At 44.2% G+C, this 223,863-nt stretch overlaps 2 protein-coding genes across 7 annotated transcripts; both read right to left on the bottom strand.

Annotated features, from left to right (window-relative positions):
• Positions 1–24,849: 24,849 nt before the first annotated feature.
• On the bottom strand, positions 24,850–147,225 carry Pde8a (phosphodiesterase 8A). Of its 2 annotated transcripts, none has more exons than XM_003475479.5 (22): positions 146,882–147,225; positions 82,797–82,853; positions 80,898–81,088; positions 72,007–72,063; positions 70,898–70,952; positions 65,132–65,220; positions 60,616–60,694; positions 58,928–59,065; positions 54,738–54,826; positions 52,871–52,922; positions 52,743–52,785; positions 47,855–47,932; positions 41,415–41,485; positions 41,056–41,220; positions 38,287–38,335; positions 37,956–38,091; positions 37,395–37,593; positions 34,335–34,552; positions 32,714–32,846; positions 31,361–31,528; positions 26,703–26,832; positions 24,850–26,156 (listed from the first exon to the last, which is right to left on the bottom strand). In XM_003475479.5, the coding sequence occupies exons 1-22, from the start codon at positions 147,056–147,058 to the stop codon at positions 26,050–26,052; spliced, it is 2,481 nt and encodes an 826-aa protein (XP_003475527.3). In that variant the 5' UTR covers positions 147,059–147,225; the 3' UTR covers positions 24,850–26,049. The 2 variants fall into 2 exon arrangements, 1 of the variants encoding a protein (XP_003475527.3); XR_010047975.1 differs by lacking the exon at positions 24,850–26,156 and adding an exon at positions 30,813–30,908.
• Positions 147,226–168,507: 21,282 nt separating this feature from the next.
• On the bottom strand, positions 168,508–213,407 carry Slc28a1 (solute carrier family 28 member 1). 5 transcript variants are annotated; one of them, XM_013158952.2, is made up of 18 exons: positions 212,830–213,407; positions 212,118–212,227; positions 211,278–211,357; positions 210,237–210,301; positions 207,626–207,809; positions 205,544–205,685; positions 204,556–204,669; positions 202,673–202,750; positions 193,529–193,609; positions 191,877–191,957; positions 190,108–190,233; positions 173,338–173,468; positions 172,124–172,292; positions 171,819–172,016; positions 169,691–169,772; positions 169,368–169,466; positions 169,183–169,294; positions 168,508–168,986 (listed from the first exon to the last, which is right to left on the bottom strand). In XM_013158952.2, the coding sequence occupies exons 2-18, from the start codon at positions 212,211–212,213 to the stop codon at positions 168,914–168,916; spliced, it is 1,911 nt and encodes a 636-aa protein (XP_013014406.1). In that variant the 5' UTR covers positions 212,214–212,227; positions 212,830–213,407; the 3' UTR covers positions 168,508–168,913. The 5 variants fall into 5 exon arrangements, with proteins under 5 accessions (XP_013014406.1, XP_013014409.1, XP_063106151.1 ...); XM_013158955.2 differs by having other exon boundaries at positions 190,108–190,209; XM_063250081.1 differs by having other exon boundaries at positions 207,626–207,725.
• Positions 213,408–223,863: the final 10,456 nt, after the last annotated feature.

The raw sequence follows: 223,863 nt of genomic DNA, 5'->3' as shown, positions 1-223,863 counted from the left end.
GTTGGTTTTTGTGGGGGGTTTTTTTGGCATCAGGGAATAAAAACTCAAAACACTCTGCTACTTGGCAACATCCCAGCCCCATTTTGGGAGATGAGTGTCTCCTAAATTGCCTAAGCCAGTGATCATCATGCCTTGCTCTCCCCCAGGGGGTTGGGAGTACCAGTGTCCACCATGTGGACCCTCTCCTGGCCTCAAATTTGAGACCCTACCATCACCTTAGTACTGTGCCACCATAGCCAGCTCCAGGAGATCACCTCAGTGGGTTGCTGGCACTGGGCTTGGGACCTCACAAATTTTACAAGTACGTGGCATAATTTTGATAGAATTACAAACAGCAAAATTGTAATGATGAGATTATTCACTTTATGTTTACTGGCTGCTCTGTTTGCCCCAGTTAACTACCATATTCCTGTTCATGCCCCCCGGCGTATAATTTGATTCATTCAGAGCCTAAGTTAAAGATGTGCTGTTGAACCCAGAGAATGTTCTGTTTTGCACAATACAGTCTGAAATTAAATTTAACATGGATGCAATACTACCATTGCATAATTACCCAGAGAATGTCCTCTATAGCTAGTTGTGCCCACATCTGGTTCTCATGTCCCTTACTATGACTGATGTCAAATTTTGAAAATTAATGGGCTGATTGTTTTGTAGAACGTCCTCCAATCCATGCATGTTCAGTGTTTTCTCATAAAAGCTGCACATGATGCTATACACATGTAATCTTGGCTCAGTAGGCCAAGCAAATAGGTCACAGTTTTTTGTTGTTGAGAGTCTCGCTATGCAGTACAGGCTGCCCTTGAACTTGGTTTGATCCACACCTGCCTCAGCCTCCAGAGTGCTGGGGTTATAGGTCTACCACCAAGTCAGGCCTCCAGTTTCCAGCTAGTGTGTGAGCATTTACCCTGAAGGGGCATCCTGTTGGTACAAGGTACATGTTGAAACATGTTCATCATGTTCAGTTCATCTTGTGTTTGGGGTTTACTTTGAACACTGACCAAAGTGCCTTCTCCACTGTAAATTTACTCTTTCATGATTAATAAACCAGGAGGTTTAGTTGGTACCACTGAGGATTGAGCCCAGCACTAAGCTACATCCCCAGCCCTTTCTGAGGCTCGCTCACCAAGTTGCCCAGGCTGGCATCAAACATTAGGTCTTCCTGCATAGATGGGATTATAACCCAGTGGAGATGTTCGGGGGCTAAATATCCTAGCCAGCAGCTTTTTTTCCCCCAAGGGGTTGGCATCCATGGCTACTCCAAGGCTAGGTCTTTGTGTTAGTGTTCTACAGTCCCATTGGTTCACAGCTGGCTTTTGTTTTGATCATGAGAAGGGGGCAGTCTCAGCAATGCTCAGGCAATTGAAATATCTAATTTAGCGAAATTCTGTCACACACAAAAAACACCATTTGGTGCAGATTTTTACACAGGGCAGTGCCTGGATCAGAGGGACGCACTGGAGGACCTTGTATCCTGAAGGCTATAATGTGCCTACAAACTCATCTATGAAAACGACAAAATTTACAGGATTCTTGGAACCCTGCGCTACGGGCACACACTCGTGAACAAAGGGGAAAGTGGGCCAAACACAGACTGAACATTGTGCCTTTGAATCTGGCTCATGGGTTGCCCAGGCAGGAACTGTTTGCTCCTGGCGACCTCATTTTCTCATCAGTGCACCATGCACAGAAGGGAGTGACGAACCGTGTGCCCTCAAAGGACACTGAGCTGAGTTTGGGAGGAGCACATCACATAGCCAGTTCGGGAGCGGGACAGGCGATTCGGGGAGGTTTCACTTGGTAGGTACTCAAGTCACCAGAGCCTGGTGTGGCACAGCCCTATGAACTTAGGAGGCTGAGGCAGGAGGATCAAGGCAAATTCAAGGCCAAGCTTGAGTACATCATGAGATCCTGTCTCAACAGCAAAAACAAACCCAAAGAACTCTTAATGCCAATTGTGAAGAGACTGATAATCAGCTCCGTGAACAGTGCAGAACAGCTTTGGGGAAGAACATTGTTAGGAGAACAAATTACTAACCCATTTACCTGGGATGGGGGTCAAGTGAGTGGAGTTTACAACTGACTGTGAAAATACATGTGAACTAAAAAGGCTCACCTGGAGGAGTTGCAGGGTGCTTCACACCTACAGCTATGTATTATATTGTTCACCATCAGGTATTTCAGAGAAAATGTATCTACCAGGGCTGGGGATTTAGCTCAGCGGCATAAGCGTCTGCCTTGCAAGCAGGCAGTCGTGAGTTCGATCTCCGGTACCAATAAAAAAAAAAGAAAGAAAGAAAATGTATCTACTATGTGTTATGTGTGTGGCACTGGGACTTGAAACCAGGGCTTTGGCACTGTGCTGCATCCATTTCCCTTTCTGGTTTTTTATTTTGAGATGGATTCTCACTAAGTTGCCCAGGATGGGCTCAAACTTGCCATCCTCCTGCCTCAGCTTCCCGGAGTGCTGGGCTAACAGACATATGCTGCTGCGCTGGCTTCTTTATTCTGAAGAAAAGTCTCAGTAGATTGCCCAAGCTGAGCTCGAGCTTGCAGTCCCTCTGCCTGTGGCTTCCAAGTAGCTGGGTTGTGTGTATTACTGGACACTGAACTTCATTCATTCTTATAAACCTGACCATCATTAAATCTAGAATTGTGGTGAGGCTTTTAAAGATTGTAATATACATACTGTATCATTTTAACCATTGTAAGTGACAGTAAATACATCCATTGTATTGTGTAACTATCACCGTACTCATTTACAGTCATGTTCCAGAAGAACCGCAACCCCTTATATGACAGCCCCAGAAATCCTCTTCCCTCAGCCACAGGGAGTTGCATTCGGCTTTCTCTCTGTGAATCTGCTCAATGCTGCTACCTCCTAAGTGGGAGTGTACAGTATTTGTCCTGTGCATGGCTTCTTTCACTAAGCAGTTTTTTAAGGCCCATCCATTTCGTAGCGTATGTCAGAAATGCACATTTCAGGGCATGGTGGCACGCGCCTGTGACCCCAGCATTTGGGAAGCCGAGGCAGGAGGACAGCTGAAAGATGAAGGCTGGCTTGATACACAGTGAGACCCAGTCTCAGAACAATAAAAACAAAAAATAAATTTCTTCTGTAAGACCCCATTAAACATATATTTTGTTTCTCCATTCACCTGATCATGGACCTTTGTGTTGCTTGTACAAATCCCCGTTTGAGTCACTGCTTTCAGGCTTGAGGACGTACAGCGAACATGGAACTGCTGGGCCATGCGCCATCTCTCTCCTTGAGGAAAGGCCGTGCTGTCTTCAAGCAGCTTCGTGTTTGATCTTTCAAGCAGTGTAAGTCCTCTATTACTCAACCTCAATGTTCGTTAATTTGTTCTTCAAAGAACCAACTTTTGGTTCATTAGGTTTTCTCTTTAAAATTGTTTGCTTTTTGTGGTACTGGGGATTGAACCGATGGCCTTTGTACTGAACTACGCCTCCAACCTTTTTTAGTTCTTATTTTGAGATAGGGTCTGGTGCAGGACAGACTCACACTTGCAGCCCTCTTGCTTCAGCCTCCCAGGGTGCTGGTCTCACCCCACCATCCCAGGTTCACTTCTTTTCAGATATGTAATTTCCAGCTATACATTCTAAATATTTTCATAGATTCCAATCTGCTATATTTTGACTTTCATTCACCTGAAAATTTTTATAATTTCCTGTGAGACTTACTCTTTGATTTACTGGTGATTTAGGGTTGCCCTGGTTAATTTCCATGTATTTGTGTATTTCCAAGTTTTCTTTTTCTTTTTTCTTTTTTACTACCCAGGTTTGCAGTACATAACAATTACATTGGTCATGGGGAGTTGGTACCTATAGATAACACATTTTAATTCTCTTCCCCTAAGTTTTCTTTTGTTACTTTTGTTTTGTTTTGTTACTTTTAATTTCATTCTGGTTTGGCATGTTCATTCTTTAAAACAGTTAAGAACTGGTGGTCCAATGGATGGTCTGTACTGGGGAATTTTCCACATATACAACAAGACTATGTCAACTTCTGGTGTTGGATTCAGTGTTCACTGAATGTCCTTTAAGTGTAGTTGGCTTATACTGTTTTGTCAAATTCCATATAATTATGATTATTTTGCACTGCCGGGGGTCAAGCTTTCTTCACTCATGCTAGGCAAGCATTTAACCACTATTTCCTTCTCGATCGTCAATCTATTCTGTTCATAATCAGAGGTATCAGAGCTAGAGATGTAAAAACAGTGGTATGACACTTTCCTAGAGTACTCAGGCCCTGGGTTTGGCCCCCTGAACACCACACACCACACAAGATTCCAATAGTTACTGTAAAATTGTCTAATTCTCCCTTTAATTCTGTGAGTTTTTCCCATGGTACTGTTTTTAGGGACACATTACAGAAGTATAATTGTTACATCTTTCTGATTGATTGACACTTTTATCAGTACCAAATGTGCTTTGTCCCTGATAACACTGTTTTTTGTTTGTCTTGGTTTGGTTTGGTTTTTTTGAAGTGAGGTCTTGCCATGTTGCCCAGCCTGGCCTCAAACTCCTGGGCTCAAACGATCCTCCTGCGTCTGCCTCCTGAGTAGCTTGGGCTTACAGTCACATACACTGTGCCTGGCATCACAACTTTTGTATTGAGCTCATGCTTTAATACCAGTTTATCTACTTCTTTCAGTTACTACTTCAATGGTATCTGAACTTCTTGCCATCTTTTTAGTTTGAACTTTTTTTGTTTTGGAAACTGAAGTATATCTCTTGTAGAATGTATATGGTTTGATTTTATAAAAACTCATTCTGATAATCCCTACCTTTATTTGGAATATTTAATCCATTTATATTTAATATAATTCCAGATAAAGCCAAATTTGTGTATTTTTTTTCCTTTTGGCCTCTTCCCAACCATACATTTTATGTGCTTTTCATATTCTAGTTCTCCATTACTGCCTTCTTTTGCATTATACATATTTCTCTGCTGTACATTTTAATTAACTTGCCATTTCTTTCACTGTGTATTTCTTGAGTTACTGTCTCTGTGCTTATCATTGGTATCACAAATAACATTTTCCCATAATCCAGTTCATACTGATATGTAACTTATTTCAGCAGTACACAAAACCTTGCTCTTAGGCAACAATGTTGCTTTAGGTCTGTGTACGTTCTGTTCTGTACCTGTACTCACAAATATACCAGTTTTGTCTTTGCAGTTTCTTTTACTAGGACAGGCAAGGGCTGAGGATGCAGGAGCACTGTTAGCTCCTGCAAAAATCCCCAGCACTGCACAAAGATGAAAATAGTCAGGTGAAATGAGGGCTGAGTCTGGCCTGCTTGGGTCATTGGCAGGAGCAGAATTTTTCTCCTGGGTGGCTCCCGCCCAAGGTGAGGCTGGTTGCAGTTGCCCCCATCTGTGGTGCCTATTCAAGCTTGGCTTGTCCTATTGCCATTGGAGAAGAGGCAGCATCTCAGATCTTTGTGCAAGCTGCAGGACCGTCCACCTCGTGGGCCGTGATCACCGTAGCTCAAAGCCACTTGGTCCACACCGTGGCTTCCTGTGACTCACTCACACTCAGCTGGCTCTGGGGATCCAAAAAGCCTTGGCTCTATTCATTGCTGCTCTCCAGCTGTCCGCTGGGTCCTTTCCCTGGGGAAACTCAGGGACCCCACCATCCCAGCCCACCTGAACCCCCATTCCCGGTGTGTCCTGGTTCTGACCCAGCATCTCCTTGGTTATTCTCATCTTAACCTCTGGACTTTGAACTGCATAAGTGATCGAATATCCAGGCATGAGCCACCATAACTGCCAGCACGTTGGGAGACTGAGGCAGGAGGATCGCAAGCTCAAGTCCCACCTTTGCAGTTTAGCAAGCCCAGCAGGAAGTGAGGTCAAAGGTTCGGTACCCAGGACTGAAGAGGGGAAAGACTGAAGGTGAAGGGGACGCATTACAGTTTGGAAGTCAGAAGAGTCCCAGGGGGAAAGACTGAAGGTGAAGGGGACGCATTACAGTTCGGAAGTCGGAAGAGTCCCAGCAGGAGGGTGAGGGGCTGAAGCCCCCACCCCCGGAGGCCTGGAACCTTCAGGTCCCCGGGTCCCCTCCAGTCTTGTGTTTCCTCCACAGACGGCCCACACTTGGCCTCTCAGAGCCTCACTGGGAAACTAAGCCAGATGGGACCGAGCAAGCACTTCTGCTGAGGCCCAGCCCGCAGGGTCTAAAACCTGCGCAGCCTGAAGTCTGGTCCTACAGGAAATTCAGGTTTGGTGTCCTGCCTTTTTCACTGTGAGCTGATGGACGTTCTCTTCATGGTTTCTTCGCTCCCTTTCATGGTTCTCAGTTTTAACACATGAACATATTAAGCGTTTCTTACCTGCTGTGTGGAGGCTGAGAGAGGAGGACTGCAAGTTCCAGGTCAGTCTGGACAGCTGAGGGAGAGCCTGTCTCAGAATTTAAAAAACAGGCCACTGGAGTGCTCAGCGCACCCTGGGTTCAGCCTTCCTACTTCAAGGAAAAGAAAGCCAGCCTGGGGTGCACGCCTGTGATCCCAGCACTCTGGGAGGCCGAGGCCGTGCAGATCACAAGGGCACTGTAGAGTCTTAGCCAGACTCGGCCTCCCACGGTGCTGGGTGCGGGTCACAGGCGTTCCGAGTATCGTTTTGCGCTGTGCTTGTTTCCCACTGACCAAGGCAGCTCAGCAATTTCTTCCTGTCTGCACATGAAAGATTTCATTTTAGCTCACATAACTTTTTTTTTAATGACTTCATATTTTCAGAGCAGTTTTAGGTCGTAATAGGTGTCAGGAGAAGGACTCAGAATTCTCTGGCCCGCCTCGCCCGAGCCCTGCTCACGAGGCCCCCAGCCGCAGGTTCGCTCAGGCGCGTGGACCTGGCGCACCGCACGGAAGTTAAGACACTCGGCTCGCTTTTCTCTGAGCGTCTGCTCATGCGCATGCGTGAGCGGCCTGCCCTCTTCCCACCGTGCTCCCACCGGCCAGTGCCCGGTGTTCCCCTTGCCATGGCCTGGGCAGCATCGGGCATCGCTACTTTTAGATACCAGGGCTGCTGTGCGTGTGTAGTGGGGGTCAGTCAGTCGGTCTCTCTGTCTGCTGTGCCTGTTTTTGCGTCATGGAAGTTGAACCCAGGGAACTACACTGAACTACACTTAGTCCTACACGTTTTAAATTTTTGAAACGGTCTCACCAAGCCTCAAGTTTACCAGGCTGCCCTGGAATTTGCGATCCTCCGGCCTCAGCCTTTGAAGTGCTAGGGTCATAGATGTGCACCTCCACACCTGACCTCTGGGGGTTTTCATGGAGCATTTCATGAGTTTTCTTTCTTTCTTTCTTTCTTTCTTTTTTTTTTTCTTGTCTTTTTCTTTTTTATCGGTACCAGGGATCGAACTCACGACTGCCTGCTTGCCAGGCAGGCGCTTATGCCACTGAGCTAAATCCCTGGCCCCAAACATCATTTTTCATAAAAATTAACATTTTGATTCTTACAATTCTGTAGAAATACCAAAGACTCCCTGTCTAAATAACATAGACAAAGGAACAAACTAAGAGCTCTACTCCTCTCCAATCCCACACCGATCATGACAAAACGGTGTTGATACCAAGACAGACAAACCACCAAGGTACCCATAGGAAGTCCTAGATTAGATACCCACATAGCAGTTCTGGCAAAGATGCAAAAGTAGTTAAGTGGAGAAAGGATTGTACCTTTAATAAACATACGGGAACAATTGGATATCCACATGCAAAAATCCAAACCTTACAGCACATCAAAAATGTCTTAAGACATCTAAAAGTCAACTCAAAATGGCTCATAGTGGGTTTAAGTGAAGAAAGTTGTGGCCTGAGTCATTGCTTTGGCTAAGGTCATTCTCTCTGGGCAAAAAGACTGGGGCAAGGTATAAATGGAAAGGCAGAACCTACAGAGGTGTTCAGTAAAGCGAGGCACAGAATTTGCTTCTATATAGGCCATGTAGATGACAAAGAGGGCCATTATGCTGCTTCTTTTCTTTTTAAACTATCTTAACTATTTTTATATACATAAACATATACATGATTTTTCCTTCAGCTTGTCACACTAATGAAACAATACAATGTTGACACGTGTCTTATTTCACTGATGCGTATATTCTCAAGGTGCATCCATTTATCTATAGTGTCCAGTTTATCATTCTTTATGGCTGAGTAGTACTCTGTTGTATAGAAATACCACATCTTTTTTATCCATGTCTCAGTCGATGGCCATTTAGATTGCTGCCAAGATGTGGTGTTATAAACTGTGCTGCTGTAAACATGGGTGCACATATAGTGCTATGATGTAATATTTTTAATTCTTTTGAGCAGACACCTCGAAGGGGAATAGCTGGGTCAAATGGAGTATCCAACCTTAAGTTTTTTGAGGAATCTCCACACTGATTTCCACAGTGGTTGCACCAGTCTGCATTCCCACCAACAGAGGAGAAGGGTTCCTTTTTCCCCATGGGCTCTCCAACATTTGTTTTGGTTGATTTCATAATACTAGCCGTTGCTCCTGGGAGGAAATGAAATCTCAGTGTTTAATTTGCATCTCTCAGATGATCAGTGCTGTGGAATGTTTTTCACATATTTATTTGCTGTTTGTATTTCTTCATCTGAGAAGTGTGTATTCATCTCAGATGCCCATTTTTGGACTGGGTCTTTAAATCTAGGAGGACTGATTTTTTTTAGTTCTTTATATGTTCTCGATAGTAATCCTTTGTCTGAGGTACAGCTGGCAAACATTTTCTCCCACGTTGTGGGTTGTCTCTTCACTCGGTTGGTGGTTTCTCTTGTGCAAAAGCTTTTCAGTAGAATGAGATCCCATTTGTTGATTCTTTGTGATAGTTCCTGTGCAATCTGGGTTTTATTCATAAAGTCTTTGCCTACACCAGTGTCTTCAAGAGTTTTACCTATTCTATCTTCCAGCAGATTTAATGTTTCTGTTTTAATATTAAATCTTTAATCCCTTCTGGTTTTAGCTTAGTGCATGGTGAAAGATATGGGTCCAGTTTTAATCTTTGGTGTGTGTAGAGCCAGTTTTTCCAGGACCATTTATTAAACAGGCTATCTTTCTTCCAGTGAATGTGTTTTCCACCTTTGTCAAAGATAAGGTGGTTTTGTGTGTCTGTTGTTGTTTCTGCATCTTCTAACCTATTCCATTGAACTTGTCTGGTTTTTTGTTTTTGTTATTTGCCAGTACCCCATTGTTTTTATTACAGTAGCTTTATAGTATAATTTCAAATCAGGCATTGTGATGTCCCCTGTCTCGTCTTTGTTGCCTTTGCGATTCTAGGTCTCTTTGGATTCCAGATGAATTTTAGGATTGTTCTCTCATTCTGTGAGCTATGCTATTGGAATTTTGATTGGGATCGTACTGAATCGGTGTAATAGTTTTGGAAGAATGGCCATTTTCACTATATTGGTTCTTCCTACCCAAGAGCACAAGATACCTCCTTTTTCAGAGTACTGTAGTTTTCAATGTAGAGGTCTTTTACATCCTTCGTTAGATTGATTCCTAAGTATTTCATTTTTGGGGGTGTATTGTAAAAGGTATTGTTTCCCTGATTTCTCTCTCAATGAGTTTGGTATTCATGTACAAGAAGGCTACTGAGTTTTGAGTGTTGACTTTGTATCCAGCTATATTACTGAATTTGGTTATTAAATCTAGAAGTCTTTTGTTGGAGTTTTTGGGGTCTTCTAAGTAGAGTATCATGTCGTCTGCAAATAATGATAGTTTAACTTCTTCCTTTCCTATCTTTATTCTATTTCTGTTGTCTAATTGCTCCAGCTAAAGTTTCCAATACTGTGTTGAATAACAGTGGAGACAGTGGGTATTCTTGTCTTGTTCCTGATTTTAGAGTGATAGCTTTCAGTTTTTGTCCATTTAGTATGATGTTGACTGTTGGTTTGTCATAGGTGGCTTTTATTGTATTGAGATAAAGACCATCTATTCCCATTTTCTATAGGGTTTAATCATGAATGGGTGCTGGACTTTGTCAAAAGCTTTTTCTACAGCTATTGAGATGATCAGATGATTTTTGTCCTTGGCCCCTGTTAATATGATGTGTTACATTTATGGATTTATGTATGTTGAACCATCTCTGCATCCCTGGGATGAATCTCACTTGATCATAGTGTACAATCTTCTTGATGATTTGCTGCAGTCTCTTCGCCAGTATCTTATTGAGAATTTTTGCATCAATGTTCATTAGGGAGATTGGCCTGTAATTCTCTTTCTTAGTTGGGTCCTTGTTTGGTTTTGGATCAGTAATGCTTGCTTCCAGGAATGAATTTGGGAATATTGCTTCTCTTTCAATTTCATTAAAGAGTTTGAAATATAGTGGTGTTAGGTCTTCACTAAATTTCTTGTAGAATTCAGCAGTGAATCCGTCAGGGCCTGGGCTTTTCTTTGTTGGTAGGTTTTTAATTACATCTTCAATTTCATTTATTGATACTTGGTTATTTAGGATTTTTATATCTTCTTGATTCAGCTTTGGCAATTCATATATATCTAGGAACCTGTCCATTTGTTCTATTTTTTTCTTTTTCTTTTATTTTCAAAAGGATAAAACCAAGGAAAATAAAATAGAATAAAACTAATCAAAGTAAGCCAGTATAAATGACAGAGGACTTAAAAACCTTACAAAACCAACAATAGTTACCATTAATGCCTTTTGTCTTCAAAATAGCTGCAGATACCTTTGGACATAGTAAAAATCAAACAACAGAATAGAATAGAAACAATAAAAACAAAACAATGAATGCAGTAAAGGACTTCAAAACAGGCCAGTAGTAAATCCAAGTGGCGACCATAATATATCTTGCTATCTTTTAAATAGCTGATCATGCCATCAGATTTAACATAATCAAACAAATCAAAAGACAATAAAACCCAACCCAAGAAAACAGTGAAAATGATAGTTTTCCAGGTGGGGATCACCTCCTGGTGAGGCCTGATTCTTTCCCTTGCAGTCTGCAAATTGTTCTATATTTTCCATCATATTGGATACAAGTTTTCAAAGTAGGTACAGATGATTTTCTGGATTTCTGCAGGGTCTGTTGTGATTTTGCCCTTTTTATTCCTAACTGCATAGATTTGAGTCTTTTCTTTCCTTTTTTTGATAAGGTTGGCTAAGGGTTTGTCAATTTTATTTAGTCTTTCAAAGAACCAACTCTTCAATTCATTGATTCTTTGTATTGTGTTTTTAGTCTCCAGTGTGTTCACTCAGATCTTTATAATTTCCTTCTTTATATGATCTTTTGGTTTAGCTTGCTCTCCTTTTTCTAGATGTTTGAGGTTCAACGTTAAGTTGCTTATATGTGCTTTCCCTGTCTTCCTGATAAGGGTATTTACTGCTATAAATTTCCCTCTTAAGATCACTTTTATTGCATCCCACAAGTTCTGGTATGTTATACTGTCATTATCATTCAACTGTAAAAACAGTCTGATTTCTTCTTTAATTTTATCTGTGACCCATTGGTTCAGGAGAGTGCTATTTAATTTCCATGTGTTGATGCAGTTCTTGTGATTTCCTTCGGCCTGGATTTCCAATTTTATTGCACTGTGGTCTGATAGTAGAATGGGATAATTTCGATTCCTTTGCGTTTACGTAAGCATGTTCTGTGAGCCAGTAGAGGGTCTATTTTGGAGAATGTCCCATGTGCAGCTGAGAAGAATGTGTATTCTGATGTTGTGGGGTAGAACATTCTATAGACATCTAAGTCCATTTGCTCAAAAGTTTGACTTAGTTCTAATATTTCATTATTGACTTTTTGTCTAGATGATCTGTCTTTTTGTCACAGTGAAGTATTGAAGTCTCCCAATACAATTGTATTAAGGCTTATTTGATTTTTCTTGTCCATTAATAATTGCTTTATATAAATGGATGCACTGATATTTGTTGCATATATATTTATGCTTGTTATCTCTTCCTCTTACACTGTTCCCTTTATGAGGATATAGTGACCTTTTTTTTTTTTTTTTTTTATCTCTGTTAGTCCATCATGGCTTGAAATAGACTTTATCTGCAAATAGAATAGCTACCTCTGCTTTTTTCTGGGTTCCTGTCACATGGAGTATTATTTTCCATCCTTTGATTTTCAGTCTGTTTCTTTCTGAATTAAATGTGTTTCTTTTTTTTTTTTTTAATTTTATTTAAGGAGAAAAGAAAAAAAAAGCAGAGAAAGGGTACAAGTTATACAGATTTGCAGAAAAAAAATGAGCAGTAGGAAATCACTAGTTAATGGATTACATACTGTCATCTTAGAAATAATTGTTCAAGTCACAAAATTAAAGCTTGTAAAGTGGACATTACATCAATGATACTGCAAACAGTTCTGTTCAATGATCCAATAAAACTCTGTGATATCATATTCTATCGTATACACTTAAATATACATGCAGTTATATAGTTTAGAGCACTTTCATTTCCTCTCTTTTGTACAATGACTATTACACATTTTGGGTTTCATTGCTCTCACGGTTCTTATTACTTTTTTGGAAGAAAGTAAAACCAAATGTGACATAACAACAGAATTGGTCAAGTCAAAAGGGTGGACATAATAGATAATGTGAAAACATAATACAAGGTGATCAACAATGGTTACCATAATGCCTCCCGCTATCTCTAATAGAATTGCCTATACCATTAGTTATAATACAATTGAACAAAACAGTAAAGAACAAAACCGACAAAGCCAAACCATTGGAGACATTGTAGGTCTTCAAAAGTAGATAAAAGTCAACGAGAATGGGCGTTATAATGAATCTCATTATCTTCACAGCTGATGCCTAAATTTTCGAACCTGATACTATCCAGCAAAACAGAATAGGGGAACATCAGTTAAAAACCAGATGGTGAGAGTAATACAGGGCTTCAAATCGAGGCAATGGAAAGTCAAACTGCTATTTTTTTCCTTTAATTAAAAGGATAAAAATTTTTTTAAAAAGTATTAAAAAAGTAAATAATGGAGTGGAGATTGAGATAAAAGAGGGCATAACAACGAAACAGCACAGATCAAAACATAACCATTTAAGCAGAATAGTGTTTCACCACCAGATAATCCTGACCTAAAAGTAGTTACCATATTGTCTCTTTCCTTGAAATCCTTGAGTACAACTTCGTATACTGTAGCATTAAGTATATCAAAACAATGTAAAACCATTTAAGAGAATGACAGCATTACAGAGTATTTAGAATCGACTAACAGAAAATGAATAATGGTTTCTGTATAATCTCCTTGTCTTTAAAAGGTTTTTGCTTATACTATTGTACATAATAAAATCCAGTAAGATACAACCTATTTAGACCATTGGAGACAGAAGGACAAAAGCTAGATGAGACTTCAAGACAAGATGATACTAAATCAGTATTACCTATTAAGATGTCATTTTCTCCAAAATAGCTGTTCCTATCATCCAATCTTCTCTGCCTCATTTCTGTTGAGCTCTTATTCTGTCAGTAGCTGTCAGTTTGTCTTCTTCACTTTGTTCTCTGCTCCATTAGTCGTGGCCTCCACTATTTCTGGATTCTTTGTATTTTTCTTTTTTTAGAATATCCTGCAATACTCTCTGTAGAGTTGAATTGGTGGTTGCAAATTCCCCCAGTTCCTCTTTATCCTGGAAGCACCTTGTTTTCCCATCAATTTCCAGGGACAGTTGTGCAGGATATCTCAATCTTGGCTGAAGATTATTATCTTTCAAAGCTTGAATTATTTCCCCCCACGCTCTTCGTGATTTGATGGTTTGTGCAGAGAAATCTGCTGTAATTCTGATGGGTGCTCCCTTGTAAGTGGTCTGTTTCTTGTCTCTGACAGCTTTTAATATTCTGTTCTTGTATTGAATTTCTGGAATTTTTATTATTATATGCCTGGGTGTTGCTCTGTTTGGGTTGTAGGTAGCTGGGGTCCTGTATGCCTCATACATCTGAGTATCTTTACCTTTTGCTAAATTAGGAAAATTCTCTTGGATTATTTCTGTGAGTAGCTTTTGTAGTTCATTTGTTTGTGTCCCTACTTCTTCTTTTATGTTCTTAATCCTTAAGTTATGGATCCTCTTATCATCTTCTTGTCTTTGTATTATTGCTGTTTGTTTCTTTGTTATTTTTAAGAAGTTTTTCATTTCATTCTCCCATATTACAATTCTGCCCTCCAGTTCAGATAGTCTGTCCTTAGTTTCTTTCAAGCTGTTATGCCAGTCTTCGATAGACTTCTTAGTTTCTTGGTAGTCCCTTTGAACCTGCTTCACGTATTCTATGCTTTCCCTGTTTTCTCCATCAAACAATTCTCCCCTCTTTTTCTGTTCTTCCATTCCACCATCTGTTTTTTCTTGGGTGGGGCTTAGCATTTCTCTAACTATTTTGCATACTTCTAGCTTCAGGTCGTTGATAACTTCATTCCTGAATTGGTCTATGAGGCTCTCTATATGGTGCTTTATGTGTATTGGTGCGGTGTCTGCTATTGCCTGTTTCTCAGAATTGGGGGCCGAGGAGCCTTTCTTGTTGCTGCCTCTTCCCATATTCTCTGTTCCTTATATATGCAAGCTTATATGAGAGGCCCAGCTTCTCTCCCTGTCAGCCACAGCCTGATCGAATTGCGCCGGTTAGGTGTTCCCACTCACCGCTGCGCACCAGGCAGTCTACGCGGGGGCCCGCCCCTCCCGGCCACCGTCAGGCTCTGGGATCTGGGTTGGGCCAGCCTACGGGGTCCGCCGGCAGCGTCACGCAGGCCAGGCACTTTTCACCAATCCTGCCCGAGAGGGGAATGTGTGGCTGGAGTTGCCTGCGCGCCCTGCTCCCGCAGGACTGCTCAGGCCCAGAAAGTCCGCTGGAGTCAAACTGTGGTGGAGTGTCAGTTTCTCTCACTCACCTCGCCACAAGTCAGAACATGCCTCCCTGCCCGTCCTGTTTTCGACTCCGTTCGCAGACTCCCGTTCTCAGAGTTTCCGCGCGTCTCTCTCTTTGCCGAGCCGATGTAGAGGCAGCCAGCCACTGCGCGGCGGGAAACCCAAATCGCGGCTTCCAATGGCGCAGAGTCCAGCCTCAGCAGCGAGACTTTTCTGTTCCTGTTTTAGCACCAGGACTGCATTCCAAGTTGGTTTCTCTCAGCCGAGTTCGTTCCTAAGTCAGCAGAGCATAACTCCAACTGCTTATGTCTCTTTAGTCCGCACCATACCTGGCTTCTGAGCCTAGTTTTTCAGAGAGCCTCCAGTAGTTGCTGTTATCTGTCCGCCATGTTCTCCCGGAAGTCCATTAAATGTGTTTCTTGAATGCAGCATATTGTTGGATCTTGCTTCTTAATCCATTCTGCCAGTCTGTATCCTTTGACTGAAGAACTGAGATCATTAACATTAATGGTTAAAACTGATATGTATTGATTTATACTCGTCATGGTATTTTCCTATTATTGGCTCTCCCCCCATATTTTTTTCTTTTTCCCTTCCCTGCCATCTAATTGTTTGCTTTCCCTGGTGAATTCCTTCTGTTTGGGTTCACGGAACAGTAGTCCTTATTATCTCTTTCTAGAATGTCTTTCGGAACACTTTGGAGTGACTGGTTTGTTGGTCATAAATTTCCTCAGATGTTCTTTGTCATGGAAGTATCTTATTTCTCCATCAATTTTGAAAGATAGTTTTGCAGAGTACATCAATCTGGTTGTAAATTGTTTTCCTTAGAATTTGGAGTACTTCACTCCAAACTCTCCTTAAGGGTTTGTGCTGAGAAGTCAGCTGTACTTCTGACGGGCAGTCCTTTATAAATGATTTGTTACTTTTCCCTAACAGTTTTTAATATTCTGTTCTTGTGCTGAATTTCTGGAATCTTGACTATGATATGCCTGGCTGCAGTTTTTTTGATCATCGCTAACTGGAGTTCTGTATTCCTCACTTATTTGTATGTCAAATGCTTTTTCTCTACCAGGATACTTTTCTGTCACAATGTCTGTGAAAATGTCTTCAATGTCATTTGTGATATCTCCTGCTTATCCATTGACTCCAATCAATCTTAAGTTATTTTTCCTTGTCTCATCTAGCAGCTGCTGGATTGATTTCTCATGGTCCCTGCTAGTTTTGAGAAATCTTTTCCTGGTCACTAACTGCAAGCCTCCCTTCAGCATCTGAGATCCTGTCCTCACATTGGCCTACTGTGCTTTGAATATTTTCAGTGGAGCTTTTGTTTTCCTGGATATCTGCTTGACTCTGCTTATGGATTCCATTTGTTTCCTATGCTGTACTTCCATAATTTGCTTAAGCTTGTCTTCACTGTTGTCATCACTAAACTAAACATGGTGTGCATTTTGGTAATCTCTGTAGTTAATTGAGAGACTGTTTCTGATTTCATTTTTTCCAGAGCCTCATTCAGTTGCTTTATTACGCTTCAGAGAGATCTTTCATATTCTCCAGCCTCACTGCCCCCTGGGTTTGCCTTTGGTGTCCTGGGTGTCTGAGGTTGTGTTTTGTTTAAGTGTCTTCTCCTTTCTTTTCTTTTACAGTTCAGTTCCTGCAGTGGTACTTGTTAGTTGCCTGTGGTGGGTTGCTCTGTTGGTGGTATTTAGGACACCAAGGTGATGGTCACTTCTCTGAGCTGTCTTCCAGGTGTAGCTGGTTTTTGGGCTCTGAGTCTGTTGGAAGATCTTACATCCTCAGTTTGTTGGACAGAAGAAACTATTGCTCACCTGTTCTAGTTCCTGCTTCTTTGGCACCATGCAACAGTATTCTCTGTGACCCCAAGTCAATCTCAGTCATGATCAGGGCCAACAGCTGTTTAGAAAAATTATGTCAATTTTGGCTATAGTGATACCAACAGCATCAAATACAGCCTATAAAACAATAAGCTGAGTCAACCCTGATTTGCAACTTTTAACTATATGAACTGAATTTGTGACCACATAACAGAATGCAACCCCGCCTTCTTCCCCATGAAGTTTCTCTTTTTACTCTCTCTGTGGGCTTTGACTCAGACTTTAGACTCTTCCTCCCTTTCTTGTCTTCCTCACGATGCTGTGTTCCGGTGTCTGGATGGTGACTCTCAGTAGGCTGATTTCTCTGCTGCTTACTCCTCCGCCTTCTTCCCGGAAGTCCGCCTGTTACCTTTTTCATATGACGTATAAACGTGTGTGTCAGATTTACTTCACTTAACATTACGGGCTCAAGGTACATCAATTTTTCTACAAATGCCTCAAGTGTATTTTTCCCAATAGAAGAGTAACCCACCATTGTGTATACATGTCACATTTTCTTTATCTGTTTATTTCTTGATGGGCATATAGGCTGTTTCCAAGACTGAGTGATTATAAATTGTGCTGTTATAAACATGGGTACACATACATCACTGTGGTATGTTTTTAACTCTGGGGAATATACGCAAAGGAGAAATACCTGGGTCAAGTAGGATTTCTATTTTTAGTTTTTGTGGTTCTTCATACTAACTTTCAAAGTGGTAGTGTCAGTTTACCCAACAATGGAGAAAGATTCCTTTTCCCCCACAATCTCACCAGCATCTATTATTGGTTGACTCCTTTTTTTTTCTTTCTTTTTTATTAGTACCAGGAATTGAGCTCACAACCTCTCACACTTGTCAGGCAGGCGCTTATGCCACTGAGCTAAATCCCCGACCCTTACTGGTTGATTTCTTGATGGTCGTTCTGGGGTAAGATGGAATCTTAATGTTCAAATTTCCATTTCTTGAATGGCCAGTAATGTTGAACATTTTTTATGTATTTATAAGCCATTTGTATTTTTTCATCTGAGAAATGTCTATTCGTTTCAGATGCTCATTTTTAAATTGGATTTTTTTAATTGGAGGGTCTAATTTTTTTGAGTTCTTATATTCTAGATATTAGTCCCTTGTCAAGGGAAGTAGCTGGCAAAAATCTTGTAGGTCATCCCTTCACTCTGTTGGTAGTTTCCTTTGTTGTGGCAAACTTTTTAATTTAATGAGATAGCATTTACTTAAATATTTTAATGGTCCTAACACACGGTTAGAGTTTAGGAACATTGTTTTGTGTATCTGAAACATTTATGCAAATGATGGCATAGTGTATCTTTGTCTTTCTTTTTTCCTTGTAAATCCAACAGTTGAGGCTTACTTTAGGAAATCTTTTTGTTCATCCAGTTTAAGAATTTTAACTGGCAAATAAAATCATATATAAGGTACACAGAATGATGTTTTGAGATACATATATGTTATGCGGTGGCCACTACAATCAAGCTATTGAACGTGTCCATCTCAGGTGCTTACAGCGGTTCTTACTCTCCTCCACGGAGGGACATTTTATAATAGCACAAGTCAAAAAATACTCTTAAAAATATATATACACACAGACACACAGCCTCATGCTTCCAGAGATGGTTAGAACAGTTAGGATTATTCTAGATGATTTCTTGCTCTATGTGCATTTTAAAAAAAATTAACTGGCAGTGCCATATATACTGTTTCGTACTCTGCTATTTCACCTAGTGGCATGAGGTGGTACTTTTCCACCTCAGTAAATTTGTATCAACATCATGATTTCTTAATGATGACATTAATCACTCTGGAAGTCTCCCGTTACCTTCCCGCAGTCCCTTCCCCTCCCCTTATTCCCTTCTTGTGGTCCAGTGATGGGCTCCCTCTACTTTCATGTCATCTTTTTCAGACTCCGCATATTATGGAAAATATGTGACAGCTGTTTTTCTGAGTCTGCCTGGCTTGCTTCACTTAACACGAGGATCTCAGTTCAATCCATTTTTTTCTGTAAATGATTTAATTTTGTTCTTTATGGCTAAAATTCCGTTATGTATCATACCACATTTTCTTTACCCGTTCATCTGTTGATGGGCACCCAGGCTGGCTCCAGACTTGACTATTGTTAATTGTGCCACAATAAATGCAGGTTTTCAGGCATCCTGATAGTACTCAACTTTAATTCCTTCAGGGACATGCCAAGGAGCGGTATTGTTGTGTCATATGGTAATTCTAATCTTAGTTTTTGAGGAACCTCCATATCAATTTCCATAGTCATTGTACTAATTTACATTCCCACTAGCAGTATAGGACTTTTTCTTCCAGCATTTACTGTTTTCTGTGTTGTTTCTGGTAGCCATTCTAACTGGGGTAAGATGAAATTGCAGCACAGGTTTTTTTTTTAGGAAGAAAGAGAAAAAACGATACAGAATTTCAAAACAGAATTATTAGGGAATTAACAATGGTTAATGTGTTATGTATTGTTGTTTTCAAAGTAGGTGTTTGGACTAAAGACATATGTAGGAAAAAGTGATCGAACACTGAAAGCACAAACCATTCTTTTTGTCGCGCTAACAGAGATTAGCAGAATAGTTATCTGTCATGTTCACATATATAATCCTTTCTTTTGTTCTTTTCCCATCCCAGTTGTTCCTTCTCTTTAACCATGTCTTACCCTCTCACTTTCACAATATCTATTGTACATTTTGGATCCCACTAACTCCTTCAGTTTTTTGTACTCGGGATGTTCACCCTTGTGAGTCGGAACCATTTCACCCAGGAGCATGGTCTCAAGTTGCATCCATGTGCCCACAAGAGCCTCATGGTTATCCTTCTGTATAGCTGAATAGCTTTCCATTGTATAAAAACGCTGTATCTTTCTCATCCACTCCACAGTTGATGGGTAAGCCTCCCATCTTTTTCTGGTTCTGTGTCGCATGCAGCGTTGTTTTCTGCCCTTAGACTTTGTCTATAAATAGTTTCCTTTCGAGTTAAATGTGTTTCTTATATACAGCATACTAATGGATTTTTTTTTTTTTTTTTTTTACCAGTACCAGGGATCGAACTCACGACCATGCAAGGCAGGCACTTATGCCGCTGAGCTAAATCCCCAGCCCCCATACTAATGGATCTTGTTTATTCCTCCACTCTGCCTGTTTTTCTTTTTATTGGTGCACTGAGGCCATCTGCAGTGTAGTTTTGATTTGCATTTCCCTAATGGTTAAAGACGCTTAACATTTTTCACATGCTTATTGGTCATTTGCACTTACTTTGAGAATGTGTTCAATTGGGCTGATGTGTGTGTGTTTTCAAAATTCCTTTACATTCTAGGTATTAATGCTTTGTTAGAAGAGTAGCTTCCAATGACTTTTTGCTATTCAGCAGGCTCTTTACTGTTTCTGTTGCTGTGCAGAAACTTTTGATTTGATGTTGGCCCATTTGTTGATTCTTGTCATTATTTCCTACACTACTGGAGTCCTATTGAGGAAGTCTTGGTGCTGATGGGCTCCAGTCTTTCTTCATGTTTTCTTTTATCAGTTTCAAAGTTTCAGATGTCGCACCTCAGTCTTTATTGGATTTGGTTTTTATCTGAGGTAGGGATCTAGTTTAATTCTTCTAGAGCTTCCCTAGCAGTTTTTAGAAAAGAGATTGCCTTTTCTCTAGTGTATGTTTTGGCTCCTTTGTCTAGAATCAGATGGCTGGATTTGGATGGTTGTGTTTCTGTGGCCTGTATTTTGTTGATTGTGTATCTTTTTTGATACTATGGCTTTATAGTATAATTTGATATCAATGTTGTGATATCTCCAGTTTCTTTTTGCTCAGGATTGCTTCAGCAACTTTGATTCATTTCCATATTAATTTTAGGATTTTTTAAAAAATTAGTTCTGTGAAGAATGTCATTGGAATTTGATGGGGATTGCATTGAATGGGTAGATCACTTTTGTAATTGGCCATTTTAATTATACAAATTCTGTCAATCCATGAACATAGAAGGCCTTTTCTTCTAGTTTTCTTCAATGTTCTGTAATTTTCATGGTAGAGCTCTTACGTCTCATAGTCAGGTCAGTTTCTAGTGATGTGTGTGTGCACATGTGTTATTATGATGAAATTGTTTTTCTACTTTCTCACATGGCTCATTATTGGAGTATAGAAAGCTATTTATTTTTATATCGATTTTCTATCCTGACATCTTTGCCTTTTCATTTTATATTATTTATAAGCTTTTCTCCTGTTGACATGTGTAATTCTACTTCATTCTTTTAAATGGCTATATAGTCCCTGTAGTTATTTGCTGCTGTGTAAGAAATTATCTAAAAATTTACTGGCCCGAGTGCCATGAATTGAAAACTGATGGTCAAGTTAAACACCAGCTGAACTGAATCAGCGTGGTGCTGAGTGTGGATGGCCCACCTGAGGACTGCTGCCAGAATAAAAAGGAGACCAGGAGGACGAATAGCCTTGTGGGTAGTCCTAAGTGTTGCTGCTGTTTGGAGCCACTGATTCCTGGAGGAGCTTGTCATGCTGACTTCCCTGATGAGGACTCAGCTGTTCTCATTGTAGGTGGAGCTCAGGACCTCGCTGTCGATAGGATGGCTGTGGTACTTTTCAGGGGAGCCAGCCCTGGTCCTTATTTTGAGTACTGCTTTTTGGCTCCAGTGCAGATCCCTCAACTTACTGGCACAGCTCCTTCGCCCCACTGGCAAGGATTCTTGCCTCCACCACTGACCTCTGGGCCTTTCCAGTGCAGATTCATGAAACAGACTTGTGAGAGTCATTGTCGTGGGCTCTGGGCCTCCAGCTGAACTTGGGACATTGTCATGGGCTCTAGGTCTTCAGCTGGACTCATGCAGATTATTGCCATGGGATCTAGACCCTTGGTTAGATTTTGTAGGTCTTCAGTGTGTGGACAGGTTTCCTGCACTTTGTATGACTCCTTGGGCGACCATGATAAGTGCTACTATAAATTACGTGTCCTGTATGTAATTGTGAGCATTAACTGCCTTCTAGTTTAGGTGGGTCAGGAATCCAGGTGTGATTTACTCAGGCCTCTGGGCTCAGATTCTCTCACAGGGCTGAGATCACGGCATTTTACTGTAGTGGTTCCCTGGGGATGTGACTGGGTGGACCTGCTTCCCCTCCTTGCTGGCTATAAATTGCAGGCCACCTATAGTTCTTGTCACACTGAAAGGGAATTAAACCTGCCAAGATCAAATGGGTATGTCCTGACCAATCTGGTAATAAAACATTCCTTCTTTTGTGTAAGCTTGTCTAACAGATGGCCTTAAAATGTAACTTAAATCGTGATAGGACATTTCTTCCTGTGTATGACCCATGTTTTGTATAGCTGATGGCTGTACAATGTAATGTAAAATGTTTAAACTCCTTTAGCCCCTTAGCAACCCCCTTAGCAACCCAAGATGTCACCCAACCTTCCAGTCACAATGCACTGAATCTACTTCTGTACCTCCCCCTTGCTTTCCCAATAAAAGCCCTGAAATCCCGCTGGGCAGGGCTGACTCTTTGGAGAGATCCCAGTCAAGCCCACTAGTGTAATAAACTGCCTCCTAAACCTCCTCGGGGCTATTTCTTCCCATGTTTACTCTGTTTTTTGCAATGTGAGCCTCCCCAAGGCGGTTCCCAATGTGACAGCCCTGCTGCACCTGACCAAGGCAGCAAGAAAACAGGGCGTTACCATCTGTAGTGGGTTGACGAACCCACTATACTGACCATCTGTAGTGTTTCCCCAAACTCTAAAAGTGTGACTTCATTTGCAAGTGCTCTCTGCAGATAAAATTAGTTGAGGGCTGTGACTGGCATCCTTCCAAGATGAGGGGACACTGCATTCAGGGAGGAAGGTGGTGTGAAGAATGATGTACCTCCCATCAAGGGACATCACCAGGGGTGGCGGAGGCGGCCCCGATGGCTTCTCCTCCGTTCACAGCCTGTTGGCACCTTGTCTTCCGGTTTGGGGCCCCAGCAATATGATAACACACTTACATCCTGTGAAGTCACCCAGTCAAATCAGGCACGGCAGCCTTTGGAAACAAACACACCTGCCTCCGTAGCCAACTCTTAGAAGCAGCGCCCCATCAGTTTTGCCATGTTTTGTTGGCCACAAAGTCCATGGTCCAGCTCAAAACTGCGCGCCTCAGTGGGGAGGGCTCAACGGGAGCCTCTCTAGAAACCGGACACCTCTGCGCGGGCATCTGAGCGTCAAACCGGAATTTCCTCATCCGGTCTCCGCCTCCGCACGCCACAGACCGCCCTCCGGTTTCCCCACGGAACTCCGGTCCATGTTCTCCAACGTGTTGTGTACATCTGCAAGGCTCCCCAGAGCTAAAATTACAGTTGCTGAAGGAGATTTTTTCCAACTTGCCCTCCAAAGTGGTTGCACCAATCATGTTCCTACTGCTGATGTCTGAGTATTTTCTCATATTCTCATCAACACTTGGTACAACCACATTTAAAAACTTGTATTAATCTAAAGGGTATGAAATATCTTTTGTTGCCCTTATTGTAGGTATTTAAAAATATATTTTTGGGTACAAACACTTTAGTATTCTAAACTAATACTTCAGTTTTTCTAGGTCATCTTAATCTGTGGCATGTTTTTAAGGTTGGTTTACATCTTTTGTCACATAGTCTGTAACTTTTTTGTTTTGTTTCATCTGAGACAGGGTTTTGCTATGCATTTCAGGCTAACTTTGAACTCACCAAGACTGGCCCAGAACTAGCCCAGACTGGTCTTGACTTAGCAGTGATCCTCCTGCCTCAGCCTCTCAAGTGCTAGGATAACAGGTGTGCGCATACACCTAGCAAGTCCATAACTTTACAGATTCTTAAACACTTTTTAAAGCTGTTGGGGTCATTTTAGGAATATTTCCGTATTTCAAAGGTTTTTTTAGATATAGATAATTTAGAATTGATTCTGTGCATATTGTATTTATATTTGTACTTAATTCGGCCATTGTCTTTTGTAATTCATCCCATATTCATATTTGTTGTATTAATCAATATTCTCTTTCCTTTTGGTGTTCTGAAGTTCCATACTTTTATTCCTTTGACAATTCCCAAATTGTCTTGTTAAATGTCTAAAAGAAAGGTCTCTTGCCCACTTAGCTCACCTGTTGTGTATCTGCTTCCCACCAACCCCGTGATGTGGGTTATTTTCCCACTGTCGCTTTCTGTAACCTGCCTCTCCTTACTGGGTTTATTTATTTGTTTGCTTTTGAGACAGTCTTGCTGCGTAGATCAGGCCGGCCTCTGCCAGCAACAGTCCAGCCTCAGCCTCCTGAGCATCGCACCGCCGCGCCTGGTGGGTTTCATTCTGGAGAAGGGTCTGTTAGCTGTTCTTTACATGGGGGTTTGTTCATAGTTAACTGTCCATATGTCTGAAATAATTATTGAATGGCAGTGAAGTAAGTATCCTAGGTGGACAATTCCTGAGGTATCCAGTGTCTTTGATTGTTGCAAACGAGTCACCCCCCACGGACGCAGCCCACGTCAGAGCTGTGTTTGCATTCGTGACTACATTTTTCATCTCTGAAATGATGTGGTGTTTTGTTTTGTTTTTTCCTGCTTAAAACTCTGTGAATGTGTGAGGCTGCAGCCTGAAGTCTCTGGTATGACTGCCACCGGCACTGGTGGGAGAATCCCAGGCCCCATGCACCCCGCTGCGGCCACCTCGGAGGGATGAGTGGCCATGGAAACAGCTGGTGAAGATCACTTCCTTTTCCTTCTGGGCACCTGGAGGACAGCGGGCTGTGCACAGTTCTCATCATGATCAGCTGTTTTCACACAGGAACAAGGAACCTTTGTGTCCCCTGAGGGACTTGCCCTGCTTGTCCCCTGCAGCATCCTGACATCTCTGACCAGTACCCAATCCCAAGCATCCCTGGGTCAGCTCTCTGTGTGCTGGAGCCCTTGGAATGGTACCAAGTGGTGAAATATTGTGGGTCTAAGAGATTTTCAATGACGTCATCTCAGGCTCCATGCAACCTTTGAAAAGTCATTCAACTACCAAGACTATGTCAAAGTCATATTCTTTATACATAGAAAGGAAAAGATTAAATATTATGAGTATCAAAGCAAATACAACTCCAAAGAAAAATGATTTCTTAAAAACAAATAGTTTAATTTCATTTTTATCTGGAAATAAAAAAAATAGAAGTTTAAAATGAAACAGCTAACACTTGGACATGTCATCAAGTGTCATTTTTATGGTATTACCCTTATTCAGAATGTGAGGACACAGAACCCTTACAAATTTCTGGAATCAAAGGTTTCCACTGCAGTGAAAACAGGCTGGTTATAAAATGTCAATCTATTAAATACTCCATGTTTGGTCTTTATTTTCAAAGGGAATATTTTATAGAAATAGTATAAAATAAGGCAGTTCAATTATAGAATTTCTAGAAGTTCAATTATAAAATTTTTGGAAAAAGTGTTAGGGTCCAATTTTTCTTTGCTAAAACAAGGAAAGAAGAGTTTTGTATCAGGAGTCCCTGGTGAGTGTGTCAGGTGCTCAGCTCGGCTTCAGAGCCAGGTTTGGATGCGGCGGGAACAGGGGAGCCCCGCAGTCTCCTTCAGCTCTCCAGGAAAGTGCCGCTGAGACCACTTTTTCCAATTAGCATCAATCAGAAAAGAGTTTAACATACACAAACAGTTCTATAGTGCAATAAAATGTCATTTTGTATTTTAAATTTCCATTATGAAAATAAATCTATACACCAAGTAATACAGGTTAATGAATATGAATCATGTAAATTTGGTCATGGCATTTGAAGTTGGCTTTGGTTTTGAAGTTTTAAATTCATAGAAAATATTGAATTTCTAATAAATAAAACATTTTAATAATTGATAAATCGACTTCAAAATTTTTATGTTTCATTTGCTACTCAATTTGAAGACAGAAGTCACTCTCAGTAGTGTTCCAAAGCGCGTGCTCGCACCCTGCACAGTGAGAAACGGCTGCTCACGATCCCATTGCCACTAGCTGTGAGTGCTGACATAGCTGCGAAGCTGCTGGCCATGAGAGTCCCTGTCTCGGCGGGACGGTCCCTCTCAGGGGCTCTCGGGTCTGCTGTGGGCAGAAGGCTGACACAAAGCCCACTCTTTCCAGAGGAGCCCTCACGGCAGGCAGGCCACGCTTGTGGTCCAGGCTCACTCAGTGGTGGCAGATGGTGGCCACAGAAGGCGACTCATGTCCCCATGTGTCTCAGAGTTCTGGAATTTAGGAAGTGGCACCAAACTGTGGCTGCCCTCGCGAACTCCAGGTGGACAGGCCAAGTGGCAGGGCTCTAGGTGGCCCACACTATTCAGGAGGGGGCCGGAGGCTCCGCAGCTTCCTTTCGTCCAGGCCTTTCCAGTATTTAAAGTTGTTGTCAAGGTGCTGCATTAAATCTGGCAGGCCCACGAAGGCTGGAGGAGAGAAAGGGGTGTGACAGCACGCCCAGCCACGGCCGACTGGCCTCGGCCTCTGGCTTCCCTCTGTGGTGCCGAGGCCGGGACCCCGGGCCTTGCCACAGTGGGCAAGTGCGTGCTCGCTGAGCTGCACCCCAGCCCCATGTCTGGGCAAAACACAGGAGGGCAGAGCAGCAGGCAGCTGTGTCCTGTCCACAGCCCTGACCTCAGGGAGGAGGAGCTGGCTCCTGGCTCCCGTTCTGCCCACGGGCCCCCGCCCTGGGACGTTAAGGCCAGCACACTATCTGCACACGGGGTGCTGGCGTTAACACTGCTGGCTGAGGCCTAGCCCTGCTTCTAACCTGTGACTCCCAGGTCACTTCCCTGCTGATAGGCGGAAAGGTGTGGGCCGGGTACCAGGGTGGAGGGATGCAGGGGACACCCAGCCCTCGCTGCTCCTTTCTTCTTGTCCTTGCCAGTGTAAACCCCCAAAAGCAGTGTGCTGCTCGCTGTGGAACACTCGGCTCCCGTCACCACCAGGGAGCGGTGCAGGGAGGTCCTTACCATCCCAGGCATCGAACATGTCTGTGATGAAGTAGTCAATAAAAGAGATCTGGGACTTGGGGATACTGCAGGTGTTCCTGTCAAAGACCGCCATCACCACCGGCAGCTCCTTCTGCTTCTCCTCCTCCGTCTGCAAAGCAGGAAACACCTTGCTCCAGACCTTGGCCCCTGCCATGCTGTGCAGTGGTCCCGTCCCCAGAGGGCACCTTCAGCAGCCGTGGGGCTGGTGACTAGAAGCCAGCCAGGCTGCATGGGCCGCTGAGGCTCCTCAGGACTCACAGAGCAATGCAGTCAGCCCTGGGCTCTCCCCAGCCTGGGCTCTCAGACCAGGGAGGCACAGAGGGAAAGGCTAGGCTGCTTCCCCTGCTGCTGGACAAACCTTGGCTACTGGGCAGAGTCTGGGTCAGTCACCAAAACCTCCCAAAAAGGCAGGCCCAAGGCCAGACAGCCTCATGGGTGGTTCCTACCCATCACTCAGAAAATTAACCTCAATCCTCAAACCACTTCAAAAACTGGACAAGAATGAACACTTCTTAGCTCCTTCTGGAGGTCAGCATTAAAGGAGACAAAGATACTACAAGAAAACTACGGGCCCAAATATCTTGTGAATATTGATGCAAAACCCCTCATCAAGAGATTAGCACAGATTCAGCACATTAAAAGGATTCTACACCATGACCAGGTGGATTTATTCCTGGAATGCAAGGTCAGTTTAGCATATAAAAATCAATGTAATGCACTTTACTTAGAGAACAAAACATGATCTCAAATAGTAAATTTCACCACACACAGAAGTCTGCTAATCTGCTTCCTACAGTGGTCGCAGCAGGTTACATGCGCCTGCTGACATGTGACATCAGTGGCTTTGTAACTTCACCATGTGGTGGTGCCTGGGTTTGTGTGTTCGGTCTCGCTGGGCACGTGGTGGCATTTCATCATGCTTTTAATTTGAATTTTCCTGACAGCTCAAGATGTAAGGAACTTCTTTGCAAGTGTTTACTGGCCACAGTATCTTTTGTGAAATGATTACTAAAATATTTTCTTGTTCTTTTAGCTGTCTCTGGGCATAACTTAAATCTGATGAGGCATATCTTATTAAATTTTCTTTAAGACCTAATGTTTCCTGGACCTAAGAGATCTCTGTCCATTTTTAAGTCACTGACAATACTCTGCTGCAGTTTTCTCTAAAAGCACTAATTTTAGCTTTTGCATTCTGCGGAACAGAATTTCCGCACAAGGTCAACATTGAACCTAGCCATGAACTTGATTTGGTTCTCATCTGATCCGGTCTGCAACCAGAACTGTGGAAAGCATTAGGTCTGTGAACCAAGACACCACTGTATGTGTATGACCTAAAATGTGGTCTGTTCTCTTCTGCTCCACAGATGTTGTTGGTAGCATACGCTACCCCGATGACTAAGTTCTGAGGACAGCTACTGCAAGGTCTTCCAGTGTTTTGTTTTTCAACTTTGCTTCTGCTTATACAAAGTCCTTGGTGCAGCCACTGCAATTCAGACCAAGTTTGTCAGTTTCTCCGAAAAAACTCAAACCAAATCCCTGCCAGGTCTGACAGTATGGAGAGGTCCTGAGTCTGGGGAGCAGTGGCAGATGGCCCCCTTCCCAAGTGTTTTTTAAAAATCTTTAGCAATATTTTGTGATTTTTGCTCTAACAGTCTGGTCACTCATTAAATTTATTCCTAAGTCATTTTTGCTTCCTATCACTATTATAAACAGGACTGTGTTTCTAGTTCTGTCTTTGATCACACGCTGCTCGTGCGGGCAATGCTGACACCGTGTTGGTGAGTGCTAGGAATGGGGGACCACGCTCCTTATTCCAGCCTGGGGACAATGTATTTAGTACTACCAGGAAATATACATAATGGCAACCGTGCAGTGTGCTCCTTCTAAAGTAATTTCCTTCCATCCGAGTTTGCTAAGAGTTTGTATGGTGAACGGACATGGAATTTTGTTATAGGCTTTTACTGTACTGTGAGAAATAATCTTGTAATTTTTCATGTATATTCAATTAATTTGCAAATTAGAGCAATAGATTTGTATTAAATCAAGTTTGCCTTCCTGGAAGAGCCCCCTGCCTGGTGACAGATTCCCCCTTTGCATACTGTGCGTTTACGTTCCTGGGGGTAACAGGCCATGGCTCTTACCTGGTGAAAAGGTAAGAATGGTCTCATAAAGTGTGTTGGAAAATGTTCTCACTCTAATTTCTGATAAAATTTGTAACACTGGCATTTATTTCCTTGCTTAGTTTTCTTTGTAGGAAAAACTTTCCTACTTTCTTAGTCCTTCTTCAAAATGGGTTTACTCAGGTTATTTTTTCTCTTGTCAGTTTGGTGAATACAGTTTTCAAGGAATTTGTCCATCTCATTTAAGCTGTCGGATTTGTGGTATTAAATTTTACTCCTAGGGACGCCATTTTTGCAGTCCTGGCGATGGAACCCAGCCTTGGGGTGTATGAGGCAGTGCTGTACGCTGCGCCATACCCTCAGCCCGTTCGCCTTGTAGTATCTGTAAGTCTGCAGCAAACCTCCTTTCCTTTCTCATTACGCTTTCTCAAGTAGTCTAGGTATATTACCAATTTCTGTCAAAGAATCAGTTTTGGACTCTGTTTTTTACTGTTTTCTAGTTCTTTTTTTTTTTCTTCTGAAACAAGGTCTCGCTGTGTAGCCCACGTTGGCCTCAAACTTGTGGTGATCCTCCATGCCTCAGCCCTGAGTGCCAGGACTACAGGAGTACATCACCATGCCTGGCTATTTTCTCATTTTTTGCTCTTTTTTCTGCTTGCTTTGGATTTTTCTTTTTCCAGTGTCTTGTGGTGAAGTCTTAAGTCACTAACATTGAGGCATTCCTGTTTTCTAATGAAATAAAATTATAAACCTTCCTTTAAATGCTGTTTTAAATGCACTGAACTGACATTTTATTAATTTTCCTTATATTTGACTCCTGGATTATTTAGAAGCATAGTGTTCAATTTCTAATATTTGGTACAGTATTTTTTTTTTTTTGTTTTTTTCCTTTTCATCGGTACCAGGGATCGAACTCACGACTGCCTGCTTGCAAGGCAGGCGCTTATGCTGCTGAGCTAAATCCCTAGCCCCTAGATACACTATTTTTCTAGATATCTTGTTAATGCTTTCTGATTTAATTGCGCTGTGGTTAAAGAACATATCCATTTGATTTCAGTCCTTTTCAATTTCCCTGAAGTCTTTTGGGGGCCAGCACAGGTTCTAACTTGATGAGTGTATATCCATATTTAAAGACTATTCTGTAAATGTTAACTGAGGTAGTTGATGGTGAAGTACAAATCATCTGTGTCTTTACTGATACCTTAATCTGGTGGTTCCATCAGCTCTTGGAGGGAGGTGTTAAAATCTCAGATTATAGAATGGTCTATTTCTCTCTGTGAAACTTGCTTCATTCATTTTCAGGCCTCATATTAGGCTCATGTACGTTTATCATTATGAAGGGTCTGTTGGGAATTTCTTTTTGGGTTTTGATGTCTACTCTGTGTGACACTGACAGCTATTTCAATCTTATAGTCGGGATTTTTAAAAAAATCCATTCTTAATGGGCGTTTTTGGTCAACTGACATGGTTAGAGCTCCCATTTTATTATTTTACTTTCCTGCCTTCTTCGTATTATTTTACTATATTGTACTACATATAGTAGCTTTTAAACTACAGTGATTGCTCTAGGGATTACAATATGCATCCTTCCCATTTGACTCTGCCGAGATAACTGACATTTCACATCACATGTAAGTCTGTTCTCCTTCTTTTTCCTTTATGTCATGGCTGTCATTTATAGGTACATGCATTATACAACCTACAACGCCATGCTACAACTTCTGCTTAAAATACCACTATGTATTCAGAGAAATTTAGAGAACAAAGAAGTTTTTATAGTTATGCAGAAATTTACCATTTTTGGTGTATTTCATTCATTCTTGGAGATTCAAGCTCACACCTGTGATCAGTTCCTTTAAGCCCTAAGAACTCAGGCTGGCATTTCTAGTATTGTAAGTTTATCTATTACCAAATAGATTCTGCTAGCTCTTCTTTGTCTGAGAATGTGTTTATTTGCCTTGATCCTTACAGGGTATTTTCAGTGGATACAGCATTCTGGGTTGACAGATTTCTTCTAATAGCAGTTGAAAGATGATGTTTTAGTGACTTCTGGCCTTCAGAGTTTCTAATGAGAAATCAGAAAACCAGAGTCATTTTTTTTACAAGTTATTTTTCTGTGGCTGATTTTGAGACTGCCTCTCTATCCTCAACTTGGAGCTCCTTATGACTTGACTCATACGTGTTAGCCCTCACTGGGCTTCTCATTTTGTATGTGTTTTACTAAATTCAGGAAAATCTTTCTAACACTGTTTTCTGTCCCAGCAGATGAAGGACAGATGACTCCCTTAAAGTTCTTTTAGGAGAAATCTGTGAATCCAGGATTCTATACCCAGCAAACAATATCCTGTAAGAGCGAAGACAAATAAACATAACAAACAGAATTCACCATTAGGAAATGTGCAATACAAGAAATGATTTTCACGGACCATTTTCTTTCAGAATCCTATTTCTTTAGTTTTAAGAGCTTTATCTCTTCAAGTTTCTGTGTATGAAAGGGCTTAAGAGGCAGCACCTGACCTGAGAAAAATACTCCTCAGAGATGCGCGCAGCCCACTCGATGCACTGCGGCAGCGGCCGGCAGGGGTTGCAGATGTCTGCACACTTGATGAGCATGCGCTTGATGAGTGTCCGGGTCTCCGGGGCCCTGAGCAGGGCGTGGATGGCTTCCTCATCCTTATTAGTTTCCTGAAAAAGGAGCAGAATGGAAAGCAATCCTAGGGGGTCCTCCTGGGACTGGGAAGGACGAGGCTCAGCTCTGCCTGAGGGGAGGGGTACAGGGGTGGCTGAGCGCCTCCCCTTTCTATTCTGTGCCGCTACCTCTTCCTCCACTTGCTGAGAACTCAGACTGGTTTTCTCTCTTTACTGTATTTCCTAGAAAAGAGCAGGGGCTGCACACAAAGGTTCTTCTGTCCTTACAACAGAAGGGCCCTTGCGTGGTTCACAGTTTCCTGTTTCTCATAGTCCTGCCCAGTGACAGGTGTGGTTTGGGGAGCTCACTCCCCACATGCAAATAAAGCGATGTTTCCTCACACTATTCCAGAAGGCCGAGTCAGGCAGGAATATAACAGCCTCTCAGACAGAGACAGAGAGAGTCTGTGCAGAAGATGAAAGCTCATCACAGCTGTGGCCAGAGGCACACCTGCTGGAGTCCAGATCTATGACCAGGCCCAAGATAGGAAGTATCACTTGGTCTAATGACATCAGTCACATCAGTTGGTGACCTAGACCCTGGACTTACCCCTTCCTGGAAAAGTTCTTTGTTCTTTCCATGTACACTTGATACATGGCCTGCTTGCCCACTGCATCAATATTGCCTAAGTGGCTATACCTGTATCCTTGGTTGATCATAGCTATAACCACATTGTACCCATGTAGCTGTGCTCTATAAAACTTCCCTAAAAGTGGGGTCCTTGGCAACCCACCTGAGCCCCCTCTTGTCTCTCACGAGAGGTATCTCTTCCCCTCAATATTTCACACTATCAACTTTCTCTGGTCCTTAGAATTCATTCTTTGGTTTGGGGAACACAAACTCAGCCTATCAGACATCTAGCAGGCTGGGAGTTGTGATACTTCCCTTATTTTATTTGGAAATCCTAGTTCATCCCTGTATCAACACTGCTCGAATGTTTTTCACATACAAAGGACTTTGGTCACTGTTTCTTCACTGGCACACATAAAATTCTCATGTCACACATGGGAAGAACCATCATTCGCATTACGATGTCAGTTCACGGATGAGGACCCTGGCCCTCACGTGACCCATCCCAAGCTGTGCAGCTGAGCCGAGCGAGGGGCTGTGTGGATGCCTGCATTCTGCACACTCGAGGGTGAGAACGCCCCAGTCGTGGTTGCCCGATACAAGGCCCTTACCTCGTTTTCCTCCAGTGCCGCCAAAGGCTTGTTGACACTGTTGATGAACTTGTTGACGTGCTCAAAGTGCTTTGTCATTTCTGTGGCCAGGACCATGTCGATGATACTCTGACGCAGTATCCGGTAGTCGTTCCTGTTGCAGATGACAAAAGAGAGGCTGCTACAGGTTATGAGCTAGACCAGCCAGCCCGGGAAACCGTCTGCTCTCAAGGCTGCCGGCCACTGCAGCTACAGGTCTAAGTCTTAGAAGCTGCACTTTAAAAGAACGTGGAAGTGATGGGTCCGTGCCTGGACGGGCAGCAAGAGGACACTACAGTCAGAAGCCTCTGGGCCAAGCTTTAGAGCTACAGTGTCCACCCTGTCACTTGGTGTTTGTCCTATGAAATCTGTGGTTGGCCAAAATTATTTTTTTTCAATTAGATTTTATTGGTACATTTTAGATACACATAATCACATTCATCAAAAATTTTGTTTTTTAAACAAAATCCACATGACTCAAAAGGTGCAAAACAGTATGAAGCAAAGTCTCCACTCGTTCCCTAAGTCATTCAGTTCCTTTCCTGAGACAACCTAAGTTAGTAGGGAGTCTTCTTTGCTTCCGGGGAAAAATTATGCATCTCTAAGAAGTATGAATAAAATTTAAGTCCATCTCTGAAATCCTTAGATACAACAGAAGGGAGTTTTGTGAAATCAGAATACCCCTTAAAAATCTCATCTAGAACCTTCCTTAAAATCTGAATTAAGTATCATGACCACACCTTTTCTCTCTTCTGCTGACACGCACTAAGCACCTGCTCTATGCCAGGCACTGGGCTACACACAGGGTACAGGAGTGGTGGTGCACACCTCTAATCCCAGCACTGTGGAAGTCTGAGGCAAGAGGATCACAAGTTTGAGTCCAGCGTGGGATCAGAAAATTAAAAAGGCTGGCATATAGCCCAGTGTGAAGGCCCTGGGTTGGGTCCCTAGTCCCAGATACACAAGCCCTGAGAGCTGCAGAGCTTCAGAATCTAGTCAGACATTAAACATTGTTTTTCTTTGTTGTCTGTGGTGCTGGGGATGGAACCCAGGGTCTTGTGCATGCTGGACAGTTGCCCCATTGTTGAGCTCCACTGTCTCCCCCCAGCCTCAAACAAAGTTTATAAACTGTGTTTTAAGAGTGGTTAGGTGAGGATGGATAGGGAGTGCTTGGGCAGGTGTTGGAGACAGCTGTGTCTCAAGTCTCTCTGAGCTCAAGATGCAGCTTGTGCTTCATACCCTGGGATGTCAAATACAAAGGCCTGCACCTGAGGACTCTGCTGGGAGGACAGAGTCACAAAGGACCACCAAGCTACATACGCATCCCTTCACACTGAGTCTCCAGAGCTGGCAGATCTAAGTGGGCCTGAATGAAAGTGGAGCGGTGGCAGCCCAGGACAGGAAGAATGGGGAGAATGGAGAAGGGCTGTGCCTCGGGGTTTTTTGGTGGAAGGGTAACTAAAATTGGTGTGGTGATGGCTGTACAGCTGTGACTAAGCCACTGTCCACTCTACACAGTAGAAGTGTTGGGTGTGTAACTTATGTCCCAATAAAGCTGTTCAAAAGAGCAACGGGACCCACACCCTGGCAGGCTTGCTCTTACCTGTCCATGTTTTTAAAGATGTTGCATCTGTCATCACCCAAGGTCAGCTGGAAGGCCAGGGCCGCGTGGTGGCTCTCTAGCACAGCCAGGTCATTGTAGAGCAGGGCCAGCTCGCTGCCTGCGTTGCACAGGAAGGAGTTGGTCCTCCCAGGGTGATCCACGTCATGAATGGTGGCTGCGATGAGCGCGGCGGCCTCATCAATGGGATCCAAAGTTTCCTGAAAGCAAGAGACCTTTTAACACAGGGGTGGAACCGAGGCAGGGAAGCCTCCTGTGCAGTTTTCCTGCCTGTACTGGGAGGCACTGGTTCACAAACAGAAGCATTTGGGAAAACTCCACTTTCGTTTGTGAACTGCACTGGGTGATAAACCTAACTGTGTCCATCTTCCCACACAGACACAAATGTGGCAGTCTTTCCCCAAATTGCAGAACAAATGGAAGTTTGTCAACTGAAGCACCACTGTACTTGAAACTCAGAGCAGCTCAGATTTCTAAGAAAAGCATACTCATGAGAAAACTTTTCCTGTCCATACTCTGAAGCAGTGATGTCTCTGCGTGCTTTATTAGGGAACAATAAGGAAAGCAGGTACCAAAACACAGGGAGATTACTGCGTCAGCCAGTCTTTCCACAGTCCCGTCACCAAAATAAACCTCCTGACTGAGAACGTGGACCATTACTAACTGAGAGAGACAGAACCTTTAAAACATATGCATTAACAGGCAACCAGCCTAGTTTCCCCTGCTCTGGAGGTGCTGCCTTTTGTTAGGCAAAGGTCAGGGTTTGAGAGTGAAATAAAAGATCTGCAAGTTTTTCATCTCCTTTCACAGTCCTAAAAAGGTCTGCATAACGTGGAAAATGGCCCTCGATGGCCAAAGATTACCTGTCCACCTGGGCCAGGAGTCAGGTTTTGAAGAAACTGGTAATTTAAACATTGTCTTGATGAAAAATATTTTCCCCCTAAAGAAACCACCTGTTTTAAGGTTTTTGAATGTAGATAATACAGTACTTACTTTTATCATTTTCTATATTAAATATATGTATTTTCTCTTTTATTTTTCAATTTGAGTAGAACAGCGCTGTCTTATTTCATTAATGTATTTTTTTGGTACCAAGAATCAAACACAAGACCATGTTTGCTAGGTGGGTGCTATGCTGCTGAGCTATATGCAGGACTCTATCTTGGTTCTTTTTTTTTTTTGGCCTTGGTTATGTCAAAGAACCATTTTTTGATTATTATTATTTGTGTTTCCTATGTTCTTTTTCTTCTCTTTAAGAAGTGAAAGCATTTAAATATATCATTGTACATTAAATAGGTCACTGGCTTTATTTTACAGGTTTGATTAATGGGTTTCGCATTTTCTTTTCTATGTGACTTTTTATTTATCCAAAACTTATTCAAAATATTTTGCATTTGTAGTGGCAATCAATCAGTTATGCCTATTTATCTGCCTTCAGTATGAGGACTGAACCCAGGACCTTCATACTGAGCAGTAAATACTGCCCAAGCCTTTTTTTTTTTTTTTTTTTTTTTTTTTTGTCTTTTTTGGTACCAGGGATCGAACTCACGACTGCCTGCTTGCAAGGAAGGCGCTTATGCTGCTGAGCTAAATCCCCAGCCCTGCAAGCCTTATTTTTTGAGAGAAGGTCTTACTAAGTTTCCCAGTTTCTCCTGCCTCAGTCTCCTGTGTAGTTGGGACTGGAGTCAAGTGACACTGCACCCAGACGGTGCTTTTTATTTTACCATCAGTTATTCTAGTTTTCTTGTGATCAGAAGATATAGCCTATGTAGTTTTGAAGTTTATCAAAAGTACATCCTCGTATAAGACTGTATGTGAAAACAGAATACAGGCACTTTGAAAAGAAGGCATATGTCCAATATATCAGTTTTATAGGTTAATTTGACTTATAAGTCAGTAGTTTTAACCTTACATAGGGTAAACTGTATGCGAACTATACTTTAATGCTTATTTTAAGCTAGCACTGAATATAAGTATATACAAGTGTCTAGTTCAAAAGCAATAAACATGTACCAACTCCCTATGATGAACATAATCATTATATACTAAAAACATGAATAAAAAAGCAATAAAAGCAAAAATTGGGAGCTCTCTACATGCTGATTCATGTGGACACAGATGTCCCTCCCTGCCCCTGGTCTGTATCACTTATGCAGCAGTCCTCCCTGGGCTGCGCTGTGCATGGTGCTGAGTGTTTGCCTAGCGTACACGAAGCCTGATTCCATCCAAGACTCCAGCAACCAACTCCCAATGGACAGGAGGGAACAAGGAGTGGGCAGGTGAAGACCCTACTCTGAGAAGGTCTGGCCCTCAGGTGATGGTGGACCCTGGCTCAGTCCCCTGTGGGCTGCATGACACCTTTCACTGTGTTCTAAGCCCTGTCACATGGACACTTGCCCTGCCCTGTGGTCCTGCAGCCATGCCTACCTCAGGAGAAGTCTGGAGAGGCATTCCCCAGTATAGAGAGGCAGCACCCCCACCTAGGGGAGTTCTTTAGTGTGAGCCCCGTGGAAGACAGAGTTGCCCCAAAAAGTTTACTGGCAGCAGTGAGCAAGCATAGAGACTTACAGGGACATGAGTCAGACAGGAAGTGAGCCAGACAGTAGCCAGACACCGGGGTCTATGGAGCAGATAACCGCAAAGGTCTCTAGGTCTCAAGCTGGAGCTTTGGGCTCCAGAGATAACCCTGTGTGGGCACAGGGCAGCTCTGACCCAAGCTTAGGGGAGCTGCTGATGACATGCAGGCGCGTGCCTGTGCTTGCCCACAAGTTCAGAGAGACCCCAGGGAAGCAGCCCTCCTGGTTTTCTCCCCTGAGGACCCAATTGTGCTTCCTAAGTCCCAGGGAAGGGCTAGGAGTAGGTCCAGAAGTCAATGCAATGATCTTGAGCTCCAGTATGGCCTCCTGCCTGCTTTCTGGGGTGACTGTACCACATGTGCTGGCCATACAAAGTGGCCACCCCAAGTGGTCTCAACCACAGCAGATCCATACTTCAGGGGAGGCAGGAAGCCCAGCCTGGACATGGAATGTGGCACGGGCTCACCTTTACCCTCTGCTTGGACAGAAAGTAGGCGGTGGCGTGGAGCACGTCGGCAGAATGTGTGGAATTGTGGTAGGGGTTAGAAGAATGGTAATTGGCTTCAATAATTTGGAACCAGGATTTCAGTGTTGACTCGGAGCAGTTTAGAAATTCACATATTCCGAAGCGAGCAAACGTTTTGAGACCAAGATAAATCAGTGGCCTACACAGAGAAACAGTCACAGTATAAAAATGATGCAAAAAGAGAGGTGAAGCATCCCAACCAGACTATTCCCATCTACGTGTGTTTCTAACGCATTTTGGTTCCAGGCCCTGAGGGGCTCTTCACCACTGTCTCAATATATCTCCACCCTGGGAGGAATCAGCATCCACCTCACAGGATAAACCCCTGCTCATTTTTGCATGCCCCATCAGTCTGCTGCACCCGTGGTGGCCAGGCAAACTCTGCCCAATCACCTGCACCTCCTTCCTCAGCCTTCCCCCTGACCAGGGACCAGCTCTGTAATGGCAGCCTCCCGTGGAGCCTGGAGGCCAGCTCGCCATCTGCAGAGCTCCCAGACTCACCTACTGTGGGTGGCAGCCTCCAGTTCAAAAATATCAAAGTCCCAGTGTTCTACATTCTCCATGGCCTGAGCAACCCGAGGCGGGATGTCGTGAAGGGAGATGGGGGTGGTTCCACTGACTGCAACCTGATGGAGAGCTGTAAAGTGACATGGTTTGTAAAGTGACATAGCTATACCTGCTCCTCAGAAACAGCAGTACTGTTTGGGCCACTTTGTTTCTGAGACTTTATGGCACACAGAGAAGCTTCTTACTGACAAGAGAAATTATTTTCATCACTTAACCTTGACTACAGTATTACAATGATCCAAAAAACTCAAAACAAAAAACTTACTTTTTGTTGAAAGAACATATTCATTCCCTGATAATCTCCGCAAACCATCCTAATAAAAACCAAAGAGAACAAGAGAAAGCAAAGTCACTGCTATTCTTTCCTCCATGGAACTCCAAGTGGCTGGCCCAGTGTACCCCACCTCCCCAGCCTCTGCAAGGCAGCCCAGCTCAGCAGGTCCCCACATTCACCCTGTGGCTGGCCTGGGCCTGGTCACTTCCTGCATAGCTCAGCACCCTGATGTGTTCACACTAGGGAGCCTCTTGCCTAATGCTCAGCACTCCTGTCTTGCTGCAGGACCACAGTGGAGTCTTGAGGACAATGCCCTCCGCCCTTGGTCATTTCCCATGATGTTCTTGCCAACTCCCCTCACCAAAATGGCCATAGCCAAGCAGTTAAGGAAAGATCAGACTAAGAAAGATAAATAAGAGAATATGGGGAAAGCTTAATGTAATTTTTGATGTGAGAACATTGAGGGGGGTACCAGGGATCGAACTCATGACCTCACATTTGCCTAGCAGATGCTTATGCTGCTGAGCTAAACCCCTGGCCCATGATTTTTGTATGATTAAATGTTTGCCCTGTCAGAAAGAAAGGAGCACTAGTGGCAAAACTGGAAGGTTCAAGTACGTCAAGAAAAGTTTGTGGAGGACACAGTTTATAGAAAGAAATAGGAATGTTTGGTTATTTTGAGCTTGTGTTTGTTGCTTTGGCTGAACCCAAGCTGTCTCTCCTAAGACCGCCTTGCTGCTCAAGGCTGTGGCTCCCACCCTCAGATCACCACGCACTCCTTCCCAGTGCCACATCTTCTCCCGAGTCTAACTGGTGCTTTCAAAGGCTGCAACTCTCATTTCTGAGGCTGACACCAGACATGAGTCTTGCTACGTGACAAGCAGGGATAGCTGACTAGTGCAGAAAGCAGGGCAGAGCTGCTTCCTTGGGCAGTTCCAACCTGGTTTGGGCAGGCTGCACATGTGGCCTAACCTCATTTTCTTTATCTCTTTCAAAAGTATGACTATACATAACTTGCTGTCTATTCTGCTCCCACTGCAATACTGTTGTAACTGATCTTCTCTTCTAGGTGTTCAATACCTGGAAGTTTGGAAACTAGAGAGCAGCCAATATTTAGGCCCTGAACCTCCAAGAGATGAGGCAATCTTTTATACAACTTTGATGAGTCACTCAACTTCCTGACAGGGAGACTTCTGACCCCAGAGAGCAGGAGTCAGCCAATACACAATGTGCCAAAAAGAAGGGTAACCACAGAGAGAGAAATATCTTTTATACTTCCATAGGAAGCTACAGAAACAAGACCATGACCCATGCTAGCAGGTGACACTGACACAGGAGCTGAGAGGCTCTGTACATGGTTCCACTAATGCCTGAGGAGACTTAATGAACTTAATAGATAGCAAAAGGTTAATTTTGAGTAACTCAGGTCTCACTTTAATTTGGTCTTAAACACTCAGCAGAGGGTCAGGAATATAGCTCAGTGGCATAAGTGCCTGCCTGGTGGAAGGAAAGGAAAGAAAAAAGGAAAGGAAAAAGTAAAGGGGGAAAAAGAGGAGAGGAGAGGAGAGAGGAGGGGAGGGGAGAGGAGGGGAGAGGGAGGGGAGGGGAAAGAAAGGGGGAAGGGAAGGAAAGGAAATCATGAAGAACATGGTTCAATTTTAGGGGACATGAACTGGATACATCGGGCATCGAGCAGGTTTGGAGTTATATTTCGCCTGTATCATTTAGCTTCCTTGGGAACCCTGGATTCTTTCTCATCTTCTAAGTGACCTCAGTTTCCCCACAGCCCTTCTACCCGGCCTTCTAGCCCCGCCCATGGCTGCTCTTATCTACTGACCTCCAGGACACTGCCTGGCCCACCATTATAGGCAGTCCCAGACAGCAAGGTCACAGTGGGAGGTCACTGCTGGGAGTCACTACCTTTCAGACTGCTACCTAACACCTTCGCTTTTGCAATCAAGTGACTTCATGCAGGATCCAGGAGGAAGAATTTTGTTCCTAGAAGGAAACAAGCTGACAGACAGCAATGGGGTAATCTGTTTCTTTGTGAGCTCTGCTCCAGATGGGCTAGGGAGGCATCCAGGTCCTCTCAGGGGACCACATATGAGGCCCTTTGCTGGTCACCACTGCCTACAGCCTTCTTTTCTGTGATTTGTATGTGACCCACATCTCTCTCCTTAGTGTCTTTTTAAATACATGTAGCAGAAGGTGTCTGTTTTGCAATTTGGTATGTGTCATTCAGTACGGCTTTCCTCTTGCCTTAGTTTTCAAAATATTTAATACAGGCCGGGGATCTAGCTCAGTCATACACCATCTGCCTGGCAAGCACAAGGTCCTGAGTTTGATTCCCAATACTGGGAGAGGGGGCCAAATATTTAATACAACTAAGAAAGGGGCTTTTTTGGTTTGTTTGTAAGGGACTCACTATATAGTTCAGACTGGCTTTGAACTTACTATGTAGCCTGGGTGGGCCCTGAACTGTGATTCTCCCCAGTGTTAGAATTATAAGCACGTGACTCCACACCTAGCTGAGAAAGTTTTATATCAACAAATTACTTCTAAAGCCCTAAGTGCCAGTGAATCACTGGAGCAGACGACTTTCTACACACAGTCCTCCCTTGCTGCCCAGGCTGAGGTTCCCAGGTGGTGGGGAACAGGTAGATTACAGCTCAGCCAGAGATCTCTGTTCAGCAAAGAACCCCAGAGAAAACAAGTAAGAACAGATGGACTCTCACCAGAGGTCTGCTCAGATAAACTTACAGACACTAAGCCCCCAACAAGGTCATTGGCATGAGGGTCATCGTCCTTGGCACCGAACTGTGGTGAGTACAGCTCAGTGGACCTGAGAATCTGCAGCACGCGGTCCAAGGCCTCTGTCACTGGCACAGGGCTGCTCTCCTGGGCAGTGTTGATGATGTTCATCACCTGCAGCACAGAACAAATCCTCAGAAGCCACGGGAGGGCAGCAGGAGTGCTTAAGAGTGCCACTGTGCTAAGTGGAGCTTAAGCTTGCTTGTCACACATTCCCTCTCCAGGATAGGCAGCACCATCCACCTGTGACAGCAGCTTCCCAACCCCCAGGGTTATGTGCGATGGAGAACAACTACCCACGGCTTCACCTTGGTGATGGGTGCCTCGATGGTCATGGAATGGATCCGAGCCATGGAGGAGTGTCGTCTCTGGCTGGAAACTATGGAGAGAGGAGCCAGAAATCAGGGTATACACAACTCTGGGCATGGGTCCTGACCACCAAAGGCATGTGATTTCTCTTCCTCCCAGGCCTATGTGCTCAGCTGCCCAGAGCTGGGACCAGGACTGCCCGGCCACAGCACTTCCTTCCCATGGAAATGCAGGGGCTCCTGGCTAATGACTTTGTTTCCTGCTGTCCTAGGCACTAGGATGCACTTGTCCCCTTGGACTGAACTTCTGATGTCACAGGCCAGAAAGAAAATAGGAGACAATCTAGCGAGTCAAGGCCAAACAGTCTCTGTTTGTGCTGTAACAATAAGGCCTTATAATTATTCACTTGCTGCTCTCCAGGACTAAAACCATTCTGGAAAAACAATGTCCCATGGGTTCTTTGTTCATATACGGCAGGGACAATAAATTCATCTCAACATGAACTGAAATACATGAATGTTGGCTACATTTTTCAAAGTCCCCGTGGGTGCTTCTCACCATTCAGCTTAATCCAAGCTGATTAAACATCTGAAACGAGCCAAGCAGAAGCTGAGGCTCTAAGTGAGTTAATTTTTGGTGTCTCACGCTTACTCCGAGAGGGAAGCCTGGGTGTTGAGGGAATCCCACCATCAAACAGCACGGCTCAACAAGGGCCTGAAGAGTCAGAAACCTGCTCTGTAGATTGATGGGTAAGCCTAATGTCACCAGAGAAACCAAGGCAGGATACTGTCCCCATGGAACCAAGCCAGGGGTCTCAAGTGGTCTATAATCTGGGAGCCAAGAAAACTTTTTTTTTAATCGGTACTGGGGATCGAACTCACGATTGCCTGCTTCCAAGGCAGGCGCTTATGCCGCTGAGCTAAACCTCCAGCCCCAAGAAAACTTCTTAAATCATGGCAACTGGCGTGTAGTTATCAGCTTTCCATTATACATAACAAGCTCAATGAATCAAAAAGAATCACTATTTATTATCATAAAAACTTGTTTAAAAAATAATGAAGATCACAATTGCTTCTAAAAGTCAAACAACACAGATCTGCACAACATCTAATGCTACTGACACTCTAATGCTACTGAAAACTGCTAAGAGCAAATTTTAATTTTCTCACCATAAAAACAAAGGTAAAAATGGGACGCAATACATGTTCATCAGCTTAATTTAGTCATTTCACAACTGTACATATTTTAAAACATGTTATATAGGATAAATATATACAAGTTGTATTTTTCAACTAAAATACATACATGGAAAATTTTATTTTTAAAATAATTGCAAAAAAATCATACTGTAGGGCTGGGGATTTAGCTCAGTGGCATAAGCGCCTGCCTTGCAAGCGCGTGGTCGTGACTTAGATCCCTGGTACCAGTGGAAAAAAAAAACAAAATCATACTGTAAGCTCAACAAGGCAAAAAAAAGAAACAATAGGTATAAAGCTTGTCATGGTTATGCATACAGATAGTCCCAAAGAATCTACCAATGCTTTCCTAATAGCTGAATTTACCAAGGGTGGGTACAAGCTCAAAAGTCACTATTTCTATATAACACAACAAACAATTGGAAGTTAAAATAAATATCATTGTAATAGCATAAAAATATATCACTATATAAGAATAAGTCCCAGATATGGTGGCACATGCCTATAATCTCAGGATCTCTATGAGTTCAAAGACAGTTTGCGCTACATATGCATTCAAGGCCAGCCTGCACTACATAGCAAAATTCTGTCTCAATCAATTGATCAATCTAATATAAGATTTGTAAGATTTCTACAATGAAAATGTAGAACACTGCTGAGAGAAAACAGAAAGACCTAAATAAATGGAGATATAGCATCTTCAAAGCTCAACAAGCTCAGTATTAAGATTTTTATAATCTGAAAACTGATCTATAGATAGAAGGAATGACTCCCTTCCAAAAAAGAAAAATCCCAGGAGGATGTGTGACTAAGCTGGTTCTAAATGCTATATGGAAATCCAAAAAGACCTGAAATAGTCAAGAACTGAAGAACAAGCATACACTGCCAGATAGCAAGACATACTACAAGGTCACCGTGAGCCTAGACAAGCAGAAGGGTGGAGCAGAACAGTCCAGGAACAGACTGCAGGCTCCCAGGCACCTAGCTAAAACTACACTGCTCTGCAAAAACACTTTCTCTATATGGCAATGCCTCCTTTGGATTTACAAGGGAATAGGAGAGGGAATTCGCCTTTGATCTCTACTGACCCTCAATGATATAAAAGTTAATTTGAAATGGGAGCATGAATATTTTATAGATTGTTTATCAGTACAAGCTTGCATTACACAATGATTTCACTCCTTGCGTGGACACAACACATCTCCACTCTTTCCTCTTCCTCCCCTCCCCTTCTAGCTCTTGAACTTTCTTTTTCCCCCTTTGTAAGACAGGCTTTCACTATTCAATTCAGGCTGGCCTTGAACTCACTTTGTAGCCCAGACTAGTCTTGAGCTCTCAATGATCCTGCTGCTTCAGCCTCCGGAGTGCTGGGATTACAGGGCTGCACAGAAATTACACGTGAGCTTCTCATTTGAAGCATGCTCTACTTTTTGTATCTTTATTTTGCTCTCTATTTACATTTTGTGTTTCTCATACAGGAGGGACCATGCAGTATTTAAGCTTGTGTGTCTGATTTATTTCACTTAATGTTATGGTGTCAGGACCATTTGTCTTCCTAAAATGATTCCAGCTTATCCTTCCTTATGACAAAGCAGCGCTCCATTATGTACAGCACCATGTTTTCTTTATCCATTTGCTGCTTCCAAGATTTAGCTACTATGAACTGTGCTGCTATAAACATTAGGTGTGCAAGGATTCCTGTAATATGATCCTTTGGGGAAAATACCTACAGAATACCTGGGTCAATGGAATCTCTAGTTCTACTTTTTTTTTGTACTGTGAATCTGACTCAGGACCTTGTGCTTGTCAGGCAGGCGGCTTGTACCGCTGAGTCATATCCCTGGCCCTAGTTTTAGTTTTTTGAGGAATCTCTACACTGATTTCCATAGTGGTTGTCCTAGTTTACATTCCCACCAACAATGTAGAAGAGTTCCTTTTTCTCCATATCCTCACCAGCCAGTATTTGTTATTAATAGATTTCATATGGTAGCCATTCTTTCTGGGGTAAGACAGTAATTCAGTACATTTTGATTTGCATTTCCCTGATAGGCATTTTTTCATTTATTGGCCATTTGTACTTCTCAGAAGGTCTAGTTTGGTTGCCCATTTTTCATTGGGTCTTTTATTTGGAGGTCTAATTTTATTTTGGAGTTCTTTATATATTCTTGATGTTAGTCTAGACGCAGAATGCCTGTCAAAAATATTTGCCCACTCTATAGTTTTTCTTCCTGTTAGCTGTTTCCTTTGTTTTGCAGAAGTTTTTTAATATGATATGATTCCATTTGTTGATTCTTGATATTATTTCTTGTGCCACGGAGTTCTGTTCAGAAAGTCCTTGTCTATGCCAATGTCTTAAAGGCTTTTAACTATTTCATCTTCCAGCAGACTAAGTATTTCTGTTTTAATATTTAGATCTCTTGTACATTTTGGTAACAGTTTGCTGCATGGTGAAATATATGGTGGAGCATCCATTTTAAATGCAAAATAAAACTTTAGAAGAAAATGTATAAAGAATGATTACATTGAGATATTAATAAATAAATGGATGCAACTTGAAACCATACTTATAAGTGAAATAAATCAAACTCACATGTATAAATACCTTATAGTCTCCCTAGTGTAAGAGATGGTAAGAGTACATAAAAGTTTATGGTAATCATGATTCCCCATTACATTGCTTTGAAGCCTTATAATGCTTCCATTCATTAGTCAGAATGGTTTTATCCTGGGTTGTTTGGTTTTAGTATCTGTGATAGTATGAACAACTATTTTGAAGAAAACAAGACATTATAATAGCCAGTGTTGATTTAATATCATCTTGTTTTGAAGTCCTACCATACTTTTGTTCTTCTGTTTCTACTGGTTTCTATCATGTTGTATCTTGTTGGATCTTATTATGTGTGGTAGTATAAACAAATTTTTATGGACAATGAGATAATACAGTAACCACTGTTCGTTTTCTGTTATTTGGTTCTGAATGCCCTGTAATACTTTCATTCTCTTTAATGGTTTTATATTATTTTATTACGTATGACACTATTGTGTATGAAGTTATGCTCAACTATTTCAAGGAAAGAGACATTATGGTACCTACTGTTTTATCGGGTTGTCTTGTGGTGAAATACTATGTTGCTTAAATTGTTTTGTTCTGATCTGCTTTGTTATATCCTTTATCTTAATCTCTTTAAAATAAAAAAAAATTATTAAAAAAAAAAAGAAAATATAGACGAATACCTTCATGACCTTGGGATGGAGAGAGTTTGAGGCCAGCCTGAACTACAGAATGAAACCCAGTCTCAAAAAAAAAAAAAAAAAACCATATATATATAGCTATCCAATAGATAGCCAATATCTAGATATCTAGAATATGTTAAAAAAAAAACCCTTAAAAACAGGAAAAAGCACCAAATTCTAAAAGTAGTCAAAAGTCTTAACAGAACCTCACAAATGAAGACATGTCAAAAGGCAGCGAGCATATGTAAAGGTGCTCAATCTCATTAGTTATAAAGAAAATTAAAACTGAAATCACTATAATGGCTAAAATTTTAAATGCCAGTATTTCCATAGTTTAGTGACAGTCACACAGCATGACCCTCACTAAACTGTCTGCCTTGTACTCCTGGGTGGGAGATGTACACCCATGTTCACCAAAACTCATCTGTGTAAACACATGGAGCCTTACTCTGAACAGTCTCAAGTGGAAGCCACACAAATGCCCATCAATAAGTGGACAAGCAGACAAACTATACACTCAGTCGGGACTATCACTGAGCAATATTAACAAAGGGATGCACTACAGATATGCCTAGCAATATCAGTGAATCTAAAACACCAACACGAGTGAAAGAAGCCAGGCGTGGTAGTGCATGCCTGTAACTCCAGCCCTAGGGAGACTGAGGCAGGAGAAATGCTGTGACTTGGAGGCCACCCTGGACTACACAGTGAGACCGTTGTCTCATAAACCAAGGGGAAAAAGTAGTAAAAGATGTCTAATACATGAGTGCATATAGAATGACTCCAATTGCACAACGCACAGTAAGTAAATCATGGTTTGTCTTGTGTGGTAAAAGGATGTGTGTGTGTACATGTGTGCACTCTGTGTCTGCTGTGGGAGGGAGCAGTTACAGGAGTATAGAATTATCAAAATGTATTGAATCGAATATTTGATAGCTAAATTTTACTGTGTATAACTCAATTTTTGTAAGTTATTTTTTAAAACACAACAGAAAAAAGTTTAAAATACCGAAAGGTATATAGGAATCCAAGGAGTTAGTGGAAGCTGCAGTGGGGTAACTTCAGGGTAAAAGCAGCTTCACTCCATTCCACACTGCCCTGAGCCATGGATTGTGGAAACATAAGGATGACCACCCCAAGCGAGAGGACCTGGCAGCAGACACTAAGGCACGCCTACCCTGTCCCAGCACCGTGGGCCCATGTCACCCTCATGTGGTCTTCTGGGCAGCACAGTTAGCCCTATTAAGTAGACATGACAACAGGAGACACATGCCCACAAAGAGGAGACGACACCTGGACGAGCCAAGGCTGTTCTGCTGAACCGCGGCCCTGCTGACACCCCCACTCTCCAGCAGCAGCCCAGTTCTTGCCATGCAGCGCACCATCTGAGCCTTCCCCATACATGCCAGGGACATCAGGCAGATGTGACCTGGCTAAGACTGCCTTAAAAAGTTTAGCTTCCCACTGAGCCATGACACCAGCTCTGCATCCTTCCTATGCATCCATCTTTGGACCAGAGAGTGCTCAAAGCAGGCAGCATTATCTGCCTCTGCACCCTCTAGAGACAGTTTTGATTACATTAAAAACTAGGTTCCTTATACCATAAACCTACATTATCTTTTACAATTATGTTTCCAGTAAACAAATATTTGCTTAATGAGTGTCTCACAGTTCCCAAATTGAGCTCACCCCTTCTCAAAAGCTGCAGCTTCCACAGCAAACTGCAAGCCACAATGCAGTGTATCTTTCAAAATTTCAAGTGCGCTTCTGGGATACTGTGTGTAGACTGATGACCCCTGCTGCTCATTTTAGAAAGTCAATACGGATGACAGGGGTCATAAATATCTCTTCTTTTTCCTTATTTCTGGCTTCAGGAGAGGGCCCACGGGGCTCTTGGGTCTCTCCCCTCCCCAGAACGGGAAATGTGACCAGAGAGAAACTGGAGGGCAAGACAGTCCTGTGTTCAGCCCGGCCACTAGCCCTTCTCTTCTCTGGTCCTGGTCACTCACCTTCATTTGCTTTTGAGGAAACAGATCTGACATCCAATGAGCCTTTCCTTCTGTCTTTATGCTTGCCTGTCTGAATATCTGTGTAAACAAACAGAGATATTAAAGACATACTGATAAAGGAAACCAAACAAAGTGGTTTTAAACTCCAAATTTAAGAACTAGAACAAGCAAATTCAGCAGAGCACACAGAAGTGCAGACTGAATGACTCGGTCTGGAGGGGTGACTGTCTCATGGAACAAAATGGTGGAGATTTTAATCCCTCATCCATCTTTGCCCCAAGGGCAAAAAAAAATTTTTTTTTTCTCTATAAAATCCCAGGGAGAACAACTTCCTCTTCTTAGGGTGGTGCGGGAATGCTTTTGGGGTGTGTTTCAGAGACAGCTGAGCCTGCCTCCCCTCTCTCTGCGCAGGTGCTGCTCTCCTAGGCTTCCTGCCCCTCTCTGGGCACAGCTGGGTGTCCCCTGTGGTGTGCCTCACGTCCCCATCTCACAGCAGAGGAAATGACACCAACCTGCGGGTAGGTGTGGGGCAGGGTGAACACGCCACTGGCTCTCTCTAGGGTCCCCTGGCAGCCTCACCAGGTGGCCTCCTCTGCCCGAGGACCTGTGTCAAGGTCACATGACCTCCCGAGACCCAGCCAGGCCGGCCTCCCGGACACCCTGGCCTGCAGAACCCACCCTCGCGACCTCCCTCTCCTTGCTATCCCTTCCTCACTTCCTTTGCAGCTTCCTCTTCGTCAGCCCCCACGCCCTCAGTGTTTCCAGGGCCTAGATTCCCTCGTTTTGTCCTTCATCCCCTTTTTCTCAGTCAGCACAACATCCTTCCAAGGCCTCCTTCCTCCCACACCTCTAACTAGTTCGTGTGGCCACCTCACCTCAGTCCTCTTCCATGTCCACACCCCTGTCTATGCAGTGTTGGTCACCTCCAGGGGATAATTTGTGGACCCTGCAAATGGACTCATTTTCCTAAATGAACCTGGTTTTTCCCAAAGCTGCTTTTTAGTCCAGGTCACTGAACAGCACCTATCTTTTTTGCTTCTCTCCCTCAGCTGGCCAGCCAAGTCCATGGATTTGCTCTCCTAGACCCAATGCTAGTCCTTCTCAATGACCTGCATTCTCCTCTCCAGAGAGGAACAGCAGCCCCAGCCATGACCCCTCCACCAATCAGGTCCATCTACAGCCCATCAGCTCCTTTGTCTTTAGGATCTGCTTCCAGCTCTTCAGTGTGCCACTGGCCATCACAAGGACTTTACAAAGAGCCAGTCTCTTATCCTGGCCTCTGCACCTTGTGTGACACCCACTCTCCCCTGCCAGCTTCCTCATCTAGCCACTGATGTCCTATGATCATGCAGGGACCACAGGCCTGAAAACACTGTCCCTTTACAGCCTCCATACCACCCCAGCCATGTGGGGTGACAGCGGACAGTGCACTGTCAGAGATGGTCTTCCCCAGGTGACCAGTACTGTATGTTGCAGGCAGTCAGTGCTCAAGGAACCTAAGTCTGCTTCAGCAAACATCTGCGCCTGCCCAACATCCTCTGGGGTCTCAGACAGAAGAGTAACTTCCTGGCATTTGAGGACAGGTACATCATAGCTGCATAGCAGCCCTCCTCTCTCCTCAGTCTTTTCCCAGTGTGTGCTGTGGCTGCTTTGCCCATTCCTGGAGCAGCCTTGCCATCCACTCCTCCTGCCCCCAATGACTGCCAAACTCAAGATGCTCCCCATGCAGGGCACTGCCTCCCATTCCCATGGAGACGCAGTGTCTCTCCCTTCTCTGAGCTCTGGGCCAGTACTATCCACTCAGCTGCCTGGTGAGATCACTGTGAACTGTACATTGCTCCTGCTGCTCTATTTAGCATTCACTGGGCACCTACCCCATGCCAGCCAAGACTGGTACAAGAGTTTGGATCCTGAGCATTCCCCAAAGGCCCATGTAGTAAAGTAAAGGCTTGGACCCTGGGGTGGTGGAGTCTTAAGGAGGCAGGGCTTGGTGGAAGGAGCAGTGCTGCCCTATCACAACCCTGCCATGTTTCCTGTCCATGGCCAGAAAGAAACAGGGCCAGTCTTCCACGGACTGATGCCTCTAAAATTGTGAGCCATACAAAACTCCTTTTCTGTAGGAGTTAATTATCTCAGGTATTTTGTTAGTGACAGGAAGCTGATGAGCACACTGACATTAGGGATGTGAAGATGAATAATGTGCCGTCCACATGCCCAGGATGGGGAGCAGATTTATGAGGAACAAGGGCAGGGAAGACTCCCTAGTGGTTCTGAGGTGCAGCAGGAGCCCAGAGGAGTGGCAAAGTCCCCTGGGGCTGGTAGCTAAGGTAGAGCTTGTAGTGTGACCACAAGGAAGGAGGAAGAAGCTTATTTAGATGGAGCAGGGTGTGGCAAGAGAGAAGCAAAAAGCAATGCTTACCAAGAATGGGCTGGGCAACAGTGGAAGGAGAGGAAGCAAACTGAGTTTCTACTGAACGTTTTTTTAATGGTACTGTCCCTGCACTGAGCTACATGTCCAGTCTCTTTTCCTTTTTATCTTTTAAAAATTTTCATATTGTTGTTACTATTATTATTATTATTATTTGGTGCTACCCAGGATTACATCACTGAATAACCATATCCTCAGCCCTCTTTAAATTTCAAGATGGGCCTCACTAAGTTGCTGTATTGCCCAGGAAAGGCTTGAACTTGCCATTCTTCTGCTTCAACCACCCAGAGTACCGAGACTATACACATGTGCCACCATGCCCAGCCCCTATGGAAACATCTGAGTGTGAACCCAAGCCAGGCATGAGGGTGCACATCTGTAATCCCAGAACTCGGAGGCTGAGGCAGGATTGTCGTAAGTTTAAGGCCAACCTAAACTACCTAGAGACCCTGTCTCATGAAAGCCAAAATAAATAAATAAATAAATAAAAGTAATTGTGCAGCCCAAGTCTCTCCAGCTCTAGTCTGCACTCCCCCTGGGGTGGCCTCCAGGAATCTGGTCCTCCCTCTGTTCCTGGGCCTGCCATGCTCCTCTCATGTAACTTTGGAGGTTCTGCTTCCCTTTCTACCTGGGCACCAGCTCATCAGTTCCACATCTGGGAAGTTTGCAAAATCATCTGTATTGTTAGTTCTTATCTCTTTGCAGAGCACAGGAACTACTGCCCAGTCAGTGCTCAGCAGAAACCTGTGCTGTGGTGGAGCAAACGGGCAGACAGACATATGGTCCACTCCACTCCACACCCTGTCTCCAGCTCCAAACACCTGCCGACTCCTCCCCAGCTTCACACCATCAGCACATCTCGCTGTCCTCTCAGTTCCTGCTGCTGTCTCCAGCTTATTAACCTTTGCCAGGGTTTTCTCTCCTCCCAACCGCAAGGCTGACCCACTTTCTACGGTACCTGTGATGGGACACATTCTAAGAGCATCTTGGCCGCAGACCTTTCCACTCAGATAGTCTGAGTGTGCTTCCCCGCCTCAGAATCCAAGGACTCCACTGCCTGGAGGCGAACAGCCTCACTTCCTACCCAGCATCTAAGGAGCGCGACTCACCCAACTCCTCTTCCCCACTCCCCTTTCTACCGTGCTACATTTAATACTTGCTCTTTCTAGAACACAGCCTGCACTTTTCCCTCCATTGTGCCTGTTTGGACTGCTGGAATGCTCCTGCTTCCACACTCTTCTTCCCATCCAAATCCACCTCTCTTGTGCGGAGCATCCCCCTTCCTATGAGTCCCACAGCCCCACCAGGCCTTTCTCATCATCCCTGTGTCGCCCCTGAGGCTTCTTGAGAACCGTCCCTGCCTGTGCTTCGGTGCGCTAAAGTGAACCACTGTGGATGCTGGTTCAACACGTCTGCACAGCAGGCAAGCCCCGTACTCCACAGTTCTCTCCTCCGGCTGCAGCCCCTGCAGGGCACCTGCTGGAACACCCCAAGCACAACCTTGGGCAAGTTCCTTGGTCAGGCAGTTTCTTACTTCATCTATTAAATCCCTACCTCCTTGGCTTCCTCCAGGGCCTCAGTTAAATAAACTATATGTAACTTACTATAGTACTTTGTAATAGAAATACACCCAGAATGGCTGGGTGTGGTGGCATACACCTATAACCCCAGTATTCTGAGGCAGGAGGATCTCAAATTTGAATCCAGTCTTGGCAACTTAGTGGCTTAGCAAGGTCTTGTTTCAAAATTTAAAAAGGGGTGGGAATGTAGTTCAGTGTGAAGGCCCTAGGTTCGATCCTCAGTACCTCCCACCCCACACACAACATTCCCAGAATGAACAAGCTGTCCTGGTACAGGGACAGAAGACAACCCTTCCCAGAGGCTCTCACAGATGGTACAGTGCCTGGGAATGTAGGGTGGCACAGGGTGTCTACCGGGCACCTGATGAGAAGCCCTCTGCCATCACCCCATCCCCCTCAGCAGTGAGGGCCAGAGCAGGAAGTGGCTTGCTGGGGCCACAGTTTAGAGGAAATGGGCCAGGGAAATGAATCTTGCAGCAACACAGATGTGGAGTAAGGCACTGTGGAGACAGGAGATGAAGGAGACCTGATGAGCCCAGCTCCTCACATGCTACCTGTGGTGACAGTCCCTGTGAGAGCACTTGGGTGCTTGCCCCTTACAGCACAGATCAGGCTGTAGAGCCACCTGCACTCAACACGTCTGCACAGGAGGCAAGCCCCGTACTCCACAGTTCTCTCCTCGGGGCTGCAGCTCCTGCAGGGCACCTGCTGGAACACCCCAAGCACTTGTTCCTTGACTGCTTGAGTAACTTGGGGTTGCCATAGCACTAGGGGAGTGGGGTCCCACCATGGCACCAGGAGGCTTATTACAGGAAGGATTTGCTTTCAATTTGTTTTCCAAAAGCTTAACAAATGCTAAGAAGGAATAGGGACACCATACCTGTGTGACTGTCAGACTGAACACATTCGGGTATTTTCTCAACCTAAAAATGGACGTTAAAAGCCGTTAGTTCTGATGGCCAGCTAACCTCCCTGGGGTAGCCCCAGCCCGGATACCCTTTTACCTACCTTACTGTTTCCATTGCACACGCGGATAATGGACACATAGTGCCTAATTTTTCTGCAAGTAGAAAACAATGGATTATTTCTTTCTTGATTCTCATTTGATGAACATGGACTTAATTTTTTATTATGAAAAGAGAATCCCTGTTTCACAATACACAAGATGCCTTGAAAAAATTTCTATTTTGGGGGGCCAAGGTCACTAATAAATGCATGAGACTTCATAAACATCCTCTGTTGTCTATGGAGAAAAGAAACTACTTCAGTAAAATACGAAAATCCTTCCCCAGATCACCACAGATAGTAAGTCGTATGTTTTTAAAATTGTACTGCACATGAACCACCCAAGAGCCTTCCGCTCCCTCCTGCTCCTGTCCGTAGCCTTCACGGGATAACTGTTCCCCGTGGCTGTTGAGCAGTCTGCTCAGTCACTCAGGGACACAGCCACAGGCTCTGTGGGGCTGCAGCTCCACTGACGGGGGCTGGCAGGATGTCCAGACAAAATGACAGGGCTGAGCTCACGCGCCGCTGACTCTTCCCATTTATTTATTGTCCCTTCAGCTTTTTTCACTCCCCTCCCTTGATAATCAAAGCCCTCTACACTTATCACAAAGAATTTGGAAAGGACATAAAAGGGCAAAGAAGCAGAACAGAGAGCCCACACAGGCCCGTGGGCCTGAGGCAATCACCAACTGGCAGCGGCGCCTGGTGACGAAGCACGTGAGCAATGCTCTCAGGGTGAAGGCTGCGCCCGGTGCCGCCACACACGGCAGGCAGGCAGCCGCGGGGCCTCCGCCTGAAGCTCTGCAAGCCTCAGCTTCCCCATCCATCAACCGGAGGTGACAACGGTATCACCCTTGCAGCTCCGCAGCTCGGGTGAGAGGAAGCACAGCCAGGGATGGATGGGCAGGGGACTGCACTAATTCCCATTCCGAACCAGCAGCGCCTCACTTCCGCCTGCTCCTTTCCTTTACATGGCTGCAGCAATACATTAGGTCTGACTTTTCACATTCAACGTTATAATCATAACCTTTCTATGTTTTTACCTTATGTGAAAATAAAATTTCACAAAAAATAAGAAAATAGTAGCTAATAGACTGTACCAAAGTAATTACTCAGAGTATAAGTAAGCTTTCTTTTTATAGTCCAGTTTTCTATGCTTGTCACCTTTAATGGTTGTATATTTTACTCTTGAGCGTTTATAATCCATAATTTTCCATTTTCCATGTTAATTCAGTTAGGTTCTGAGACAAATTATCTGAAATTTTTAGGCTGCTGATATATAGTAATTTCCAATCTGTATGCACATGTTTTACATAAGGACTTTTCTGTATTATTTTTATCTAGTTTGATAAGCCTGATGGAAACAGTGCACGGATTATATTAAAAAATTTCAAATATAGAGAGGCTACCAGTCAGTATTCTTACCATGCAGCTTAAAAAACTGACATTCTGGTTTGAAAAGAATACCTCCATCACTTGTGCATTCACATAGTTATTTTATTTTATTTTATTTTTTAAGACAAGGTCTTGCTACACAGTAAAGGCTGGCCTTGAGCTCACTTTGTAGCCCAGGCTGGCCTTGAACTTACAACAATCCTCTTGCCTCAGCCCCAAGTGCTGGGATTACAGGTGTGAGCCACACCATGCCTGGCTTTCCAAGCAGCTTAAAAAAGACTGTTAGAGTCAGACTACAGCGGAGAGAAACTCATCAAGGAAATGCCACCGCAGAAGCCACCCTGCGATGGCACCTGTCTTGTCACAAACCTTTTAAATTCCTGCAAACACTTCTGAAGTTACCTAAGTATTCAAAGCAAAATCTGTAATAACCCAAAACATAATTATTAATTGAAGCATCTGTTCCCCCACTTACCCTCCCTGTCCAATGACAGGTATTATCTTCACATTCTGTTGTATATTATCTCCATTTTTCTTTTTGGCATGGTAAATGCCTTGCCACTCCTAGAAATGGGATTAAACATCATTAATCATACGTTGTGTCTAAAACATAAATTTAAGAACATTTTCAGTTCTGATTCACTTACTACTGCTAAAGCAATTAGGATTCAAAATGATCCCAATCCCAAATCCAACTTCAGGTAACCTGACAATTCTTTCTGAGCCAGGTCTCTCAGTCTAAGTAGTGACATGTTTTGGGGGGTCAAAAATGTATGTGGAAATGTATCCTTCCTGCATACACTTAGGAGGCTGACAGATCCCAGGCCAAGGGACCACAAGCCATGCTGCCAAAGTTCCAGCACCCACCTAAAAGAGTGAGAAGATTTAGCCAATGTCTTGGCTTGGGTAACAGATATTCCTCTAAGTTTCCTGGTAGCCAATGAAAACAAAAAAAATCTTTTCTTAGCAGAAACCATATTTACTTATCATACAGCTATTCACTTACTGTAAATTTTAGTTTCCAAGAATAATGACAGTACTACACCTGCTGATTTAAGATCTGAGCAGAGCCCCAAACCCTGTCACAGGTTCTCCCAGGTGGGTTCTCCACAGCACAGCCACAGGTCGGAGCCTCCCTCTCGTCCCTCCCTCTGCACAGCTGTGCACCATGCTCCATGCTGATGCAGTCCCCCTTGGCGCCTGGTGTCTTCAGAATTAAATCATCCTCATCCAGCTGTCATCCTGTCCCCTGGGCCAGGATGGTGCTTGCACACAGTAAACAAGCAGGGAACACTTGAAGCTTTTGTTCACTGAGTATCCAAGGTCAACTACAGGACCCTGGTCACTGGGCTGAGGCTTCAGAGCTCTGGGCTGAGACAGGGACATGACAAGGTGATTGAATAGGATTGATCATGCAAGACTGTGGAGTGAACTGAGCGGGGTCGGGGGTTCTGGGAGAAGGAGACCAAAGTGGATTCAGCCCCATAATTCCAGGCTGTGTGAAGAAAGCCTGCACAAGGTCACAAAAGGCAGCAAACACACAAAGCCTAGCGGGTAGAGAGCCATCGTGGCTGGTGACAAATGTGAGGGAAGAGATCAAAAGGCAGGCCAAAAAAAAAAAAATCAGTTACTCCAGGAATCTAGGACAAGGCAACTGTGAGGGTGGTCCATGAGCACGCAGAACCTGGGCCTGAAGAGGCACTGGGATTCTGACTGTGGCGAATAAAAAGAAATCACTGCTAGACAACTGAATTTCAGGGGGACAGCAGGATGTTGAATTGGATCTTGGAAGAGGCTGAGACAAAAACCAGGGACCTGTGAGACATCTACATGGTACAGAACAACACCTCCACAACCGAGGAGCTTTCTGAGGGATCACAGTAGGGGACAGGGGCCAGCATCCAGGAAAACCCATGAAGAAACCGAAGGAAGCAGAGTAGGAAAAAAGGACTCCAGGAAGCAAAGAAGGCTAAAGGCCCTGCAGCTGCGCGTCATTACCGTACAGTGGGTATCTGAGCAGCCAACACTTACCTGTACTGAGTACATGTCAGGGGAAGAGAAAGACAAGGGAAAACTTCAAGATCTCCAAAAAGAAGGTAAGGCTTGAGGATGTGAAAAGAGGAGAGATTATGGGTCCTAGAGCCCTGACAGGAGAATCTTGAGGAAAAAGAAAAAGAGTCAGGAGGGGTGTAAACCAGTGTATAAAAGGAAGCACGCAGGGCTGAAAGTCAACGTGTCATTCATTTCTACCCAACAGCCAGCTGAAAATGATGGGTGAGGAGCTAGATATCCAACAGCTAGCACCTGACACTCCAGGGCCTGCAGCCCTGACTGCCAACCACTCTAAGCCTCTATTCTGCCTGCCTGTACCCAGCTCTCCTTGCCTGTTACAGCACCTGTGCCACCAGACCCTGGTCCTCTAGCAGGTCCTCCCTAGAAAAGCTGGATTAGGGAGGCTTCTCCTCTTTCACCCCAAGAACCTAAAGGACTGGCCTGTTGCAGGGCTGCCAGCAAAGCAGCAAGGTACCAACTAAAGGCAGTCACCTTCTTACTCCCCAAAAGAACTCAGAAATACACAAAGGGTCAGAATTATTTAGGACTGAAGCCTCACGGGGGCTAATGATCTGCTCATCTTTTCTCCTCATCCTAAGTTCAGAATTTACAGAACAGGTCTCCTGCTCTTCAAATTGGAGGCCCTCCAAACCTGGTGCCCAACAGCATAACTCCAGCAGAGGTTAAGGTAGGGGAGAAGAACATAGACACAAAGAAGACAAGAAAATCTTAACTAAAAATTGTACTTTAAGACTGTAATTCTGGGCCTCAGGTGAAGTCAACCAAGGCGTGTACATCAGCAGCCAAAGATCCTCAGGGACACTGAGTCCATTAATTGGCTTAATTGAAAAAATAAAGAGCAGGAATCTGACCCAAAAATAAAGGAACAGGTTGAGAAAATGCAAAAAATATTTAAATTATTCATCTTAATTTTTAAAAATTGAGCTTATACCTATAGTATGGGCCAGTGCTCTTCTGGGGACTGGGCTACCTTTCCCATGGGTTGAGGGTTTTTACCCTCTCAAAAAAAATATCCATAAATGTTACCTGTTCCAAAAAAATCAATGTGCTCTTCTCTCTCTCTTAGTCTCCCCTCTATTTCTCAGAGTATGTACTAAAATTCCTAACAAACTCTTCCTAAGCCTCTTATTGATGTGTCCTGTAAGTTCTTTTTCTGTGACTGGAGGCAGCAAACCTGCGAGCCCCTTCAATATGTACAGTGGGTTAGGTTCCTTAGCTCAGCTTTGGAACCTCCTCAGACCCAGGCCAGTGCACAGACCTGATGCACACCGGGGTACAGAGCTAATCTTCTGTGCACCTCTCCTCTATCTTTACCCTCCACCTCGACCCCGGGACAGGGACATGGAATACTGTAGGGTATTCACAGATTGTCCTGATTCATACTAAGCACAAAACCACTGACCACCCCAGTAGCAGCAAAGGACCGAAATGCCAGGGCCAGGGGGTCACAGGAAAGCCCTCTATGGCTGCTAGGGTCTCAGTGCCCCTGAGAATCCACTTAGGCTTTTGCTTCTCTCTCTACAGAAGACAGACCTTCACCTCCCTGTAGGAAGAGAAACACCTGATAGGACAGCTGAAAGCCAACAATGCTAGTGGTGCCCGCTTCTGCCACTCCCCAGCAGCAGTGCAGCCCCGTACTTTGCACAGTCCAGGGCTGTCTCCACTCTCCTCTCCAGCTCCTGTGTGCTCAGAGCAGGAGAAGCAAAGGGAGCAGCCCTTGGGCACTTGTGCTCCAGGATAGGACTGGGCAAGCAGCCCTGGGGAGGGACATTGCTAAAACCTGGGCCCTGCAGAGTAGACAGCAACATACACTACCAAGTGTGCAAACAGTCCCAGGAGACAGATTGGCAGTCTCTGTCCAGCTGTGCGAGTGAGGAAAAGCCCAGCAGACAGGACAGAAAGTGACTAGGAAAGCAGCAAAGTCCCCCTTCCCATCATGCCTTAAAGCCTCCTAAAGGAGGTGCTGTCAGAGGCCATGCTCGGAGGAAATGACATCCTGAAGACCAGGCCCGCAGCCTGTGCCTCTGAGGTGTGATCCTGGGGCATCCACATTCCTAATGGCTCCTTCTGTCTCCTACTTTGGTCCAGTGCTCTCCTAAATCAGAATTCTCATTTGCTCTTCTCTGTTTACCAGAATTTAGCACACATGTTAAAATGCACCACAAATGATGGAGGTTCAGAGCACTGCTAGGCTCAGACATGCAGCCGCATAGCCAAGCCTCGCCTAGAGCCACCAGCCAGCAACTCCCATTTCGCAGATCAGCAAGTAGGCCTCCGTTACTCTGTTTACTGACTAATCATATCATATACTTTCTTGGCCTCAGTTTACTCATCTGAAAATCATGGATAAAAAAGAACAACATGTGGCCAGGCCTTGTAGTGCACACCTATACCCTGCACTCAGAGACTGGAGGATTGCTGTGAGTTCCAGGCCAGCCTGGGTTACATAGTGAGACCCGTCTCAAAAAAAAACACTTCCCAGAACTGTGGCAAGAGTAAGGCTGAAGGCTGAGGTGACCTGGCACCTTAGTGTTCACTGAACACCAAGTCTTCCTTGTTACACGAAAGTGACAGAGGGACTGGCCTACTTACCTTGCCTATCCTGACGCATGAATTTATAGTATCCAGCAAGTCAGCCTTCTTTTCATGTATAGGCATTTCGGCTAGCTCCTTCCCTATTAATTCACCTGACTGATAGCCCATTGTGGTTTCAAATGCAGGATTTGCATACTGGGGAGAGATGAAAGAAAAAAAAATCCAATGAACTCAAAAACATTTCGAAAAGATGACAATCAAGGATGTCACACCTAAGCACTCTTGTTTCCTGTTTCCCCAACCCCATCCCAAGAGCCTGCACCCAATCATCACTCCAGCACCACAAGAACATGAGCTCAGGAGAATCAGCAATGGGACAAGTGGTTGGGCTTCCTGCCGTGGCAGCAGCCACCCTGACCAAGTGGGCAGAAGACACTAGCACCACGCAGGACACATCCGGGCTGCTGAGCTGGAGCTGCAGCGTGTGAAACAGCAGACTGCGACCTGCAACACCTGCACTCTCCTCCTTGGCACACTGCGGGGTTCTGCGAGGCACTGCACTCCTGCTCATCTGCGTGATGAGAATGAAACTCTCGCCTCTCTCACGGGATTCAAATAAATAAGGTTTGTGAAAAGCAGGCTGTGAACTAGCAAGTGTTAACAAATGTCACTTCTAGTGGTTAAGTATCGAACAGGACTATAAGATGGGAGAGGATGTGGGGGAAAGCTGTGTATGTGCTGAAGGTGGTGAGAGAACCAGTAGCTAATGCTGGTTACTAATATCTGTTTTCCTTGTGAGACATTATAATAAGCACTTCACACACATTAACTCATTTCACCCTCAAAACAACCTTACAGAAGGCAGGTGGCTGATACTCTTAATACCCTTCTCAACTACACAGATGACACAGCAGATTTAGCTGGATTGGGGTTAAGTAATTTGCTCAAAATGGCTCAGCCAGGCACATACCGAAGCCTGTGCCACTTTGCAGGGCACTGATGACACCAGGCCCCAACACCACAACTCCTCACCATGGGAGCCATCAGTCAAATGACAGCACTGGGGCCCCAGGAGAATCAAGTGGAGCAATTCCCAGAGAGAACCATTCCTGTGGCACAGCTCTCGTTTTTGTTATCTGAAGTGTGAGCCGTGGTCTCTTAAGTCACTTATATAAACCCACTTTACTAACAGTGGGTATTCTGTAATTACTAGGTATACCATTTTTGACATTTTCATTTTTTCTAGAAACCTGTACAAGTATAAACTGTCTTCCAAAACAGTAAGAAAGGTGTAAGAGCAGTGAGAAAGGCTTCTAGACCTTGCAAAGTTCTCTCTACTGTAGTGTTCCCATATCCTTAGCAGTGGAAATCATTTTAAAATTTTATAAAAGTAAAATATATTTACTGGCAAAAATTAGAAAATACAGGTCAAAATAGCAAAGACAACATATCATTCCACTAGAATATTTGTATGCTCCTCTCAAGCAACCCTTTTGAGTTAGTTTCCTTGCTAAACATACACAACCCAGTGAGAAACAATAAATGCAAATTTTCTAACATCATATTAGCATCTTTTTTAATATAGAGCTTGCCAGGCAGGTACTTATACTGTGGAGCTAAATCCCCAGCCACCAGTCCCTTGAATTTTGAAAAGAAGAAAAAAATAAATCACATCAGAGGGGGTCAATCCTAAAAATGAGAGCAAATAGACAAGAAAACAAGGACAATTTCCCAAAATAACAAACCTGAATGATGTGGTCTTCACTTGTAATTTCAATAGCTTCTTGGCTTTTCTCTAATGCAGTGAATACTGAGTTACAAGCCCTTTATGGGTAGAAACAGAAGGATTAACATAGATACTACTACCAACTCTAATGCAATCTCTTGTTACTGCATTAGCTTATTTAAATGTGATTTGGGCTGATTTGTAAATAACGTTGTACACTCATGTAAGAAAAGGAAGAGGATCTCTAAAAGTATGGAGACACCTCCTGCTGCGCCTATAGTCAGCCACCCCTACATACACTGCCGCTCTGAAGAGGCGGAGGCCGGGAGTCACACACCAGGTTCCACTCACAGCTCTTCAGCAGTGTGGGACCCCAAGTATTCCAGCAGCTGCACCTTCAAGCTGTCCCTTCTCAGTGTCAGAAGAGCCTCAGCAGGGCTACATGAAAAGAACATAGTCAAGCAGGCCACGGCCTGCCATGGAGGACTTCAGCTGTTTGGAGATACTATTTTAAACAATGATTTTCACCAAACTGAAATCACCTAGAATGACCAGCTTTGTTTTCTGCTTTCCTTACTTCCACTTATACTGTGAGTACTTCTCACATCCTTAGGACTGGAAATCATTTTTAAATTTTATAGAAGTAAAATTTATTAACAAAAATTAGAAAATGCAGATAAAAATAAATGAGATAGCATATCATCCCAGTAGTGGTTTTTAACTGGAAAAACAAGTCACCCTAAGTGCTGGTGAGGATCCTCCTACACACTGACAGGATATAAAACAGTGCAGCCCCTTTTTATAAAACAGCCTGGAAGTTCTTCAGACAGTTAAACAGAATCACCATATGATCCAACTATTTCGGATTGTAAAACTATACAGTACGATCCTGTTTCTACAAATATACTCACATATGTATTTATATAAGTGTTTATACAAGCAAATGCCTAGAATACTAGTTGATACACCTCCTTGTTGGGATTTCCGATGTTTTGAGCTCATTTATTTTTAAAGAAATTTATCAACATAGTTCACAAACCATACAGTTCAGCCATTTAAAGCACATAATTCAGCCAGGTGTGGTGGTGCACCCCTGAATTCCTAGCACTCGGGAGGCTGAGGCAGGTGGACCACTGTGAGTTAGAGGCCAGTTTGGGCTACAGAGTAAGTTCAAGGCCAGCCTGAATTGCATAGCGAGACACTGCCAAGAAAAATGCTTAACTTAATAGCTTTTATTATCTTCAGAGTTGTGCACAAATCAAAAGTTTAGGCTATTTGTGTTAACCACAGTTTAGGCTATTAATCTTCTATCTCTGTGAATTTTCCTGTTCTGTTTTTCTCACTGTAAAATGTGCATTAATCAATAATTACAGGTCTTTAGTACCAAGTAATTTATTCAACAACCTACCTGTGATTAGACTCATAGATCACTTATGGGTTTTTCTCCTTGTATGTTTAAAGAATCTCTTAAAGAATGAATATGGGTGTGTGTGTGTGTGTGTGTGTGTGTGTGTGTGTGCGCGTGTGCGCGCGCGCGCGCATGTAGGGAGGGTTTGAGACAGGGTCTGATTGACTATGCAGTTTAGGTGGCCTTGAACTCACTGTAGCCCAGGCTGGCCCTGAAATTGTAGCCTTCCTCCTGTCTCAGCATCCTGTTTGCTAGGATTACAGGCATGCACCACCATAGCTGCTTAGAAGGCTCACTTGTGCTAGAAAATTAAAGAAAAAAAAATAAAAGGAACTGCTTGTTTATAAAGTACAGCAGTAATAAGTAAATTTTAGAATAATGATGCTTTTATATTATTCTTGGTATTACTAAACTCTCTCACCAAACAAGATAAAACTGCTTAGCCAATAAAAATTAGCTTCTTTTTTAACATATCAATAGATGGTATGTGACTATCTCAATAAGCTATTATTAAAAAAAAACTAGTGAGAAGTTCCTATCTTTGACATAACAAGCCTAGAGGAGATGATCACTAAGAAATCTCCTGGGAAGATTTTTTTTTAACTTTTGCAGATTTTGGTATTATGACACTTAAATTTACATTTATTTCTTTAAGTGTGGCAGAATATTTCTTTATATATATTAATTATGAATGTCTTTTGTAAATTGCTAGTACATGTCCCTTAGGTTTTTTCTGAAGTGTTGTTTTTATTGATTCTCCCAAGCCCTCTTTCTTGAATATTACTCTAATGCCTGCCCTATATGCTACAAATATATGGTACATTTCTCTGCCATTTGTCTAAAATTTTAACATTATTTCTGGGTATAGTGGGGCACACCTGTACTACCAGTACTTGAGAGACTCAGGCAGAAGGATGGCAGCAAGTTCAGGGCCAGCCTGGGCTACATAGTGAGTTCAAGGCCAGCCTTGAACTGCATAATGAACTGCATAATGAAACCCTGTCTCAAGAATTAAAAACAAACAAATAAAATTTTAACATTACTTCAGGTTTTGGTCTTTTTTAAAAACTATTAACTAGTTTGAAATTTTTGTTGTCTAATATGACTTCTATGGAATCTAGCTTTTAGGACATGCTGCATTTAAAAAGACTTTATTTGATTACACAAGTCCACTTATATTTTTCATCCCTAATGTGGAACTATTTTTTTTCCATTTAAGTGTTTGATTCATCAGGGTTTATTTCAAGGGGGTAAGGTCAGACTGTAACTTAATTTTCTTACCAATGAGTTAACCAGTTATCACAATCTTACTAACTAAAAAGTCTACTCTTTCCTGTGTTGATTTAAAAGCCATGTTGCTTGTACACTAAATCCTCAAATATATCCAATATACCCTATTTTTAGACTTCATATTCTCCTCCACTGATCCAGAAGTAACACAAAGTTACTTGTTACTGATTTCTAGTATCTGGCAGAGCAAGTCTCTATTTCTCCCAATCTCAAGTCCCACATTCCCTGTCCTTCATATCTTCTGTCTGTAATAAACATCTTTATCTGGCTGTGAGCTGGAGCAGGGCATAATGGGAGAGGAGGCCAGAAATGGAGGCAGCAGATTGGCCTGGAGGGCCCCGGCACCACATTCTGGAGTCTGGGCTTCATTCTCAAGGCCATAGAGAATTACAGAATGGAAAGATAAATAGTTATTATCTGCTACTTTAGTGTGGAAAACGGACAGGAGGAAGTTAGGGTAGATGTAGGGAAACGGACAGATTCAATCAATAATCCAGATAAAAGATTATACACAAAGAGTAGCAGTGAAGATTTAAATGAAGAAAAGTAGACAGATCCCAGAGGTACTCAGGAGGAAAGGACAACAGGATGGGGAGGTCTGGGGTTCACGAAGTGTGAAGGAGACAGAGACTGATTTTTATGTTCACTAAGCTGAGGTATTCAGGAAGAAAGCCTGGTGGCCAGTGAGAAATGGAGAAAGAAAACAACAGTGACTGCAGCAGTTCAGAAACACAGGTTCCACCTAAAGGACCAGATTGCCATTTGCTGCTTTTGAGTTCCCGGATGTGAGTTAGTTAACCTCTGTGAACCTCATTTCCTGTATCTTGATTGGATTAAATAAATTCTAGCATCACTTTCTGCTCCAAATTCATTCTACTCTCCTCTGAGAGTGCATGGCAGCCTAACTCCCTCGGGGTGCTGTGACCAGGCTGGCCACGGACCATAGTCTGCTTCAAGTTTCCTCACAGAGCTGGCAACAAGCGCTCTTCTGTAGGCCAGGCCTGCTTTTCAGCATCCTGCTCCACAGCTCTTCCTTGCTCACTCACACCCTGCCTGCTACTCACTCATCTTCACTCTGTCTGTGAGGCACTTTTCTTCCCCATGTATGACCCTGCAAGTCCCCATTTCTGTGCTTGGGCATATACAAACAGAATGACCCCATTCATTCTTTGATCACTGGTAAAAGAAAGGTCAAACAGTAGGACACCCAAGAAAGGAAGCTAGAATGCCAAGGAAGTTCTGACCTTATTTTCCTTCTGTCAACCTGACATAATTTTACTGCTTTATTTTTGCTGTTCCTGCTCTACAAAGACCTCACATCACTGCAGAGGAGGGGGAAGTATGGGGGAATCCTGTTTATCATGAACAAATTATAAAATGTTTATTATAAAGAAAAAACATCACCAACCAGAGACAACAATACACTGAGTATATGCATACACTTAAAATATTTGGCCAGGGATATAGTTCAGTGTCACAGAGCCTAATAAGCTCTGATTTTAATTTCCACTACAAATACACACACACACACACACACACACACAAATACATATGCACACATATATGTATTTTTTCTCTTAGAACACTAAACAGAAAATGCAGTATGTACAATTCTGCAGCTTACCTTTATTTACTATCACTTTAGTAAGGGCCCATGCTTATATGTGACTTTCCAATGACTAATGTAACCGTTATTAGACATCCAGACAGATCTAGACTCTGTCTGAGTAGTGGCCAGAGTCCCTACCTATCTGGGAGTCAGTTATGGCCCAGAAAGTCCTTGGGACAGCATAGCAGCCCTGTGTGGCCAGAGGGTGTTCTGGGAGGGGTGAGTTACCTGAGTTTTAGTTGTGATCGCACCTCCCCGAACTCCAGCTGGAGCAGTTCATTGTAACAGGCCATGATGCTGGGGTTTTCCACATACCTCTATAAACAGAAAGGAGAACTATGTGGATGAACAAGGGATTATCTTTCAATAATTACGTATGCCCATTAAAAACAATTCTTCTAAATAAATTTCATTTGGCAACTGAAATCTAAAAAATAATTTATTATCATTAATAACAAACAGGAGATTAGAGGTGGGACTTACACCAAACTGCTTTTTAAAAAATAAGGTTTTCTTTCAGTGCCTTATGAGCACTTTGGAAGCCTGCACGTCACTGGTACAGCAGAGGTTAGAATATGTAGAGAAGGAAATTAACTAGAGGTAGAGTTACATCAGGTTTTCAGAGTAAAATCAGGATCCATATGTTGTCCTTTTTACAATCAGGCAAACTCATGGTATGCAGAAGTATCCTTCCTTTCTACCTGACCTGAAGGTCAGAAGGAACTTCCACCTGGAACATTTCCTATACATCCTCCAAAGTGGCCAGCTGATGACCTTGACAGCAAAGTGCCAGCAGAAGCACACGTTCACCCAGTGTCTCTCACTGTGGTAAACATTGTGCACTTTGGATAACAACCATTACACAACAGAAACATCCTGCAACAGAGCAAAGCCCAGTTCTGAGAAGATGGACCCTTGCTACCATCAAATGAAGTATTACATGACGCTATCTGAAGTCACTGTTGGGCTGGGGAGTTAGCTCAATGATGTAAGTGCCTGCCTGGCAAGCACAAGGTCCTGAGTTTGATCCCTGGTACCACAAAAAAAAAAAAAAATAAAAAAGCTCTAGAAGTCACTGTTGCTGTCACATGAGCTGCCCTTCAGGCTCAACAGAATACTGGTTCTAGGACCCGACAACCCCAAAATATAAAATTTCAGATGCTCAAACCTCTTATAAAAACAGTAGTTTACAAACAACCTGCACTGTCCTCCTATGTCCTTTAAATCGTATCAGCTCCATAATACTTATAGCACCTAGTACAGTGTAAATGTTATATTTAAATTTTAATTGTAAATAAATTTTAATTTATATTTAAACTGTTAATATTGTACTGTTTAGAGAACAATGACAAGAAAATGTCTGCACACATTCAGTACTGACTCAGGTTTCCCCCAAGCACACTTGATGTGCAGATGGCAAAATCCCGACGCACAGCCTGTAGATAAGGAGGTCAACAGCAGCTTCATTCAGAAGTGAAAGCGCTCATTTTCTCACCTGTTTCTGTGATGAGCTCTTCTATCACCTGTATAAGGAGTGAACAATACTCTATCTGGTTAAGAAGGAAGCTAAGGCTGAAGAGGTAGGTCCTGTGCAGGCTATTCCCCGACTGCCCCAGCCAGACAACTGGGGACTGGGGACTGGGGACCATGAGCAGTTCCCTCCACTGCCATGGTGAAGGTGGTGCTCCTATGTTGGCAGTGATCAGGGTCTTGCCTGGGCGTTAGCAACCTAAAAATCCAGCCCCATCTTCATGCCTGAAAGGCTGCATGTCCTGAAATGAGGTACTTCAACCCTCCCTTCAGCCTGCTTCCTCCTCTATACAACAAGGGAAGTAATACTGTTCCTCCCGAGGCAGCTCACCATGAGGACAGAGATGCTGGGAACAGCCTGCTGCCTAAACACAGCAGCACAAAGGTGAGGAACAGCTAGTGCTGCCTCATGAGAGGAAGCCAAGTGAGCTGGCTGTGGGCTGGGTAGTCCTGGGGCCTGGGCTAAATTTCAACCCTTCTTTCCAGTAGGCTGACACAGGCGATAGGCTTCCCAGCCCCTGCAGCCAATATTATGGAAGCTGCTGGACCCACTGCCCTCGGGGGCTGGAGGATCCAGGAGGATTCCAAGAATGCTGCCGTCTACAAGACTACTGACTACTGACCACGCGGGTACCTCCACAGGAGTTGGACACACACTGCTTGTGCCACTCCAGCAAATGAGGGCTGGGGCCTTGAGATGGGCAGAAGTCTCCAGGAACATCTTGGGAGAGGGTGGGCGACACATATATTTATTCACTTCAACAGATGCCTCTCATGTGAAAACTTTTCATTGGCTTTTTGTGTTACAGATCCACCAAAGTGTATCCCCAAGGTAGAAATCATGGTAAAAGGTAGCTTAGCACATGTCCATATGAAGGGCATCTTGCTTCCACTGTCCATCCCTCCCCTCATCTCTGCTTTGCTGTGGGTCTAAACAGCTCATTTCTGCTACCTCTCTCCACGTTTCTTTTCTGTGGCAAGGACTCTACAGAGCAGAGTACAGAAGCAGCTTGCTATTCCCTCTGCTTAAGCAGCAGTAGTCTCTCTCCAATCTCCACCCCATTAACCCTGCAGATCTTCCCAGCTAACTCAATTCACTTTCCACAAGGCAGGTCACACCACAGCAGGGACCTGCCTTCCCCCTCCAGAGCCTTACTCAGTGGCTCTCTACTCCTGACCTCCTACACAATCATCCCCAGTGTGAATAAAACCATGCCCACTGGCAGGCTCCTCTACAGGCTGAGGAAGCAGGCTCTCCAGGGATGCTCTCAGGGAGTACTAACACAACTCAGCACTGAGACACAAACCCCAATGCCTGCCTGACTGCCCAGTCCAGCTGAAGCAGAAAGCAGGCTCCCCTTCCACTCTGTGACCCTGAATGGCTTGGCCACAAAATAGCCACCAGACTCCTGAACACCAGAGATCTCAAAATAGTGTCAGTTTTTGGTTCAGGCTGGCAGGCTGGAGACTCCCTTTATGCTAGGTCTAGCTGTGCCCAGCGATGTGAGCATCCTTCTGTCACGTGCAGGTTAGGAACACTGGATGAGATTAGTACTTGGCATCTCTGAGGTCCAGCCACCATGTTGGGTTGCTCACCTACAAAATCCCCTCAGCCAGTATCTTGAAAGTGATACTGTGACACTTTTTTGCTTCTTTATGGTGTGTTCTCAGCAGTGCTGGCTCTAATAGTGGTGTCAGAAGACACCTCAGTCGTAGAGTGGGCAAGAGCGCAGGAAGGGTGTGTCAGTTACTTATGAGGAGTGTGGTTTACTAGACCATCTACCAGGATGCTCTTTCTGGGTAGTCTCTGTAACTATGCTGACAGACTGCCTAGCGCAGAATTTCACCACAGTACTTTCCAAACATACGAACTGCCAACACTGAATCTGTAGGCTTTCCACGAGTCCTCAAATAAATACAAAGTTTAATGATATTGGGTAGTTGCAGGTAAGTACATAACTGAAAGGCAGGGTGAATAATCGATTCCCTACATTTCACTAGCTTATTCTGAGATGCTTGTTTAAGTCAATAGCCAGTTTCGCTACCTTAGGATAATAATATAACATAAAGATCTCCAGTCATCTGGGAAAGCTTCTTTCTTTGTGTGAACGCTTTCCCAAGCAGCTTCCCTGGGAGGATCTCAAGACCCACAGGGAACAGGCAGCCACCACTTTCCAAGCCAGGATTCTGAGCTTTATTAAAGGAGCCCTTCCTTTCCTGCTGGCTCACTAGACTGTTTCATACAATTTTACAGAGACTGCAGAGCCCAGGGTTGAAGACAGGCACTATCATGTGTCTATGTTATACAGGCTGTCAAACAAGGGCAAGAAAACAGTCAGGGAACTGTGTGGTAATAAGCTAATGTGCCCATTTTATACAAAACTGTGTGTGTATAAAATTTTAAGTTCCTTATTATTAGATATTGATACTATCATTTCTGTGTTGTCTGCTTTCATTCGATCTTTCATCGTTGATCTTTAGTATTAAGCACCTTCTATTGCTTTACATGTTAGGAGACAGATATATAGATATGTCTCACAGGATTGTGTCCTGTAACGCAATCTAAAGCCTCATGTGCATTTGCTACATGTTATGTTGATGACTGATGGAAGGGACACTGTTGTTTTGTCTTGTGTTTGCCCATCTGACCAAGTTTTATTATTTTTTTCTGTCCTATTAACAATCAACTTTTTTTTCAATAATCTCATAAAGCAGTGATGTTTCTGTTATTTGCAAATAAGATACTAACTACCCACAGAACAAAGTATGTCCCACCGAGTGAAACTCTGTCCTACATCTTTCCCACAGGGATGAAACCTCACAACACTTCACTGCCTTCCCTCTGGCACATTTCCTAGACAGGCCTCTGCACCTGTCTAGGTGTGAGAATGTGTGCACTCCCTGCTACCCACACACTGCAACTGCACAACTGCCACACTAAGCTACTATTAACCTCTCCCTCTGGGCACACTCCTACTAAGGGAGTATTGGACGTCTCAGTCCATGTTTGTCCTCCCAGGGATAGTGTTACACATAAGTAGATGTACGGAATTAAACACATGGACATGTCTGTGTGGGTGGGCAGGGGAGCCGGGGCAGAGGGCAGTGTGAGGGGCAGGCATGTGGCAGGCAGACCTGCCGCCCTCCTCTGGAAGAACTGCATCCTTCAGAACTTCCTTACAAGGATCTGCTATGAACTTGGTTTCCATTTTTCTGTAAGTCTTTATCTCATCCTCATTTTAGAACATTCATGCTACATATAACTTTCTAGACTGGAAATTATTTTACCACACTGCCAATACTATTCCCCTTATCATGTTTCTCACCTTGCTGAGAAGCTGGTACCACTGTCACTTTCCTAAGGTAACCTTTGTTCTCTAATTGATTTTAGTATTTCTCTCTGGCTGTTTTTGCTTTTTGTCTTTTTTTTTTCAGACAGGTATTTGTTTCACCATGATGTAAACTCTTCTTTAATTTAGTCTACTTTGGATTTGCTGGAATTTTTGAATCTGTGATTATTCTTTCATCAGTGCTGGAAAATTCTCAGTCATATACTCTTTGGATTCTTCCTCTGTCTCATGCTTCCTCCTCTTCTGGAACTCTAGGCATCATACACTAAGCACCACACTCCACTCCCGTATTTCTTAGCCTCTCTAACTCATTTCCTGTGGTTGTGTATCTGTGACACATGCAGGTTGTTTCTTCTCACTTCTTGTTTCAGTTGTTAGCTTTTCATTTATCAAAATTCAATTTGCAACTTCTGGGGCTGAACACTAAGGGGTCCTCCTCTGGGAGGATTAAAGTTGTCGCTGTGGGTGCTGGGGCACCATCCACATAGCCCACATAGCCCCTTGGTCCAGGGCGTGGCTTTCTGGACCACCCCACTGCTGAAACTGTGGACCTCCTGAGCTCTCCAACATGACTCCCAGGCCTCATTTGCCATCAGCTGACCAAAGCCCTCAACAATCACTTGGCTTAGGAGAAATCAAGAGACTGGAGCTGGGGGTGCACAAAGCCATGTTCAAGTTGCCTTGTTTTTAGATTCTATGACCTGGCTTTGAAAAACTGCATTTAAAGGTAAGCATTAAAATAGCATACCTGTCATCCTAGCACTCAGGAGGGTCACTGTGAGTTCAAGGCCAGCCTGAATTACATAGCGAGACCCTGTTTCAACCTCCCCCGCTCTTTCCCAGAAAAACTCCCCAGTACATTCTGTGATAGAATTTTTAATGAGTATACCATTATGAGTTTATTTTGCTTAGATGACTTTGACTATCATAGTTTTGAAAGATTAACAAATTCAAGTGTTAAAAATTAGATTATCAGGTTATAAAGTTACCACACGTAACACAGCAGAAGGAAATGACTTTTTCCCCCCAAATTCAAAATCGCTAGACAAAGACCTGAGATAAAATAATCTCTCACATTTAGGTATAGTTGTACAGCTAAGACGCAAGTACTCACTCTTGTAAAGCCAGCAGCAATGAAAGGCATCACAGACAACTCTTCTTTGTCCACCCTTCAAAAGAATACAGCAAGAGTCAGACACAGGTTTTGTCAATGACATCTCACCTCTTGCATGAACACTAGTTTACATAATACTTTTAACTGTCATATCATGAGTACTTTTAGATGAATTAGGCTAATATGTGAATACAAAGTTGAAAATCACTCTCTGCTTTAATATTTAATCTTCCTGAAATATATTATTATAACGCTTTTATTTGAGATGGAGTTTCACTAAGTTGCTCTAGCTGTCTCAAACTTCCAGCTGTAAGTTATTCTGCTGACTCAGCCTCCTGAATACTGGGTCTACAGATACATGCCCCTGGAGCTGGCTATTATAATGCCTGAGATACAGAGACTGCACTAACAGTGGGAATAGAGGTGTGTCCATTTATCTTATTCAATATGGAAAAATGTTTAAATTAAATTCTCTCATATTGTTCTACTCCCAGTTCATTATTTTTTTAAAAAATCCAACAGGGGTGGTGGCATATCTCATTTCAGCATGAGGCAAAGGGTAGGGTGGAAGGTTAGGGGAGGATCCCAAGTTTGAGCCCAGTCTGGGCAACACAGGAAGACCCCATTTCAAAAATAATCCTTTCTTTCACACAGCTCTGGGGAAAAAAAATTTAAAAACACAGAAACATTTCTTCTATCTATAAAAATCTGTATGCTAAGTAACATTTATTTGAATATTTGTTGTCCTCCTTTGTATTTCCTGTCTGTTCTTACTTACGGAAAAAAATCCTCTCTGCTCATTTATAATTTCAACCCTTAGAGGCATCTAGAGTTAGCACTAGGATGATTTCCCTGGGAAGTCCTGCTCTCAGGAAGGCCATTCTCTCATGGCTTGCCTGGCCCTACTGGAAAAAGCTTAAAATCAGGAAGCACAACTTACTCTGTGAAGCTAACTGGAGAAGCAAAATAAAAATACAAGCACAAAGAAAAAGCCAAACTTGAAAGGGACGCCGGCCACAGAGGCAATCCCCAGTCTGGCCCTGTCAGCTGAGCCTCACTGCAACTCAACATCGAAAACCAAGAAACAAAACCCCGCCATGGCAGTTTACCTGCGTACAACACCAACAATAACTGTATTTTCTGAGAGTTTTGATGATCTTATGGACCTTAGAAAAACAAAGAAATGTCAACAAAAGTAATTTTTTAACCATTTGCCAGTCCAATACAGGATACCCCAAAATTGCATTTTTTCATTGATTTTTTAATAAATATAAAAATGGAAATTCTATCAAATTTATTCAATAACTTCTCTGTGTATAGTATATCTTAAAACATTCAATATACAACATCAGGGCACAATCAGGACAGTAGTATCTGGTTCTCTTACTGGACTGCATTACTGTCTTTGAGCATGACACTTTACACTGTAGTGTTGGTCTTTCCATTTTTTTCTATAGCTGGTATAATTTTAATAAAACATCCACCCACTAAATGTAATGATGAAGACATCAATGATGGACTCCCTGGTTGGAATTTCACCGTTCTGTATTTTTCAACTTGGTCGCGTAGACCTAACCTAAATTTTAAATTAATTTTAATCCCTGTTTTGATTAAACGAACAAGTTCCGTATTGGATGGGCCAGAAGATATATACTTTATGACAATATTTTTCCTTGCTTTTTGATTAGCTTGTTGTGTCAGCTCTATCGATATTACCTATAGAATTATTATCACCACTGACCGCTGCTGGAGGTTTTTAGTTTCATTTCTTCTTTCAAGTTCTGTCATTTCTGAATTATGAACAGTAAACAGTTAACTGTAAGGAGAGGCCGTTTTTGTTTTTCCTTTTCATAACAGACTTTTCCTCTCTGCTATGTTAACCTCTGTCCCTTTTTAGCCTTTTCTTTTGCAGATGTTTTGGCACTTCCTTCCTGTTTAGTCTCAGGGTCCCACACATGGCTGTTTTGTATTGTAAAACAGTATCACTGAGTCTTGGAAAATCATGAAAATTATCTCTAATGTACTTATGAAAAGTTTTTATAGATCATGGTGAAAAATTATAGTTTATTTCCACAAGTAAAATAAACACAAATTAAGCCAGGCTTGGTGGTGCTCAACTATAACCCCAGCATTTGGGAGGCTGAGGCAGGAGGATCCCTGTGAGTTCAAGGCCAGCCTGAAATGCATAGTAAAACCTTGTCTCAAAAACACTAAATAAATAAATGAACCAGAATTTAATACTAGATTTCACTGGAAACAAACATCAAAGGCAAATGCAACATACTAAATAAAAAAGTATGCAAAAACTAGTCTCTATAAAAACAGACAGACATGTGAACAAGCATTGATGGGCTGAAATGACACCTGCCTGAGCAACACCCAAGACAGTCAGTATGTGAACAAACAAGTCCATGAACCGCCAGAGTGACACTGGAGTGCACCGGGAAATGGTTAAACACAAATATGTCAAATATTTTTGGTAGAACAATTAATGTTGGGGGACACGGAGTGAAGAGAAGATCCCTTTATATTCTAGATTCATCTTTGTGACTACTTAATCTTTCTCTTTGGGAATAAATCCCTGGCTGGAGAACTGTGGCAACCACTAAGCATGGAGGCTGAATGCACACCTAACTGAGGTGACTGGTGTGCTCCCTCTCTGCTCTGGTATCCTCAATCTAGGTGGCTTCCAGAGGAGAACTCTCCCTATTTTATGCTTATGTGAAAAGGATCACAGCTCTGTCTCTTCCCGCTGGACGGAGACACAAGGCTGTATGACCATGCAGGAGTTCTCTATAGTCTCAGCAGCCCAAAGAATGAAAAATTCCTAGGAAAAATGGAGGCAAAATACCCTCCACAAATCCCAAAGCAGGCACTGCAAAGTTAGTACTTAGGAGAGAACCAATCCTGCCAGAAGATGTGAAGATCAGAGGCCTGGTAAAGAGCAGAAGGCTCTGCTCCACCCAAGAAGGTTCACAACTCTTTGGGAGAAGCCGCTTCCGAGACTATGGGGCACAAAGACACAGCCGGAAGGTCAAGGAGAGCAGACATAAATGCCATGCAGAGGCAAAGGAAGAAAACTCCCGAACTCTTCCTCTGATGGGGGAAGATACCAGGACTGTCTGGACACCAGGGCTTCACCAGACACCAAGGCTGTCTGGAGAAGATCCAGGCTACTAGAGAGGAAAGAACTCAGCCCCAGACAGAGGAAGACAACGCAGACTGGAGAGGCACTCAGCAGGAGGGGAACAGAAGGACCATTTCCAGACAGCCTCTGTCAAAGGAGAAGTGTGCTGGCCTCCGGAAAACATGTCCAGAACAGAACAAAGACTAGATGGGCTGATCACGTAACTTCAGCTGTGCTAGCAGCATGAACACAATTAGTTCAGGAAATAGAACCACTTTTGAATCACAGACCACAGAAAATAACTATTTCCCAATTCTCCCCAAAACAGTACAAAACGTAACTACATCAGATGCTTAAGAAAGATGTATTGTATTACAGGCTTTACATACAAAGGGCCAGAGAATAAATATATGAGGCTTTGAAGACCATATATGATCTCTGAACTACCAAAATGGACCAGTGCAGGATGAATGGAGTCAGGGACTAGATGAAAATGAGTGGGCAGAGGGTGCTCTTTGCTGTCCCCTGCCTTGGGGCATTCAGGCTGAGAAAAGGCTGAGTCTAGCAACAGAGGCAGGTTAGCCCTGGGGTCTGGAGTGGAAGAGTTAATTGCTTAGGAATAGAAAGGCAGCTGCAGGACCAGCAGCTCCTGTCATGACACACAGCTCATCTCTCCATTCTGCTTTTCCTGGTCCCGCTCCATGCAGGGACTGCATGGCACTGCGGAAGGGTCCTTTCTAACGGCTGTCCAATCCTGGTCTCCCTGCCTGGAGAAGAGCTTCCTGTACAAGGACCCAGGGAGGCCAGCTCAGGCCTTGGTCACCAGTGTGGCCAACACTCACACAGACATGGCCAGTGCACTCCTGGTAACTATGTTCTCCCTGGAGCTAACCTCAAACAGGAAATAAGGAACACAGACTCACATATGGTATTTTTGTGACCTCTAGAGAGAGAGTCTCCTCTGGTGTTTATGTTTCTCTATCGTATCAGAGATTTGAAATGAGGAAAGGCAGATTTAAATGTGCAGCCAAGTCAGCTCATGCCAGCACTTAGCTTTTTACAAGAAAAACATATGTGAGTGATGTCATGACACACAAGCCGCAAGGTAGGACTTCTCAGCAGGTGCTCTGGTTGCTCCTGTAGCTGGCGATATGGGAATGAGGTGCACAGTGGAAAGGCAGCAGAAGAGAAGACTGTGCTTGGGGGTATAAAGCCCTTAAGGGAGCTCTGAAGCAGAATAATAAGGCAGAAGTGTATTCTTGGCTTTTTCTAATGCCTAAGAGTAAAAAGTGGCTATAAAAATGGACATGTTAGGAACCTGGCTTGAAAAAAAAATTCTCTTGCTTTAGAATCATGAGCACTAGGAGACAAGTGACTTGGCACAGTCAAAACGTACTTGAAGGCGGACTTCAAGGTCAGGAGAGACGGGAATGGCCCTGTGGCAATTTGAACACGCTAAAAACCCGTGCTGCTTCATATGAAGAAAACCCAAAGCAGAGTGGCTTCCACATATACCACTGTCTTTCACAGGAGCCATGTGCACAGGGTGACAGCCAGGGCTGCCATGGGACTCTGCAGTCAGGAGCCCAGCCCCATTCATTTGGTATTCCTCTGCTGCCTGTACATGTGTTCTTCCTTCTGGACCAACGTACAGGAGATGCTAGGAGATGCTAAACTTCCACATGCCAGACGGTAAGAAACAGGACATATACCCTCCCTGTGAGGGTACCCAATGTGAAAGTATAGTTCCACTGGCCAGCAGCAAGAAAAGCCACAAAATATTTATGAGGTGGACATATGCCCAACAATGATCAGAAATTCTGTTACTACAAAAAAGAACAGAAACAAAAACTGGGGGCAACCACTAGTCTCAGCTTACACAGACAACTACAAATACTTCTGATGATGGCCTGGGAGAACATCAGAAAAAAAGGAGGCTTGAGTAAGAGCACAGCAAAGCTGTTTTGTTTCGTTTTGTTTTATTTTGTCAGAAAGCTTCTTGCTATGTAGCTCAGGCTAACCTTAAACTCATGATCCTCCTGTGTCAGCCTCTCACAGTGAAGCTCTTTAAAGAGTTCAATTTTACAAAAGCACAACTCCATTACTGGTACTTGGCTGCTGATCTCTACCATGCGGCATGAGACTCAGATGGAAAAGAATGGAATTTGCAAAGGTAAAAGGATCCACAGACCAGGGTGAACTGAGAAATTGTATGAAAGCAGAACTGAGCTCAAGCTTGCTTCTGCACCCAAAGTAGGTTTCTATTCTGTTCCTGCACCTGAGTTTCCATACAGTTTCCTCTATCTCCTTTATGAGGTGTGTCCTTTCACTGCAGAACCCTGCCTCAGCAGCACGCAGGACCACACCTTCACCTCTTCAGAGTGGCATGTCTACTAAAGACATATGTCTTTTTAAATTTTAATTTTTCTTTTCTTTTTGTACCAGGCATTGAACCGCACGCTTGCAAGGCAGGTGCTTATGCCACTGAGCTAAATCCCTGGCAAATTTTATTTTTTAAATCAGATTTACTGGTACATTTTAGATATATCTAATGATTACATTCATCATAGATGATGAATGTACTTGATATAACTTTTCCCCCATTCCCTACCCTCCCCCTTGAATCCCTCCTCCTGTATCTTTTAAAAGATGATTTTCTTCATGCACATACTACTCTTTCCCCTTCATCCTGCAGCTCTTTACAGATTCCCTCCCTCACCTGCTCACTTCCCCATGAGGGAATGGCCAGCAGAGGACCAGCTAGCTGTTCCTGCAAACCCCAGTCCAGACCCAAGGCATCAGCAGCCTTCCTCCTCCAAGGGCCTGGCACAGGCACGGGTGAGGCAAGGGCAGCAAGGCTGCAGGCGCCAGGCAGCTGCTGCACCGAGTGTGTTCCTGCCTGCTTGTTCGGGTTCTCAAATGCAGACTACTTCTCAAAGAGCTGGTGTGGTCTGCAACTCTGAAACCGCAGTACCCACAGGATGGCTCTCAGGCTCCTTTCACCTCCGCCCGTTCCCATCACAGGGAAGGAAAAGGGATGGCTCTAGCACGGCTCTGTCTAACTCGTCTTGGATTTCTAAATGGACGTGAAAATAAAGGACAAAGGGGTAGAGTGACAGTAGGGGCTGGTGCACAGGACTGGGGCCAACTCAAAGGCCTTCCTGCTCAGCTGGCCCTTTGCCATCTGCTTCTCTGTTCAATGCAGCTCAGCATTGTGGGCTCAGCAGAACACAAAAGGGAGAGACCCAAAGCCTCTTCCACTGCTTCCCTGTAGGGCCACTGGAACTTCAGCTTCCAAGGATTAGGCATATGGGGTACAGCTCAGGAAAAGGCTCTTCACTGGTTCCCCAGTCCCATAGGCACAGTAAGAGTCCCTCTCTCCCTTCCTGTTCTCCAAGTTTTGGGCATATCTCTGATTTCTGCTTTAGTTATTGCTATGGTCAAATGTTACCTCTTACTAGCTCCCCAGTCCTTCTATAAAAAAGTGGGAGGCAGCCCTGGTTCTCGGAATTGCACAAGGCAACCTCTCCCAGCCACAGCTGCTGCCTTGCCTCAGCTCCATCCCCTACCACAGCCTTCTATCTCCCATTCTGCTTCAGAAGTTGTCTACACAGGATGCATCAGCGTTTCAACAGCCTAAAGGACAGAGTTCAACACCTGCAGCTCAGCACATTAGGCCTTGGTGATCCAGTTCCAGTCTGTACCACACTCAACATCTGCCTGTCCAGCAGCCATACACACCAAGTAGAGGAGCTAAAGCCCCATTTATTCCTGCCATGCTGCTGCTTCTACTTTAAAGCTTCTACTCACTGCACACGTCCTCTGTGAAGCCCTCTCTGACCAAGGCGGGAATGAGAGCTCTCTATATAAACCTCTTCTGTGGGCACTCATGAGCCTGTACTAAAGTCTCTGCTTGTCCTCCTGATCATTCATCCTGACTGTCATCTGCAGATTGGTAAAGTAAGCTTCTGGGAGTGTCTGGGTGGGTCTCAGGGTGTGTGCTCAGGGGAATACCTGGTCCTGGCCCCTTCCTCTCCATGCTGCTCCCCAGATCTGCTTCTTGGTTGCAGTGGGGTGAGCACCTGACCTCTGCCAGTCCCTTCTGCCATGCCATTTCTGCCTTGTAGACAGCCAATTACAAACAGAACCTGCTGAAAGCCAAGCCAAAATAATCCTTTCCTCTTAAACTGAAGGATTTTGTACTAGTAACCAATATATCCTTTAAAGTTAAAATTAAATTTTGAGATACAATTCAGTGTAAAGGTTCTGGGTGCTAGCCACCGTACCACAAAGATAAAAGAAAAAACCCTTCACAGGTCACTGGTGTCCATTAGGTATCTCCATAGGTTGCCCTCCTGAAGAGGAGATGAAAAGGACAGGGCTTGGTCAGGGCTGAGGTCACAGGGGCTCTGGAGGTCGGAGGGTAGACAGCAAGCCCATGGAAGAGCAGTAATCTGCGGGGTTACATCAAGAAACACGCATCTTCTGGGGATGATCTTCAGGAAGATAAAACAGGTAGGGACCAAAATCTGACTCAGGAAAATAAACCAGACCTATTTTTGCTTCTGGAAGACTCACAATGAATGGCACAAAGACACCAAACCCCACACGCAAGCCACCAAGAAGATGAAGATGATTCAGGAGAAGACAGTAGCAAAAGAACTGAGATTCTTGGCTAGGACTATACTGTGGTCATCCAGAAAGCAACGTGACCAGGAACCACATGTGTATGGGTCTGCTTTCCAGCCAGCAACAGGGACAGCAGGAACTGCTCTGTCTGCTCTTCACTTCTCCACCCAAACCTATGTAAGCTTTTTCACTCTGCAGCCATCCTGCTAAGAGCTACAAACTGGAAGAGGGTCTTTGGAAGTACAGGCACCTCGATGGAACTCAAATATGAAACCCCCTGTATGAGCAGTTTCTGTTGGCAGTGAGGATGTGCTCAGCTCACCAAAGAGCAGATACCTTGGCAGAGCACAATTCTTACCCTTGAGTGTTAGCAGTTCATTCCAGGGAGGGAGCAGACCTGCTCCAGCAAATCAAATCTAGACCGAGTTGGGCTTGACATGACAGAGAACTTGTGAAACCCAGGCTCTCCCTCAAGCGAGGCCCTGGGCCCAGTGCAGAGCAAATGCATCCTGAACACTGTGCTGCTCTAGAGCCAATGTCAAATGGACCAAGTTCCCGTTCTTTATGCTATAATTCTTTGAAACAGTTATACCCGTGAGAGGACAGATTCATACTTATGGAACTGATCTGAATCTTTTTGACTGAGTTTTATGTAACAGTACCTTTCATTTAAATGCTTCAGATCCACTAATTTATAAGCTTCTAAAAGACAAGAGTTTTGTTTATTTACTTTTAGACTATAAAATTGTCTTATACAGGTCTCAGTAAAAACTTATTGAGTGCATTAGCCCCTACATGTTTAGAATATTCCTAAAATGTATAATAATAGTACATTTTCTTCCCTGAAAAAGTAGAGCCTAATTTTATATATATTTTAGCACAATGTGGAATATAACAAATACAATTTCATGATTCTTTTATAACAGAATGATTTGGCAGAGTTATCTTTATGAATATAAATCGCCATTGTTCAGCACCCAGCTGTGGCTAGGTTTGGGATCTGGACAAGACTGGGAAAGAGGCCAAGCTCTCCTCAGCATCTCCTCCCTGTCCCATGTCCACCTTGGTGACCACGTGGCCCTCTTTAGATATTTCTCCTGCCTTGAGCATTCCACCAAGACTGCTACATCAATTCTTAAACACTTCCCAACTTAGATATTGTCTTCCCTTCCTTTGAGTCATATCCACTTAAGTCACAGAGACAGGATCTTGGAAAGCATGTGTTCCAAGTTTATAGTTAAGATAAAACAGCCCCTGAGAGGGCAGAGTTACACACAGCCAAGTGGCTTGTCAAAGGAAAAGCTGGGTTTCCTTCCATCCCAGCCGGAGTTCTTTCCATTTCTCTCAACAGGGTATCCCTTGTGCCTGTACTAGGTGACTGGCGAGATGACATATCAAACAAATACTGGCTACGGTGATAACAGCCTACTGATGAACACAGGCAGCACTTCAGGGACCACATCAAGGCCAGAGGGGAAATTCTAGTGGTGGCCAATCATGCTCAGGTAAAAGCAACCGGGTCTGACCACCAGAAATGTGGGGCTCTCACTACCAAGGACATAGGTATATACTGAAATCACCAAGTACCCTGCAAAAAATTCTTTGATATGATGTTATCTGTTTGCCACATTAATTTTGAACTCTTGTTATATTTGGTTTAAATCTTTTCTACCTATTAAAAGTCATAATTTTGAATACCCCTAAGTTACTATTATAATATTTTACTTTCCACTGAGGTTATGTTTTGTCTTTCCCTATTAAATGGATATTTTATTTTGCCTTGGATACATCAGCAGCAAATAATGTTTTTTAATTTAAAAAAGCACTTTCTTAGATTTATGTCTGCAACCCAGAACTCTTTAATATTGTGCACATATTTATAAATGAAGTGTATTTATCTAACATTAGAGGGTGATTTTGAATTTTTAAAGTTAGTCATAACTTTAAAAATAATTTGGAAAATTATAATTCTTATTGCTGTGGTATGAGGATTATAGGTGCAATTAAATACTGGCTTTCATCTTAATTTATAATGTTTCTCACTCATATTTTCAACTTTTTAAAGCAAAATAAAGCAAAGAAAGAAAAAGAAATAAAGATTAATCCCTGAAATGAAGTACTAGTGTCTTGATTAATTTACATACCGTATAAGGAAAGAGATTGATTGATTCAACTTAATGAGTTTGCAGGCTGCGTTTATCATGAATACCAACGAGACTACTCAGGCTTGAGTCTTGTGCTCACCTGCACAGTGCCTCTGCATCCAGCTGTCCAGGATTCCTATGGTCTATGATGATGATGTCATGGTGCTTGTCAAGGAAGCAGGCAAGGACAGCCTGCGCCTCCTTGGTGACTGTGCACTTGAAGCCTGCTTTTTCACATGCCCTGCAGAATCCATTACACTGGTTATCTTCTTTGGTAAACACTAAAAGTACCTGAATCAAAAGAGAATGGACACTGTTATTAAAAAAAAAACACTTTGTTAGAACTATTACTCCTTAATCATTCAAAGAAAATCCCTAAATATTTCAAAGCAGGGACACAGATGTGAATACAGCAATCTGTTCAAATCCTTCTGCCTCACTTTACTCGGCGCCATTTTCACTTAGCTCCCCAAATGAGTGTTTTTCATTGTTTTGTTTTGGCGGGGGATGAGAGAGGACTCTGTCTATGTAGTGCAGGCTGACCTTGAACTCACAGTGATCTTTCTGCCAGTCTTACAAGGCCTGAAATTAGAGATATGCACCACAATACCTGGCAGTAAGTTTCATTTTCTATCTGCTTTAAACTCAGTGTCCAAGTGCTTGAATCATGTACTTCTTTTGCTTGTTTACCCATCGGTAAAACTCAAGAATGACTTAAAGCTTTTTATCTTAAAACCAAGTCCATTAAAACACACAAATAAGTATTTTAGAAAAAAGAAAGTTAACTGAACATACCTAGATGACAAACACTAGTATTTCAGGGAAACTATTAGAAAATGTAATCTTTTATATATTTAAATGTTTTCATTCAAACATTTATTAAATTTCTCCAAGTTAAAAAAATCACCTTGACTATAAAAAGTGATGTAGATTAAAACATTGCAATTCAAACCTTTTCAGTTAAGTGACCCAGGCACACTAGCAGATGGAGGGAGGTGTGTCCATGCTGATGCCCAGGATGATGCTGTCTGTCCCAGGACCTGGTCTGGAATCAAGCTCCTTTTCCCAATCCAGGCAAAGGGACTAAGGAGCACCTCTGTTCTACCTCCCCAGAGCCAGGTTCCCCAGTGGGGCAACAGGGCTCAAGTAGAGATGGAGTGGCCTATGAGACCAAATACAAAGGCAACAGAAAGCCTCTTCCCCAAGGCCTACTTTTAAGTTTACTCACAGCACACACACCACAGATCCAAGGAAATAAAGAGCACACACTTGAGTCTCTCCTTTACATAGTTAAAAAAAATGTAACAGTAAATGTGTGTGTGGGTGAGTACGTGTGTATACAGGAAGCCCCAAATAACATGGCTAAATTTCAATTGGGTAATGTTTTTTGTTTGTTTGTTTGTTGAGACAGGGTCTCACTAGTTTAGGCTGGCCTTGAACTCACTACATAGCCCAGGCTGATCTCAAACTCACAGTGATCCTCCTGTCTCAGGCTCCTGAGTACAACGGGGTATTTTCTCTCTCATATTTTGGACTTGAAAAATAACACGTATTTTCTAATAGAGTTGACTCAGCAACATAGAGAGGTATATGTTTTAACTTCTAATTATGGAAAATTTTAAACCTATAGAAAAATTGTGAATGACAGTGAACATCTGGATACCTTTCCTCTAGACTCATCAGTTAACATTTTGCCACCTTTGCTTTGCTTTCTCTCTGAACACATAATGTGTATACACAGCCAATTAAGTTTTTCTTTTTGGCAGAACCAACTTAAAACAGGTTCCAGACAAATTCTTACCTTCAAATACCTCAATGTACATTTCTAAGAAAAGAACATCCTCTTACACAACTCCAGCCCTTACTATCAAGTTTCAGGAAATTCTACATTGATGTAATACTATCATCTTAGAAGACTTACATATAATTTTAGGCCTCCCTCCCACAAACACATTTTTAAAAATCAACAGGTGATGTAACCTGGTTGGTTCCTTAGTACCTGAAGTTGGTCTTGGTGAAATCTCATGGGGCCAAACTGCACATCAGCTACTGCTACCTGTAAGAAAGAGATTTGCTTTAAAATGGACAGATAGTCTTGATGAATTTCTCTCTCTACTCAGTGCCATAGATGAAAATAAAATACTCTAGAAAAAAATTACATAAAGTAAATAGAGAAATACATAAGAGAAATCCAGGGATCTCCTTATAAATCCCAAGAGAAATGGAAGCAGGAAAGGAGAAATAAAATGAATCTGATCTCAGAACTGCCTTTCACTAGATGGGTGTGACCTTAAGGGAATTATTCAATCTTTCTTGGTCTCAATGTTTTTACTTGTTACAAAGATCAAATTAGATTACAATATAAAGAGCCCCAAACAGTAGATACCAAATAAAGTTTGGTTCCCTCTGTGTTTATTTCCATTTTTTTCCCCAGTGGAGGATTAAATCTTACAAAATGATCCACCAATAATACAATCCAGCAGTCAGCACCATGGGATATCAGAGGCAAAGAAACCTCACTGAAAACTAGTAAACACTTCATTTTTCAGAGGAATGTAGCAGTTCTTACCAAAAGGTGCTATAAGTATCCATAAGTATCTATACATACTAAAACACTATGTCATAACCAAACACCAAAGAGTCATAGTAATCATAACATAGTGATCAACTCAGGGATTAGCACATTCTGATCACTGTGCTAAGAGCTGGACATGAGTTTACGACATCCTTACAGCAGTGTGGCGAGGATTTACAGTTGGGAACTTAAGACCACACAGATAGCAAAAACTACCTGTTTAGCTCCACACCCTGTGCTACACACGAAGGTTGCTGGGAAGGTTTGGTTAGTCTCTGTGACGAGGAGCCTGTGGAGGAAAAAAGTAGTAGCTGAATTTCAGCCCCAGGTAATGAATCCTGGCATCACTCTTCCACTCAGAGAAACAGACACACTTTGCAATCTGCTCTGAGAGTCTGTATGCACTGCAGGGGTTCCCTGCCCTGCCCTACTGGGTGATGGTGTGGCCTGCACCTAAAGACCTAGATCTACAAAACCCTGAGAACATATTTCCCTCCTGGCTTCCCAACTCCCTTCTCTCCTCTCAAAACACACCTAACAAAATCTACTTAGGGGTGAGGGAAACATAATTCAAACTGTGAGAAGCTGAAGTTCACTAATCTCAGGCCACTGGATAGCTTTCTGATTTGTAATAATTCTTCTCTCAGAAGACATAAGAAGAATGAGGGTCATCACTATTTTAGACCCAAGACTGAGGGGGAGGATCTGTTGAGAAGGTGGAAGGGTCAGGAGACAGCTGCCAGCAACGCCTGTCGTCTTGGGCTGTGGACCTGTGGGCATCCTCATATTGAGAGGCACTGTGGATACCAAAGCCAGAATTTCTGGACAGAGGATGGTCCTAGAGCCCCAGGAAAGTCTAAATTGACAGATCTAGGGGGACAGGCACAATGAGAAGCACTGGGAACTCCTCATCTGCTCTGGCAGACTGTCTAATGTAATCATTTGGGGAACTCTGGGGTCTGAAGAGGCTGCGACTTGCAGAAGGAAGACCAGGCAGTAAACTGCAGACCATTTTGGCTCTTGGGCAAGTGATTACCCCGTGGCAGCCTACACATGTGCCCCTGCAACAACCTGAACACAACCTGTGGGAGCCAGGATGTGCAAAAAGATCTCATCTTACAAATATCAGGGATCTTTGATCTGATCATACACAATGACCTAAAGTAGGCAGTAGCAAAAGCTTGTTGGGAGTGTTTATAGCTATATAAACATTTACTCTAAAGAACAAAAAGATCTCAAGCTACCAAACTAATCTTACAACTTAAAGATCTAGAAAAAGAGCAAACTAAACCCAAAACTAGTAGAAGAAAGAAAACAATAAAAGCAGAGATCAGTGAAAGAGAACAGATGAACAACAGAAAAAGCAATGAAACCAAAAGACTGGTTCTTAGGGGGAAAAAATCAAAATGCAAAGCTTTAGCTAGATGACTAAGAAAATAAATGGCAGAGACTTAAATTATTAAAATCCCAACTAAGCCAGGCGTGGTGACCCACACCTGGAATCCCAGCACTTGAATCCCTAACATAGGAGGGAGGAGAGCTGTTTGAGGCCAGCTCTGTTTACACAGTGAGTTCAAGGTTAGCATGAACTGATAGTGAAACCCTGTCTTGAAAAGACCCTGCCCCCAAGAAAATCACAACTGAAAGTGGAGACATTACTGCCAACTCTACACAAAGAAAGAGGATTACAAGAGAGTACCACAAACAATGAACTGGATAACCTGAATGAAATGGGCAAATTCCTAGAAACATAAAACCCATCAAAATTAAGTCACAAAGAACATAGGATTTGAGTAGATGTAAAACTAGTGAAGAGACTGAATTAGTAATCAACAATCCTCCAAACAAAGAAAGGCAAATAGATACAATGGCTTCATGGTGAAGTCTCTTAAACATTTAAAGAATTAATGCCAATCCTCAAAACTTTGCAAACAATGAAGAGAAGGCACTGCTTCCTAATGTATTTTATGAGGCCATAATTACCTGTTATCAAGGCTAGGCAAAGACATTGCCAGAAAACTACAGGTCAACATAACCTTAAGAACACTGATGCAAAAATTCTCAACAAATACTGTAAACTGAATTCAGCAACATATTAAAAAGTTATACACACCACAACCAAATGGGAGTTACTATTGGAAATCAATGAATATAACACACTCCTTAACATAGCGGAGGAGAAAACCCACATGACCATCTCAGTTGATGCAGAAAAGGCAGCTGGAGACAAAATTCAAGGTCTCATGATGAAAAATACTCAATAGACCAAGTATAGAAGAGAATTGCCTCAAAACAATAAACTCTATCTATGAAAACATACTTGGGGCTGGGGATTTAGCTCAGCAGCATAAGCGCCTGCCTTGCAAGTGTGCGGTTGTGAGTTCAATCCCTGGTACCGATAAAAATGAAAACGCCAAAAAGAAAACATACTTGAAGGACTAAAAGCTTTTCCTCTAAGATCACAAAGAAAAAGCCTCCTTTTAATACTTTTATTCACACAGCACTGGAAGTCTAACTAGAAACCTAATGACGCACCCAAAATGGAAAAAGAGGAGTAAAATTACCTGTGTTCCTAAGTGATATAATCATATATGTAGAAAACCCCAAAGATTCTGCAAAAATCTTGTTAGAAATAATAAGTGAATTCAGCACAGGAGCATGATACAAAGGCAACACATGAAAATTAAATCCATTACTACACACCAACAATGAACAATGCAAAAAGGAAATTGCCAAAAGAATCCACTTGTAGTATCAAAAAGAATACTTGACATAAATAAATGAAACATATTCCACAGTTATGGACTGGATGATTTATTACTGCTAAGGTATCAATAGTACCCCCCAAAGCAATCTATGTGTTAAAGGGAGTCTCTATTTTCAGTGATTTTTTTTACAGAAATATAAAAATGCGCCTAAAATTCATATGGAATCTCAAGAAAACCTGAGTAACTGAAACAACCTTGAAAAATAAACCCGTAAGACCTACTTTCTGATTTTAAAACTTGCTACAAAGCTAAATAATCAAAGCACCGTGTCAGTGGTATAAAGACAAACATACTGTATGACTAACAGTTTAACAAGAGGCCAGAAGTAACTTCTTGCATATAGGGTCAACTGACTTTTAACAAGGGTGCCTGGCTAGTCAGTGAGAGGAGAAGACAGCCTGCAGAAAATGGTGCTGGGAAAACTATATCCACATTTAGAGTGAAATTGGATGCTTACCTAAAGCTATATTTAAAAATGAACTCGTCCAGGTGTGGTGGCGCACACCTGTATTTAATCCCAGCACTCAGAAGGCTGAAGCATGAGGATTACTTCAAGTTCGAGACCAGCCTGGGCCACAAAGTGAGTTCAAGGCCAGCCTAAACTGCTTAGTGAGATTCTGTCTCAAATATACAAAAAATAAAACAAACAAACAAAAAACTTCAAAATGGATCGAAGATCTACATCTAAGACCAAAATATAAACCTCTTAGGAGAAAACAGGGCAAAAGCTTCACAGTAAGGAATCTGACAATAATTTCTAAGACTTGATACCAATGGCACTGGCAGTGAAAGAAAATACTGACACACTTCATCAAAATTTTAAAACTTTGTGCATCAAAAGATAGTATCAATGGAGTTTAAAAGGCAATCCACAGAATGAGAGAAACTTTCTAAATCTCATATCTGATAAGAGATTCATATCTAGCATAAACAATCTATCCCAAAATAGGCAAAAATTCAAGTAGTCATTTGTTACAAGATGTACAAATGGCCAATAAGCAAAGATGTCCAATATCACTAATCATGAGGGAAATGTGAATCAAAACTATAGTGAGACACCACCTCACCCCTATTAAGACAGCCACTGTCAACAAAGCAAGCAAAAAACAGCAAACAATCAGTGTTGGCAAGAACGTAAAGAAAATGGAAGCTGTGAATCCTGTTGGTAGAAATATAAAATGATACAGCTTCCGTGCAAAACAGTGGTTGAGTCTGCAGAGCACTGCCTAAGCCACCAGATGATCCAGCAATTCCCCTCTGGGTAAATGCCCGGAAGAAATGAAAGCACCAGCTTCTCAGGAGGCTGATGCAGGAGAATCACAAGCTCAAGGCCAGCCTGGGCAACTCAGCAAGACTCTGTTTCAAAACAAAATATCAAAAGATCTGGAAATTTATCTCAGTATAAAGATCCTGGGTCCAATCCCCAGTACTGCTAAATAAGAAATGAAAGAAGTAATTCAAACAGATATTTGTACACCCAAGTTCATAGGAGAATTATTCACAACAGCTGAAATAAAGAAGTAACTGTGTCTATCAACAGATGAATGAATATGGTACATCAAAAGGTACAAAATGAGTTGGCCATGATAGCACATGCCTGTAATGCCAGAATTCTGGGTGGATGAGGCAGGAAGATCACAGGTTTGAGCCCAGTCTGGGCAACTTAGTGACTTAATGAGACCCTGTCTCAAAAATTTACAAAGGGGTTGGGGATATAACTCAGTGTGGAGGCCCTTGGTTCAACCCCACCTCGCCCACAACGCATACAAAAAAGTACATCCAATGGAATATTATCTGGCCACAAAAAGGAAGGAAATTCTGATCAATGCTGTAATATAGATGAACCTTAAAGACTGGCTAAGTGAAAAAAGCCAATCACAAAAAGATAAATTCTACATGATCACACATGTATGAGGCATAATGCTTAAGAGTTGTCAAAATCATCAAGAAAGAAAATAAAAGGCTGGTTGCCTAGGGCAAGGTACAGGGAATGCAGGATTTCACTGATTCGCAGGGTTTGGTTTTACAGGATGAAAGGAGTTTTGCAGATGAGATGGAGGTGACAGCAGCACACAGTTGTGAATTTCTTTAGTACTACTTAACACTACACAGTACACTTAGAATGGTTAAAAATGGCCAAGGTGGTAAGCTTTGTTATGTGTTCTTTACCACATTTTTTAAAAGTCAGAAACAGATTACTCAGTGGGCACACGAGCAAGGGAGGGAGGACATTATAGACACAAGCACAGCTCCGGTCTACATGATTGCAGTGCAGTGAGGAAGTGCACTGAGACAGAACAACAGTGAGGCAGGTTTGTTTGCTTCTTGCTTGCTTGCTTTTTTAATGAGCAAAGTTTAAAGCAACATGTGAATGAAAAAACAAGGAAGGAGCAAGGCCCAAGGCGTGGCGAATACAGTGGAATGCTCAGGAAGAAGAAAGAGAAGGAAAAATCTGTCCTCTGCTCTTCTACGGTGCGAGGCACAGTCTCATAAGAGAAAGCAGAGAGGGCATCCACAGCAGAGCTCCTGCTACCCCCCAGCCAAAGCAGTGGTCAGGGCGCACTCGGGACCTCTATGTGAACTGAGGTCTCCTGCCTCTGACAGAAGACTTTTGGGAAATCTGCTTTGAAGGACTGAGTAAAATTTTTTTTTTAAAAAAAGAGCCTGAATAAAAAGAGGGTGACAATATTTATGAGCCATTCTAGTACACACCTGGAATCATGACACTTTTGGAGGCTGTGGCAGGAGGATCATAAGTTTGCATCTTCCCTGAGGAACTTTGCAACTTAGTAAAACCTTGCCTCAAAAATTAAAAATAAAAAAGTTTTTTTTCAAAAAATAAAAAACAAAGAGGATATAGTTTAGCTTGGTACAAAGGCTCTCAGTTCAGTCTCCAACTCTGAAAAAATACTTACAAATATTGCAAAAAACATACCTTACAATGTATTCTTAAAAGTAAAAACTGTATTTTTACTCATCAACTGTATGCAAACAGAAATTAAGAATATGAGTTTAAGTAAAAATAACAAATCTCTCAACCCTAGAAAATACAAAAATATTAATTTTCACAACTGCTGAATCAGAGAGAAATATAAATTTTATCAACACATGTCTTAGAAATAATATATGAGAATATCATATAATAAAATTTACAGGACACTACTAAATTACATTCAGAGGCAAAATTCACTGTCTAAAATCTTTTTTATCATGAAATAAATAAATAAATAAATAAATATATTAAGCTTTTAAATCAGTAAATTTGAGAAAGTAAAAACTTAATGAAGCTATTGGTAGAAAAAAAGGCATTAATTAATTAAGTGTTAGTGACTAGAGTGAGAAAAATATATAAAATGTGTACTGTCGGTCACAAACTGAGGAATAAAACTGTGGATACCTCAGAACAAAAGGGTCATCCCTCGAGGAAACAACCCTGAGTACATGTCTACCTCCAAAGCTGGTGAGGTAACTTTTACAAAGGATACTTCATGACCTCAACTTAGAAAAATAACTCACCATTTAAGAAATAAAAGCTATACATTCATTTATAAAACAGCAAATACAATGAGTTTTGGTATAGTACAATTTTAGCAACATCATTTAAAAATGTTTCTATTTCAGCAAGTCCATTTAATCTCCAAATGCTCACTTTATTTACTTAACTAGATTTCATCTAGTTCATATCCTGTCTATGGGGAACATCCGGCTCCCAGGACCTCTTTGGAGTGGTCTCGGCATGGCCTGACCATCACTTGCCACTCCCACTGCCACCCCAGGAAGTCTAGTGACACTGCCCAGTGAGCCTGGGCAGCAGAAGCCCCCACAGTAAACAACTTTGCAGTTGCAAGAGAGGGGATCAGAACTGCTAGAACTCTTGCTTCCCTTCTTTCCAAGCAGTACAAAGGCTTAGATTATCAGTTATAGACATGCAAAAAACAGTACAAACACTAACTGTTCTCTTCCATGAATAGAATTAATAGTACAATTATCTTAGCTATCTTGTGTATATGTATGCAAAATTTTTTTCCTTTTCCCTTCCTTCTCTTGTCCACCCTCCCCACAGCTGTTCTTTCCCTTTGAGCAATTTTTTAACCTTCCGCAGCATTTACTGTGGATTTTGGATCTTATTTACTCTTTCATACACTAGGGAAACAATAAGGTATTTACACATGCAAGTCTGATTTATATGAGTATAGCTTCAAGTTGCCTCCACTTACCTATAAAAGCCTTGAGTTTTCTTTATGGCTGAGTAATACTCCATTGTAAAAAAATTACCACCTCTTTTTAATCCATTCCTCAGTTAATGGGCATTTGGGTTGTTTCCAAGATTTGGCTATTATAAATTGTGCTAGATAACACAGAAAAATAGTATGTTCAAGGGCTGGTCTTAGTGATTATACAAGTTATTGAGTTTATTCTTTTGGATTTTAAAATATTTGTGAATTTAAGATTTACTGTTTTTAAAAGATTATAAAATTAGAGTAAGCTATTATGGATGCCTGTTTGCATTGTAATGTTTCAAATAATTTTCTGTGTGGTAATGCTGTTTAGATGTGATTCTAGAAGGCAGAGTAACTCTTGAGATAAGCAGTGGCAGACGAAAGACTTAACTCTGTAACTCCCTGATTTAAAACTCCTGTGCCCTCAGCCACCCTATGCTTTGCCCACTTTGCTCTTTCTTCACTCTCTAAGTGCTTGCCACCATTTACTATGGTACACATTTTTTTTTTAAAATCGGTACCAGGGATCGAACTCACAGCTGCCTGCTTGCAAGGCACGCACGTATGCCGCTGAGCTAAATCCCCAGCCCCTACTACGGTACACATTTTATTACTTCTCTTCTTTACTGTCTGTTTCTTCCACTAGAATGTAAAGTTCTATGACAACAGGGATTTACTTGCTTTATTTACTGCTATCTTCCCAATGCCCAAGATAGTCCTTGGTACATGGTAGACTTGGAAAACTATTCACTTGACAGCTAATCTTTTTGAACCAATCATATTATCTAGAAATTGTACCAGCTAACTTTATATATGAGTGTACTATAATACAACACTTCTAGTTTTCAGATTGATTTCATATATACTTTATTTCATTAAGGAAACAAAGCTTAAGAAAAGGCTGAGTAAAAACTACACAAATAAATCGTGATCTTTTTCCTACATCCTCTTTATTAGAAAATTTTGCTGGGATCAATTTACATTAATTTTACACATAAATCCAATTTTGGCCTGAGCCATTATTGTCTTGCTTTAGCCATCTTGTCTGTGTTTGTGTCTTCATCTCTACCCCTCTCTCTGCAAAAAGGAATAACAATCAGAAAGGTCAAGCCTGGAGAAGAGTCAATAGCCACCAGTAGTTACAGGTGGAGGAATCTAAACCTGTGGACCACCCATTACTGATATAAACCAAATGTGCTGTTAGGTTCTGGGAATGGAGAAGACAGTTTTCCAATCCTGTCCTTGGGTAGTAGGAAGAAAAAAACTAACTATCAACAAGGTACATCCAATTTTAGTAGACAAATGTGCTTACTATGTGCTAAGTACTTTGTTTTTGCTTCTAAATTCAGTTTAGTACTTCCTCTGGAGCTTAATAAGCTCACTAACTTTTGCTGAAGAAACTGAACCTCAGAACAGAAAGGTCAAAGAGAGCTAACAGCAAGTGGGACTCTGTTCTGGTTCAATTCTTGTGGTCTTTTCACATCCTATGTTAACATCACCTGCCTCTGATCTTTATCAAAATGAAATAGGATAAGAAATCAGCAATCACATTCATCCATTTGACAAATCTGTATTGAGCAGCCACACTGCACCAAATAGTTTCAGAGGCACTGGAGATTCAACAGAAAACAGGTAGAAATGTGACGGGCTGCTGCTCTGAGGGGGCTGAGGAAGGCATCCCTGTGGCAGCAACACAGAAGGTGACAGGTGAGTGAGGAGGAGCACAAGGAATGGAGGGAGGCGCACCAGGCAAAGAACAGCTCACCATGGGAACAGGGACACTTGAGGAAACTGAGAATAGGGTCACAACATGAGGGCTCAGTGAGGCGGGGAACGTACGTGAATGCCACACAAAGCCACAGGATGTTAACAAGGAAACGGCACAACCTGATTTCTTGTGTGGTAGTGGGAACTGAATCTATCTAATCGCAGGCTAGGGAAGCATGCTGTCTCTAAGCTACATCCTGAGCCCTTTCTAAAATCTTTAATAGAGACTGTCTCACTAAAATGCCCAAGCTGGCCTCCAATCTGCAATGCTCTTGTCTCAGCCCTCGCAGTAGCTGCTTTTTATTTTTAAAAATACAAACTACTGTCTGTGGAGGATGGACTTTGAGAACAGAGAAAGAGACCAGAAAGGAAGCTTCTACAGTTAGCTGAGTTAGAGGGCAGCGGCAAGTCTGGCAGTTGCACAGACATAAGCGAACAGGTCTGGGATGTATTTTGGAGGCAGAGTAATCCAGACTTTAATAAGGAAGACACAATCAGATCCACTGATGCTGAGACTAGAGTTCTGCTATCTGACTGCAGACTGCTATCAGACTTGGGTGGGAATTTGGAGTTGGCTCTGCAAGGCATCCACAGAACAGTCTATTTGCTCCTACTTGGTCCTTTCCAGGCCCACCCACAAGATGGCACCAAGATCTGTCCTAAGGCAAAGCTCCAGACCAATTCCCAGGTCCTCTTCACTTGTGCCACATCCACATCCATGGCTCTCATTGCTTTTTTTCTCCACTCACTTGTATCTCATCTCCCTTTCAGTCTGGGAGCCTTCTACACTACCCTGATTGAATGCCAAAACCAAACTGCATGCTAGGGCAAAAACTCTTCAGGTAATTTTTTTCCCAAACCCATGGTGTTGGGCAAAAAAGTGTTTGGATTAAATGAGCTATTTCAATTGTTCAACACAGTGCCTGACACTGAGAAAATGCCTAATAAATTCTACAGCAAAGATTTTCTAAGAAATTCTGGCTATGAGACTATAATTTTATATGAATACATATTATAAGACATTTTGAAGACTAGTTCCCAGAGAGCTGTTTCTTTAAGAGCACTAACGTATTAATCTTTACTAAGATCCTTTAACTTTGAAATACTATATAAAGTACTTTAACCTAAAATATTGTACAAAGGGTAATTCTTAAACATCATAAGATATTTGATACAATACACTCTTCCTGAAAAACTAAAATATAATTACCTTTGAGACTTATTAACAAAACCCCATAAAAACAAGAATTGCCACCTGTAGGAAAATCTCATCCATGAGATCCTCTTTAAACATGTCTGAGACCTGAGAGTTCTCGAATTCAATTGTAGAACTCCGTAATACAACATCATGGGGGCCAGATTAGAATTTACACTCCACCAAGGGAAGTGATCACTTGTTCCTGGGTCTATAGACCAAGGAGAAGGGTCTCCAGGCTGCACCAGACAGGGTGAAAAAGACTGACAATCCCCTGCTATTTATTCAGCTCTCTCCTCTAGGGAAATGGAGGCCACCAAGCACGGATGATCTGGACATCTAAACGGGATGCTCCAACTTGTCAACTAATAAGTTAGCATCATGACTCTCCAAGATAAGCTTATTTCACATATATTCACATTTATTAACCATTCAGACAACAAGGAACTTGTACAGACGGTTCTACAGTACTTGCATCCTACCTGACCACTCCTATCATCCTTACACCACAGGCTAGCTCAAGTTTTCATGTGTAAACTAATGAACCTTAACGAGCTCCAAAGGACAGCACCCTAAGAATGACAATCTACCTATCAGAATTATCTACAACTGTTACACAGTTCCAGCATTTCAGAGGTTGGGAAGATAAAGGTTTCAACTCTGGCCCCTCCCCCCATACACTGTGATGTTAGGTACATTTCTTCTTTGGCCCAACCTCATAGGAAGACAGAGAATGAGGATCCTGAGCAGGTGAAGCCAGCCAATGCCAGAAGGGGCACAACCAAGGGCCAGCACAGCCTGCCCCTCACTACCAAAAGCCACCACAGCCTGGGTCAGAGCTTTCCTGAAGGAAATGCGCTTTTCCATGGTTGTTTATTCCTCGGGTTTTTGGGTAAAATCTTTTTTTTTTGGGGGGGAGGGTTATTACTCCCACAGTTCTTATTACTTTTTTTTTGAAAAAAGTAAAACCAAATGTGACATACCAGGACAGAGTCAGTCAAATCAAAAGGATGGACATAATACATAATGTAAAAACAAAATACAAGGTGATCAACAATGGTTACAATAATGCCTCTTGTTATCTTAAAAAGAATTGCCTATATCATCAGTTATAATAAAATTGAACAAAACAGTAAAGAATAAGACCAATAAAACCAAAACATTGGAGACATTAGAGGACTTCAAAAGAAGATAATAGTCGACCAGAATGGGCGTCACAATGAATCTTACTGTCTTCATAGTTGTTGCCTATACTTTCAAACTTGGTACTATCAAGCATAACAGAATAGAGGAAAATCAGTCAAAACAAGATGGTGAGAGCAATACAGAGTTTCAAATCAAGTTAATAGGAAATCAAAGTGGGTTACTATAATATATCCTGCTATTTTTTATTTATTTTTCCCTTAATTAAAAGGATAAAAATGAAAAAGTAGATAATAAAAAGCAGATTGAGATAAACAAGAGGGCATAACAACAAAACAGTGCAGGTCAAAACGTAGCCACTTAAGCAAAATAGTGTTTCACCACAAGATAATCTCGACGTAATAGTAGTTACCATAGTGTCTCTTCCCTTAAAATCTTTGGGTATAACTTCGTATACTGTAGCATCAAACATATCAAGACAATGTAAAACCGTTCAAGAGAATGACAGTATTACAGGATATTTAGAATCAACTAACAGAAAATGAACAATGGTTTCTGTATAATCTCCTTGTCTATAAAAGTTTTTGTTTACATTATCACATATATTAAAATCCAATAACATACAACACATTAAAACCGATGGAGACAGAAGAACAAAAGCTTGATGGGACTTCAAAACAAGAGGATATTAAATCAGCACTACCTATTATGATGTCTTGTTTTCTCCAAAATGGCTGTTCCTACATTCAACCTTCTCTGCCTCATTTCTGTTGAGCTCTTTTTCTGTCATTAGTTGTCAGCTTGTCCTCTTCATTTCGCTTTCTGCTCCATTCATTGTGGCCACTCTGCCACTGTTTCTGGAATCTTGGTATCTTTCATTTTTAGAATATCCTGCAGTAATCTCTGTAGAGTTGAATTGGTGGTTGCAAATTCCCCTAGTTTCTCTTTATCCTGGAAGCACCTTGTTTTTCCATCAATTTCTAGGGACAGTTGTACAGGATATATCAATCTTGGCTGGAGGTTATTATCTTTCAAAGCTTGAATTATTTCCCCCCACGCTCTTTGTGATTTGATGGTTTATGCCGAGAAGTCTGCTGTAATTCTGATGGGTGTTCCCTTCTAAGTGATCTGTTTGTCTTTGACGGCTTTTAATATTCTGTTCTTATATTGGATTTCTGGAATTTTGATTATTATATGCCTGGGTGTAGCTCTGTTTGGGTTGTAGGTGGCTTGGGTCCTGTATGCCTCATACATCTGAGTATCTTTACCTTTTGCTAAATTAGGGAAGTTCTCCTGGATTATTTCTGTGAATAGCTTTTGTAGTTCATTTGTTTGAGTCCCTACTTCTTCTTTTATGTTCTTAATTCTTAAGTTATAGATCCTCTTATCATCTTCTAGTCTTTGTATTACTGCTGTTTGTTTTCTTGTTATTTTTAAGAAGTTTTTCATTTCATGCTCCCACCTTACAAATCTGTCCTCCAGTTCTGATAATGTATTCTTAGTTTCTTTCAGGCTGTTATGCCAGCTTTCAATAGAGTTTTTAGTTTCCTGGTAATCTCTTTGAACCTGCTTCACGTATTCTATGTTTTCTCTATTTTCTCCATCAAACAATTCTCCCCTTTTTTTCTGTTCTTCCATTCCACCATCTGTTTTTTCTTGGGCGGTGCTTAGCATTTCTCTAACTATTCTACTTATTTCTTGCTTTATTTCATTAAATACTTCATTTTTGAACTCATCTATGAGGCTCCAGAGATACCACTTTATGTCTATAGATGCCGTGTCTGATATTGCATGTTTTCTGTCTTCATTCTCTTTTGCATTTACGTTTCCTGGATCAGTGTTCTCAGGATTGGGGACTGAAGACCCTTTCTTGTTGCTCCCTTTTCCCATACTTTTTGTTCCTTTCATACAAGCATATGTAGGAGGCCCAGTTTTTTTTTTTTTTCTCTTTGTCTGTTACAGTTTGTTTGAATCTGCCGGCTAGGTGTTCCCGCCCACTGCAGTGTACTAGGGAGACACAGACCTGGGCAGCCTCTGCTGGGCCCGCCCCTCCAGGTCAACCTACTGAATGCTTCACTGCTAGGGTGCACCGCCAGGCACAGGGACCTGATTTGGGCTAGCCTACTGAATCTTAGTCCACAGCGTCACCAGGCCAAGCGCTCCCCACCACTCACGCTTGAGAGGGGAATATGCGACTAAAGTCACTGCAGGGCCCTGTTCCAGCTAGTCTGCTCGTTCCCAGAATGTCCTCTGTTGGAGCCTCCTAGTCTATGAAAGGGTCCCCATTTCTCTCACTCACTGCAGGTCAATGCAGAGCTCCTTTCCAGTCCTGCTCTCAACACTGTTTGGTTCGCCCGATTCCAGCTCTCAGAGCTTTCGCACGTCTCTCTCCCTGCCATGCGGATTGGGATGCAGTATCGGCAGCAGGAAATTCAAATTGTGGCTTCCAATAGCACGGGATCCAGCTTCCGCACTGAGATTTTATCTGTTCCTGTTATAGCATCAGGATTGCATTTCCAGTTGGTTTCTCCCAGCTTAGTTCGTTCCTGGGTCGGCAGGGTACATCTCCTCTTGCATAGGACTCCTCACACGGCACTGCTCCTGGATTCTAAACTGGTAATCTCAGAGAGCCTCTGTGGCTGCTGTTACTTGTCCGCCATGTTCTCCCGGAACTCTTCTTGTTATCCCAGGGTAACGAAGGGTAAAAAATGAAACCTGTAATTCCAGCTACTTGAGAGGCTGAGGCAGGAGGATCAGTTGAACTCATAAGCTTGACAACATAGGGAAGCCCTCCTTAAGTTCTGGGTAACAACCTAACTATCAGCGCAGGTATCCTCAAGCCTGGCGCGCGTCACTCCTTTCCCTTCCAACCCCGCAGAAGCTGGGTAAAATCTTAACCAGAAGTTGTCTAATGTTTGTACTAGAAAAATGTATACTTACATCCTCAAAAAACTGAGCAGGTTTTAAAAATCAATGGTCAAGGGGCTGGGGATTTAGCTCAGCGGCATAAGCACCTGCCTTGCAAGCAGGTGGTCGTGAGTTCGATCCCCGGTACCGATAAAAATGAAAAAGACAAAAAAAAAAAATCAATGGGCAAGAAGTGTTGAATTACAAGCCAAATATATCTGTTAGAAGGCCACGGTGGCCCTAAGTATGGGGGCATTTTGGTCAGTGCCATGTCCAGTGCTGCAGCAAAGAGGGTACCATGTTCTGTGGGGTCACCCTGCCTTCTTTCAGTGGGGAGGAAGAGGCCAGCCCAACATGACTCCTAGCTAATGGCACTGGTTTGGTGACAGGAAAATTATGTTTTATGCACTTGTTTGAAAAACAGTCCTGGGGATCAACTCAGGGCCTGTCCACTAAGCTATACCCCCCAGTCCTTTTCTTTTTCTTCTGGTTTTTTTTTTTTTTTTTTTCTTTTGAGACAAAGAGTTTCACCAGTTTCCCAGGCTGAGCCTGAACTTATGCTACTCGCTACTACCTCAGTCTCCCTGAGAATGGGGATTACTACCTTGGCCAGCTTTTTTTAAGCTTTTTTACAACCTAACATACTAGACTGTTATATACGTATTGTTTTATAAGTTTCAGTTATGCTTTAGGAAATATATTCAGGGTTTTGAGCTGAATTATAATTTTTTCCATTAAAAATAGAAATGGTTCCTGGTTGAAATTTTCACTTACAGAAACTGATGATCTGGGACCATTTATGGGGTTTAAGTGAAAAAAGTCCCTGTACTTGCATAACTCTACAGCCCAGTAGTAATCCCAGGCCTGTTCACGAGCTCTGAAAGGGACATGTGCAAAAGTATCTGTCCAGGGCTACAGGGGCAGTGAGCAGTTGAACATACCATATCTGAAGTAACTGGAGTACAGTAAGATGATGACTCTTAAAAACGTAAGTGAAAAAAAATGAAATTTACGAAACAGTACAATTTACATAAACTAAAAATACAAACACATATAACAATATACATTTATAAGTACACATCAAAACAAAATAACAAATTAAACACATTAGAATGGGAAGCAGGGAGGGGAAGGGAGTGGATGATCAGAGAAACAAATGAAACAACAAAAAAAGAGGAACATTAAGTTTTTTCGTTTTTGTTTTTTGAGACCGGGTCTCCCTACATAGTTCAGGTTGGTCCTGAACTCACTATGTAGCCCAGGATGGCCTCGATCCAGGCAATCCTCCTGCCTCATCCTCCTGAATCCTGGAATTGCAGGCATGCCTGAATCAAAGGTTTTGTTTTTAGCGTATCACCTCAAATAATTATTTTGTCGTGGTAAAACATTCAAAAGCACACATTTCTTTTGAAATGTAACTGTAGTCATGCTGAGCAATAGATCACCAGAACTCATCCTCCTAAATTAAGCTTTGACCAAAAATTCCCCTTTCCCCATCTACCCCACACTAAGTCTCTGGTAACCTCTATTCCATCTTCTTCTTCTATGAGTTGAATTTTTTTAGACTCCACATATAAGTGAGACCATATGGCATTTGTCTCTTCTCTGTTCTTTATCAATATCACAAGTGAACGAGTTTCCACTTGGAGGGTGGCAGGGTATACTGAATATTGACCCCAAAACCTTGTGAATGCTAGACAAGCACTCTAGCACTGAGCTGTATCCTTTTCATTTTGAGACAGGGTCTCTCAACTGTCCTGGGCTTTGCTGGGGACTGGGCTAAGTAGGGGTTAAGCTGCTGACCACAGAGCTCTAAAGACAAAATATCATCACAGTTGAGGCAGCCAAGGACACAGGCTGACACTCCCTATTCCAGAGCTATAAATTGCCAAACTTAGAGATCAGTTCTCTTAATTGACAAAATTTACTGCTAGAAAAGCCTTTGTTCTAACTTCTCAAGGTCCTACTCAGTTTCCTGCCTTTACCTCAACTTTTCCTTTCATTTTCCTTTACCATCCCTTCCCTGCCCCACCAAATTTGTCTGAAACTGAATAAATACTGGCTGTCCAGCAAAGTCTTTATCTTAGTTCCAAGAGAGTCCTGACATTCCTGGACCCTCACAATAATATCACATTGTCTCCTTTACTGAAGTATTTACCATATACTCATCCTAAGTGACTGGGAACCGGGCCAAGCCCCTGATAGGGCTTAAACTTGTGATCATCCTTTCTCAGACTCCCAAGTATGTGTGATTACACCCAGCAGAATTTCATGCTTTGTAAATGCTGACTGACATTCCATTATGTGTTTGTGGAAATCTACTTAATCCACTCATCTGCTGATGGGTTTCTCAGTTGTTTTCCTTAGGTTTTGTGAGTAAAGCTACAATAAACATGGAGTGCAGCCATCCCTTTCACATACTAACTTAACTCTTTTGGCTGTCTAGCCAGCAGTAGGATGGCTGAGTCAGACAGCAATTCTATTTTCAGCGTTTGGAGGAGCCTACATACTGTTTTCCACATGGTTACACTAAGGTACAGCATCACCAGCAGCAGGTGCTTTCATCCACATCCTCACTAGCACCTGCAGTCTTTCATCTCTGTGTCACAGCCTACCAAACAGGCACACAGGGACAGCTCACTGTGGCTTTCATTTGCAATTCCCTGGTAGTTTAAGACACTGAGGTTCTTTGGTTGTTTGTTCTCATGTATCTGTTGACCTGTGATCTTGTCATTCCATTACAGTATTTATTTCCTGTGCTGTGCAGAACCATGTTGGTTTGATGCAATCACATTTGTCTATTTTTAGTTTCACTGAAACAAAAAAATGTCTTAATAGCACATACAAAAGCACTAACAAAAAAAGAAGCTAAGGTTAGATTTTTAAATTAAAAATTTCTATTCATATGAAGACCTGAGTAAAGGAATAATGTAAGCCCCCAAATTGGAAGACAATATCTGAAAAATACATAAAATGATGGAGGACTCAGATGCACAACATATAAAGAATGTCTGAAAAAGAATAATAAAAAGAATAAGCAGGTCGCATCACTAGAGAGCCTTGTACAGACAAGATAATACCAAGACCCTAAGGAGTGAAGAGGGTAAATTAATCCTTTTCATCTTATTCTGGGAAAAGAAAGTGAGCCCAAGAACAATTTTGTTAAGTTTTACCACTTTTGTAAGAATGTATGTAAGAAAAGTTGAACAGATACTTCAAATTTTGTAAAACATGTAACAACATTGCTGGCTAAAGTCTCTAAGAGAGTTCTTAAGAGAAAACAGAAAAAGAAGGATCTGCATCTACAATTTGTGTATCTACAAAGAGAAACGAGTTACTTATGCAGCTACTACATAGTAGAAAGCTTTGTTTCTATAGAGATTATGACACAACCGAGTTAAGCCTTAAATTAGAATATTCCAGTCTGAATTGAGCAATGAACTATTTGTCTACATGAATAGTGTATTCAGTGAGAATAAAAGCTCTGCACAACTGCTGATATCACTTCCTCTCTACTTCAGTAATAACTAATAATTAGAATACATCTACCCAACTCCTAAAGAGGAATTCATATCCTCCCAAATCTTACAAGTGCCCAAAAATAGAAGGAATGACATACTTCTATAGGATGTATGAAAATAATGACCATAAGGAGAGAACACAAAATAGTGAAATCTCACTCTGCTTATTTCACATAAGCATCCTCTTAGCCTGAAGAGAATCCTGTCTTCATCCTTACTACTGACCTCGAAAGGGAAGGTGGACACTGGGGGAGGAAGGGTAACACATGTCATTGATCCAAAGCACAAAAACACCAGAATGCTTTAAAAGGAATGAAATAGATGATTCATAAGCATAGCGCATGTAAAATTCTTCAAGAACTCCCCATTGCCCTGGCTAAAGCTCAGACAAACTGGGGTCCTTGATACCTGAGTTTCAATTTCCTCAAACCATTTACAACTCCTTGAAAGGCTTATATCTCTTACTGTGCTGCCACGTGCATGTGGCTCACTGAGCCTGGCAAACTCCTACTGTCTCTTTTTCCCTGCATCCTTTTCAACCTTCCAGACTCAAAAGGAGGGGTGTTGCTCTGCTGACCAGCCTCCGGCCCCAACCTCCGCTGGGTTGAGGGTCTCCCAAGGCACCTGAGCTGTTCTGTGTCACACTGGAATTTGGAGCACCTGTTTTTCCTATCAGACTAAACCTCTGAGTTCTGCTCACTTTCATAGAACTAGAATTTAAAGTGCAGTGCTCAGTAACTAATTACTGACTCAACCAATTACTAAATAACGAGCTCCCCAAGATTTCCTCATGCTTTGATAATAATGTTTCTAAAGGAAATTTCTAAGGAAGAAAAGATAAGCAATCCCAGTTGCTAGAGAAAAATAAAGACTGGCAAATTTCCTAATAGGCTTATATTATAAACTATTCTGTTCTTCTCCTAATTTTATTATGATCACTTTGCAGCTGAATGGATATCCGATCTCATTCTCAAGTCTCCAAGGAATGATGCAATCTTTGATTATGTTACAGTTGAATGTATCCTTGAATTAACCAAATATTCAAAGTTCTGTTTGATTAGATTTTTATCGTGTTGCTGTTCTGGGTATGTTACCTCCCCGTATCAACTACTTTACTCAGCCATGTCTTATTTAGATATAGAAAGTGCATGACCTTCCCTTGAAAAACTGCTTTCCACTTAAATTACAGCATGTAATAAGTGAATAGCCCTGGTTTCCAGCACACATAGCTGACTAAAAAGAAAGAAAGATAAATAACTCACTCTGAAAAAGCACAATACACAATACAGGAAGCCCTCTAGTTCACTGAAAAGCATAATTTTCATATAAAATTGTTAGGGTATAACCAATGGAAAATTTATAAGACCAAATACAAGTAAAGCAAAAATATTTAAGGGATTAATACATTCTGAATGTATACTTTTAATTTTTTTACGGGTCAAGAAAGTGAAATTTGGATTTTATCATGCTGACTTAGTAATGTAAGAAAATATCCCCAGTGAAATAGGTATTAAAAGTGGAAAGGACCATATATACATGGTAAAGATGAGAATAAAACATGAAGTTATAATTCACTTCAGAAAATGAAATGCAGCCAGACAACCACAGTAGTGGCTATTCTCAGTTCCTATGTGTAAATGTTTCCTCAATGGTTTTCTCTGCACAGGTGGCTAAAGGAAAGTCCAGACTCCTGCCCAGTAGGATTTCAGAGAAAGACACTAGAGGCCAAGTCTCCAAGGCTAACTTAATCTACCTGATCAAAAGTGGTTTGAAAAAAAAGACATCAGGTCAGAACAAGAAATCTGGATATTTGGTCTTATAGAACCTTTTAGCTGTGATGTACTCAAATACACCAAGGCAAAACAATCGCTTAGAACCATTGGAGCTATGGTGGGTGTAAGGGCAGGGTCTCCCTAGTTACTACTGAAGGGAGAGTTGCCCTACTTGAGACAAATGTACTTAGGGACATGAGATTCACTTAGAAAATGGGCTTGCATAAACAACATACATGAAACAAACCTGGGAAGGGTTTTGCATCCGTTTTTCCTCTGCAGAGAGAACATTCTGGATCAAATATTCTGGCCTGACAACAGTTTGCTCTTGTAACTGGTAGACTGAATAAGCAAAGTTCTTTCAGTGTAACAAAACAAAGAACAATAAAAACATTTAAAGTCATTTTCCCACTTTAAACCTGTTCAGAGGTTCTTCCACTCTTGAAATATGGCCAAGTCACAACTTTTATGCCTACTTTTCCTTAATACAAACTTCCAGAGTTGCACTGTATTAGTTTCCTGTAACAAATCACCTCAAAATGTGTAGCTTAAAAAACAAGAAAAGCCAAGCACAGTGGTACATGCTTGAATCCCAGCTACTATGGAGGAAGAGGTAGGAGGACTATAAGTTTAAGGCCAGCCTGGGTAAGTTAGTAAGACCATCTCTCAAAATAAAATAAAAAGGGCTGGCTATGTCACTCAGTGACAGAGAGCTTGCCTACCACTTGTGAGGCCGTAACTTTGATCCCCAGGGCCATAAAGTAAACCAAGAGAAAGTTATTCTCTGATAGCTCAGGAGACCTAAAATCCAAAACCAAGATGTACGAAGGGATGGTCACTCTTGAGGGTCCAAGAAAGAACAGTTTCCTGTATCTTTCCCAGTATCTGATGTCTGCTACATACCTTCAACTTTCCCCTAGTGCTCCAAGGTCTGTCTCTGTCACTAAATGGGCCTTTTAATATATCATCAGGTTTTGGACCTACCCAATATGGCCTCACCTTCACTAATTACAAGGCCCACTTTCCAAATAAGATCACACGCTGAGGTTTTGATGGAAATGAATTTGAAGGGAAAAACTGTTCAACCCCATATATATATTGTCATAAATATAACCCAATTCAGTAATTAAAAGTGATCAATTCATTTAAATAAGGTTCTAACTAGACAAAATGAATCTAGGGATATTCTGTGGAAACTGGGTGATTGAGAGAGAATGTAAGGGCACCTTATGAGGTTCTGGAATATTCTATTTCTTCATCTGGTGATGGATACATTTTTGAAAATTCATTAGATTTTACCCTTACAATTTATGCAGCAATAGTTATATGTTATACTTTAAAAATGGATTCACTTAAAAAATAAAGTGACCAATCCAGTATCTTAACAGCTTCCCCACTGGCAGTGCAGTTGCAGGGTGGCAGCCCCTGGGATGAAGGGATGAGGCTACGTTCAGCTCCTTACTTCTTCCCCCCACCTGTGGCTCCTGTTTCAGCAGGAGGGGCAAGAAGGAGCCAGAGTTCTTCTTGAGTTGTATGAAATTGTTTACTCTTGGAGCCTAGATAGATACTTCAAACTCTCACTGTGGTTTCTCTAGAGATCTGCCTATTGGATCCCTCTCACCACAACTCCACTCACATGAGTAATGCTTCTTTTCCAACTAGCTTTCCCCAATCCTCCCTAATTTTCTATAAAAGTGTGGATGTATAGCCCGTAGTACTGGGGCCCCTTCTGTGAGAATGAGCCCAGTCTGTAGTGTGTCTAGATCCAGCCTGTGCTCACAGCACAAGTGCCACAAACCTTCTCTGAACAGTTTATGGTGAGGTGGAAAGAAAGCCAATACATCCAGGCTCCAGCCCACCAGGCTTGGTAAAGTGGCTCTGCCTGCCTGATTTGAGTACTCTGTCCTTCAGCATCTCCAGTACTGGGTACCTCTTGTTTATTCTTGTTTTACTTACAGGCACTGCTAAGAAAGCATCCCGATTCGCTGCTCCAGATGTATGCTGGGAGCTGGAGTCCTTGGACAGAAAATGAAAAACCAACAGAAAGCAAGAGGAAGAAAGGAGTGTAACACTTGGAGGCCATTAAAGCTGGTACCCACATGAGCAAGGGAATTTGTATGGCTACTAGGTTTAACCATAAGAAAGGTAGACCCCAAGGAAAGCAGTAAGTCTTTCTGTTTTCTTTCAAGTTGGTAGGAGTGACAATCCCTACAGTAAAAATGTGTTTTTCAGTATAATTCCATCAGCTCTAAATAGGTGCCCTATTGGGTCTGTTTTTGGTGTTGCGAGCCTTTAAATTCAGACGATCATGTTGGTAACTTTCAAAGGTGGCACTGGTCACTGCTAGATAAAATTTAAACTAGAATCCCCCTGCATACTATCTTGTCCAGTGTGTGTGTGTGTGTGTATGTGTGTGTGTGTGTGTTTTAATATATACTATTTCCATGAAAACCAGGACTGAATAAGTTCTTGGTTCTAAATGTAAAACAAAGAATGTCATTAGATGCACATATTACAGAACCAAATAAAGATAGACCCCCTCCAAAACCAAAATATTCTGTTTCCTGGTCTCCAGAGACAGACCTTGAGACCACTATCCTATTCAAATATATTCAAAATAAATAAGTTTAGTCCTTTACTTCATTTCCTTTATTCAATAGTTTTAGATTTTTCATTTCTACAAAAGACCGCAGCTCTTTAGTTTAAACCAAACACCAGGTATGTTTGCTGCAGCTGGCTGGGTGAAAACAAATGACGATGAACAGCTAGAGGTAAGATGGGCTCCTGCTGACCACAAGTCTTCTGCAGCATTAGGTTTTGAGCTGGCTTGTCTGCCAGAGAAGCAGAAGAATGGAGTCTGGTCTTATTTCCTGATAAACAAATTGATGGATGCCACTTGTGTCCTTATAAATATTAAATAAATTAATATTTATGGCTATGACAGATATTGCCTGACTTCTATTAACTACTTTTGTTAGCTTTCACAGAAACTGCTCGTTTTCCTTTGTATATTTTGACATTTACATAATATCTATTTTTGCCTAGTGATTTTTTATTAATAACTTCTTTAGAGATTATCAATTTAATCTTCTATTAAAAATGATGGAATTAAAACATTTTCTGCACCATCCTCTGCTGTCCTAATTTTAAGCCAGTTACATTACCTCTCACCATTTAGCTTTTCACTTTTAAACATACCTACATCTCCGCAAGCTCACCTGTCAGCTTTAACTGGTACCTTGTGAACCCCGGCTGTTAGAAAGGACACCTGCAACAGCTCATGTGAGCTTTGCATGCTGGTCTACTGTACTAATCTCCACATCCATTTGAACTCACAGTTAAACAGAGCAGAGGGTTATCACTCTTCTCCCATTACAATTTCTCCAGTTATCATTTGGGAGGCACAAGTTTGTCTTTGATTAGGTTCCCCAAGAAGAGTTTCATGAGAATATTCCTTCTCAATTTCTTACCTTTAAAAACTCACCTATTATTTTTTATACTTTAAAAACGACTTCATTGAACATAAGGTCATGGGTCACAGTTACTTACGGTTATAGGACTTTGTCACTGTTACTTCAGTATCCTCCCATGTTAATTAATAATAAGGAGCAGTTGAAATTTCCCCTTTGTTAAGTGATTTCCTATTTCACTTGGCTGCCCAAGTGATTCACCTTTGAAGTACAGTAATTACTGCAAAGCTGATCCTTCTATGCTAAGCTTTTCCTAGGACGGTGTGTCCTTTCACAGTGAGGATTCCTTCTTTCTCATGCTTCTAGCAACTTTTCTTGGTTTACAACTTCAATTGTTTTGCCTATTGTTTTCCTTCTTCAGAGATTTTTTTTCTGTGTGCTTTTCAATCATGTTCACCACTCTCTTGATTCTTTTAAAATATGTCTATCTCATTTAGTGCACTTATTTTCTATCTTCCACATGTGATGTTAATTTTTTCCTTTATTTATTTAGCAATTTTCTGTTTTTCCTTCACTTTCTTTCCTGAAATCATGTTCTTTTCCCTGTTAGTTTGCCATACTGTTCCTGAGCTTTTGAATTTCTGATTTATGCTTTAGGTTTTTTGTTTGTTTTTGGTACTAGGGATCAAACTCACAATCTCATGCTTGCCAGGCAGGCGCTTATGCCACTGAGCTAAATCTCCTATCTATGCTCTAGTTTTTTAATAGATAAGAACATATTTTTCTAACTTGTAAATTATTTTGTAATGATTATCACTTGCTCTGTGTCAACATTTTCTAGTGATTGTCAGACATCATCTTGTTCTTTTTTCGTATTCTTTTTTTCATTTTTTTTCTTATGTTTGACTAGATTGTGAGCTGGCATATTTTTAAATTACTTGTTTTTGAGGAGTTTCTCCTGAACCAGCAATTTGAAGCAGTCACTTGGAGAAGAGCCAGAGCCGCTTTTTCAGGCAGGACTATGTGGCATATAGGGTGGAGAGAGGCATTCTTGATCCATTTTCTCTTCCCAACCAAAAGGCAGCTGTAGGGGAGTCCCTCCCCTCCTTGCTACCACATGGTCAGATCACTTCCCTCAAGCACTGCTTATGTTCTTATCCAATCCAGCCTGCTCTGCGTTTCAGAATCAAACTGGATCCCAAGAAGCATGTTACTCGTGCCTATTATTCTGAACAAAGGATTCAGGTTTTGAATCCCAGGTTGTATCTCTCACCTTGGAAAATGTTGTTCACCAGGTTTTATGTCTTTGTTTTATTTCTCTTCCTGAGTATTCCCAGTATCTGCTTGCTTACTTCCTCTTTTATTCCTGCTTCAGTTTTTAAAAAACTCATTCTACTGACTTGAATCAGAAAATAAGCTCCAAATTTCTTCAAAGAGGAGTTTGCATTTCTGTTTCTTTTTCTCCTTGCTGCTTGGGGGCAATTTCCCAGGGGAGGATGGAGAAAGGCTGAGTTTACCACACTCGAATAATTTTTTCCTCCAAAAACAAAATGTTTTTAAAATTATTTAGAATATAAGGTAATATGCAATCATACAAAAATTCAAATAAGAAATAGTATAGGTAAAAAATAAAAGCTTACTACTTGAAATCTCATCATTCTACTATAATCTCTGTTCATAGCCTTTGTTTTTTCCCAATGCATAGAAATCAGCCTTTGTGTGATGCTTTTCCTCTACCCAAAACCAACCTTTTTCTTGGAAATACAGATCTAAATTGTAATTTTTAATAGTTATATAATATTCAAGAGAATTTCCTTTTAACCAAGAGTATCATACGACACTGAAACATCTAAACTTTAAAAATCCTATAAGCCAGAAATTTTGCCATTTAAAGATCAAATTTTCCACATTTTAGTTTCTTTGTAAATCAGAGAAAAGGACAGGTTTTGTTCCATAAGCTTTTAAAAATAAGTAAATCTTTTAAAGCTATGTAAAGTTTCTCATAGAAACAATGTTCCACAACCTTTGTTCCCTTTTTAAAAGCCAGGTAACTGAAGTCTCTTTTAAAAATCTAATGTTTCCACAACCTTTGCTCCCTATATAATAAATACACTGCATTTCCCTGGTTTCTTATTTACAAAATGTATAAAATTCAAACAACAAAATATCCAAATTTTATATCAAAGTGGGACAGTCCCTACAGGTATTAATCAGGAAGACAGTCAACAGAACTACAAGTCACTCCTTTTACAACCAGCAGCAGGTGAGGCTGTACCAAGGCGGCAATCAAAGGAGAAAGTGCAAACCACCCATGGTGTGTGTTTTCATTAAACTGTCTTTCCTAATCCATTTCCTTAATTAGCAGGGAGTTAGAGCTATACAAACACTGACCCTCGAAGCTGATTGTAGCTGTAAAGTAAGGAGAGAAAACATTCTGTTCTCTTAGCAGACCTCAGATGCAGCTTTTTCAAAGAACCTCCCCCTACACAAATGAACAAATCTCCAGGCAGCAGGGCACTGACATGTGCCAAGGAACAAAAATTGTAAGTCAATGTTATTTGAAAAAATATCCCACAAGTGTTTGAGGGTGGCCTGTGGGTTAGGATATACCTCTTAAAATACTGGGTAACCCGATTCAGCAAACCAACAATCAGACAGACACAAAAAGAACTGGAGCTAGAGGAGACCAGCAATCAGCCTCCAATGATTTAGCAAGCAAGGCCACCAACAGCCTACAACAATGGGGTTTTTATAAAGCACCAGAGAGCATCTTAATCTTCACATTAATACTATAATGCAAGAACTATTGTGTTATTATGCCCCAGCATAGATTTGGATACAGACTCTGAAAGGTTGGCCCACTTATCATCACATTGCTAGTGAGTGTGGTGTGGCACTTGGACTCAGGCTTTATGGCCCCCCAAGGTCCTGCTCAGTCCCTGACTGTATTGCCTCACCTGCTGAACAGCAGCAGAAACTCAGACGAGGATGGATGGAGGTGATTCTGACTGCCAAGGTCAGAAAGGCAAGAATCAGATAGGGTCTAGAACAGCAGGTAAAACTCAGGCAAGAAGAAAGAGAAAGGAGAGACCTCTGGAGGAGCAAGAGTACATGGAAGAGGAGAGTAAGCGCAGGTCGACAAACATCTGCAAGTTTGTCCCAGCTCTGCCCCTTGCTACTGTACGGATCAGGTTGGCCACTAATTCAGGCTGGCCTCAGCCTAGTCTACCAAGTAAGAAACATAATGTGCAGCAAGGTTCCATCTTACATAACATGTACAGATTTTATAGTTTATAATAGTTTAATATCTCTAAGAAATACTGATTTCTCATTCTAAGGTAGATAAGGAGGTATCAATCGGGATTGATGTGAAACTGTCATTGATTCATTCAATAAATATTTACAGAACATATATGAATGCACTAAATCTAATGTACAAAATTATACAAATAAAAATATGGACCCTACCCTTCCAGAAGCTAAGTATAGAAACACAAAAACATAAACAAACAATTACAACACTTTGTAAATGTTTGATAGCACGAATTGGTACAGAGTGTGACTGAGAAGTGACTGATTAACTCTGCCCAAGGGAGGGAGAAGAGGGAAATCACAACAACTTTCAAAAGAGTGATGCTTACCAAGGTAAATTTTGAAGAATAGGGCTCTGCTAGGTTAAAAAAGCATTCTAGAAAGCAAATCTATTTGTGCAAAGGCACAGAGGGGCTAAGCTGCCAGGCATGCACAGGAACACAGCTAGCATGGGAGAGTCTGTATCACATACGGTAGGAGGAGACAGGGACAGGGAAGAGAGAGGATGAGTTTCAGCAAGGAACAATACCGAATTAGCACTCAGACACTCAGGCGCAAGTATTGGACACAACGATAAAACTGATTTCTGACACCAACAATTTACAGGCCGCTCTGTGTGTCCCACTCTGATCACAAGCAGCACAGGAAGCAAGTGGGTTAATCTCACCTCTCACAGGAGAGGGACTCAGGCCTGTGGCTGGGGCTTAGAGAGGCAAGGGGGCAGATCAGGAGAGGATACGAGGCAAAGCAACGGCACACACAGGTTCAGGGAACTGAAGAATGGTCCGCAAGCAAGAGGCAGGGTTAAGAACTGTTTCCCTAACTCCTTTAAGGCTTCCCAAAAGAAAAGAGAGCTCAAATGGCTTTGGACCTCCACTGCATAGAAGCAGAAGTGCCTTGCACAGTAACAGAAGAGAGACTGCAGCTCCATGAAAGGGAGAATTATCCCCTGCCTCCCTTCCCAGCCCTCCCCTGACAGCAGAGGCCACCAGTCACTCCCACTCAGCCATGTCTCAGACAGAGTGCAGGAACAGATCCTTGGTCTATGGGACCCGTGGGGAAGTCTGCTTACAGGGAAGGGCTTTGTGAGACTTCATCCTCAGAATATTAAGAGCGCCCCCCCCCATGCCCTGCTGAGACCATATAGATAGGTAGGTAGATTTAAAAGCAGGAAAAAAATTAAAAATAAACACTGTATGGAAAAAAAGAATTATGTGGATGTTTGCTACCGCATTATGATCATTAAATGTTACCAGCAATATTAAGTGCTTAAGTACTATTTCTATATGATATAAAGCTATGAAGTGTCTATAATAAAAACATATGAACTGATATGGAATGTGCTCATGTAATTTAAAAAGCAAATTTCAGTAGTGTGTTACAGAAGTTCATTATTTGTTTTTCCACAGAAAAACATAGGAAAAATACATAGCAACAACAAAATTAGTGGTTCCAAGTGATAATATAACAATGTTTTTTATTTGTATTTATCTGTATTTTAGTTTTAGAGAATGAACTTAACATTTTGATAAGCATGAAGTTATGCGAATTTTCTAAAATATCTGAATAAATATTTAGCCATTTCAAAACACCATTCCACAAAAACAGTTCTGAAATGTAATGTTTTGTAAGATGCAGTGAACATCACTGCTCAATATCTTTACACATTTCCTTGAAAGAACATGAATGACCACATGCTGTCACAGGGAAGAGAGGAAGGCAGCTGCTTCGGCAATGAGTGGTGTGCTCTAGCAGACCTCAATCTCAGCCTTTCCTTTTGGTTCCCAAAGACTTCCACCTTGAACACCACCTTCCTCAGGCACAATAGCTGTCACTCTATCACAGATTATTCTTCAGCTTTCAGATGCTTTTTTTTTTTTTTTTTTTTTTTTTTTTTTTTTTTTTTTTACTGGAGATCAAACTCACGACCTTGCGCTTGCCAGGCAGGTGCTTACGCCACTGAGCTAAATCCCCGGCCCAATGCTCACATATTTTTGGAGTGTATGCAAAAAGAATGACCTCTTCATTTCACATTTGTTAAAAAAGGTAGCAATTCTTTTAGGAAACAACTTGGCAAACAATAAGATAAATTTTGGAGAAGTTAGGACAGCTGGTCAGGCCCACGGTCCACTGCACAGGGTAGGAACTCTCCCAGTGAGGCCCACCATCCAATAGGGCCTTGCGGGCTGTCTAGCAGAGAGGAGAATAGGCCCACATTTTGTTCTTTAAAGGAATGACAGTAAGTTCCTCGGTTTTTCATCTTCACTACTAGCATCCACGTAGTAACATATTAAATTGAGATAAAATTTGTTGTTCATAAACTAAATTAATGATAGTTAAGCAATGTCTTCTTTTTACTGTAGTTTAAAGAAAATAATGTATCATAAATCAGAATACACAGACAGGCATTGTAACGAAACATAATACTTATTCTTACTATATATGATATAGTCTGTTATTTTAAATTTGATTTTGCGTTGATACAAAATTGTGGCAGTTTTTAAAACAGCTGCAAATGTTTTGACATTCTGCCTACTGACACTGGCCCCTAGGTACCCTGGTCTGGCATCCAAGGAGGCTCCTGACTGCTGCTAGAGATCATGAAAAGCAGAAGTGATGCCATGTGACTTCTAAAGCAATGTTACTAGATGTCATGCAAACACGTAGCACTCTGGCTCCCTGGGTGTTTCTTCTCAGGATACTCAATTTGGGAACCCAGTCACTATGCTATATGAAGCCCAGCCTCACAGGGAGGCCACAATCCAGACACTTGGGTCATCAGTCCTAGCTGACCAACTGCTCTCCAGCACAGCCACAAGAAATGAGCATCTAGGAGCCTCCAAATAATGCCAACCTCAGCTATGATGCAGCAGACAAGCGACCCCCAATTGCATCCTGTCCAAATGTCTGACCCACAAAATCTTTAAGCATAATAATATGGGCATTATTTAATGTGCCTACATTTGGAATGGTTTGAGTCACAGCAATGGCAACCAGTACAATAGTGCTAGGTGTGGTCTGCTAATCGATGTCCTGGACTCATTAGAGGGCAGTTGGACAAACACCTGTCCCAAGAATACTAATTCAGTATTTGGAGCCTGGGGCTCTAAGGTGCAAAGTTCCTACAATCTGTATACACTCAGGGATGTTGAAATTTTTGCTACTGGGAATGGACAGGATGATGGAAAAGTAAATGGTGGGGTGCTTTTACCCCTACATATAGGCCAAAACCAAAAAGCCTCAAGACCTACTGGGGCTAAAACGTGAAGCTCAAATATGGGCCAGGTTGCTCTGGCTCAAGCTTCAAGGTGTTCCTGGCCTCTTAAGGATAATTAAAAGTCCCTACATGATTAACTGTCAGAATAGAGATCTAAGGTCCTTGCTTGGCAAACACCTTTTGGTCTACAGGCTGCTTTATACCTGTATTCACGGTGAGGCTTGTCTGCAGTTTCCTTCTTTGTTAATGAGTAACTTTTATCTAAATATGAACTCACAATATTCTGTTTGGGCTTACCAGTCATACGGGATAGTAAGACACATGCATGGTGGCTGGAGAATTCTCAGCGCGCCTGGGACCAGAGAACCCAGGTGGAACTAGCTGACTGGGGCCACTCTTTTCAGTATCACTAGCCACACTCATATTACAAAACTGGCCCTGGGAACAAAAGAGAGAATTCAGGAGGAGGACTGGACTTGTAGGAAGAACAGCCTGGGAATGGTGGTACCGACCCCACACACACATATATCAAAGGAGAGTAAATTCTACATAAGCTCTCAGGAAAGAAAGCCACCCACCAGATGCCTCCAGAGAGCAGCCCTAAAGGAAGACCCAACTCAGAAGATACTGGGAGCAAGTCAGGCAACCTTCAGGAGGAAAGAGTTCATCCAGGCCTTGAGGAAACCTGCCATATAAAGCACACACTCATATTATATGCTCAGCACCACAGAAGCAAAAACAAATAAATCCAAATTTGAGATGGTGAAAGAAAAGCACAACTAGGAAGGCAACCAGGGATCCACTGAACCAGGCTACACTAACTTACCTGGTGCCTACATCTATGCCCAATCTATAATGGAGATATTTTATTTTACATCAGGAAAACCTCATGTGTTTGTTTTTAATCTGGATATGCTGTTGTTCAATGCCCTCTTTAATGTACAATAGGTGTAGTCCATTAAGTTTCTGCAAAACTTAATGGAAACTGTATCTGAAACAGTCAGTGAGTTTAAATCACTGTTGAAAAGAGTGACTGATGGCCACAGCAGCAATGGTGGCCTCACCCATACATCTGAACAGCATGAGATGCACTAGGCAGAGAGAAACTAGAATGAGTCCTGATTTCTACAAGGCAACCCACCCATTCATTTCCTCTGCTTCTATACTTGGACTGCAGAGCACTGCTCGGGAAAAAAAAAAAATCACACAGCCTTGGACCTGAGACCATCAAGAAGTCATAGCCTCTCTCACCAGCTGCCTGAACTTCCTTTGATGAGCCCCAAATACCCCCATTCTCCACAACTCTTTTCCTATTTAATGATGTCCTTAAGACCTGCACTTCCTTAGGACATGATCTCACTTCCATTTCAGAAAGAAAACTAAGGCAATCATGTAGTAACTTCTTCAAATTTGTGCCTACACATTACTTATAAATATGCTGGTATTCACTTTCTTCCTTCCAACGTCTTCCTGAAAGTGTCCTTCCTCTTGCTAAGATCTAATCCTACCACTTAGGCTGACTTTTCAGGGATTCCTCACAGCAATCACCTCTGTTCAGATCATCAATTTCTCTTCTGTCCCTTCAGCATGCTCATGTATCTTGCATTCAACACATCTCTTGATGCTACCAGATATAAATCCATGCCGTGCTTCCCTGCCACAGCCCCTTCTGAAAAAGGCAGCAGGCTGGTTCATTCTAGTTAGCACAATCTGTGCCACAGATGTCACGAAAACCCACTTCTAACAAACAGACCTTGCTGCATGGACCACGGACCAGCATATTTGTTCAAGGACAGTGTGGACTACATAATGAGACCCTGTCTCCAAAATCAAAAACAACAACAAAAAAACCAAAACTTATATATGGAGAGAGAAAGGGAACATATTCAAATAATGACTTGTTATTCATAAGCAAAGTTTTTAAAAATCCAATGATGATAAAAAATATGCCTCTGTAAGCAGATACTACCTTTCTAGGGAAGAATTTGTCAATATGTTCCAAAATCCTTATCCTGTTTCCAGGACTCATTCTAAAGAAATCATAAGATATATTTACATAATTATATAAATAAGGTTTTCACAGCAGTATTTACTTATTTCTACTCCAAAAATAGGATTCTGTGGAGGCTAAACATCTAAATGCCCAAAAGTAGAAGACAGTGGTTTAATATGAACTAAAATCTCATTTCTGACTTTATCAAGGAAGCCCCAATTTTCCCCATTAATATTTTCTAAATTTTCACACTGGAATAATAGAAGGAAACTATGTGGAGAAAATATTTATTTATTTTGCTTATGTTCAAAGTGTAGGCAGAATATATTCAAGGACTATGGGAATGTTCTTTGATAAGGAGACAACATCATAAAGATACCAGTTTTCTCTGTACTAATTTATAAATCTAATACATCCCTAAAATGCTTGTGAGTTTTGTTTTTGGTGCCAGAGAAGCTGTGTATAAAGTTCACATGTAAAAACAAACAAGAATAACCAGGTAACCACTAAAAGGAGGAAGAAAGGAGGGAGGATTAACCCTAACAAGGACTAGGATTGTGTAGTCATGGCACACAACGAGACATACAGACTGATGGAAAAGAACAGAAAATCCAGAAGTGGATCCAACTGGGTAGAGAAATTATTATAAACGTTATATATCAAGTCAGTAGGATAAAATGGACTTACTAAGAAATGGTGCTGGGAATAATTATACAGTCCTATGGGGAAAAGGATAAAACTGGGCTTTTCATATAATACAGCAAAATAAATCCCAGATGAGTCAGACATTTACACATAAGAAATAAAACCACTGGGTACAAAGGTAAATATTTTGTAACATGAGGAAAATTTTCACATTCCAGAAGCAATAAGGAAAAATAATGTTAAATTACATAAAAATTTTGTTTTACAGAACCAGCCACTGTATGCAAAGTAAAAAGGGAAATGAAGAACCGAAAAAAATATTTGCAAGGGAAAGGGAAGCCAAAAAATAGAAGGAAAATAGAACTAAATGGATATGAACAGCTAATTCACAGGAAAAATAACCCAAGTACCCCTTGACCATGTAAAAAATGTTCATTTAATCTCATATGAGAAATATAAGCAAAACGTCAGTTAAAACTAGTGAGACACTACAAAATACTATTCTGTGGCAAAGCAGTAGGCTTTCTGATGTACTGCTGGTAAAAATTCAAAATGTTACAAGGCTTACTGAGAATTCATCACAATTTAACAAAATTAAACATGAGAGGGCTGGGGATATAAGCTCAGCAGCACAGTGACTACCTGTCAAGCACAAGTCATGAGTTTGATTCCTGGTTACCAAACCAAACAAACATGAGAGAAAATTATGCTCAAGTTCATTTAATAACAAGTCTGGAACAACTCAAATGTTTAACCAATGTGAGTTGCTTAACTAGGATGAAGATTCATAGATCAATCCAGTAGAATATTACTATGCTGCCAAAAAGAAATGGGGGTGCAGAACGGAGAAATAAACGAGGAGCTGCTTCCAACTACAACATGCATGAGCCTTGGAAACATTATGCTAAGTCAAAGAAAACAGACACAGATGCCAGATATCATATGACTCCATCTAAATGAAATGTCCACTGGCAAATCCAGAGACAGTGCATTAGTGGTACCAGGCCCTGAGGCTGGGGGCTGGGGGCTGGGGGAGAGGGCAGGAGCCAAGTAAGAGGGACCGCTAACAGGTACAGGGTCTCTGATTAAAAAATCTAGATTTAGTGGTAAATGTTGTATACCTCTGAGAACATGCTAAAAACTATTGAATTTTATATGCGTAGATGAAGTATCTCAGTTTTCTTTTCAAAGAATAAAGAATTTCTACACATCCAACATCCAACTGTGGAGCAATTTCAAGAACGTTATGTGATATTTTAGTCACTTTTCTCTCGTTGCTGGGACAAAATACCTGACACTCAAAGTTAAAGAGGAAAAGGCTTATTTAGCTCACAGTTTGTGGAGGTTTCAGTCCATAATCAGCTGGCTCTAAGGTGGCAGGGGGCATGACAAAGGGGCAACCATTCACAGCTGTGAAAGGTACCAAAAGCAAAAGCAAAAGGGGAGGGGCAAGCCTCTTCTCTTACACTGCATGCAGACAACTGTCTTATGGCGGGAATAGCACTCACATCTGCGATTCCAGCACTAGACAGTGAACCAATCACAAACTTCAGCTTCAGCTGCCTCCCAAAAGCTTCCCCTCATCACCACATGAGGCTTTAGGGCGACATCCAGATACAAACCATAACAGGTGAGAACAGTCAGATCAAAAATACTATTATAGTATGTTACCATTCATCTAAAAAGCACAAAATATACAGATAGTGCAAAAGACAGAAGAATATTAAATACATTAAAATCCTCCAGTTCATAATAATAACTGAAAACTTAACTGAAACCCTATGAAGGATGCTAGAAAACCAAGGATGACTAATTTGAAAACTAAAGTAAGGGGAGGAAACAAGAATGTATCCTCTTTATTCAAACTTTTATCATATAATTAATGAGGGGAGTTTCTCTTTACATAAGAATAGTCAGGTTTTATAATTAAGTTTATTGGCACATTTTGGATATACATAATAATCACACCCATCATAGGGAATTTGTACCTGTACATGATATATCTATTCTTCTATTTTTCCCATTTCCCTGTCTAACTTCTCTTTCCCTATTTACAAAAACTGTGTTTCTAATTTTTCCTTCTTTTCTCTTCCTTCTTTTTGCCCTCTCCCTTCCTAGTTTCCTTTCTCCTTTAAACATTTTCTTCCTACTTCACAATATCTATTAAATATTTTGGTCCTTATTTACACTTTTAGTTTCTTACACCAGAGAAGCAATGCAATATATATACGTGTCTGATTTATTTTACCTAAGAGGACAGTCTCAAGGTGTACCCATTTACCTAGAAATATCTCATTTATCTTTTTAAGGCTGAGTAGTATTCCATTGCATAAAAAAACCTGTATCTTCTTTATCCATTTATCAGTTGATGAGCATTTGGGCTGTTGCCAAGATCTGTATATTACAAACTGTGCCACTATAAACATGGGTGTACATATATTGAAATGATATGCTTTTAATTCTTTTGGAAAAATGCCAAGAAGGAGAACAGCTGGAACAAATAGGACCTCGAGTCCTAGTTTTTAGAGGAATCTTCACACTGATTTCCACCGTGGTTACACAAGTCTACCCTCCCACCAACAACGGAGAAGGGTTCCTTTTCCCCACAGTCCCACCAGCATTTGTTAGAGGTTGACTTCCGGATAATTGTCATTCTTTCTGGAATGAGATGGAATCTCAGCACTGTTTTAATTTCTAGCTCTCTAGTTAGTATTAACTGAAAAAGAACACCAAAATTAGGATTTCTCCATTTACCATTAATGAACTAAACATATGATGATTCTACAGGATCTAACATGGTCTCCATCCTCACTGAGGGCAACCAATAGAATATGGTGAACTGATGGCCTGTCACTTCTCTGTCTTTTCCAAGAAGGCACTGTGGCTTCTGGCTTAGCCTCCTAAATGGCTTCCCTGGGCAAAACCAGCTATTGTGCCCTGAGGACACTTGAGTGTTCTTAAGAAGATGGCCCATGTGCCAGGAACCAGGTCCTAGCTCCACTCCCAGAGCATCCTGCAGGAAGCTGGCCTATCACACGAGTAAGCCACCTTGGTAATGAATCCTCCAGCCCAGGCACACCGTGGCATGACTGCAGTCCCTGCCAATACCTGACTACAACCTCACAAGAGACTCTGAGCCAGAACCACCAAGTCAAGTCACTCACAATTCCCTGACCACAGGAACCAGTATTTAACAAGGATTATGATTACTGCTGTAAGTCAGAAAACTTGGGAGTAATCTGTCATGCAGAAATCCAGCACTATTCCCTTTACTTTTGTATCTGTTGAAAATTCTCCATGACAAAATATTTCAGGATAGAGGGTTAACTAATTACAGACAGTCCTTTAAATGATTCCTTTTTTCTTGCCAGAATATATGTGAAATTTAAGGAGTGGAAGAGCTAGTAAAAACTCATCTCCTTACTATCTTCTAGGAAAAGTATCATTTATCACATTGTCTTTAAAATTCTATAAGGTAGAATTACCATTTCCACTTTGTCAACAAGAAAGCAAAGCTCCGGGACCTAGTAACTTGTTCATGTATCTTCTGGTAGAGGCAGGATGCAGTGTTCTTTCCACACCTCGACACCCTGCCAACCTTACAGTTTCTCCTTCAAGCCACTCAGTATCAACACTACTAAAGGGCCATGTCTATACATTTAGTTTTTGCTTTTCTCACCAATAAATGCAGAATCATTCATACAAAAGCAACCAGTCCCTGCTGAAGAAAGGGAAAGAGAAGACGACTGCAAGGCTCCCATTAACACTGCCAAATTGTGACATAACCCTAAATGGATCTGCTTTTCAGGATATGATTATTAAACTACAATCCCCAAAAGGCTCTCTGCCCCTACTCTTTTGTTTCCAATGCAAAAAGGGTAGGGAGAACTATAGAAAATAATATAATGATGTACTTCTCTTTAGTCTCAAGCGTAAATTATATAACTATACTTTGCAGTCATTTTAAGTCACCAAAATTAATTTCTAAATATGTACTTCAAAAGAAAAACCCTAATCTACTTTTTAGAGTCTAACACATACTATAGATGGGAGATGCAGCTCAGAGCTGGGGCACTTGCCTAATATGCATGAGGCCCTAGGTTCAAACCCCAGCATTAGGGAAAAAAAATAACTATTTTTTTCTACCAGTAAAGTTAAAACTTCCATTTTAGGTAACTGCTATTGAGCATTTATAATTTTTTAGGTTCTGAGCAGATCATTTTCGAGAGTTAATTAAATCTTGACAGCTACCCTGATTTTACAAATAAGAAAAGGCTGAGGTTATGTGACTTGCTTAAAGTTAAAAAGCAGAGAGTGGTAGGGTAGGCTTGGACTGTACTCTCTGGCTCCAGTCCTGTCTCTTAACCACATTACCCAAGAAGGAAAAATTCCTACCAAAATCACCCAACAAATTAACTCCAAATGTGACTGTCTCATCTTTAATTCTTCCTACTAGGTTAGCTGGAGCACTGCTTTCAGCTAACAATTCTGTCAAGTCAGAATGGTATAGGACAGTGTACCACTTTCCTACAAAAAGTTAAAAAGAAGCAACTGAAGTCAGAGGAAAATCAAAATAGAGGAATTCATGACGCTTACAAAGTTGTTTTAGGGAAGGGGAGGGGCGGGAAGAATAGCCATTTCAATACTAAGGAAAGAAAAAGGAAATAAGGACTCAGGAACTGACTTCCAGGACATATTTCTCAGGCTTAAAATAGACTTGACCTTAGGATCACCATGAGAAAAGTCAGAACAAATTAAGTCATCCCATTATAGACTGCTCATTCCCAAGAACAAGACCAGTGAGCAGAGAGCTAGGCTAAGGAGCACCAAGGAGCCAACACCAGTTTGCTGTTTTCCTACAGGTCACATTTTAAGGCTACTAAAGGTTTTATAATATCAAAAATGTTCAAACTCATTGCTCCTTCAAGCTCACATCTCCCCTAACTGAAAGTTGAAGAGTGAAGAAAAGGCCACTCCCTTTGAAATTAGTTCATTCATTTGACAACTACCACTAAGTGCAGGCACTGTGGTGCTTCTGGGGATGCAACGACTGGTGACTGGGGAAATCTGGCCCAGCTGACCAGTTGGGGGTCAATCAAGCGTGGGCAGATCGACCTGAAGTCACTCCTACGATGCCAACAGCCTACATGCTACGGTTTATATCTAAGAGTTCCCCAAAGCTTCATGCACTCACAGGTCGGGCTTTGGGGAGGCGACTGGACCATGGCTGTGATGCTCACAGTAGACTGGTCCACTGAGGAGTTTACAGCCGATATCTGATCCTGGGAGGTGGAGCCTGGCAGACCGATGGGGCATGGGGGCATGGCCCGGAGATTCTCTCCCACTTCTTCCCGTTCTTTCTCCCTGGCCTCTGCTTCCTGCCAGCCATTCATGAGCAGCGCTCTGTCATGCCTCTCTCACCAAGACCACGCCTTGGAGCTAGCCAACCATGGACCACAAACACTACGAACGGAGCTGAAATAAACTTTTCTTCCTTTAAATTGTGGGTATCAGGTGTTGTGTCTCAGCAATGAGAACGTACCTAAGATAATAGGGAAACTGGACCCTGCATGTGTGGGAGAGCGAGGGAAATAGCTAGGATGAGCAGAAATGGAGTAAAAAAGTGTATGACCAAGGCTGGAGCAAAAGCACATACCAAGACCCTAAGACTGGAAGGGTCAAACACAGCAAAACTAACTCAAATAAAACCCATACTAAGGGTGTTTCTTATTAGACACTTTTATTGAAAGTTAACATATTCATGGCAAATAATGTAAGTCCTAAGTGTGCGGCTTAGTGAATGGTCACAAGGGAACTCACCTATATAACTGCCATTAAGTCAAGGGACAGAGCATCACTAGTAACCAGAGCCTTCTAGACATCTCCAAAACACCACTCCTCACTTTGCCTGAAGCTCAGCACACTGCTGACTCTCACATCACAGTTCTGCTTTTTTTAACTATGCATAAACCAAAACACATAATATGCAACCCTTTTTTGGCTTCTTTCACTCAACACTGTGTTTACAAAATTCATTCAAGGTGCTGTATGTAGCAATGATTTTTATTTCTATTGTTATAAAGTACTTTGCTGTGTGCTTACCCCACAACTTACTTTCCTTTTGATGAACTATGGGGTTTCTAGTTGTTACTATGAATAATCCATGCAGTGAACACTGTAGTGGGTGACTTTTGGTGAACAGAGACACATCCTTGTTGGCTATATACAGAGAAGGATTTATGGGAGACAGAATATGTATATTTTTAACTTTCATAAATACTATCAATACTTTTCCAAAGTAATATTACTAATATATAGTCCCACTAAGAGCATGCAAGATTTGTTGTGTGTTTAGTTGGGTTTGTCACAACAGAAATAATCAGCCAGAGTCTGGAGAAAACCTAAACTTTTAATGAAAACTGGCCAGGAAAAAAATTATGGCCAAGGTTCCTCTCTGGTCTGAATCCTTGGGTATACTGCTTCACATTAACTCCATTGTTTACCAGCCCCAAAGACCTAAATTCTACCATTGGTAAACTCTTTGAACAGCAACCCATTACTAAGAATGACTTGTAACATCATTATTTCCAGGACACAGAAAATACAGTATTCTGTTGTTCTACCTACAAAATATTCAATATCACTTTCAGTCCAAAGGGTTTTCTAACAGCCAATCTCAAAAGTGGTTTAGTTTTTACATTACTTCTGTTATTTTATAGTTAGAAATAAATGAACTACAATGACTTCCATAGGTTGACTTTTTAGACTTCTTTTGCCTAGTTACAAAATAAAAAACACTTTACAACTCTTGTCCTTTTCCACTTTTAGTATCCTCAGTCCACAGACACACACACACACACACACACACACGCACACGCAAGCACACACACACACCAGGAAGAATGAGGACAAAGGGCAGAAATTGTGTGAAAAGACACGTCTTTCTGTAGCACTCAAAGCCTGTCCCCGCCCTGTGCCCACATTCAGAAGGCCTGACTACAGAGCTTGCAAGGCTGACTTGGGAGAAGGTTCCAGCAGCCTCAGGCTCACTAGGGTAGAGTAGGTTACTGGTTATTCAGAGGCAGGGAGGAGGAGGCCACAATCCCAGCAGACAGTGCCTCAGGGACAGTCAGCAAGAGATAGTGGCTGAGATTAGGGGTGGGAATGGGGCTGCATGAATGCTGCAGCAAAGCATCTGGGCAGAAGAGTCTGGTACAAGAAGCAGCGGTCAGGTGACAGGATCTCATCCATGGGCTGGGATGAGAAAAGGACCTGCCATAAGCAAAAAGGCCCCAGCTGTGGGGAAACTGGAGCACTAGCAAGTAGCTGGAATAAGGTCCAAGAGCGGACCTGGATCCAAGACTTTCAGATGCCAGTGTATCCACAGCCACAAGGCCCAGTTACCAGAAATGAGACTAAAGGTCAGCAGGAGGAACTGCTGAATGACTTCAACTTCCTCCAGCTGACCAGGCGGTATGGGTTAGAACTGCCTCGTATGGAGGAAGTGCCTGGCAGAATAAAATCAGTCTAGCCACAGCTCAGCAAAAAGGCAGAAACAATGACCAGGCAGACTATTACAGGTATCAGGAATTCTGAAACTACCTCAAAAGATGTAATTAACTCACATTTCAATGTCACAACACTCCAAACACCTGGGTTCTGACAGGTCCCTGGCCTACTAACTTCACAGGTATAGACACTGGGTAAAGTCCTGCAACAGGACTCTGTGAAGGCCACATGACACTCCCAAGACCACTCTGCCAAAGACAGGCTGCTACTTACTCCCCTACTGCCACTCTCACACACCACACACCCCAGGCCCTCTGAGACCACATCACCTAGTGATGCCACCTTCCCTTCAGCCACTCCCAGGCAGGGGCCGGGGCCAGGGATTTAGCTCAGTGGCATAAGTGCCTGCCCGGCAAGTGTGAGGTCATGAGTTCAATCCCTAGTACAAAAAAAAAAAAGAATCTCAGTGCCTAGCCAACGGTGGTGGCACATGCCTATAATGCCAGCACTCAGGAGGTTGAGGCAGAAAGACAGCTGTGTGTTTCAGGCCAGGCTGGGTTACACCATGAGTTCAAAGCCAACATGGCAACACCACCCCTCATAGTTTCATCACTTGAACTCTGTGACATGCAGTCCAATACTGTAACATGCCAGACACAACTACACACCAAAATACTATTTGGTAGAATGTCCACAAATGATTCTTCAGTTTTCCCTCTTATACTGTCATTTGTAATAACCATTATTAACAGAAGTAACCAGTAACAGGTGTTATGGTTTGAATCTGGAAGTTTCCCCAAGGCCTCACACAGTCATGGGGCAGGATTCTAGAGTTTGTGAATGACTCATGGTCCAATGCCCGGATTATGGGTGTGAGTGCTGCACCCAAGTGGGTGTGGCCTACATACACCATAAGGGGCAGAAAGAGTCTTCTCTGTGCTCCTCCCTTTTGCTCTTGTTGTTTATGCTGTTTTCCCCACAATGAACTACTGCCCTCTACCATGTCTCACTTTGCCTTGGAGTCAGCTGATTGTGGACTGAAACCTCTGCAAACTGTGAGGTAAATAAATTCTTCCTTCACTTTGGATGTCGAGTACTTTGTCTCAGCAACAAGAAAAAGTAACCAATATAGAATTTGGTACTGGAAGTGGGGCCACTGCTGGTACTGTACCTCACCATGAGGTTCAAGAGTCTTTGGAAATGGCTTGCGGGAAGAGCCTCCTGAGTGACAGCTCGTTTTCCTACTCAGTAAGTGTGGGAAGCTTTGAGCCCAAAGTGTGGCCCAGCCCCATGGCAACAATGCCCATCCTGTGGCATGCATTTCCACACACCACTCTTACTGAAGCTCAGCTGATTTGCTCACTTTTGTGTTTCTCTGGCCCAATTTTCTTCTCCATTTTTTAATCCTACCCTGTTTTCTTTAAGTTACCTTGAATCCTTTTTGAGATGAGGCTGCTGAGGTCGACACCCCTCTGCTATTCTCCATATTCTGAAAGGATGGGAACTTTAAAGGCTTACATTTGTCACTACAGGTATACAAGGTGTCTGTGCGCTGCGTCAAAGGCCTTCTGGTTATGCAAATGAGATTCTTGTGCAACAGTCCTTAAATACCTACCAGGTGATTTCCAAATGCCTCACTGAATTCCATGCAATTCTTTCCAAATGTTCTTTTAGGAATGCCATGGGGCACTTTTCTCATGTCGCAAGTGCTAGAAACTATAAAATCGCCAAATCTGACAAACTATTCCAACAACAGTTGGAACATTCAACTCAAAACCAGAAAATTCCTTTACTAGCATCAGAGAAAATGTCCAGCTACAAACAAAATGCATTCTTCAATGTATATGATAAATTTATTTTGTATACTTGCTTGATGAAAAAACTAAAGTTGCTAAAACCAAATAGATAAGACATTATATGGTTATGTTCCATGTATTTGGATGAAAGAGAAACTTTTATTCAGAGCAATCATCCAGGCTTGTCCAATCATTTGTTTTGGCTGAAAAGGAATTGTTTTGGGCCACATATAAAATATATAATATAGTTAATAAATAATAATTGACAGAAGTTTTTTATTTTTGCTATTACATTGAGAGAGAGAGAGAGAGCAAGCACGAGCATGAGAGTGAGCATGCAGCCTGCAGGCCACAAGTTACACACATACCTGGAGGTTTAAAAAAGAAGAATATTAAAATCTAATGACCTGTGATATAATACCAAGAATTTTGGAAGTCAAACCAGGACAGCATCAATTTACCCCCTGCTTGAATATTCAAACACACCAGAGAAATTAGCAATGACAGGAAACAGAACTTGGAGATCAGGCTCTCTGTTCATTTTCTCTTTCTCTTTCTTTCTCTCTTTCTCTCTCTGTCTCTCTTTCTGCCTCTCTTTTTCTCTCCTTGGCTCCCTTTCCATTTTATAAGTTGTATCAATCTAAATGCTTGTGGTTGTAAGTAAAGAAAATTAACTTCAAATTATGTGATGAAGTAGACTTAATGGCTCATGCTAATTCAAAGTACAGCATCAGCTCTTGAGAGCTTCAAGGAGTTTCAACAGGACTCCAGCTCCGTGTGACTCTGCAGTCCTCCCCCACCTTGTCCTCCACTAGCTGGCTCTGCCTTCATGGGGAGGTAGTGAGTGCTATTTCCCTCCAATCACAGAAATTGGGACTGTTTACATCATATTCTGGCCCCTACACTAGCAGCTGGGACCAGAGGTATTTCATGCCCTGCTTGGTTTAAGTCAGGGTTATACATCTGTTACTTGAACCAACCACCATGGCAAGCAGAATGTGGGTCCCACCCTGAAGCTAGGAGTGGACTCAATACCAACCAAGCCACACAGTTGCTGTGCACTAGAAGAGAAATAGGGAGAAAATCATAGATGTCACCAAGAAATGTACTAGAGATTGGCTAACTGTTCATATCCAGTTCTTCTTTTCCTGGGCACTCAAGATCACATTTCCCAGCCTTTGGTGAAGTTAGGTGTGACCACATGGTTAACAGAATGTAGACACGCTGTCATGGATAGACCACTTCCAAGCCTGGCCCTGAATAATTTCCCATCCATGATCCTCAAAGCTCTTTCCCCTTCTGTGAACTTGCTCTGGAAGACAAGCACTGTGGAACTCATGGGTTGACGATGGCAGAGCTGCAGGCTGAAGGAACCCTGGCCCTTGAGAATCACCACTTGAAGGGGAAGCCCTACTGATCAAGGACATTTATTTTAAATGTTATGCAACTAAGCAACTTCCGTCAAGATTGAGTGTTTTTTAGTCTGTTACAAAAGTCAGCCCATCTGAACAAGTAAAGAAATTATAAGCTATGAGACTGGAAGACTTGCTCAAGATACAGCCAGCTGATACATCAGAACACAGGATGTAATGAGCTGGCCACTGGAATGCAAAAACATAATTGAGAACAAATACTACTACAAAGCACTGGTTAAAATGAGACGTAATAAGCAATACAGAATAAATAAATATCTTTTAGGCAGACTACAAAAAGTCAACTGGGAAGCCCTTTCTATGTCAAACATGTTGACATTTTTCTGTTGTTATAATCCCCTTTCTTAGCAAACAGTAAGTGGAAAGTTTCTCTGATAACTCAATAGAAACTGCCTCAATGTAATAAATAATACCTGTAGTTACACAGAAAAGTGATTTTTTTTGGATGGTGGCATTATTTGGGGATTGAATCTAAGGCCTTCAAAATACATCATAGAAATTAGCAATGACAGAAAACTTACTTATTCCCTCAGGCATTTTAAAAATTTTATTTTTCCTATTTTGAGACAGGACCTTGCTAAGTGACTAATAGGGCTAGAACTTTTATCCTCCTTCCTAAGCCTCCCAGAGCACTGGGATTATGGTATGTACTGCCATGCTCAGCTTTTCGGTTTTTGGATTTTTTGTGTTTCTGTTTGTAGCAGGTCCCATTCTACAGTCCAGACTGGCCTCAAACTCTCAGGTTTCCTAGCTCAGCCTCCTGAGTGCTGAACTACAGGCAAGTAACACAGCAGGTCTAGTGTTAATCCTTAAATTGAAAAGCATTTAGGGACCTGGCCTGAACCTCCTTGGTGCAGGGGTAGCTTTGCTCTCCGACCAACATCCTCCCCTTCTCTGAGGGCTGTTCCTCCCCACCCCAATTTCCCATTTCTGTGAAAGTTGTTGCCTATCACAGAGGCTTCCAGTGGACACATGTTCTAGGCCACACCCATCTTGGTTCCTCCCTGTAACTTTTCAAGCTGGAATCAAGGAAACAGGCTCTCCATTGATAAACTATGAAATGAGGTCAGTGGGTACTGTTTCCTGTTAAACAGTAAAGAGCAGCCCAAGAAAACCAACATGATACCAGTAAGGGGGAAAGATGGAGAAAGAGTCCAGGTTTCATTTGTCTTGGAGGCCAGCATATCTGCAGCCCACCCATGGTCTGGTTATACAAGCCAGGCTACTATGGCTCACAAATTTCTCTTTGGCCTCAGCTAGCACAGATGTCACCAACTATCAAAAGAATCCTGACCAATATATATAGCTGGACCTCCCTCATCCCCACAACTACAAATTCAACCAAATATTGAGAGAAAATACTCCGAAAACAATTGTCTGTACTGAACATGTACAGATCTTTCATCATTATTCCCAAACCACAGGCACAACAGCTACTTACACTGTATTAAGCACAGTAAATAGATTACAAGTAATCTAGAGATATTTTAAAATATACAGGAGAACACAAACTGATTATATGCAAATATTACATCACTTTACATAAGGGAATTGAGCAATAAATGATTCTGTTATCTGAGAAGATCCTAGAACCAATTCCCCAAGGATATTAAGAGATGATTGTAAGCAGGAAGTCTGCTAGGAAACAAAAACTACTTGTGATGTCTTACTTCAAAAAAGTAAAATGGGGCTAAGAATGTGGTTCAGGGGAAGGCATCACAGGCAAGGCCCTGGGTCTGATCCCTAGCTCTACCAAAGTATTTTTTTAAAATTTGCTTTCAATGGCACCTGAGTTTAAGTTAATGAGGCCTTTTATGAAAAGCCCTTTGATAACCATAAGGGTTGGGGGGATAATTGCCAAAGCATTCAACCAGGTGATTAGAGGGCTGAATTTTCAGGGTCCTCTCCCAGAAGAGAAGTTATAGGGGCTGAAATTGAATAAAATAATAGCCAATAATTAATCACATTTATATGACGAAGCCCTCAGAAAAATCCAAAAAGATGTGTGCACAAAAGCTTCCAAGTTGTTGAACAAGAATGTTCACCATCATCACCAAGGGCCTTTTATTAATTCTGCTATGCTGGAGAGAATCTCTCAGCAGAACACTGGCAAAGTAATGCATGGTGAAAAGTCCAGTGGTAACTGTGAATGGTTACACACATCTGTACTCCCTGCAGTCTAGGAAACTGAAGCAGGATGATCACAAGTTTGAGCCTAGCCTGAGTAACTTAGTGACTGAGCAAGTCCTAGTCTCAGATTGCTCAATGTAAAGACCCTGGGTTCAATCCCCAGTATGTATGTATATGTAAATATAGACTGGTTGATCCATAGATAAATCCGGAAAACATCAGGTCTCCAGAGTATCTATGCTTGAGGCATTTGTGTATGACACACAGGACATGCTAGAGAGGGGGCAGGAGCCCATCAGGCCGGGCTCTGTAGGCCAAAGACAGTCTGGGTTTGCCAACATGAAGTCGCAGAGGGCTTTAGGCAAGGCAATGGTGAACTCGGGTTTCCTTTTGTTCACTTTGCTTCTTTCCTGAACTTGTATGCAAGGTAGTGTTTCCAGCCTTCTGCATGCAGGTGCTAGTTCTCCGAAAACCACACAAATTAGGTCTGAAGACGTGTTATTCAGAAGAATAAAGTAAGTGGGGTAGAAATTCCAGAAGATTCTCTCATGGAGGAGAAAAATCAGGCATTTTAATTTAAAAACCCATCCCTTCAGTCGTGGCAGAGGCAAAGCCCTTGCTGCCCCTTCACTGCCACCTCATGCCAACCAGTGACTCCAGATCAGCTTGTTAGAGAGAAGCCTAAAGAAGAGAACTGGGTTTGGAGGCCTTTCCAGGGCCTGGCCATGGAGAGGCCTGCTGCCCTGGGCTTAGAGGTCCTGGCTAGAAAACATCCCAGTAAAGCTACGTTTCACTTTAGCAGGAACTGAGGACAGCAAGCAAGCTTTACATTGCAACAAAGCCAGCCCCATACGCAATAGAATCTAAACCTAAATCATGCAATTCCCTGAGAGACCCACCATGGAATCTGAAGCTGTCCTAAACTGCAGAAACATTCCTGGCTTTCTCAAGACAAACATAATTTTTGGCAACAAAAATTACTTTTTCATTTTAAAGACCAGAAAACCAATAAAAACCCTGTTTGTCTTTCCATTATCAGTATATTCAGCAGCACTGAAAGAATTTTAATAGAGCTTCCTTCTCACAGACCCACTGGTGAGAAAACATAATTCTGTATAATAAGCAAAGAGAAACAAGAAAAGTCTATCACTTCTACAACACAGAATAGATTGCAAGGTATGTTCCTACCCCTTCTCTTCTGTCCGCATTTTATACACAAGAAACTGGGTCTCCTAGACAAGTCACACAACTTGTTCCAGTTTACAGGTAACTAATTGCCCAAATCAAAATTCAAACCTAGGTCTTCTGATTCCAATTCCCCACCCTCTTTACTACATAGCAGCAAAAGTATGCTCTGATTCAGAATCCGAAAAGACATACAATTACCAGCAAACCTATGTGTCCTTCAATGAGTTTATGTTTATCATCTAAAAAGAGAGCCCACGTCTTAATCATCATCACACTGCTGACAAATACCAATGCTAACTTCAGTTCCTGCCCCACAGTAAGCACTGTGTGTGTGCTGAGTGAATGAGGAAATACTTTACGGTTCAATGAGAAACCAGTAGCCTCCCTATCAAGAACATTACCAAACTAGAGTTCTCTGGGTAGAGGAAAAATGAAGAGAAAATGCCTATAATGAGAGTTCAAGAAGTGAGACAAGAAGACCACTGAAACACTTTGTACCACAGTCTCTGAGAACACATCTCACTTGAGATGTGGTCTGACTAAAGGGCTAGCCGGGCATGGAGGTGCACTCCTGTAATCCTAGCACTTGAGAGGCTGAGGCATAAGATGGCTACAAGTTCGAGATCAGCCTGGGCTACAAAGTGAGCCCAAGGCCAGTCTGAACTGCACAGGGAGACCCTGTCTCAAAAAGACAAAAAAAGTATTAATTTTTGTCAGTGCTGAGCATGAGATGTGTCCTCAGAGAGCCAATTATCTATAATCACCATAGCAGTCCTCTGAGCCTTTCAATAATCCCAGGAATCAAAGGCACAGCCAATGCTGTGCCTGTCTTCTCCATTTCAAAGTAAGCTTTTGCCATCTATTTTCAAGACCCTGTTCTTTAACTATACAATAACAAAAAGATATGGCATAAAAGCTTAGGGAAGAAAAAGAAACAAGACTTCTTGCTTTCATCTAAAACAATAAGGCAGTAAACAGAAGCTGATTAAATATCCAATGAAGGACTATAGAGATACAGTAAATTTCACTGCATGCCAACTCCAAATCCATGAATGTAGATTATAGACTGCAAAGAAAAAACAGGTATGTATACAGGCCTTTACAATAAAAACAAAGTCATTGCAATAACCAAGCAACTTCCCTAAGGATATCCAAGCTTACAAGTTCCCTGTGTAGTAGTCAATTTTTAAAAATGTCTTCAATACAGTAAAACTACTGGACAAGAATATACTTCCTTTGCAAACCTGACTTAGAAGAGCATGCAGACTTTGATACCTAAGTATCTCACTGAAATGACCAGAGGGACTAGCCATCTCTAGTCTACTTCCCATGAGTATAAAACATACGAGGGAATAAGCTACACGTGCTAGCATGGGGTTCTTATCCCAACTTTGCCAACACTTGCCGTGTGATCTTGGACATTTCCCAAATGCCCTGGGGTTTCAATTTCCTCCCCTATAAAACAAAGAGTACAATAAAGTTAAAGGTCCCATTAAGGGATCACAGCAGTTAAGAAAGTGAAAGATCTCACTAAGAAAATGTAACCTATTAGAGCCAACTTTATAAATAAAAGATGTAAATAAAACATGCTTTTTCTTTATAGACTGCTCCAAAATGTTTTAAAACTTGATACAACAAATATTTTTAAATCAAAACTTAAAAAATAGATTCAACTTCTAAAGATAAATGCAAGGAAATAATTTCAGATGTACACAAAACCTTTTGTGGGAAAATATATACGGTAGCATTAGTATATTATTATTAATCATGCTATTATTTGTTTTGAAAAAATTTTAATCAGATGGGAAAACAGTTGCAACTTATTAAATTTAAAAGTAAAAATATAAAACTATATAGAAGTTATCTGTTTAAAATTTACATTTAAAAATGTAATGTAGGTGTGGTTACATAGCTCAATGGTAGAATGCCTGCCTAGTATACATGAGGCCCTGTGTTCAATCTGTTATACTATTACATAAACAAATTTAGTTTAAATTCCTATTCATAAGCAGGAAAAAGAGAATACGAAGAGTAAAATGTTAATTTAATAAGGGTTTACTGCTGAAGTGTAAAATTGCAGTTTTTCATTCATGAATACAGAAAGAGAAAACTAAAATTATCACAAACTGAACTCAATCATATGTTTTAAACTTTTGAAAATTATCTATATCAAGTAAACAGAATTTATTTCAGGAATGCAAACTTTTTTAGTACCAAAGAGCAAATATCATACTCAAAGGTAAAGAAGGAGATGCAATATCATTATAATCCAGACAAAACAGATGCAGACAAACACCATTATTTTTAAGTGCAGGTTAATTTATTTTTTAATTAATTTTATTGGTATACTTTTGACATACATAATGATCACATTCATCACAGGGAATCTGCACTTGTGCACGATGCATCTTTTTTCTCCATTTCCCTTCCTTCCCTATAGTCCTTTTTCCCTGCTCTTTTTACAAGACTTTGTTTGTTTTCCTTCCATTCTATTTTTTAAGCCCTACCACTCCCTTTTACCCCTTGCCATTTGAACATTTTCTTCCTATTTCTCAATATCTATCACTCATTTTGGTCCTTATTTATTGGGTTTCCCACACCAGAGAAACAATCTGCTATTTAAACTTGGAACACCATTGTTATTCAGCGGTTTTCTAAAACTCCAAAGCAAATATAACAAGAAAGTGGTTTTAGAAACCCTCAAAATTATCACACAACTAACAATATAAACATCTACCTCAATAATCCAAAACACTAGCTGAGGATATAGCTCAGCAGCACAGCACCTGCCTGGCAAGCACAAGGTCCTAAGTTTGATTCCTGGAAGCAAAATAAAAACCAAAATAACAACAAAAACAAAACACTGTTCAGATTTAAGTGTTTCACAACTAAAAAAATAAGGAAAATCTGCTGAAAACTGCAAGAATGTTTAAAAACTTTTCACCAACATCCAAAATATTTTATCAAGTAAAATAATTCATTCAAAAACTAAATGAAAAAACTTATGGCCACACAAGACTTATCCTAAAAAGATACAAATCTCCCATGAAAACATACAAGTGACTGACAAGTATCACAAGACTGGACAGGAAGAATAACTGCCACTGCTATGGTTTGACAGTGCTTTCCGTGTGACCTCTAAGTTCAAGTGTTAGAAGCTGATCCTCAATGTGGTGATGGTGGGACACGGTGCAACCTTGAAGAGCTGCCTGAGTCACTGAGAACATCAGCCTCCGTGTAGTTTTCACGGGGCCCTAGCTGGTTCCTGTGAGGGAGGGGTTGTCAGAGCAAGACGGCCTTCCCCCATTCTCTGGCTTCCTGTCGCTCCAGGTGATCTTTCCCTTGTATGTGCCTTCCCTCCAAGATGTAACCGCCATGACATGATGCAGCCATGGAGGTCCTCACCAGAAGCTAACCCAACAGGGCCACCTGATCATGAACTTTCAAAACTACAACTGTGAGCTAAATAAAGCCTTTTTTCATAAAGCACACAATTTCAAGTACTTTGTTACGGCAATGAGAAAAAGACCACTACAACAACAACCACAAAACTCCATTCTCAGCAACTTATGATATATCTAACTACAATATTACTAACCCTCTCCCCAACACACACATCAATTTTGCAGGTAAAACAAGATAAAATCTAAAACTGGCCTGGGGCTATAGGTTTAGCTAGGGTACAGTGGTGGTACAGTACATGCTCAGCCATGTTCAAGACTGGGATTTAATTCCCAGCACTAGATAGGTAGATAAATAGGCAGGCAGGCAGACAGACAGACAGAATTGGTGTGGAAGAATAAACAAGACAGTGATTTTTTCCTTTGATTTTTGTGATGCTGGGGACTGAACCCACGACCTTCACACTAAGCTACATTCATTTTTATTTTTGTTTTTGAGACAATGTCTCGCTAAGTCACCAAGAAGTCGCTACCCTAGGCTGGGCTTGAACTTCCAATCTTCCTGCCTTAGCCTCTCAGACTGCTGGAATTAAAGACAAAAAAGTTAGTTTAAGTGGAATAGGAGGGAAATTATTAACTTTACCAGATACTATTAAAACATAGTATAAGGCCATAAAAAAATGAAGTCAGCACAGTAGCAGTATAAGAATAGACATATAAAAATAAACAACTCAAAGAGATTGTAAAGGTAAACGCATAAACCAGTTGGGGGGGAAAAAAGGAACTGTTTATATAAAATGTGCTGGAATAACTAGCTATTTTAAAGAGCTAAGGCTTTTACCTTAAACAAAATAGTCAAATTTCAAATTTAGAAAAGCAGCAAAACAAAAATTTTAAAACATATGAATGAATACATAATTATCACATGTTTGAATAGATAAGGGCTTAAACTTAAAAGCAAAGAAAGACTAGTTAAGAAAAAGAACACAAGTCAAATTTTAAAATAAAACACTGAATGATTAAACCCAAATAAAAAACTTAAATACATAGTTTTGGAGGAATTAGTGTATACATTTTCCAGTTCTAACTATTGAAACAGCCCCCAAACAACATCATTCCTAAAGTAACAAGTATCCCTGACACTCACACTGTCATTTCTAACACTATTTTTCTTGAAGAATAGGGCACCTTGAAGGAATGACCCATTCCTGGTTTAGGGCAAGGAAGGTACAAACTGGGACTATAACAACTGATGGTTATAGTTTCAGAGAGTAGTAATATCATATCAAAAGGACATAAGAGCCAAGTATTGTGGCACATCCCTATAATCTCAGTGCAGTATTTTGGGAGGCTGAGATAGGATTGTGAGTTTGAATCCTGCCTGAACAATTTGGCAAGACCCTGACTCAAAATAAAAAATGAAAAGGAGCCAGAAATGGTGCACACATATAGCCTGAGAGAGGCTACAGCAAGAGAACTGAAATCTTGAATCCTCTCAGAGCAACTTAGTAAGATCCTATCTCGAAATATAAAAATAAAGAACTGTGGATATAGCTCAGAGGTAGACAGCCTCATGGGCTTAAATGTCCAGTACCACAAAAACAAAGAATGAATAATAAATACATAAGGCTGGGGCTATGGTGCAGTACAAAGCCTCTGGCTAGATTCAATTCCCAGTACTATAATAATAATAATAATCTTAGAAAAAAAGTCAATTTTAAAGAGCTCCAACTAGTCAAGGTATTACCATTTTAGTCTAAGAAAAAAAAATAGAAGACCAATTGATGCAATAAATCCACGTCGATAATCAAAATGAAAAAAGTGAAATCTACAGGGAAAGGAAAGTCAGTATCTGCCAAGAATCGGCCATGCTAGGACTTGGTAGACCAATCAAGAAATCAACCAGCCAGCCTCTCTGGTAAGCCACACAGGTTCCAGGAAGAGAAAAGTCAGACAATGCGTCCCGTGAGACTACCAGCACATGGGTTGAAAATCAAATACCATCCATGTGTCATCCTCCACCTCCCAAGCAACCTGACGGTTCGGAGGACAGGCCGAGTTGATAGCAGCTAAGGTATATAAAGCAATTAAATGCTTATATTGTTTGGTTATGTAGGCCTGGGGCCAGTGGTCTGAGCACCCAAGAGTGTCCTCCTCTTGGGAGGAGGACAGTATGCAGTACAGCAAATATGGGGGATTTCCTTCTGTCTTGTCTTTGAAGTCAAATACTGTTTTCACTGTTTTGCTTTGTTTTGATTGTTTTACCTTATTCAACATTCTGTTTTGATTGGTTTTATTGTGTTTCGTTTTGGTTTGATTTTGCTATACCTGATGGAATGGACAACTATTGTGAAGGTAACAAGATATACTATGGTAGCTATTGTTGTTTTCCTAGTATCCTGCTTTAAAGTTCTGTACCTTGCTGGCTTTTCTTTGATTGGCTTTTGTTCTGTTTTGTTTTGTTGGATTTTACTATCTTTAAAAAAAAGTGAAATCTGGGAAATTTTTCTTTACCATCTGAAGCAGCAATTCTTTGCTATTAAAATTTTTAGGCAAGTGTGGTGATACATGCCCGTAACTCCAGCTGCTCCAGAGACTGATAGGGGAATCAGGAGTTTAAAATCAGCTTTAGCAACTTAGCAAGACTCTATCTCAAAAAAATTTTACAAGGGTTGGAATTGTAGTTTCCAGTGGCAACATCTCCAGGTTCCAACTCTAGTACAGCCATACACACATGCAAAAAAAAAAAAAAAAGCAACTAAAAAATAAGCATTTATCTTGTCTTTCCAACAGAAATTATTTTATATTGTCAACTAATAGCCTCAACTCATTAAGTATCTATACAGAAGAACACCAACTCCTACATATACAAGAGTATTTTCTCTTTCATTTAAAGAGAAAATAGCATAGACTATAATCAGAACTCTTATTATAGATAAAGATTATCAATTGGTTTTTTTAAAAAAAAAAAAACTGCAAGCAAGCAAGGAAGAGAGGAAAAGCTCCATAGCCAAAGGTGAACTGAAAATTTATATAGTGACTAAATGCCACCCAGATTATTTTCAGGTCACATGATAGGAACTGTATGAGCTCCCTGCCACTGTGACAAAATACGTGAGATAAACAGCCTATAAAGAGGAAAGGTTTATTTTGCTCTATGGCTTGAGAGGTTTCAGTTCATGGTCTGCTGGCTGCTTTGCTTTTGGGCTGGGGTAGTGAGGACATCATGGTGGGAGCATGTGGCAGAGATGGAGGCAGCCAGGAAGCAGACAGAACAGAAATGTAGGGCCAGGGTCCTGGTATCTCCTCCCACAATCTCATTTTTTCATCCAGGGACCCATCTCCCACAGGTTCCACCCGCTTGCTGCCCCGTCACAGGCTGAGGCCTGAGTATTTGTTCATCACATGACAGGAAGCTAACCTAACAACAGCAGAGTTAGACTGTCCTTATCACAACTAGCCCAGTCTACCCGTAAAAGTGGATCAATCAGATGTTGTGTATGTGCCTCATGAATCACAAGGATATATATTCTAACCCAAATACTTACATAATTTTCATTTACAAGAAATACCGTAAGTGGAGGAAAATCTAGGTGACAGCTAATGGAAACAAGCTGGGACATACATAGGCCTCTTTAATTTCCTATTTATTGTATTTTTGTTTTGAGACAGGATTTGACTGTGTAATCCAGGTCAGCCTCAAACTCACTACATAGCCCAGGCTACTGAGTGCCAGGATGACAAGCTTGTGTGCTCCTCTGATTACAACCTCTTCAACAAGGTATGAGTCTATGTAGTAGATTAACATAAGAATGCAGGACATTTCTGAAATCACAGGGGATACTGGCATAATATGATATAGCCATTCAGTAAGATTTGTATGCATTATTGAAGTGGAATGTACAGGCTGAAGAAATTACAAAATTGTATGTACTTATGATGGTTCCTCAACAAATCCCAGAAGAGATATTTGTATACTCACATTCATAACTTCATTATTCACAATAGCCAAAAGGTAGAATCTTTGTATCCATCAATGAATGAATAAACAACGTGGTTCATATATACAGAAAATAGAACATTATTCAGTCTTGAAAAAGAAGAAAATTCTGGCACACTATAATAGAGCTGAACCTTGAGGACAGCATTCTAAGTGAAATAAGCCCACCATAAAAGAACAAAAACTATGGGACTGCACTCATATGGGGTATCTAGACTGGTCAAATTCACAGAAACAGAAAGTAGAATGAAGGTTGCCAGAAGCAGGAAGAAAAGAATTAGGAATCGTTTAATGGCTATGGAGTCTGTTTTACAAGATGAAAACGTTCAGAGGTGGACAGATGGTGATGATTGCATAACAATGTGACTATACTTTGAAACACTTAACAGCATACTTTAAAAAAGATTATAAATCATATATTTAAACTAGGCATGGTGATGTATGCTCATAATCCAAGCACTCAGAAGGCTGACGCAGGAAGATCACTACAAGTACAAAGCCATCCTGATGAGTTCAAGACTACACAGCCATCCTAGACTACACAGCCAAGACCTTCCCTCAAAAAATCATAAATTTTATTGTATTTATTTTACCACAATTTTTTAAAAAATGCATAACTGGAGGTATATATAGCTCAGTAGTAGAGCACTATCTTAGGAGGCGCAAGGGAGCCCCAATTCAATCCCCAGCAATTGCAACAACCAAATTGTGTACTATATGATCTAATTTCAGTGAACATGCATATAACACTATGTGTTCAGTGAACACTAAACACTAATATGTTAAATACACGATCTCCAAGTGGTGAAAATCGCACTTAAGCATTTGCTAATTTTCTGCAGTGAACACACACTGCTTCTGTAATTGGAGAGGACATGCAGCTGGTACAGTGGTGCATACCTATGGACTCCAATACTTGGGAGGCAGAGGCAGGATGATCCCTCGAGCCCAGCATTTAGAAGCCAGTGTGGGCAACAGACCAAGACCTGGTCTCAAAAAAACCAAACAAACTGGAAGAAAAAGATGCTACAAATTATATGGGGGAAAAAAGGAAAACTGTTAGATTCAGTTTCATACAAATATAAAATGTCTAATTTTTAAAATAACACATTCAATAAAAAGAAAAAAATGCCTGAGGGAAAGATTTACAAGCAGCATGAGATTCATCTATGGTTCATTTACCCAGAAGTTCCCAGGGTGATATTTTATGCCTTGATAAATGTCTGGATTACACAGATATGCACAGGCATTTACTAAAACTCAGCAAATATATATTAAATATTTACACATTTCATTGTATGTAAAATTTACCTGAAAACACTACGTAAATACTGAATTCTAATTGATGTTACACATATCAAAATATTTAAGAGAAAGTATACTGACATCTGTAATTGCTTTAAAATACACCAAAGGAAGAGAATCACAAGTTTAAGCCCAGTCTGGGCAACTCGATAACTTAGAGAGACCCTGTGTCAATAAAGATTAAACACAAAAATAAAAATAAAAGTGGGGCGGGGGATATAGCTCAGTGTGAAGGCCCTGGGTTCAACCCCTAATACTACCACAACGAAGAAGCCAAAGGCAAAAAAATAAAGGCACAAGGAATACAAGATACATGTGATAAGGTGATTATAAGAAAATGCTAATGTAAAATACAAGTATTGCATATATAGGAGTACCAGTGAAATTCCTTCAAGATTGCTGTACACTTGATATTTTCCATAATAAAAGGTTTAAAATTCCAAAAAGTACTGAAGAGCCAAGGGGACCTTCTGGAGCACAGGAAATGTTTCACTCTGGTTTGGGTGGTAGTTATACAGACCAGGACACATCAAGCTTGACACTTAAATATTCTGTATTCTTTGCTGACTTTATCTACACCATAAAAAAATGAATTAAATAAACACTAATCACTTTAGGCTGGGCAGGGTGGGGCACACCTGTGATCTCAGCACTCTGCAGGCTGAGGCAGGAGGATTGCCACAAGCTCAAGGCCAGGCTAGGCTACATAGTAAGTTCAAGGCCTGGCTGAACTACATAGTGAGACTTTGCTTAGTCTTGAGCACCAAACCTGCCAAATCTAAGAACTCAATGAGCTAACAAGCTGGGAAGACCTTAAGGAACAAACGAGAGAGCTGAAAAGATGAACTAAAAAGTACTTCCAAAATATAATGCTGAGAAGGGAAGCTGAAGAAACTGGAGGACGTGGAGAACAGACAGATGTATCTCAATCTTCTATCTCAGGAAGGAGCTGCACAAGAGAAATGACAGAATGGAGGGAGAAGTATTTGAAGAAGTCATTGCTAAATATTTCCTAGAACTAAAAACAAAAATGTTTAAAAATAGTTTTAAACCAATATATAGGGATGGAAGGAAACACATCACCATTTTATGAGAAGTTATTTTTTTACTACAATTTAAATGATTTCACAACTAGTAAGCCTGGTTCTTTTCTGTATTTTTCAAGTGTTCTGCAATAAACATGGCTTTTACAATGAAGAAAAGTAAATGTTTCCTTTTATAAAGTAAAAACTGAGAAAGGCTTTTTTCAATAAGTTCCAAACCTCTGCATCTACTCTATGCTATTATAAGGAACTTGTTCCTGTAACTGGTCACCACAAGCTTGGACAAATCATTCCATCTCTTTGAGTTTCTTACATAGGGAAAATAAAATTCTTACTACTTCACAGGGGCTCAGGGGTGATAGAACTGTGGGGGACCAGCGGCGGCTGAAAAGATAAGAAGTATGAACTATAAATGACCTTTATTTTGAGAATGTGGGGAGAGACACCCCCGAGCCCCTGGGGCTCGGCATCTCCCCCCACCCCAGGTCCGGCAATCTCTCTGAGGAACACATGGAGTGGGGGCATACATGTAGCTTAGGTTGGGGGTGGTGCCTTAGGGGGCATTAGGGATGCACAGGTAGCCCATTGGTACTCTTTTGGCGCCAGGGGCAAATTCCTAGGGGTGGAGGAGACGGAGCTCCTTGGTTCCACCTGAGACTTTTCCAGCTACAGTGTCCAGCCTGGGCCAAAACTCTTTCAAGGGGAATATCCAATGAGATGACACCCATAAACAGCACCAGGAACTGGGGCATTTTTCTCCACTCACTCTCAGTTCAGACCTACCCCACCTTTCCACAAGAATTAATGGAAGTTTATGTCCTCCAAATCACTTCCACAATAAGTGTTACAATATTTTCTAACAGTGGCAGTCATGAAGGCCCAAAGCCAGTGTTGGTATTCAGCCAGAAGAGAACAGGTTCGTGCGCCATGCTCTAGTCATAGAGCAGAATACCACTTAACAAGCAAAAAAAACTATTAATGAGGCAATATAGGTGGATCTCAAAACCGGCATGCTGAGTGAAGACATGAAATGAGCTTTATGATTATACATGCTTTAAAATTATATGAAGTCCAGAAGATGCAAAATAATTTATAGTGAAAAAGGAGCAGTGGTTGCTGGTGGATAGAAATAGAAAATGAACACACAGGACTTTTGAGGGCGATGATGCTCTGCATCTTGTGAGTGATGTGTGTTACATAGGCACATACACGTCAAAACTTGTGAATGAGCTGGGTATGGTGGCACACACCTGTAATCTCAGCACCCAGGAGGCAGAGGCAAGAGGACCACTGCAAGTTCGAGGTCGGCCCAGGCTACACAGCGAGTTCAAGGCCAGCGTGAATTATACAGCAAGACTCTATCTCAAAAGACAAAAAATAATGTGAATGCTACACATATTTTACTTCTATTTTGTAATTTACCTTTAAAAAGGGAAAAAATTGGCCTCTAGTAAATGATATGCAGAATAAAGTATTTAGACATATTAGATGTAGGGCAGTTATTTTAAAATGCATCCAGAAATAAAATGGATTGAGGAACAGATAAATGGGTAGGTATAATAAAAACAAATATAGGAAAAAGTTAACTGTATAAACTAGGTAGTATGTAATTCTTTCAAATTTACTGTCTGAAGAGGTTTTAGAGAAAGAACAAAAGTATAGTTCTTTAAAAAGAGAAAGGGAGAGACTTGCATTTGAAAACACACAGAGCGCTGCAGACACAGTACAGATCAGTAGTGGGGCAGCAGCAGCGCCCAGCATGTGTAAAGCCCTGAGTCCAGTCTGCAGCACTGTAAAAAGGAAACCCAGGAGCAGTAATTCAGCTGGCTCCCAGGAAACTCCTGAAGCTGAGGCAGGAGGACCACCACAATCTGAGCCAGCCTGGGTTTACACAATGAGTTTACCTAGGGAGACTTGTCTTGAAGAAAGAAAGAAAGAAAGAAAGAAAGAAAGAAAGAAAGAAAGAAAAGAAAGAAAGACACATAGATATATTTTAGTCATTTGTCTTTTTAAAGTGATTTTAAAAAATTACAAATCCTTCCATGTTATGTTTTCAAATCTAAGAAACATTTTCACTGTGATTATTTTATATAATCTGTATCAGAACCCAGGTATTCTACACTTGTTTTATACTTGAGAGAACTCAAGGTCAGGATTTGCCAAATATCACACCACCACAGTCACTGGCTCCTCCTGCTCTTCTCCCAGTACCTCACTGCAAGCTGCCACCAGCTCCCAACACTGGAACACAACTCAGGAACTGTCCCTGGCCACCCCTTTAGCAGAAAGCAGCACTGTGGTCACTAGCAGGACTGTAATGGGAATTGCTGGAAGAGAGGAAGAGAGGAACTCAACAGACCAACTGTGTGTTTCCCACCCATTTAGCAGTGCCCCCCCCCAAACTGCTCCAGGTCATGCTCAAACCTAGGGGAGTCTGCTCCATCCCTCCTGTCTGTGGATGGGCACACTGTATTTCATGCCTGTAGCTAAGAAACTGCAAGGCAAACTTGTCAAAACAGTGCTCTAACATGATATTCCAACCTCTCTTACCAAACAGAGCAGAACAAAAGTAGAACAGAAGGAAGGGATCAAGGAACATTGCTCAACTTGTGCACAACCAAAATTAGAGGCAAAAGCTTTACTAACAGCCCTCAGATTAATCACTGGCTCAAGGGTATTTTGGCTCAAGGGTATATAACACACCCTAACAATTTTTGTTACTTTTAAACAAGGTGAAGCCAAGCGTGGTGGCACATGCCTGGCAGGAGGATTGCTGTGAGTTTAGGGCCAGCCTGGTCTGAATTGCAAGACCCTGTCTCATAAAAACTACAAACAAGGTGAGTTAGACTGGGGAGGGGCAAGAATGAAAGCCCTCTCAGCCAGAGACTGGTGTGCTTACCCAAATATTTACTGAGTATGCCAAACACTTGGAAACTGTAATGGAAATGACAGTAGGATAGTCTTTGCCCTCAAGTAGCCTATCTTCCCAAAAGACCCAAAATAGAAATCCAAGCCCTACAAAGATACAGGGGATGTTCCAAGAGCACAGAGGACAATACAAGAAGTCACCTCAGAGACCTGAAAGCTTTCAGTTGCACTTTCAACAACTCAGAGGGGGCAGAGGTACAACTTTCCAGGCAAAGGTCATCAGAACTCACTTCTAGGGAGGGCAGGTTGCTTGAGTAGGAGCAAGAGGAAAGGAGAGTCTCAAGGACTCTCAAGGGACTCTCTGCCAACTCATCAGACAGAAAAGGCCGCCTGGAGGGTACCCCAGCTGGCTAACTTCAGGAGTTCACCGGGAGCCAGCTGAATAAGGTTCCAATTTCCAAGAAAAGAGACCTATCACCTATCACACAGAGTGCTATCACCAACTTTCTCAGAAAAGGAAGATTTGACAAGTCCTAGCAATGCAAATTCAGATGCCTGCTTCAAACTCCAGTGATTAAGACAAATGTAGCCTAACAGAAAGCCAGATGATACAAACATATGTGTCAACAGAGAGGAAAATGTTCAGGGATGAGGGTCAGGAACAATGGGTTCCATCCCAGCTTAACTGTATGATCCTAGGTGAGTCTCTAACCTCTCCTACCTCGTCTGTTGTTTTCTTTTTTGATTTTAAATCGGGGTCTCAGTATGTAGTCCAGACTGGCCTTAAACTCACTAGGCAACCCAGGCTGGCCTCAAACTCACAGGGGTCCTCCTGCCTCAGCCTCCCAAGTGCTGGGCATACACCAGCATGTTTTCTTTTGTGTAGTGCTGGGGATCTAAACCAGGACTATGCACAGGCCAGACAAATTTTCTACCACTGATCTTACACCTCAAGTTCTGTGGTATCTGCAAAAGGAAAATGATACCCATCATTCCACAGGGTTATAATGGTTAAATGAAATAACACCTGTAAGGCATCTAGCAACTGCTTACAATAGAGGGCACCAGGAAACAGTGGGTATTATTGTCATAAACGGTCTGTACTCTAAGAACTTTGGAGTCCATTGTCTGACTGTACAGAGAAACCAGGCTGAGGCCACAGACCTTGGGCAAGACTAAGGGTTTACTCATGTCCTAATCAACTTTTCCCTCAGTTCTTTTAAAAATTGTTTTAAATAGTCTGGTCCTTTAAGGCATTTTAAGTTATTCTGAGACATCTGCCTCATGTGGCCTCACATCATGAAGCTTCCCCTGTTTAAGAACCCAACCCAAACAGCAAGCCATCCCAGAGAAAACCAGTGTCACAAGCCACTTCAAAGGGAACATCTGTGCCAGAGGGGGCCTCAGGCCCCATCACGGCACACACTGCAACAAGGAAAGGGTCAAGGTTGGCTGGGGCAGGTCTGAGTTGGCAGAACTGTGATAAATGTCTACAATACATATGATACAAATGTAAAGTATTTTATGTTTATAACAGGAAAGAGTTTAACAAAATGTTTTTAAAAATCTTTACAGCTAAGCCTGGCAAGATAATGAGATTTGTTATGCCAAGAGGCCTAAGAATTCAATGAGAACACTCACTGTGAATTCACCCTCCTGAACTCTCACCCTCAACTCCAGACATAAATTACAGTCACCTGTGATAGGAGCAGAAAGTGAGGTCTCCTTTTCTCAATTACACTTTCAGAGGAAAACATTCAGTAATTGCATACTAGGAAAAAATGTGATTAATCCACTTGCACATTGAGATCAGGCAACACATTTTATTCTTTGGCTAGAAACAGAGAAACCATTAACCTCTGGTTAAATTAACTGAACTGCTTAGCATGGCCAGTTTTGTGGAAGAACTGTGGTGCTGTCAGCAAGAAGACTGGGAAGAGGGTGGGGAAGGAAGCAGAAAATAGTAGAAAATAAAAATGGGTTAAAAAAGAATAAAAGAAGCCAAGGAAACACAGGCACTGGAGAGGCCCATGGTGCTAGTGAGCGCTTCTGGCTGACTCTGCTGAGCATGGCCTCTCCTTATCAGTCACCTGCTACAGTGCAGTAACCTTCTGATCTCTACAGGAAAATCCATACTGCGCACCATGGTAGGACATCATTCCCTGGCAACAATGTTCGGAAGAGCAATAACCAGAGACTTCCACGAAACCAAACAGAACCTCCACAGCCTCACTCTAGTTTAAACTGGTTTCTCCATTTCTTTATATGAACCCTCCAGCCTGCTCTACACAATCCTCTCACTGAGCAGCACTGAGGACCTACTGTGCGCCAGGCCAGAAGCTCAGGACAACACAGACGTGACTGCTGCGGAGGGAAGGGTGTGACCAGCTGTGAGCAGCACACCCCCTGTTCCCTGAACACACCTTCCCCTCCACGCAAAGGTTTCCACGGCAGCCAAGTCTTAGTTAAGGAAAAGGGAAATGGAGTAAATCACAGACAAGAAAATATCAAAATGTTACAGTTAAAGCTCACACTGATTAAAAATAAACAAAACTGTAAGTGTTCAAACTGAACACAGTATTCATTATCTGTAACCACATAGCCTATAACTCCTGAAATAAACAGTCCAAGAGTATTTTTAGTAATGCTCAAATTTAAGTTCACATAGCCAACCCAGCCTAATGTACTACAAAATCCTAAAGTACCTTTGGAATCATTAAGAAGCAAATCACACTGTTGAGTTTTATTGTTAAGTATATTTCTTACACTCTGAATGTTGGTAAGTCATGTGAGGAATCAGAAGGTAACATGTGGCCTACCTAAGATTTACTTCAAGTAAAGGGTCCTACAAGCAAACAAGTTTGGAAAATGCTACATAAACACTGCTTGGGGATTTGCAGAATATTTTAAAAATCAAGTTCTCTAACAAATCCTACATGAAAGAAGTCAGCTAAACTTAGTTCAAGCCATGGAACCCTTTTTTATGTAATACTTATTAACACACAGTCCACAAATTACCTAGAACAGACTCGGGATACACTATAGTGTAGGGCACACACTGTTAATCTGAAAATGGATTCCCAGCCATTCTGAGGAATTATTTACTTTATGATAAGGAACATGAAAACTTCCCCCCACTGAATTTCTTGTTGAAATTTACTCAAAGATAAACTGACTTACTACATTTTAAGAAGAAAAAAATTTTAATGGACTAAAGTTGGGTTTTGGGGATGTTAATATAAAGAAACCCCATGTACAGTAATTTGATTTTGCTGGGCTACTTGAAGTTTCTCATTCTGTCTAACATATTTCTCAAATTTCAGAATAAAAAGTATGGCAGGGACTATAATTTCTATGGTTCTTATTTATACTTTGACTCCTTCTCTAGAAAGATTAACATCTTAAAATCTCTGTTGGAGGCCTTATGGAATCAAATTCTAAAAAATTTTTAAAATTCAATAAGCATTTATTTAGCAACTACTATACGGATGCCACTACATTAGGAATTGGGAATTGCACAGGCAGAGTTGATTATGGAAAGTATCACAACTTTCAGATTTTATGATCCAAATCTAACATTAGTTATTTTATATTAATGTTAAACTTTTAGATTACTGAAGTGGCCGATTTAGGAAGAGGCTTTTCTAGATCTTTTTGTGGCTGCCTGTAAATCCTAAAATTCACCCAGGCAACCTGAGTTTTTAAGAGTCCCAGTTTTAGACATTGTGCTTCATTGGCAGACCATTATCTTGTGCTGGGGCTCAGAAAATACATTATCTCTCTGCCCAATGTAGACAATGAAAGCAGTGTGGCTTAATAGTCCAAGCTGCCACAGGTTTCCTTCCATCTACAGGGGTGCACCTTCTGATAACCAGAGCAAAGTTGAATTTTCACTTAGTATGAGAGAGGTGGAGAAATCACTTCAGTTGTGCAACACTGAAAAAAAAAGACGTGTGTCCCTTTAATACAGAAAAGTATCATGATGACTGCTAGAAATTTAAGACTAGATAAAACTACACCCTGGCAAGCTAGGAACTTTAGCAGCGCTCCGGATACAAGAAAATTTTTTAAATTTTCCCAAGATTCTTAAAAAACGGTAGTATAAAGGATAATATTCAACTATCTGCACCCAAGCACACAAGAGTCTTTAGTTTTGTTTTCTACTTTACTAAGGCAGACTAACGCTTGAGTTCTGGCTCTAACATTCCAAATCACACAACTGGAAAGCCGCTATGTACTTTAATATACATTTTGTTGTTTTTTGTTTCCTTTTTACCTTTCCTTCAAAATTTAATTAAATAAACCCTTTGCTGAATTTAGCAACGATGTAATTTGACAAAATAAGTCAAAGCAATTACGCGCTGGAGAAGATATGCCAATTTTTCAAGAAAGTCACAAAATGTCCCAATAAGTAAGACTGCTTAATAAAAGATTAACTTTGTTCTGCTGAATGCTTCAAAAAAATCGCGAATCAGGATAGTATTTTGTAATTACACCGCCTTTAAATATCATCTGTATGCTAATAAACGTGAACTTCCAATACGTGTGCAACGGTGCATAACTGATGTTGTTCCAGATTACATTTTAACAGTCCTAAGGAAAATGGGAACCTGCCACCGCAAGTGCAAAACTGAGCAAGTAAGGAAAAATAAAACGCTAGGGGTAAGGGGGGTCGCGTACCCGCACAGGGCCGATCTCCCCTTTCCATCTTGCAGCTGCACGAACCAAGTTCACCCTGACTTAATGCCTCAGGGGCGCTCCGGGCGTCCTGGGGTCCCCCACCTAAACACCCGCAGTTGGAGAAAACTAAGTCCAGCGCCACGCAGAGATCCAGTGCCTGCCGGGCACGGACCCCGCAGCTCGCCCGGCGTTCCGGTTCACCCGGGCCAGGGACGCGGGGGTCCCCGAGGGACACCGCTCTGCCAGCTGAGGGGACTCCGGGGAGCCCGCCGCCCGCCCCCCTCACCTTCGTGCCACCGCCGTCGCGAGGCTCGGGCTCTGCAGGAACCGTGTCGCCGGGCCGGGCCAGGGCGCCGCTAGTCCTTGGGCCGGACGCTCGCGGCGGCGCGTTCTGAGGCTCCTTCCCGCCGCCGCGCAGCCCCGCCGGGCCCTCGCCGACGCGGGCGCTCGGGGCGCAGCCCATGGCGGACACGCTGGCGGGCGGGCACGATCCGGTCAGCGAGTCGCCCGCCGTGTCATCGCCCTGGGCTCGCAGCAGGGAGCGCGGCCGCCCTTTTATCGCGGCGCGGGCGCGGCGGCGGCGGCGGCGGCCGTGGGGAGGGGGCGCTGAGGCGGCGGGCGGCGGGCGCCTCCGCACGCGAACATGCCCTTCCTGAGGCGCGGGCCGCCGCCGCCTCCTCACACTGCTGCCCGCCCGCCTGCCCGCCTCGGCCGCGCCGAGCTTCCGGGGAAGCCGGGGGAGGAGATCTGGGAACGTGCGCACGGCGAGGAAGCGCCCGGCCCGAGCTGCAGCCGACACCCGCCGCCGTCAGCGCGGACGCCGCGCCACAGCCGAGAGGGCAGCCGCGGGCCGCGCCGTCGGGAGGCGCAGGAGCGACTCCACTCCGGCTCCGCGCTCCGGGCCGGGTCTTGCGGGCCGCGCCGTCCCGAGGCGCAGGAGCGCATCCACTCTGACTGACCTCGAGCTCCGGGTTTTGCGGCCGCGCCCAGCCCCCCGCGGTGACTCCCGGGGCTGCCGGCGTCAGTGCGAGGCTGCCCGCCGCCTCCCCATTGGGCATGCGCGGCCCGACCACCCTGAGCCCGGAATGGGGGCGTGCACAGCACGCGTGACCGCCGGGACGCGGACTTGGGGCTGGAGTTGGGCGTCTTTACTGCAGCCTGTGTCTGTATCGTCCGATGCCGGTGGGAGGACCCCCACCACCACAGGGTGGAAGTCGGGAGGTGCTGCGTGCTGCGCTGCGGGTCCCAAAGGGCTGCGAGCAACAGCGAGACGGGCGTGACGCCCGAGACTCCTGCTCAGGGCCCGGCCAGTGAGCTCACCCCGCGCAGTACCCATCCCAGCCCCAAGTGAGCCCTGCATTGGGTGCCCATGCGGAGACCGGAGACCCCCCGTCTCGCTCTGTCCACTCGCTCTGTCCAAGCTTTTTTCTGTGCGATCCTGAGCGACCCTAGAGACCAAGACGCGGGGACTCTAGGCTGGGTCCCCGCTGCGCCCTGCAAAGAGGCCGAGAACAACCCTGTGCGGTGCCCACCGCACTGGTTACTGGCGTTACATTTACTAAGCTGAAGTGCATTCGGCAATAATATTTATGCTTTCCTGTCGTATAAAAAGTACCACAGAAACAAGGATCTGAAATTTCAGAAAGTAATTTTTTCAGGTAGAATCTGGATCCCTGTAGATATTCATGGAGAGAATCTGGGGTACCATCAAAGCGTGGAAGTCCGTAGCACACGCTTTCACCACCCCCACCACTGAAAAGTCTGGCCTTGACTCCTGGACGCAGACCTTGTGGCTCCGCGGCCTGGCAACTCTGAACATCTCAGCCCTCCCCTTGCAACTCTGTCCTCAAAAACCCTTGAACTATATGCTGATGTGTGGTGGAGCTGGAATAGGGGGGGTTCAACAGCCACACACACACACACAAACACACACACACACACACTCCGAATCTCACTGTCTTGTGCCAGCCTGAGCTGCTCTTACTCTCTGTTCTCAGAAAGTTGTGTTGACTGGTTTCCCACTGCAATTCAAGGACCTGTGACTTAGAAAGTAAGAAGAAAGATATAGAAGCAGACTATGAAAGTAGGGGTCATCTGCCTCTTCTGGGATCACAGCCCCCTCTCTTAGACGCTCAGTCTTTGATATCCCAGAAAGTCACAGCTCCAACACCTGACAATCATTCCCACCCCATGCTTTCTCTGGTTATGAACTGCACCTGGAGTTCCCTGAATATCTGACCCCCCTTGAAACCAGTCTCCACAGGCCTTGGTGACCAACCATAACTTCAGAGGAGATGGCACAGACACAAGTAACCTGCATCGCCCTCATGTGTGCCCCCTCAGCTTCCCTCAGGACCCCTGGCCGGGTAAAGAAGCTCAACACTAGAAGGTGCCCTGGGGCCCATGAACCCTCATTTTGCTGGAGAGTGCCGACTTTACCAGCAGCCCATTTCAGGGTTGCCAAGACTGATCCACCTCGAGTGTTTCAGCCTCCATGAGGATCAGACAAGTATGTTTTAGTTCTTGTTCTCAGGACTCAGACATGAGGTCAGTGGTGCTGGCAAAGAATAGAGATCAGGGCCCCAGGCCCAACCTCCTGCTAACCAGACCACTGTGGGGGGGGGGGCGGTCTACAAGGCATCCATCCTTGGGAGACTCCTGGACCCTCACAGCCCCTTCACCAATTCATGGAAGTCATGAAGATGCCAGATCCCACACAGTGTTGTTCACCTAAGATCCAAACCCCTGGTTCCCATAGTTCTACTCAGGGTGGCCCCTCCTAAGCCATTCACCTCTCCTGGCTTCACACACACACACACACACACTGCCTGGGGAAGTCAGCCACCTGCACCCAGCTCTCCCTTCCCCTTGTCCTCCACTGACCCAGGCTACAGGCAAGTGGTAAAAGAATAACTCATAATATCCTGAGGTCTGAATAATCACATTGCCCTGTCCTAGACCTCAGGTTTCTGATTTCACCTCTCTGAGCTGCTTTTCGCAATGGCCAATCTCAGATTAATCACATCTACCCACTAAGATTAAATGGATTAAGTGATTGAATGGGCTAACTGATGTCAGTGCCGGGCCCTGCATCTTAGCTCCTTGTCCTGCTGGGCCCATCCATGTGACTCCTTCAGTCTGGATTCCAGACTGCTACAAACTGCTGGAAGAAATGATGTTACCTTGAAGATCAAAACTTTTGCAAATCTATTGCTTCCACCTTCTTCAGAGTCTTTACCCTAACTTTCAAAATTTTGCATGTGATTTAAAACTTTTTTCATTGCTTTTAAATTACATGATCTACAATTGACACACGAAGATGTGCTGGGACATTCAAACTAAGAAGAGGTATATAAAGGGTGCAAAGCAGAGTCTTCTCCCCTCTCCCCTTTCCCCTTTCCCTGAAGCAGAGGGAACTAGTGTTACCAGTTTGTATTGTAGGCTTCTAGTCCTGGTTCAACAGTAAGCGTGTTATGAGCACATGCATACACACAAGCACAATTATCACCAAGTTACAGGGCTACAGGGAAGATCCTGGACTGTAATTCTTTCAGGTGGAATTACTCCATCTGCAGGTGGCTTACCCTTCTCCCGCTCAAGTTCAAGAGATCAGAGAGCACCCCTGCAGCAACGGAGACTGGAAAAGGGACTCCCTGGCCACCTTCTCTGCCCTTAGATAAAGGAGACCAGCCAGCCCCAGAGGCAAGACCTGTCTTGGCCGTATTCTCCAGATTCATGAGTCTCCTCATCATTATTTCTCTTGACATTCCCTAACCTTCATAAAGTGTTTTTGAATGTTTCTGCCTCAGATAAGGAACCCAGCAGCGATCACCTTGAGGCCAAAACTGTAAAGAGGGAGCAGCGCCCCCTGGAGGTCAGAACGGTGGAAAAGGTGGAAAAGGACCCTGATAGCAGTGCCCCACGTCCCCACCTCTGGAGTTCAGGAGCTTCAACTTAGCAAGATTCTTTCAAAATTTAAAAAATAAAGGTTGGGGATGTAGCTCAGTGGTAGAGCAGTTGCCTGGCATTCAATACCCAGAACCACACACGTGGGAAAAAAAGTGCCTGGTAAAATGGTGTGTAGGGGAGAAACAACATGACTACGGGGCGTCCTCACTCAGCAGCTGCTGATCCTCAGGACACAGGCAAGACCCTGAGGTCACACAGTTGAGTAGTTAGTGGCAGGACATCCTGTCCTCCAGCTCTTGGTCTTCCATGGGGCCTCGGTCCCACCCAAATGCTTTGTGAGAAGAAAGCGGTTTGGCTCCTGAGGGCTGGGACCTGCTGGCCACCGCTGAGGGCACACATGGGAGAGGCCCAGGTCTCACAGCCTGAAGACTGGAAGCAGTAATGTCAAGATGGTCCTGGGATGGGACACGGGCTCCCTGCCAAGCACATGTTTTGCTCTCAGCGCAGTGCTGCGATATAGTTACCGCCGACTGTCCGACACCATACCTCACCCTGTTTGACAGCACCGGTGTTTAATGAAGCTCAGTACCCTTCCTTACTAGGACCTTGAAAGATAGGAGAATGCTTCTTTACACAAGGAAGGCTGCTGATTTCCACCTCGGAGCCCTCAACATACCAAATGGGGGACCTCGAGAGTCTCAATGTTATGAAACCCTTTCCCTGAAGCACAGCTAACAAACTGTCGTTGCTGTCATGGCGCAGTGTTTTGGTGTCCCAGGAAATCTAACAAGACACGACTTCATGCTAGAATAGGAGTGGGGGCGAAGGAGATAATGTTTGTCATTAGGAGCAGGTGACATCACTTTACGGCCAAGATGCTAGACAATCAACTTAGAGGTTATTAAGATGAAAGATTCAAAGCAAAGCATCAGCTTGCTACTGCATACTAGAAATAACAAAGTGGAAAATACAGTGACAAAGGTCACAGGAAGTCGACCTCTATGTGGATCCCAGGTCTCTCCTGGCCTTACCCACATGGGCATATTGTGTGTGTGGCTGGCTCTTCCCACCTCCTAATCCCACCTCCAGCTCCCTGCAGACCTTCAGCCAGGCTCTTCCAGGTGTACCTGAGGAGAGGTAGCGATGTTACCCATGTTATCCTGTGCTGGTGGCCGGTCAGGTCAGTCCCCAGGCCCTGGCTCCAATGATAAACAAGATCCTAAAGTGATGTGGCTCAGGATACAAGTGAGGAAAGTGTACTTCTAGTGCCCAGCTGTGACTCAGTTTACCCAGACTCTGGAAGTCCCAGGCAAGCCAGGACAGGTGACATGCTGTGGCTTTCAGAGTACAGGCCTGGGAAGGGGCCCTTCCAGCTCTGTTCATGGACTTCCTCCTCTTGGGGACTCAGACACCCACACTATGGCAGGATAGAGAAGTACCAGAGCCAGGCTGGCTTCTCCGTTCTCCTCCTCATGACACCCCCTCCCCCACCCCACCACAGCTAAGGCACACTCGCAGCTCACACTCCCCAGGAACATCTGTGCCTGAATCTCCCTGCACCCCTGAGGAGAAGGAATGGAGACTCAGAGAAGACAAGGAGCTTGTCCTCAGTCATGTAGCCTATGGCAGAAGCAAGTTGCCACCAGAGGCCTGTCACCAAAGCCCAAGGTGTCTGCACTGCAAGAGCTTCCATAAAAATGAACTCTGTCGATGATAATTAAACACGGGAAGCAGGAGCCCACCATCACAGAAAGTGAAATATGATACAGCTCCAAGCAACTGTTGGCGGCTTCGTTCCCAGGAAGGATGGCAGGCAAAATGCAAAGCAGCGTGCTTGTTCCCAAAAGTATTTGGGGTTTTTTAAATGTTAGCCACAATGCTCGTGAATCACTCCCTTGAAAGCTCTCAATCCAAGTAGCCCCCTCCTTTCCCCGTGCCGCTCCTGATTCATCAGAGTCCTTTCTGCTGGCCTGAATCATGCATCCCGAGTCAGCCTCAGGCCTGCCAGGCCCTGTGGGGAAACTGTCATTCTCTTCTCAGAGAAGGTATATACTGTGCAGTGTCCCCAAGCTTTAGGAGAGAGAGAACTTGTCACAGTGGTGACAGCACAGCTGGAACATCAAGGAACGGGCAGAGCTGAGTCAGAGCCAGGGTCCCAGAGACATCTGTTCACGTGTGGGCTCTTCACTGAGTGCCAGTGACATGTGACCCCCATGACCACAGAACAACCCCTGCCTTCTGTGGGAGGCAGGCATCATCCAACCCCACAGGAGGTACCCCGCTGCGACAGGAGTGTCCCTGTGAGCTGGTGAACACAGTGTTGTAGGAAAAGCTCTGTGTGTACAGGGATAATCGAAATATACAGCGAAGGTTTAAAGTTTTGTTTTTAAATTATTATAGTAAAAGATATTGCCATGAATCCTCCTCTCTTCAAACACATTTACCCCCTCATGCTTGCCACTTTCCAAAGCAGCTCTGAAAGTTCTCTTTTCCTGAATATCTTTATGAGATGTAATAAAAAATGTGAATGCTACTGCCCAGTGCCAAGAACAGAGAAACAGCCTCATAAAAACAATGGTGTGCCTTCAGCCACCTTATTCACTGGATCTGGTGCCATGGGATTTCCGGGTCTTCCCCTGAGTCAAAGTGACCATACGAAGAAAATGTTTTGAATCAATTCAAGATCTTAAGGCAGCCACAACAGCAAAACTAAATATACTCACGAAAGAAGACTTCTAGAGGTGCTTCAGAAAGTGGCAAAAATGATGGGATAGATGCTTTTGAAGGGAGGAGGAAGATTTTGAGGGCAATTCATGGCAGAGTCTTTCTATGTAAATTTTTGAAAAATTTAAATGGGTTGTATTTTTCAATTACATCTCTTCCAGGAAGAAACAACCCTGTCTTGGACAAGGGAAGAATCGGCACTTCTCTGTGTTGAGGCCCTCAAATCCACCCTTCTTTCTCATAGTGCCTGATTGTGTTCTGGGAAGTCACAGTCTCCCCTAGAAACAGCTCTGAGTTGTTTGGGTGGGACCATGAGCATGTGCCGCCTTCCTGGTCACAGAAACAGGTGGTGATGGGCACACAAGCCCATCCAGAATTAAGGTAAAATTAGGTCATTGGTTGAGTAACTGCTTGAGACCCACCTGAAGTTAGAACTTACACTGGATTTTCAGGAAGGAATGAGGGGAGAGAGAGAGAGAGGGATCAGGTAGATGGAAGAGCAATGCCTGGAGCTATTTCAGTCTTCTGGCCACCAAGAGGGGAGTCGCTGCCACCCAAGCACGGCTGAGTTCAAAGATAGGAAGAACCTGTCCTGGAGTGTCATGTGTCATCACAGAGCCGCTGGATTAGCCAACTGTGGAACCACCCAGCAGCTGAACTTGTGGCTTGGCATAACATAGTTTAAGCTGCTTTCAGATGGGTGGTGTCACCCGCAGCAGAGCTTTCTATTTCACCTGAGACCACCAGGTGCACTGCTCTGTCCTTATGTCTGACATAAGAGTGTGATTTGGTTTGTTCTCTTTCTGTGGAGGCAGCTGGAGCTTAAGAAGGGATTGTCAGAGGCCACACTGCACAGGGGCAGCAGAGGTAGCCCTCGGTCTGCTATGTGCCCCCCTCTCCACCTCTCTGCCCAGCCCTTCCCACCTCGATGGAGCCTGTTGCTGAGGAGGTGGTGTTTCTACCAAGTGCATCACTTGCTTGTGCACCTGCTGCTCCTCTGAATTACAGATGACCAGGGGTGACTCCTCTGAAAGAGTGTGTTCCGGGATGATTTCCCGCTTTGCTGTCTGTGCCCTGCTCAAGCCCGAGGACCCTGCAGATCCCAGAGGTCTGGGTAGGAGCCACATGATAATGGCCAGTCGCCAGCTTCTGTGATGGCCCCACCGCAGGTGATACGGGTCAGCAGGAGAGCGGTTCAGGGGAGAGTGCTCTGTGGACCTTTATTTCACCCCAGCTTTGGTTAGGAGACCAGACGGTGTGAATTCAGCATTGCTTCTGGTTCAGGTTCACAGACACCATCCTGGTTGCTGGCCAGCCAGGCGGCAGTGCTGGGATTCACCCAACACCAAGGTCAACAAGGAAGCTGGGGAAGGTAAGAGAGGAGAGGGTCTCAGTCTCCTGCAGAGGCTTAGTGACAGCAGGAGCAGGGGAAAGCCGGCGTCAGTGCTTTTCTTCTGTCTTCTTAACTTGGAGCATGAGAATGAATGTGAAGCATTGGCTTCCTCTCTCTCACAGGGCTTGTTTTTGAATGTGCTGCAGAAGAGGAAACTGAGGCATGACCAGAGAGTGACAGAGACAGGCTATGATCAAGGCCTCTCTCAGAGAGTGGGGCTTTGCTTACCTAGAGGTGTTTCAGAACCACCCCTCACCCCTGCCCTGGGTTGTGGCAGCTGCTCATTCCTGGAGCACAGGGCTCAGCGAGGGCCAGGGACACTCCCTGCAGGGCACCAGGCCTCTCCTGCACCTCATGTCCTCAGCCCCGCCTGGTGGCCAGCCCTGCCTCACCCCCGGGTCCAGCTGAGCCTGAGCCGGTGTTTCCAGGAGTGAGACACTTCATTAGAAGCATCAGGCACCTGGGGCCATGATGCAATCTCCCCAGGCCTCATAGCATCCCTTCCCAGTGTCAGCCCAGACAAGCCCCAGAGCCCCAAGTGCCACATGGTGTCTGGTGCAGGTCTCCTGAGAATTAGGCTTAAATAACCTCTGGGATTAAAGTCCTCTCTTTCCTCTTTCTTTGTTTTGCTGTTGTCATTTTGGTATTGTAGAGTGAACTGAGCTACAACCCCAGCCCATCTTACTTTTTATTTGGAGACAACTGCTTGCCAAATTGCCCAGGCTGTGCTCAAACTTGGGATCCTCCTGCCTCAGCCTCTCACAATGCCACCACTCCCACCTAACTTCTTTTTGATCTCTGTGTTCATCATCACAACGGTGCAGGACTGAATTTTGTGCAGTTCACATGTAAACGAGCAAGAAGTGGCTCAACTGATGAAGGTCAGAGGCCTCCCCAGCCCAGTAAAAACCTGTGGTTTTCAAATTGCTTTTTTGGGCCAGATGTGGTAGCACACACCTGTGATCTCAGCACTCTGGAGGCTGAGGCAGGAGGAGCTACACAGTGAGAACTCGGCCCCCTCAGCCAGGTGGAGACAGAAAGCTTACCATCCTGTTGGGTGCCCCTGTGGGAAATGTGTCACTTCTGCAGACTAACACCCTACCCCCAGAGCCCATTACCAGCAGGACAAAGCTGGCTCCAGACAACCAGGTTGCAGGCCTGTCCTGCACCAGTCAGGATCAGGGTAGTCAAAGGTGCCAGAAACCACCAAGTAACAACCTTCAACAACAGGGAACTTCTTTTTCAGTCATAGAGATCAAACCCAGACCCCGCCCCTCCCCACCATGCTAGGCAGTTGCTCTGTTTACTACTCAGCTACATCCCCAGTCTGATTTTGGTTTTGTTTTGAGACAAGGCTTTGCTAAGTTGCCCAGGCTGGCCTTGAACTTGGGATCCTCCAGCCTCCAAAGCAGCTGGATCACAGGTCCTGGCGTTCTCACCTGGTGATCTTACCTGGCCAGCTGACATTTTCTTGCAGTGCTAGGGCCACCTCAGACCACCACTGTGCCCTCATTACAGGACACATCAGCAGCTTATGACTGGCAAGCATTACTGCTCAGAGTCAGGCTAGGGTTGATGTGGCTCTGTCCCATGCCTTGTCTACCTCCTGAGATGCAGGCTGAAAGGGCAGCCCTTTAGCAGCCATGCTATGCTGGTTTTTAGATCAACTGGTGTGATGGTTCAGATCTCTGCCTCACACTCAACTAGGCCTGGAGTGTCAAAGCCCTGCAGTATCAGAGTTCATGCTTCCAACAGCCTTGTGAGTTAGACAAAGGTACAGTCTTCTCATTTTACTGATGAGAAATATGAGGCTCAGAAAGGTTATCTTGCCCAAGAACCACAAGAACGTGAAATGCAACTCACCCTGCAGCTGTCTGGATGTTATTCTGTCCCTCTAGGAAGACCCCAGGTCTGCCCATTAAATGGGTGCATTTAGCACTGCTTTCTCTCAAATCCCCACTAAAAAAATTAAAGAAATTAAAAAAATTGTAAACCAAAACAAAGAGAATGAGAGCGGGAACAATAGATATGAGTGACCATAAAGAAATTTGGGAAGAAGACATAGAACAGAACTGAGAAAGCAGGACCCTGAAGCTCAAGAATTGGAGTAAATGTGGGGTACAGGTGTGGTGGTACACACCTATAACCCTGGCACACTGCGGGGCCAAAGCAGGAGGATCTCATGTTCAAGCCCAGCCTGGTTAATTCAGCAACTTAGCAAGACCCTGTCTCAAAGTAAAAAAGTTTTTAAAAGGGTTGCAATGTCTCTCAGTTGGAAGGTCCTGGGTTCAATCCCCAGGACCAGGAAGGAAAGAAGGAAAGAGTTCGAAGGGGAGGCTTAGTGGTGGGAAAGGAATTGCTGAGATATATTTCTGTCACTGTCACTGCTGTCATAAGCCTCAGGGTCTTGTTTCATTGAAGAAATGACATATGTATAGTACATTGATTTCAATGAAAAGCAAAATGGAAGCTGAGCCGTGGTGGTGTACACATGTAATTCCAGCTAACTCAAGAGGCCAAGGCAGGAGGATCGCTGTGAGTCAACCTGGGCTACAAAGTGAGTTCAAGGCCATCCTAAACTGCATAATGAGACCCAGTCTCAAAAGGTCAACAACAGAAAGAAAGAAAGAAGTGGGGGAGCAGGAAGTGGGGGCTCATCCTGGAGTCCAACCCCTTTCCTGAACTCTAAAGGCCTGCAGGGCCCTCTCTCCTCAGCCTGGACTAGCCGGTGGTGGTTGCAGTTGCTTAAGCCTGGAGACCCTGATGTCCTAACCGGGGTGGGGGGCAGCAGCACCCCTGATGGAGGTGCAGAGATTGCACACACATGGGAGGTACCTCTCTGCACCTGGGCAGCAGTTTGCTATTTTATAAGATGAGCCTCGGTTTCCTCTTCCCGTGACCGGGGCCTAAGGGCTGAGCACCTTTGGTTCCTGTTCTGGGCTGTCCTGGTTCTTTTTTTTTTAATCTGTACTGGGGATCGAACTCACTATCACCTGCTTGCAAGGCAGGTGCTTATGCTGCTGAGCTAAATCCCCAGCCCCCAAGGCTGTCCTGGTTCTATGACACTGAAGTGCAGATGCCTAGAACAGTCAAGTCACTGTGGTCAAGGGGCTGGGGTGGAGGCAGTGGGGGATGCTCGTCTCCTTCCTGCCACAATGAGGCCTCAGCTGGGGTCCCCTACAAGTGTCCCCATGCCTGTCCAGCACCCAGACCAGCATGGCAGGGAGGCAGGACTCATGGAGACCATGGACCTATGTCTATCTGCTGCCCTTCTGTGTCGCCGGGGCTCCGGCAGTGTGGCAGCCTCAGGTTAATGTCAAACAGCACTGGACTCAGCCTGCCTCAGCCACCGACATGGGCACTTGAACACGTCTCCCTGTGGCGGACTGACAACTGGTGGGCAACTTGTAACACCCAGCTGAACTGAATCAGCCTGGTGCTGGGCGTGGGCGGCCCACCTGAGGATTGTTGCCAACAACATAAAAGAGAACGGGAGAGGAAGAGGTGGTACCGTTGGTTCTCCTGTTGCTGTTGGTTCTCCTGGAGAAGCTTATCATGCTGGCTTCCTGCTATGAACTTGGCTGTTCTCATTGTCAGAGTTCAGGACTTCACTGTTGCTGAGGATGGCTGCGATATTTTGGGGGCAGCTCTGGCCCTTACTCTGAGCATCAATTCCTGGCTCCAGTGCAGATCCCTCAGCCTGCTGACATGGATCCTTCATCCTGCTGGCACAGACTTTCTGGCTTCCACCGCTGACCTTTGGGCTTTCCCAGCCACAGATCCGTGAAAGTGACTTGCATAAGTCACTGTCCTGGGCTCTAGGCCTCCAGTTGGACTCGTGGTGGGAGGCACTGTCATGGATTCTAGGTCTTCAGCTGGACTCATACAGGATATTGCTGTGGGATGCAGGCTCTCAGCTGGATTCTTTGGGTCTTAAGTATGTGGACAAATTTCCTGCACTCTTTTGTATTTGACTCTTTGGGTGACTATTATAAATAATCCTGTAAATTATGTGTCCTGTATTAAATGGTTTCCCTGGCAAACCCTGGCTGCACCCGCTCTGCAGCTCAGCATCTGCCTGCCTCTTGGTGTGTCTGTTTGCTATTGTTTTGTTTGTTTTGAGACAAAGTCTCGCTGTGTAGTCCAGGCTGGCTTTGAACTCACTGGGTAGCCCTGGCTGGCCTTGAACTCATGAATCCTGCCTTAGCCTCCTGAGTGCAGAGATGACAGGTGTGTGCCACCAACACACACGGCTGGCTGCTGGTTAGCTTTGGGAGAGTACTCAGGTAGCAGGTGCATAGGACTTACCCCACAGGAAGCATTCAGAAAACCTAGTCCCTTCCCCTAAGTCATTTCTAAAGTGACATTTGCCTTCTTTCTATTTTCTCAGATTGTTAAAAATTATAAATCTCTATAGATAAATGGAAAGCAATGTTGCCTTTCTTTGAGGAACAGCACCCCATTCTTCTGGGGAACTGCTCTCTGATCTCCCGCTGACCCTGCGGTCCTTCTGGCTCCTATTTCCCTGTTCCCACCAAGCTTGGCTACCCTGATCCCAACATCCCTTTTTTACAGCTGGCCTGAAGGAAGGTCCATGCGGGGCACCACCGTCACATTAAAGAGCTCCGCTTCTGTCCCTCAGTTAACAGAGAAGCAGATTAACAAGCAAGTCTGATTTTTGATCACCGTGGTCAGTCCCAGCCTGAGGAGAAATTCAGTTCTATAAAAAAAAAAAAAAAGAGGTCACTTTAGCCAGGTGTGGTGGTAAGTGTCTGTAATCTCAGTACTTGGGAGACTGAGACAGAAGACTACCATGAGCTCAAGGCCAGCCTGCATCACACAGTGAGACCCTGTCTCCAAAAAAAAAAAAAAAAAAAAAAAAAAAAATCACCTTGCAGAGAGACAAAGACACAAAGCTGAGATGGGAAGAGGCAGAGTCTTAGAGTCACCAAGTCCTGGGTCCCGTTCTCCCTGGAGTCCATCCGTCCAGGCCCCTTCTCCTAAGCCACTGGATTTCCTTTCTGTCATTTGCAACCAAAAGAATCCCAAGTAACAAATATACTACCTGCTTTAGGGTAAAGTACTCATACATTACAGGATTTTCACTGTTCTAAGGGAACTGATGAATTACTGAGACTGTGATAAAACCCACTGGCTTGTGGAGATGCACAGATAACAGCTCCCTGCAGTTCCCTGCAACTTTGATTTACTGAAGATCTCTCAGCCAACTGTCCACACCCACACCGTCCACACCCACATCACCCACACCCGCACCCTTTACACTCGAATTCTTTCTCACCTTGAGCTTCTGTTCCTACTCCCCAGCCAAACTCTGGCTCACGGCAGCTGATACTGATGTAATGCCAAGTTCCAGGCACATAGAAGAGGAGAGATTAGAGAGTTTTGCCCTTTGGGCACTGTCCAAGGAAAGAGCCCTTGAATGTGTGTGCTTTGACACAGTTTATTTCTCCTCTAACGGAGGCACTAGCTTTCAAAAAAAAAAAGTCTGGTGAGAATTATAAACAAGCGTTCCCTGTAAAAGTAGAAAAGAATCTCAAGGAAACAGGAACATTCAAGAGATAAAAGCAAATTTTCACTTATAAAATGAGTTTCCTAAAAGAAAATAAATAAAGAAAATGAGTGTCCTAGCAGAGTACAGTGGTGCTTGCTTGTGATCCTAGCACTGGGGAGGCTGAGGCAGGAGGCTCTCGTGCCACCCCTGGGTAGTTCATCAACTTTGCAAGACTCTTGTCTAAAACAAAAAAGTTCAGTGATAGGTTTGATCTCTAGGTTTGATCCCCAGCATTAAAAAAAAAGTCTCTCATCTACAGATAGTTTTTACTTTTTGCTGGAAAATAAAAATGGAAGTTTTTCAGGAGAAACATATCCTTTGTCCATGGGAAAGGAGCAGCAGAGGTGGTCATGTGGGAGCTTCTCAGACTTCTCCAGTCAGGCATTTGGCCCATGGGGTAGCAGGGCCCATGGTACTGACATTAGGAGAGGCTGCAGCATCCAGCCTCGATCTGCTGGGAACACCTGGCTTCCATGTGGGTGGTGAATAATGTGGGCAGTGAATAAGGACCCCGCTTGGACGGGAGAAGGAAAGGGCGATGTAGATAGAACTCACAATGACACCTGCTTGACACCTGCTCCTGAAGTCTGAGCCAAACTTGTGAGGCTGGGCAGGGCGGAGAAAGCCAGTTGGGAGCTGAAAGAGCTGAGTCTGTTCCAGGCCACCGTGAGATTATTCAAGGGAACCTGAGCTGGTTGGTGAGACAGGGACAGACTCATGCACTCAGTTATATCCCCAACCCCTTATTATTTATTATTTTGAGGAAGGGTCTCACTAAAGCCTAGGCTGGCCTTTAACTTGGGATCCTCCTGCCTCAGCCTCCCAAAGTGCTGGGATTATTGGAGTGCACTACAAAGCCAAGCACATCTTCCTTAAATCCTGGTGGATGGTGGGAATGTACTTCAGGTTTGAACTGTCTCAGAGGGAATGGGCCACCTAGCACTTCAATACGCTATATCAACCCCACATCACTAGAAAACCAGTGTCACAGGAGAGCTAGGCATTTGATTATTAATATCTCATTTCCCACTCGTTCATGGGGAATCCTGGCAGAAAGAAACAAGCCTGCTCCTTCTTAGCATTTTTCTGGTTCTCTCTGTCTGGTTCTCTCTCTGAGTGTGATTTCCAACAATGATCCAAATGAAGCAAAAATGAAGCCCTCTCACGTCAAGTCTGTCGTCACAGCAGCTGAGCACAGCAGAGCCATGGAGGGCTTCATCCCCCGGATGTCACCTTTGACTTCATGGTCTCACTGGGCTGTCCTTCCTGTCTGCCTTAAGCACAGCACGGAACAAGGATGTGACAGTGAGGCCCCTCACCCGAGATGGGGTTAGTAAACTCTAGTCGTGACTGGCCACTTGCTCTTGTAACTTTATTGGGACTCGGCTTCATTCAAGTTTTATTTTATGTGGCCCCTTTCAAAGTACAAAGGCAGAGCTGAGTAGCTAATTACAGTGGAGATAACGTGACCCACAAAATCTCAAATATTTCTCACCTGAACTTTTAAGGAAAAACCTGCTCGCCCTCCCGTTTAAAAATCATTGTTTTGTTAGTGCATGTTTGCTTTCATAACCACCACACACCTCCCGGGGAGCTGGAGCAGGGGCATGAAACTCCTCAGTTCTCTCCTCCTCCCCTCCTGGACCTCCTCTCCTGCTTCCTTCCCCTCACCTCCTGGTCACTTTTCCATTTGAAAGGTGTGTCTCCCTGTTATCTTTATTTTTTCCTCTTTATCTTTTGTGTCTCTCCTGTAAGAGAAACTGTAAGATCATTAAGCTCAAGTGTCTGATTTATTTCACTTAACATTATGACCTCAAGGTGCATTGATTTTCCTATGAATGACCCAAGTTTATCCTTTATGGCACAATAGTGTTGCACTGTTTACAAATACCACATTTTGTTTATTCGTTCATCTGTTGATGGGCATAGAGGCTGATTCTGAGATTTAACTATGATGAATTGTACTGCTGTAAACATTACACCATAAAACGATGACTTTAACTCTTGTGAGAAGTTACTTGGAAGGGAAATAGCTGGATCAAAGGGGGTTTCTAGTGTTGATTTCTTGAGGACTCTTCATACTGATTTCCAAAGCGGCTGTACTAGTTCATACTCTTTTTTTTTTTCCGGTACTGGGAATCAAACTCATGACCTCGCACTTCCAAGGCAGGTGCTTATGCCACTCAGCTAAATCCCTGACCACTGTAGTTCATAATCTTGCCAATGGTGTGAAAGAGTTCCTTTTCCACAGAGGCCTTGCCAGCCTCTGATTTCTTGATGAAAGCTGTTCCTCATGGAATAAGATGGAAACTCAATGTTGTTTTAATTTTCACTTCTCTAACGGCCAGACATGTTGAACACTTTTTCACATATTCATCCTCCCCTCTTCTAAGGGCACAATACAGCGGCTGCCTGCTTGACCTCTGCTCACCTTATTGGCCAGGACTTAGTCACATGACTGCCTAGCTGCAAAAAGGCTCAGCAATGTAGTCTTTATCCTAAGAAGCCATGTGCCCCGCTGGAGTACTGGTTCTTACCAATAAGAAGAAAAGGGGGATGATGATATTGAACCACCAGTTGCTTTCTATGCTGGCTCAGTGTCCTGCAGTCACATTGTGGTGCCTGTTACCTTAAAATTCTGAGCTTGTGAGCAAGGTGCCTGCTACTCACTTATAGCCAGGTTGATTTCTCATCACCTCCACCTGCTTTCCTCACTGGAATATATTGCTAGGGCACAGCCAGGGCTTCATTCAACAGCAGATTTCCTTTCAGAGTCTCTTTTCTGAAAGCCTTTATCCTCAAGTGTTGCGGAAGTGCCTGGCATCTGGCCTCCCTTCTCCCAGTCACACAGTCTCACTCAGCATGGCTTCTCCTGCCCCACCGTTCCATGTCTTGGTAGGATTTGATCCAAAGCAGCCATTCCCTCCCACCTCTGGGACTGCAGAGTGACCTCCTGGGAATCACACCTGCCCGCCACCCTGATGGCAGGTAGGCAGGATGTCCCAGTGGATGGGGTCCTACCCACCCCATGCTTGCTATACGCCATCTCCAGGCCCCTTTATGCTCTGGGCCAGAGCTTTCTCCCCTTCTCTCTTCAGTGACGGTTCCTCCTCGAGTTTCACACGGAAGGGCAGGCCCTCGGATTTGATGTTCTAGAAGCAACCACTTGGCTTCTTCACCCCCTTCCTTCCTCACAAGTTGGCTTTGTTGGTGCCCCCTCCCAAGGCCATATCCTGCCTGCTGTCCCATTGCATCATCCTGGTTCCACCCATGAGGTCATACTTACCACACCGCCTTCTGGCAGGATCTTGGAGTTGTTCATGACTCCTGCTCTGTCTGCATAAGAATGCAGAGCAACCACAAGCAGGTCGGTGGCAAATTCTGAACCCCTGCTGTGTGTTATGTGATGAACAACTGTCCCTGGCTGAGAGAGAGGAATCTGGATGGCACCATCTTCGGATGGTTGAAGGGCTGCCAGATGGAAAAGGGACTAGAATGTTCCTATAAGGTATCTATACAATCTGACTTTTTAAAAATTATAACAAGTACTCCTTGATAAGTGGGCAAAAAGAACAACAAAGCATGAAAGGAGACTTCATTTTGCCCAGAATGGCAAAATGAAGCGTTTCTTGATGTGATTTTTTAAAAACTCTAAAAAGTGGAACTCTCTAATGAATTGATTGTACCAAGAGAAAGTAACAGTCTTATCTTTGATGGGATTTAAGCAAATTACTACTTTATCCCGAGCAAGGGTAATAAAGTGGCCATCCTGGGCAATGTCCTTTTGATTACTAAAAGGAACCTTCCAAATTAGCTCAGATTAAAGGAGCTTTTTGGAAATAAGTTAACTCTCATCAAATCCAAAGCAAAGCTGGACAACTGGCCCGCAGGAAGGGTGGGCATGAGCTCAGCTCTGAGACAGCCCCAGCATGGTGACTCAGCTCTCTGTTCTTTTCTGGGTTTCATAATTCATATTCTTTCTCAGGAATCTGAGAGAATATTGGCAAGAACACGGACTTGGCCTTGCCCTAGTTCAATCAGTGAATCACTCTTATGAGTCTCATGATTCAAACATATAAACGTGGTGACAGACGCCATCCACGCTGTGGGTGTAACACTCTCAGAAAGGCCAGGGTGGGGGCAGCCATCTTCCGAATGATGATCATGGCCCTGTCCAGACTCAGGTCTCAATGGTTCTGAATCAGAAGTCGGGTCAAGCACATGATGTTCTGCATGTGTTTGGAAAAGCTCAGAACTCATCACTATTCAGCAAAAGACATGAGCTCAAATTAAAGGGAGGGACAGGGAGGTGAGACCCAGGCCATGAGAAGAAAGGGCTGATGGGATGGATGCAGGCAGATGGTCAGCTCCTGGCCCTGGTGCCCTCCTGCTGGGAGCCTACAGTCCAGGCCAGCACTGTTCCTGGCACAGATTACAGGGCTTTTTCCCTATGTAACTTTTAAAATACATTTTTAAATTTTAGAATAGTTTAGATTTACAGAAAGACTACATAAATAATACCAAAGTCGCATACCGCCCACAGCCAGTGTGCTCTGTTATTACCATCTTACATCACTGTGTGCTGCAGGTCTGAATGTTCATTCCTGTCTGCAATCCCTAAGTTAAAATCCTAACCCCAAGGTTAAGGTATTTAGAGGTTCAGCCTTTGGATTTAGTCCTGAGGGCAAATGCCTTACAGAAGGGATTAGCAGCCTCAAAGAAGAGTTCTGCCAGTGAGGACCCAACAGGTGACCTTCAAGGAGAAAGGGGGCCTCACCAGACGCAGAATCTGCCAGTGCCCTCACCTGAACGTATCAGCCTCCAGAACCATCCATGAGAAACGCATTTTTGCTGTCTATAAGCCGCCCCGCCTATGAGAGTTCCCTCTAGCAGGTCAAACCGACTATGGTACCTTCCTGCAATGAATGGATATTGGCACGACATTAACTGAGCTCCATATTTTATTTGGATTTTGTTAGTTATTCCCAGATATCCTTTTTCTGTTTCAGGATCCCATTTAAGATACCTAGATTGGTTGCCTACAGCTGCCAGAATAAACTGCCATAGACTCAGTGGCTTGAAACAATAGACCTTGTTTTTATGCACATTTGTGGAGGCCAGAATCTGAAATTTACCAGGCAGGCCAAGCTAACCACCCTGAGGGGAAATTTCCCAATGAAGTCACTCAGAGAGTCACAGAACTGAGAGGAGCACACTCTGGAGTCAACCAGGACTTAATTTAAAATAAGTAAAGCTTGAACACTGATATAATTACACTAAATACCAAAGAATGCAGAATCTACACATTTCCAGTAAAAACCTGTTTATATAAAAATATGCAATGTTCCTTTTCTTTTTTTTTTTTTTTAATGATGCTAGGAATTGAACTCAAGGACTCTACCACTGAGCTACCTCCTTAATCCTTTAAATTTTTTTAAATTTTGAAACAGGGTCTTGGTAAGTTTCTCAAGCTAGCCTCAAACTTGGAATCCTCCTGCCCCAGCTTTGGCTCCCAGATGTGTGCCACCATGCCCTGCTATGTATATTTGTTATAAATAAAAATGGCTTTATAAAATTTTTAAATTGGGTTTTAGATGAACAAAAAGATCCTATCATTATCCTGTAAGCAATCCACCATTGTATCATGTGTTTAAAACAGGTAATCCTTCATGAAATACGTGCAATCCTACACTGGCAATGTTCTAACTTTGTAATATGCAAACAGCCACTGGAGTGTCACCATTGGACACCTGAGAAGCCCTGCTGGGGACCTCACCCTCCACCCTTTCCTCTCCAGGTCTGCTCACTGCAGATGGCTCTGTGGCCATCCCTTCCCAGTCTCTTCTCCGAGGAAGATCCCAGTCCTCTACCTCCATACAGTTAGCTCAAGGCTGTTTCCCCATAACTGGGTCAAAAAAAACCTGGCACACAGTAGGTGCAATAGACTGGACTGAGATCCCAGTATAGCCTTACATCTGGATGAGGTCATGAGGGTGAGGGCTCTGTCTTAGCCAGTTCAGATTACAACAAAATGTCATAACCCGAGCAGCTCACACAAAGCAGGGACTTACCTCCCAGAGTTCTGGGGCTGGAAGTCCAAGATCAGGGTAGCAGCATGGTCCACCCTAATTGCTTATGGTAGAAGGTGTTGGGCGCAGGCGCTCAACATACCATACCCCACCCGGGACTAAGGACCACGCCAGCTTCCGCAATGTGCTACGTCCCTCCTTAAATTAGCCAACCCGTGCGCACTTCGTGCTCACTCCATACTCTGTGGCAACTCCTGATTGGCCACAGCTGGATATAGTAGCCGGAGCCTACATCCCATTCCCGCCCTGCTTCCTTGTGGCAGCCTGTGATTAGTCACGGCCGAATATATAAACCAGAGCCCGCCTAAATAAACTAGCAGTTAACTGTCGTCCACAAAAGCGTCTCCTGTCTCCTGTTCATTGGAGCTGCGCCGGTCAAGAAGGGAGTTTCCTGGGGTCTCCTCTCCTTTATGAGGGCACTGGTCCACTCTCAAGGACTCCATACTCTGAGTTAGTCATCTCCCAGGCACCCTAACTCTTAATACAATTTCAACAGAGGAATCCAGGGAGACACAGTTCACAACACATTCTACTGTAAAATAAGACAATACACACACAGACCCCGTGGTTTGGGGTGCTTCTCACCTCTTTTAATTTCTAGAGTTGTTGGAAAGAATGCCAGACCCTCCCAGGCCAGCAGCGTAGCATCTGTGGCAGTTTGGGCCTATTGCTCAGCACAGGGACAGTATTTTCTTTTTTCCTGACAAAGTATATTCAGTCACTCGATGATGGGCCCGTCCTGCACAGGCTGACATAGAGCAGAGTGCTGCAGTTGATTAACAATGCCTGGCATGGTAGCAGTGGGGTGGTATCTGCACCAATCTGACTTAGGAACTGCTGCGCAGGATGCAGGCACACCCAAGGAGTGCAGATCTGCACACCCTGACTCCAAGAGGACAAGAGTGTGGTGGATGTGGAGAGGAGAAATCTGCTGCACTGGGACTAAGGCACCCTTAACTCTGCTTGTCTCCAAGGTCAGAAGTGCAGCTTATGCACATAGGTGAGGTCTGTACGCTGGAGCCTCTGAGAGGGGCTGAGACACACGGCCCCTTTCAGAGGTTAAGCACTGCCCTACACACTATAGGGAACCCAAAGCCTCCTCAGCCTCAGCCCCATGTCTAGGGGCTCAAGTCTTCCACATGAGGAGTGGGCAGGTAGTCTGGGGGAGGGTAAGGTGTCCTTGGACACCCTGGTCCTGTAGGTGGCACTAAGGTTGACAGGCAGTCAGGGAAGAGCCAGGAGGTCCTGGACCCAGAAATAGGGGAACAGGGCACAGGCAAAGGCCTGACCCGGTGTGTGTCAGGCTGAGGCTCCGCCCTGTGGAGCTGAGACTGAGACTCTGCCACAGAAACAGGGCCAGTGCCCACTGGAAGCAGAGTCCACGTAGAACAAAAGTGGGACCTCTGCCACCCACCCCCCAGGCTCCCTCTCCTGGGAAGGAAGTCAGAGGTGGCAGGTGGGCTCAAGGTGCAGCTACCTGGGGCACACAGAGACAGGTGCAGGGGTAACACCTCAGCCAGAGCTGTAGGGCAGGAGCAGCACTCACGGGAGACCTAGAGGGCGAGCTGGGAAAACTCTAGAAACAAAGGCAGGGGCAGGGCTGGGCAGAGAAGGCCAGTTGCCTCCCATACTCATGGCCCCCTGTAGTAGACTGGAACTGGGTACCCTGGGTTCAAATCCTGCCTCTTCCTCTTTCTAGCAGTGTTGCTTTGGGCAAGTTCCTGATCCTCTTCGGCCTCGGATTCCTCAACTCAAGAAAACAGCGCCAACCTCATAGCACTGATGGGTGAGGGTTGAGTGAAAGCATAACAAAGCAGACAGGATTCTGTATCTGCTAAAATCACAATCATGTAAGGCAGCTGGAACACAGATCCCCGTTTCCTCAGTGATATCCCATGAAACCTTCAACTAAGAAAGCAAAATAAAATGATAAAGCACATTGTGTCATATTCAGGTCAAGCACAGACAAGTCCACAGTAAAAAAACAAAAACAAACTAAGGCCACATACGGTGGTGTACACCTGTAATCCCAGCACTCAGGAGGCTGAGGCAGGAGGATTACTGCAGAGTCACATAGTGAATTGAAGGCCAGTCTGAACAACACAGCAAAGACCCCGTCTCAAAAAACAACAAATTAGACTGGGGAAATAACTCAGCGGTGAAGCACTGGGTTTGAACCCCAGTACTACAGAAAAGATAAAAGAAAAGGAAAGGAAAGGAAATCCTGACAGCATCAACCTTTACTGGGGCCACCTTTTCCAAGTCTTATGGGCCATGGAACCCTCTCAGCACCTCACACATGACACCACACAGACATCAGCTTGGGATGTGCTGGGGGAGAGGGGACGTTTCCAGATGGAAAACTGGGTCTCTAGGAGCAGCCTCTACTGGGCGAAGCCACTGAGTCCAGGGCTCGAGCACAGAGGAAACTGAGCCAGAAGAAGGCAGAGACCTCAGCTGTGATGCCCATGACACAAGGGAAGGCCCAGAGGCCCAGAACAGAGACCGAGGGGCTCTGAGAATTCACATCTGGAGAGAGAGGGCCCAGGCCCTGTTGACTTGCTGAGGAGCAGCCTGTAGAGGGAAGCTGAGGACAGATGTTCTGTGGGAGAACAAAGAAATCCTCTATCGCTAGCCACAGACCGTGTGGTTGTAAAACCTACAGCAGTTGTCCCTCGCAGCTGGGCTGAACTCCAGGCTGGTGCTGAAAAAACACAGGGTGTGGTGTGAGCTCCAGGCTGCCCCTGCTGTGCAGCCCTGGGAAGGCCACTTGGTGTCTCTGGTCTGCTCCTCGTCCCCAGATTGGGTCCTCACACCTTTTCCTCCTCCAGCCCTCACCACCTCAGCTGCAGCCAGGACTTTTCTAGCTGCATCCTGGGACCCAGCCACACAGCCCTTACCTCTGGAAGGCCCTGCGACAGCACTGGTACACTTCAAAGCTGCTGCTGCTGAGCGTGCCATTCAGGAGGCCCCTGCACCCAGCCTCGGTTTCCCTGGGTGCATAGAGGATGCCTGTGGAAGGACAGCAGCTGCAGGCGGTGTCTGGGGGCCACCTGGACCTGGGGACTACCAGGCCTACCCTCACCTGCCACACAGGCGTTGACGAGGGACACGCAGGCCCCTGTGAAGAGCGCCCGCAGCACCAGCCCTGCAAAGTCGCTCCTCCGATGGGGGACCAGAGAGGCTGTAAGGGACAACAGTACTCAGGATGAAGCACTACCTCTGACCGCACTGGGTGGCTCTACCTGTGTCTTTTCATCTCCTCTGTGTGGCCCAAGGGCAGGTGTCACTCCCTACTCTATCTCCCCTTCCAGAGCAGGTGCAAGCCCGGAGGCTCCCTGGAAGAGGAGGCCCACCATCATTTAGGCAAGTTCTGGTCCCCACCGCCCTGGGGCGCATAGGACTCACTCAGGCCGCCCAGCATGATGCCGATGGAGCTGACATTGGCAAATCCACAGAGGGCAAACGTTGCAAGGGTTTCTGCTCGGACCTGAGGATTCAGGCAGTGATGAGGAGAGCCTCCCCTAGAGATGCCGGGCCCCACACCACCCAGCCACGGCCATAGTCAGGAGACTCTCTGCGCCTGACCTTCAAGCTCTGTGACCTGTCTGCCTGTGCCCTCCCGGCTATCTGTTAGCTCCCGCTTCACCCCTTTAACCTGCACTGGGGTAGTTCAGGCGGGCCCAGCCCCTCCCTGTGGCCCTGCCCAGCCTGTGCTGGACACTAAAGCAGCCTCTTATGCAAGCTGAGGAGAGGGGGGACCCTTGGAGCCCAACCAGCCTGCCTGCCCAGCTCATTCCCACCCACGGCGGGGGGTCCAGATACACAGTGAATGGTTCCATCTTATTTATTTTATATGTATGTATGTATTTTGAGACAGAGTCTCACTACTTAGTTTGGGCTGGCCTGGACTCACTATGTAGCCAAGTCTGGCCTCCAATTTACAGTGATCCTTCTGCCTCAGCCTCCCAGGTCCTGGGAGCCTGCACCGCCACACCCAGCAGGGTTACATTTTAACAATGTATTATAGCAAAACAAACAAAGTATTACAGCAGAAGACATGCCGCCCCGAATCCCCTCTAAATCCTTTCCCTTTGAGCACACTCATCCCATCACTCCTGCCACCTGCTCAAGCAGCTCTGGAGGTCCTCGGCTTTGCGTTCTTTATGAGTTGAAATAAAAACACAGTGAAAGCTGCCGCCAAAGGTCAGCCAATGGAGAAGCAGGCTTGTAAAGGTCAGCCAATGGAGAAGCGGGCTTGTAAAGGTCAGCCAATGGAGAAGCAGGCTTGTAAAAACATCCTTATGCCCTTGTTCACCTCAGTCACCAGAGCTGGCACTGGGTGTGTGTCTCCTGGCTCTTCCCCAGAGTCAAAGTGAGCATGAAAGGGAAGCATTTTGAATCGATCCAGGATATCAACACAAGGACAGTGCGACCAGAGACGCTCAGGAAAGAGGGTTCTCAGAGGCCCTGCAGGAAGAGGCAAGGGTGGTGGGATGAGTGGGTGAAGCAAGAGCGTTAATGGCAATGCATCTTTTACAGCAATAATTTTAAACATTCATGTTAGTTTTTGATCACTCTACATATGCTCGGTGTAAGGGCTTCGTGTGCCCAAGTGTGGAAGGGTAGCACCTGCCAGCAGGCAGGCAGTCCTAAAGGATCCTGTGATACACGGGAGGTCAGAGCGCCAGGTCAGAGCAGGTGGTCAGCAGGGTGGTTCCCCATGGCCATTTGGCTCCAAATAGTTGTTTAATTTCCCAGGAAGAAGTTTGAAGAGCCCAATGGAGCAGTTTGGAAAATAAAATGGTTCAGATCTGTACCTTATCCCATATATAAAATTAATTCTAGGTCATTAAAACATGGTCAGCTTAAAAATAACAGAACACAGGATAACGATGATTCTGGCTACAGAGTCGTATGGTGGCACTCATTTAGGAAAGGATCACATAGGGGCTCTGAGAGGTCAAATGGCTGCGACAGTTCACACAGCAGGAAGCGGATGACAGAGTTTCAACTCAGTTGGTCTCCCAAACCCAGGGCCTTCACTACTTCCTTACATTGTTTCAAGGAAATTAATACTTATCAAATAGCTTTCGAAGTATGGAAGTAATAGAAGAAATCAGGAAGATAAAGATTTCATGTAAAATCTGTGATGAAAAGCAGATTCCTATGTACAAAATGAGCGGGGTGGGAGGAACCTGGAAGACCATATAGAGACTTCCTGGGGTCTCCTCGTCCCCCCGCCCTTGACTATCTCTGGTGACTCTCCTTGGGGTGCTATGGTACATGTTACACCTCTATCCTACACAGGAGTCAGGGGCAGCAGCTGGGCTGAGGCCACAGAGACTGTAGCCCAGGAATTTGAAACAAGAGGCCTCAGAAGATGGCTACAGGGCCCAAGGCTGCCCAGTGTTCCCGGATGATACAGTATTGCACCAGTGCATCCCGGTCAGGCGTTGGGAGCTGGGAAAGCAGCTGTCAGAGCCTTTGGGAAAAGCTGTGTCACCCAGCTGCAGGAAACAGACAAGATACTCACTGAGATCCACTGCTTCCTGGCACCAACCCACTCCTCAGCCCCAGCCAGGCGACGCCGCTTGTACTCAGACAGACCCTGGTAGGCCACGAACTCATTCAGGAAGAGCTTTGTCCCCAGTAGCTCGGCCACAATCGGGCAGTCCTCCCAGGGGACACCCATCAAGAAGGCTACTGGCCGCAGCGTGTAGGAGCAGATGACCTACGATACAGAGGAGGAGGGTAACACTACAGCAAGTGGCACTTTCTGAGGTCTGCAGCCTGTCCTCCCTGCCCTCCAGCCTGGGACCACCTCCCTGAGAGCCATACCTGGAAGCTGAGCTCCGGGACGTCCACCAGGGCACCCAGCCAGGACAATGCTGCATTGACGAAGGCCAGCACAGCCAGGAACGCGATCAGGTTGGCAGCGATGTTGGCAATGACCTTCACCGAGGTGGCAGCTCCACTGCTGAGGGCTTCTACGAGGTTCTGAGCATCTCTGTTGTGAGGATCAAGAGCTGCCATCACTGACATTCGCCACACAGCAAGGTCCTCATCGTAGGGTTTCCAAGAGGAACCCTGGACAGAGGGTCTCAGAATCAGTGTCCCTGTCACCCCTCTGAGGTCCAGAGAAAGAAAGGATCAAGTTGGAGCACAGGGATAAGGCAAGCTGTCCTATCAGATGTGGCACCGGTGACTCCAGCACTCTGGGACGCTGAGGCACGAGGATCACAGTTTGAGCCCAGCTTGGGCAACTTAGTGAGCCGCTGTCTTGAAATAAATAAAAAAGATCTGAGGATGTAGCTCAGTGTGAAGGTCCTGGGCTCAGTCCTGAGTAACACACACACACGCACACACACATACGAGGTGATCTCTAGCTCCACCGTGGTGGAAGCTCTTAGCCATGTGTGGCTTTTAGCCATGGAGAAGAATTGAGTTGTATTGTTGGTGCAAACTAAAGAGGAGATTTCTTTTTTTTTTTTTTTTTTTTTTTGAGACAAGGTCTCACTATGTAGTTGAGGCTGGCCCTGAACTCACTATGTAACCTGGCTGGCTTCAGACTCATGGAAATCCTCTTGCCTCAGCCTCCTGAGTGCTGGCATTACCGGCGAGTGCCACTATGCCCGGCTATTTTCAGTATTTTGGAGGATGAAACCTTACCCTGCCGCTGAACATTCGTTAGGACACTGCTCTACACATCAGTGTGTGGGTGCCACCAGGTGGTCAGCCCTTAGAGGTGCAGAGAAGTGACTTTGAACCTCTGGGAACCACTTCAACACCCGGCCCAGTCGCCCCCCAGAGCCTGGTCACTCCTCTGTGCCTTGACCAGTCCCTGGTCTCCGGCTGCTCAGAGATGGAGATTAACAGGCAAGAACTGAAGTCTGCATTTTGCAAAGAAATTGCAACGACAGGGATAGTGACTAAAGGGTGCCGGGGCTGGGCAGAAGGAAGGCTGTGATGGGCGCGGAGGACAGGACCAGGCATGTGGGGAGGACAGCCTCGCGCCCCTCCCTCAACCCTGCACGCTGCCCCGCGGCCCTCACCCGTAGCTCAGCCTCACTCCTTCCTCACCGTGGGCCCTGGCCTCCTCTACCTCGGGGTAGGCCAGCTTGGACAGGGCCAGGGCACCCGGAGCAGCCATCACGGACGCTGCTATCAGTGAGCTGGCGTCGACCTGCAGGAACGAAAGAGGATCGAGGGTGGGCGCTGCCCTGACTGCCGCCATCCTCAGAAACAGTGTTTCCTTTGTGTGCTGAGCATCTCAGCCACCTGTACAGGAGGCCCCAGGAAGATGGGTATTTCCTCTCCTGCAGTTTTGTAAGTGAGGCAGGGCACCTCTTGTTCCCATTTTATAGAGAAGGAAAACTGAGCCCCAAGTACTTGATTACAGCTTGCCCAAAATGAAGGATGAGAAGAAATTAAAATCCATCTTTCTTTGGGTACAGAATTTGGGCTCCTTTCCTGTTAGTCTGTCTCTTTTGCCACTCAGCCCCAAGACCTGAATGTTCCCGGGAACTGAGGGCCTTGTGAAGGATTCAGGCAAAGCCCTGGTGTCCCAGAGTGGGGCTGGGTCAAAGTGGCAGCCTGGGTGTGTACATGTGCTAGTTCAGGACAGCCCTAGGCAGGACTCCTTTCTGATTCATCTTCCTGTTCTCTTCCACAGGAATAGATGAGTGTGTGCATGCGTGTGTGTGTGTGTGTGTGTGTGTTACTGGGGACTGAACCCAGGGCCTTCACACTGATCTACATCCCCAGCCTCCTGCCTCTTTTTATTTATTTTCTATTATTATTCTGAGACAGGGTCTCACTAAGTCACTAAACTGCCCAGACTGGGCTCAAAGTGGTGATCCTCCTGCCTCAGCCTCCTAGAGCCCTGTAATTACAGGCATGTGTCACCACACCTGGTGATGAGACCTCTTTTTTTTTCTCTACCACTGTGTTATTTACCAAATGGTGCAGTGAGGATCAATTCAAACATATCACAGCAAGAACATGGCCAAACACTGTTAAGGTGCTGTCAAAATGCGTGCTCAACGCTTCTACATCCCCAACAACTGTCTGTCCTCGACCACTGGGGCTGGGGCAGTCTTCTCTTCTTTCTGCTTTTTGATATCTTTCAAAACATCTACAACAATCTCCATCATGTTTATAAGCTGAAAAGTAAAATAGGCCTGAAGCTTGTAGTAAGCAAGGAGTGATTTTTTAAAAATTTTAAATAAAAAGAAAAAGGGAGGTGGATGCCAGACACACACGAGGGCTGGGGAGGGGCGAAGGGGTACACAGTGTCCACAATGGTGGCAGTAACTGCCAGGAAGGTGACACAGCCACCTGAGACCATGCACTGACCTTCATTTCTTCTTTATTATTTTCAAACTTGCAATATCATTTGCTGAGCATTCTCAATGACATCCAAGAAGTGGGTTATTGTAGTAGGTTATTGTCATCAATTTAGCAAAATTTTTAGTATATGATATTTAGTATAATTTTTTAGCAAAAAATTTAGTATATGAAGGCCTACTGAATGCTTCTTTGGACTAAAATTCTTACTTCAAGGGTTTTTTTTTTTTACTTCAAATGCTTTTTTTTTTTTTTTTTTTTGGTACTGGGGATTGAACTCATGACTGTGCACTTGCAAAGCAGGCGCTTATGCCGCTGAGCTAACTCCCCAGCCCCTCAAGTACTTTTTAAGAATTAGAAAAAAACTGTAAAAAATGTATTCAGACCCGGGACCAAGGTACTTGTGGGAGGAAGAACACCCTGGGCCACGCCCTCTTGAGACTTTCTGGGCCAGGTGTCAGGACTCAGTGTCCCCCCACTGCCCAGCGGCCAGGCAGTAGCACCACTTCTGGGGTCTTGGGCTTCTTGCCACACCAGCCAGGGCCCTGCCTTTTCCTCTAGCATGGTGATTACTCTGCAGTGTCACGGTCCGGATGTGGTCTTCCCAGTGGGCAGCTGTGGCCAAGGCTCAAATGCTATGATGCTTGCTTCCTGGTCTGCACGAAAAAGATTGAGTCTTCCCCAGGCCCAGCCACTGTGCACTGGGTCACCCACTGCCAGCCACTCTGTGGGGCCGGAACACCCCCAGTCCGCTCTCTGCCAGGGCCCCAGGAAAGAAGCCTGCTATCTGACATCCAGGCCTCTCTGCCTGCCTGAGCCTCTTCTCACTCTGACCCAAATATTACCATGCAGGAAGAGACCAAGGACAAGCACCTTCAGCTTAAATTTTCAAAAACATCTTTACTAAGACAGGAAATAAACTGAACGAACTACTGATCACAAAATGGGCAATGGCAGGACAGACTTCTGACCCTAGGATGTCAGAAAGAGAACGGTCACTCCTCAGATACCTAGCTCAGTATCTTCTGCCTCTGACTGCTACACAGCTGCAATTTTTACAATTTACAATTTTTTCATATTTTACAGATATGGAAACTGAGCTCCAGATGTCACAGGGGCTCATGAGTAGCTAATTCCCCAAGGGCCATCTGCCTGGGCTGTCAGAGCTGGGTTGGGCAGAGATCCCAGTGCCAGCGTGAGCAGGCAGAGCTGTACTGGCCTTCGAGCCTTCGTGAGGATGGTGCAGATGCAGCCACAGTGAAGCTGTTTAGTCAAGCGGTCTCAGCTACCACTGTCCAACTTAGATAGAATGGGGGCCAAAGCCATTAATTATATACTTTCCAGTAGCCATGTTTAGGAAGCCAAAAGAAACAGATGAACGTAGATCTGAACCACGTATTTTAATTAACCCAATATATCTAATCTTTCTGACCCGTGGAATCAATATGAACTTATTCATAGAATATCTTAATTGTTTTTTCTGTGCTGAGTCTCATGCTGCATCTCCTCTCAGGCCAGCCACATTCAGCGGCTGTAATCAGTGACCCTCAGGCGGTGCCATCTAGAGGGGCCTGGAAGGCTGCAAGGTGTGGGCAAAAGGATCAGAAAGTGGGACCATAAAGGGAACAGAGGGTCACCAGAACCCAGGAACCTGGAGCAGGGAGCCAGAGGGAACTACTCTCCCTCTCGGAACCCAGGATACAGGACAGAGCCAAGGAGGCCAAAGGTACTGTAAAGAGGGGTACAGGAAGGAGAGAGTACTGGACAGGCCAGGATGGGCTGGGCTGGGCTGTGGCAGCATAGGACAGCTGGGAGCAGAAGAGGGCTCTTCTGGGGCTGGAGGCAGGAAGGACAGACAGGGCAGGAAGGTCGCGGTGACAGCCAGGACCAGTCCCGGCCTAGCACCTGAAGGGAAGTAGGAACCAGGTACTGTCAGTTGGGGCACTGGGCTGCCCGGGACCAGGCCTGGACACGCTGGACTAAAGAAGGGAAGGACAGGGCTGAGTTTTTAAATCAGATTGTCCAGTGATTTTGACTTTACAACTGTAATGACAAGCGCTCAGTAGGAACTGTGCTTTGATTTTTGTTTGTTTGGTTGTTTTGGTGAAACTGGGAATGGCACACAGGGCCTTTGCACTGAGCTACACCCCAGGCCTTTTTAAGTTTTTTGAGGCAGGGTCAAAGTAAGTCAGCAAGTTGTCCAGATCAGACTCAAACTTGTGATCCTCCTGCCTCAGTTTCCCAGAGTTCTGGGATTACAGGTGTGTGCCAGTTTGGCTCTTTCCGGGTCTCCCCATCTGCACTACAATACTTTTGCCAGGCTGGGGGCAGCAGACAATTGTAGCTCCTGGGCAGCTACATGATCAGTCCAATCCTGGGAAGACACGTCAGGGTCCACTACTGCGCAGCTAAGCCAGGACGCTGGGTATGTTAAGCCAATCACATGCTTTTTCACCTTCTGGTGGCTTTATCAGGGTGTGGCTCATCACAAGTCACGGAGCACTCAAACTAAAGCTCTGAGCAGCATGCAGAGATGTTCTTACACCTGGCTGGGAGGCCCAGAGCAAGGTAAAGACTGTTACAGGCTTGATGTCCTGGCTATACTATGGCAACCCCTCCACCAATACTGACTGCGAAAACTGCTGCAGGAACAAAGTCTTGGGATTTCATTTTAGAAATATCAAATTCCTTCCAATAAAACCATTGGTGGGGTAGACACGGTTTGAGGTAGAAACCAGACAAGGAGCTCCAGGATCTTAAACCAGAGGGGAAGGTGCCAGCTGGATGACAAAACCTAGAGTGCTAGGAGCTTCCTTAACGTCAAGCAAGGTTGGGTGTGGCGGCATGCACTGCAATCCTAGTCACCAGAAAGGCTGAGCAGGAGACTCAAGGTCAAGATTAGCCTGGGTCACCAGCACTGCCCAGGCTCCTGTGGGAATGTGGCTCTGGGCTCACTAGTGTGACCCAATGTCTGAATGGATGGAGGACTGCAGGCAGGCTGGCTTGTGCTCTTACGTGTCCTCAGCCACCCTGAAGGACAGAAGTGAGACAGGTGGATTTGGGACCAGAGAAGAGGTCAGTGTGGGCCACCCTCCATGCTCCCACTTTCACACATGCAGCACGCAGCCTGCTTTAGAGTCCCCCCCATACACACCAGATTGTGGGCTGACAGGGGGCTGCAGTATCAAGAGTGGGTGTCTCACTGCCCCCAGGGAGCCCTGAGGGGGAGGGAACTCTCAAGTTCAAAGCATGATTCCACTGAGCCTGTGCTGATTCACACCACCACGAACATTTTCACAGCATCATAAATGATTTCACACCATTATACACTCAAGAAATTGTGAAGTCTTGCCAGCATAATTTGGGAACTGTTTACAGTGACTGAATAGAAGGATTTTCATTTTTACTAGGACTGTCAGCTTGCACCTTTATACTGTTTTGTGTCATGCTTACAATGTTACAAAGAAAAGAGCACACTGTAGAAAATTACAGGTAGAATTATTTCACCAAGGAGGAGAGGAGAGGAGGAGCATTCAAGATATTAAATGCCTGTCACATAGAAGGACCTGGAGCGACACGCTGTAAAGCAGTGGTCTCAAGCCGAGCTTAGCCTCAGAATCACCAGGAAAGCTGTGCAGTGCAGTGTGCAGGGCCGGCCTCCAGCACTTCTTACTCTGCGGCCCTGAAGTGGGCCCAAGAATTTGCATTTCTAGCTGGGCAGGGTAATCATCACTGTAATCTTGGCACTCTGAAGTCTGAGGCAAGAGGATCCCAAATTCCAGCCCAGCTTGGGCAACTTACTGATTCTGCAAGAACTTACCTGAAAATAAAAAATGGTTGGGGATGTAGGTCAGTGAGAAGGCCCTGGGTTCAAAAAAAATTGCATTTCTAATAAGTTCTTAGGCGATGGTGGTGTTTCACATGAACCACATTTGGAGATACATGGTTCTAATCTACCAAAAGCAGTCACCCATGGGACTATTGTTTTTGCATTTGATAAGTCTCATTGTCTTGCTGTGCTGTTCACATGGCCTCAGACTCCTGGATACAGGGAATCGTCCTGTAGCTGGGAATATAAGCATGTGCCACCTTACCCAGCAAGAAAAGGAGATTTTTAAAAACTTTATTCACTTCCACAATAACCAAGAATATCTGTGATGTCTAAGGGAAAAATATTTTTTGAAGATTTGAAGGTGAAAGCACAAGTAGGTACAAGGTATTTTACAAATGAAAGCATTATTGGGGGTTAAACTCAGGGGCTTTGCACTGAGCTGCATGCCTAGACCTTTGCTAAGTTGCTAGATTACCTAGGCTGGGCTTGAACTTGGGATCCTTCTTCAGTCTCACAGATTGCTGGGATTATAGACATGCATCACCATGCCTGACTATTAATGCAAAGCATTATTAATAGGCACTTTGTAGGAGACAAAAAGAGAATAAAGCCAAACCAAACAGAATAAAGCCAACCAAAACAAAACAATGAAAGCACTATAGGACTTCAAAACAAATTAACAGGAAATCAACAATGGCTACTACAATATATCTTATCTTCAAAATAGTTACCTATATCATCAGACATAATAAAATGAAAGAAAACAGAAAAAAAAAAACCAAACAAGGGCTAGGGATATGGCTCAGTGGCATAAGTGCCTGCCTGGCAAGTGCAAGGTCATGAGTTCAATTTCCAATTTCCAATACCAAAAAGAAAGAAAGAAAATGATACCTGACATCAAGACAAGATAATGGGAAATTAATAATGGCTACCATAATGCCTCTTGTTATCTTCAAAATAGCTGTCCAGACAATCAAACATAGGCATGTAAAATTAGCCAAACAATACAAGAACGAAATTGCTTCTTTATTTCAGTAGCTATCTTTTCAGAAATTTCAGGTGTGTGACTTCTAATTTATACTATGTCTATGTCTCCTGAACGTGCTCTGTATGGACTGGAGGTCTAAGATTATATTTCACTCCTTCATCTTAACATTTTCCTGTGTTCCTCTGAATCAGCCTATTGGTACATCAGGAGACACATATGAAGACCCCATTCTGTCTGCCACAAGTACTGTTTGCCCCAAAGAGCTAGCCAGAAAACAATCAACTTTGAAAACTAGAGATAAAAAATGTCAGTCCCAAACAGTCATGCCTTATCTGCCATCACAAATCTCTGCTTGTAACTACTCAGTAAGGCAGGTAAGGCAAGGATAGAAGATTAGGGCTAGCTTTTTTTTTTTTTTTTTTGAAACAGGGTTTTTACTGTGTAGTTTCCCTGAACTCACTGTGTAGCCCAGGCTAGCCTCTAACTAACTCACAGTGCTCCTTCTGCCTCAGCATCCTGAGTCCTGGGATTCAAGCAAATGTATGCCACCACGCCCAGCTAAGGGCCAGCATTTTTGATCTTTGATTTCAAGGTTGATTATTTTTTGCTAGGTCTTATTTTCAGAGAAAGAGGGTTAAATTGTGATTGGCTTCAAGGACCCCATTCACATTACTGGAATTTAACACACAAATTCACTGTCTTTCATTAGCTATACAAACAAGAATTTGGGAGAATAAAAGAAACACAGTTAAACCAAAAATAAATCCATAGACTACAAATGCATACACACCTGTAATGCCAGCATTCAGGAGGCTAAGGCAAGAGGACTGTTGCAAGTTCAAGACCAGTCTGAGCTACAAATGAGTTCAAAACCAGCCTGAACTGCATACCAGTATCTTGTCTCAAAAAGACAAAAAATAAATAAGGAACGAAAGAAAGAAAGAAAGAAAGAAAGAAAGAAAGAAAGAAAGAAAGAAGGAAAGAAATCCATAGACTAAAAATCAAAGGATAGAAAACAACATCCCATGTAATAGGAGCCAAAAAGCCATCTGGGGTACCAATCCTATTTTCAGAAAATGTAGACTTCAAGCCAAAATTGATCAGAAGATGGTAGCTACATGTTGGCAAGGGGAGTATTAAACAGGAAGATATAATAATTATAAATATGTATGCACTGAATTTAGCACATTCAACTTTATAAAATAAACACTACTGTATGTAAAAGATCAGATAAGCATCAACACAATTATAGCAGGGGAACTCAATACCACATTGTCACAAATAGACAGATCAACTGGACCCCCCCAAAAAAATCAATGAAATATCAGAGTGGAACCATACCTTCAGACAAATTGACTTAATTTATATCCACAATGTTCCACCCAACAAGGGCATATGCATTCTCCTCAGAAACACAAAGAAAATTCTCCAAAATAGACCACATACTAGTTCATCATAAAGCATGCTGAAATAAATATATAACACTCAAAATTGTCTCATACATATTATCAGATCACAGGGCAATCAAACTACAAACCAATGGCCAAAGCAACCACACACAATATACTGTTAAATAATCAATAAGTCACAGGAAAAAAAAGAAGAAGTTAGAAATTTCTGAATCAAACAATAATGTCAGTATAATATATCAGGACTTATGAGAAGCAATGAAAGCAGCCCTAAGAGAGAAGTTTATAGCATGAATGCTCACATTAGAAAAAAATGAGCCCAAAGAAATAACCTAATAATGCACCTCAAGGTCCTAGAGAGACAAAACAATCCAGATACAAACCTAGTACAAACAGGAAATTATGAAGATTATAGCAGAAATTAATGAAATCGAGACAAAATAAAGAATCAATGAATTGAAGAGCTAGTTCTTCAAAAAGTAAACAAAATAGAAAAACTCTTAGCCAGTCTTACCAAAATAAGGAAAGAAAAGACTCATCTAAATACAATTAGAAATAAAAAAATAAAATCATAACAGACACCACTGAAATCCAGAATATTATTAGTATCTACCTCAAAAACCTGTAATCTAATAAACTGGAGAATTCAGAAGAAATAGAGAGAGCCTCGGGTACATATGAATTTCTAAAACTGAATCAAGAAGATATAAAAACCTTGAATAACCCAATAACAAGCAGTAAAATTGATGTAGCAATAAAAAAAACTTCTAACTAAGAAAAGCCCAGACTTGACAGATTCACCACTGAATTCTATAGGAACTTCATGGAACATCTAATGGCAATACTCCTCAAACTTTAATAAAATTGAAGCTCATTCCCTCAGGCTAGTATTACTCTGATTCCAAAACCAGACAAGAACTCAACTAAAAATGAAAACTAATGGCCAATCTCTTTAATGAACAAGGATGCAAAAAATCCTCAACAAGTAAATGGAATGCAATGAACTGTTTAAAAGAAGTAGGCTTGGAGCTGCCTGCATTCCACCCAGCAGCCAAAGCACAGTGCTATCCAGCCCACAGAAACTTTGGTGCCTTGCTGGGAGACTGGTAAGACCCCGCCCTGCCTTCCACATCACCGAAGGCCGCACCAGGAGGTCCCTCTGGGCCTATCCAGGCCTTGTTCAGTGACTCCCAAGCTGACCACAGCTGCCAGCCTTTGACCTGGCAAGTTGAAAGTGTGCAGTGCACTCCAGCCCATGGGAAAGCTTTGGCACTTTGCTCAGAGACTGGTAAGCCCCAGCAACCCTAGGTGGCTAGAGCCATCTTGTAAGGTCTGTCTAAGGACCTCCACTCAACTGTGGAAACTCCCTGCAACAAGAATAGATGTTCTCAACCCAAGAAACAACTGAGACCTTGCATTCAGCTTCCCTAAGAGAATAGAGCAAAATGATAAAATGAAAGAGCAAAATGAAATCTCAAACCTCTAGCCCGTCCCAAGCAAGCCTAGGAGACATGGACATAGAACAAAATGTAAGCCATACACTTGAAACTCCTGAAATGATAGCAACTGAAGTAAAGAAACAACTCTGGGAAGCTATAAAAGAACTCAGATCAGAAATAATCTCCTATTTAAAAGAAGAAATGATAAATGTAATGAAAGAAATACTGAACACATCTGAAGAAGACATAGTTTAAAAATTAGAGGAACAATGCAAAAAGATGTAAACCTTGAACAAACAATATAAGAATCAAACAGAATGCATGAAACACATTCAAAGAGATATACAGGAAATAAAAAATTCCATTGAAAGCTGGCAAAACTGCCTCAATGAAAGTGAAGATAGACTTTCAGACCTCAAAGACGAGATTGCAGCTAGTGAACAAGAAAGGAAAGATCTTTTTAAAATAATAAGGAATCAGGAAATAACAATTCAACAGCTTCAAGATGATGCAAAGAAAAACAACATAAGATTGGTAGGTATAAATGAAAAAGAAGGTGATAACATAAATGATATCTAGACACTATTTACAAAAGTAATAGCTGAAAATTTCCCAAACATGAGAATGGAAATTGACATACAGATCAGTGAAGCATATAGACCTCCAAATAGCCATAACCAAAATAAAACTACATCCAGACATATAATAATCAATATCCCAGATATTTAACATGAGAACAGAATATTAAAAGCTGTTAGAAAGAAGAGGCAGATAACTTATAAAGGAAAGCCTATCAGAATTACAGCAGATTTCTCAACACAAACAATGAAGTCAAGAAGAGTATGGATTGAAGTATTTCAGATCCTAAAAGAAAACGACTTCCAACCCAGATTGATGTACCCTGAAAAACTATCCTTCAAAATCAATGGAGAAATAAAATACTTCCATGACAAAAAACAGCTGACGAACTTCATGATCACCAAACCAACCCTGCAAAGAAAGACATTCTAGACAGACACAGGAAAAAACCACTAAACAAGGCAAACAATTAAACAGAGTGTAAAGGTAAAGAATCAACAGCAGAAAGATAACATGTCCAAAATAAACCAACATAGGGCCAGGGATTTAGCTCAATGGTATAAGTACCTGCCTTGCAAGCATATGGTCATGAGTTCAACCCCTGGTACCAAAAATAAATAAATAAACCAATATATTTCAGTTATAACCATTAATGTAAACAGCCTCAATTCACTAATTAAAAGACGCAGACTGGCAGAATGTATCAAGAAACAACATTCAACCATATGCTGTATACAAGCAATACATCTAATCCAAAAGGCAACTCATAGACTGAAAGTCAAAGGATGGAAAACAATACTCTATACAACAGGAACCCCCCAAAAAGCAAGGGTAGCTATTTTGCTTTCAGACAATGTGGACTCTGATCAAAAGAGATAAAGAAGGTCACTACATACTAATTAGGGGAAAACTTCAAGAGGAAAAGATAACAATCTTAAATATATATGCACCAAATTCAGGAAAACCTAGCTATACAAAACAAATATTAACAGAAATGAAAAATCAAATAAGCAATAACACAACTATAACAGGAGACCTTAATACCTTATTGACATAAAAAGACAGATCAACTAGACAGAAAATCAGTGAAGAAATAACAGAACTGAATCACATCTGTGAACAAATGGACTTGGTGAACATAAGAAAAGTGTTCCACAACATCACAATACACATTCTTCTCAGCAGCACACAGGACATTCTTTAAACCACACACTAGCCCACAGAACATGCTTAAGTAAATGCAAAAGAACTGAAATTATCCCATGCATGTTATCAGATCATAGTGCCATGAAACTAGAAATTAATGACAGAAGAAACTGAAAAAACCCCACAAACACATGGAAATTGAATAATACACTCCTGAGCAATCAGTGGGTCACAGAGGAAATTAAAGAAGAAATTAAACAATATCAGGGCTGGGGATTTAGCTCCGTGGCATAAGTGCCTGCCTGGCAAGAGCATGGTCATGAGTTCAATCCCTGGCACCAAAAAAAAAAAAAAAAAAAAGAAATTAAACAATATCTACAAGCAAATGAAAATATAAATACAACTTACCAGAACCTGTGGGATACAATGAAAACAATCCTCAGTAGAAAATTTATTGCAGTGAATTCCCATATCAGGAAAACAGAATGAACACAAATAAACAACCTGATATTACACCTCAAACATCTAGAAAAAGAGCAAGTCAAGCCCAAAGCCAAAAGAAGGAAGGAAATTATAAAGGTCAGAGCAGAAATCAATGTAATAGAGACTAAGAAAACAATACAAAGAATCAATAAATCAAACAGTTGGTTCTTTGAAAGAATAAATAAAATTGATAGGCTCCTAGCCAACCTTATTTTAAAAAGGAAACAAAAAATTCAAATTCGTGCAATAAGGAATTAAAAAGGTGAAATCACCACAGACCCTGTGGAAATATAGAAGATCATCAATACCTATTCTGAAAACCTCTACTCTCATAGGCTTGATAATACAGAAGAAATGGACAGATTCCTAGAAACATAGGAATTACCAAAGCTGGTAAAGAAGATGTAAAACTGCTGAATAACCCAATTTCAGTTAATGAAATTGAAAACGTAATTAAAACCTTACCAACAAAGAAAAGCCCAGGTCCAGATGGATTCACTGCAGAATTTTACAAGAAATTCAAAGAAGACTTAATACCGACACTCTTCAAACTCTTCAATGAAATTGAAAGGGGAGCAATTTTCCCTGACTTATTCCTGGAAGCAAGTATTACTCTAATACCAAAACCTGAGAAAGATCCAACAAAAAAAGAGAACTACAGGCCAATCTTCCTAATGAACATGGATGCAAAAATTCTCAATAAAATATTGGCAAACAGAATGCAGCAAATCATCAAGATTACACACCATGACCAAGTAAAGATGGTTCAACATACACAAATCAATAAATGTAATCCACCATATCAATAGAATCAAAGTCACTTGGTCATCTATAGATGCAGAAAAAGCTTTTGATAAGGTCCAACACTCATTCATGGTAAGAATCTTACAGAAAATTGGAACAGATGGTCTTCACCTCAATATGATAAAAGCCATCTATCACAAACCAACAGCCAGCATCATATTAAATGGCCAAAAACTAAAAGCCTTTACCTTAAAATCAGGTACAAGACAAGGATGTCCCTTATCACAGTTCCTATTTAATATAGTACTGGAAATACTAGCCAGAGCAATTAGACAAGAGAGAGAAATAAAAGGAGTAAAGATAGGAAAGGAATAAGTTAAATTATCATTATTTGCAGAAGACATGATACTCTACATAGAAGACCCCAAACTCCATTGAAAGACTCCTAGGTATAATAAATAAATTCAATTATGTAGCTGGAGACAAAGTCAACACTCAAAAGTCAATAGCATTCCTATACACAAACAACAAATCACCGAGAGAGGAATAAAGAAGCCGCACCCTTCACAATAACATCCCCCAAAAATGAAACAATAGGAATTAATCTAACAAAAGAAGTAAAAGACCTATTCAGGGAAAATTATAATACCCTGAAAAAGAAGTTGAAGATGATCTCAGAAAATGGAAATGAATAAGAAGAATAAATATTGTGAAAATGGCCATTCTCCCAAAATTATTATATAGATTTAATACAATCCTCATCAAAATACTATGAACATGGATGCAAAAATTCTCCTAGAGAAATCACTCCTGGAGAAATCACTCCTAAAATTCATCTAGAACCAGAAACGGCCTAGAATAGCAATGGCAATTCTAAGCAACAAAGGCAAAGCAGGAAGCATCAGAATCCCTGACTTGAAGTTATACTACAAAGCTACTGTAATAAAATCAGCATGGTACTGGAATAAAAACAGACCTGAAGATCAATGGAATAGATTAGAAGATAAAACCACAACTACAAACACACTCAAGCACCTTATCTTTGACAAAGGGGCCAAACATGTTCACTGGAAGAACGACAGTCTCTTTAATAAATGGTGCTGGAAAAACTGGCTCTCCGTATGCCGAAAACTAAAACTAGACTCATGCCCATTGACTGAGGAATGGATAAAAAAGATGTGGTGTGTTTATACAACGGAGTACTACTCATCTATAAAGAATGATCACACTGAGATATTTATAACTAAGTGGGTGCAACTTGAGATCATACTCATAAGTGAAATAAATCAAACTCACATGAGTAAATACTGTATTGTCTCCCTAGTGTAAGAAATGGTAAGAGTACATAAGATACAAAATCCACAATAAATACAGTGAAAGGATAAGAATCTGCTCAAAGAGAAAAAAATAATATCTCAGGGAAAAGGAGGAAAAAGAAAAAGGAAGGGAAAAGAAAAAATACCTAAATTTGTATAAACATACTTAGGATAGCTAAGATGATTGTGATACAAATTCTATAAGTTCATAGAACAAAGCAGTTAATATTCATAGGATTGGAACAATTTTGCACATTTGTGTCAGGTGACCTGAGGAACTCTTGAAGATCACTATGTAAAGTATCAACCCTAGTTCTGTTTCTACCACTGTGTTTTGAAGGCCTATATCGTTATTGTTTTGGGCTCTTCGCTGAAGAAAGGTACAGAAGAACTTTATCATAATCTGATCGAAACCATTTATGACAAAACTATTGAAAACATGTTAGTGAGAAAAATTCGCAGCTTTTCCCCTACAATCAGAAAGAAGACAAGGATATCCACCACTACTTCTAATTTTTATAGTACTTGAAACTATAGAGCAATAGGCACGAGAAAGAAACAAAAGGGATAGGAAGACATCAAATTATCATCATTTGCAGATGACACGATCCTCTCTACAGAAATCCAAAAAAATTTACCAAAAGACTCCTAGAATTGATAACCAAATTCAGTAGTATATCACGACACAAAATCAACACATGAACCCCAAAGTGTTTTTGTACACCAATAATTAACTTACCAAAAAAGAAATTAGGAAAAATACCTTTCCAATAGCACCAATAAAAATTATATCTTAGAAACTAATCTAATCAAGGAAGTAAAAGAACTCTACCATGAAAAATATAAGCACTCTGGAAAAAGAAATCAAAGAGAACGGGGTAGACAGAAGCAGTATTGTTAAAACTGCCATGCCACCAAAACTGATAGATTTAATGCAAAATCAGTCAAAATACCAACAGCATTCCTGACAGAACTAGAGAAAACTATGCTAAGATTTATGTGGAGTCAGAAGAGACTCAGAATAGCAAAGGCAATTCGGGGCAACAAGAGCAAAGCAGGACGCACCACAAGCCCAGATTTCAAGTCGCCCCTCCTCCCAGCCCCGCAGCCCCCAGGCTTCAGTTTCTCAGTTGCCCAGGTAATAGTTTCTGTTCCACTTTCAGTTGCTCGTCTTTTAGAAATAGCTGGTCACTCTGATGCATAGCTGGTCACTATGACGCACATTATACAGACCAATCCCCGAATGACAAGCCATTCCACCTCTCCACTTCCTGCTTGCTTATCTCCTGTAAGCCCTAGACCACCAGTGATCAGGGCCTGATATTCTAGGAATGATCCTAATCAGTGCCTGTTGACGTAAATAAGTCTTCAAATCCTGGGTGCTGTTTTGGTGTTTCTGCTTGCTGTTGCAATATCACAAAGCTATAGTGATTAAAACAGCATGGTTCTGCACAAAAACAGGCATATAGATCAAGGGAACAGACTACAGGATGCAGGCACAATAGCAGGCACATTCAGACTTCTGATCTTTGACAAGGATGGAAAACACAGGCTGAAGGAGAGATAGTCTCTTTAATAAATAGTGCTGGGCAAACTGGTATATATAGGCAAAAGACAGAATCTAGACCGATATCTCTTCCCATGCACTAAACTAAGATTAAAATGAATCAAAGACCTAAATATTAAGACAGAAACAATCTGCTGGAAGACAAAATAGGTCAAGTTTTCAAAGACACAGGCATAGGGAAGGACTTTAAACAGAACACCAATTAATTGCACAAGAAATAACATCAAGAATGAAGGAAGGAGATAACATCAAATTCAAAAGGTTCTGCACAGTGAATGGAACAACCAACACAGTGCAGAGACAACCTACAGCATGGGAAAAAGTGTGGGCAGCTAAGGTATACCTGGGATATTATCTAGAATATAAGGCCAGGCATTCAGGTCAGTGGCACAAGCACCTGCCTGGCAAGCACAAGGTCGGGAGTTGGATCCCCAGTACTGGGGGGAAAAAATCTAGAGTATATAAGAACTCAGAAAAGTAGCTCCCTCCAAAATAAAAGAACCAATCAAAACATGGGCAGCTGAATTGAAGACAGTTTTTAGAAAAAGCACAAATGGCCAATAAATACATGAAAAAATGCTCATCATTCCTGACCATCAGAGAAACACAAATTAAAATAACACTGAGAGAAATCAAATAATAACAAATACTGTCTAGGATGCCAGGGAAAAAGAAACCCTGTATTGCTGGTGGGAGCACAACCACTATAAAAATCAGATTCCTCAAATAACTGAAACAAGAAATTCCAGGTGACCAGATATTCCCTTCTAGGTATCTTCCTCAAAGAGTTAAAGGCATCATATTACGGTGACACATGCACACCTGTCTTTACAGCAGCACAGCTCCTAATAGCTAAATCTTGGAAGCAGCCTGTATGTCCACAGATGACTAGATAAAGAAAATGTGGCATTTACACACAATGAAACACTACATTGCCATAAAGAACAAATCTGGGTCATTTGTAGAAAAATGGATGTACTTTAAGACCATAACATTATATGAAATAAATCAGACACACAGCTTACATATATGAGAAACCCAAAGTATAAACAACTTAAAGAGCAAAATAAAAGATAATAAAAAAAACAATGATAGAACTTTTGCAAATGGAACGAGCAGAAAGAGATGGAGGGGAAGAGGAAGTAAAAAGAACTAAAATGCGTTAGGTACCTATAACAACTCCCCATGATGAATGTAATCATTATATACTGCAAACATATGCTTGCAACACTTCTTAATTTTTTTAAAAAAGAATTTAGGAGCAGAGGAAAGGCTTGAGTTAGGCGTTGAGACAGATCCCAGGTATGGAACCGTGGAGAAATAAACATGCGACTTAGAGTCAGGCAAATCTAGGCTCAGATCTTGGCTTTGGGCATTACTTTTTGTTTTGATTTGTATCTAGATGTCCCCCCAAAGTCTCGTACAGTCATGTGAGTGGGCTTCTAGAATTTGTGACTGATTTATGGTTCCTTGCTGGGCTTATGGGTGTGAGCTACATCTATCTTAGGGACAGAAAGAGTCTTCTCTCTGTGTTCCTCCCCTTCTGTTCTTGCTTTTGCTATCTTTTGCAGCCATGAATGGTTGCCCTTCTGCCATGCCATCCTGCCTTGAAGCCAGCTGAGTATGGACTGCAACCTCCATAAACTGTGAGCTAAATAAAACTTTCCCTCTTTAATTTTGCATGTCTGGTATTTTGTCTCAGCAATGAGAGAAAAGTAACTAAGACACTCTTCAGGCCTCAATTTTCTGATCTATAAAATAGGGATACTGAAACACACAGCACATTGCCTGGTACAAAGCAGGTGCTCAGTAATGGACTGTTGGGACTCTTGCTCAGTGGAGTCTTCTACCTCCTGACCCAACTGGGGTGTCAAGCCCCAGAGAAAATATTCCAGGGCTTCTCTGGCGCATAGCCACATGGGGCTCTCACAAAGATAGCTTTAGGACCTCAGCAGAAAGAAGGCTGTACTTACCCCAAAAGAGATGTATGCGCCCAGCAGGCTACCGGCAATGGTGGCATAGCCCCCTGTCATCACCACGTGGACTTCAGAGAGTGTCATGTCTGCCAGGTAGGGCTGGATCAATAGAGGAGCCTCAGTCTACAGACAGGACAGGCATTGGATGGACAGGCTGAGAGCCAGCAGGTCACAGTGAGTGCTGTCCCCAGAGGAGGGGGCAGTGGTGGGGAGAAGGCTGTGCTCCATAGTCACCTGCCCTCTGAGCCCCTGTGACCCTCGGCACCAGTCCCCTCTGTGCAGAACCCTAAGCTCCCAGGTAGACAGCCCGCTATGGGCCTAGCGCCCACAGTGCACTCACAGCCTCCCTCCTGACCTCTGTGCAGATCCAGTCACCAATGCCCAGAAACAAGGAGAGAGCCCCAGTAAGCAGCACCTGCTCGGGCTGCCAGGTCACTCCAGGCCTGTGCTTCCGGCAGAGTCAGGGGAGGCCACAGAGATGAGCCTTGGAGTATGTGCTCGCTTCAGGGCCACTCACCGCTTACCCAGTTCTGTTTTGTTTTTGGAGTACTGGGGATAGAACCCAGGCCTGGAGCACTCTGGGCTACTGGGCAACACTGTGACTGTATGTGTGGTTTTGACAGGGCCTTTGGGCAGTGTGAAGACGACAAGTGGACAGAAGTGAGGTGGAAACTGAGGGAAGGAACATTCCTGGAGAGGTGCAGCTGTGACAAGAGAGGGCACTGGTGGTCCTGTTGGTCAGGAGATGCATATTTGATCAGAACACCTGAGAGAGAAACTCAAGGAGCCTGATGGGCATGTTCTCTGGAGTCCAGGGGATGGGTTCAAGTTCCAGAGAGAGACACCGGGCATCTGGAGCCATGGGCTGCTGTGGTCCTCTGGGAGGGCGCATGGACTCTGTAGCAATGGTGCTGCCACTTCATGAAGGCTCCCGTCCTCTCCCCTTGAGGCAAAGACCTGAAAGTCTGGTCACCTCGGCCAACAACTTGTCCAAAGCTAATTCACCGTGGTAGCTCTTTGTGTCACCTGATGTCACATGCACTACAATTTATATTTTCTCAGCAGAAACAGATTGTGCTTGCAGGTGCTCACATGAGATAAGAGCTTTTGTGTCTCAGGGTCCTCTTCCTCTTTTGCCTCATTTTGGACATCTGAAGGTATTTGTGGGACAACTTTTCTGAGAGGACATCTGTCATAATTGGTGAATAACAAACACGAACCTTTGAGATCAACCCTTTCGTACTATAGAAAAAAAACACAGAAATTCTCCAAAGTCTCCTAAACTATTGGATCAAAAAGAGCATCTTTTAACAAGCGTGTCTGTCAGAAACGTGGGAGCAAGGCAGCCTGGACAGGAGAGGCCCTGGAATGGGGCCTCCTGAGTCCCCCTATTGGGGAATCAGGCCTCAAGGGACTCAGAGTCATAGGAACTTTGGAAAATATGTTTCAGAAAGATGGAGAGGAAAAAAAGACAAAATGATAGAGAGGGAATAACACTGGCCAGGAAGGAGAGAACCCAATTCCAATCTTGGCTTATCCATGTGGGACCTCAGCCATGTCACCCCATTCCCAGCCTCAGTTTTCTCATACAACACTTGTGAGGGGTCCAGCCCAAGAGAGTGTACCCCCCTCCATGGAGGACCTCAGGTACCCCAGGGCAGCAGCCTATGGCAACCCCAGGAGAAGTTTCCCACAGCTATTCCCTGGACTAAATGAGAACTGGGGGCCCGGACACCCTACCCTCTTTGGGGGATGGTAGCACTCACCTGGCTCACAAAGATGTTTCCTGCCACACTCAGGGTCTCAGTGGCTGAGGTGCCCATGGTGATCTGCATCAGCCAGGCGATCTGGGGAGGAAGTGGGTGCTCCTGGTGGGCTGATAGAGCCCACCCTTCCTCTCTGCATCTGACAGGCCTGCTTGTCCCTGTGTCATGGAGGGGGCAGCAGTAGAGGCCCTCACCACACCTCAGCGCCACGTTCCCGGACTGTCCTGCCACTGGCGCCTGAGCCAAATAAACCCTTAGTGTTTACAAATTAGTCTGTGGCATTCTATTAGGTCAACAAGCAGCAGAGTAAAGCAGATCTAATACGCACCCCTCAAAAGGTTGATCTATTTTTTTCCACCAAGGGCAGCTAACCACTGCCCCAGACCACCTTATGCATCTTAATTACTAGTGCTGGGCACTAGAGCAGGCCTCTAATACGTGTGTTCTCTGTCTGCTTAGCTAAATATATTCGATAATTGGTAAACACACACCTCCTTGGAGATTACCAACACATATTAACTTAGTAAAGGCTCTAAGAGATCTTGCTTATTTGAATTTGTTTAGCATTGTGTCTAATCTGATTTTCCCAAGTTATTTGATCAGAGATCCCTCTATTTAATAACATTGATTAACATGCTGGGGAATCAGAGTTTTGCAGAAGAGCATTTGGAAGATACTGTGAACAGCTCTTCCTTCTAGTCAAGACAAACCCTGACTCTACCAAATCTTTCTCCACTGCCTCTCTGGCAACCCTTCTGGTATCCTGGTCTTTATTTTGTCCATCATTTCGTGGAGGGTGCAGTATCAAGCCCAGTTTATAGTTCCATTTGTCCTAGTCTTGTGGTGAAACTCTCCAGGTCTAAGGATAGTCACTTGCTTCATACTACAGAGCCCAGTCTTAACCACAGGTTGCTTCTGCATTGCTGGTAGCCACCCATGGTGCTGACTTACTCGGAAAGCCCCAAGTCTCTTGCCAGGCCCAACACTAGCAAATGCTGTCTCTTAAGTCTAATTTTATGCAGCAGATTTTGTGAACATAAGCACAGGATTTTTTTTTTTTTTTTGGTCTTTTTGAGACAGGGTCTCGCTGTGCAGTTCAGGCTGGCCTTGAACTCACTTTGTAGCCCAGGCTGGTCTCGAACTCACAACAATCCTCCTACTTCAGCCTCCATAGTGCTGGGATTACAGGCGTGAGCCACCATGCCTGGCTAGGCACAAGATTTGATAGATACCAAATAAGTCTGGCCAGTGTTACCCACTGTTAGTCTCTCATGATCTTTTGGGTAAAAATTATATTTTCCTTAACAACTCAATGTAACCTCAAGACTAGAATCATCTTACCCACAAGGACCATCATGGATTTGGGTGCCATGTCTTTTTAGTATCACAACAAAAGACCTGTGACTGAATGTTTGATTTCACATTCTGGGAGACTGTAAATATGACAGGAGAGGATTCTGGGAAGATATGGACCTCAGCAGCAAGGGCTTCTGGGAAGGTATGGAATCTGATGGCAAGGAATTCTAGAAGGGATGGACCCTGAGAGTAGGGGATTTGGGGAGGACGTGAACCTCAAAAGCAAGGGATTCTGAGAGGATGTGGTCTCTGAGAGCTGGTGACTGTGGGAGAGCCCTGCTGTGGGGATAACTCACCTTCAGAATCACCCATTGCATCAGGCCCAAATAGTAGAGCACTGACATGATGCAGCTGAAGAAAACAATGATGGGCAGAACCTGGCAGCGAAGAGCACACAGGAGCAGGTTAGAGGCAGGCAGGACTGGGGCCAGCAGCCCTTCCATCTGAGACCTGGCCTGACCTGCCAGGCTTGGGAAGAAGCTGTGACCAGAGCAGGAAATCCGTGCTGGCATGAGGGGCCTCCTGGAAGCACTACTGTCCTCCGCTCGGCTCCGCGTAGTGACAATCCACGGGCTGCCCTCCACCACACACAGGGTCACCAAGTCAGTGTGCACCTTTAACACCTGCTGCTTCTCTGCCTCAGGATGGGAGCAAATTCTCCCTCCAGGGCTGCTGGGCGTGAAAGGAGCCAGCTACAGCCTGGCAGTTTGCATGGTGTCCCGGCCCCCAGGGCCCAGTCCCTGGCCTGTGGCTGTGGCCCACATCAGCTGGAATGAGAGCACCTTGTCACTGACTTCCTACTCCTACACTGTGCCAGCAAGCTCCCAGCAGACTCACCCCACACCTGCAACCAGCACCTCATCCTGTCACCGCTTCCCTCCCCCAGCCCCGACCTCTCTCCTCATTAGCTCCGCACTCAGCCATTCCTCCACCTGCCCATTTGTTCCCTCCCTTCCAGGCCCACAGCCCACATGGGGCTTTCGAGCGTGATCCCCATCCTTCGGCTGAGGGAGGGCTGATTAGTAACGGGTGGTGTAGCTGCACCTCAGGGCACTAAAAGTCCAGAAAAAAGAATGAGGAAGCTCTCTGGGGAACCGGCATTCTAAGACAAACTGTTAAATGAGGAAAGGGGGTTCGCTGTCTTGTGTGGACCCAAGATGGCACCAGAAGGACACGCACGGTACCAGTGGCAGCAATGCCCTGGGGAAGGGAGGAGGGGCCTTGGGGGTCAGGGCAGAAGGAAAGTTTACTTTTTTCTTTGTAGCCTTTTACACTGTTAAGAGTATTTGTTCTTTCAAACACTTAATCCCTGTTAAAGTCACGCAGAGTTAGTAATCCCAGGGGAATGATCTGATGCTAAAATATTGATGGGAAAATTGGAATATTAAAAAAAAAAGACATAGGAGGAGCTTGGAAGGCAACACTCCCAGGACTTGCTTCTGGGTACTTAGGCTATGAGTATTTTTTTCTTTATTTCTGAGTTTTCATCTGTTCCGCTAATTTTCTAGAATAGGTGGGCAGTTGTGAAGGGGCAAAGGCATAGTAGAGGTCTGGGGGAGATACACAGGTGGGTTTGAGATGCCTGTGGTACCCCCAGGTGGCACACGTCAGGTGGACAGCTGGGGAAAGGTCAGGAGCCGAGATCCAGGTCAGCTGGAAATGTGTGGGGTCAAGGACATGATTGCCTGAGAGAGCAGAGCAGGGGCTGAGGACAGGGCCCTGGGTTAGTGACACGGAGGGGCCAGGGAGACCCGGAGGCAGGAAGACGTCCAGGAGAGGGTGTGCCAGCCACGAAAGTATGCAGCCAGCATGGTGTGGGGTGCCAGTTCTGGGAGGCCAGAGGTGGACCCTTGGCACCTCACAATTTAGGGGGCCCTGGTAGCTTCAGAGAGAGCAGGGTCAGCGTGGCTGTGGAGAGAGAGGCTGCAAGTCAGCCGGCCCAGGAGGGTAAGTGACAAGAGGCACAGCTGGCAGGCCATGGGTCCAGCAGGGCTTGTGCGCGTCTCCCTCCAGATGTGAATCACAGCCCCAGGTGGCTCCAGCTGAGATGAGGAAGCCCTGCTGGGGCTCCTCCCCTCCACATCTGCACCAACGTCCCTGTGGCTGGGATGTAATCTGACAGCCAGCAGTGCTGACTCCCAAAGCCCTCTCTTGCTGGTGACTCCTCCTTGCTGCCTGGGGTGGCGACATCGAGCTGATGATCACGTAGCATCTAGACTGCCTGTGCAGCGGGTCATGCCAGGGGCTGCTGGCAGCTGGCAGGGCTGCAGAGCCAGGCTGAGCCAGGAAGGAGGTGCCTAGGCATGTGACCGGACTGCAGAACTGGCACCAAGAGAATTATCTATCTGCAAGATGGGGATCTGGGGGGGGGGGAGCTGTGTTTTGGATTAAGTTATGACTCTCTAATGAAGGAAGGGAAATGGGAGAACAGAGGTGACCACTGATTTTCTAAGAAGAAACATTTAATCTTAAATATGGCCATATGACATCATAGCCCAGGATATGCCTTGGGGCCCTATGGTGCTTGGGATGCTAGAAGAACAGAACAGCCAGCTCAGGGCAGTGCTGCCAAGGGAAGGGTCAGTAAGTCATACTATGTGCCTACCATGAAGTCCTCCTGTGTGCCAAGCACCCAAATTGTGGTGGCTCACTGAGACTTAAAGCCACTGAAGTACATGTTAACTGTCTCCACTTCACAAATGGGCACAATGCAAGTCTCAGAGGTCATACACCTAACAAAGGACAGGCTCCTGGCCACCAGACATGTTGCCAAGGTCCTGCAGGACCCAGCAGACTTTCCCTGGCAGAGCTTGCATCTCTTGTTTTCAGGAGCAGTGTTCATCTCTGCTATAGACTGACTGTCTGTGCCCTCCTCAAAGTCATATGTTGAAACTTAAACCCATAAATGATGGCATTAGGAAGAAGTGTCTGGGCTGGACATGGTGGCACACACCTGTAATCCCAGCATTCAGGAGGCTGAGGCAGGAGGATGGCTGTGAGTTTAAGACCAGCCTTGGCTAGAAAGTGAGCTCAAGGACTGCCCTACTACATAATGAAACCCTATTTCAAAAAGACAAAGAAGAAGACGAAGAAGGAGGAGGAGGAAGAGGAAGAGGGGGAGGAGGAGGAGGAAGTGTCCTTATAAAAGATGCCCCAGGAGGATCAAAAGTTTAACACCAACCTAAGCAACTTTGTGTGGACCCTGTCAGTAGAGAATTTGACTAACATGCACAAGATCCTGAGCCACAAATAGGATTAATTAAAAATAAAGAATTTTTTAAAGGGCTAGGGATGGGGCTCGGTGGTAGAGTACTTGCGTGGCATGCACAAGGCCCTGGGTTCCATCCCTAGTGCCATGGTGGGGGGTGGGGAGGAAAGCAGCAGCATCCTCCTCAGATATCTCCTCCTTCCTTCCAGTGTAAGGACACAGCACAAACAGTGGTCTAGGATGTGGAAGAGGCCCTCCTCAGAGCCTGACCCTGCAGCCTCACAGCACAGAATGGTGAGTAATGGTGTCTGCACGCTACCTAGTCTGTGGCTGTGTTACAGCAGCCAGATGGATCAAGACAGTTCTCTAGGAAGAGCCAAGTGGGGCTTTGCACGACTGGTCTACCCGAGAAGGAGGAGCTCCCATCTCTCCTGGGCTGGTGGGGCGCACAGTGTGGCCATCTGAGGATTCGAAAAAAAGAGCATGTTGTGCTTCCCATCCCAGAGTTTCAGATCGCCTGCACAGAATGGCACCTCTGAGACCAGTGCCCTGGACAGTCCAGACCATGCTGTGGGACAAACAGACTCACCCTGCCTGTAATCAGGCTCCAGAGGCAGGATCATGCCCACTGAGGGCACCGCCCTGTCCTTCCCATCCCAGAGCAAAAGGAATCATCACTCATGACTTCCTAAGGTTGTGCGGGCAGCCCTCATGTCCCCAGACCCTGAGGTCCGAGCACTGTAGACAGTGCTTGGTCACCGGCCATGGGCCACAGCCATGAGTCATAAAGTTGAGGATTCCTCAGGGACAACTGTAGCGAGCCCCAACATCACCAAAGCAGGACAGCTCAGGTCCGCCACCCTGGGCTCCTGTTGTCCCTGCTTGCGTGCCCAATGTCCTGTGTGAGCCACCCCTTCATCCAGGATGACCTCGCCAATCTCCCCCTAGTGTCCATCCCTGCTGGGGACCTCACTCACAACAAAGCTTTTGCCTCAACTGTCCCACATCTCTTTCAGCCTCTCTGCCAGGTCTCTATGGCGTCCCACGCCACCCCTGAAGGTGGGGCTCACTGAGGGTGCCCCACCCTCTTGCCAAATCCTGCAAAGCCTTCCAGGCCTTATCTCATTTGATCGGTGGTGTGTGCGTGTGTGTGTGTGTGTGTGTGTGTGTGTGTGTGTGTGTGTGTAAAAGCTGGCATTGGTGACAACCGGGGACTACAGCTGGCCTCAGCCAGACACCCAGCCGTCACTGGAGAGATGAGAACTAGAGTTCCTGGGGGAAATCCAAGCAGCTGTGCGAGGCTGAGGAAGTGGGGGCCTGTGCTGGAGGCCGGAGCCCTGGGAGAAAACCAACCTGTGACCCCAGCTCAGCTGGCCCAAGGACACGGAAGCTGGGGGTGCTTGCGCGGGTGGAAAGTTACTGGAGGGACAGAGAGCCAAAGTGGAATGACGAATCGGGCAGAGCCAGCCAGGAGGTGGCTGCTGTGTCGGCTGGGCTGGGCTCCAGATCCAGGGTAGGTTGAGGGCTAAAGAAGCCCAGAGAAGGACTGAACTTCCTGAAGAGAGCACTGGACCTTGCCCAAGGGGAAGCGGCTCCGATTCTGGAAGTCTGAGTGAGGTTGGGGAGACTCCCCAGGCAGAACTGGTCAGGGGCTGAGGACCAGAGGCATGTGATTCATAGAAAAGAACAAGGAAAACTCCAGGGTCGCACTCAGCCGGGCCACCCCTACTTGGCAGGCAAGCCCCAGGGACAGAGAGAGACCGAGGGACAGGGAGGGAAGCTGTGTATGGAATGAGATCTCGTGGTTAGTGACTCGGGAAAATGGGAATTCTGTGGCCAGGGAGCACATGTCTCAAGTCCTCCCCAGCATGGCCTGGCTTTGCTAAGAACACCACGGCCATCACACTGAACAAGAGCTCTCCCTCCCAGGGCCAGGAAGTTGTTGGTGCTTGTCTGACTGTGAAATGCAGAGGCTGGCTAATGATAAACCCACCTCACTGGTTACTTCCCTCTTCGGGAACATGGAATCTGAGAGTCTTTTGCTGCCATGGCTACTGTTCCCAGTGGGCACTGTTGTGATTAGAGGGCCAGGGGCTCCGTGCTCCCCTCTGAGGCATGGTGGGACCCTCTGTAACACAAAGGGGAGCCCCACAGTTACAGAGCTCCCTCCTAGCACTCAAGGTCTAGAAGCAGATGGCTCTGGAGTTATTAGGAAGCGAGACAGGTACCAGGTGTTTGTATTCTCCAGACGGGAGGACACGGGCAGCCAGGCAGCACTCGCAGAGCTGGGCTGGAGAGAAGCAACTCGGCTCTGGGGGGCTGCACTGTTTGCCCAGCACCCCTTTCCCTGCTTCTGTTCCTCTGGGCTCCCGATGTGAACAAAGCCTGGTTACAGTTTACCACACCAACCCTGCTGGAGCTGGTGGAACATTTTGTCTGCCTGTTTGTTTCTTCTTTACTCATCTCCCTCCCTAGATCTCCAATATGGCTGAATGTGAGCATGGTACATATCTGCCATCATTATAAGGCAGCCTGCTCAAGACTAAAGCTAGTACGGAGAGAACAGAACCAGGATGTAAGCAAAGAAGGTCCCAGTTCATGTGAGCACCTGGATCCAGCAGGACCTGAAACTCCTGAGTTTCCTGGTTGTAGGAATTAACACCTTGCCCACCCCGCAATCAGTCTGCATTGTATTTCAGTCACTTATAACTAACTCAGGAGCCAGTCACTAGCCAGGACATGCAGCCTGGTCTCCCAGATGTGACTCAAATTGCTGAGCTATAGGAAGAAAGAGCCAAGGGTCCACACCAGTGCTACCTTCCACAGGCTGGATGCTACAAGTCAGCCAGGTTTTATCCTTACTGGATCCCAAACCCTTGTAGCACAGAGGTCTCTAAAAACAGGGATCTGTTGCCTAGTGTTCCACAGCGGGGCTGGAAAGCTCATCCTGGGAACTGCTCCAGGCTATGCATTTCTAAGGGCTGCTTCTGCCTGGTAGTGTCTCTCCCTCCCAGCCTCAGGTATGTGTGCCCCTCTTTGGTTCCCACAGCAGGAACCAAGGGCGGCCTCTAGGGATGGGTTCGAATGGACCCGTGAGAATCCTGCCCTGGGACCTGTCTCACCAGGATGGTGCAGAAGACTTGCCCCAGGTGTGGGCCACGCATTGTGAGATGGACACTTCGCGTCCCAGAGTCCGCATGAGGCCTGGAGCAGCCTCGCCACCTTGCCCAGTTCGGAAGTCAAGAAATAACCTTTCCACTCTTTAAATCGAGTTATAAGTAAGTTTCCATCACTGGGGGCCAAATAGTCCTAAGGACACTATTTTCGTACAAACAGCGAGAAAACAACCATCCTAAGGTCAAGGGCTCTCCGTCACCATGGCTAAGGAAGGGACTCAGGGGTCAGTGCCAGAAGCTAAAGAACAGGGCTACGACCTCAGCTCAGATCTGGACCCCAGCCTTCACAGGCTGTGTCACCTCGTGCCACTCTGAACCTCCAGACCCTCGGCTGTGAACATTCCCTTGCAGGGTGCTGTGAGGCTGAGCGCCCTACCCCGCCCTCAGTGGGACCGTGCCTCCTCTCCTGAGCTTTTCTTCTCTGCTCCACTAAGATGTCAGCAATAGAAGGGACAAAAATTTCATAGCAGCCCTAAGCTTTGCTCTTAAACCTGTGTGGAGCTCTTGATTCCAGAGGGCTGGGAAGGCTAAAGAAAGGGGTGCTTGGTCCCAGTATTGGCCCCAGGGAAGTGGTGGGCCAGCCAGCAGCAGGGAGCTCATGGAGCAGGGCATTCCCAACACGAAGGAAGGGACTTCCCGGGACCACATATCGCTTATTTGCTTCATTCATCTGTTCATTCAGTAGACAGCAAAGTCCCTGGGCAGGATATGTGGGGCTTAGGGCTGGGTAGCACACACAGAGATGACCAATACCAAAACCCTGTCCTCTGATGGCTAAATGCAACCACATGACATGTGGAAATAAGTGCTGAGCTCCACACAGGTCACAGCTCTGTCTCACCTTTGTCCTGTGACCCCTCAGAGACTTTTCTCCTGGATTATGAAGCAGCTTCCTGCCACGACTGACCTGTCGATCATCCAGGGCACCAATCCAGTCCTTCCTTATCCCAAACCCTAAGCAGCTCCTTGTGTGCTGGGGACAGAACCCAGTTGACTGAAATGGTTCTCAGGCTCTCAAACCAGATGTGTCCCGCCTCCTTGGCCATGCCAGCAGGTTGTCACCCTCATGCTTTCACTCAAGCTGTTTGGTTCCAGCTCCATGTCCCAATTCCCCACATCCTGAAGCCCCTTGTTGAATGCTGCATCCTCTGGGAAGCTTCTCTGTCCTAGCTATAAACCATCCTCCTTCCGGGGATCCGCAAGGAACTTGCCTCTGTGCCCCTCACTGCCCTTGAGTCCAGCACCCTGGAGATGATCATGCAGAGAGGGCTGCGTGTTTGTTTTCCAAAGCCAAGAAGCCACTGGGGCTTCCATACATGAATCGGATCTCTCCTGCTCTTCCTTGAATCCCTGGTTATGCAGACAGGACAGAGCAGTGCCCCACAACCCTGAGGGGATGGTATTAGGGTACCCCTGGGAGCCTGACAGAGGCTGCCTATCCCAATACCTTCCTTCTACAGACCTGGTATGAGAAAACTAAATGGGCTAGCAGAATCTTGAAGCTGGCAGGAGCCGCTTCTCTCCTCTGCTTCTAGAGCTGGCAGGACTGCAACAGGCTGACATTCCTCAGAGAGCCCTACGGTGCAGTGCAACAACACCAAGGCTCCAAGGGGAGCCCTGGAGGTCAGGTCAGGCCAGGCAGGAGGGTCTGGACTTCATCTGGCCTACGTCAGCCAAAAGCTCCACGGCCAAGTCCATAGTTTAGGCAGAAAGCTTCCTAGGTCCAATCCCCTAGGAGAGTGAGGAGGACACAGTAGCCACAGTAATGATCTAAAGCAAAAACCTTTAAGCTAGACATGATAGCACGTGCCTGGAATCCTAACACTCTGGGAGGCTGAGGCAGGAGGATGGCAAGCAACTCAGCAGTTTAGCATGAACTTGCCTCAAAATACAAAAGGGCTGGGATGTAGCTTAGTGTGAAGGCTGTCAGTCCAATCACCACCCCCCAAAACAAAGCATAAATCTACACATGGGTCCTGCTTAGCTCCTCCATGGGGACAGTGGTCCAGGACACACCAGGCAGGCAGCAGCAATTTCCCTTCATGGGGCCACAATATCTGTGGCAGAAAACTAGGGTCAAGTGCAGGGTCTAGGGCTCCCCGTCTCTCTGCCTGGCATTTGAGGGAAGAGCTTAGGCAGGAGCAGCCAGGGCCTCCTCAAAAGCCTGGTGGGAGGCAGGGAGAGCAGGCCTGCTCTAGTCCTCACGAGGTGAACAGGAAACAGAGAAGCACTACAAGCTCACCTCCAGCCAGAGCGGCTGCGCACAGCTACTGGTCTTCAGTCCGGGCTGGGGCTCTTCCATCAGACAATTAGGTCTTCAAAAGCAACCTAAGAGGGTCTCTTAGGAGGTGAGGATATTTCCCGGGGCTTAAATTCAGAGCCTTCACAATGAGTCCATCCCCGGCCTTTTATTTTTTGAGACAAGTTCTCACTAAATTGCCAATTTTCTTTCCCAGGCTGGGTTCGAACTTCCGACCCTCCTGCCTCAGCTGCCACTGTGCTGGAACCACAGGTGTACACACCACGGCCAGCTTGGAAGCGGCTTTAATCTCAATTTCTCCTGTAATATCTTGTATGACAGGAGATACACAGTAAGTTTCCATGGAGGAGAGAGAAAGGCAGAGAGGAGGAGATGTCGCTGGACTGTGAAGGGGAGGCCTCCCGGTGGAGGCGGCTGAGGGCCCTGGGAAGAGCAGCCTCTGAGATGACCACGGAGCCTCTGGACACCGTCCTGTCTAGGCCCACAGCCCTTCAGCATGTCCCCGTTCAGGTCCTGGCAGCCTCCCACTCCACTTCTTATCCTCAGCCTCTGAGAGATTCTGTCATGGCTCAAGTTGAGGAAAAGAACGCCAAAATAGCTTTCTTTTCTGAATTTTAAAAAGCACAGCATAAATAACACACTCAGTGGACACACTTTGGGGTCCCCCTCTGGGTTGGTTCTCAGGAGCCACAGTGTGCCCCGGAAGTCCCCTGCCATTGACCCCAACCTCTGCCACTCGGGCTCCTGCTGGCTGGAGACTGGACCAGCTGGAAATACTACCAAGAATCACGCTGACCTGAAAGGCGAAGACGGCCTTGACCAGCGCCTCCCCAAACACAAAGCTGGCGCCCACGGCAGCATAGCTCAGGAAGATCTGGAGGAAGAAGGAAATGGGGATGAGGTTGGGACCCTCCGGAGAGGGGACAGAGCCCCAGCCAGGTGGGAGAGGACGATGCTGTGGCCACGGCCCCTCCTGGCACCGGGCAGGTTGGCCCTGTGATAGTCCCCTGGCCCCCTACCTCTGCTAAAGCAGCAATAGTGATCTCAGAAGCACATTCCTCAGAAGAGACACATTTTTAGTCAACTTTTAAAGAAACACCTTGAGATTAGAGTTGTTAAGAGCAATAAAGAAGAGATCATGAAGACAGGCATGATGGGGTGAATCTATAATCCCAGCACTCTGGAAGGCTGAGGCAGGAGGATGTTGAGTACAAGCCCGGTCCCTAACTTAGTGACTTAGTGAAGTCCTGTCTAAAGATAAAAAATAAAAATAAATTAAAAAGGGCGTGTTAGGCGGTGCTAGGGATACAGCTTAGTGCAAAGGTCCTGAGTTCAATCCCCAGAACTGCAAAAATGGAAACAAAAATTAAAAAACCAAAGGGCAGGGATGGGGATTTAGCTCAGTGGCATAAGCACCTGCCTGGCAAGCACAAGGTTGTGAGTTCAATTTCCAGTACCTGGAAATTAAAAAAAAAATAGGAGGACCAAGACCTCATGTGCAGTGAGGAGGTGGCCACAGGTGGTGCCAGTTGTGCCTACTCAGTCCCAACAGCCAAAGGCACAGCCTGCCTCTACCGTCCCCATTCCAGGCAGACTTCTCCAGGAGTCCTATGTTTTAAGTCCTGCACTGGTATAGCGAACCCAGTCACTTGCCTAGTCTAGGCCTCAGTGTTCCCAACTATAAAATGGGGATGTGACCCAGGCAGATGCCCTGAGGTGGGAACAGAGCACAGACAGAGCCACAGATGTGCCAGGCAGTGACAGGAGGTGAGCAGAGCCTTCACCTGGGTCTTCCACAGAGTTTAAAAAGTAGACCAAGCCAGCATGAGGGGACATGCCTATAACTCTAGCACTTAGGAGAATGAGGGAGGAGGATTTTAAGTTTGAGGTGACATAGTTAGTGAGATCAAGACCAGCCTTGACTACATAGCAAGACCCTGTCTCAAAAACAAACAAAGAGGGGCTGGAGGTTTAGCTCAGTGGCACAAGCACCTGCCTTGCAAGCAGGCAGTTGTGAGTTCGATCCCCTGGTACTGATAAAAATGAAAAAGACCAAAAAAAAAAAAAAACCCAGAAGGTCCTAACAGTTACACACAATGTGCATGAACCTAGTAACAGTGAAAAGAGGCTAAATGATACATTTTATGTTATATGAATTTTAATACAATAAAATGGAATAAAGTAGCCAGGCACAGTGACATACCCTTATAACCCCAGCACTGAGAGAGGCTGAGGCAGGAGGATTGCAAAGTCAAGCCCCAGCCTAAGCAACTTAGCAAAATTCTGTCTCAAAATTTACAAAAAGGGATGGGGAGATACTCAGTGCAGGATACTACCAGGTTCAATCGCCAGTACTGCAAAAATAGTAATAATGATAATAAATAAAAGAAATAAAAGACTGCAACATTATTTCTGAACTCATATATGTACAGAGTATTCTATTTTGCTTGAAGCAATTTGAACTATGACTGAAATGGGCTACACACACCAGTGTCCCGGTACCCTAAGGATCGATCTGCCTGGGGCTCCCTTCCTAACAGCCCTGCCTCGGAAGGGACTCCAGTGCCAGTCTGAGGAAGAAGCAGTGTCCTGCCAGCCTGGAAGCCCTCCTGGACTCAAGCCTTCTCCAGGCCCCTGCCCGCCTCCCACCTTCACGGGCAGCCAGGCCTGCGTACGCACGCGGATCTGATCACCAAGCCACTGGAACGCGATAAATCCAGGCTCTGTTCTGATGACGAAGAGTCCAAGCACAAACTGGAGCCCGAAGCCCCAGGACACAGTCCGCCAGGACACCTGCCACCAACAGAAAGGCCTGGTGAGCTCAGTTCCCGGGGACCCCACAGGACAATGTGGGTTGAGGGTAGGGGCCTCAGGGAGCTGTGACTGGCCTGTGGGATGCAGCTGGACAGCTGGAGCTCTGAGCCTGCCACTAAATGGTTACATGTACCAGGGACTCAGCACAGGCCATGCCCTCAGCAGGCACATTCTTTGGGTTACCCCATTTTCCTTCCATGTTTCTTTGCTGTACTGGGGCCTTCACACTGAGCTATATCCTCAGACTATTTTTATTTTTCATTTCAAGGCAGGATCTTGCTAAGCTGCCCAAACTGGACTCAGACTTGGCGATCATTCTGCCTCAGCCTCCCAGAGTGCTGGATTTTACAAGTATAAGCCATTATGCACAGCTCAGAAGTAGCATTTCTGATACTGATGTTGCTGGTCAAGGAAGGAGACTTTAAGAACCATTATTTCAAGGTAACAATTCTTGGAAATCCTGGGCTCCTCACATAGACTCTGAAACTCAGGAATATGGGGCTGGTTACTAAGGAACAGACAGGAGGGCCAGGTTTAGACTGACCAGAGGTCACGTCACCAAGAGAATAAACGTCCCTGGCAGCCAGTTAATTTAGAACAATATCCTCAATTCCTTCCAGGAATATCCCTGCCCTGCTGGGCACATTGAGGAGTTTGCTAAGAGATGTGGCTCCCATGGGGTCTCCCATCACAGGATTCCCCTTGCCAGCTTCACAGGGTGCCTGTCCCCATGGCTCTGGGCCTCAGGAGCCTCCCAACAAGAGCATCTGGACCCTTGGCTCCCCACCCTGGCCCTGGGGAGGAAGGATGGGGCATCTCCCAAGTTCCGATTGGGCTGCCACTAGGCACTCACAGCATGGCGATGCTTCGAGCACGCTAAGAGGATGGAGATAAACACACAGACCCCAGCGAAGGACACCAGCTGCTCAGGCCTCTGGGAAGTGTCCAGCGCCAGCCACAAGGCCAAGGCCAGGGCCGCAGTGAGGGCAAGAGCTCTGCAGAAGAGAGGCAGGAAGCTATCACCTCTAGATCTCACAGGCACACATGTGCACACTTGTACATGCACATATACACATGTGTACATGGCAGCACTCAAGGATGGGACAGGCCAAGCTCGGATCAGTGTTCCATGTCAGGCCCTGTGGGTGGTAGGTGATGGGCTCTTACTCCGAGTGTGGGAACACACACTTCCCCCAGACCTCCGTGGTGCCAGGCACAATTTCCTCCCTTGGCTTCTTTCCTAGGCTGTGGACAGTTTCCCCACACATTTACCAGTCACAACTCTACTGGACATTCAAAGGGACCCTGTGGATTTTTGAAGTTTCTTCTCTAGGGTGCTTTCTGGTCTCTGGGGCTCTGCAATGCGTACCTCACCCCCAGGGCACAGCAACATGCCTTAGCCAGGGTGGTCCCTGGCCCTGAGGTACTAACTCTGCAGATACACAGGATGCAAGAGCATAGTGGTGTGGCTTCCTCCACCTGAGGAGGGCAGACCTCCTCAGGCCCCCAGATTGGCAGAGCTATAGTGATACATTGTGCCAGGCCAGGCAAGCTGCAGGCTCCAGAGTGTTGCTTCAACCCATGGCAGCACCTGTGATGGGGCCAGATTGCCCAGATTTTAGAGGCCCAGTCATCCCTGGATGTCTGAGAGGCAACACATGGTGTGAATAATTATTATGAAGCTTGAAGACTCCAATGTTTTGCTTTTTTTCCCTTTTTTTTATGCTGGGGATCGAACTCACGACCTTGTGCTTGCCAGACAGGTGCTTATACTGCTGAGCTAAACCCCAGGCCCCTGTTTTGCTTTCTTTGTTAGGTTTAGCTCCCTTCTTCCTGACTACCTTCTGAATGACTTTTTACTGAATGATTTCTTACCCCATTCTAGGCCCTCCTCTGTATTTTAGAAAGAGATGCTGGACTTTATCTTGGTCCACAGCTGGAAGGACTTTCAGTTAGAAGGACTTTGCCTTTTGTCTCAGATGAGACTTGGGCCTTCGGAATTGATGTTGGGCCAGGTTAAGACTCTGGGGACCACTGGGATGTTGTGTGTGAGGAGAAGAGTTTTAAGGGTGAGGGTGCAACACTATGTGGTTTGTTCCTGCCAAATTGATGTTAAAATTTAATAGATGGCAGTAGGGAGAGGTGGGACCTCTAACAGATTGTTGAGAGAAGTTAATGCGTTTCTTAAAGAAATGGGTTCATTCAAGCAGGAATCAGGGAATTGTTGCCCTCCAGAACTGGATGAGTCACTGTGACAGTGGCTTGCTCAAAGTCTAGGCTGCCTCTCCTGCTTTGCCTCTTCTCACACCACTTGCCCTTCCACTTTCTGCCACGAGGTGAAGCCACACAAGGCCCTCACTAGAAGACTCTTGGGTCTTCCAAACTCCAGAACCTTGAGCCAATATAAACTTCTCTTCTTTATAAATCACCCAAGTCTGTGGTACTGAGTTACAGCATCATGACACAGACTAAGACAAGTCTGATACTCTCTTCCCTGCTCTCTCTTTCCTACTCTTCAGCATCTCCATGGTCTCTAGAGCTCCAAGAAACTCAGTTTGACAACCAAAGTATCCCATTCCAAACTCTTATCCAGGAACTCTGAGAACTAATTAAAGCTATTGGCACCTGTACCCTATCTACCCTGCTCCCCAGACTCCACAGGCAGACAGTCCCCCACAGGATATGACAAGAGATGCTAAGAAAGGACTTGTATGCTTGGAAGGGCCAGGCTCCCAGAAAGTTTCTGCATCACTATTACCTGTGGTAACTGGGGCACAGAACAAATTGCAGAAATCTGGCAAACCCCACAAAGATGTGCTGCCTTTGAAGCTGTCTAGCAGCTGCTGTGCCAGGCCCTAGAAGGTGGGCAGGGTGCAGCGCATACCCTCTGATCCAGGAGCCCCCTCCTCCCTGCAGGCAGCAGGTGCTCACTCACCTGTTAAACCAGAGGCGCAGGCGAGGGTGGCCCCGAAGCATCGCACAGCTCCTCAGCCTTGGGCCCAAACACCTCTTCAGCAGGCTGTGGACCAGGAAGGCTAGGACCACACAGGTTACAATGCTAAGTGCCAGGGCCCTCTGGAAGTCCAGAAGGCAGGCAGTGAGCAGGAAGGCGGCATATGCTGGGGACAGAGAAGGGGACACTGTGGCATGGCCCCACAACCTGTTCCACATCACTCCATCTGGAGCGCAGGGGGCAGGAAAGCACTTTTGGTCTCCCTGAGCCTGGCTTTTCTGCCTGGAAAAGCGAACTCTGGGGCCACTGTGTCAAAGGTAGGATGTGTTTACCAGGTGCTGGTTATATGTTGGAGAAGCTTGAGAGGGACCAGTGAAGCGCCACACACACACTTCCGCCCTCAGTGGAGGCACCCCCTACTGCTGGAGCCAGATGAGTACAGCTATTGGTTCAGGACAGGCACATGACCTGGGCCTGGCCAATCAGAAACCTCCCTGGCACTTTGAATGGAAGCAGGGGCAGGGGGCATGTTTTTTCTTCCAAAACTGGATACAGTAAGGTCATCTGTGTTAGTCTGATGGGCTAGACCTCTCAGTACACACGGAACTCCCAAGTCAGGTAAGGAAGCTATTGTTACAGATCAAGCCGGAAGTACGGAAGACATAGACTTCTCCACCATACCTGGAGAGACTGCAGAGGGCTACCCCAAGGAAGAGATGATACAGTCAAGGTATGAAAGAGCCAGAGGGAATCCAGAGTGCCCCAGCACAAGAAAGGCAAGGTTGAGCACTGAAAGGGATAATCTAATGACTGAGCAAGAGTAACGTATGTCCTGTACTGGAAATAATCCAATCCTCCTTCAAGACAAAATCTGAGTCCCAGTGAAGCTGACAGCAAGGGGAACAATGACCCTGCCAAAGGATACCCCCACTGTCAGAGGAAGCTTGAAGAATGGCTGTGGTTTGGGTGTGATTTGTGTCCCCCAAGGATTTAGGTGTTGGAAACTTAGCCCTCACTGTGGTGATGATGGCAGGGGGCAGGGCCTCCAGAAGAGTGATTAGGCTCTCTGGGAGAGATGTACCTAGCTAATGTGAATATCATTCCTTTGAACCTCCAGAACCATGAGCTAAACAAACCTCTATGCTTTATAAAGGGCCAAGATTTGAGTATTTGGTTATAGCAACAGAAAACAGGCCATGAGGTGAAGGACCATGAACTCACCCCATCTAAATGGTTGACCCTGGTGTCAAGTACTTCAAGAATACTGGGGCCTTCACTATTCTCTCATCATCCTCTCCCCTCCTAGGTACCCATGATGTCCTTTGCACAATGTCCACCCTCCCTCTTTACCTCCAAACTTCTAGGAGAAAATGAGCGGCACCAGAAAAGCCCTGCTCCTCAACTTAGGCTGGAAGCATTCTATGCATTCAGGAGCCCTTACTCTGTCTGTCATTGCTTTCTCTCCTATTTCCCTTTTTTCTACAAAGTTCCCAGCTCAGCACATAAACAGATCCACAGTATCTCCTGTCAGGAACGCATGTCACAGTCCAGCCATCAACATTCTTTCCCTGGACTGATAAAAAATGTCTCTAAAGAGCTGTCCATACTTCCTGCCTGTAGTGTCTCACCTCCTACCCCATTAGCCTACCCTGTGTACCCGTACCCTAAGTCACCATGACCTCCCTTCCCTAAATCAATCACTGCTTCTCGGTCCTGGTGCTGCTGGTCTTCTGCAGAAGTGTTATCGTCTTGAAATCTTTTGCTCCTTGGCTTCTGCCAACCCCTTTTTTGTGCTGGTCCCCAGACTTCTCTTTTGACACACTTCTCAACTCATTTTCCAAGTGTCCCAGGGAGACTGTCTTCCATAGTGGCCTGGCAGTGGTCCCTCCAGCAGGCTGTCCGACTCATTTCCTCCTCTCTGCAAGATCACCTTCTCCACCTGCATCCCGGAGCTCTGCCAAGTTCACTGTTATCCCCCACCACCACCCAGGCCAGAACCTGCGGTGATTCAAAGTCCCCTTTATCCTATCCTCCTGGCTATTTCCCCAGAGTATCTGGCGCTGCCCCCCCAGTATTGGTCAAACCCAGCCCACCCTTCTCTCATGGCTTCATTCTCACCCACACCTCAGCTCCCAGCCTAGGCACTTCCCTGTTTAAATCCTTCAGTGGTTCTCTCTGGCCTTGAACACAAGCCCCGGGTCCAAGCATATCCCTCCCCTCTGGACCAGGGCCCTTTCTCAGCACTCCAACTCTGAAATGTCTGAGTAGGAAGTGCCTGCTCACTCCACACAGGCCTCCTCCACCTACAGCCTGCTTCTCTCTGGCAGTTCCCCAGGAGAGATGCTTTGTGTTCCCAGACATCTGTTGCATTCCATGGGTGTTTCAGAGTCCTCCCTTGCTGCTGAGGAAGTGCCTTGGGAGGATGCAGTGATCTCTGGCTTAGTTGGGGCCTCAGTTCCTGACTTGGGCAGGGGCTGTCCCTAACTCAGTGCTAAGCAAACATTTGTTGACTGACTGTGTGAGTCATTCTGTGCTAGGTATGCAGACCAGCAGTAACAATCTCCTGTCTCCTGATGGGTTGTCAGGGACTCACCAGTACAGAGCAGTCCTGTGCCCATCCATCGCAAGAGTAGCCTGGGTCTTCCTCGAAAGCTTCTCCTGGAGGGAGAACCAGCCATGTCCATGAGTGAATCCTGATTTTCACCCCGTGGGATCCTTCATCCCTCCAGGGAAGCCACTCAGAGATGTCCCCAGTGCTGAGGCGACCGAGGCCAAGCCAGGCATTGACCTCTGCATGCTTTGGGGCTGATAGAAACTATAGCCAAATCAACTGCCATGCTCCAGGCCTCAGGGCTTCTGCAGTCCCGCTGTCAGGGGACAACCTTGTGTCAGGAGTGGGAGGGAAGAGCCTTATCAACAGGCCTGACAATGGCTGCTTCCTCCCCAGTCACGTTCCCACCAGTCCCCAGAGGGTAGTAAAGTGGTTCCCAACTCTGTTTGCTCCCTTGGGACCAGGGACCCTTATCATCTGAGCCAGCATCTGAGCCTCATCCCAGCCCCTGTTCCAGAGAGAATTGTAAAACAGCTCTGCCCCTGCCCGCCCCCATTGCCTACACCCCAACCCCCATAGCTGGTCATTTGGCCACCTGCCTGTCCCTGGGGGAAAGACCCAGATCACTCCTGGGCTGACCCTCTAGTGGATGTGTACCCAGGACCCTAGCTGTTGTTTTAAGGTGCCTCCAGGCCCTGAAATGTAAGGCTTCTCCCCAGTTCCCTCACAAGCAGGCGGAGGACCCCCACCACCACCTCTGTCCTACACACAGCTCAACCCGGATGCTGGTCAGCAAGGACCAGAGTTCTAGGCTCACACCAGCCCCTCTGTGCTGGTCTCTTCCTCTGTGAGCAAAACAGGAGTTTGAAACTGAGCCTTAGGTCCTCCAAGGTGCCCCAGAGACCACATTGGGTGGGAGGCCAATGGAGGACAAGTGGCCACATCCACACATGGGCTCTTGGCCTGGCTTATCACAGACAGAGGCTGGCCCAGCTCATCCTCCCTTCAGCAGGGGTCACAAGTCTTCAGTCCAGGCCAGATTCCATCACTACCTCTGTCAGCCAGTTGCCAGCAATGACCTACCATCCCCACGGAGGCTTCCTCTCCACAGTATGCCCGCCTTGTTGGCTTGAGTCACTGCTGCCAGGGAGTCGGCCTTCCTCCTAAAACCAGGGACAATGAACTGAGGGGCCTGAAGGAAGGGGAGCCCCTGCCATGCCACTGCATCCAGAGGTACCTTGGAAGTAGGATCAGTTGGGGACCAACTTTGCACAGGAAATAACTGGCTACTTAATTAAATTATTCTGTACTACCATAGATCTCACCCATATGCTAGATCCTCCTCTTTGTAGTTTGTGTGAGCAAGGAACTCTTGTGACTTCCCTGAGGCTGGTGGGAACTATCAGGGACCCTCTGAGGATGGCCTCGGGCCTGGCTCCTGGCTCCATTCACTCAACTGCCTGTGGAGTTTTATGGGGTGGGGTGCAGGTGACCTCATGAAAGCTGCCCTGTGGGCGATGCGGGAGACTGTGAAGGGGAAGGACCTTGTCAGAGGAGGTTGCAAGGATGGGGAGCATCACATTAGGCTCTAGAGTTTGGGTTGTGGTCCTCAACCTGCCCTCTGACTGGACGGGAAGCTCCTTGAAGGCTGAGATTTCCTCGGAGATGCACCCCAACCTCTACATCATCCGGCTTCTCAATGAGAACTTTGCTGGCCTTCAGGCTATCTGGGCTCATAGCAGGTGCTCAGTAAATGCTTACAGGATGACAATGACAGGGCTGCTTTGTACCAGAGAATGATCACTGAGGTCTCCTAACCAAGGAGCCAGGAGGGTGGGAGAAAGCAGGTAGCGCACCCTCCACCGTGACTGGGGCTGGAGGAGGAGGGAGGCTGAGGAGGCCGAGTTGGGGATGGCTACAGACCAAACTTTCCAGGAACTCAGCCCCCATATTGTCCACACCGAGGGTCACGGGTGTGAGGGAAACAGTCTCCCTTGGTCTCTGCACGTCGTCCTCCATGGGCCAGACCTTTCCTGCCGAAAGACAGAGTCAGGGAGGCCCTGCAGAGAACCCACAAGTGCCACCGAGTGCCACCGGGAGCTCACACCTCACCACACCTGGGCCTCACCCTGGGTCCCCACCTCCTACTTCACTCAGGGCCTGGGAGAGGCAGCTCCTTGTGAGAGACAGGGGTTCTGAGCAGAAACAGCAAGAGAAGGAAGGGAATGAGTGTCAGACACACAGATAGATGGAAGGATTCTATCTGACACAGGCTTTTTTCTTAAGAGAGGCCCCTTTTCATCACTTCCCACAACAGGCCATGATTACGAAGTGATTGTACTGTGTTGTACCTTCTTGTTGAAAGATGGAGACAACATCCTAAAGACGCCATTGTTGTCCCTGGGGCCAACCATACCTGAAACCATTTCTAACCCATTCTGAGAGCCCCTGTCGTTCCTTCGCAGGACTTAGCTCATCCGTAAGAGTCCTAAGACAACCCCCGCCTCCTCCCAATTCTACTCCACTCAAAAACCCTTTTTTCTAGAACTCAGCTATCTCTAAATGCCAGCCTGGCTAAGCTCACTCAGACACCCACTGACACACACAGCTGTGCATGTACCCCGCTCCTACTCACAGATTTGGGGTGAAGAGGTGGCTCTCAGGGAGACAGAAGCCCAGGTTTCTGTGGGACAAGTTGAGTCCAAGACTTGCGCTGGCCAGTCTTCTCCGCTCAGCAGAAACCTTGGGCAGAGTCCACAGCTTCAGTAGGTTGGGCCTCAAGGGCTGAGGCCACCACCAGGGCGGGACCCCAACCCCAACTCTCGCTCAAGAAAAAGTTGGGGGCAGCACTCAAGGCCTGGGCCACCGCAGCTCCTGTGCTCTGGCTGCCCTCTCCTGGCCCCTCGGCCACCTGCTCCAGGTAGCTGCCTTCCTATTTCCCATTCCTGTTAGCATCCTCACATTTTTATCTTTCATTTTGCAACTCAGTCTCCCTCCTTCCCTGGATCAATACTTATTCCCATGGCAGCCTTTTCCCCCAAGCCTGGGAGAGAGAAAAGCAATGCACCTTCGTGAATAGGAAAGTGTTTCCCTCTACACACTTAACACTGTCTACCAGAATAAAGCCACACAGAATATACTTTTCCCCTTTTCTCTCTCTTGCCCTTTCTCCCTTTTCTTTCTAAACATCTGAGCAGCAGGGTGCAAAGTCAAGGGACAGACATTTTAGTTTTTCAGTCCTCTAACTAAACATTAAACTTGTCTGAGAGGGTTGAAAGCAGGTCTTTAATAATTAATGTGCCGCACTCAGGACAAAATCTTCTAGGACATAACAATGTTCCCTGGTTACAGTGAAGCAGGGCCCCGGGCATCAATTTGAGAGCTGTTTGTATTTGTAAAATCTGCTTTTTCAGCTGAGCACAGTGGCACATGCCTATCATCCCAGCATTCAGGAGGCTGAGGCAGGAGGATCACTTTAGGTTCAAGGCCAGCCTGGACTACAGAGTAAGATCTTGTCTCAAAAACAAACCGGCATCTAGCGCTCAAAGGACTGAAAAGTCCCACCTTCTGGGGGTCTTATCCAAGTGTTCCTGGTGAAGTCTTCCCTTTGGCGTTTTCTACTCACTGGGGACAGCTGCACCCTAATGGTCATTGTCCAACACAAAGTGAAACACTGGAGAGCTGATCAAGCAAGGACACCTGGTGCTGCCACCTATGAGGGTTCAAGATCACCAGTCCAGGAGATTTCACCCAGGAGTGCAGAGATTGTCACTTCCATGCATTTCATTGCTTGGTGCTGTAGAAAGGACATTTCCCTTGTTCTTACTGGTGTTTTCCCTTCCGTTCCACCTGATGCTCCATCTCATCTTCACTTTCTCTGTGGGGAGAGGAGGAGCTTTTCCTTACTGGTTTGATCCAGATTTTGAGATTTTGAGTGCTCTACAAACCCAAGTAGGTCTTATTTCATGTCACCCTGTTGGGTTCCAGAGTGATGTCCCTGGCTGCCCTGGGTTTGCTATCAGAGGCTCTGTCCTCCTCCTGGTACACCCTCTTCCTCCAGGCAAAGCTCATTTGGGTCCCTGTGCCTCCACACTGAGTCACTCTTGATAAGTGTTTTAGTTACTTTTCACTTGTTGTTGAGACAAAAATAGCTGACACCCAAAAGTTAAGGAAGGGAAGGTTTATTTCTCAGAGGTTGGAGGTTTCAGTCCATACTCATGGCTCCAAGGTAAAACAACATAGCTGAGGGGCAGCGGTTCATGGCAGTCACAAACAGAAAGCCTGAACAGCAAAGAAAAAGACCTACCTCCTTCCCACTGTTACTCTTTATGCTGGCTCCATCCCTGGGTGGATGTAGTACTCATACTGCCAATCTGAGTGCTAGTCAATGAACCAATCACAAATACTAGATTTGGTCGCATCCATGTTTGCATGAGGCTTGGGTGGGGGGGCACTGACAGAAACCATGACAATAAGCTAATTAGTTGCAGAGGCAAAAATAATTCCTTGGTTATTTTATCTTTTCCTCCTATCAGAGACGTGACCAGACATAGTACCACTGAGCAAAATCAAAGACTTTGTACAGAAGTTGCCATTCAGGGACCTGAAGCCTCCTAGAAAGGTAATCTTCTAACAGTGGCCGTGTCCATGTTGAATGAAGCCAGCCACTCTGGGTGTCATATCTAACAACCAGACACTGGCATATCGCATCTCCTCAAAACCCAGGCAAATTCCACCGATGATTCTAATCCAGCAGAATTCTGTTCTCTCACAAGTACGGACTCTTCCTCCTGTGTGAACCTGCCAATTAGACCCCATGACTCATTCTGAAATATTCCTTTCCTTTTCCTATTGTAAAAGCAAGTTTCATTAGTACAAAGGCTGTGCCCATTTCCTCCAGAGCGGTGATGTCGGGGGCTAAGTGTGCCCCTTCATCCCAGGACCTAGCTCTCAGCTGAACATAGGTATCAGGCCTCCAGGGATAGGAGCTAGAGGTTAGCATTCAGGAGTGTAGAAGAGACATGTCTTAGGGATGGAAAAACAGGCAGCTTCTAGCTCAGAGGAACAGGATGGTGTGTGAGATGGCTCCTGTAGTTGAGCTTTGTGGATGACCAAGCTTGGTATATTTGTGCTGAGAGATTTATCTCCACGAACCCCTCTGTCACCTAGTGAGAGGGTACTGGCCACCATTTGCTCCACCTGTCCTCCATGGAGATGTGTGACCCAGAAGCAACTCTTGAGAAGCTGAACAGTCTCAGGCAGAAGCCAGGGCTATGAGCTGTGGGCTGATACTGGGAAACCTGAGCGGTCAGGTGAGGCTTCTGCCTATGTTATTGTCACAACTTCTGTGGCAACAATGTAAATTCTAGGCCTATAGTTGGACCACTGTGGCTGTGAACTGTGTTCTCTGGTCAGATTCTGTGTTTGTGTGTCTGAATGACTTCCTAAGAGGATTCAGTGGGAACCCCAAAGAGGCCAATCTGCAAGGAGCCCAGCTTGTATCCTGAGTAAGGATCCAACTGCTCCAAGAACACACATTTGCCTGATTACCCCCAGGGATATTTCTGATGTGAGAGAGGACCCACAGGTGCCTGAGGGTCTGAGACAAGGGTCTAAGGGTCTAAGCCTGAGATGGGGGGTCTTCTCCAAGTGAAATACAGGGAGTGCTCCTAGCAAAGGAGGGTGAGATTGCAACAGGACAGAGACGAGAAGAAGCATGTGGTCTTGGCTGGAGCCTGGCTGTTATCTGATCTCACAGGAATCTCAGAAGTATGCACTGCCACAGAACTGGTCCCTATCTGATGTCAGGCCAGGCCCAGTGCCATCCTTGGCCCTCAGGTGAGGGACCTTCTATGTAGCTCAGACCCTGCTTCCAAGGACAGCTATGAGCTGTACCTGCCATTCATGGCACCTGAGGGGCAGTGACCACAGTGAGGGGAGCCAGCAGGGCACTGCAACGGTGTTGTAGTCAGGGGTTAGAGCAAAAACAATTTCATACGGGACACAGAATTTATAATACTATTTTATGATGGTCACCCAGAGTTAAATACAAGAAAGTGCAAGAAATCTACCCACAACGCTAAAGACCTAGAAAATTCAGCCAAGGGCCTGGATCCCAGAGTAATGTCCTGCATGAGTCCAGCTGAAGACCTAGAGCCCATGACAATGCCTCCCACAAGTCCAACTGGAGGTCTAGAGCCCACGACAAGAATTCATGCAAGTCTCTTTTATGGGTCTGTGCTGGGAAGCCCCAAAGGTCAGTGATGGAAGCTAGAAAGTCTACGCTGGTGGGGTGAAGGATTTGTGTCAGGAGGTTGAGGATTCTACACTGGAGCCAAGCAGTAACACTCAAGATAAGGACCAGGGCTCCCCTGAAAAGCACCACAGCCATCCTCAGTGACAACTAGGTCCTGAGCTCCTCAGACAATGAGAACAGTCAAGTGCATGTCAGGAATTCAGCATGACAAGCTTCTCCTGGAGATTAAGCAGCATACATCTTCCTCTCCAGAGTCAGGAAGCAATACCTAATGTAAGGAGCAGAGCTCCCCCAAAGTGAACCACAGCCATTCTCAACAACAAGGTCTCAAGCTCCTCTGATGATAATGGCTGAATTCATATGGGGGAAGCTAGCCATGATAAGCTCCTCCAAAAGAGAACCCACAATGTCCCACTCTTCCACTCCACGTCTGTTTTTATGCTGGCAATTTTCCTCAGGTGGAATATCTACACTCAACACCATGCTGATTTAATTCAGCTGGTGTTAAGCTGACCACCAGTTTAAATCCATAACAAACGGCCACAGCTGGTGAGACCTGGTTGCCCTAGGTTGCTAGGGCAGGGTGCCAACTCTGAGGACTACAGGACTAGATCAGGATGAGGCATGGGACCTGTCTGCCTTGGGGTCTCAGGGAGGAACTGGGTTTGCCTTCATCCTGGATCCAGCAAGAATTTCCATCAGAGATTTGGGGGAACCAAGAGATTTGGTGTGAAACCAAAGTATGTGGTCAGAACTTCCATCTGGGCGAAGTCATGGAGGCTCTCTCATCTGGCAGAGCACTTGAGAAGGCCACAGCTTCAGCTCAGAAATCCCTACTATCATGTGCCACTGTAGCTCTCCCATCCAGATCTGTGCCTCAACTCCAGTGGGACCCCATGTCCCATACATGTCCCTCGAGGCTTTGTGTATGGTCCATTAGCCTTAATAACAAAGAGCCATCTCCAAGCTCTGTCAGCTCTGAGGTGAGGATCCAGGACCTCTGGTCTCAGTAGGGGTCGCCTCCTTCTGAAGTAGCTGCAGGATAAAACCAGGGCCTCTGAAAATACCGTTGAACTCAGATTTGCCCCCGTGAGCAGGATGTTTGTGGGGCAGAATTAGGGGCCCTCTAGGGCCTTTCTGTTCAAATCTGGTCCAAATAAGTGACCAACAAAGAAAGTTTGAGGAAAGTTCACCACTGGACAGTCCTGGCAGGACCAGAACGCAGAAATCCAGAGAGCAGTTCCACTGCAGTGCAGCGCCCCCATACAGGATGGTGCCAGACTGTAACAGGGCTGAAAGGTTCCTGTCACCTGGGCACCTGGCAGCTGTGCGTTGTTGGGACATGCATCACGCTCGCATCTGTGGTGATGCTGATGTGAAAGAAACTACTGTGCTGCCAGTCACATAAAAGCATAAACAATGCACAGTTCGTAGCACTTGGTGAAGATAAATAATCATGTTACTGGTATATGGAGTATATGGATTCACTGGGCCATAATTTCTTATCAGTATTTGAGTGTATTCCTTCTACTTGGTTTTTAAAAAGTGCGTTGTAACACAGCATGCCCAGTTACACCTGCAGCCTCCTCATATCCAGTGTTTACCAGATCTTTAGATCACATCAAAGTGCCACATTGAGCTGATCAAGGTGGCTCATGTCTGTAATCCCAGCTATTTGGGGAGCTGAGGCAGGAGGATTGTAAGCTGGAGCCCAGCCCAAGAAACCAATGGAATCCTGTCACAAACTAATTTTTAAAAAGATGGAATGTAGCTCAGAGGTAGAGTGCTTGCCAGCATGTGCAAAGCCCTGAACCCCATCTCCAGTAAGATAAAATAGTAATAAATAATAAAGAGGTCACAGCAAGTGACCGGCACGTCCATACATGCACGTGTCCACACTTACACAATGACAAAACATCTGAGATGTGTCTCAGAACATGTCCAATTGTGACTGTGACTAACTGCAAGTGACACAGTCACACCTGCTTTTCCTCCACCCGGCAGGCACGTGCCCTTTCTCTTCCTTGGACCAACATCTTTCTGATCTCAGCTCCAGCGCCAGTCTTGATAACTTTCTGAGACCCACAAAATCAGGTCCTCCCAGTTATTTGCTCCCATTCTTCTGCCTCGTAGTCCTGAACATGTATTTGCCACAATGTGTTTACCCCTGACTGTATGCTCCATGGGGGAAGAACCTATATATCCATCTTGCTCACTATAAATACAGCATATGTAATTATTGCGTTATAGCTGCTCAAAAATATTAGCAAAAGGGTTTTTTAAAAATGAAACATTAAAGGAGATTAAAATAAATTTGCTCGGATATATTATAGTAACCCACTTTGACTTTCCATTATCTCGATTTAAAGCCCTGTATTACTCTCACCATCTTGTTTTTGACTGATGTTCCCCTATTCTGTTTTGCTGGATAGTATCAGGTTCGAAAGTTTAGGCAACAGCTGTGAAGATAATGAGATTCATTATGACGCCCATTCTCGTTGACTTTTATCTACTTTTGAAGACCTACAATGTCTCCAATGTTTTGGTTTTGTCGGTTTTGTTCTTTACTGTTTTGTTCAATTTTATTATAACTAATGATATAGGCAATTCTATTAGAGATAGCGGGAGGCATTATGGTAACCATTATTGATCACCTTGTATTATGATTTACATTATCTATTATGTCCACCCTTTTGATTTGATCGACTCTGTTCTGTTATGTCACATTTGGTTTTACTCTCTTCCAAAAAAGTAATAAGAACCATGGGAGCAATAAAACCCAAAATGTGTAATAGTCATTGTACAAAAGAGAGGAAAAGAAAGTGCTCTAAACTATATAACTGCATGTATATTTAAGTGTATAAGATAGAAAATGATATCACTGAGTTTTATTGGATCATTGAACAGAACTGTTTGCAGTATCATTGTTGGAATGTCAACTTTACAAGCTTTAATTTTGTGACTTGAACAATTATTTCTAAGATGACAATATGTAATCCATTAACTAGTGATTTCCTACTGTTTATTTTTTTTCTGTAAATCTGTATAACTTGTACCCTTTCTCTGCTGTTTTTTTTCTCCTTAAATAAAATTTTAAAAAATAAAAAATAAAAAAAATAAATTTGCTCTAAGCCCACCAAACTTCCTAATAATTTGCCTTCCCTTAAACTAGGAAAAAGCCAGGAGTGGTGGTACACATCTGTAATTCTAGCACTCAGGAAGGCTGAGGCAGGAGGATTGAAAATTTGAGTTTAGCCTGGGCAACTTAGCAACTTAGATTCTGTCTCAAATTAAAAAAAATAAGAGCAGAATATATATATTGAGGAAAGAAAGCTTCATCTGAGAGAGAGACAGAGGGGTCTTGAGTGGGTTGCCAAGGACCCAGCCTTTTCTAAGGAATTTAATAGAGCAAAACTACAAGCTAAAGCAGGTCCAAGGTAGGGAAAATGGGAAATCACGAGGTAGGCATGAAGGGGACAAAACTGGGGTCAGCCACTAAGACTGCAAGTATATTTGCTCAGGTAATATTGATTAAATGTGGGTCAAATGGGGAAGCAAGTCATATAGCAAGCAGGCATGAACAGAACAGGGGCTTTTCCTGGAGGGCATGGGTCTGTGGCTCTTCCTGGCTTTCCCAAGGTGACTGATACCCTCAAATTTTAAAAAATGAAATAAAATAAGCCCTCTTTCTTCAAGCTTGGAATGGGACTCAGGACATTTGCTGTGGAGAAATACCCTTGCAGCTTCTATCTGTTGAGTTTGTTTAACAATAAACCCAGAGACTGAGTCTGCAAAATGGCTAACATCACCACCAGTGAATTCGCAGTCTCACCTAGTCTCAGAAAAGGGTGGGATCCTCTCTGAGTGAGTGGTTGGTGTCTGAGAAAACGCAGAGGACATGTGTACGCAGGCACAGCCTCCTTGGCCACAGAAGTCGGAGCTCTGTCTTGCAGGGCAAAGCAAAGCTGTTCTTTCCTGGCCCACATCACTGCTCTCCTGCCAGGAACCAGAGTCCACCCTGGCTAAAGAAGAGATGCACCCAGGAGAAACTGCGTAAACTAGTAAATACATATTGTCAACAAATATTCAGGGACCATTTATGGAAACTTAATGAAGATGAAAGAACCTAATTTTAGTTCAGGTTGTATTTTTTGATACCTAAGTTGTCTCACTGGAGGGTCTATATTCATTGTAGAAGTTCACAGTCAGGTATGTTTCTTACCACTTTAGGGTAGCACAAATCAGTGAAACCTTGGTCTAGACCAGATTATACCAAAAAATATAATTGGCCTTGTGAACAGCACCAAATTCAAATGAAGGATTGAAAATAGCAAAGTTCTGATTGGTCCTGTGTACAATGATGAAGATGTCACTGTGTTTGGAGTGTCCCTCACGCTGTTGCCGTCTCAGTAGGACCCAGCAGGTGGCCCTCTCCTTGCCATGATGGATAACTGCTCTGCTGGGTTTCTCTCTGGGCCTGGGATGCCGGAGGGAAGGGCTGCTATGGAGCTGAGGCCCCTGACCTTGCAGTAGAAATGTGCCAAGTTCCAAAGTTGAGAAGTCACCACAATGGCACAGCATAGAAACCAGCCCTCAACCTGTGGTCAGCTGGTTGCTGGATCTCAGGAATGAAGACAGGACGGGTTGCCCCTAAAGCATCATTTGGTAATTCCTGTAACCAAAGGCTTCTTGTGCCAACAAGTGTGTCTCAAACTGCCAAAGTCAAGTCCAGATGGCCTGCTTGATTTCCAGACCTTAACTGAAGAGAAAGTCAAATACTCAAACATCTCTTTGAAGGAAAAGTTTATTTTAACATTGGGGTGGATGAACCTTGTGAGCCTTCCTCATAGCCTCCTGCAAAGGGATCCGTGTCCTGCTGCCCAGCCTCTATGGGGGTGTGGGGTTTCCCTAGACGCCTCTACACAGCATCTGTGAGTCAGGCAGGGGTCAGAGGACTCAAATGAAAACACAAACAATTGCCCCTCAGTGAAGTTCTGGGGGCTGTTGAGACCCAAATATTTCCTTGCTAATGTGGGCAAGACTCCTTGCTACCAGACCAGTACTGACTCGGAAGGCTGCCAGGTCTGTATAACCCACCAGATCAGGGGTATTGAGGTGACATATCAGTGAATTGTATGAACCTGTGACAGCTCATGGTCATCCTGATAAGAAAATACAGTGAGGGAACCTGGTGACAAGATGGCAGGCTTGCCATCTTAGAGTAGCTATTGTCCCTTTGATAATACCCCCATACACACACACACACACACACACACACACACACACACACACACACACAGGCCCTGAGTGGTTGGCTAAGGCCCACTAGGTGGTCCCACCACCTTATGGCAGTGTCTGATCTATTATCCACAGCCAGGCATCCTCAGGTGGACACAGTGGCCCCACAGTTTATGTGCATTGCTTGGTCTCCCACATGCCTTCTCCACCATGCCACCCGCTTCCCTTGGTCTATACCACCAACTCTAAGTGGGGTCAGTAGTTTGGTTCTCCTGGCCCATCAACCTGTTTCACCATGGTCATCCAGTAAATGATCAAATGCCCCAGGCACAACTGTGGTATCTGTTCACACACGCTGCATTTAACCAGGATGGTGCAGAGGGCATCCTTGTAGGATGCTGGGACAGTAAATGGAAGTTTGGCCACAGCACCAGAAACACTGTGCCAAGAGGCTGGCTGGAAAGCAGGGTGGCGCTGTTGCTTCTGCACTGTCAGGGGCAGTATGGAGGTGGATAGGGCGTCGGGGTGTCTCACTGCCTTTCTCTACCTGGGGTTGGGCTCGGTGGGTGTGGAGATTTGGTTCCCAGGGAAGAAACATATCCTCAAAGATAAAGTGATTCGGCAACTGAATCTGAAGCCAGGACATGTGGTCACCTCAGGCTCCTCTGAGTGACAGATGGCAGTGGTATGGGCTCAGCTATGATGATGAATCTTGTTCAGAGAAAGTATGATTGCCACCACATGAAAAGGGGCAGGACAGAGAAGGACAAGGGATCCTGACGGCTTCCTGGTGCTGTCACATCAGGTAGTAAATGTCAGGTGCACAGGCAGGACTGGTAGGTAGGGCCTAGGCCTCAGAACCGAACTCCAGCAGGCCAAAGCCCTCGTCAGAATCAGCAGTTCTCCTGAAGGGCCATAGAAATGGTTGGTAGCCTCTTCCTGGACTTTCTTTCTTGCTGAGTTACATAATTTTGATTGAATTTTAACCAGTTAATCCACAGGTTGCAGAATTTCAGAATAACTGAAAGGCTTGTGATTCAACTATTGGAGGAGGTTTATGGTTAGTGACTCTGGACTTTGGAAAACAGTAACCTTGTCATTATCCCTGGGTTTAGTACTTAAGTAAGACCTTGAATTCCCGAGGTAGACAGGAATTTGATTTTGGTTGTAAGTAGGAGAGTTGTGATACCATCAGATGGGAAGAGTGTGTGTGTATGTGTGTGTGTGTGTGTGTGTGTGTGTGTGTGTGATAGTTATTTTTTGTTTTGCCCACCAAATCTCCTCTACCCCTCCTCTCTCTGACATGTTTCTGGTAAGAATCCCCACCCTTTGAAAACAGTTCTTGATGAGGTCCTGGGCTCCAGATCAGCTTCTCTTACCTGGCATTTGAATCTTGTGTGGAGGGCATCCACAGTGACCAAAGTAAGGGCTCAGGGGGTTGGGAAGCAAGACCTAGAGATACACAGGCTGATGCCCTGCCCAAAACTAATTGTTCAGCTTTGCTTTTTTTTTTTTTTTTTTTTTTTTTGTCTTTTTCGTTTTTTATCAGTACCAGGGATCAAACTCACGACCACCTGCTTGCAAGGCAGGCACTTATGCTGCTGAGCTAAATCCCAGACCCTTTTTTTGTCTTTTTGAGACAGGGTTTCACTATGCAGTTCAGGCTGGCCTTGAACTCCTAGCAATTCTCCTGCCTCAGCCTCCTCAGTGCTGAGATTACAGGTGGTACACCACCACACCTGGTTTTTTTTTTTTTTTAATACTGGGGATTGAACCCAGGGCCTTTACACTGAACTACAATCCCCAGCCCTTTTTTATTTTTTATCTTGAGACAAGATCCTATTAAGTCAGTAAGTTGCCCAGGTTCAACTTAAAGTTTTGATCTTCCTGTGTTAGCCTCCCAGGTGCTGGAATTACAGGTGTGTGCCACCATGCCTGGCTTGTTCCGCTCTTCTTTTGGTCCTGTAGGTTATCCCAATATCCTTCTATGCACCTCTTTGCTTGCTTAAATTGGTCCAAGTTCATTTCTGTTGTTTCAAACCCAAGCACCACAAGGACAAGCAATCTCTCCTGGGCCACGCCCATACCTTTGCCTCCCTCGCCTGCCAGCTCAGGTTCTGGCACTCTTATCTCTGGCCAGTCTGCTGTGGTGGAGGTGTCAAGGGATGTGGGAGC

The sequence above is a fragment of the Cavia porcellus genome, unplaced genomic scaffold, assembly GCF_034190915.1.
Source record: "Cavia porcellus strain 051 isolate PalLab524CR breed Dunkin Hartley unplaced genomic scaffold, mCavPor4.1 scaffold_6, whole genome shotgun sequence".
Classification (NCBI taxonomy): Eukaryota; Metazoa; Chordata; class Mammalia; order Rodentia; family Caviidae; genus Cavia; species Cavia porcellus.
This window is presented reverse-complemented; position numbering and strand designations above follow the sequence as displayed.

Bases quoted from the DNA above. Each gene is read 5' to 3' on its own strand.
- Pde8a (XM_003475479.5), bottom strand. From the start codon at position 147,058: ATGGGCTGCGCCCCGAGCGCCCGCGTCGGCGAGGGCCCGGCGGGGCTG. The intron at 54,827-58,927 runs GTAAGTAGGCCA...TCCCATTTCTAG, and splicing joins CATGCGTCAGGATAGGCAAG to GAGTGGCAAGGCATTTACCA. The intron at 52,786-52,870 runs GTAGGTAAAAGG...GTCCATTTTTAG, and splicing joins TGTGCAATGGAAACAGTAAG to GTTGAGAAAATACCCGAATG.
- Slc28a1 (XM_013158952.2), bottom strand. From the start codon at position 212,213: ATGGAGGACGACGTGCAGAGACCAAGGGAGACTGTTTCCCTCACACCC. The intron at 210,302-211,277 runs GTAGGTCATTGC...TTCTCCCTCCAG, and splicing joins AGGAAGCCTCCGTGGGGATG to GAGAAGCTTTCGAGGAAGAC. The intron at 169,773-171,818 runs GTGAGTATCTTG...CTGAATCCTCAG, and splicing joins CCAGGAAGCAGTGGATCTCA to GTCCGAGCAGAAACCCTTGC.